Source organism: Grus americana, chromosome Z, assembly GCF_028858705.1.
Source record: "Grus americana isolate bGruAme1 chromosome Z, bGruAme1.mat, whole genome shotgun sequence".
In the NCBI taxonomy this organism is placed as follows: Eukaryota; Metazoa; Chordata; class Aves; order Gruiformes; family Gruidae; genus Grus; species Grus americana.
This window is the reverse complement of record NC_072891.1, coordinates 4342113-4585905: the sequence shown is the minus strand read 5'-3', so window position 1 is coordinate 4585905 and position 243793 is coordinate 4342113. Positions and strand designations below refer to the sequence as shown.

At 43.3% G+C, this 243793-nt stretch overlaps 2 protein-coding genes across 4 annotated transcripts; both read right to left on the bottom strand.

The window, feature by feature from the left end:
• Positions 1-267: 267 nt before the first annotated feature.
• On the bottom strand, positions 268-150624 carry LOXHD1 (lipoxygenase homology PLAT domains 1). 2 transcript variants are annotated; one of them, XM_054809183.1, is made up of 42 exons: positions 150204-150624; positions 135397-135511; positions 134374-134385; positions 126057-126137; positions 125070-125254; positions 108723-108821; positions 106941-107089; positions 104271-104394; positions 101964-102214; positions 100845-100980; positions 97699-97859; positions 96631-96717; positions 94123-94258; positions 92225-92379; positions 88968-89128; positions 80659-80735; positions 79616-79812; positions 79107-79299; positions 78128-78288; positions 75104-75404; positions 74406-74560; positions 72991-73124; positions 71947-72095; positions 70569-70673; positions 69709-69837; positions 68798-68962; positions 62189-62370; positions 59177-59293; positions 54840-55002; positions 52135-52289; positions 50880-51089; positions 49340-49463; positions 44555-44763; positions 38196-38381; positions 35349-35476; positions 30790-30907; positions 23935-24112; positions 18230-18415; positions 6230-6400; positions 4982-5120; positions 3390-3551; positions 268-816 (listed from the first exon to the last, which is right to left on the bottom strand). In XM_054809183.1, the coding sequence occupies exons 1-42, from the start codon at positions 150622-150624 to the stop codon at positions 336-338; spliced, it is 6948 nt and encodes a 2315-aa protein (XP_054665158.1). In that variant the 3' UTR covers positions 268-335. The 2 variants fall into 2 exon arrangements, with proteins under 2 accessions (XP_054665158.1, XP_054665159.1); XM_054809184.1 differs by lacking the exons at positions 68798-68962; positions 80659-80735; positions 88968-89128; ... (12 more) ...; positions 135397-135511; positions 150204-150624 and having other exon boundaries at positions 79616-79630.
• Positions 150625-187528: 36904 nt separating this feature from the next.
• On the bottom strand, positions 187529-231364 carry ST8SIA5 (ST8 alpha-N-acetyl-neuraminide alpha-2,8-sialyltransferase 5). 2 transcript variants are annotated; one of them, XM_054809186.1, is made up of 8 exons: positions 230666-231364; positions 213594-213701; positions 202355-202447; positions 199852-199938; positions 196553-196697; positions 194172-194284; positions 189944-190036; positions 187529-188950 (listed from the first exon to the last, which is right to left on the bottom strand). In XM_054809186.1, the coding sequence occupies exons 1-8, from the start codon at positions 230794-230796 to the stop codon at positions 188482-188484; spliced, it is 1239 nt and encodes a 412-aa protein (XP_054665161.1). In that variant the 5' UTR covers positions 230797-231364; the 3' UTR covers positions 187529-188481. The 2 variants fall into 2 exon arrangements, with proteins under 2 accessions (XP_054665161.1, XP_054665162.1); XM_054809187.1 differs by lacking the exon at positions 213594-213701.
• Positions 231365-243793: the final 12429 nt, after the last annotated feature.

Below are 243793 nucleotides of genomic sequence, written 5' to 3'. Positions count from 1 at the left end.
CACGGTGGAGGCCAGTGGGCTTTCCCAGCCCTGGCAAGGCAAAGCACTGAAAGCAGAAGATGGCATCTGAGCTGTTAAAGGATAGTTTATGGCTCTGCTAGCTGTGTCTTTTAATCATAAATAAGCGAGAAATGTATTTATTTCATTCACAATTTTATATGCGCTTTAAAAAAAGCAGTATTACTTTTACAAAATGTTAACCCAGGAAGAACATCTTGCTGCTAAAAATCTCTCAATAAAAAAGGCAGTGTTTTAAAAAGTAAAATGCAATATAAAACAGTATAATGAGAAAAATGCTTGTGCAGAGGAACCAAAACCCTGCAGCCCTGCCCTTTTCAGTATCTAGGAAAAAGCTCCCTCCAAATTAACCCATCACCCCGGTTTTCATCCAGCCACTTCCCACAAGGAAATATGGTGGTCACGCCAGTCGCCGAGTTGGTGATCTCCACCCGCTCCACCAGCCAGCCGGGTGCCAGACCACTGTTGTCGTGCTCAATCCGGACTTTTTTTAGCTCTCCCATGTCCAACGTTTCCAGGTAAAACCTGTTGGTTTTGCCCCGCTCAAAGAGGTTCCTGAACTTCTGCTTCAGCGCCCGCTTTCCCGAGTCCCCGTTCAACCCAAAGATGGTGATGAACACGTTGGCGTCGGTCCCTGCGCCCTTTTCAAAGCCTGTGACCACGATGGTCTCGTATTTGACTGGCACCAAGCTCCGGGCTTTGCTGGCAAAGCTCTCGGTGACCTTGGCACACTCGAAGACTTTGTAGTCCCGTCTCTTATAACGCAGAGGGATTTTCACATTGCACCTGAAAAAGTATCTGCCGAAGGAAAATGAGCAGCGTGTTAATGGTACGGATGGCCACTTTATTGGGCAAATGCTATGGACTGGGCATGCTACTAAACTGCCCAATGTCACTGCCGATTCAATACTTCTCCATATATGTGCTAGCACTGGAGTTTCTCTCTAGAAAGACAGCTGTGATTGAACAGCACAACTGAAACTGCAAAACCCAACATCGCCCTGGAGAGCCACGGTCACCCTGCACGTGGCGGGGCTGGTGCGGGGCACTTGTCACCTCTTTTGCCTGTGCAATAGCATGAGCACTTACAGACCCACTGAGGCAGGGCGAGGAATCAGCACCGCAGCTAACGCAGCCCAGCGTGGCCAAGTATAACTGGTCTGAGAGCGGAGGATCAGCAATTATCCTCACTGATGGGATGGTTAAAATTGGGCTAGGGACTAGGACAAAGGGAATGTGAAAGATGGGAGAAGAAGGAGGTGTAAATCTCCCCTTTTCCTCATCTAGATCATCCTTAGCAGGCAAAAAAAAAAAACAAACAAAAAAAGCATCGAGCACAGAAATGATAGGTACCAGATGCTGAAAGCCCTTGGTTCTGCAGTGATGTGCAGGGAGCACACAGCACATCCATAAATTACCGCGTACCTGGCAGCCGGCCAGAGGCTGGAGCACTCTGCTTTTAATGATGTATTTCATTTCCAATGATGCAGATCATTTCCAAATGAGTTTTTTTCTCCCCCTCCTCCCCCTTCACCAAACTGCAGCAGGTCTTCCTGGAGGGAGTGTAGCTGGATTGCAGTGTGTGTGTATAAAATAAACACCTGGAGGAAGGGTTACTGCAATTGCAGCAGTACCGTGGTTCTTAAGCACTTCCAACACTTTTGACATTTTCCACAGCCAAAGTAAAGCACTCCTTTCTCTGGAAAGAAGCTTTGTAAATGGGAAATTCTAGTGGGAGCAAAATTTTAGGCTCAGAGACAGAAAAATTGCATGATAGTGGGGTGGAGGTGTTGCCTGATGCTACAGTTTTAATTCCTGGACTACGAAATATATCATGGTCTGGAGTTATGATAAAGCATGCCAGTCTTTGCGAGGGGCAGGAAGAAAAAAAAAGATGACCTTTCTAGCCCTGGGGTTTGCAAGAAAAAGCTTCTACATACAGCCTTTTGCATACTAAGATCTACTACTAAAAGGCAAAAATCCCAGTAAAATTCAAAAGCAGTGCTGCAGCAATCTCATAACCCTTTTAATTTGGTCTTTGGCTTGACTGACTAGGGGTTTTTTTTGGATGTTTGGAACTGGGTAATACCTGAAGCAAGAACTTGCTCTCACAGTGAGATTTGCTCCAGCTGATCGTTTGCAGAGCAAACACCGCTGTGAAGTGCTGCATCTGCAGAGCCGGAGCCCTGCTTCAGTGCAACGACAGGCTGCAGGCTTCGCTGGTATCTCCTGGCTGCCGTCTTCAATTTAATACAACTTAAAAAAAACCTGGGGCTTTATGAGACGATCTTTGGCCCCTTCAAAACATACTGTTTCAGCAGTTTCAGCATACTCCCAGTGAGTTTAGTGCGTGGGTTTGATTGCACAGCTGGACTTCAAGGGTTCCAGGTTTTTCCCCACCAGGAGAAAAGAACATGTTTTAGTATGTAATTGACTGAGTTTTCATTCAGCAAATATTATTGTGGCTTTTCTGCCGGCTGATTAATTTGCTAGGAGACACTCTTAGCTTCTAAAAAAAAAAAGACACTTCAAGGATTTCTTCTTAAACACTCAATTGTCTCAGCTGGAACAAACTCCTTATAGTTACATTCTTTAGCAGCAATGGAAATATCACGGAGAAGAAAATAAATCCACAGTTAACATCATAGATATTTTCTCTGAAGAGGAGTTTGTTCTGCAAATGGAGAATCTTCTCTGGCTCCTGCATAGTGCCTATCTGCTCCTTGGATCGTGAACATCACCCCTTCCAAAGACAGGGCTCAGACTCAAGTCTGTGGGACCTGACATGCTCAAGGCTCTTCAGACATGGTCATTTTTCAACTATGGCAGATTTCAGTCATTTTCAAATGAAAGTAGCTGAGCACTTCTGATTCAGTACATAACTGCAACCTTTCCAGTGGGCCTTTTGGACAGTCTCAGAAGGATCTCGCATCCAAACTGGTCTGAAATGGAGGTTCAGGTTTTGTCTTATTCTCAACGTTTTTTCTAGGAGCTGTCTTTACAAGACTTACCTAAAGGCCAGTCTGTGCAGAGCATCCTACAAAGCCCTTAAATTTCAGTCAGTATTTTCCACCAGCTTAAATGTCAATTTGTCATAGCTACGAGATTCACTCAAGCCCACTTGTTTATAAACTCATCTGCACGTGCAAATGCCCTCTCAACAACTCAGAAACTGCACAGTCAAGTCAGGCAGGGACATTGTGTACCTGACACACCAAACAGCTTTCCCTTAGCTTTCAGAAAGGGATTACGATTCAGTAAGACAGTCCACTATTGCTTAAGTCTGAAATGCTTCAGGAGGACACATGTGGAGCTGCTCAGCACCCCCATGCCCTCCTAGAGCAGTTCCATGCACGTAAGAAGGCACTTACTTGTTGCAAAGCTCCATCTCAGTTATGATAATCTCTTGGACATGCCAGAAGACATCGGCTTTTGCAGATGACTTCTTTCCATCTTTTGGGCAGTGACCAACACAGATGGCTGCAATATCACCAACATTCTTTGAAGAAAATTGAAATGTGTCTGTTGCTCCCCTACAGGAAACAGGGAACAGTTTCAGTTGGTATCTTGAAGGCTGGCAATGACTTGTCTCATATGGACATTAAGTAATTTGCACATGACTACAGAAGACAGAAGATAAGCCTTCATTTAAAGTCATTTGATTTAACCTACAATCATTCAACACAAAGCATAATTTCCATATTTAAATTTAGTATTTTCTTTGATTAGGGGTGACACTTTAAATTGTTGCCACTAGGACTTTCCAGGATAAACTTGAGCTGTTCCACATACAAAATCAATTTGCCTCATTATAGATAAAACTAAAGAATGACTAATTTCCCCTCTGGCACTTATTCATTCATTCTTGACAAATACTGTATCTGCTACATATCTACCCACCATAGCTGTTTTAAATTTGCTGGTTCAGCCACCCTTCTTGAAGCTCAGCTTGGAAACAGTTTAGAGGAACAACAGGTTTCTGTCAAACCCTTGGCTGTCTCCCTTTGATGTCCCCTGTGTGTCTGTTAGGTTTATCTCCTTGGACTGGTTCTTATTCCAGCCTGCCTCCAAGGATGGACTGTGACTAATGCTTTGGAGAGTGACATCTTTAGCTCCACCGTAGACACCATCAGCTGAAGGTCAGGAGGAAGCTCCTCCCAATATTTCATGTTTCACATGAAATCTACAGTCCACATCAGCTGTAATTTCACCTTCCTCACAGAGTCACAAGTAAAACCTTTTCTCCCTGCAAAGCAACTGAACATCAGCAGTGTCCATGGCTTTGAAGAGGTTCCTGTCTCCTAGGGGCATGCTGTGTCCTTAAACAAAGCAGAAAACCCATCTCACATCTGGAGCACTTTGGTCCCACATGGGAGAAGGAATCTGCCCCACGTTACATAGATGTGTCTCCAGCTCTGCTGATGAGGCTGATATTTGGCTTTCCTCATGCAACAGTGATCTTTCAGCTTTACCCCCCATATTCATCTGGAAAGTCAAGTCTGAGCAGCTCTGGCAACATGTAGCCTCCAACTATTTTTACTTTCTCTCTGATTCCACTGCCAGTGAGATGCTGCAAAAGGAACTAAAACCACCTCCAGCTTCCTTCTGCTCCTCCCAGCTCAAAAATACACAGCCTCCCCGGGGGCTCGCCAGAAGCTCATTTTTGTATATACTAATACAAAGGGACACACATGTACACGTGCGTCGTCTACATTTCCTTTTACCAAATGCCTTTTTCTTATGATTTTTAAAACTGCTCTGTGTCTGCCAGTCAGAAACTAATTCTACATCATCCTTTTACTCCAGGTGAGAAGCCATTAGGCTTTTTGGAAGGGGGATGAGAAAGAGCATGGCACAAATGCAACTCTGTAGACCGTCATGGAGAAGAGATGGCATTAGTGGAAGACACCCAACTGGTGAGGAGTTCCACAAGCTGATGGACCCCACCATCCAGTACCACTACCTTTCAAATCTCCTTTTCTTGGAGGAGTTTTCCATAAGGAATTCTTTTGAGCGGCCCAGCTTTCCTTCTAAGATGATCCAGATGTTTTCCTTTGTTTCCGCATCCTCTCTGTCGCTTGTTACTGTGACAATCTCATAGGCTTTAAAGCATAATTAACACACACATTAAACAGAAAAGGGAGAGCAGATGGCCAGAAAGATCTCTTCATTTGGCTGTCACTTTGCTTAAAAACTCTCTTCCTAATATTTATCACAGCACACAAGAAAGCATTTGTAAAATAAGGATGGAACCACACTGAAATCTGTGAGACTTTTTACTTCTGCATGCTTTGGATTTCATGCAGGGATAGAGTGCATGACAAATATGAATACTGCTCGATCAGCTAGCAAGAGCAGACAAAGCTGCTCTTGATCAATCTGTGTCCAGCTCTCTGCTGTGCTAAGCACTCCCTGTTTAACACAGCCCAAGTCCTACAGGTTTTGTGCCACTGTTCCTAACAGGGACAGTGAGGGTATCCAGGTACCCAACAGGATGTGCTCAGATGCCATGGTGGCATGTAAGTACCCAGAATGGCAATCACAAGGATTTTTTTTTGCAGGGGCACAGTGAAATCACACAGAAGTAATGTGATTATTGACTCTCCAGGACTCTCCTGAAGAAGAGCATTGTGATGCGGGAGTTCTTGAGATGCACTTTGCATATCATCAGTGAGGTTAAATAACTCTTGCTCGCTCACTTGCTCTCCACATTAGACACCAGTATAATTACCTTGGAATTACCAATAGCAGTCCCAGGGCTAGGCAGTGTTAAGCTCAGCTGCCATGTTCAGCCAGGATACTTGAACTAGTAGTCCAGAACATGTTAAGGAGGAAGCTGGAGCAATGTTACTTGCAAAGCTTTAAGGTTTGAACTTATTTTCCACCTCAAAGACTCAAGACCATTATTTCTAATGAGACCAAAACCATGTGTCCTTATGGCTTACTGCTGGATTGAACTGCTGCAGATGGGCTCCTCTTAAGTTTCAACCCAAAATGAGATCTTTTTCTTCTTCATAAATCCTGATTTGTTTCTTTCTCATCACAGCATTTCACTTCTGAACTAAAGAATACCTTAAGTAATTCAACCCTTAAAGCCTGCAAGTACAAATGCCTATTGCATGGGAACCTTCAGTGGAGCAGCTTGCAGGAGATGTGGTCCTTTGGACTCTGAGGTCCCTCAGCAAATGCCACAAGTCAACTCTAAACTTACCAGTCCGTTCCTTCAGTTCCAGGATGTCGTTATTGGCACAAGCTAGTTCCCTTATGAGCTGCCCATCGTCTTCACCTTTAGCCAGCCAGCGATCACACTGGAAGCGAAATGTCTTGTCCATGGCGGAGTCATTCACGTCAATATATTCCAAGTGCCAACCTGGTGCGATTCCTAGTAAAACAACAAAATAAAAATATTTGGATAGTTTGGGTAAGGAGGTGAGATACCTCTCCTTGGGAGCACCCTGCTGGTACTAGAAATGACATATATATTTGCTTCTGATAATGTCACCAGTGAACATGACATTGTTCTGATACCAAAAGCAATGACGACCTGCTCAAGACCCTAATCTGATCCCCCTTATTGGAGTTGCTGGCTTTTGATCAGATTTAAGGGTGTTGGAGCATGGTCCCGGATAAGCTAGATTTCAAGCTCCCCGGGCAGTGGCCCATTTCTTGTCCTTGCCCAGCGCTTTGCATGAGGTGAGGCTTCTGCAACACCAGTAGTAGCAGCAGCAGCAAACGGGGGAAGTCGGGACCCGTGTGCTCCCTGTCAACACACAAACACAGGAACCATCCCAGGAACAAGCACTACTGCAGCTTAGGGACAACAAACCCTTACAAAGCCCCAGGGAAAGCACGGCCCTGCAGAACTGTTTGCCAGAGCCAGAAGCATGAAATCTCCTGGAAATCAGAGGGTGTGAGGGCAAAAGTTAATGGAGCAGCTTCTGTCACAGACATGGCTGCTGATTCTTCCTTCCATTTTAAAGGAAACATGAAGCCCAAAAGCCAAAATAAAGATATGAGTTACAGTTCCATCTAACCCCCACCCTTCCACCACACGTGTCTGTAGTTATTAAAAAAGACACAGCAGTGTGCATGGTTTGTGGGGGTCCCTCCACATCTTGGGAGTGCTAGTTGGCCACAAGCTGTAGGGTTTAGTGTCTTTAGTTGGCCCTGAATTCTTCATATTTGGATTTGAAGGTCAGAAGGTAGATTACAACTTTGACTCTGCCAGCTAGCACGCACAAGGAGATTACCCATGCTATCCTGATCTTGCCAAGCAACCAGGGTGAATTCACTAATGCTGTGAGTGGATATGAATGTAGGACAGACTACAGTGATGGATGCTCCAGCAGGGACCACCAAATAACCTAACTTTTGCCTTGGGGTCCTTCTGAGGAATCATAACTTCCTTTTAGTTTTGTACTTCCTTTTTTTTTTTTTCCCCCCAGTGGAAAAGCAACTTGAAAATGAAGAAAATGGCATTTGGGAACATTTTCATTATTTCTTTGCTGAAATAGAAGAAGCTTTTGTTGAGCTTGGGGGGATGGGAGGTTCTGACAGTTCTACTTACAAGTCCTGTTATTAGTCAGACAAAGAAAGGTTATGTTCTTGATGAGAGATCTCTGCTGACTTATTTACATCTGAGAGACATTAAACAGCTCTTGCTTTTCCAAGAACTCACTGCCATGTGCCTACTTCCTTAGTTTGCAAATATTAATCTTCTTTAGCCCTGCAAATAAAATGATGGCACCTTTTTGAGTTATGTCAACAAGTCACCATGTCCCTGTGGGCTGCGATCCCTCCACACCACCTGTTGGCAGTTCCCTACCAGCCTCACAGCCATTCCTGTTTTGTACTTTGGATTCCTGAACCTTCTTCAGGCAAGGAATTCACCCGCTACAAAGCACAGACCTCAACCAAAGACACCACTTGCCCCTTAAATTTAGGGGACACGGAACTGCAGAATCATTGTGGCTGGAAGGAGCCTCTGGAGAACGTTTAGTCCAACCCTCTGCCTAGAGCAAGGTCAGCTAAAGCAGGTTGTTCAGGGCTGTGTCTGGTCAGGTTTTGTGTATCTCCAAGGATGGAGATTCCACAACCTCTCTGAGCAACCTGTTCCAGTGTTTGATTACATGTGCAGAGAAAAAAAGCTTTTTTCTTATGTTTAAATTGGAATTTCCTGTATTTCAATTTGTGCCCACTGCCTCTTGTCCTGTCACTGGGCACTGCTGAGAAGAGTCTGGCTCCATCATCTTGACTCCCCCACCAGATATTTGTATACATTGATAAAATCCCCCTGAGCCTCATCTTCTCCAGGCTGAACAGTCCCAGCTCTCTCAGCCTGTCCTCACACCACAGACGCTCCAGTTCCTTAATCTTTGTGGCCCTTCACTGGACTGCCTCCAGTATGTCCACATCTCTCTTGCACTAGGAGGACAGTGCCACGTGCCGATGACAAGACCTGTGCAAATACCCGGGGTGCAACAGGGGAGCTGGCTGCACCACCCAAACATGCATGCCCTCCTCCAGGCTCCAGCAGCAGAACAAGGGTATGAAGAAGTTTTGGGAGCGAGCTGGTGTGCCATACCCTCACAGATCCTCATCAGTCTACTGCCTCTTGGGTAGATCTTACCAAGTTCCCCAGGGGTCCCACCGTGCTCTAACTGGAGCAACTTGCTCTTTGGGGCTGTTTGGAAATTTATTCTAAACATGTTGGCAATGTCAGCCGTTAATCTTTTTGTCGGGCTCATTTCCATTTAAGTTCAATGAATGTCTCTGCAGCATATTCAGGAGGCTGCTCCACTTCCATCAAAACTTCAGTTAAAACAGTACAGGATGAAAGAAGAAAACATCCCATCTTTCTCCAGCAAGAGAGATCAATGACTGCAGACCAGGATGGAATAAATTTGCGATCTTAGTCCTGTTGCCAGCAGTGAACTCCATGATTGGGGCAGGATCAGTGCTAAGCAGTGATATCAGGAGAGAGACTGAATGAGATGCACATACCCTCCTCCCTCTTCTCCAGCCTGGTCCCAGCAACTGCTCACCAGGAGAGCTGCAACAAAAACCTGCTCTTTTATCTCAGGGAGAGATGGGCCAGAGCTGACTTTCCAGCACATGTTGGATTTGAAGCACAAAGTGTAGCTTTTCCTAGTGTTTCCAGCAGAAGATGCATTTATCAGCTCTCGGCTATTCAAAGAGCAAGCTCTGGGCTCTGTCAGGGGATCGACACTGAAAACCAAACACTAACTGGGTGTCCCTTTACAGCACAAGGGTACCTCGAATCAAGGAGCTGGCTGGTCACTCTTAGAAAAATGGTGCTACTGCCTCAATGCATTTAAGGAAATGCTTTAAGGAAAAAATAGTCCTATTCCCTCTCACTAGAACTGATCTTTCCTGTTTGCTTATTTTTTTTTTTTTCCTGATGATTAGCAATTTAAATCAGACTGTGAGACCTGGAAGCTGTGGAAGTATCCTATATTGCTTTTCATTTCTCAAGATAAATGATTCACCCCAGGTGAATGCTATACTGGCTATGTGCGGAGCAGCACAGCTTCCTGCCCTGTCCATGTCTGCTGGTGCGAGGAGTGGTGTCATATCAAGGCCTTCACTGCCATAGCATTAAACTCTACTTTAAAGCTGATATGGAAAGGGAAGGATTGGTCTGGGGCTGAAGAAAGACAAAGTATTGGTTTTCTCTTGTTTCAGACTGGGAACAGATAAATTTAATTCCTTTTTGTATTGATCTAGAAAAAAAACACAAAGTCCAGTAATGCACAGAGTCTAAATGTGAGACTTTTCCTCCACTGAGCTGGGTCTGCATACCAGTGGACACATCAGTGGAAGGAGAAGAAGCCATGTTTGCAGAATCATTTTTCAGGTCATTAAATCCTGGTTTCAGGGTATTACCCTGTTTCTACCTCCTGTTCCTGCGCAGCTTTTGCAGAGCAATGGGCTCAGAGGCATTACGGTACCTCAGAAACAACAGGAAAGGAAAATGCATCAATGTAATCCTGGAGATATCAAATCCTTAGCACAAGCAGGTTTATGGAGTGAGCATCAATGAAGGAGTGAGAAGAGGAACCAGGAAAGCGGTGTGGACGTAGCAGGGTGGAAGGAGTTTCCTAGGTCCTGTCCACTGCTCACACAGCCTGGCCACCCAGGAGAAACTGGAGGATCTCTGCAGCAATGGGTCATCAGCCTTTTCCCTGGATACTGTTCGATGATGGACCCTGATCCCCATGGAAGCCAAAGCTGCTCCATCACTTAACTTTCAGTGCTTGCAGAAGAGCCAGAGCAGATCTGTTTGTATCCCTTTGGCACCATGACTGACAGTACTAGGAGAACAAGGGCTCAGGAACAAATCAGCTGCACAAATGCCTTGGAAGGCATCATGGGCTTTTCTGCAGTGACCCCAGTACAAACCAAGACCACTTTGCTTTGAGGCAGAAAGGAAGAAATAGCATATATCCGAGCAGTTCCTGCTTGATTATGCAGGTCTCGGTCTTTAAAATAGTTTGGCCACCACTGTGCCTTTGTGGAAGATCCCCTATCACCATAACAAGTGTTCAATGTTTGGAACAAAAGGCACTTCGCTCCAGGCATATTTTCCTGCCATCGAAATCCACAGCAGCAAACCTGCCCTAATAAAACCCGTGGCTGTGCCATGTAGGCTCCTTAATGGTCCGCAGCTGGAAGTGACATTTTCAATAGCGTGCAAAACATTTCAAATGTAATTAGAGGAGGAGAAGAGCTTTGGGGAAAACAGAATCACTTTGCTTGTTTGACTCTGGCAGTTGTATAATTTAGTGTCATGTAGGGAAATGTCTTCTCTTCCTCAAGTGTCCTTATCCAAAAGAGCAGTTATTTGTCCCTTTTATCCTCCTTTCCAAAAGGGCCCAAGCTGACAACTGGGTGATGCTGGGGAAGGACCCTCTGCATATCACTGCAAGGTCTTCACAGGACCATTTTGCCTTTTTCCCAGGCGATGCTAACAGCCTGTGCTTCCCTGACGCTGGACAGACAGGTTGGATTGTAAGCTCCTTGTCATGCACTTGCGATTAGTGGAATTGAGTCTGACTTTAGAAGTAGCAGATGTAACACAGATAATGAAGTTACCACTTCATTTAACTAAAACCCCAACTTGCAGCACCAGAAGTTTCCTTAGCCCCTCTTGGGAACAGCCACCACTTGCCCCAACCTATATTCACCCCTAAAATATTCAGTTGTTCCCACATGTACAGAAACATGGGAGGATGGGAGGAAAATAATGAGAATTAGTTGAGTCTGGCGGGTTCACCACTCACCAGGCATCAGGCCCCTGACATTGCTTTAGTGAATAGTAACTATTAATTGTAAAGTGAGAGCTGGTGGGATCAAATCCGTGCTGGCAGAGCCACATCCACACTTGGATGCACACACGTCCATGGAAGTTAAACTGTCTCCACTGTTTGTAGCCATATTAGTTGGTTTTCCTCACTACCCCTTGTCAATCTGTGGCAGATCTTGGTTTGGTTTTGAAAGAGGTTGCTGCCCAATCAAGGATGATAGTTGTAACAGTGCTTATGTTCCCATGGGAGTAAAGGAAAAATCCTGCTCGGGACACCGACTGCTCAGGGGCCAGTGAAGAACTGCTGCTGCCCAGCCATTCACAGCCATCAACCAGCGCTGCTCAGCTCCCTAATTGCACTTTTTTGCTTTTCTTTTCACATTTTCTGAAACATAATGACCATTGCAAAGACAGTTCATCAGCCTTGTGTTCTCTGACATTATTTATCCCCTGCCTGATTAGATGACCATACGTCCCTAAACCCCACTACATAAGACATCACCCAGAAAGCGATGGGAGTTTTGATAGCAGCATCAGATCGCTAGAAATGGAGCGTTAATTGTGAGGTGTTAAAAATCATAGCATCTAGTTTTGCATCAGTACATCTCAAAACACCTTAAGAAGGTGAATAATTTTTATCCTTAATTTACATAATTGAAAATGAGTTACAGAGATATGATTTACGCAAGGTCATTCAGCAAGCCAGTGACAGAATAAAAATAGATCCATTTTGTATATCTCTCCTTTAGGATCATGTTCGCACCACAACATTTCTCTTCAGAGCAGACAAGCAATGCAAAACCTCTCACAACCTTTGACAAAGCAAAAGCTTAACACTTGGGACACTTTTAGAAAATAGGTCGTTGTGTCCATCCGTCCGCTGTTGTCTATGCAACTTGTTCAGTCCAGAATTTAACTCAGGTCAAAACCAGCCATAAATTACTCTCAGACACACACACACACCCCTCCGCCCCGCCCCCCCCGCCCCCCCCCCCCCGATAAATTACTTCTGTGCAAAAACACTCAACAGCTCAGAGTGAAGATGTAACAGTTTCTCAGAAAATATTCTCGCAATTGAAGCCTATTTTCTGTTTTATTGAGGCATACTTGATGCAAAAGTATTTAATAAAGCAGCAGGACAATTTGTCCCCAAGAGGAGCAAAAGAGACTTGTAGAAAAGAGAAGCTTTTACAGAATTGATATTTCTACATCTGTATCTGGCCTTTTGGGCTCTCTCCACTCTGTACTGAAGTGTTCTGCAGTTACAGGAGATTGGGAAGAAATGAATGATTGCACAAGGTCAACACTGAAGTCTGCGCCTTCTCTCCAAGTTTGCTGTTTTATTTGCTTACATGTTTTGCTTACATGTTTTTTTCTACTTCATGTCAACTGTGGACACTGTAAGATCTTTGCAGCGTCTTCTGCTTGCGCTGTAATGCCTGTAGCACATCTTTGTAACAGGACTGTTGAGCATAAGGAAGAAACCTGCCATTGAAGAGAGAGGAAGGTGCATGGCATGTGAGGAGGGCTCCGTGGGTCGGTGCTGGGGTCTCCCAAGGGGCTGAAGCCAGGTTTGGGCAATCTGAAGGACTAAGCAGCCACGGCATGTTTGCTGGCATGGTACACAGCTCTGCAGTTTGCATGCCCATTTGTGCCTTGTCTAAGGTGTTGACTTCAATCCACCCAGAAAGATGCAGGAGCTGATGTCTTCTTCCTCTGTACTGAGCCATCAACAAAACAAGGGGGATGATGGACTCTCCTCTCCTCGTTCAGTTTTACACATCTATTTCTCTTCCTCTCACTTTTTATGTAAAGCAGAAACTATTCAACAAATCTGCCCCATGGATCAACAGAGTTTATGAGGCAACAGTCAAGCACTGAGAAGAGGGCTTAAAAAGCCCTTTTCAAGTCTGATAGCTGAGTAAACCCTTACGAAGGGTTAAAAAGGCAGATCTTTAGGTTTCTTTTAATAATTTATGGCCTACAAGTGCCCAAAAGGCTTGGAATCATGTCCATGAATCGCAGAAACATGTCTCTGGAAATGCTGTGTACTGCAAGTTAAAGGCCTGGGCATTTTAAGATCCAATTCAAGATACTGCTCCTTAAAAAGGTAGTTCTTTCAGAGAATAAAAATGCAAAACAAAGGCATACTAATGGTCTTGAGCTGGGTCCAGATCAAGAAAGGAGAATAAGATACTTTTTTCTTTGGAAGAGCCACCCAAAAGGAACCACTGGGGCAGTTAGGCTATTTAAAACTCAATTAGACAATGTCATAGTGATTGGCGTAATTGAGAGAAGAGCGCTGTTGAGGTAAAGAAATTGGGCTGCATAACCTGTCTTTGCTCCTATAGTAACACAGAGAAATCTGGTTTATCCATAATTAGACTTTTCCTGGCTCCCCTTGGCTGATGGCAACTGAGATAATCAAGAATCTGAAATTAATGACTTTAGAACGACTGCTTATCATCTGGGTTCAAATCTACTCTGGCATATGAGGGAGCTAAATCCATATTTCCCATATCTCCTTGTTGCAAGGAGAAAAAGACAGCAACGAAAAAAAGGAAAAAAAATAACCCTTTCTCTAGGTAAATAATTCCATTACTGAGATACTGAGAAACTTTAAGCCATTCTTCCAGAATGGTGATTTAGTTCTGAAATCAGAGAAAAAAATGAGACCTATATTTAGAAAGCCAGCGTTTCTACAGACCTACAGATACTGATCTTGCATAAATGTAGAGGCAAATGAACTGAGATATGAGAAAATACACAGTGCCTATCTGAGATCAGGAGATGGGGAGTCTGGAAACGATTAAATTTGCTCAGGGAGTCTAAATATATTGAGTTGAACATCAGTATCTCAAAGTAAACAGGGGCAAGATAAAAGGACATGGAGCAAAACTTAAAACTAAATTTCATTCACAGCAATCCATTGTTACCAGACTCTTGCTGGTGAGCTCTAAACATCTAAAAAGCCAGGAACAAATTCCTTGAAATTGCAGTTGCAAAGTCTTTAAACTGCCTGTTTCCAAATGAGCACTGACTTCCTCCCTAATCAATTTTACTGAAGTCAGAGGAATTAGATGGGGGCTTCATTCCTCCTTTATATCTTATACAGAGATGCCACTCAGCAGTTTTTGTGGGGAAAACGGCATTTAAAAGCATTAAAGTGGGACCATAAAACTGACATGCTTTTCCAGAGGAGGCAAATGTAGTGTTTGCAATTTAAAGACCTTCCGACAGCCTTTGCCATTGCAATTACTGTCTCTTCAACTCTGAACACCCTACCGCAGTCAAATTTCAGTAAAAGGATACACAAAACTGGGATGTGAACTGGGATCAAAGCCACTGCAGCAAAACTTTGCTGATGGAAATGTAAACTCAGCCAGATTTCATGGCAAAGTAGCTGCCTTGGGCAAGCTGCTTAAATGTTTTTTATTCTGGAATGTGGGCAGGTTGGTTGACTTCTTACTGGGACCAGGTGATGTTTGAAAGAAAAAGAAGCCTTGTGATGGTTAGTAGTTCCCTTAACGAGCCCATAGGTGCTAAAGGCACCTAATGTGAGTCAAAACAGGCTGATGCTGTCATTAAGACTGATTATTAGGAAAATTAGGAAAAGAACGTCATCCATGTTCCAAGTATTCAGCATCTAAGGAGTGATGGGGTAGGCCAGTGTGAGGCTGAGTCTTCCACAGATCATTGCAAAGAACTGTTTAGTCCAAAAAAAAACCCAACAAACCACCTAAGAAAAGAATGATCAACATCTGATGCCTCAAAGTAATAGTAAATACAAGCACATTTTTGTTTAATACTCAAAGTCCCCAAAGCATCCGACAAAACACATACATGACTCTTGACCCCTGACCTCACTACTCCTTTCCAAAAAACAGAGCCAGGAATTTCTAACCAGTGGCACAGCCAATTTATATAAATTATAGAGAGAGAGCAGACATATATGCAAAGGATAGCTATAGCTTGGGATCCCAGCAGTAATAAATACTCTACCCACCCAACAAACTGTCATGCTGCATTGTGTAAAGCTTTAGATAGGATATGCCTTTCACATGACTAATGCAAGAACAATGAAGACAACATATGTTATGATTTAAACTACAGTTGTCTTTCTATGGGGGGAAAACAAGTACATTTTTGCTGAACAAAACCTGAGCATGTTGCTTGTCCAAGGCTTAACCCTGCAGTCAGCTAGGTCTGGTAAAAGCCCTATTAACTATTATTTATAAATAAAAAACAGTGATAAGAGGGAAATAAGGAAAGAGAACATAAGGTCGCAATGTGTATTTATATTCATAGAATCATAGAATCACAGAATGGTTTGGGTTGGAAGGGACCTCAAAGCCCATCTAGTTCCAACCCCCTGCTACGGGCAGGGACACCCTCCACTAGCCCAGGTTGCCCTTCATATTCATAAAAATGAAGTATTTTTTCAGGGTCTGGACACATGGTTTACTATTTTAGCTGACTTGTGGTGGCTATCTGGGTATGTGCTCTTAGCCCACAGCAAATTTAAACTAATTGAGCCTATTTGCTGCTTAGCCTAAGGCTAAACTCTGCTACTTGCCTTTGCCACTAACCAAGAGCGTGCAGATAACAATTACCATAGCTCAGCGGCAATGTGGTAACTCCACAACCTGGATCAACATCATCATCAGTGGCACAGAGAAGGTGAACCGTAATCACTTCTGCAAGAAGGAAAAGGCAGCAAAACTGCCTAGATAATAGGATTTGCTTCTCAGGCAGCAGAGAGCAGACCCATGGGACTCATGGGATGCTGTGGGTGCTAAATGTCTCCTGGAGAGTCTGGACGAGCACTTGAATGAGAAAATTCACTGGAGGTTACTTAGTGGATAAAAATTATATCCAGTTCAGGAAATGCCCTGAGCTACGCATATTAAGATGCAGAGGATTGGGTAAGGATTACACACGCTTGCTCAGTTCCTCCTCTTCCTCAGGCACCCAATGATGCTGCTGGGTTTGAAAGACCCTCAGCCTGACCCAGTTGTCATCTTCCAACATCCCAGCCTGTTCGCATGCCTGAGCCCTAAGGATCAGCTCTGATCTGGTGGGTGTATTTCATTCCATTAGCACAACCGATCACCGGGGAGCCACAATGCCTCTTGAGAAAAATGTTCTCTTTGTAGACATTTTAGCTGGTAATATATTTGAAAATGAATCTGTAAGTCCATGTTGATTTATTGCTGCTCTCAGAAGGACATCTAAACCACCCTTGCAACTGCAGAGATGCCTGTTTGCTGAGATAAAACTCCAATGGGTATTTTGATAGCCCTTTCCGTTTCATCATCTAAACTGCAGATTCAAGGAATAAGTGTTTCAACAACTTCTCCTAAGTAACAAGCGATAAGACAATAGGAAACAGCCTCAAGTTGCACTAGGGGAGGTTTAGATTGGATATTAGGAAAAATGTCTTCACCAAAAGGGTTGTCAGTCACTGGAACAGGCTGCCCAGGGAAGTGGCGGGGTCCCCATCCCTGGAGGTATTTAAAAGACGCGTAGATGTGGTGCTTAGGGACATGGTTTAGTGGTGGGCTTGGCAGTGCTGGGTTAACGGTTGGACTTGATGATCTTAAAGGTCTTTTCCAAACTAAATGATTCTGTGATTCTATGATTCTAAAATCAGGTAAAATCATCTCCCTCACTACGTTCAGTGCTGGCTATATAACATGATGTTACAGAGCTAAAATTACTAAATTGTCCTGTGTTATGGGAGTGGTAAATATGAGCTAAAAGCTTGCAGTGGCTGGGAATAAACGATCATGAAGCCAGGTTAGGTGGTTGGTCATATTTCCCATGTTTCACAACAGATAGAAGATAAAATAAGTTTTTTTTTTTTTCCTTTGGGCTGTTTGTTTTTTTTTTTTTTAAATAACAATAAGGAGGCAAACTTCTAGTGAGAGAGTCTGATCCAGCAGTAACATCTTTTATTAATATTGCATGAGATGCAGCCTTCCCTATCTGCCACAGCTTGGAGGAGTCAAGAAGATGATGGCCAAGATGAGCCCACAGTGACACGTAACCCCAGCCCAAACCAGCTGCCTCAGTACAACTGGGTAACGACCAGGTGACCAGGTAAGTCCTGCTGCCATTCCTCCCAGCCCTTCAATAAATCCTACTGCCCAAACCGCCTTGTTAGTACTGACCCAGGGGGGGCCTATGGGAGCCATCAAGCTTCACCTTCAGGCTGCAGCGAGCCCTGCCATTAGCGAGCGAGTCATTGTTAATGCAAGATCATCTGTTTTAGGTGAAGGTGGGATGGGATGAGGTGTCATCACAGCAGGGTGAGTGATGCATTTGTTACAAGATGCTGCTTGGTACCTGACTAACACAAATGATTATGACAGTGGTACCAAGTACTGCTCTGCTGTTTGTGAAACCAGTTAGGGTGTCCAGCGGCAAGGAAATGTCAGAATCTCTCTCAGCAGGGCACTGCACACTCACCGTATGATGCAGTGATTTTAATAAAGACAGACACAGATCTTTATTTCTATCATCTTCTAAAGCTCACTGTGTTATGCCAGGCTGCATTACGCCATGTGTCGGTGTCAGGCTGATAGCATTAAATTGCTACAAAAGTGCCATACTGGCCTGTGAAGACGGTATTGCATTAATAGAGTCGCTGTGGGATAACAGGCTGCATGGCTTTGCTTTGGAGGAGTTATCATTATCTGTGCTGCAGCGGTGGCTGTAAGCTCTGACTGAAGCTACGGACCCATTAGAGCAGATACTACACCAGCATGCAGGGAGACGGTCTCCTGCGTGAAGGGGATATGTCTGGACAGGCAAGGAGGCTTCCTTTCCTCCAGTAAAAACTTTGTCCCAACCTCTCCCACCCCCACAAGTCACTGCCCTGACCTTTGTTGTCATGCCAGATCCGCACTTTGCAGAGATCTCCCAGGCTCAGCATGTCCGAGAAGTTGAATTCGTCCATCTGGTTCCTCTCAAACTTGTTAGACTTGTTGGACTCCTTCAGAGCCAGGGTCCCGCTGTCCCCATTCTCCCCAAACAGGATCAAAGACACGTTGGCATCGGTGCCTGCTCCTGGAAGGAGAGAGCAAGGTACATCGTCACGAGCTAGCCTGCCGTGTAGGGCTAACACCCAGCCTCCAATCGCATGGAAATGGAGACAGCAAAGGCAGGCTGGAAGAGGCTGCAGTGGTGATCAGGTTTCTTTGGGCACAGCCAACAAATTTCAGTGAATTTGTGCGGGATTCTGCAAAGAGGACATGCCAGGTAGCTAACAAGCCAGCCCCTCCAGCCTGTCCTCCAAATTCAGCTGGAACGCTTCACCCTTGCGTGTAAGGTATGGTGACCGTGGTGACAGCAGTACGAATAGGAAGCAGGAGCATCTGCTCCTGACAGAGCACCGTGCATCACCTCACTTCGGATGTCAGTGTCGCGACTCCCATTTTTCCAAAGTGGCTTGGGATGCAAAGTGACTTACCTAGCGACACCCAGCAACCTGTGGAAGAGTGTTAAAGAATATATTTTAACTTTTCTAGTTACAATATTAGTACACATTGTCCTGGGCTTCCCACTGGACCACAGTTCCTTTTCCATGCTGTGGTCTCCTGCAGTCTCACAACCTCCTCCATGCTCTCCTGTGGCACCGGGGACACTTCAGCCGAGGTCTGTCTCGTGCTGCTCCCCCCGTGTTGTATGGCACAGGGATTTGAAAGCAAAGTGCAGATCATCAGCGAAACCACTACAACATCTTGTGGCTCACTTTCCCCTCTCACAGGTCTTTCTTCTATATTCCTGCTTCTCAAAATATTGTCCATGCTGCATTTACTGGAAAAAGTCCCAGTTTGCCCCACCAACTCCCACCTCTTCTTATGTATATGTTAGGAAAAGAACAATTTTTAAGATGATCTTTATTACCGGATACTGAATTTCATATGCCCATGACTGCCCATATTTTGCTGCAGGAATTTTCCTGACTTTTGGAGAGTTCAAGGCCAAACCATCACTTGCAGTCGCCTTAGAAATATTTTAGCTGAAAGTGTTACAACATTTTTACCTGGCACTATTTATAATTTGACCAAAATTATTGCTTTTTATTTTTGATGCCACAATAAAAACGCAGATTCATAGAAAGAAATCTGATTCCACGTGGGCAGACATTCATTGCTGTGTCAGAACTGAAGCCCTTAAATCTTGGAAAATGAAAAAGACATCATCAAATCCAAATCTGTCTTACGAAGAAACTCAGCATCTGCTGCCCTCGGATAGGTACCCCAGCTTTGAAAATTCTAACTGCCTGCCAAGCCATTTCTTGCACAAGAGGATCGTAAATCCACTTCGGACCACATGGACAGTATTTCCCACAGCTCCATTCACAACACAATGCAGAGACAAATTTGAGGGGACTGAAAACTTTTTGAGAAAGCTACCGCTTCTCTGGGATAATTATTTGAATACAGAAATTGGGAAGAAAACACAAGTCTTCTTACAGAAGGATTGAAAAACATATTAAAAGAAGGGAAAAGAAAGAGGAGAAAGAGAGTCATACAGAGAAAAGGCAAAGCAGCATTTGGTGTCCATGTGAAAAATTGCCTATGTTAAATTTGGGCTAATTTTCAGCAGTTTGCTGGGAAGGACTTAGGAAGGAAGAGAAAGCATCAGGGATTCAGGCAGTTCACCTGGCATTACCTTTTATGACTCTAAAGCTTGCTGAGGTGAGGAACAAAGCAAAGTGAAGTCCATTTCCTTACAAGGAGCAGGCTCCCAATTAATGCAAGGTCTCAAAAAGTACAGAACCAACTCTTTCTTAGCAAAACCTTCCCGGCAGGAAGAAGCTTATGAAGGCCTCATGCTGTGACATTTCCCTCACAAGCAATTAGCAGGAGATGAGAAAGAAAAGAACAGAAATTGCTGAATCAATGTACATTTCACCTATTTGGGTCTCTCTCTGTTTCGGGTTTTTTTGTTGTTGTTGTTAATTCCAGGAAACTGTCAGGCACATTTAGGAACTGTAACAAAATTGACAAATGAGATGAAGGTCCTGTGGTTGCACAAGCCTTAACTGGCAACGAGTGCAATAGCTCACGGGTCGATACCGGGGTCTGCAGCACTGAACTTCGTCATCAGCAACCTAAACAATGTCAGAGTCCATCCTCAGCAGATTTCCATGTAACATTAAATTTTGGGGAGTGATTGACGTGCTGAATGGTGGAATTCCAACCCAGATGAACATTGAGAAACTTGAGGACTGGGTAAGCAGAAATCTCATGAAGTTCAGCAAGGAGAAATGCAAAGTTCTGCATCTGGGGTGGAATAAACCGTGCACAAGTACGTGCTGGGGAGTTGAAGAAGATCCAGAGGTTATAGCAGAAACATTCATGTTCAGGTTGAATCTGAGCTAACAGCAACAAGTTCTCAGTGTTCAGTGCAAACCACATATTTGGCTCCATCAGGAGGAGCGTGGCCAGCAGCTGAAGGGAAGATCTTATCTCCTTTGCCCAGCACTGAGGAGCCCACACTGAGACCATGGTGTCAGTTTGGGTCCCCGGGTCAAAGGGGATGTGGAAACATCAAGGAGGGCTCAGCAGATGGTTGCCAAGATGGACAGGAGCTAGGGCACATGACAATGAGGAGAGGCCAAGGGAGATGAGCTCAAGCAGGTGAACAAGGGCCCGTGTGACCACATGGAGGGAAAGTGATAACGATGACAGGGTCACGTGCTGTGGACCACACCCCAAGAAGCCACAACCACAAATTGCTGGGGATGTTCAGGTCGGGCATCAGGAAAAAAAAAGTAATTAGAAAAATGGTGCAGGTCTGGATCAGGTGCCCAGGGAGGTGGTGGCATCACCACTCCTAAAGGTGTCCAAGACTTGGCTGGGTAGAACCTTGACTGACCTGACCTAGTGCTGGCAATAGTCCTTTCAGCAGGAAATGGATGAAATAACTTCCAGACCCCCCTTCCAACCAAAGGGTCTATGATTTTATTAGTCTTATTGACCAGCTGCAAGATTTTTAAATAAACCGTGGGCCTGAGTCACAGCCTTCTGAGGCCAAAGAATGGCCTTCTTTTGACTTAACAGACTTGGATAAGGCACTAGGAGCTGACACCAACTGTCCTAAATTACATAATTTGTAGGCTGTAGCTGAGCTGACAACATACTAATTAATTTTATAACAGCAGAGATAAAAACCTCCTGCTTTGTTAATGCTTGGAAAATGAGAAAGCAGTATTTATTCTTTCTCCATTTTTACTGCATTACCATGTATATGATGCCTGCATATAGAATACAGAAATCCTGTGTAAATCAAAATTAACAGGCAAGGACATTTTTGTGCCACAGAAAGAACCATCAGGTGGCCTGGCTCTATTGCAGCTGTGTCTGTGGGTCATACCTTGAAGAAAATGAGATTGTGAGTTACTTATTTTATAAGATCAAAAGTAAATCAATATCTTGGTTTTAGCCAAAGATTACCCATCTGACTTGGGATGTGTCTGCCGTAACAACCTCTTCTCCCCTTATCTGTGCGTACTCTGAGAGCTGCCATCCGAGGTGCCTCTGGTGGCCTCTGAATTTGACCTTCAAAAGAGAGGAGATTTGACCTTTGCAGGAGAGGAGCCTTTCCCTGATGCAGCCTCGGTATGTTACATGATCCTTCAAGTTGAACGACTTCTGGAAAGCCAAACTATAACTCAAAGGTTTCTTTGAGGAAAAAGTAAAATAGACTGTTGTTAAATGTGTGTGTATGGTGGGGAGCAAATAACTGCTGCTTTCTAGTTTGCTGCAGGACATTTTTTCGTAGGATTTATTTTCCCTAACTTTATCCATCTAGCCTAACTTAATTGTGCTGGCTTTGCCTGAATCTCATGAAGAGAGTGACAGAGACCCTCCAGAGGATGATCCAGACCACTGATTAAACTCCTCTCCCAGATGAATTGACCACAGACAGTCTAGACTAGAAGGAACTAAGACAAGAAGTATAATTTTTTGGAGAGTGACAAATAGATGAGATGAATTTTCTTTTTTTTCTTTTTTTTCATTTTCTTTGTTTTTTCTCAGTGCCTCTGATGCACTGGAAAGTTGAAAGCTATTGCAGAGGAAAACTTTAAACCTAGAAATAAACGCATCTCATTCTAGTCATTGTGGAGCATTGCTGTCCCTAGACAATGTCATTGTGGCAGGAGATGATATAACATGTTTAAACTAACCGTCAAGGATAAAATGTCTTTCTTCCTGAATTGGTCCAAGCAGGAGTAATTGTGGAATACATAATGATCAAAGAGGGGAGATGGTTCATGACTTGTACCCTCTTTAGATAAGCTGGATAAAGTTCAGCATTATGTCAGTGCGCTGTGTGATCTAATCATAAACAGACTCTCTGAAACCTCTGTGTAATCTGCTCTTTCCTACTGGTTGTTGCTGCTCATAATGAAATAAAACGTTTCATCATTAATACCCGTCATCCTTCACTCAATGGGAAGGGCAGATCTGTCTGCCGTTGCTGTCATCCTCTATTCTCCTCTCATTTCTATTTCCATTGCCTTTGTGAGTTAGGGCTGGATTTCACAAAAAGGTCACAGAAAGATCTACCATTATAATAGATGGATTGCCAGATACATAAACAAATCTTCCCCTCGCTCTTTAGTTTTTTGTATTTCACTACATGTTTTTCAGACAAGCAGCAGGCAAGGCAGACAGATAAAAAATGGTGAGATAGCACGAAGATTCTCTGCCAGGGGAATTTTGATATTCTCAGATCAAACCGCACAAGCTGCATAAATTACCACTGGTAAATCCAGAAGGAAAAAAAAAAAAAAAAAAGCAAGAGAGGTGGAGATCAGGAGGTGATTATGTGCACTGGTGTGGCAGAATCTCCTCTGAGGGTCAACCTTTCAAACAAGGTGTCTGCAAGATAATGTCCAGCTTGCCCCATTTTGGCACAAGGCAGCTTCTGTGTGGTTGCAGCTTTCATTCAGCAGCCTGACAGAAGTTCTCACGAAAAGAGGCAGTGATCCCAGGAAATGACACAGAAATCCCATTTTTTGGCTCTGGAAGCTCTGCAGCTTGCTTTATACTCTGTTCCACCTCTTCTATCTGGTGTGCATTTAGGGATGGTTTTTCATGGCCTGAGATAAATAGTCTCAAAACACTTTGAAAAGGAGGGTGAATTATTGCTGTCTTCTTTGGGCAAAGCAGACAGTGATGACCGAAAACCTGGACCCCACCAGCTTTGACTGTAGCCTTTTTTTTCCACCCTACTTGGATAGACCTGACCTGGCCAAAAAGAAAAAGGGGGCTCCTGACCATTGCAACACGGTCTGGCAATAGCTTCTGTTAAGGTGTCATCAGAGGAAGCAACGAGTAGTCAAATCTAGTCCTTGTGTCTAAATATTTTATGCCCAGAACTCAGATGAGGATGAATCCCCCCAGAATAACATTGTCATGATGAACAGCCAGCCAAAATGGCAGTGTTCCAGCACAGTAGGGCTAAATTATGCTTTTTAACATAATTCCAAATTAAGCAGGAGATGTTTTCCATTGCTAAAAATCATACTTCATACTAGAAAAGTAATAAAATATCCACCGCGGACATACCTCCAACATCACTGGTTTTAACCTGAAGAGTGTATGTCGTGTCCTCCATCATCTGCTCGTCATTTATGACAGCTGGCATCTCACACACAAGACTTCCCTTGGCATTTTTCAGCTTTGATAGCCATTCCCCATAGGTAAATGTGGCCACTTCTTGATTAGTCAGGTTCTTCAGGATGATCTGTGAAGCGCCAAAATAAGGGAAAAAACCCTTGAGGGCAAAGATTAAACTTATAAAGTGCACACTGTGGTAGGACGTGGGTAAAGCTTGATCAGAACTTCAAAACCTGTACTGAGCTCTTCTGGTATGAATGGAGCTCTCTCCTATGGACGATATTTTCTGTGGTGACTTGTCCTGAAAAATGGTTTTCAAAATACTGGACTTTTTCACACATGGGGTAAAGCATAGGAAGAAATTTGCTCCTCTGCTGTAAATTATGGACAAAGCTCATCTCTTAGAGAGTCAGACCTTTCCTGGAAGCCAGTATGGAATTCACCCCGAAGAAGAAGTAAGAGAGAGTTATTAAAAACCTCGTTACCTCTCCTTGAAGTACACAGTATCTTTCTTTTCCTCTATGCAAACACACAGCAATCATTGTAAGCGATATGCAAACCAACCCCAAACAAGTTAAAGCAATGCACAAAATAAAATTAGGCCAGTAAAACTTAATGTTTCACACACTTCTCCCTCTGGGAAAAGGTGACAGAACAAACAGTATGCAACAGATATTAGTCACACTGTCTAATGTGTCATGGGAAGGAGCTCAGATGCTGTGATGATAAGAACAGAATAGGAACCTGTTTAGAACAAGCCAGTGAGATACTCCAACAAACACCTAATAAAATACCCACCTTTACGTGTCCTGTTCAACGTGGGCTCAGTGGAGCATCAGCCCACTGGGAGAAAGGCATTACACTTGCCCGCAGCAACACATAGCAGTAACTTCTCACTAAATTGGGGGAGTTGGAGGGAAGGGAGGAGGCAGGGCTGCAAACTACCATTTGTATTGCTCTCTAACGGAAACAGAGACCACACCTGCGTGTAGCAGTGCACCAGGAAACAGTTTTTGCAAGGCATATCTCTGCAAAGGCCATGGAAGCATGAGCGCAGACACTTCTGTGACATGATATTAGGAAGAAACGAATTATGGAGTTGTGGAAAATGTTAAGTTAAAAGGGACACTTGGAGGTGTCTAGTCCCACCAAGTAGGGCTAACTGCAAGGCCATGTCCAACTGAGTTTTGAAAATCTTCAGGGGTGGGAGATTTCCCCCAGCATTCTGGGTCCCTATCCCAGGGAAGCACCACTCTCATTAGGAAGATTTTTTTCTTTATATCTGATCAGGATTTTCCTTGTTGCAACTTGTGTCCATTGCCTCACGCCTTTTCACTGAGAAGAGACCGGATCGATGGACTCTGTAACCTCCCTTTAAGCAGCAGAAGACTGTAATTAGATTCCCCCTCAGCCTTTTCTTCTCAAGGCTTAAAAACTCTATTTACCTCAGCCTTTTCCAGTATGCCATATGCTTCAGCCCCCTGACTATCTTAGTGACCTTCCGCTGCACCCTCATATACCAGCCTAAGAAACTTATAAAACTTATCTTAAGATAAAATGTGCTCAAATTCTGTCCTCAAACTGCATGTGTCCTAGTCCATGGCCTTCTGTTGACCCCAGCCAAGCTTTGCCAGAGCCTTCAGCAGTTCGAAAGAACATTGCTCCAGGTTATAAAAGACGATTTTAAAGAAGGCAGTAGCTATACGGAAGCTGAAGCAGTAGTCGTGCTATTTGTGCATCAAATGGTTCTGTGGGTAGGACACTCATCTGGGGTTTTCTCTCTGCCTGATGCTAAACAGGGATCTGTAACACAGCACCTTCATCCCAGAGGTACAGGACATTTTGGGCTGTTGAAGCTGTCCCACTTTTCTAAAAAGCTGCTTATTCACAGCCAGTGACACTTACTTTGTGGTCAAAAAACTGCTCTATGAGTCAAGAGATGTTGAATCAACATCTTTCTTTGCTTTGAACCAAGCAGAAATCAGGTCTCCACCACCCCAGCTGGTGCCCTCTCTGCTGGGCACAGACAAGAAGGAAGCCTACCCTCTCAACTCAAGGGTGTGTGAATGATGTCTACCTCCTCTTAGGAGTCCAACCTAGAAACTTCTCTTTGGCTAAAATTTGCAAATTTGAATCATCAATAATCTCAGGTTAACTGAAAATGCCTTTTTTTTCCCCTTGGGGCACCAACTCTTTGCTTGAAAATCTTCAGCCAGCTCTACCTCTGCCCTGCTCAGGAATAACAGCGACGCTGTTAGCAGCAAAATGTCCCGAGCAAAGCTTGCAGGGAAATGCCAGGAAAGCAGCAGGGGGTAGAAGCAGATTAGAGTTGCCAGCTGGAGCGCGCTCACAGACAGGGAGATCAGACCTCTCACAAATCAGCAGTCCGTGCCCAATGCTCCAGATGCTGTCTGGGAAAAACTGCCTGGCTACTAAAACTGCCGGAATGAAATGCCCTCTCTTCCCATCCCCAGCCTCTCACCCAGGGTGAGCGACTTCATCCACATGCGGCTTCATGTAAGCAGTTAGCAGAGCAGCCCCTGTTCTGAGATGCTGCTCCAGAGAGGAGCCAACAGCAGAAAGAGATTCATTTTACGAGCTTCGTATGCTCAGGGGACACCACAGCAAGGGAAACGGAGGTAGCAGGAAACCTGTTGCGGGCTGATTGCTCAGTCATAACGTGGGCACCTCACCTACCTTACCAAGCATGAACTGCCTAAACGCCAGGCATCCAGCCCAAGCGCATCGTATCGACCCTCCCTGGGGTCAGTGGTCCGAGCTGGGTACCACCAGGGAAGCAACGCATCCCACCCAAGCGGGGGGCAGGTAAACAGCCATTGAAGGCATCTCCCCCTCTCTCAGGTCTATCTCTCTGCTGACCACAGAGGAGGCCTACAAGGTTTGGTAGAAGAGGTGAAAGCTGAACGTAGCTTATTCAATGACTGAAATAGCACAAAATGAATCCCATCCTACAAGGAGATGTTTGTGGGCGTTGCACACACAGAAGGTGATGCAGGATTTCAGTTTCAATCATAAGGGTCAAGAAAGTCATCTCAGGGAGCTGAGCTGAAACTATTTTTATTTCCTGTCTGTTCCTTTCAGAAAAATTAACTACAGCTTGGCTACTTTACATTGCATCTAAACCATTTTTTAGGACACCTAGAATGTGCTGTGGACATCCTGCATGCTTTTAAGCTCAAACTTCATCACTAACAATGCATGGATTTTACCTGGGCTGTAGAACACCTATAAAAATGAAAAGAAAGTGGGACCAGTGTGTATGAATAAAATGTTGGTAATTCACTCTTGTAGCTGAGCAAATATTGTAGCTGACAGGAACTTTAAACCAGGAACTTGAAATTAATTGTGCGCTGCATGCTGTATCAGAAAGGATTGACATGTCAGACCATTTGATTTACCTCTACCCAGCCTTCTCCCAGCTGCAGTGTAAAACACACTCTGCAGAAGCACACACTCCACTAACACCAAAATACACAGGTCCTGGAATTCGTCTTTAAAGACTCAACCACAGTTTCTTATGGTTCTGTTGCATGTCATTAGTCTTTGCTTAAAACCAGGGTCCTCTGACTGTAAAACAAAAAGACTCTGTTGCAAAGAGTAACAGTCAGCTTCAGCTATAGGATGAATTGTCTCAAATTCTCTTAATCTCCTTTATATAAAGGAAAAAGAACTGAATAAAGACCGAGTGCCACATTCAGGATAATTTGTGATGTTTGAATGCAATGCAATTAGAGCTTCATTAAGGCAGCTTCTTATCTGCCTGGCTTTGACAGCACAAAGTAACATTAAAATTCTGAGGGAAGCAACTCTGCAGAATTCAACAGTCTCACAATTCCTGTTATTTTGCTCAGACAGCTTTCATCCTGTCTTATTTCTAGCTTTTTAACTTGGTTTCTAAGACACTGGGCAGCAGGTGAAATCATCACGTGGACTGAGGAACATGCCATCCCAGGAGGTCATTTCCAAAGCATCCATTTAGATAAGTTTCCTAATTAAAAGTCACAAATTTTTTGCAGTGAGGATGGTGAAACACTGGCACAGGTTGCCCAGAGAGGTGGTAGATGCCCCATCCCTGGGAACATTCAAGGTTGGATGGGGCTCTGAGCAACCTGGTCTAGTGGAGGGTGTCCCTGGCCATGGCAGGGGCGTTGGAACTGGAGGATCTTTAAAGGTCCCTTCCACCCAAAACAAGTCTGTGATTCTATGATTCTATGATCTGAATTTTCAGAAACACAGAGCAGTTTCATGGTAGTTTGATGTGGAAGAACATGAGATTCAGCATCAGGTCAGAGGAAAATATCCAAACTCTATGTCTCTCCCAGCAGTGGTGAGATCAGAAAGTGTTGCTCAGCTTTGGACAGCTTTCAGTATGTCGTTCTGTGTATAGTAAAAATCAATAATATTCATTCTGGCCCAACACATCACTAATCACATTTTTTTCCCTGTAGAGGATTAGGTATCAGCATTTAAAATCTATTGCCACTTTTAGTGCAGTTTGAATCTTTGGCACCAAGTTTATTACTTCACTGAGATTCTGAATGAAATTTCAATGTATTTTATCTAGACAGAAAAAAAAAAATATGACTACTTCCCTGCTTGTAAATTGAATCATTTGGCTGTGTACAACATCATTGATAATTCATGCATTTTAATTGGTATTTATGCACTTCTATTTCTGGTAAACTAAAAGCAGTATAAATTATGACCAGCAACAGTTTACAAAAAGACCAAAGAGAATTAAAAAGATCATTTATTGTTATTTTAATAGAACGAGAAAACTGAGAATATCTTGTAGACAAATGGAGCAACAAATGGTTAATTACGGGGTTGATGGCTTAATCTAGCTTCTCATTTCACTGTGCTAGTTAGCACTAACTGTGAACCATCTGTCTGAGAGTTTAGCACTACCCCCACAAGTATTTCATTATGCAGTTTTAATATGCACTTTTGACAGAAATGGAAATGGGCTCAGATCAGTTTTCATGTCACACCAGGCTACATGAGTTTTCAAGGCTGGAATACAAATCAGAGAACACAAATCCTTCCTCCCCTCTTCCAGAGCACTCCTGTCCTCACTCTCCACCTGGGAATGCAAACGCTATGTTTACCTTAGCAGGGAAAGTGGGAAAGAAAACTAATAAATAAAGTTCTCTGTGCACCACTGGAGTTAGAAGATCCTCCGTGCTGTTTCTCAAAGAAAAGTAGAAACTAGGTACGATTTTCAAATGCTTCTAACATCCTGGTCTCAGATAGTTGCATGCACGGTCTGCCTGTTGCTTCTGTAGAGCTGTGAGAGGGCTATAAACCCATCGGATGAGCCCTTTTTGCCCGTTTCCCTGGGAAAGGCTTGCTTTAGGTGGGACAGTCCATCAGGCTGAGGCGTTGGAACGACTGGATGGAGTTGGCAACAGGAAGGTGGGGAGGTGCTACCTACCACTAGAGGTACTGCTGTCCCTTGCCTTTGAGCGATTGCTAATTCATGACTGTAAGATCTGGAATGTCTCTGGATGAATAAGCTTCATTTGATTTCATTTTATATGAACATGATTTATAAAACTCAGGGGAAAGTATGGGGGAACTGGCAAAGGAAGTTTGACCAAGATGACTGAATCAAATCAGAGAACAGATTGAGTTATTCCTTAGGCACAGAGAGAAAAATTGTGTGTCTGTGGCATCTATTCAGAAGATATATGCTGGAGGTCTAATGCTTTGGAAAGTTGCAGAAGAAAAAAGTTGCTGAGCAAAAAGTTAGAAGTGACAATGCTCAAGTAAAAAAGGCACCGCGTGACAGAAATGATTTTTAGCCCATGCTAATGGAGGTGAAGAGCAGTTCATCACTTCACTGGAAACCGGTGGCCACCTAGGACCAGTGTTTAGAAACACGTTATTGATGGGAAAAAGAAGGACAGCTTCAGACTAGTCGAAAAGGATAAAAGACCCAATAAAAATATCATGCACTATTTTTTTCTGATCATGAGTTAAGCTATTGGGTCTTAAACTATTCTCGTAAAAAAGACAAGATACAGAAATCCAGCAGGATATCTGCTCCAGAAAAAGCATGTTTAATAAACATGGCAGAGATGTGTTTCTCACATCACTCCATCTCTATCTTAGAAATATAATTATAGAGCCCCATAACAAGCAAACTACATTTAGCTGCCCAAATATAAGTGATCTTAAAAAGGAGATAGAGAAGATAAAGGAAAGCACTGTGCTTTTGTGCAAGATAGGACACTAGGGAAAAATACAATCAACAGAAGCGGTGGGAGCCATTTTGCATGGTCTATTCACAATGTGAGAAGAAAATGACACCTTGCTTGTATGAAAAAGAAAAGAAAGATATCTGCCTGTGTGCTAGAGGGAGAAGGGAAGGGGAGAGATGGGATGCTTCACCTGAAAGGACGGATTATTTGGAAATGTCCCACCCAGCCCAGGCCCACAGTAGCTGTCCCTCCCACAGGGACAGAGCAGGAGCTGAGGGCACATCCTGGGGACCAGAAAATATTGCCAGTCCCCTAGTAGCAAGCCAAGGCTGTTTTGCAGGGAGGGAGAGTGAGATCTAACAGCAGAGCAGAGACTGTAGTAAAGCTTTACAGCACAGCTTTTGCCCTTGCTCTCTTCTTTTTTGACTCAGTTCCAGCAGGAAAGCACCATGAGAAACCAAATGCAAAGAGGCAGGACATGAATATAAGCAAGTCACTCGCTGCCTTTCTCCCCTTTCTCAAGGGCTGAGAGGCTTCAACACAAGCAGGTTGCAGAGACGCGCGATGCGAAATGCATTACCCTTTCCAGGAACCAGTGTGGGCGAGTCCCCTTCCCGTCTGTCCGGATCCTCATCTTCCTGAGGGGTGCGATATCAGCGATCTCCATAATGAAACTGTCCTCTTGGCCTCGCTCAAACCTGGAGGGATTGAAAGACTGAGGAGGTTTCCCGCTGCTTTACAGCATCGTTGCGTCTTGATCCCCTGTCCATGCTGCCATTCACATCTTGCCAACAGCCTCAAATTAAAAGTTTATGCGTGCACTTCATTGAACTTGAGCTTTTCTGTCCTGCAATCACTAGCTACTGTGCTTTTGGCAAGACAGCTCAGTGCAGATTTGACAGGGATTCCTCAGCCCCTGGAAAATCATGCCCATACGAGGCACCTGGAGTCGTTCCAGGCAGCCTGCAGCATACGTTATCGCTCTGTGATAACCAGAAAAATAGACACTCACAGTCAGGTTTCGGCACATTGCCTTCCTCCTGGCATCTGCCCATGTGCCTGCCCTTAGCCCATCCCAGCTACAAGGCAAAGCAATTTTGCTTAATCTTCTTTTGCTAAGATGCAACATGTAACTTTGCATTTGCTGTGGTGATAGACAGTTGCTGCAGCTCAGCTAAATATGGCAACTTGATCACAAGTCAGAGCCTAACGCCTAAGTTTAGTTAGCACAGGCAAATTGTGTTAGAAAGGAGCACAAACCAACCGTCCTGCACTCCCGTCCTGAATTTGGGGAATTTGGCTTTGCAAACTAGCTCCGTCTTTGGTAAGAACCAGCGTGGGTTTGTGTAACATTGCATGAAAGATCTTACCCTATGCTTGGCTGCTGTATATAGGCACAAGGGTGTGTAGGAACTGCTCATCCATAGCAATCAGCCGAAAGCAGGAAGAAGAGAAAAACAGCTAACATATGCTTCTTGAAGAAGATATTACACTGGCTAGGACCGCAGCTACCTTACCTCCCTCATAGCATCAATGATGCTAGGAAGAAAGCTTTGCTCCAGTGAAAGTGCTGTCTCAGGCTCAATATTACTCTGTTTGGAGCAAGTGTATTTTCTAGGTTTGCCCCAAAAATCCTCTGGCAGACCTGCTGTGGGCTTGGAGATGGAAATCCAACCCCTGCTAAGTAGAAGAGCAGCCAAATCCAGGGGGTCTACCAAGCACCACCAGGACCACTGTGCTGTTGAGGTTCCTTCCTTGTGCAGACTTCTCCTTGTGAGTTACCTGAGCCTGATGAGAGGTTTGGAGAGAGCTCTGCAAACTGTGGGCACGACCATAACATAGACAATCTATAATGACAACATCTCTTTCCTGGCAGTGTACCCAGCCTCCTATAGCTGTGCAGTGCCAGGATATAGAGAAAAAAACATTTCTTTACCAACCCCTGCTCCGATTAGACCCTGCAGCATGAATGTGATTACCCTCACACCATTATCTGAGCCCGCATGGCTGCAGATGTTAGCAATAGGGATTGGCTCCAGCCTCTCAGTTTTCATCCAGGCACTGCTTTCCCTGCACTCCCAGAGGTGTTCGGATAGGGTCTTTTGGTCCCAGTCCATTTTTAGTTATTAAGGGTTATGTTTGCTCTTTGAAAAACTCCCCTGTCTTGTTATTTGTCTTTCTGTGGTACCAGATACCAAGATAGCTGGTCTCACTGTGAGAAAGAGATTGTGCTTTTGTGCCTGGACTGGATCAATTTCCACTTCTATTTTAAAAAAAAAAAAAAAAAAAAAGTGTGACCCTTCCAGCTTGAATTATCCCATGATCCTATGATCAGTTTTCATTACAATCACTATTACTCACAAAGCTTCACAGAAGTCTGTCATTTTGCTTCTTTCCACACTGAGAAACTCTAAGCTAAACAGGCAGTCAGCAAAATAAACCATTCTTTATCTTCAGTAAATGCCCTGTTTACAGGTTGTAAGGCTGATACCCACCTGCTACTTCCAAGAAGTCATTGTACTAGATAGAAACTATTGCTGAAGTGACAAACTGGGTGACCCAAGAGCTCTTTTCTATCCCTAATTTATATGAACATAAGCCTGAAGAAAATTGAAAAGGGAAGAAGCATCCAGACAAGCTGACTGCCACTATTCCTTTTCCAGGACACTGAAGCATTCATCTAAGGGATTTCATTAAGCTTTCCTACCCATGCCTGCACTTATAAATATTTCTATTGCCCAGAGGTCTTGGCAATAACAGTAATGTAGCTAAAATTGCCTTAAATCTGCGGCAGGTTATACAGACAGTTCTTCATAATGCACTGAGCTGCTGTGAGTGACTTGTCACTGGATGGCCCCAATAAAGATGAAGTGCCTTTTACAATTTGGTTGCAGCGGCTCTCACCCATCCCTCGCTGCTGGTCCACAGGCTGGTGAGATTTCCATGCAAAACAAGAGCCAGGGAAGTCTGTGTTGTTAACAGCTGGATGAAGACTGGTGGGAGTGGTGTGGAAACAGGCAGTATGCGTATTTGGGGACATGCATGTCATCTGCAGAGGGTGCTAACGAGATGACAAGAGCTCTGTGCAGTTGGAGGTGTGATACAGAGTGCCTTCAGCTAGCAGAGATGTGCCGGTACATCCCCAAAGGATAGCAGAGCATCTTGGGGATACGAACGTTAATAGCTGTGTTTTACATCTTCTTCTTTATACAGCCCCAATGAGTTTTCATCACCTTTTGCAGATATTCTACTGAGAGAAGACAGCCCAAGCAACTAATAACATAGAAACTGTGTGGCCCTCCTTTATTGCGTTTTCATAGCCTTATAGCAGAGGTTATCCATCCCACCTGCATAGAAAAATGTGGTGGTTTTTTATAGGCCACATAGTTTAGGGATATCACTTGCCTGGCCAGTTGAAGCGAAACTGCAGTCTCTCTCTTGAGGGGTTGGACATGTCTTGGTCTCCTTTAGAGACTTTTGGCTGATGTACCCTGATGTGAATTTTGCTTTACTTTTAAATACAAACACAGTCGTGGTTCGTTTTCCCACCTACTGGAATTGAATGTTGGGCTTAAAATAGTGGAAGACAGACCAGTTCAGGATTGCCTGGGGTCTTGCAAGGAGGATGTCACTGATAGCCAGACACGGTGGTAACCCAGATGCATTGTCCTGCATGTTGGATGTCTCTCTGTGATGCAGAGCAGGGCCAAGAGCTATGTCTTTCTGCATGACTCAGTGGTGTTTCTCATGGAAAGTTTAGTCAGCAACACCTCTGCTACGTATTTTTTTTCAGAGCAAACAAGGCTTTTGCTTGTTACTAACTAAACACATGAAGGTTTCAAGCTTAGCTGAACATGGTTGCCCAGACACCCACTCTGCTATGACAGCTGCAAGTAAAACATCCCTTGCGAAAACATCTCTATGCAGGGAGCCTTATCTTCAATTATCCAGCCCACACGTGATACACAAAGCTGCGGCAGAGGAACTGCATCACCAGGAGGCTGGGAAAAGTGTCCAGCATCACCTAGGCAAGCTGAGCTCAAACCACGGGGCCAAATGTTCCAGCCCTCCTGACGCTCTGTAGATGCTTTGCTGAATAAGATCAGAGGTAGTCAAGTAATTAAACTTAAGTCTGATGAAGCCCATCTCTGAAAGATGGTTGGTGCCATGTTCGCTCTTGAGCATGCCAAATACCGAGGGAGGTGCTAGGAAGGAACAGGAAAGCGTTAAGAAATGGGCTGGTGGCACGTGGGGTTTTTTCGCTTACGGAAGTGCTGGCGTCAGACTAGGGTTACAGTCTTTGAAAGCTGTTTTTGCTGAAGAAAACAGGATATTTCACTTCTTTAGCAAAATCAGAGCATGCAGTGAGGCAGTCCATGCAGCCCACAGCCCATTTCAGCCTCTCTGCACCGTAAGGCCACATCTGGGCAGACAGATGTCATCACGTGTCCCTTTTGTGCCAGCTGCAGACAAGCCAGCTCCGGTTCCAAAACCACGCGGTTACATTAGTGTGGCACACAGCCCAAGCTAAGAAGCCCACTTCTCAGCAGGGCCCTGGCAGCCCCTACGCAGCTTCTGGACCAAGCTGGCTCACATCTGGACAGCTCAGCGAACGAGAGGAGCAGATGGAGGAGAGTCAGCACCTTCCCATCACAGGCACTTCCCAAGGCAGGTATATGCATGTTGGTTTGTCTTTCTTTCATTGTGCAGTTACTAATGCATTCCCATTAAATGATGTTTAAATTAAATTACTTTTTTTTCCACAAAAGATGCATTTTGCAGAAATTGCACCTGTGGTTTCATGCGATGTCCACAGTTCCTCTTGGAGCTGATGCAAGACTTCAAAATTCATATTTTTGTTCTCAATGCTCATCTCTAAAGCCATGAGGAACTGGTCAAGCAAAATTTCTGCAAATGACAAAGCCTGATTCCTCTGGCTACAAAGGGCTCTCCTTTCCTCCACTCTGCTAAATACCTTATAATAACACAAGGGGCCCAGTTCTGAATCTATAAAGTCAATGGGCATTTATCTTTATGTTTCAGTGGGAGCATGATCAAAGCCTCAAGTACTTCTTGACTTGACACCAGAATCTGTTATCACTCCACTTCTAGCTGACGAAAATGACAAAGTTACTGTACCTGTCTCCATTTTTATCCAGCTGCATCTCCTCAGTGTTCCCATTGGATCCAAAGACAGTCACGAAAATACTGGCGTCAGTACCGCCGCTTTCGATGTCTCCAGTCACAACCGTGACTTCATAGAGGATCTGGTGAGGATTTGAAACAACCAGAAGGTCTCATTCAAACAGCTGTCTTTAACCCACACAAAAGCCTGGACAAAATGTTAGACAGGCTCTGCAGAGATGTGCTGCTTTGCCAGAAATGGTTACAACACGGCTGCTTGGGTTCTCTCCACACCGTGGTTCTCCGAGGCAAAGTTAGAGACTGCAGCTTGCTACAGGACCTTCCTCTTTGCAGCATCTATTACTTTTTCTGCAGATTTTCTCAGCTTAGATGATAGACTCAGAGACACACACGTTCATTTTGACAACCATATGCTTGAGGAGCGATGAAGACCTGGTAAACTTCTCCATGGGAGTCACAACCCTCAGGTCAGTGTGTGAGTTTCCAACCCTCTGCTACTGCCATCTCCTCGTGGCCCCCTCCCAGCACTCCAGACCTATGTACTACACCAAACTTTTGCCATTTTTAAAAAACAGCTCCCAAAGACACAATCTTTTCTTTCCCTTGAGTGCAAAATGTTTCCTCCAAGTGTTCAGTGTCTGTCTGGGCAACATTTACTGCAACATCCCTAATAACTTTGAATTCTATACATCTGAATGCTCTCCACAGCAGGAAAAATGCAGCTATCCTATTTCCCAGTGAGACGCACGCTGCTGCACTGAACGCAGAGTGTTCCCAGATCTCGCACATTAAAGGTATGCCAATCTGTGAAAAGATGTTTTGCAGCGTTTTCACCTTATTAGCCTAGCTTTGTTCTTTTCTCCTGACATGTAAATGATAAGATTCAGAATAAAATATTTCAAAAGCATGTAAGTCCCAGGGGCTGACTGTGGCATTAAGACTTTCAGGCCACTTTCAAGATCATTCCTATGGTAACAAGACCTCTGGATTTAAGAGGTGGAAGAATAAGAAGAAACAGCCCCAACAAAACATATTTCAAATAGTGCACTGCTAGGCAAGTTTTATTGGCCTGAATTGTGATTGCCACATAAATAAGCAGTGCAAAGAAATAATGTCACGGAAAAGATTATTTTTCATATTTGTTCAGTCCTGAGTAACCTGCCCATCTCATATTCCTCCACACACATTTTACATCAGAGCATCATATTTGCTCCAGGTGGGAGAAGAAAAACTTTTACAAACACATTGAATGCTTTTAATGACTGTGGTGGACATTAGTTTCTCTATGTATGAGAAGGCAAATACTCAATTTAAAACACAAATTGGGAATATCAAGCCAAGAAGAAAATTAAATTCAAATGGGTATGTATGGCTATGCAAGAGCCAAGCAAAACCAAACCAAAAAAAGCATGGACTTTCCCAAAGCCGTTAAAGGTATTAGTCTTCTTTGAACTCTAAAAAAAATAAAAAATAAATTAAACTCAGTTTCTAACTACAGCTATTTACAAGGGAACAGTCCCAAATTCCCTCAACTAGAAGACTGATCAGAAAGTCAAATGCACACTTCTGATTTCATGTCTCAAGCAACTTCCCTGATTTCCTTCAAACATTTCAAGAAGTTTCTGGCCCAACATCACAGAAAAAAATTTAGTTAATGTGTCTATTTTTGGCATGCTTATGAAAATAACTATTCAGGATTGGGCTTTTAAAGGAAGACTGAATATAAGCCCTCATTAACATTCACTTCAATCTATAGACAAGCCATCAGCTCACCAACAGGAGTTTGGAAACCTTATCCAGGAGGTTAAACAACTGATGGGAAGTTTTTAAGTGATTAGCTTTTAACCTTGGTGTTCAGTCTGAGGGAGGTTTTTCCCCTCTTAGGTCAATTCTACCACTGAAATCTGTGTTGAGTTGTTGAATCCTTCACAGATGCTAAAAGTGTTATGTTTTCGTGTGTCTGGGGAAGAAGAAAGATTTCAGGAGAATATCTTTAGCTTGGGAATCAAGAGCAGTGTAAAGAAAAATTAATGTACTATGAAAGTGTAACCTCACTGTAAACAGGAACACATCTATAGAGATTTTAAATTGCCATACAGGCATTAAACACAGTATTATTTTCCCATTCATCCAGACTGTTGTTTCTCTTATAAATCTTACATTCAAAATCAACATAGCTCACCTTTTCAATCTGTACTTGGTGGAAATATGGCATAGCACACATTACTTCAAATTTCATATGTAAGGATGAAAAGACTATACAGGTTTTTTAATTGCTTATTCAACTTTAATCAGTTATTCATTTCAAAGATCAACCTTACAAATATTTCCATATTTCAACAACTTCCAAATATTATTAGTTTCTAACTGAGTTCAGTTTCCCTACCTCATACTAGAAAAGCTGACATGTAGCCGTACTATACAGAGATTAAAACATCTCCACTACTCTAATTTGGTGAGTTAGAAGTATCTCCTCAAACAGAACATGATGGAGTTAGATTGCAGCAAAGTGTTCACCTTGCAGCTGCCCCACTCTACGGGTGCTCCAGGTGTGGTGACAGGATAAGGACATGATGCTGAACTGTGTCCTGCCTGCTCTGCCCTACCCGGTCCTTCTGCCCGTGCCACAGCTGCATCCAGCCAGCATTATTAAACAGTGCTCTAAGTGATAATGACATTAAACCATTCCTAAAGATTTTGCTAAAGAAATAACAAAGAAATCCTCTGCAAATAAAAGGCCCAAACCACATGTAGAAGACAAAGTATGAGAACTGCTGACACAATCTATATCAGCACAGGTCCATGCAGCAGCTAAAGATGCAGGATGAGCCTAGAGCCTACCTTGAGGCCAACGTTAACACAGTCCGCATCCAGGATGTTGAGGATTCGTGAGGTGAGACCATCACCTTTGTCTCTGGCCAGCCAGCACTTACAGACAAAGTTATACATGACGCCTTTGGTGGGCACAACGATGGTGAGCTCTTCCACCAGCCAGCAGCTCTCAGGGGTAGCACCATCATGCCCCACCTGTGAGAAAACAGCTGCTGGTTAGAGGGGATTTCTTCAGAGAGACCCCGATTAGATGTTTGAACTAGTGATGAGGGATTAGGAGTGTTGACTACATACATTGTCACACAAACCCCATCCACAGTGGAATGGAGCAAGCTACAATACAGTTCCCACCATTGCTGCCCAACAAGGTAGCTGATGTGAGCAAGGAAGCTCAGGTCATCTGCTGCTGTGCATGAGGGAAGGCAGGACACTGCCCGTCCCAAAACTAAGCAAGGTAGACTGGACTGAACTACATGAAAAGATGTCTAGTCTCTTACTACTCTACTTCTGCTCCAATCACCTCTATCTGCTAGTTTTCTGATCTCTACAGACCCATGTCTCTATCTTTCCAACCCCTTCCACTGCTGTTGCAACACTTAGAAGTGACTATCCAAAGCTTCATAGTCAAGATGAAAGATGCAGCTAGGCAGACAACCACATGTATTATTCAAGCAGTCCTTCCTTCACAAAACCACATCTAAGTCAACTATATGTATCAAGTTGTTTCTCTGCTTCCCATCTCCTTAAACTGCAAAAGCTCCATGTTTGTACAGGAGCCAGCAGATGTACATCTGCAGCTGGTTGATTTTCAAGGACCACCTCGTCCATGCTCAAGAATGGTCCATCCTGGAGAGCAGAAAGTCATGCAAGACTGGTAGGAAGTCTGCATGGATGAACAAGGGGCTCCTGACAAAACTCAAATGGAAAAAGGAAGAATACTAGAGGTTGCAGTAATACAGAGACACTGCCCATGCATGCAGGGGTGAGGTTAGGAAAGCCAAAGTTCACCTGGAGCTGAGTCTGGCAAGGGCCATGAAGAGCAGCAAGCAATGCTCCTGTAGGTATATCAGCAGCAAAAGGATGCCAATGGTGCAAACTTCTCCAAGAAACTGCATGTGTCCCTCTTACAGAATGTGGGTAATTCATCCCAGGGCACACTTATAAGCATAATTATGTATCCCAGCTGATGTTCGAAACTCAGTCAGCCAGTCATGCCAATGAGCTATCTGTACATAAATGGTTGAATAAAAGAGCTACCTACAGTTCATTATTTTCAGAGCAAGTGTTGTTTGTATTGTCACTAGGAAAATGAGGCCCTTAGCTCTCACTGTTTTTATTTTTAAATTATTAGGATATTTAGGGTTGCTCAGTAAATAATTTTTAATAACAGGTTCATCTAGGGTGATATATCTGTGGTATCTTTTTTTTCCCCAAAAACCAAGTGATCTTTTTTATCTGACCGTCTCAGCCATCACTGCTATTAGGAGTATTATTACTATACTAATGTCTGTGCAGCTGCAGAAAATTAGAGTTAACCACTAGGGAAATTCAAGTCTACAATGGATGCATTAATTCTCAGATTCCTGGGGTGTGAGGTGAATGGGAATATAACACTTGCCTTCTCATTCGCTCTCTGTCAGCTTGGCTGCCCTTCTCCAAACCCAAAGGCCCTCTGAGAGTCTCCACACAGCCTCGCGAGACCTGTTGCAGGATGGCACAGATGAGGCAGTGGGGAAACTCAGGCCAATGGCTCTGCAGTGAAGCAGGGACGGAGCAGTCGGAGGGAAAATCCCAATGAGCCCACTGAGGTCTGCTGCTTTTTTGGGTTCATTACAGATACTTCTTAAAGCATCAATCCAAGACATTGCTAGGTACCAGATTTTCACAGCAACCTTTAACTCCTTTGGTGTCAGTGACTGGCCAGAAGAAAGCATCCTGCATATCTGGTTGCCTTTGAGAACCTGCACACAAGCAGATTTCCAAGGGCTCTTACACTGTTGTAAAGTCTGGGATAAACTCATCCAGTGCTGAGTCTTCCTTATGGCTGGTCTTTTAGAGCAGAGCACTGGGACTTGTCTTTCAATTCCAAGCAAATCTTTAGATAGACCATGTCAATACAGTGAAGGATCCAAAGCCATGGCCACACCAGCAGTGTAGCCTGGACGTGCATACCAATATCACAACAAGTTGTTTGGGCTGAGATATTTGAACTAAGGTGCACAAGTCCATGGGACCTGATGAGTTGCATCCATGGGTCTTGAGGGAACTGGCAGATGAAGTGGCCAGGCCACTTTCCATCATATTTGAGAAGTCCTGGCAGTCTGGTGAAGTTCCCGCCTACTGGAAGAGGGGAAACATAACCCCCATGTTTAAGAAGGGAAAAAAAGAATACCCAGGGAACTACAGGCCGGTCAGTCTCACCTGTGTGCCTGGCAAGATCATGGAGCAGATACTCCTGGAGACTATGCTCAGGCATATGGAAAACAAGAAGGTGATTGGTGACAGCCAACACAGCTTCATTAAGGGCAAATCATGCCTGACAAATTTGGTGGCCTTCTATGATGGGGTTACAGCCTTGGTGGATAAGGGAAGGGCAGCTGATGTCATCTACCTGGACTCGTGCAAGGCATTTGACACTGTCCCACACAACATCCTTGTCTCTAAATTGGAGAGACATGGATTCCATGGATGGACCACTCGGTGGATAAGGAATTGGCTGGATGGTCGCTCTCAAAGACTTGTGGTCAGCGGCTCAATGTCCAAGTGGAGATCAGTGACAAATGGCTTTCCTCAGGGGTGGGTACTGGGACCAGCACTGTTCAACATCTTTGTCGGCGACATGGACAGTGGGATCGAGTGCACCCTCAGCAAGTTTGCCAACGACACCAAGCTGCATGGTGTGGTCGACACGCTGGAGGGAAGGGATGCCATCCAGAGGGACCTTGACAGGCTGGAGAGGTGGGCCCGTGCAAACCGCATGAAGTTCAACAAGGCCAAGTGCAAGGTCCTGCACGTGGGTCAGGGCAATCCCAAGCACAGTTACAGGCTGGGCAGGGAATGGATTGAAAGCAGCCCTGAGGAGAAGGACTTGGGGGTGTTGATTGATGAGAAGCTCAACATGAGCTGGCAGTGTGCGCTTGCAGCCCAGAAAGCCAACCATGTCCTGGGCTGCATCAAAAGAGGTGTGACCAGCAGGTCGACGGAGGTGATCCTGCCCCTCTACTCTGCTCTGGTGAGACCCCACCTGGAGTACTGCATCCAGCTCTGGGGTCCCCAGGACAAGAAAGACATGGAGCTGTTGGAGAGAGTCCAAGGGAGGCCACGAAGCTGATCAGAGGGCTGGAGCACCTCTCCTATGAGGACAGGCTGAGAGAGTTGGGGTTGTTCAGCCTGGAGAAAAGGTGGCTCCAGGGAGATCTAATTGTGGCTTTCCAGTACCTGAAGGGGCCTACAGGAAAGATGGTGAGGGACTGTTTATCAGGGAGTGTAGTGACAGGACAAGGGGGAATGGGTTTAAGCTGAAAGAGGGTCAATTTAGATTAGATGTTAGAAAGAAATTCTTCCCTGTGAGGGTGGTGAGGTGCTGGAACAGGTTGCCCATAGAGGTTGTGGAGGTCCCTGGAAGTGTTTAAGACCAGGTTGGATGGGGCTTTGGGTAACCTGGTCTAGTGGAGGGTGTCCCTGCCCATGGCAGGGGGTTGGAACTAGATGGGCTTTGAGGTCCCTTCTAACCCAAACCATTCTATGATTCTATGGTTCTATGAACTAAATAGAATGACAGAATTTCAAAGGCAGCTAGATCCTTGGGCTGTTTGAAAATCTTTAGAACTCATTCCCACTGTCCTTGAGGACACTGTTGAGTACTTCACAGCGCCCAGACTAAGATGCACAATTTGCACCGGGCAGCTTGCAATCACATTGAAACCAAACACAACAACAGGGGAAAATGGGAGAGAATTTAAGCTGTAGATAGAAGGAAAAGATGCCAAAACAGTGGGATTTCTTGCTTTTTCTGGAAGGTGCAGAGAATCTTAGAGACACCTGAGGGTCACCCAGGATCAGGTCCCTAGTCAGTGAGGGACTGGACTTGCAAAACTTTACACTCCATCACACTTTACTCCATGTTTGTGATGGAGAAAGGCTCTGAACCAGAAGTGTTTTAGAAATGCAGACAAATGCAGGACTCTTCTGATCATACCTGTGTCTCTCTGCAGCAACAGCAGTCTAGGAACAGAGATACTTTCATTCATTAGGAGAAGAAATATTAAAACTTGTTTTAAGAACACAGTATAAAGTGCCTATACCCAATAACTTGTATTATTTATTTTCATGTCAGCGTGTCTATTAAAGTACACCAGTAGTAAATATTATATCTGTAGGCTGACAAGACAGGTATAAATGGGCCCCTTTCAAATTACTTCATGTTCCACTGTTTCTGCTTTCACTACAGTATATTTGCAGAAGGAGAATAATATGAAACTAGAAGTGGCATCATGCTGCAAATCTTAGGATCCTACTAAATCCTGAAGTCTACTGCCTGGGTTATACAGAGGGCTTCTGGAAACTTATTCCCCATGCTATGCTATTTTCACATGATAACTCATATTCAGAACTGCTTGCCTTCTTCCAGAAGCAGCCAAATGCCAAATCTGAGAACGAACGGTTCCTCTCTGTTCCCAAGTAGATAACTAGCAATTTTCTGCATGTCCTTGAACACTGCAATTTTCTACAAGGAAAATATGGACTGATTCCACGGCAACCACAGCAGACTGGCACATCGATGTCATTGCAGGGATGTGGATCAACTAGAAGAGACCTTCCAAGCAGAGGGCACTACATGAAGGAGGCAGAAGGTCAGGAGCAGACAGCTCCTGCAGCCACGAGCTCGGGGTTGCAAACTAAAAGGGAAAAATGAGCAAGAGGTGAGGCAGCAGACAGGTGAGATCACTAAGGACAGGGGTGAAAGAGTGCAGAAGACCATCACCCAGCTTGAAAGCTATACGTTATTTCTTTTTCTAGCTCCACATTTAATTTCATTTACAATCTTTTATCTTCTTTCCCATTTGTAATCTTTTTCAAATTATATTTTTCATTGCTTCTGCCTATTTCCAAGTATCTGCTCCTATTTTCTCCTATTCTCCACCCTTTCCTCATCCTATTCACTGCCTCTTTTCCAACATCCCTTTCTATTTGTTTCTTTGGCCTGCTCTTTCTGTCTCTCTGACACTGAGGGGTTATACTGGCTTCTTCCTCCCTCTCTATCCCAGCCCATGACTGTTTCCATCTGCACACAGTCTGGAAGAGAAAGATTTATGCACTTATTTCACTTTCAAGGTTTGATGGGCTAGACAGAAAGTGCCACTAATACTCATAATAACCAGGCATTTTGAATGCGTTAGGAAGATAGCTTGATAATAAACTCAAGTCTAGTACGGAGACTTCTCAAGGTGTCAGAATACATTGCTTGAACAAAAGGTAATGGGAGTGCTTCAGTCTATCAGCTGCTACAACAGGACATACAACTGCAAAGATTCTTAAATTAATTAGGATTTCTCTCTTTATGTTTCTTTCACTCATCTCCCTCTGAATACACAAGCATATGCACCAACAGGTAGGTTTACTGCAACACAGGGCATGGGGTAAAAATAAAATTAAATAGGCTCTTGAAGTTCTCAGATGCTGTGGGTTTCAGCTCTTGGAGGCTGGAGCAGGCTTTCAGGAGATGGAACTGCCACATGAAACAAGAATGATGTACACAAACGCGTTGGAAGATTCATGTGAAGTTTAAGCTCAGTGATGGAAAGTCTATGCAAATTCTGTCTCCCTGAGCCATAGCAGAAAAAATGGCTCCTGTACTGAAATCTATTTGTGTGCATTCCTTATGAACAATGATTAATTTTCTTCTCTAAGCTTGGGTCCTCCAAGCTGTGAAAACAGTTTTCATGTTTAGCTAGAAAATTATACAAGATGTGTTTCTCAGTGCAGATACAATTTATGAAAGCCAGCTGGAAGTACTGTAAAAATCAGCTAGGAAAAAGATTGATGGAGGACTGCATCCTGGGAACCTTCACTGCGTCTGTCATTAACTAAGAAAAAACAGTACCAGAGATGGGACAAAACCGGGACATGTCACAACTTCCTTATAATTCAAAATTGTCTTCTGCCTCCCAAGGATCTTGGTTTTGTGAGATGTAAAGAGTACTTATTTTCAGGTCTGGACACATGTGAAATCTCATTAGCACATCCCTGTTTCCATTCCTTTTAGATGCAAGTGCCTTTCCTTCACTGCTAAGAATAACAGGAAAGTGTGCTGGTTTTGGCCACATACTTCATATGCTTCCAGTACTTGCGCTGCATTCACAAATTACCTCCACTTTTTTGATCTCTCCAACATCTAGGCCCCAAACAGAGAATTTCTCTACTGAGCCATCTGCAAACTCGTCTTTTCCTTCTGGGAGATCCAGCCACAGCCTCTCCGTCCGCACTTTCTGAGGACCCATGATGATGATGTACACTCGGCTGTCGGTGCTGGAGTCGTATTCTGTGCCCGTCGTGACGGTGATGTGGTAGGGGATCACTGCAACAAACAGAGGTTTATCATCAGAAAACCCACACACATACACATTTACACGAGACTTCAGAAAGTCAGGGACTCATCCCATCAGAGTGTATGCTAAATAGGTTCACATCCCATTGAACTCGTTCGGAGAAGGGATAATACCACACTTCACTGGGCTACAAATGTGCGTGGGAGACTGCTTTCCCATACACACTTGGGACTGAATTCTGCAAGGGTGAATTTCCCCAGACAACCCCACTGGCTGCAGGGAGGCTGTAAGTTCAGATTTCTCCCTAACAGACGACAGAACAGCAAAGGGCTTGAATCCTTATTTACACCAAGAGACCTTCCTGAAGATGAGACTGAGCACCTAAATCTTAAATAGGCTATTAGACCAAAGTGATCTTACACTCACCATTCGATAAAGGCAAATAAATCTATGCTGACTCCAAGGTAAACCATCGCTGACTGAATGTCCCAGTACAACTGCAAATGTTCTCCTTTGTGCTTCGTTCAAGGACCGCTGTGATCTATGGGGCAGCTCAGGGTTTCAGCATCCCTTTGCAAATCCAGGCAAACTATGAATAATCCTTGTATTAAAGGTAGGTCACTCCATAATTTTACACATCATATAATAATATTGGTTAGGGGAAAAACCTCCAGGGCAAGTCTTGGGACGTAGCAGGTTTTTTCTGTGGTTTTCAGAAATTTCAGTTCAGCTGTTAAAAGGGAGGAAGTGCCAGACTGCTTTTCAAGTGCTTTCCAAAAGCTCATTTGGGTAAACTGGGCGGGTGGTGCAGAATTAGATGTTGAATACTCGTTTGATTTCTCAGAACATTTGTGCAGGGCTGTTCAAACCATTCTGACAAGACTCGGAGCTCTGAAACTTGCCTTATCACAGACTCAAAACTCAGCCTGGCTTCATCATCTCTTTTTCGATTAAAAAAAAAAAGGGGGGGGGGTTTATAAACCTTGGCAAAAAACTTGGTTGGTTTTCAAATCATCTGGGATTGACATCTGATTTTGCTTTATGATGACTAACATTTTTGGGGTGGCAGTCACACTAGAAACTCACATCAAACTCAGAATATGTGTGCAATATCAAGGAAGGCACAAATTCATGCTGACCAAATCTGTTCTTACCTCTGGACAGAGCAGAACCCAAAGAGAATCATTCAGCCCCAGTCTGAGGATTTTGTGTACCAACACAAAATGAAGTGATGATTAGGCAAGACTTGTTCTCCCCTTTATGGTGTCATTTACATTTCAGTGTGCACATCAGCATAATGATATGCAATGCATTCTTCACAAAATAACCAGTGGAGCTGCTGGTATTAGCAGGAGAAAGGGCTTAGCTGTAGGCAAGACAGATTTTATAAGAATATGTTGAGGGGTAATGTTTAGAACAGCTCCAGACTCCTCTTTTAAATAAAGTATATTTTGAACAGGGACAAAATTTTCTATTACACAGTTTTTGCCCTGTTTCCTGTGACAGACTAAGATCACAGAACTACTGGGATTTCCAACTGGTGTTGCATGCTAAAGCCAAAGTATTTGAAACACCTATTTAAAAAATGAGAACTATGAGAAATTGTTATCATTTCCTACTTTAAATAATGGATACAGAGACATGGAATATCTTGCTACCAGACAGCAGGACACACTGCTGTTCTTTCCTCTAAAAACTAGAAAAGTGATCCTTTAATTTGTTTATCTCTCCTCTCCATTGTCTCCCCCTTTCTCAGGGACTCCACAGTTCTACTTCTTCAAACATGGGAGAATGCAAAACCTGAGGTATGTGGCCACAGCAGGACACCACGGGTCCTCCAGCCCATGTCCCATGTGCAGAGTTCAGGCTGTTTGAGGGCACACATCCCCCTCACAGCAGGTTGGGTTTCATTAGGGATGTAGACCACACCATCTCCAGCACTGCCTTCAAGCATGGAGCAGGGTTCCCAGTTCAAACACAAGCAGGTTCCTAGTCAACAGGACTTTTCTCTGTGCTCCATCCTCACATCACCTCCTGCTTCTCAGAGGTAGTCACCATCTGAACATGGGAGAGTCAGAAATGGGCTGCTCAAACTGTCACTCCCTTTCTTAGGCACCTCCCACTACCACTTTCCCTAATCAACTAATTAACAGCTGGCTTTTTATCCAGCTCAGAAGGTGGTTGTCTGGCTCACAGAGTCCATCTTATCTGACATTCCCTCAAGATGAAGTTTTCTTAATGAGACCATGTCACTGCAACAGAGAGAGTGGTGATGACGAGCTCCAGGACTCAGAGAAGAAAGACCACCCTGGCACAGCGGGGATGATGGGAACTATCCCAGCTCTGCTAGAGATGGGTTCTCATGGGAGATGCTGACGTTTTACCCATTATTTGTGAAACTACACAGAATGCCAACACGGCAGATGTTATCCATTGTCTCAACACAGAAATAATATCAGAAGAAACATGGGAATCGATTATTTTTCATTGGAACACAATATGGGATTATAAAAGAAGGATTGCCCCGAGACACATGGTTTACAGATCAGGTTAAGCAATGTGCAGCATTATGTCTGCGTCAGAACTTAAAGGTGTGGGACGTGCAACCCAGGTATCGCATCACAACCAGCTACTGGGCACCAGCTGAGCTGCAGTAACCATTTGTGTGAGTTCCCTTGGACCATGTCTGTGAAAGCTATCTCAAACTCCTAAGCTAAATTACATCATTTTACACTTGGCTTACCATGGAAGTTTAAGATAAGTTTAATTATTTTGCACTTGCTGTGGACTAAGAGCACATATACAGACAGAAACTGTGACAGCTGCTGCCCAGTTACTTGTTACAACACATTATCTTAACCATACATCTAAACTCTTAATCTAAAGATAAAAGACTCTGTGTAGGATGACAACAAACAATAAGTGCAATTTAGATGGTAAGTCATTGTCCTGGAACACAGAGGTGGTTAATCAAAAGGTACATAAATATAGAGAAAAAAAAAAGCTTGTGTGGTAATGAAGTTATAAGGAAATATCGATGGACTGGGGAAGTTTTCCACAAAGGTTAACCTCAGCTGATGGATACTGATCTTCCATCCAGACTTCCTTCACAGCCAGGACGGAAACAAAACCTGCACAACTTTCCCACTTCATATTGGACACAGCCGAGCAAGACTGGCCTTCCTGCATGAAAGCTGGCCTTTGCAGACACAGTCCAGCGTATTTCACTTTTTATAACTTGCAATCCAGAAACAGATTTTTCTTTTATATTTGGCTTTGCTTTGTCTCAGGAACCAGAGCCTAAAGATGAAACTCTACACTAGAGCCATCAACTCTTTCCATCAGTTATTTGAGTGAGAACCTCAGTCCGGAGTTCATGGACTCCTTGTCTTTCAGTGACAGCATTTGCAGACCCTCCTCTTCTGCCCAATTATAAGAGAATCCACCTTATAGAAAGGAACAAACTCACCTGAGTGCTCCCAGGCAAAGCTTGTTTTGTGAGAGCCAAGGCTTACCTGTGCTCGTGCTCAGCTCCCCGTATCCCACTCCCCTCCTAAAATAAATCACATTTAAACTCATACTAAACAGACATCTGTGGTGATGAGGTACTACTAACCTAATCCTGAAAAGGGGAGATGGCTTAAGCGTGGTCTCAGGAAATTCAAAGCCTTCTTTAGTAATTCAGATCTAATATGCTACATGAAACATCATCTTGAGTAGGTAGGTCAAAGAGATATAGGAGGAAAAAAAAGAGCTGACCAGCAACAAGAGCTACTTTAAGGAATCATGTGGAAAAGAGCTCCTGATAATCCAAGGGAGGCTCTTTTAGTGAGAGCATGTCTGACTATGGTCCCTCTCACTGCAAAGAGATTTGGATGCTCTGAAGGACACATCAAACAAAATTATACAAAATTTGCATAAATTATTCCCTTAATGCTATCAGACCCCACTGTTCAGAGGGCAGTGTCACTTCTCCCCACCTCTGAAGTGCTGTCTGCAATGAAGTTGTTGGTGGAGGAAGAGGAAGAGGCAGTATGATTCCTCAGGTGAGTGGGTTTCTTTCTGAGGAGGCCCTATGGATGTTGTTGACTAGCTCCTTTTCCACATTTGGTGATGTGGATGCACTCATCTAACTATAGGCATCTGAGGCACACGGTTTGGGATTGTAGTTGCCCATAGAGGTCCCCTGTGCCTTTTACCTCACCACAACAGAAAACAAGGCATACCCTTGAATAACCACCTAACGATACTGTCACATTGTCCAAAGCACCTCACTGTTTGCAGAACTTATGTCTGCTGGCAATGGAGAAGTTAATTCTGACAACATCACAAATTTCCACAGGAGACAAAGAGGGTTGGAAACATTGAATTTGCTGTGAACTTCATGGCTTATTCCACTGTTAGGATCGGAGAGCTGTAGCTACAGCCACAAACACAGAAACACAAGCACTGATCCAGCAATTCCCAAAGCGGTCACAAGGTGAAGAGAAGCAATTCGCTGTTCTGCCTCTCCTTGCTCTTCACCAGAATGAACACAACCTCTCAAGCACTGAAAGCCAAGAACACATGCATGCATGCACACAATCAAACATGGTGCTCACTTACGTGTTCCTTCTTCTGCTGCCTTGACCAAGCTGGATTTTTTCATCTCCTTCAGGTTTGCATTGCTGTCCTGACTCGACAGGCTGAGAGACAAGTCATCCAGGCTGTTTCGCTCGCCATCATAGCTCTAGTTGGAAGGCATGTATGGGAGGGTAATGAGGTTGAGTGCTCAGGTGTTGCCAGCTGTTCCCATGTGCCTCCAAGAACAACATGAGAAGAAATCCCTGTAGTTCCCCAGGTAGCTTTTTGCTCAGTGTAGCTCAAATAAACGTGACTTGTAATTTACTGCAGGTTATTAGTTTCCTTCATTGGTAACCTTGACAGGTCATTTTGGATGCATGTTATAATAGAAAACATAATGGACATGACAGACTTTAATGGTGTGTTGTGACTTTGCTACCTCTGTAAGAAACAGCCACAGAAAATTCAGATGGATGTGATGGTGCCAGATGTGTTTATCATCAGGGCACACTGTGGTATCAGACTAATTGACCTGGTACAAGCCAAAGAGTGTATGGGGGAGAGTACTGCAAAGCTGAATGATACAAAACATCTATTGCATTTGAGGAGTTAGTGAAGATGCGTTCAGTGTCATTATCCAATAAACGTGAGGCTCTCACTACACAGTCACATGATTAAAAAAACCCCAACTATTAGCTTTTCCTCATTATGAATTAATATGAGTAACAGGGTAAGTGTGGCCACAAGAATTCATAGCATCATCTGCTGCAATTTTATAAGGGACCATATGGCAATACTCATCCATGGTGTAACTCTTCTTATATCCATTCTGTTGTATCTAGGATGAGTCTGTCCCAATTTCATTGATGATAATTTTAGTGGTAACTGTCAATTAAAATATCTACTGTATTTTGCAAAGTGGACTCCTTAAATACAATGGACTTTATCAGCTGCTGTATTATGCCTCACTGTATAGAAGCAAGAGAGGTCTATTAATCTTGTTTGCTAATTTTAATTAGTGTATGTACCTCGAATTCCAATTAGCTGTATTAGCCTGATAAAGCAGATAGAGAATGTGCAAGAAAGGGCATTTCACTAAAAACCATTCAGTGCTTTTAGCTGTAGCAAAGAAACTAGATTTTTTTAGTGTTTGGCATCAGTGGAAGGAGTTGCTGAAAAGATAAACCCATCCGGTTCAATGGGGATGAAATCAAAGGACCCAATATTTTGGCTTGAGGACTTTGCATAGTGGAACCATAACTAACCTACTTTTTGGGCACAGCAAGGAGAGCAGCAGGGACATATACCCAACTGTGCATCAGCAAGGCACTTTGACTCTCGGCTGAAGAGTTTCACTTAGACTTCTATATTTTCCTGTTGAAACTGCACATTACAGAGCTAGTGATACTGGGCTGAAAGTGGCCATAATTTCAGCACTTGTCTGAAAATCACAAATTCAGTTTGGACAAGTCAAAAAGCATGAGTCCCTAATGATCTGTCTTGGGCTTCAACCAGATATTCAATAATTTTATATTTATTAGTAGCAGTGGGTTGGGATCACAGCTTTGAGCCATAACCGTACCTGTTCATAAAGTGTACGCTCTATCTTTTTGTCCTCTTTCTTTTTAGAGAGCCAGCGCTCACACAGGAAAACAAATGACTCCTCTGTGGTCTCATCCAGGATCTCTACTTTTTCCAGGAACCAGTCAGGACTGAACATGCTATTGTCATGACGAATCTTGATCTTGTACAAAATGCCAAGGTCCACAGCCTGTATAGTAAACGTATCCTCCTGCAGGGTGTTCAACAGCAGTTGCTTCTGTTAACAAGCTCTCAACAGATCATCTACTGGACAAAAGCAAACGGAGACTACAAAGGACAATACGTGTTTAAATTCCGTCTCACATGACGGTGTTTGATTAAAAGCTTTGCAGCAGTCTACAGAGAGAGGCATATATCCACACTAAAAATGTTCTGCAGGGAAGTGTTTTGAACCCTGCTTCTGCTATTAAGGGAGCTGCACAAAATGTCGTTTTTACAACTAATTACAACGCTGCATTCCTGGAATTTTACATCCTGAATTTTAATTCTAAGTAATCTAAGGCTTTCTAATCCAGTCAGATTTGTTTGGGCAATCCAGATAAGACAATCTTTGCCATCATTACATGTGAGTATCTCCATGTGAGGCTGTGAATATGACTCATGGACTGACCACAGATTACCACTTTTGGAGTTATTTTGTCAAACACAGCTGCAGTTTAGGTTCCACCAATTTATGATGCTCTGCGGTGAATCACAATATATATTATGTACGTGCGAATCAGTTGTACGGAGGCTACGGGAATGAGAGACCTCAGGTTTTGTGTGGTCTCAAATCTGCATCTTGCAATTCAAGCCAGTTTGTACGGACCACGCTCATAATTTGTCTATCAGCGACTTCACAGAAACATCTACCCATGTGCTGTGGTGCCTGTCAGTCGTAATGCCCAGCTGACAATCCACACAAAGCATTTTGAGAGGCAATGATCAGGGTAAATGGAATCAACTAATTCATCCCAGAATTTTGCCAGAATTCATCCCAGAATTTGCCCAGAGAGACTGTGGATGCCCCACCCCTGGAAGTGTTCAAGGCCAGGTTGGATGGGGCTTTGAGCAACGTGGTCTAGTGGAGGGTGTCCCTGCCCATGGCAGGGGGGTGGAACTAGGTGATCTTTAAGGTCCCTTCTAACCCAAACCATTCTATGATTCTATGATCCCTCAGAGGAAAACTCAGCCTATGGACTTGTTAGGTTAAAGACTGTGAAATGGAAAGTGTTATTAAGCTGTTGCACGTGTACCTGTCCTCTTTCAAACTTGTTGAAGTTTGTTTCAGATTTGCTGAGTTTCCTCTCTCCTGTGTCCCCCAGATCTCCATAGATATTCAGGAAAACATTAGCATCTGTCCCAGCACCATAGATATCTCCAGTGAACACGCTGATCTTGTATGTGTGAACTGCAGAAAGAAACAGAGATGTGATTTCCAGCCAGGTGAATGATCAAGGCCTATCTTAGATACCGAAATTACATAGAAAAACGGTCCCCAAACTTTCTGCCCATCTCTCAGTTCTTGGAGGTTTGAAATCCCATATACTTTATCCTTCCAGGCTTCTGACAATGATGCAAAGGTTGGGGAATCACTGGGCTGAAATTTGCTGACTTTCCTTTTTTCCATCTAATCAGTTCCTGTGTAGAGCTTTGATCACACAGTGTGCAGTTAAAAATGCAAAGAATCGTTATGGTTATTATTGGATGCGATGTCGATACAGGTGAGAGAACTCTGCACCTTTTCGTACTGAGGCTCAAGGGACATACATTTGAAAACAAGTGGTTCAGTGTTGTGAATTCTTAATATTCCACCTTCCATAAACAAACTCCAGGGATTCAGATGTGCAGTTACTACCAGAGTTAATGGCATGAATCTCTATAAATTCCCCAGACAGACAGGTTTCTGGGTCCTTTTGCTGAGACAGTATTTAATTAAGGAAGTGCTTGAGCTATACTGTTTAAGTACCCTTTCTCTTTAGCTTGCTCAGTGATGATCCAATAAAACCTCATCAAATCTTTAGTAATGTGCTTTACTAAACCTGTTAAATACTCTTATTTTTATTTTGCTACTCCATTCCCAATTACACAGGGAAAACAAAGTTACTGAAAGCATCCTCTCCAGGAAAACAATTAGGAACTGCACAAGTGTTTGATTACCCTGGTGGCGTACCAGCCCTAGAGAATGCATCCTTGCAAATCCTAGGGCGATACAAATGAGGAAGAGGCACAAAGTCTTAGTTATGATTTTTCTTTGTACATTAACAGCATCAAAGAAAATATCTATATTGTCTTTTTCTTCTGTTCTTTTTTTTTTTTTTCTTTCCCAGTAAAATAGGGCCTATTCTACTTCATAGTCCATGAAAGATTTCCATTGATTTCTCTAAGAAATGGATCGTGACCATTCATCAGGCTAGGTGCAGCGCCAGGTTTTCGGTTTGCCTCTTCACATTATGACCTACAGAGTTACAGCTTCGTATTTGAGAGACAGCTGCTACATTAGTAATGAAGGAAGCAATGCATATAGTCTAATTAGTCTTTTTGGTTTTTGCTTCCACTTCTAGAGACCTTCAGGACTGAAATGCAGTCTACTGTATAGAAGATGATGCTCAGAATACCACAAGCTGATTTTCCATTGCTGTCATTTACATTGTGTCACCGCCCAAGATGTATGAGGACTCAGCGAGATGCAGAAGATACAATTCCTTTCCCAGATGTTTTATATCTAAAGTAGAAGTTCCCAAACTTAGCCCTAGCTCCACCTAAAAGAAACCTACAGTTTTCCAAAAATCCTGTTCCATAGACTGTGAAACTTGTTTTAAGGCTTTGCGTTTAGAAGGAAAAAAATAGTCACCCAGGTTAGTTAACACATGGTAACTAATGCAAGATAAAGCAACAGAAATTAGTAAGTTAATGCAGGCACCTAGCAGTCATGCCACTTACTAATCGATATTAAAACTGTCTTTGCCCCTGCAGGAAAAAAAATAAAAATCTCCCATGAGCTACCACATAGTTCCTAACCAGAGGAACGAGCACATCTCTCTCTTCTAAGGGCACAGTGCAAAGGCTCCAGCCTTCCTTACAGCAAGGCAGCTCTTCCCTTGGCAATGGAAACCACTTACAACCCGTATAAAGTCCACCCTGAGAATGGTGCACTGTAAATGTAAATCAGACTCTGAGAGAAACAAAACAGGGAGAGGAATGATTTTCTCTGTTGAATCATCTTGTTGCCAGATGCAAGAACCAAGAATGAAGATGGCAGCTGAATTCAATTTGCTCTGCTCAGGATGTAGGAACGTTCACAACTTCAATCAAGGGCAGAAGGAGCTCAGGCTGGGAAAAGGAGGTCCTAGAGGAGAAACAGTTAGGAACAGCTGAGCATACAGAGAAGCAATGAGTTTAGGATGAAACTTCAGCTCTTGTTCAGCTACCAAGAGGACAACTGAATGCAAACGCTCTCTAAGATGGGCTCAGAGCTGCATAAGAGTGTACTCCCCAGAGGTAATTTAATGAGGTGAGGCTAGCTGCCTAGAGGCAGATTTTTAGACGGTGTCCATACACACCTGAAGAGCAGCAGGAAAAACAGCTTTGGGAGGAAAGAGGAGCATAAATCAGACTCATAGGGAAGGAAAAGAAGGGGTAGAGTGCATAGGACAGGTGAAGTTGGGCAAAGAAATATGTTTAGAGAGTCTGGAAGACAAGGATGGAGGAAATTTGTCAGGCTTCAGAGGAGACGTGCAAACTATGCCTGTATGAAAGGGTGTCTGTGACAGGTTTATAAATGCTCCAGAGCAAAAATAATGGTATTATTGCACAGGAGTGCTTCAGGTGTAAGAGAACAGGAAGGGAAAGAAATGTGAACAGTCATACCAGCATTGCATTTGCTTGAACCACACCCCCATGTGTTTTCTTCTAAAAAATCAGATGAAGAGTTCCCTACCTACACATAGGATTACGTTACCTTCTAATGGGTCTTCAACCTCTTCCTCTATCTGCTTGAGTGTCCCGTCCTTCATGAGTTTTTCAGTAAAAATATCAGAAGGTACCAGTTCTCTGACAATCTCGCCGTCATCTTCGGACTTCGCGAGCCATCTTTCACACGGAAATGTGACAGTTTCCGAGCCCTGAAGTAAACGTGACAGAGATAATCTCTTCAAAACAAAGTCAACATATGTTAGCATTTCCCCTTTGAAAATACTATGACGTGCAGGCAAGGATTTTCAACTCATGTATGTATGCATGTGTACGTAGATGCAGACCTGAAATAGTATATAGAAATATATGTCCTCCAGAAAGAGGACATCTGAGGACCCTGAGAACAAGCAATGAACATGTAGCAGGGAGCGGTATTCCCAATGGGTGCGTGAGATGGGCTGTACGATCCAGTAGATCTCTGCTCTTCCCAGTTTTTGATCTTGCGAATTCCTAGTCAGGAATGCACCATTACTGCTGAAGCCATGTCTTACTGAGACTCTGCAATCCCTCTTCAATCCTTATTCAGACAGCATTCTCTGTGAAGTCAGTAGGGGTTTTTTTCCTAAGCCGATACTTCAAGATTTTGCCCTATAATTCTGCGGCTCAAGCTGGTTCCCAGGCAATTCCCATACGTGCATTAAGAGGAGAAAAACAGTGATTTAATTTCTGATCTTTTGTTTTGACTTCACTTTGGTGGAAACGAATATGATTTCTATCATCAAACAAACAAAAACAATAGAACATGTGTTTTCCACTTGGTAAACAAAATCAATCCCAGACTACTCATTAAGAACAGACTCCTGTAAGGCCTCCAAGATGGTTCTGTGTGCTGGGCACCCCAGGCTACGTCTCCATAAAGAAAGGGGCATGAGCCATCATGCAACTTGCAGAGCCCACAAGTCTGAACAGAAAAAAAAAAGAAGTTAGTTTTCATCTCACAGCAACTAAATAAAGGAAGAAAAAATGGCCCTTTCCTTAATGACAACTTCAGCATGTCTCTCCTAAGTAGCACAGGGACTTTTTGCTGTTTCCAGTATTCTGTGTCCCATTACTTTCATTTATAATATACATAAGAATACTATCCATCTTAATTACTCTATGTAATTATTTATCAAACACCGGTTCCTTTCTTCAATCTTTCTACTATTTAAATACTAAAATTTTAATATATAGTAGAAGAAGGAAATAGCTCTCACTGTAGCAATACTGAACGTTGTATTGCTGTGTACTACTCCACTGTACTTCCTGGAGCTGCCGGATCCTGCCGTTGCTGGCACGGTCACTAGGAATAGGTTGTGCACCTAAGATCAGAGCTGCACCCCAGTCACCGTTAACCTGGAATGAAAGGTCACTGTACCACCGCGCACGGGTCCCGGACAAGTTGTTCTGCAGGAGCCAAACCCCTCCAAGGGGCTTGTGTGATTGAATGTCTTGAGTTTGCAGCAGAATCATCCTTTGAACCCACACAGCCTAAACCTTCTGTTCTCAATAAAACACCATTTCTCTTCCCCTCTGCCGCTCCCTGCAGTGCTGCTGTTTAACCCCAGGCTTGCAATTTTTAACTCCGTAAGGCAGTTTGGAGCATGACTTGTACAAAATGGTGTCAAACAAAACTGGCAGCACTTTAGACAATTTCAGACAGTTTACTTCCAAGCATTATTTGTGCTATGCAAACAAAATACAGCACCTAATGACTGGCCACACCACTACTTCTGCCTCCCCATTATCTGCACTGGCTCTCTGACCTCATAACCTGTATTATCTCACTGCATGCTGAGCAGACGAACGGTGCTTATCTCCTCACCTACCATCTGGGAAAACAGCGCTTTCCAGAACGATGCTTCAGTGTGGGAATTCTTTCCTCACGGTAGAGATCCCACTTCAGTCACGTCTCTCACTGAAGCTTTTAACTGCTCCTAATCGTTGATAATGTTGGCTGTACATGTCATTGATATGAACACTGTTTATTTGGTAATAGGATATTTGGGGACTTGAGTGCCTGCACAGTGGGACATAATGTGCAGTTACTGCAAGAGTTAATTGTATCGTTATTGTTAATCACCATGTTATTGCCACAGGTTTTATTGGAGTTTCCTTGTTAGTGATTGCATTAATATTTGTGACGTAAAGTGCACTGTTCTATGTTACCCACAGTAAAATCCTCTTACAGCTTCGAGCAGAATTTGTTTCATTAGAGTCTGAGTCTGGGCCTAAGCTAGAGGCAGGGTATGATAGTGTGTTAAAAGTCAGTGCTTTGCCCTTCTCCAGGTTGCAACAAATGAAATATAATAATCAGATATAATTGGCATGCCAAGACAGAGCTTTATTGGCATGCAACAATCCTAGCTTCCTACTCAAGTGCTTTCAATTTAATCTGAAAAGTTACTGACCTCATTTTTCTTTTGCAGCATTACAGATACATCTAGACACATCTTAGCAGTCTAATCAGGTAGCACAGCTTTTAGAAGCGTTGGCAGCATATTGCTATCCCGTGGCAGGTCATAATATCCTGCGGCTGATCAGCGGCATCATGCAGTGCTCGGCTTTCTTCTTTTTTCCCATGCCATAATCAAAAGATCAGCAGAATTTTAAATCTCTCAATTTTTAAGTTGTTCATGGTTTTCCTACCTTCTTACATCTTCCAAGGTTTCCCACCATCTGTCCTTCAAAGCTGCTGTAATGACTGCAGAGCCATGCAGCCCCTAGCCCCTTTCTGGGCTAATGGAAGAGCATCCAACAGGGAACTCCTGGGAGCTTCCCAGAGTGTAGGTGCAGAAAGAGGCAGCCCAGGAATTTTTTTTCCTTTGGTTTCCATACCTTTGCACATTCCCCTCTTCATCTTCCCTAGTCTATGACCAATATCTCCAAAACCAGTGTCATCTTGCTCATTAACCTAATGAAGCTATACAAAGCAAGGGTTAGTCAATACACAGATACAATGTCTGATAATAACGGACTGGCAAAAAGGTGATAATGAGAAACAATCAAAGGGTATTGGCTTGTCAAGAAGCTTGTACAGGAGGATACAGGCTTGAGCATGATGAGGAAGGTTCAAGGCAGACCTTTGAGTTGATTGTGAGGCAAAGAGAGTAAAACATATCCTGGAAGTTTTGGAGGAGGAAGCAAGATGAGAAGTAGGTTCACCATGACTGAGCAAGCCGTGTTTACACCAACACTTGATATTAGGAGCTTTTTCGGGAGGGGGCAGACTTGACCATTGAGGTGGAGATGAAAGCTGACATCCCTTCAGAATAAGGGGATAAAGGACAAGACAGAATAAAGAGCCCAGGTGTTCCCAAACACAGCTACTGCTCCAATTCTGAACTGGTCCCGAAGAGGTGATTTTCTTCTGAACTTCCCTGCAGCCAGACTCATTCCTGTTCCTACAGCCAGCATCTGAAAGCAGGGCCAAGGAACAGTTTCTTATGTAGACAAGATCAAGATGACCTGTCTGGCTGCACTGCCTTAATCCTGTTGACATGAGCAACCAAAAGTGCTAGGACTTAACCTGATGTTTTTAATATGAATGATTCAGGAAATTGCACTGACAGGCATTTTGCTTGTCTTAATTGTACTGGCTCCCTGCATTTATTCTTCCAGAATTAAGGGACTGATGAAACTATTTCTTGTCCATGCTTTTTATCTTGTTGATACTTTTTATTTTAAAATGGTACGCCCACTTCGCACTTTCTTCCCTGTGATTGTTCAAAACAAAACTACACATGAAAATATGAAGCTTTGGTCTCTTGTGTCACTCAAAACCACCATTATATAAGTTAGCCTTGGGTACTTTGGGTTGTCCAGTGACAGTGGTGCAGCTCAGCACAGGGACATCTGCTCAGCCCTGTAATTCTTTAGCTATATTTGCACAGCAATGGGTACAAACCCAGGAATTTCCCCTCTCAGTCCAGCAAGCAAGTCATGATAACATTGCCTCCGAACCCAGCAGGCAGATCACTCCTTCACACAAAAGATAAAGAGTAGTGAAGACCTCCAAAAGGTGGAGGAGCAACATCACTGCTTTGCTCTCATCCACTGCCAGGAGGAAGTAACTGTATTCTAGTCAAAAGGTACAATGGGGACAGCATTTTTTAAAAAGCAATGATTGCAGAGTCTTATAATCAACATTTGAAAAATAAAACATGGTAATACATGTTTGTTGTTCCCAGATCCCCAAGCTCTAGCAAGTTCATTAGCGTACATTGTTCCTGAGGGAGTCATTTTTCACTGTTAATCACGCTTTGCATACAGGAGACGCGCTTTGGGAAATGGAAGCGGCTGCTAATGGAAATGCATTGCAGAGTGCTGGGATTCGCAGCCTACCTTTCCATTTGGCAACAGTCTCCGAATCGCCACACGGTCCAAATGCCATCCAGAGTTCAGTCCTCCACCCTTGTGTCCTATGCGAATCTTTTCAATAACATCACCAACATCCTCCAGCTACGGAAAAAAAAAAGAAAAAAAAAAGAAAAAAAAAAGAAAAAAAAAGAAAAAAAGAAAAAAAAAGAAAAAAAAAGAAAAAGAGAAAGATTATGGCATGAACAACAGGCGACTTTTGAGACATTACATTTTTAGCTTATTTCCTATTTTTCCAGTCTGTATGAAGTCCTAGGGGAGCAAATATTAGTGTTGATGTCAATTACACCCTAACTTGCATTTTAGCTAAAGGGTTTCCCTGAACTTCTGTTCCAAAAATGGAGAGAATCTTGCTTTACACAAGAGATAGGTATGAGATTGGTTTAGTTGCACAGCAGCAATCCTGCATCTGAGTGGGACTGAAGGTAATTTTTTCGAAATTGCAATGCTGCTGTGTCTTAAATTGTTCTTTTTCATATCCCTTTCCTTTTTAAACACTTACATGCACTCTTATAACACTGGAAGAATAGCTTTGAGTTCAAAGTACAATATTTACAGCCTGGCATTTTATATTATCTCTCTCCCGTTACACCACAGAATCCCAATGCCATTCTGAGCAGGTCAACGGGATCACTATCTTATGAAGTGCCTACTCTTCTTTTATGCCTCGCTTTATTACTTGAGTAATTTGTTACTAGTTCATTACTTTTAAGTCACCTCCCTTCCAAAGGCTTGAACAGGAAAAAGTGATATTTGCTCCTAAGTAATAGCTTTTGCTTATTTCAGTGCAAGCTTTTGTACAGTTGGTCTTTAAAAAAAAAACAAGGCTGGCTGCAAACCTCCTTTGCACATAGGGAAGCACAGTGAGCTGTCTTTCTGTCCATGGGGACTTGGAGTCTTTTCTTCTTGGAAACATGAGAAAACTGAACATCTCAATTTGCACTGCTGGAGACTACTCCCTTCTTCTCTCCCCAGCTAACAGCATTGCCCCATACTGAAGAAAAGACATGAGTAATTTTGGTGGACTCCTCGACTCAGTAAGACTGATTGGACTACTCAAGAAGTTCACACGATTTGACTTTGCCAGCCCTGCCCTGGCTTTAGACAGCATGAGCATCAGTTGCAAAATAGTTAAATGATCCAAACTAATTTCTAAAACCTATTCATGCTCACAAGCATACAGTAGGAGAAAAGTATTTTCTTCCTCCTTTGTCCTGTCCAAATACTCAACTTTCAATGAGGATTCTAATCAATACATAGCAGTAAAGTGACGCTTGACCCATAAAGAGTCATGTTAAAGAAGTGGTCTTTACTCTGCTGCATGCATCTCGAACAAATCATCACTTGGGAGCACAGCTGAGACCAATCTCTAATATTTTTTGCCTCTTTTGCAAAATACAAAATGGTAGGAGCAGTTAAAAACACTAAAACAAACAGGCAATTCTCAGTTTGTGTTTCCTGAGATCCCTAAACTCTTTTTAAGGTCTGTTGAACTCCAAATTATGGGGCTACACAAGTAGGTAAAAGAAGAATATATTTTGCTTCATCCCCATCTCCTGCAGCAAGAGGAACTGGTGAAGAGAGAATGGAGTTTGGGGACAGGTTAATATGATGTTATAAATCTGGAGAACAAACTGCATTTTCACTCACTTCATCTAAGAAAAGTACTGATGTTTCAGATTCCAGCGAACCTAAAATAAATCATATGGAATAAAGAAATAACAATAACACTCTGTTTAAAATTTATACCTATGGATTAATGCAACCTCTATTATGAAAAACTACGTGGAAACTCCACAGGAATAAGTCTTATTCTTTGTTTTTAAGGAATCACATTGGGGATTTATTTTATGATTCATGCCATATAACAACAATGTGGGCTGGAAACATTTTAACTTGTTAAAAAAATTAGTTTAAAATTTGCCTTCAATTATTTTACAAAACCAAACCAAACTAAAAACACAGAGAGGTTGTGCTGGCCTCTACAAAGTCAGTGTTGATGTTTCATCCAGCGAGGGAAAGTGAGGACATGAAGCAGTACCAAAAGGATAAGCCAGAGCAGGACTGCCTATATTTTTGTCTCTCACAAATTCTCAGGAATAACAATATATTATGAATAGAAATTACTGAATACTGTATATGTAAATGAGCTCACTCATTTATGTGCACTGGTTTAGTATATGCATACAGTTGTGCAAACACTTCAGGAGATATTTGATAAGATCTTTCAAGAAGTTAGCCTCAGGTATTCAAAAATCAGGGTGTCTGCAGCAAAATAACAATCTCTCCATCCAAGGATACGTAGAAACAGATCATGATGCTCAGGTTGCCATAGAGTTAGAAAAAATGAACAGACCATGCACCCCAAATGAAGTGCTACGTAATTAATGAGCACCATGGACCAGATCCTTCAACATAATCTGCTGAAACAGGAGTATGAAAGGATGCATAGGGACCTTAAACACGAGGCAGCTAGGTTCAGCAATACTGCAAGCGTTTGTTCAAAGTATTGCAAACTGCAAGAGAAAGCAAATATGCAAGCAAGAGTGATACAGAGAGATTCACATATTAGACCTGGTATGGAGGGAGATCGATACCCTCTTTTTACCAAGTATAGTCTAGGAAGTGGAAGATGTAAAGACTTTCCAAAGTGCCTCTCAACTCTACGGGGCAGGGAAGGCTCCATCTCCACGTATTGGTACATCTCAGCTCCATGGTAAATTTGCACCAGCCCTTACAAGGCTTACCATGGCATTAGGCCACAGGGACACAGCATGTTGACTACTTTAAGTTGCTACTAACTGGAGGTCAGTGAGAAAAGATCTGCTCCAGTACACAGTAAGTTTGTTACAGACTTTATTCTCCAAATAAAAGAGCTGAATAGCTTTCCTTGAAAGAGGAAAAATTCCCACTTCGCTCCATTTTCTCTTCTTAATCTCCTTAGGACAACCTAATGACAGTGAGCATCTTTGATCTTACCTCCACGATGAACTGATTCACCGAATTCCTTTCAAAATACATCCTTTGCTCTCTCTTGTTGAGGCACAGGGATTTCTGCTGAGTGCAGATCCCATCGCTTCCATAGAGAACAATGAAGACGTCTGCATCCGTGCCAGCTCCAAAGATATCACTGGTGTAGACCGTGATCTCGTAAGGAACAACTAAATTAGGAAATTGTAGAAAATTAAAACAAACAAATGAAAGTTAGTAAGCAGTGTAACAATGCTCCTAAGAACTAAATTAGGAAATGGCAGAAAATTGAACAAATGAAAGCTAGTAAGCAGTGTAGCAATGCTCCTAAAAACATTTTAATAAAACAAATTCTGGATTAGAAAACTTAACAGTTAAAGAGGACAGGGTAGGAATCGCACACTTGTGGTCATTCAGTTATCAAGCTGGTCAGTTCTATGAGAATCCAGAGGAATTTCCTGTAACCTTATAAGGCCAATCTACCTTGATGCATGTTCATTTACTGAGATTTTGGGATTAATCACATGATCAATGTGTTGGGTTTGCGTGGCAAGGTTTTGGTAGCGGGGGGGCTACAGGGGTGGCTTCTGTGAGAAGCTGCTAGAAGCTCCCCCTGTGTCTGACAGAGCCAATGCCAGCCGGCTCTAAGACGGGCCCGCCGCTGGCCAAGGCCAAGGCAATCAGCGCCTCTGTGATAACATATTTAAGAAGAAGAAAAACACTTAGAGAGAGAGCTTTTGCAGCCGGAGAGAGGAGTGAGAAGATGTAAGAAACTCTGCAGACACCAAGGTCAGTGCAGATGGAGGGGGAGGAGGTGCTCCAGGCGCCGGAGCAGAGATCCCCCTGCAGCCCCTGGTGAAGACCATGGTGAGGCAGGCTGTCCCCCTGCAGCCCATGGAGGAAGGATGAGGGGGTGTAGCTATTCCACCTGCAGCCCGTGGAGGACCCCACACCGGAGCAGGTGGAGGCACCTGAAGGAGGCTGTGGCCCGTGGGAAGCCCACGCTGGAGCAAGTTCCTGGCAGGACCGGTGGCCCCATGCAGAGGGGAGCCCACGCCAGGGCAGGTTTGCTGGCAGGACTTGTGACCCCGTGGGGGACCCCACACTGGAGCAGTTTGCTCCTGAAGGTCTGCATCCCGTGAGAGGGACTCCATGCTGGAGCAGGGGAACGATGAGAGGAGTCCTCCCCCTGAGGATGAAGAAGCGGCAGAAACACCGTGTGATGAACTGACCGTAACCCCCATTCCCCGTCCCCCTGTGCCGCTGAGGGGGGGAAGGTTGAAGCCGGGAGTGAAGTTGAGCCCGGGAAGATGGGAGGGGTGGGGGGAGGTGTTTTAAGAGTTGATTTTATTTTCTCATTCCTCTACTCTGTTTTGCCTAGTAATAAATTAGATGAATTCCCTCTCTAAGTTCGGTCTGTTTTGCTCGTGACGATAATTAGTGAGTGATCTCTCCCTGTCCTTATCTCGACCTACAAGCATTTCGTTATGCCTTTTCTCCCCTGTTTAGTGAATGAGGGGAGTGAGAGAGCGGCTTTGGGGGGCACCTGGCCTCCAGCCAGGGTCAACCCACCACAGTCCTTTTTGGCGCCCAACGTGGGGCACGAGAAAATCGAGATAAGGATAGTAATTGGAGGAGGTAACGGGCAAAACATTGACTGAACTTAGCTTGAGAGTGAAATATTGGTGAAGGGACGAGAGGTGGATTCTGCGTGTATTGTCTACTTTTGTTTGGTGTTGTGATAGTGTAGTTTTGATTTTGGTGTGGGGGAATTCTTTTTCTTTTCCTTGTTGATGAGATTAGTGTGTGTGTGTGTGGTTTTTGTGTTGAATGTATATTTTAATAATTCTTAAATATGTGATTTACAGAGGCGAGGGGTGGAATGTGTTGAGTTTGCGTGGCAAGGTTTTGGTAGCGGGGGGGCTACAGGGGTGGCTTCTGTGAGAAGCTGCTAGAAGCTCCCCCTGTGTCTGATAGAGCCAATGCCAGCCGGCTCTAAGACAGGCCCGCCGCTGGCCAAGGCCAAGGCAATCAGCGCCTCTGTGATATAACATATTTAAGAAGAAGAAAAACACTTAGAGAGAGAGCTTTTGCAGCCGGAGAGAGGAGTGAGAAGATGTAAGAAACTCTGCAGACACCAAGGTCAGTTCAGATGGAGGGGGAGGAGGTGCTCCAGGCACCGGAGCAGAGATCCCCCTGCAGCCCCTGGTGAAGGCCATGGTGAAGCAGGCTGTCCCCCTGCAGCCTATGGAGGAAGGATGAGGGGGTGTAGAGATTCCACCTGCAGCCCGTGGAGGACCCCACACCGGAGCAGGTGGAGGCACCTGAAGGAGGCTGTGGCCCATGGGAAGCCCACGCTGGAGCAAGTTCCTGGCAGGACCGGTGGCCCCATGCAGAGGGGAGCCCACGCCAGGGCAGGTTTGCTGGCAGGACTTGTGACCCCGTGGGGGACCCACGCTGGAGCAGTTTGCTCCTGAAGGTCTGCATCCCGTGAGAGGGACTCCATGCTGGAGCAGGGGAACGATGAGAGGAGTCCTCCCCCTGAGGATGAAGAAGCGGCAGAAACACCGTGTGCTGAACTGACCATAACCCCCATTCCCCATCCCCCTGTGCCGCTGAGGGGGGGAAGGTTGAAGCCGGGAGTGAAGTTGAGCCCGGGAAGATGGGAGGGGTGGGGGGAGGTGTTTTCAGAGTTGATTTTATTTTCTCATTCCTCTACTCTGTTTTGCCTAGTAATAAATTAGATGAATTCCCTCTCTAAGTTCAGTCTGTTTTGCTCGTGACGTTAATTAGTGAGTGATCTCTCCCTGCCCTTATCTCGACCTACAAGCATTTCATTATGCCTTTTCTCCCCTGTTTAGTGAATGAGGGCAGTGAGAGAGCGGGTCTGGTGGGCACCTGGCCTTCAGCCAGGGTCAACCCACCACAATCAGAAAACACTCAGTATATTTATACCTGCCATCTAAAGTTATTGAAACAGGATTTACTTCAACAGCTCAAGTCTTAAAGCAAAACATGAATTCACAAATTTTTTAGCAACTAGGCAGATGGATGAAGTTAAGCCAACTGGAAGCAGTATATAAATATTCAAGATAGCCTTGTTGGTAAAAAACTTTCATTACTAAACGAGTGACAAAAATCAATCATAAGGAAAAGAAGTAAAACCCTCTGCTGTCCACTCTGATCTAGTTTTCTCTTAGTACCTCTTTCTCCTTAACACCAAGGCGAACAGGGTAAATTACTAGCAGATCAACGGTGAATGCAGGACAGTAAGGATCAAGCCTCTAAATGATCGCTTATTTTGTTCCCTTGGTTTCTCCAGAATATCCCGTCACCCCAAAATCTGATGCCAGCTTTTGTCCTTTTCCATCTTCACAGCTTCTCATTGCTGAGTCCTGCTGGAGCACGACTCAGACTTGCTCAGGAATAAGTCTGACCCAGGAATAAGACTGGGGCTCTGTTCCTGGCTCTCCTACAGATTTGTAGAATACCCTTATTTATGCCACTTTCCACCTCGGTTTCCAAGTTGAGATGGTGTTTAGCTCACAGAGTGAGACTTATGTTCAGATGTCTGCACATCAAATAGGTGTGTACATCTCCAGATGTAATCACTAAAGTCAATGCAGCTTGAAGAAAAAGTCAGACAAACCAATGCAGGCATCTTCCTCGAGGTTAGCTGAATCATTCTCCAAATCCACCATCTGTGAATGACCAAACATTTATTGATGATAATGAGAATTCAGACACTCCACTGCCATGAGGACATGTAAATTCAGGTGTGCCATTTGGCAAACTGAACCCCATCCCCATCTCTTGTAAATCCTTTCTGAAATCTATAGATGAAAAATGCCAGGAAAGCCTTGGGCACCACTGATGAGCTACAGGGACTTCTCCTGCCACAAGCAGACACAATCCTTGTAGTCCACATCGCTACACATAAGCACAGCCTTCAACACCAGCACTGTCACCAAGATCCTCTCCCTGCTGTCCCTTTCCCATACACCGCCCACCCAGCTTCCACCGTTTCCTACCCCTCACTACAATCTTCTCAGCTGCTTGTCATCTGCATCCTCCTATGCTGCAGTGACTTCAGTCATCTTTGCTATTTACACTACAGCACTTTGTGCTATATTTCAGATTCAGCATCCCTGTTAGGGTAGAGAGAAGGTTTCTGGCACCACGTCTGTTACTGCTGGAGTAACTCTGATTATGCGTATCAGAGACTAATCATTCATTAAAAATCCCAGGCTCTCTAAATACGGCTCTCAGGAGAACAGAGATGAAGAAGTTTTCTTCTACAGAGAGTCAGCCTGGAGGTACTTAATATTCTTTCTGCCCAGCTCAATGAAATCTGCTCTGCTGTGCTGCAGGTAAACTGGAATAGTTTCTCCAGCATGTAAGAGGAGGGAAAAAAAATCTGGAGACCAAGAATCGCATGCTACGCATTATGAATTAAAAATTATCTTCTCTGCTGAAGTCCGTGGCGCTTGCTCTTGTTGCCTGAATATTAACGTCAGCTTAGAACTGAATCAGCAAAGCAGCACTGTAACAATGTCACTAGCAGCACAACTTTCAGCTGTCAGACTCCTATTTCATTTACATGGCAGTTTTAAAGTTGTATCCCCACAGGCATGATTTTAATTGGACTGCCAATGACATGTTTTCATCGTTTGTTCAGTGTGAAACAATTCTGGCACGAGTCATCACAAAGCAAATCAAACCATTTTAGCTACCTCTAGCAAACTGGAGCCCCCAGGTTAATAGTTAGGAAACCAGAATGCAGTAAATAGCACAGTGGGAATGGTTTAAATGGTGAAACAGCCTAAGCTGGAACTGGGTTTGGTGTAATCTTTTTGCCAGAGAGGCCTGACTATTTTCAAAGGCTGGATGTGGACAGCTGACAAAAATCAGGTTTACAGGAACTATGTACTCAAAGGCATGGTATGCCAGAAACTCTTACATCATTGTAGTATACTGGGACATTAATAAATTATATAGCCAACATCTGCATCAACATATATATCAACTGGGATAATATGGAAAAACCTGATGAGAAGCACGTACAAGGTCTTTGGGTTATAGTCACTCCTACGAACATATTCACTACACCTATCTACAAATTTATTTTTTCAAACATAAAGACTGTTACATCTTCCAGTTGACTGCCAAAAGTGAGGAAGGGAGCAAAGAGTATCCATGCCTCTGCTCCAGACAGTTTAGGTAAAGAAAGAAAGACACGAGGGAAAAAAAAGAATAATAGCTTGGTCAAAGCATGGGAGAGGCACAAAGAGATGACATTGGTAGATCCTCAGAGAAGAAACATGATTTTAGCCTACAGACTGTGGAATAGGAGGATCTGGACATTGGAGGGTTGGCCAGCCAGCGTGAAGGAGACCTTCAACTTGAACCACAGTGTTGACAGTAAAAAGGAAGGAGCCAAAGCAGCTGGTAGTCTTCTATATGGTTATTCTCACAACTACTTATGAAGAAGGAAACTGAGGCAGAAAAAGGGAGATTGAGCAGCTCTAACTTTTGATGTTTAAATAAGGAACTGCAAGAGGTGAGGTTTTTGATACCATCAATGCATACAATGAGGGATGCAATGAGATAGGAGACTTCTTTGGTGTGAACAACTTATCACTTGTCTAGAGTGACCTAGGAAGCACCTGGCAGCACATGGGGTGGAAATCATCTCTCAGGTTCCAGACATCATCCCTCATCTTTGTGGCATCCAACCTAATGAAGTGAAAAGGTAATTTTGACAGTGCCCTGAAAGTGGGCCAGCAAATATTTGTTGACAACTTGAAATGAGTCAGATCAGGGAGGGACAAGTCAAATACAGTCCCAGGGCTGTGAGTTCCCTGCACACAGTCAAGGATGCACATGTGAAAGAGAGGGCAACAGAATAAGAAAAATATTTCCAGTCACTTATTTCAAGAAAGCCATGTTATCTGATTCTTGATGTTCTGGAGGCAGGAATATAAGCTGCCTGAACAGAAGACTTTGAGGTGCCATAGCAGACTTGAAAATTATCAGCTTAGCACTCAGAAGGAGCTCCCAAAAGACATTGGATTTACCCCAAACATTAATTTAGAGGGGAGTGAAGTGAAGAGTAAGGAAAAATTGGAGAATGCTAAAAGAGGCAGACTGGTGCACCACACTGAAGAAATGCTGGAAGAGGGTATTTCAGCAAGAGAGGGGTGTGCAATGCCAAAGACACTGGGAGAACCAAGGCTTGGAAGCAAGACCAAAGTGTCTGCTTTGCAATAGAAACAGTAATATTAGAATAGCACAAGATCAAAGGGAAACTGGAGACAAGGAAGACAGCTTAGAATGGGCTGAGGACTTGGAGATGAAAGGGCAAGAGGGAGCAAAAAGGCAGTCATACACAACCACATGGCTTCTGATGTCTCTCTGATTTGGGAAATACAGGAAATGTTAGTCTAGAGCTCCCAGAGGAATTTTCTTGTAGTAATTGGAATAGTTGGCATGTGATGTATTTATAATTTTTTCAAAGCCAGTTCAAGGGAGAGGCCAAGCCTATAAAACTGCATGAGCTAGTGAGATTTTATCTTCTGTAATAATGGGTGTATCCTGGGGAAATGGCATTCTGCTCACATGGGATATATTCTGTTGTCTGCAGTTCTGCAGGGAAGATAACTCTCTCAATGGCTCCATCATCCTCCGATTTATCCAGCCAACGGCCACAAGGGAACTTGAGGCACTGTCCCAGTGATGGGGCATCAATCTCCACCCATTCCAGAAACCAGCCAGTTGAATTACCTGTGGTTGGAAAGATAACAGTGAATAACCCACAAAGCCTTTATAGACAACAGCAAATGAATCATTGCATTCCAGACCTCTGAGAAATAAATCTTCCTCTCTTTTGCCAGTGGAATAATAGAACAGATACCATAAAGATCATTGCAAGCATTAGATTGTGCAGGTTTGAGCTAAGGTGCTTTACGTTCTCATATGTGTCAGGTTAAAGATGTGCTCGTGGAAGTGCTAAATACACCATCGCTTGGATTAATTTGCCTTTGTAATAAGACAGAGGAGTTATCAACAAACATGTCCCTTGCTGCCCCATAGGGAAGGAATTCCACTGCTTCCCTGGTTTTAAGTAGAGACACATCTATGTCTAAGAAGCAGCTAGGACTTGATGATGAAAACAACAAAAATATTGATAAAAGAAATGAGACAAGTCTATAGGTCCCATGTGGAACAAGAAAAATTATCAGGTTTTGTGATACATGAGAAATCTCTCTAAAGATGTGGCTGAAAAACTAAAGAGCCTCTTGCAGAGACGGAGGTTGCAAAGGTACCTGCAAGTTGCCACCACCATGCTGTTATCGCCACAGCTATGGGAATGGCATTAGCAGCAAGTATAGTAGCAGTAACAGCCGAAGTGACAGCAAGGATCTGTCACTAAAAGGTAAATTATGTTTAGGGTCTTTGAGGCAGGTTATTTTATATGGCAATGTGCCTAATGCACTAGAAATACCACATTACAAAGCAGATTATCTTACCTTTATTGTCATGGCCTATCTTGATTTTTTTCAGGTCTCCAATGTCCACAGACTCCACTGTAAACTCATCTATCTTCCCACGCTCAAATTTGTTCTTGTTAATCTTTGAGGCCTTTAGACTGACTATCCCTGTTGTGGTGATGCAAAAGGACATTGTTCAGCATGTGAAACAAATGCTCTGGGCATGTCAACAGTGGAACAGGGGAAGTGGCTAAAAAGTAAAAAACGTCTTTTCATCTCAAGATAGAATAGATCTGAGCTTTGTCTCTCCATCCCTCTGAACCCAAATCAACACCCAAAATATACATAATTCCTTTCTTGAGTGATCCTCTGGCAGTGCCACAGGAACGATGCTGTTGTGCTGCGTTCACAGCTCAGGAAATGGGTCCTACCCACCAGTTCCCTGTCACTCTCATAGGCATCCGAGTCACTGCACACACAGCTCGGCTGCTTCCAAGAGCATTTGCTCATCAGCTGATTAAATACTTCTGGGCCGCTCAAAGAGGCAGAGGAGAGCTGGGTTTCAGGAGCATGCTGATTCATTGCTGAGGAAAGCAAATCATTCACCGCATTCACTACGCAGTAATGTAGTTCCAGTCAACTGTGCTGTTTCTATAATTGAAATTAAAGCCTTTAGATCGGCAGCTGGTGCAAATCAGCATCGCAAACTTTGACAGTGATTTGCAGCAGCTGGTTGTATGCTCCCAGCTATCACGATGCATGCGGAGACAGCGAGAACATGAAGTTGTGCTAAAAAAGGAGTGAGGAATGGGTACTGAGGAAACAAAAGGAAACCATGACCTGTCTTTTCAGGTATCCAGCAGAGAGGTGCTATCCTTTTCCATCACGTGAAGCCATACCTGTATCATCTTTACTTCCATAGAGAGTGATGAAGACGTTGGCATCTGTCCCAGCATTCTTCTTGTCACCGGTTTTCACTTTCACAGTGTATGTTGTTGATTTAGCTGTCAGATAAAATATCTCAATTTAAGAGTGTGAAGTCTGAGCAGGAATTAACTCTACTTTTCATTGCATATGTCTGTTTGGTTTGGGTTTTATTTTGACTGATCACAGTCATGTTGTAAGCTCTAATTCCTGTCATATGCTGTGGTAGCTCCTGGGGTGAGCAGAGTCTTCTACTGCTCCAGTCATTCAGTACATTGTCTGCGTATCAACAGATAAGTAATGTGCTCAAGCCTTCCCATTTGCTTCCTGGGAATCTCTAAGACTCCTCAAAGCTGCCTCTGCCTATACTATTTCATAAAAAACCCAACATCCCCTCCTTAGCACCAAATAATATGTGTGCATGTAACACATACCAGAAGGTATGTGCACTTTGACGTATTCAGTTCGTATTCACAAACACATCCTTCACAATAGCATCATTAGGGATGTTTTTATCGCATCATCATTAGCAAGTGCAGTAAACTCATAAAAAAATGTGGAAAAGCCTAATATAGTCTTCACTGTGCTACAAAAATGTACTCAAGATTTCCAAAACAGGACCTTTCCTCCATAGTTAGACACATGTTTCCAAGATGCTGCTCAGCCAGCAGGTCCTCCCAAACCAAAAGGCTAAACAATTTGTGGAAATTTGTTGGCTATATAATTTGTGGAAATTATTCATGTATTCAAAAGCATCTGAAGGGGGAATTAAGGGAGAGTTTAAGACCTTTCACCGGCAGTGAAGCCAGCAGAAGTGCTGGGGGCTCAGCACCTTTCAGCATCAGCACCAGGAGTGTGTCATTGCTTTATGGTTACCATGCAAAATTACACACAAAGTTATTTCAGAGGACAACGGACACAAGCAGCAAGATGGAAAGTGAGACAAATTTAGGTCCCTTCCCTTTCTCTGGTCATGTTTGCTCTCCGCTCGGCTTTATGTTGAAACATGTAATCATTCCATTCCATGATGTGAAATGGCTGCGATTTATGCCTTAGATATTAGCAACTAATGTGCATTTCAGTTGAGAGATGATGACTGAACATGTTATCCACCTTCCTAGCTTCCTCACTTTGGGTCCAGTCTTGCAAGATGATTAAATCCCCTAGAAATTAGGAGCGTCCACTCCTCACTGGCTGGCATGCACTTGCCACCTCATTCACACCTGAAAACTTCATGGCTGGGGCAGAATTACTCACAGCCCAGTGAACACTAACCACTAATGCCCTTAGCACTGATAATAACTTGGTTCCTTTTCAACCCCATACTGGAAGAAATACAAGGCCAACATAAACCTTTCTGTTCCAGGCCCAGCGTTGCAAGAGACTGGCCATCATTTTCCGAATCTTTCTTTACAAATGCTTCATCCACTGGGACCAGCTCCCTGACAATCTGACCGTCATCTTCCTCAACTGCTAACCATCGCTGGCATGGAAAATAATACCTACAAGAATGACAGCAGCACCCAGCACTTACACAGGACTTCACAGGCTTTAATAACATAAATAAGCACAGATCAGAGGCTACTTAAAGAAAACAAGATTACTCAAAGCTGAACAATACATCTGTTTTCATCTCTGAGCTTTGGTATTGTTTGTGGGAGCTAAATCCATAAATAGGTTAGTGAGCACTTACTGAAAAGTGCTGTTTCTGAGCTGTCAGCCCCATATGATTGATTTCTTTTAGTTTTCGCTCCCAGAAATAACTCGAGGCAACCTCTGGCATTTTATGTTTCTGAAGAGTGGACCCATCTTGAGGTCTCTATGAGCAGTCCCACCCACCAGAGCATTGTGCAACTTTTAAGCATGTGACTTCAGACATGTTCCATCTTAAAGACAAGCCTGTATTTCAGGTTGCCAACAGCTTGGGCTTTGCTCATCCAGCTGTCTGTGAAAATCATGGGAGTTTGCTTAGATCAGGACCTGCTTTTGGCCCAGATCTTTGCATTAGGTACAAAAGACAAACAAAATGTCTTCCAGGATGGGGCCTTGCAAGGAAATATATAAGTGCAGGCTCTGCAAGGGGACATCTTCTCCTGGGAGGAACTCTCCCTCCTGAAACAAAGAAAAGCTGAGGTTTCCTTCCAAACACCACCAGTTTCCTAACTGCAGAGATGCTGGGACAGCAAAACCCCACACAGAGGTACCCCAGAATGGCCCCACGTTCAGTATAAAAGCACAATCATCACAAGGCTCCCAAAGGATGCCTGCTCCCTGTGAGTTGGTGAGGAGCTACGACGATGCCCTTCTGCATCTCCTCTGCCTTCCCGTGGTTCTGCAGGCTCCTGAGAACGTGCCCCCTTTTCTGACCATATGAAAAGGGTGCGACAGGCTGCTCACGTGGTGCTCTCCTTGAGGTCAACAATTTCTACCCTCTCCAGGAACCAGCTTGGGCTAGCACCAGAGTTATCATGGCGAATCCGCAGCTTCTTCAGCTCACCCAGGTCAATAGCTTTGATGGTGAACACATCCACCTGCACAGGAGGCAAGAGGCAAATAACTGTGTTTCCCAGAAAAGGGGAAAGAAAGGCAGTAAATGGCCATGGGTAATCTTTTTTCCCCATTAAAACAAAAGGTGTTTGTAAGTCCCCCTTGTATTCCTTGGGTGGATGTACTAAAATAACTACAGAGCTGTGAGGTCTCCCGTTAACATTCATGCTTGGCTCCTAGAAGGCAGTAATAGCCACGGAGCTACACAACCCTTCACTGCTGTCTTTACCTCATCACCATTTCAGCTTCCTTTAGGTTTAACCCATCTCTCCTAAATCTCATTCCTTTCAGGCTTAGTATTTTGCCCCAGACTGAATCCGGAACTGGACACAAATGTATTGACTCCATGGAAACTCTCCTGTGCACCTCTATGTGCTTTATTTCAAACCACAGAATTTCTTCCTTTTGTCATTTACTACAACCAAGAGGTTCATTTATTAGCTATATTAGTGTGGCAGGATGGTCCTTGTTATCATAATACTTTAAAAATCTTAATGTGATTAACTTGTTGGTAGGCTTTGGGTTTGTACTCCCAAGAGCAGAGCACGTTACATTTGCAGCTTGGAGCTCTTCCCATGGAATGAAGAACCATGTGCAGGTTGCAGCTTCACCGGTGCCAAGCTCATAAATCACAGCTAACAGCTTATTTAACAACCTTAGGCTTTTTCGTGATTGCGAGTTTTCCACAGCTGCTTATTGTTTCCGTAATTTTTTGTTATTCAGAATTATTCCTTGAACAATTCCTGGCTAAATAGTAACTTGTTAATTGTTCATAAACATTTTTATGGCAAATATTCGATCTACAAGAGATGTTGTTTAATTGGATTGGATTATAATGTAATTATAGCACTCTGTGTAATATTGCTTTTATTCCCTGACTGGTTGAGTAGAACATTTAGAATCGTATTTGCAATCTAAATACTGACATACTTGAGCTGCCTCACAAATACTCTCCCATATTAATTTAAAGTTTGTTGTTTTCAAGTGTTCCTGGCAGGAAACATCATTACCAGAATGCTTACAGGAAGCAGATGCAAAAGGTGGCTCCAATGTAGAATTGGTGTTCAGCTTATTATTCAAATGAATTTCCCCTGGAAAATGTTTTAAGGCATTTTGCTTTAAATAATATATTTAAGAAATAAAACACATCTGAGCTTTAAGCTGAAAGAAGCAGCCAAGCCTTGCAGAGAAGAGATGGTAATGAATGGTCAGCATGATAACTGAGAGCCTTCTGCTCTCTTGAGTGGGTTGAGTTCATGCATTACCTGGCCCTTTTCAAACTTGTTGAGGTTATTCGACCTTTTCAGCTGGCGCTCACCCGTGTCTCCTCTTCCTATGCCATAGATGCTCAGGAAGACATTAGCATCTGTCCCAGCCCCCCACACATTCCCAGTGAGAACATGGACTTCATACGTATTCTCTGCAAGTAAAATTGCAAAGGCAGATCAGGAGGAGTCCAGAAATAGCAGTATTTCATCAAATCCATGGCTCACCATGAAAGCACATAGCCCAAAAATGCTGGCACAGTCAGCTTTAAGAAAGATTTTGTCAGGAGTTTGTTTGCATCTATCTTAAAACACGAGCAGCTCCATCTTTCTCCAACCCTTGTCATTAACCATATAGTTACAGCTTGCTAAACTCCCAGCCACAGTGATAACTTATGGGACTTGCAACCTGTGTCCCAGACAAGTCTTGGAGAATCCTACAGAAGTCCTTTAGGATACTCCCATTTCAGGCTGTCTCCTCAATCTTCTGCCTTAGTTTAACCACTGTCCTCTTCCTCCCCAAAGCTGATCAACCAAACCTCAAAGCTACACTGCGGGCCTGGGGCAATGGGATGACAGAGGGGCCATAAACGGTCCTGCAAAGCACCACAGTGTCATTACCGTACTTCATCCAACTGTTGTATCCACACACACACACACACACACACACACACACACACATTGCCTCTGATATTTACCCTCCAGGGCAGATTCTCCATCAGGCACCAGCTCCACCACAAGCTCCTTATCTCCTTCATCTTTAGCCAACCAGCGGTGTGCCACAAATGTATAGACATCCATTGCTTCTTCCACCTTGGTCTCCTCTTCTTCCTCCTCATCAGACTTCTTCTTTTTCTTCTTCTTCTTTTTATCAGACTCTTTCATCTTTGTGGCAAGCCGCTTCAGCATAACACTTTCCAGGAACCAGCCATCCCCAATGCCTTTCCCATCATGGCCTATCCGAATCTTATAAATCTTGCCAACATCTGCAGCCTCTCTCTGCCACCAAGGGAAAGTCAGCACCCAGGAGGACATAAGGCATCTTAACTTCACAAAGTACATTCTTAAAAATGAGGAACATCACCTCTATCACCCAAAACATCTAAGCAAGGATAAGATCTTTTTTAATGCAAGTTTACTTTTTTCCTTCCTGTTTCATTCCTTCATACTTCCCATCACCAAATCTCATCTGAAGAGACTGAGATGAAGACATTCAGAACAACCAGGGCAGGGACAGAAGCTGAATTCATATTTACCAGACTACTCCCTACTTCTCCATTGCTGTCCTCACCAGTATTATCTCTATGTTGGCATTGAAGATGAATATGCCACAATATACTAGTTTATCAGATTCTCAGTGCCTGAGTTCTTTTTAAAGGAAAAGTAAGATACACTTAGCACAAGACATGAACCAAGCAAGAAGCAATGATGGTATAGTGAAAAGGCAGTAAATTTGGACTCAGATAACCTGATCTCTGGTGTGGACCATTGGGCTTGGACTGCCCTTCTCCTTACTTCTCATCTGGAAAATTAGAAGAGTATCTTCTCACTTCACTAGTGTGCAGAGAGGATACAATCGTTAATGACTACAATGCATCAGTGGCAGAAGGCTGTATCAGTGAGATTTCCGCCTCTAGTCAATACAGCAGATACAAAACCTTGTTGGTTTAGATTATTTGTCTGGATTACTGTCTAATGAAGTTGGATAGAAGGTTTTACTCCAGGCAATCTTTCAATAACCAATGACTTGTTTCTGATGACTGTTTATGCTGTTAGGCACTGTTTACGTTATAAAACTTGCAAACACTTGCTTCACACTGAAATCTGGCAGCATGGCATATAAGATTTCAGTTTAGAAGCATTTTTTTCTATAGTAGATTAAAACAAAATCAATTGCACACAAGATTCTTATCAGAAAACTAAAACTGATCCAGCTGTCCTGGCATAAAGAATGTGTCTTTCCTTACACTGCTTTACCCTTCGATTTGCTATAATCATCCTGCATGCCCTGTCTGTAACTGGTGGCACTTCCTGTTAGCATGTAGCTCACAGAATCTTATGCTTGCCCATATCTTTCTGATAATATTCATATCATGAAAGACTTAGAGGATCTGTCTATTAATGCTTCAGAGCTTCTGCCTTGTGTGCTTATTAAAAAAAAAAAAAAATCACAGAAAACGGGTAGAACTTTAAAGTCCAGCAATAAGCATCTGAGAAAGGATGTAAGCATGGCTATGTAGACAGAACACTGTACATATGGCTTTATTATAAATCTAATATTGGCTAATAGCTTTTACCCATAAATTTTGGAAAGCTTATTTGCTTTAAAATCAGAGAAACCTAATCTTAAAATTATAGAGAGTCTTAGAAAAGCAAGCATTTATAAGGTGCTAGTCATCTTAAATCCCAAAGAACTCATTAAAAAAGGATAAACATCACTAACTCTGTTCTAGCAAGAAACTGAGGCAGGAGGAGGTGGACTGATCTCAGAAATACACACTACAAAACTGTGGTAAAGCTCTGGATAAAGGTACCTCCATTTGTCCAGTGGGAAGACAATGGGAAGGATACCCCAGTCTTGATGATTCAGGGGAGCTTCCGCAACTACCTCCAAGTAGGCGCTTAACTGTGTAATGAAATGGATATCATCTCTGTGGGACTGCAGATGCACAGAGAGACCTAGGCACCACAGTTATATCGTGAGCACGTACAACAGATGTGTCTTAAATCCTGCTTCCATCTGGACTCTGTGCTTTACTGCCCAGATGTTGGTGACTCCTGAGGTTACTTCAGTACAGAAGGATGTGGATCTGACATGCCCTGACAGCACGTCCTGTCCCCAGTCTGACCCCACATCAGGGCAAGAACTAAGACCATTCCTCTCTCCCAGACCCTGGGTTCTCTGGACAGAGAACCCAAGCAAGCAAGCCAGAAGAGGACAGCGGTCCAACATAGCCAGGCCCTGCTCAGGAGAGGATGCCCAACCACACTACGGCGCACACCTGCTGCTCAGCCTTGTCCACCCAGCACCTCTTGCTGGTCCTGGCTCACACACTCGAGTTATGCCTGAGGCTTTTCACCCTTGCAAATACTCCGCTTACTGTTGCATTGCTCAGAAAGAGGTGTGGACTCCGGAGGATCAACCTAAATGCTGGCCAGACCCATAGCTGGAGGAGTGTGCTGTGCACCTCGAGCACTGTGTCTGTGCAGTGCTCGCTGGACTGGTGCTGCAGGCAGTAAAATCCATGGAGCACTCACAAGCTTACAGAAATTACAGCAGCAAACCTCTGCATGGTTGGGCTGACAACGTGTACCGGTGGCAAAAGGTGTGCGTGACTACAGGCAAAGCCTGGATTCCTTATATTCTGTATGGGGTTTCTTTCTCCCCAACTAGATAAAGAAAAGGGACGATAACATGTGGTCAGGTCTTTTGAGGTCTAACGTGAGTACCTCCTTTTGAAAGTGAAGGTAAACAGAAGCTGTTATTAGACCATATTGTTCCATCACACCATTATTACCAGTCCCTCAGAAGGAGGGAAAGTCACTCCATGAAACACAAAACTTCCCTAAAGAAATACAAAACCTCCCAAAAATATAGATAGAGGACAGCAGATACCAACAGACCTGGCAATTTTGTTTTGTATGATTGGGCCAATTATTCTGTTGATGTCTCAATTTTGGCTTTCCCCTCATAGAATTGGCCACAACTGCCTTCATCATACCTTGAAGATATCTGTGGCTCCCCGTTCAAAGTTGTTCGATCTGTTTTCTAAGATGATCAATTCAGTTTTGCCAGTCTCGCCATAAATTTGCATGAAGACTTTGGCATTGGTGCCTGCGGCCCGCATGTCGCCGGTAACTACAGACACCTCGTAGTTTATCACTAGTCCAAAAATAAAGCAGTTAAATCAGCAGAGAAGCTCAGATAACAACATTCCTGAGGGCTCAGGTTCAAAATTAAATTACCTTGTCTTAACAAATGACCACGTAGCTGAACATTTGCTCTTATCCAAACCAAATGTGAGATAACACAATTCTTCACTGAGGACTAACCTAATAGTTTTCCTTTTTGCAAGTATTAAATCAGTGTGAGAAGGGTGCAAAATAGAGCCTTAAAAGGGAATTTCATTTCAATATTAACTATAGAGTGGTTAAATGATCTCCTTAACACAATACAAGGGGGAGAGTTGCACAGAGCAAAATCTTTTCTCAGGATCCCAAGGCAAATTTTAACGATAGCCTTAAAAGAAAACAAATCCACTGGTAAAACTCAAATAGACAGTAGGAATTTGGTCCTTAATGATCAAACAGCCTTGCTCTTTGCCACAATGGGGTAATGCAGGCAGGACGGGACATGGGCTTGTGCAGGACTGGGGCAGCGGGGCAGGTAAATGTGAAAAAAGCAGAACCCACTGATATTGTAATAAAGAAGCACAGCACCTTGTGCTGTGTTACACTACCCAGGACATAAATTTTTTATACGATGTCAGGAAATGTAGATGGAAAACTCTTTTAACGTTTTTTCAACTGTTTTAGAAAACAAAACAAGAGCAGAATAATTTACTTTCCTCACCAATGTGTGGTCTTTGGGACAGGAATTTTTGGTTTTCTTATCTAATCTGGTCATTAAAAATGTTAGTAATACAAATTTAGTCCTAGATATAAAAAAAAGCACACATTTCTCGATGTGTTTTATCTCACATTTCTCGATGGGCACAATCTCACTTGGGTAGACCTCCACCTCCACCCTGCCATCAGCCTCATCTTTGTCGAGCCATCGGTTGCAGGGGAACATGTACTGCCTTCCCTGGACTGGAACCGTGATCTGGACACTGGCCAGGAACCAGCCAGACCGGAGACCCACGTTATCGTGTCCGATCAGTATTCGGTTGATCTTTAAAAAAGCACACAAAAAGCAAGAGGGCAGAAAAAAAAACAAGACGAGAGTATTTACTTAATATATAAAAATCTCCATCCCTTGGCACCCTGTTCTTCCACCATGTTCATTTAAATAATTTATATATGTATTTAACTATAAACTTAAAACACACTTCACATGACTGCCGATGTAATAGTCTATACAAAATTTATTTCTTAATATCCAGTGTAAAGGTCAGAGATGCTTACCTCACATTGAATCATGAGTGTTATGTTGATTCTGAATTCAGGCACTTGCATGAAGTAAAGAGCCCCCTGCAAGTTGTTCTTACCTTCCCGATATCCATCGTATCTAGAGTAAACTCATCCACTCGACCACGTTCAAAATAATTGCCTAGATCGTTATCAGAGACTAAGAGAGCCTCTTTGCTGGAGTCTGCTTTTTCACCGTAGAGTTTGATGAAAACTTTGGAGTCTGAGCTGGCACCGGGGATATCTCCCGTCTTCACGCTGATGTGATAACTGACATCTAAAGGGAGATCAATGTACAAAACACAGACCCGTGAGTGGCATTTCCAGTGCTCAGCCAGGCCGTTGGCTTCAAACAGATATAGGGGAGAGGGGTCCAGCTACAGACACAGAAAGGACTTTGCTCCTCCATTCCTGCATCCAGCATCTTAGGGCCACACTGGATTAGCTGCCACACCTTGGAGTTATTCACCAAAACATAAACGATGCAACAGTTAAAATAATAAGCAGAAAATACTCTGTACTCCTCCCTCTCACTGTTAGGTGACTACCAAGCCATACAAATGAGCTTAGGCAAGGAAGGCGATTTCACTTTCTTTATACTTACAATTTAATTCAATAGCTTTGACTTTTTTTTTCAAAAACAAAACAACAAACATCTCAACCTGAGCTCTGTAAGTGCTGTTTTCTAAAGAAAATTATATTGGAGCCCTAGTTCTCCAGAAAAGGACAGTGTAATCTTTTTGGTGATTTTCTTCTGGGAACAACACAGTGTTATTTGACAGAATTTATTCTACTAAAGCAGTGGCAATTCAAGATCCTTCAGAGAAAGCTATACAAGAAAGCAATTCTTAAACAAATCATGACATTGAAAAATCAAAGTTTCTTTCCATGTATATAATGTTGCAATTATTCTCTTTTAGACAAACTAATCTCAATCAGAAACCAGTATTTAAGGGTCAGAGGATTTCCTCTCCCGGTGACCTACTGCAGCTTCTTGCATAAGAATGGCAAGAAAAGCCCAGTAGATTTACTGAGAACTGACATGGATTATTAAGTAGAATAAAGCAAGTAAATATGTGTATACACAGCTCAAACTCAGACCTTTTTTCCAAGCTAAACTCACTTTTTAGCATTGGTGACTCCCCAGCAGGCACTAATTCTCGGACAATCTGACCATCATCCTCATTTTTGTCAAGCCATCTGGTTTACAAACAGAAATAAGTTATCTTTGAACAATTAGGACCTATTAGATTTTCAAAATCCAGGCTGGCTCCACACATAGTAAAAATCCACACCATAGTCAAAAAGATATTTTTACAGGGCTCTGTATCTCTGTTAAGGTTGCAGGAGCTTGACCAGATCCTGTGGCGGTGACACTTTAAACTCCCATTTTGCCAAGAACAGAGGTTGTGAGAGCCCTGCTAACAGTAGATAAGCATCTGCTGTGATGTCCATCTGTCTGGAAAGCACAAACTCCATAGCCACAAATTATTCCTGTAAATGGGCAGTCTCAGTCTCTTGAAAGCATTGACCTGCATTGACCAGAAATACTTGCAGCCTTTATTACTAGCCACATTGATTACAATCTTTATAGCATCTAAGTTACTAAAACCTCCCTTTTTTTTTTTTTCAGTGTTTGCTTACTCTAGTTTATTATCACTTTTCCCTTCCTTACAGATAACTATATAACCCTTTTTTCTCCATCAGGAAGGGGATGAATTATGTTGTTCCCGTTTTCAGGGCTGGGTATGTGGCTGGAGGCAGCTGGCACCAGCGAAAGGAAGGATTTCCTTTGTGTCTCAACAATAATCTAATGATCTAACTAGACTAATTAAGAAGAAGAGCCGGGCACAAAGAACAATGTGGCATGATCTCAAGGGAAAAAAATCTGAAAGGAAAATGGGGAGGAACCAATTGCTAATCTGGTAACTTTCACAGCTGCTCCTTCAGCCTCAGGGATGAAGGAATTACAGCCCAACCCCATCATACACCATACAGCAACTGTTGTTCGACAACAACCAGGGCCCTGGCAAAGGTTTCTCTCGTTCCACTTCAAACTCAGACTGCTGCAGCACTCAGAATATTCCTCTAAGCATCTGCTTAGGGTCCGGTTGCCCACAGTGGTGCAATGGGGCAATTTCAGTCTCCAAACATTAGAGTTCCCAAGAAAGCCTTTTGTTCCCAGGTACACAGCTATCTGCAGAAGTATCTTCTGCATTTAAAAATATTGCTTAAAACCAGTGGGGGGTGAACGAAGGACAAGTGAACAAGCTCTGGCAGGTCACGCAGGGTATTTAAATTGCTATAATGGTTCCCAGAACTAGAAGGAGAAAAACAAATCCCCAGAAACTGTTTCTTTTTAAAGGCGGCCACACAGCTATGTGAATGACATCAGATCACAGAAGACCTGCTCCTGCACAAACACATGCAGAGCAGATGTACTGCAAGCTTCCTGCCACGTTGCCATGCCACACGTGTTCTCCTTGGCTGACCCTTACACCAAAAAGGAGGAGCTGCTCACTTCTCATTTAAGTTTCCACCTTTGATTTTGCTGATGAGGAAGCACACATGGAAACCAGCAAATGACCCTCATAACAGATTTTGGGACATCAAGAAATGCCCACTGAGAGCTGGATCAAACCTATGGTATCTTGCTGGTAATAAGCCAGCACAGCTTACAGTCATGACCAGTTGGACTCACCATGGTGACCAACAAGCAACCAGATACTTTGGAAGACCAAGGATGATAGGTCTTCATTTCATACATCTGAAGGAACGTTATCTTTTTAGTGTCCTCCTCTCCCTTCCCACCCAGAGGAAAACAGTAAGCACAAAGAAACCATGCAGAAAATCAGCACTGGGAAAAAATCCCAAACATGAGCTACAGCCAGCCAGCCCCAGAAGCACTAGCAGCAAAGTCCCCATGCAGAAGAGGTGCATACAGTCCCACCACACAGACACATATCTCCACTCCCAGCTCCCCTCTAAGCTTTGGCGGGTTGTTGGGTATGCAGTCTACCCCGTATTCTTCCCTTTCACTCCGTAAAGCACGTGGCCACGTGTAGGTGGCTTGAAAAGGTCTTGAAGCTAAGGGGATCAGCATGAAGGTGATGAACACGTGAACATATGATGATCACACAAACACCATGTGAGGGCATCAGATGCAGTGTTGTGCCTCAGTGGCATCTGAGAGGTGTAGTGGGGATAGAGGAGAATAAAAATCTGCGAGGAAGACCATGAAATTGATGTTAAGAATTGAACAAGGGTAGAGTGCAAGGAGGGCAGAAGAGGAGCGTGCTAAGACATCACGTTGTCTTAAGAACGGAAGCCTTTATTGATGTTTTGTGGTTGAGGGATTTTTTTACCTGTTAAAACTGGTCCTTAATACCTTTGTATCATGTAGTTCTTGATGCTGGCTCAGGATTCACGTCCTTGGACAGGTATCCAATGGCTAGGGGATCACATCATCCCAAAAGTCAAGATGCTTCTGTGTACCTGGATGTTAACTGGGAGGACCCACAAAATTCGAGCCTAAACTCCACCACCCCAGGACCACTGAATTCAGCTCAGGCTTCAGGAAGGCAGAAGCTCACAGGCACACTTCTGCTCTCTTGCTGCTGGTTTTTGTGTCCTGCAAGCTGCTGTTTCTGCTGCCAGTGGACATGCTGTTGTTTTCTGTCACCTTTGTCATTGCTGGTGTTTTAGGGAAATGTGGGATGAATCCCTGTGAACTACTTCTTTGACAGGGTGGTAGGATGAAAATACATCCACACAAGAAACAGATCTTTGTGTGCAGCAGGGTAAATGCTAACTGCTTTGGCAGTGAGGACAGATGAGAAAAATTAATCAAAAAAGGAGAACGCGTCCCTAGATAAAGAAATTCCCCCCACCAATGCTGGTAGCTATTGATGTGAGAAGGAGTATGTCTTGGACTGGAAGGGGAAGAGGGAGGTTTATCAGCACAAGTGGCTTAAGGCTCCTTACTTTGTTTCAGCCAAGAGAAAAGCCAGAAGTGGCAGCAGTACTATTTTTTCTCAAGAAGATGACTTTAGTGACAGAGGAAGTATTGGGCTGAGCAATGCCACAGTGTTCCTTCCCTTCAGCACATACGCTGCAATATTCTAATTTTACTTCAGTGTAATTCCAATAGCATATCACTGAGCAGCAGATTGCAACCAGGGGTTTATAGTCTTACACTGAACACAAACGGATTGACACATTATAAAAACATCAGGCTGCAGAAAATAGAATTTTTCAGTATAGTGCCATCATATTCCTAGTACAAAAGACCTGTCAAAAGCTTTTATTTTATCAGAGCTTCCATATGATTTCAGTGCATGTAATTCACATGCCACTGTGGGTTTGCAAGGGTGTAGTTGTGTTCTGTATCACATACTTTGTTCTAAAGAGATATTATATGTCCAATAATGATAGAATCATAGAATGGTTTGGGTTGGAAGGGACCTCACAGCCCATCTAGTTCCAACCCCCTGCCATGGGCAGGGACACCCTCCACTAGACCAGGTTGCCCAAAGCCCCATCCAGCCTGGCCTTGAACACTGCCAGGGATGGGGCCTCCACAGCTTCTCTGGGCAACCTGTGCCAGTGCCTCACCACCCTCCCAGGGAAGAATTTCTTCCCAATATGTAATTGAAATCTCCCCTCCTTCAACTTAAGGCCTTTACCCCTTGTCCTGTCACTCCCTGCCCTTGTCACCAGTCCCTCTCCAGCTTTTCTGTAGCCCCTTCAGGTACTGGAAGGTGCTCTAAGGTCTCCCCAGAGCCTTCTCTTCTCCAGGCTGAACAACCCCAACTCTCTCAGCCTGTCCCCATAGCAGAGGTGCTCCAGCCCTCTGATCAGCTTCGTGGCCTCCTCTGGACTCACTCCAACAGCTCCATGTCTCTCCTGTCCTGGGGACCCCAGAGCTGGATGCAGTACTGCAGGGGGGTCTCACCAGAGCAGAGCAGAGGGGCAGGATCACCTCCCTCGACCTGCTGGTCACACCTCTTTTGATGCAGCCCAGGACACGGTTGGCTTTCTGGGCTGCAAGCGCACACTGCCAGCTCATGTTGAGCTTCTCATCAATGAAGACCCCCAAGGCCTTCTCCTCAGGGCTGCTTTCAATCCATTCCTCGCCCAGCCTGTAGTTGTGCTTGGGATTGCCCTGACCCATGTGCAGGACCTTGCACTTGGCCTTGTTGAACTTCATGGGGTTCGCACGAGCCCACCTCTCCAGCCTGTCAAGGTCCCTCTGGATGGCATCCCTTCCCTCCAGCATGTCGACCATACCACACAGCTTGGTGTTGTTGGTCAAACTTGTTGGTGAAGAGGGCTTTAAACTAAAGTTGCCAGGGGAGGGGAACCTCAGTCCATCTCACTCCTACCAGTTTAATGCCAGTGCCAAGAATAGGTGCCCAGAACTGGGAGAAGGATCAGAGGTCAACAGGCGAGCACCTGAAGTGCAGCACAAAGGAATTCCAGCCACTCCAGTCAGTAAGTCAGCTTCACTGGGGACGCAACTTACATGCCTCTGTGGAAGCGCACATAGCATGGGGAATAAACAAGAGGTTTGACCTCTTCCCTTTGACTGGGGCGACTGATGGCAAAACTACCCCAGCTCCAGAGTCCCTTACCACCACTCCCAGGGCTCTGTAATCCTTCTTGATGCTCCTCAGACCGCTCCTCGCTGTATCACTGGTGCCCATGTGAAACCCAAAGTGGACAAAAATATGACATGAAAGCCACTTCAGAGAGAATTTCTAAAGGATCAGGGGAAGCACTGGGAAAAAATATGGTGTGACACCATATATAGCATTTGAAATCCAACAGATGATAGCCTGTGTGCAATTAGAATAATTAGCACATCTATAAGATTCAGAGATGCAAATGTATTTGTATGTGTCTTTGAATATAGCCTGTATATGTATTAATATGTGTAAAATACATAGACATTTCAGTCTATTTTTAGGCAACAAAAGGAGGTTTCTCTGGTTCCTTTGTATGATGAACATTTTTGGCATTTGATTGAATAAATGTTCTTTCACAGGAGCTTCCTAGTGCATCATCCCATTCATGGTCTGTCTGTTGTTCTTCAGAGAATTAACGATGTTCCCTTTTGCTTATGCTGGAGAAAAATTAGGATGGTGCAGTCCATATGCTTAGAAAAAAATGTAATGAAGTATCATTGAAGATTTCAGTGGAGCTGTAATGATTTATAGCATATAAAATTCTATCCTATCATGAACTCATGACTTTGCCTGATTGAAAATTCATTTCTTTCTGGGATATAAATATTATGAAAAATAGGCTATTTTAGAGAATGTCAGCTAGTCCATTCCTGGACTTCCACAGAGCCTTGAGGAGAAAATGAAATCTGAAGAACTCAGTTCTGAGCTTCAAAAAGGTTTGGCTCCAGTTCTGGGGCAAAAGGTGAACTCCTTTGTTTTGCACTTTCTTGTTTTGAACTTTATAGTTTGAACTTTCTAGTTAATCACAATACCTAAACCACATCAGGTATTATAAGGTATAAATTGTTCAGTTGTGCCACTGAATGATTCAATGTTCAGCCCCTAAAAGAACAGATATTATAATGTCGTGTGGTCATAAGGGAGGAATAATACTGCAATGCATCCAAGTGATGTACTAGTAATTCTGCAAATAACGCTTGGAGAAGTTACTTGCATTTACTTCTTGCAAGCACAGATCAAATGACTGCTTTAAAAATCACCGACTCTAAGAAGCGCTACAAGCCATTCCCTTTATAGCCAACTGTTTTAAGAGTTGAAAGCACAGGCCTGGGAGTCATTATTTCTCGATGGTCTTCCTGAATCTGACACAAACTCACAATTAATCCACTTAGCTTCTCTTTATCTGTGCTGGCTCCTTGTACAACAAAGACAGTTCTTCTCATAGAGCTCTTGTGACTATTAGGTAATAGCTGTTCCTATACAGTCATAAAAAAGCTTTCAAATTAAAAGACAAAAAATGTCCATGTCTATGAATATGTAAATAACAAGAACAGAGACTTCAATGAAGATCTATAAGGATATCTTACAGACATTAGTTATAGTGGAAGCTGGTTAGCCATCTCTTTGCTATAATATCTGCTCTCCACACGCTAGTACAGCCTAGTTGTTACAGAGGTAAGAAGCGTGTGAAGCTTTCTGCACAGGTGAGATGTGTTTCTGCTGGAAGGCATTTTGTCCTCTAGCTGTCCCACAGTAGCAGCTAAGCTGCATAAAGTCAATGGAGTAGCTTTCAGTAAGGACACAGCAGCAAAAGTTGTTTTCTCCAGACCATGCAATTGCGCTGTGTAGAAGAGTGGAAGTTAATCAGGTCTTGGAGATGAAGGCAATGAGAACATCAGCATGTCCACTGGCTGGCCACAGACTGGCCAAGCAGAAATGGAAGCTTCCCTGGTGTCTTCAGGAGGGAATCTCTAACTAACCTCGCTTGCACTGGCTCACTGAAAGAAGGCCACTCTTCTTGGCCAAGTCTTCTTCAACGTCTTGGCTCTGAAGAAGCAGGTGAAGCAGGCCTCTCCGAGCACCCACCCAAGCAGCGAGGCCATAAGCTGTCCTTGGCCTACAGGACTGGAGGGGAACATCCAAACGCTGCAGGTCATGGAGACGTTTATCCCTCACATGGAGGATGCAGTGGGTGAGCACCTTCGCCCTCAGATATATCCAGACTCCATGACGACACCCGTATACTGCGATGATGCCCTAGTCTCTCAAGAGACACAGGCACCAAAGATAGTGAGAGGGATCAGCTGTCCCTGTGCTTAGAGGTGATCAGTCATGTTACCTTCTCAATCTGAGAGGAAGAGATAATGCTGGCACAAGGACAGCAAACAAAGCTGCACGAAAAACATTGATATCACTTGGGAAAAGAGACATTAAGAAAGGTAAGAAGAGTGGAATTCCGTTATTTGTGACTTGAAGCCTAAAGGTACCCCATGAATATTTGGGGCACAAGGTCTTTCAGTGCCTAGCCTGAGGGGAATGCCCCATGGACTCTGATGCTTCTGACCACAGGTGTAAAACTTCCCTTCAAGCTGAGGGAAGACACCTAGTTATACAGTCAATTAAGGAGACAATTCAAAAGGAAATCTTTAAAATGAGCCAGCTGCACAGTGCAGTTAGACACAGAAATATCTCTGAGGAGTCTGAGCAAAACAGCTTTTCACGTGGACACTTCATGTCCAAGTAAAAACCTGTCTAGCTTGCTTGCTTAACTCACTAAAACATATGGTTGTTAAATACATATCAAAAGGCAGCAATGACAACGTGGTGGTTTGTTCTTTGAAAAGGGAGAGACTGGCTTGCGTTTCACAACCAAGATGACATTGCATCTGCTGCTCCGTGCTGTCTCCCCGGTGAGTTCACTCTCTGATGTGACGTGGCTTTAGCGATGCAGAGAGGCTAGGGCTGGCTCCTGTTTTGTATTTGGCTGACTCCTCTCATTATAATGGAGATCTTCCTGATTTACAGTGACAAGGGACAAGTAACCAGCTTAGTGTTTTACCTTTGTTTGCAATTTAAAAATAATTGTGTTTGCGTTTTACAATTCCACTTGTCCCCCAGGAGATGACTTTTTAGAACAGGCACTTGATATTGTTAAGTGGAGCTCAATGGACTTCCATCTTACAGGGTAGACATCCTGAGAGGGCAAGTGGGACTTTACAGGAGACTGAACTACACTGAAGTTAGTCTCTTATGTTTTCACCCAGTTCTCTCTGGTTTTTGCTGCAACGTTGAGGCAGACCCTAGTTAGTGCCAGGACAGATGGTACTCTAATTCCTCATGGACAGCCTCAGTACAGCACATTTCTTTTGACCACTTGATTGTCTAGGAAAGAGAAGAATACATTTATAACCCACTCATAGGGGCAAGTTACAGCCTTCGGCTCTACCACTATGTCTGTCTCCGTGATATGCATTTCCCTTCATGCAAGGAGCTCTCAAGACGGCAGCAAAACAATTTTGCATTCTCCCAACACGAAAATAGCATCCCATTGCTCCTGGAAACATGGGATGTGCATGTGAGGGACCAGAATCTCATCCCACACATGCAGTAAAACTAGCAGCTTGCAGTAGATTGCAGAGCGCGTTTCTGCAGCAGGCAATTGCAGTGACACTGGATGTGGTACTGGAAGGTTGCATTGTACCTTTTGGAAATTCTCTGTATTACTGAGCTAATTGCTGAGAAGTTCACAATTCAGATTGCTATCTGTTTGGTAAGGGGAGTTAACCATATCTTAAACCTCCCAATCCACACTCTTTGCTTTCAGGCTTAGCAAAAATAAATGAATGAATAATAAAAAGAATTAAGCTGTGCTCAGAAAATTCCAGTCTTGGAACAACAGCTAGGCTCTTCAAAGTCTGGCAAATGCATAGATGGAGGCATAATTTGCAAGCATGGTTTCCAGTACCTGTAGCAGGGGAATTCCACAGCCTCACTTTCTGGCTGTCCTTCTTCCCTCACTATCACTTTGGCAAGGTACCAGCCACTGCTTCCTCCTTTGCCATCATGCCCTATCCTCACCCTCCTCACCTGCTTCAGCGTTACTGCTTCAACGAAGAATTCATCAGCCTTTGAGAAGGAGAAGAAAAAAGGTAAGGCAATATTTCTCCGTAAAAACAAACAAACAAACAAAATTTATTATTGCAATCAAAGCAACATCATCAGCACGCTGCAAGATAATTCTTCACAAGATGAAGGAGAAAGTACAAATTAATTTACCAAAGAATGAAAGCTTGAATATTTGTGCTAGATGTATAACATTAGATTTACAAATATATGATCTGCCAGCATTTTAAATCTCCCACATTATTGCATGCCCTCCACAACTGCAAAAAAGAAAAGTAATTGGATTATTAGTAAGTTCATACAGAGAGGCGGGAAATCCAAGTTCAAACCCCTGCTCAGAGATCAGCTTTCTGCGAAACCCAGGGCAGGTCACTTTAGACCAAATCCACAGAGGTATTTAGAGCTACATTCAAAGACATCACCCCACGTTAAATTCAGACGACATGGACTACTGAGAACAATTTAAACCCAGCCATTTCCTGGCGTGCAAGCATTGGGCATGGCTGCACAGGGGCATTTCCAGCTGCTCCATGAGGTGTGTTCAGAGGTTGGTGTGAACCTTACCCAGCAGCTAAATACCCTTAATACCCCACAAGAGACATGAATTTTACATATTTTTTCCCCCCAGAAGAGGTCTCAAATTACCAAGATTAGCCCAAGTGATGGCCCCTCCGGACCAGAGCTCTGTTACCCAAGATGATATTGGGAGCAGCAGCTCCTGATGGCTGAAGGAAGAGAGATTTATTAAAAGATCGAGTTATTCCTCTGGGAATCAGGCCGGAGAGGTATCTATGGTACATGTACAGATGTACACACATGTATGGTAAACACCTGTATAAATACATAGCGTATCTGAAGCATATAGACCGACAGACATGACCGCTATGTTACCATCTGGCTGAGATGCATCGTTAGGTAAGAGAAAGCTAATCAAACACTGTGATTCATTCATTCTTCAAAAGCCCATGAAGCACATACAGAAGTAGCATATGTCCAGTTAGCTCCCAGAAAGCATGGTGGCAAGGCAATATTTATTTAAGTATTCAGATTTATTAGAACAATTGTGTTTTCTTTTATCATTCATGACTCCAAACTGACCTTTAAAATAAAGAGAAACTAAACATACTACCACTGTTTTAAGTGTTAATGATGGGCTTACATGCATGAACAAGTGTTACTTACATACTCAAAACTGCTGAACTGAGTATTTGTTATTAAAACCTCACTGAGTCAAAGTCAGTGAAGTCTAACTCATTAAGCCTGATGTTCATCTTACTTATTAACGACTGATACAAATTAATGGGTAACTAACTAAATGGAAATGCAGCAGGGCAAACACCTAATTTAGAGGCATCTTTAAATTTTACCTTCTATACAGGCTGTTAGTTTGCATCTGCAAGCAAACTTTTCAAGTTAAATTGGTAATCAAGGTACTATTGGTCTAAGTGGCTGTACATTAGAGACCGCACTGATGTAGCTACATTTCTTTTTAACAGGGTATCTGAGTTAATCAGTGTAGATATAGTCATTCAGTCTCTTCAATGTACAAGCTCTAAGTTTGTCAGGATCAATCCTTAAACAGCTTCCAATTCATTCACCAGCTTTTACCTCCTCATGCCAAAAGAGCACTTTTTGTTAAGAGATTCCACTTTGGTTTATATCATCTGGATACTATTAATCACATGAATTGATTTCCAAAATTATTTTTCCTATTTTTTTTCCCTTTCACACAAGTCACCCTATAACTCATTTTTGGGAGTAAAAATAAAATAGTCATCATCTGTGTTTAAAATACTTATGTCTTCTGTAAACCAAAGATATTTTTTAGGAAATCCATCAAAACAGCCTTCAAACCACCACCAAAACATGACTCATTTAGCTACCATTTTGACAAAATAAGACTTCGCCAAATGACAAAATGCTGTCCTTTACAGCTTGGACCTACCTTTTAAAAGTAAAAAATATATAAAGTAAGTGCATAGGCAAAAATATGATGTTTGAAATGTCCATGTCTGCAAACCGTTATATCATTTAGAAGCAGAATGAATTTTCCCAATAGGTAAATGCCATGTGTTTCCAGGGGCAGGTCTTATAGGCACAAGAAAACTAATGAAAGCTCTATTAAAGTCTAAAACCTCAGTGATTTCCATGAAGAACTGGAAATTCTGAACACTTAAAAGCAAATTCAAAGTGCTAATGCATATTTCAGAAGCCTAAATTCAATGGTCAATTTTGAAAACGTGACCTTTTATCCTCGTTTTCTTTCCATTCCAACTCTTCAATTAAATAATGACAAAAAAAAAAAAAAGGGGGGGGGGGACATCTGCAGATTTTTGTGATCAGATTCTCAAAATGTCCTCCAGGAGATACTGATTACATTTTACCAGTCTAAGTTGGACTCTAGAGATCCAAAATATGCCTCATAATTGAATACATATTAAGTAGGTTGACACCACACACACACATACACACACACCCTACCAAGATCAGATCAGCTTTAACTACAGTTTGACCTCTTCATTATCTCCAGCTTTCCAGGGAAACAGCTCAATTTTCGGTTCAGGCCATTTCCACCGCCCTCCATTCAGGACATGGGCATACAAAAACATGTTGAAAAATAGATTGAAAATAAGACACAAAAATTGGGTGCAGCACAGTAGAAGGGAGACTGCAGGAAATAAAAAGGAAACTCGCTAGGCTCTTGGTTCTGATTTTCACATTAAATAAGACGCTTTTTCTTCCTTTGCCCTAGGAGTCAAATTTTTGCCATATTAGAACAAGGGAATACAGATTTCCTGGAACCCTTCCCCAATCTGAAGATGCAATTTCAACAATCGGTACTTAGCTGGGGAGCACGCCAAGAAACGCTTTTATGAACATACCAATGTCAAGCAAGGGCACACTGTCCCTGACCTAACCTCCCTCCAACTGCAACTTGTTATGATGCTCTGTGGGCAAGATTTATTTCTCCCCACTTTCAAACTGGCAAGGAAATCAGCCAAGTTTGCAAATGCTCCTCTCTCAAAAAAAAAAAAAAAAAAATCTACAAACCATCACACAGTTTAAAACCCATCTTAAGAAGCTGCTGTGTGAACTTACATTGCCTTTTTCAAATTTATTGACAGTGTTGATGCAGTTGTAGAGAACGCGTTCTCCTGTGTCTCCTTGGTCACCGATGAGGCAGACAAAGACGTTGGCATCTGTGCCGCTCCCACTTACCGTCCCAGTGCAAACTGTCACTCGATATTTTATCACTGTAGAGGCATAAATTAATAAAACAATTTCAGCAACACAATTAATTGCCATTTAAATTTACTGCATTTTCCACAGACTTGCAATTAATTTTAAGTGTTCATACTTCTAGTTGGTGCTTCTGCTGATGTATTGACTTTTATACTTCCATGTTATCACTAGGAAAAAAAGAAAAAAAAAAAAAAAAAAAAGGAATTCCTCAACTGTTAAGAAAACCTATAAAGCCCCTACAAAGAAGCACATCCTTCGGGTAAAACCACATGGAGTGCATAGCCTCCTTGGGGCTCTAGCCCTCCTACCTCCCCTCCTGCCTTCCCGAAAGGGTCCTGGCAACAGGGGACCTTGTAACAACATGTTTGGGGAAAAATATCATTTTTAGCATTCAGGGGCATGGCAGGCAGACACAAAAAGAGTTGAAGAGGGCTGAGTGCTCAGGGACCTGAGGAACAGACTCTTCATGTTGGCTTTATGGGGCAGGACAAGCCCAGTTGGCCCCATCTCCTTGGAATCCTCAGAGTGCAGGAGACCGGATTGCATCTTGTCTCCTTGTCACCTTGGAGATCTTTACTTAGGATTTTGCTGAATGGATTTTGAGCTGCCACCTTCCTCCCCTCACCCTGCCCTCATGTCTTCTCTCCCATCCCATTGGGGGAATGATTTCCAGAATAAATTTCACAACAAAGAACCAGCCCATGGACCAGGACAGAGACCTTTTTCTCCATCATCGGGAAGGGACAAGAAGCAATGCTCCCACCCTCCCTCCCAAACCCGCCTGCATCCTAACACATGGGTGCTGCGTCTCGCCTCCGCTCAGCACAACTGCTCCTCACAGGAAAGTGCCTGCATTTGAACTCAAGCAGACCTCTCCACAGTTGATTAAAAATAAATTTCAAAACCAGGTTTATTTACATTTTAATAACATCTGCAATTACAATTACTCTTCCTCTTCTGAGGAACTGCTCAGCTGCATGCAGATCACCGAGCTCATCGGAAATTTCAGAAAACAGGGGACTCATGGTCTACTAACTGTGGAGACCCATTGGATTCTTTGGTGGAAATAAGAGAAATCCCAATGGCCACCTTGAGATATTCTGCTCTCCAAAATTCTCCCTCCAAGTACATTTAATTCTTGTGACACAAGGTCAAGACAGAAGTGACCCACTTAAGGAAGCAAACAATAGTTCTGTGGCTTTCCTTAATTAAACCTCCAGTTCAACCATAGTTAACCCAATAAATGCTTCAGATTGCTCACATGTACTGAAAGGTGCCTATGCTCTTGCACACACGTTCTGTGCAACATCTTATACATTTATACATATGGCTGCATAAATGGGCATATAACTCAATAAAACTTTAAAGCCCAAAAATGATTGTTAAATTTTAGACTGCATTTCAGTTAAGCGTACTTTCCATGAACATCCCTTCAAACCTGGCATTTCACATTTTAAGAGAGACTGGAAAAAACACAAGTTTGAAAAAGAAAAAAATATATAGCTCTGGAAAAAATTGTGCTTTGGCCAGATCTCTCCCATCTCCCACCACAGAGAAATCTGTTCAGAATAACAGCCTGGGATTTCTGAGGCTTCATGCAGCTAATGATGCACACAGAAAATACTGCAGAGAGAAAGTGCCAGAAAGGGAAGCTAATTGAATTGCATCGGTCTGCCTGTGCATCCCTTACACAAAGAGGGTTTCTTTCTATTCAGGTCCTAAGTGAGCCCCTGCGTGGAGCCCGTGGCTCTCACCTGGCATGACTTCAGTCACTAGAGATCCCTCCGCAGGGAGCTCCCGCACGATCTCATTGTCATCTTCATTTATATCTAGCCAGCGGCCGCAGCTGAATGAGTATTTTTCTTTTGTCAGCGTTTTCAGAAGAGTTACCTTCATTAAACCAAAACACTGCGTGAGTTCAGAGGCTTAAAGACAAAAAAGCAACAAGCTCCTGACAGGTTTTTCGCCTGAGAAGCAAGAGTAGGTAGCAGCAGAGAAATAACACACATTAATAATGAGACCGTCATTCAGATTCGCACACTGCAGCAATGCACGAAGCAAAGTCTGTCATAGCTGATGGCTTTTCATTCCTCCTTTCTCCAATAGCTCCATGATGTGAAAGTTTTGATGGATACCGTGGCTCTTAGTAATTGCTCGTCATACGCCACCATATAAATCCACAGAGCAAATCGTGGATGGTGCTTGCACGGCTGGTCCTCGCAGCTCAAAACCAGTGCATGGCACATTTAAAAAAAAAACCCAGAAAATAGCAGCAAGAATGATTGAAGATCTGCAGTAGATTCAAAAGGAGTAATGAGAAAATAAGGTGGGGGTCTGGAGATGGCTGGAGAAGTGGGTAAAGTGAGGGCATGATCAAGGTCTACAAAATCACAGGTGGCACAGAGAAAGCAGAGAGGGGTCAACTGTTCACCCTTCTGCTACAAGAAAGACAGTGCATCAAATGAGGCTTGTAGACCAAAGTGCAAAGCAAACAAAAGGACACAATCAACCTGTGAAGTCCTCTGCAAACGTTATTATAGTCGCTAAAAGTTTAATTGTTCAAGGGGAGACCGGAGCTTTTAAACAAATGAATGGAAGAGAAACCTACTAAATTTTTCGTATTTAGTAGATCTGTTCAGGAAGTAAGTTTCCAACTGCAAATAGCTGAAAGCTGGAAGAATATCAGGGGGAAGTATCATAAGTGCTTGTCCTTTTCTTACTGTTCTCTACTCGTGCACTTACGTGACACAGGAGAGAGCATGTTGGGCTAGATGGACTTTTGGACTCACCAGTACGGCTGTTCTTGTGTTCTTGTAATAGAAAATGGAAGCCTGCCCTGACATGAAGGAAACCTGGCATGAAATGTGTGAGGGCTGGAACAAAGCATTTTTAAGGCTTCATCTAAGTTCCAAGATGCTAAAATGGATGCACAAGTGATGGGATGAATGTGCCATGAGCCTGATGCATCCAGAAAACTGGCTATATACAGGCAAATTGTTTTCATGCATCTTCACCAGGTTTGCTTAGACAGTTTGGCCCAAAGTGAATCCTGGACACACTGTCAGATACCTCTTGTCCTTCCTGAACACAATTTCTGTGCAGGAAAAGAGGATACCCCAGGGAAATGCATAGCTATGGAAGGTCTAAGTGTTCTTGGTCATCATCTGTGGACAAACTAATAGAGATGATTGCAGTGGCCCAAAGTCTGACCAGCACTTTCTTTTTGGTAAAGACCACAGCCAGACACCTTCTCCCACCATGTGGTGAACACAGCAGTACTTGATGCCCTCTCCCCAATGGAGAGGTGTTTGACTACATATGCTTTCGCAGCTCCCTGACAATGCAGGAAAGCAGAATCTGTCACAGCACATTAGAGACATGAGAAAAATCTCCAAGCGGTAGATTGTGATTTATTATCACAGTTATTTATGGCTGCGCAGAAAAGTGTATGTTTTGTTAAGTGCACAGAATGTCTTCCAAGCTCTGCAGAAGTATGAGGGAAGCTTAGAGATGAACGTACTGCCTCGCAGACCCAGATGAGGGCTGACAGCACTGTAATCATTGCTGGTAGAACAAAGGACATGTGATTGAAGACCAACCACATCACCTTTTTTATTTCCCAAACAGCACAGTGCTGCTCTCTTCTGCACAGTCTCCATGGGTTCCTCTGGTCTGCAAGTGTCCACCTCCTGCCACAGGGCTGTCAGTACTTCAGGGCAGGTTATGGTCCACCATACAAGTCTCTACCATAACCAGTTTTTTGTTATGACCAGCCTAAATAGGCCATAGAAGGGGTGGGTTTGCCTTTGTACAGTAACGATGTCTAAGAGTAGGAAGCTCTCAGAAGAGCAAAGGAAAGCCCCTGGCAGCAGTGAGGGGGACTACGGCGGTCTGACGCTGGAAGGATGGGGAAGTGTGCTTTTCACCATCGATCAGGGCTCTTGGGAGCTGCCATTTCCCATTGCTCTCATTTCCCGTATATAGCTGGGCTGAACTGAGGGAGACAGGATGGAGAAGGAATTTCCTCCAAATCCTTCTCTCCCCACATATTTTAGCAAACGCTGCAATGTGCTCTCATCACATCCCATTTTCATGTAGGGTTCCACCCCTTGGCCACCACCGTCTGTAAAGGGAGGGACCTCTGACCACTGCACGTCAAACTCAGCTGCCAGCTGGGGGATGCAGCGGCCCAGGACTGACAGTGGACACCTCTGTGACTAATCTGGCTCTCCAGGTCTACCTTCCCCTTGCTGCCCTCTCACCTTATTCAGATGCCAGCCAGCAAAGGGATTTCTTTTCTCATGCCATATCCGAAGCTTATAAAATGTGCCCAGATCTGGGAGCTCAATCTATAAGAGGGGAAAAAAAGTGCATTATCCTTTTCTGTAAGTCAGCAAAGCATGCACACAAAGCACACCACTAAGTGGTTGCAAAGAGCCAAATCAGAGAGGAGTCAAAAAACTAAATTAAAAAACACAATGTTCTTTAAAAATAATAAACTCTGCTCTGCAAAGATAGCTCGATGCCTCTCTTTTCAGGAGAGGAGAACTTATAAGTTGAATGCAGACACTTTTGAGCATGAGAGCTCCTTGAAACAGTTCTCCCCAGTAAGAACTAAGGTCTGTTCTCAAGCTTCAGCTCTTTCTCACACAGGATCTGTGAAGCACAGCCACTCTTCCTCTCGAAGGCATCTACAGCTGCTGGTGCAAAGGAGGTACACGTTTTGGCTACAGTTATGCATTAAAATCCTTTGTTTCTCAATTTTTCTCTGGCCAGTCCTTAGTCAACTTTTAAACGTATTTGTTCCTAAACACAAGAAGACCCCCTGCCAGCCTCCAAACTCAACACGCTGTTGAGCTCAGCCCCAAACATTCATGGAGGCTCCACATCCAAGGAAGCTGAAGACCAGATCGCCACTGCTAATTCTCCTGTAAATGGCTAATGACCACTTAGGCACTGGGGGAAAAAAACAGATAAATTATTAGCTTTAGAGGAGCATGGTCTAAATGAGTGGAGCAGTCTATAACAAGAGTAGGGCCGTGCCTGAGGGGGAGACTATCAGCTTCAGGAGGAACAAAGGAGGTGTGGCACTCACTATCACCATGACTGGAAGTCATCAGCACCTGAGCACCCAGGAATACCAGCCTAAGCCCAGTTTGGAGAACACAGGTAGGAAAATCATCTGCATCACCACCAAACTGAATGTCTTCACCTCCACTTCAAAAGAACTGAGGTAAAGATCTCATACTGCTGATTTTATGTATAGGGCTGAAGCTTATGCCCCAGAAAACAACAGCAAGCCAAATTTACCACTAGCATGAGATTCATACCATGAACTTGTCAGTCTGTCCAGTTTCAAAGTTGTCTGAATTGTTGTCCAGCTTCATTTCGTCTGACTTCCCCTTGTCTCCATAAATCTGGAAGAAGATGGTGGCATCTGTCCCTGCATTCTTAATGTCACTTGTCCAGATCCACAGAGACCAGGGGCTTTCTACAAAGCAAGGTTCAAGACATTTTGTTTAAAAAGTAATTTTTAAAGGTGTCCTGGTAAAAAACATAATTTTCATTCTTTCCTCTGGGTGGTAGAGAGGGTAGGATAGTATGAAAGAAAACCAGGACATTTTATCATTTTCTGCACAAACATGATCGGCTTCTACATGACATAAAGGAATCAGATTGCCTGGAAATGTAATTCTGTGTTTCCATTTAAAATTAAATGAGAAAAAACATGTCACCACTTTCCAAGTGAACCATATTCTTCTACGTCATACGTTACTAACAGGTAATGTGCTCCATCTCTGTAGTTGCAGCATACTTCTCCAACACCTACAACTCTAGCTTCAAAGACCATTTTAAAGCCAGGGAAATACTGTCAGCATTCTTTTTGTCAATGAGAAAGAGTCTCCAGTTACTTGCATCTGGTGCAATGCAGCTCCAGGAAGCTCCTAAGACTCTCTCCAGATGATCTGTGTCTGGAACAAGGACGAGTATGGGTACAGCCGTGTATCACTTCATCCTGAGCTAACGAGCCTTCCTGAGACTAATTACCCCAGATATGCCTCTTGCAGGACAGGCACAACGCTCAGCCATCCTGGCTTGGAGCCCGTTCAGGTGTCTCTAGCCAGGATGAATCATTTGGGGCAAACATGCTCAAAGCAATGTAAAGATATTTTTCAAAAGTTTTAAAATTATTTAAATGCCTAAATCCTACCCGACTTCGCTTAGCACTTGGGTTACTCTAAGTGACATGCCCAAAGGTCATGGCAAAGCTACAAAATCTTTATCTCTTAAGTCTTCATCCAACATTTTAACTGTAAGAGCAGTCCACCTGCTGCAACTTTACATTGGTTTTCATACCAGAGGATGGTCGCACATATCAAGGTGACGTTATTTCCTCTAAAGGGCCCCTCATCTGCATTCTTTATTGATAATAACGTGTTTCACTTCTGCAGGCCCTGCAGCACCTACAGGAGAGGGAACAGGTTTCTCCCCTGACTCAGACATCAACTGAATTATTAACAAATCCTAATGAAAGAATTGCTAACCCTTTTGGTATGCCTGAGCCCACATGAGCATGGCTCGACCTTCAGAGCCCAGAATGGAATATAAAAATACAATGACATGCATATAAATTAGATTTTTACTGATCTACTTAGCATTTGACTGTAAAAAACTGGCAACAGCTATGCAAAAAATGAGGGTGAAAAAGGAACTCCCTTTTAGAAAAAGTTTTGCCCTTATTTTAATAATATGCAAAATGTTGATGGCCACTCCTTTCTGAAAAGCACGAGCAAGTTTTATCTGAGCAGAAATTAAGCTATGGCAAGTTTGCATATGGCATGTGATACAGCAGCCTCTTCTCCCTGGGGAAAAGAGCAAGGGCAATTCAGACACCAGAGACTCCTCTCATCTGTCTGGTTTGGCCTCCCTGACCTCTTGCTGAAGGAGGGGAGAAGAGCAGTGATGCATGCAGGGAGGGGGAAAGGGGAGCTTGTACCAGAATTAAATGCTGATAGAGGGCTGTCAGGAAGAAACCGCACAGGGAGAAATGTGGGTGAGCTAGGACTGCAGCTGCCAGAAGAGACCAGGCATTTCCCCAAACACCCATCATCACCCTCCCAGGGCTCGCTGGGCAATTCTCCTGTTTCCTATCCCCTCACATCAAGGGATCGAGGCAGTTTGGAAATTCTCAGAGCCAGAGCAAATATTCCCCAGGGCACAAACACCAGGGAGGGCTAGACCTGACATAACAGTTTCCAGGATAACATTCAAGATAAGGGAGGGGGGAATAAAAATAAGACTGAGAATAAACACAAGCTACACATTGAGCTGCAATCCGCTGGGGAAACAGCTTGCAAACACTGCACAGGGAGCCATTTCACCATGGATACCCAAAGTGAGGTTGAACCAAGCTTTGATCAGCTCTGCAGAAAGGGACAGTCCTGCATGCACAGGGAGATAGGCCAGATGACATAATAGGTCTTTTCTAACTTCAAGCCTTACACTTCTATAATCTGGCAGCTAAAGGTCACAGATTTCTCAAGGCTAATGCTCTCTGTCTATCTCCTGCACTGCGGCAGCAGGGGAATTAGCCTGTCAATAACAATCAGAGCTGATAATAGAGGGTTAAAGGTTGCAGATGCTTTAGTTAAATGGACCGAGTCAGAGGTGCAATGTGGTTATAACACTGACTAACATTTAGATAAAGCTTATTTAAATGAACTGCTCTTTAAGCAGGAGCCCACACGAAGCATTCGGATTAAACCATATCTATTATCCTAATTAAAACATTCTGCTTACACATACACACTGCTGTGGGTGATCCATTTTGCTTGGTGCCAAGCCAGCCAGCGAGGCTGGGTGCTGGAGCCACGTGTGGATGGATGGACATGCCGGTACGCTGCCCTGCACCACATGGAGCAGCACCTCCCAGCAAATGCGTGCCATTGCCTCCCTCTAGAGAAGAGGTTTCAAATGCAACGCTCGTGTGCCTTGTGGGCAGCTCGGCAGGACTAAGAGCTGTTTTTCCTTTGAGGCCAAGAGCAAAAAAGTTGAAGCTAGTGGGAAGAGTTCGGGTTTTCTTCGGGCTTTCCCCCAGGTTTGTCTTTTTCTTGTATTTAGGTTTTGTATCCATCTGAAACAGGGAAGTTTTGCTTCTACAGTGAAAAGAAATGTAGTCTGGCTTGTCTGCAAAGGAGAGTTGGTGGCTGAGGAAGCCCTAAGCCCAGTGAACCTAGGAAGGCTGTCAGGTTCGATTCCTTCCCTTAAGAAAATGAGTGCAATTCTTCAAAATATTTTAAAAGTTTCATTTTAAACTACTCAAACTAAGGTGTTCAAAGCTGAAACTCATGCAGGACTCAGCTCACTTGAGCCTGTACCTGACCATGAGTCTACCCATGTCATATTGCATGGGTGACACTCAGGGTGCTGTTGCATGGGGGGGCATCACAGGAGGCTCCTGGGTGCTTGTACCTACTTTTCAGTCTTCTCTGGCGCAGGGAAACCATTTCGTAGAGCTCCCGCTCTATGAGACCATCTCCTTCATCTTCATCCAGCCATTTCCCACATGGGAAGGTTTGCTCAATACCAGTGAATGGGCAGTAAACCACCACCTAGGAAAAAGGACTGGGAAAGTGAGTTTGAATATTCTGTTCCTGGCAGCCCACAGGACCTTGATACTGAAAACTTAGGTAACTGAAGCAGAGACAGAGCTGGAGATCTTGGTCCTGTTCTCAAAATCAGGTTTTCTGGACCGACATGAACTGGATTGGTTGCACAATTCCCAATTTGGAATATATCTAGGACCCATCTGTCCTGTTATTCCCACTTATCCAGAAGTATACCAAAATGGGTGAACCAAGAAGAGGCAAAATACCACCGGGGAAGGGAACGGGAACAGGCGGTGTGGCTGCAGGAGCCTGCGCTGTGTCAGTGTGCAGCACATATCCTGCACCACACCAATGCACAGTAGGGTTTGCAGGAAACACAAGGTACAAAAAGCTCTCTAATACATCTTAACCTGATTTTGTCTTCCAGGAAAACTGCATTTCCTCCCAGCTTTAGGGTAGGCATCTGCCTCCCTCTCCACCCTCCCATTAGATCCTGCTGATCTTGTACACATCTCACATCACATATTGCTCCATTACCTTCCGGTAACAGCTGTGGTCAGGCACTTTTTTTTTTTTTTTTTTTTTTTCCTCTGAGCTCCAAAGCAGCATCTAAAAACTTCAGGAAAGTCTGAGTATGCATGATAACTTTGAAATGCTCAGCGCAATCCAAGACTACACTTCTATCGGGCCCCTTGGGTGAACATCTGAAGGTGCTTTTGTCACTGAGCAAACAATAGTCTCTATCTTTGTGCCTGCAAAGGGGCAATCAACCCAATTAGCAAGTGATTGACTTACGCATCTAATGTGCCTTTGAGGCAATCAGCTACTACCATGCATTATGTATAATATTGACTTGTTAAACAGGAGATATTGTCATCCAAATAAAAGCAGAGTTGGTGTGGTTTTTTTAAACCATATTTGGTTGTTGGGGTCAGGTCATGAATAGGAAACAGTCTAAGAGTTGCCTACAAACAACCAGGTCTCACCTTCTCACAAAACCAACCAGAACTGACGCCACAATTATCATGCCCAATGGTGACTCTGCTGAGAGGGCTGAGGAGAGCAGCTATCTCCACGTTAAAGAGATCTGTCCTGGCACGCTCAAATTCACCTCCTTCCAAGAAAATCTTCCCACTGTTCTTTAAGCCTTTGGAGCCGTGGAGGATTACGTGGATCTTGGAGTTTGTGCCAGCTCCTCTGATATCTCCTGTCACTACAGCAACGTTGTACACAATACCTGAAGGAATCAGGAATTCAGTCAGGAAGAAAAGAAGGAAGGAAGGAAGGAAAAAAGGCTGAGAGTAATAATTTTTTACTGGATTTACACTGGGCTCTACTGTTTCTCACTTGTCTTTTTAGCTTTTGACTTACACACAGTATAATCCTTCATTTGTTTTCATCCCACATATACCTCTGAGAAACACACAGCTACCTTCAGACTGTCTGAGATAAACGGGTTTGTGGTAACTCACTCAAAAAAAGTATGAGGGGATTTTTATCACCATGTGGTGATGATTAGGTGAGAAAGTAAAAAAAAAAAAAAAAAGATTGGCAACTGAGTCACTGGATTTTGAGAGATACCAAGCACCAGACATGTCAGAGGATGCTGAGAGGGTGGAGAGGTGTTGCTTTAAACAGTGGTGGCAACATCTGTATCATCACAAAACTCTGAAAACATGGGGTCAGCAGCCTGTAACACTGCTGAAGCCAGAAGGAATCTCATTGCCATTGTGAGAGGCTAAAGATCTCAGCAAAGCAAGACTTGGGAGAGGTATTGGCCCAGCTGGAAGAAAGAAAAATATTTGTGAAAGGAAGTCCAGATGCATAAAAGTTTGTTTGTTTTTTTTCTAGCTCTGTTGATCTAAGAAAGATAACACTTCTTCATACAAGCCTCACTTCTCAGAGACTCATTGACAGGCATATCTTGGGGCTGTGTCATGCCATCAAATGAGACAACAAATCTGTAACCACAGCAGTGTTTTAGGGAGCATGCATAAAATAGTTGGGGCCCAAGCCAAGTTCTTCCTTTGCTTAAATCACCAGGAAATTTCAGTGGGGACTTTGGATGAAGCAGAAACATCAGAACCCACTCTCTTCTAAACAATTCTTCCTTTCTTTGAAGTTTACACTAAAAATTGTATTCAGGCATGTTTTATTGTGCATATATCGTCAAGAAAATTCATGAGAACAGGAAAAAAATGCACAGTCATGAATGGTAAATGAATAATGGAAGCTTTTAGTAAATTAATTGCATTTTTAAAATTTTTTTTCCTTGTCTTCCTCTAATTTTTCCCAACACAGATTCTGCATTCAGGACTCTCCCACTCAGATCACTTTCCCTTGCACATGCAGGGAGGAGTATGAGGACTGCAGATGTTGAAGACCATGCAATGAAGTAAATAACAGCTGCTATGTGTATAGTCAAAGTGTTTAGCTTTATGGTAATGAATAAATACAGGCAGAATACTGTCCAAATAATCCACTGTCTCATAATAATTTGTTTTATTGACTTTACATCCAGGTTTCTTTTAAGAGAGACATAACTTTTGGTTGTCTCTGCTCTAACCATGTTGGATAGTCAAAAAGCCAGTTTGGGAGTTCAGTACTGCCCTTCTTGTTTTCTAAAAGGATGCGTAGTTCCCCTGCCAAGAACCTGAAGTACAAGATGATCTCAGGGCTGGAGCACCTCTCTTATGACAGGCTGAGAGAGTTGGGGTTGTTCAGCCTGGAGAAGAGAAGGCTCCAGGGAGACCTTAGAGCACCTTCCAGTACCTAAAGGGGACCCTCCCTGGCAGTGTTCAAGGCCAGATTGGATGGGGCTTTGGGCAACCTGGTCTAGTGGAGGGTGTCCCTGCCCATGGCAGGGGGGTTGGATCCAGATGATCTTTAAGGTCCCTTCCAACCCAAACCATTCTAGGGTTCTACGAATATGCATTACTGTGTGGCATATTGGTGACTATGGAAACAGCAATCCACTTTCTGAAAGCTGGTGAGTGACTTGCCAAAGTAGAAGCCAGATCTTCCATCCTTTGTCCATCAACCCCTTATCTAGGTGCATGAGGTGATAAATCAGAATGTAGGACCTGCACAGCTTCATCAGTGAGATGTGGCGGTGGGAAATGTGATGGCAGTTCAGGGACCCTCACACAAAACTGCCTGTTACCAGCAGATGGTCCACTGCAGGTCTCCCTGAGCACAAGGCATTCAATCTTCTAAAGAAAACACGGCTAGTAGTATTAATTAGGCCTTTGTATATTTGCATTTCCCACCATGGATTCAGGCCATGACTTTACCTGTGGCTTCAGTGCCCCCAACAAGAATGTCCCTCTGGATTTTTCCATCATCTTCATCTAAAGCAAACCAGCGTCCAACTGGGAATTGGTACACACATTTATTGCCAATGTCTTCAATGATCACCTAAGAGAAAAGAAGCAGCGCTTTGCAAAATACACGTGGAAAAAGCAAAGGTGTTACAAGAGAGGTGACAGAAGAGTAGAAGCTTAATGTATACACACTCTTACCTGATATTTAATATATTCAATACTCAAGCAGATCCCTCTCTGCCCCCTAATTAGTACTGATAGAATTTCAGACAATCAGCAAGTAAAACACCAGACTTTTTTCTTTTCTTTTTTAATCCACTGAACTCAATCTGTATCTCTCACAGTGTACGAGACCAGATGTCTCTGCTAGGAAGACCAGCTGGCTGGCCTGTCTTCCTTCTCTCCAGAGCCCCTTTGCTGGCTACTCTTCTCCATCAGCTGAACGACAGCTCTTTGTTCTGCTTTGGGAACAGGCTGTCTTCTTTCTCTCTTAGTTTTAGAGCCTTGTTATAAAATAATACCAAGGAATTGCAGGACAAATCAAGACCATCGAATCAGCTTGTGTGACCTAGTAAGATCATGTTATCCCACTCAGTTACTCCAGGATGGAACCATTGCAAAGACAGCCATGAAGCCCTGTGGTAGGAATAGTTTCTAATTTGGAAAGATTTGGCTCTTGGCTCTACTCTAGACATAGTTCCCTACTGACACAAGCCAGGGAACAATCTTCCCCTTTAAGCCAGTGCTACCCACTTGAAGTTTCTTGCACCTCCTGCTGAGACATTTCTAACCAACATCTTCTGGCTTCCTGAAGCTTGCCATAGAGTTACTGCAGTATTTTAAACAAGGAGTGAAGAGTACTGAAGATTTTTAGCCAGAAAAGAAGAAATCAAAATCTCTACTTGCCTGCATGTCTTATATCTCAGAGAAAGAAAATTCACTCTTAGGAATAGAAAGTCATTGCCACTTTTTCTCTGCCTTCACAGCAAACAGGGAGAATCTGAAATCTGTCCTTTCTGATAGATGTGTGAAACCGTTCTTTGGGAACCAGAGATTCCTCTCCTCCATGACATGGATAGCAGTGTCTGCTAGGGCTGGGATTGTCAGCATGAGAGAGCAGAGCTGTGCTGGAGTGTTAGAGACTAAAATATATGAGGCTCAGGAGAAATATCAACATTCAGATTCCCCACTACCTGCTGATCCTCTTTGGGTTCCTGTTAATGTCTTTATTCATATATTTAGAGGTAGAAAACCAGCTCTGAGTATAAGCTACACTGAAAACCCTGGAAACATGAGAAAAACTTCTAATGATGCTTCATCCAGGAGTGACAATGCTTGAGTCCCCAAACATTGGAGCAAATTAGAGAAAAAACATCTACCAACATTAGAATGTAACTGGGCTACGGTTTAGCTCATTCCTCCAAGCTTCCAGTTGAACTTGCAAGGCAAAAGCTGGCTTTTAATCACAAACATCTCAGCAGTTCCTGTGGCAGAACACAGGATTAATGTGCTGGCTGCAACTAGTCACTACTTTAGGTGTTGGGACTTAAGCAACCTAACCAACATCAAAAATCATGTCATGCAGACTTCATCCGCAATGTGAGAATTAGGTTCCTTTTCTGTGGGGTTTTTTCCCCTATTTATTACAGGGAGCACAATAGCTCTGTTTTTCATCTTCTTCATTTTTCATGGACAACCGAAATAATAACTTTTAGTGCAGCATATGGTGACAGTGGAAAAGCATGTGCTAATATTTGCATTTGTAATACGTCAAACCACCCTGTTATCTGGGATTTACAAATTTGGGGTCAGATCTTCAGTGGATTAAAGCCAGCTGTGTTAAGCTACACCAGCAGAGGAAAGACAATGAGATTAGAGGAGAGAGTCATAGATTTCTCCTTTTCAAATATTCCTTCAACCATTTCACTAAAAGCTGCAATACCTTCACACCTTAGAGCAGGAGATTAAAATGAGGAGGAAAGTGGGAGTGGAAGAAAAAAGGACCTTAGTGACAGGTATATCTTTTTTGCTGTACCAATGATAAATCACTTAAATTTGGCCAAGCTATAAGTCTTTGCAAATTTCCAGTGTGAACAGCCTCAATAGATATTTCTTAGACTCTGGTATCTTTACCGTCTCAGTAATGAGTTAAGTCAACAGAGCGAGGGGGGGCTTGGAGGACCCAGCTTGGAGAATTCCCTCTCATTTGTCAGAGAAACTGCAGTGACTGAGACAGAAGAAATATTATTAGAGCAGGCAAATTCAGGTCTTAACAACCGGATTTTCTCACTGCCACAAATTTGCCCGAGATGCTTGACAATTTACCTAATCCCAGAGTGTTCCTCATTTTCTAACTACCCAACTTGAACCTGCTGCAGCTGATTTAGATGCACCACACCAGCATGCACCAGCCTGCTGCCAGCACTTCATCAGCCCCCCTTTGCTCTGCAGAAAAAGCAAGTGCTGGGGAGGATACTTCTGGAAAGGTGAAAACTTGTTTTGTGCCTTTCTCAGTAACCAGGGGCCTGTATTGCCAGCAAACATCCATGCGTTTCTTGGCATCAGACCACCGAGAGGGTAAAAAGTGAGATATTTTGATCCCACAACACGCTTATGTTAAACATCTCAGGAGTAACTGACCTTTGCGAGGAACCAGCCGGCAGAGCCACCCTTGTTATTATGACCTATATTAATTTTCCTTAACCTTCCCAAATTCGGAGCATCGAGTGTGAACTTGTCCTCTGCTCCCTTTTCGAAGTTGTCTTTGTCATTGTCCAGTTTCCTCACACCTGAGAAAAAATAAATATAGAAGAACCAAGGAGGAAAGGGTTACCGGGACATGTGTGTTTCTAAGTGAAGAAATATTTAGGAATGTCGCCACTGACTGAGTCAAATATTCTCCAGGTAGCAGCTCTCTGCAACCAGGATTCAAAGTAAAGGCAGAGGACTTTATATTCTAATAAAAAAGGTACCTTTTCTTGAGCACACAAAAGGCCAGGATTTTCATTCTAATGTCACAGTTTGTTACAGATCTCAGAGTTTTCAGAAATATATATCCAGATGGCTCTTGCATTTTTTTTCATACCACCACATTTCCCTTTTATTTTTAATGTCTTTAAAAATCTCCAAACTGTTTAAAAAAGACTTTGGTCACAAGCTGCAGATTTTGACATTTCAGGACACAGGATTCTTTGCAGCATCACACAGGAAGGATTTATTTTCAAATTAGGACCCAATCAAGGGTATTGCCTTTTCCTGATCTCACAGGAACTTGCTTTTATGAAAAGTATTAAAGCACCGGCCCCAGTTGCAACCAACGCTGTTCCTGTTCGGGCGATGCTGCGAGTGGGATTGAACCTGCCCAAGGCACCAGTGCAGGGAAAGGTGTCAGAGGGCAATTCATCCCACTTACCTTAGAAAGGGATGAATCATTTTCTAGAGGTGTTATTTCTCTGTGTAGATATGACAGAGTGCCTGGACAACCAGCTTAGATTTAGACTCCCACTTTCAGATGTCTCCAGTGAGATCAGATGAATCCCCTTGTAAAAGCCTGGAGAATTAATCAAGGATGAGACCTATCCACTAGGTTTCATAATCTGTTCAAGGACACTTGGCAGACATCACGTCATTTTTTCTTGAATTCGAGAGGATAGGTGCGGTATAGAAGTGAGAGAGAATATTTGCTGTCTGGGTCTCCAGGAATTTCCACCCACCTTTCTCCATGGCATGACCCAGACAGTTTTGTCTGGGCACATCTTTCAGTATTATTCAGTTAAAAATATTTTTAAAAAAATAAAATTCGAGTTCCTAGATTTGTTGTGGCAATTGTTGTTCCTAGATCAACAATTCCAGTTGTAGTACAATCTACATTAAAAAAAAAAAAAGGAAAAAAAAGAAAAAAAAAAGAAAAAAAGGAAAAAAAGAAAAAAAAAGCCAGTACCATTAATTAAAGCCAGCTAATGAAAACCTTGGTTAGATTATCTTTCTACACGGCCAGGCAGGCTCAGCCACAACCTGTGCCACACTGAAAGGACAGCACTATCCATCCAGGGCCATGGAAGGATGGGGCATACAGCTCTCGCTGCAGGCACTGCAAATACACACTGGTGTTGGATCCCTCAGCAGACCAGCACTTACTGCACTGGGTGATGCTGGTGGGTTATGCTGCATTTTCCCAGGGTTTGGGGGTTTTGGTGGTAGGTAACTACAGTCATGCTTACAGCCCAGCTATGACTGCTGCTCTGCAAACGCAGCTTCCAGAAGCTGTGGATGTGAGAAACCCCAGAGCTAACAACACCATTTGTTCTGCCTTTCACTCAGCCAAATTATTCTGCATTTGCCAGATTGCTGCTGTGTGTTGTTCAGATCACAGGCCTGCAGAGCAGGAAGAAATATTTTAGGAAATGATTTGCATTTGAATACCTGTGTCTCCTTTCTCACCGAAGATATTAATGAAGACGTCCGCATCTGTTCCACTGCCGCTAACTTCACCAGTAAAAACTCGGACCACGTATTTGTTGACTGCAAGGAGAGAGGCAGAAATCCCAATACATTAATAACTCAATGGTTTGATGCAAAACATAATAGTACAAAGCTATCTTGAAAGCATGTCTGAACCCTGGCGCCTGGTACACTGACCCTCTCCTCCATCAGAGGAATAAAATCCACAGGCAGAGCTGTGACACCGAGTGTTCACTGCCCAGGGCAAGAGGAACAGATCACTCAGTTCCTGGCCTTGACATTGAAAGTTGAAATAGATGAGAAGAAGGTGCAAATTTTGATGTTGATACATGGCCATTAAATGAACTCGGACCGACACATCAGCCTTGCTTTTTCAAAACATCAATGAGTTACAGAGCCAGCCATCCACCTAAGCTCAGACCTGACCCCTCTGGTCCGAATGCTGTCCTAGAGCTATTTTTACAGCTTAGCTTATATTAAGCCTTTCTGGTAACAACAAGTATTTTAAGCAAAGGTCAGTCACACTGCACAAGCACAAAAATTTGAAGGTGATCACCCTGCTACTCTGAACATTTAAAAAAAGATAATCCAGAAACAGGAGTAAAGCCCAGGAGCTGTGACACTATGAATCGACATCATGTGTAGCACCAAGAAACACAAAAATCATCTGGGTGAGCCACACCACAAACATTTTGCACATGCTGTGTCAGCGAGTTTGAGAAGCAAGTTCTTCAGTGGGATCAGGATGAGTCTGACTTGGCTCTGAAGGACATCAAGGGAGAGCTCAGGTTCTTCTGAAACCAATGAGAAAGAAAACTCCCATGGCTTGCAGTGTGACTATATTTGAGGCGAACACGAGCAACTTTCAAAATCTACCGCCAGTCTACCTGACTACCTTGCTCCTGCAAGCAAACTCAACCATGACAGACATCTAGTGCCATATACTCTGTGCAGAACCAATGCTGGAGACAGACAGCAAGACACAAAACAAAACTGATAAAGATTAATGCAAATCTATTACTGAAGAGCACATGACATTATATATGCCCTCAACAAAGTATCTGTTATATGCCATATTACTGAGTCCTGGGCGTGCTGCTTCTGGAAAAGTGACAAATGCACAAGACATATCACACATACCACCTTTGCAAAAATAAAACTTTTTGTACCATGATTGATGGTGAAGAACTGTATTGGGTTTGCACGGCAAGGTTTTGGTAAGGGGGGCTACAGGGTGGCTTCTGTGAGAAGCTGCTAGAAGCTCCCCCTGTGTCTGATAGAGCCAATGCCAGCCGGCTCCAAGACGGGCCCGCCGCTGGCCAAGGCCGAGCCCATCAGCGACAGTGGGAGCACCTCTGGGATAACAGAGCTAAGAAGGGGGGAAAAAAACCCCTGTGAAAGAGAAGCCGGAGAGAGGAGTGAGACTATGTGAGAAGAACCACCACGGAGAAAGGATGGTGGGGAGCAGATAGCCACCTGCAGCCCATGGAGGAAGGATGATGGGGAGCAGAGATTCCACCTGCAGCCCATGGAGGACCCCACGCCGGAGCAGGTGGAGGCACCCGAAGGAGGCTGTGACCCCATGGGAAGCCCATGCTGGAGAAGGCTCCTGGCAGGACCTGTGGCCCCGTGGAGAGAGGAGCCCACGGCAGGGCAGGTTTGCTGGCAGGACTTGTGACCCCGTGGGGGACCCACGCTGGAGCAGTTGGTGAAGAACTGCAGCCCGTGGGAAGGACTCATGTTGGAGAAGTTGGTGGAGGACTGTCTCCTGTGGGAGGGACCCCAGGCTGGAGCAGGGGCAGAGTGTGAGGAGTCCTCCCCCTGAGGAGGAAGGAGCAGCAGAGACACCGTGTGAGGAACTGACCCCAACCCCCATTCCCCGTCCCCCTGTGCTGCTGGGGGGGGGAGGAGGGAGAGAAATGGGGAGTGAAGTTGAGAAGAAGGGAGGGGTGGGGGGAAAGTAGTTTAAGATTTGGGTTTATTTCTCATTGCTGTACTCTGATTTGATTGGTAATAAATTAAATTAATTTCCCTGAGTTGAGTCTGTTTTGCCTGTGATGGGAACTGGTGAGTGATCTCCCTGTCCTTATCTCAACCCAGGAGCCTCTTGTTATATTTTCTCCCCCCTGCCCAGCTGAGGAGGGCAGTGATAGAGCAGCTGTGGGGGGCACCTGGCCTCCAGCCTGGGTCAACGTTTTCCCTTTGGTAGGTGCAAAGTTAGGGGAGCAGCTTGTCTGGGCTTCCCAGCCTGTGCTACAAATGAATTCCCTCAGGAACTAGGTACCACCACAAACCCTGGGTTACCACTCCCAGAGGAGGTCACCTGCCTCCTCCACCATAATCGGTGTATATTAAAAATTATTCTAAAAGACAGCAGACACTTTGGTGCACATGCTCCCCCTAAGGCAGAGGATGTGAGAGCAAGCGTATGAGAAGCGGTTGTTGGACCGTTCCGTGAATTATAAAGATGCGCTCAGCTCCTGGGGTGAGGAGTACAAGGGCAGAGCACAAACAGAAGGGAAAATCACCTGTCATGGTTTAATGAATGTGCTCTGAAAAGGCTAAAAATTGATCTGACATTCTTGGCGCCCCATCACAAAACATGCCATTACAAATAAAATAATAATGATAAAAGTGCAATAAATACTAAACAACAAGAAAGAGGAGGAGAGAGCCAGGTTCAGACAAGGGAGAAAATGCCTTAATGTTTCTCTTTAACTCTTTTGCTTCAGTTCATAGAGCTCTAACAACCTGCTAGAGATATGCCAACACCAAAGGATTTCATTTGCATTAGCCAAGGATAGAGATGGTGCAATTTACAGCTCCCATTTGGACACTAAACTGCTCTGACTAAAAGTGACCCATTGTACATTGGGATCTTTAATCACAGGCCACATTTATCAAGAAGCTTTGTTCTTTGCACCTCCTGTGGAATATTTATTCTGATGTCAGTGATTAATTTTCCACTCCACTTTTCAGGGGCCAGAAGAACCTGATGGGATAAAAGGATCCACAAAAGGACAAGCATCAGCAGCTGAAGTTCGATTACCCTTGTAGAATCAGGCTTTATGCCTCTGAAGTATAGACCAGAAGGATGCCTGAACACATGCAGAGCACCAAGGAAGTGTAAACAACAAGTCAATGAAGAGCAATCAGCATCAGTGACCAAAAACAAGGCAGGAAGGGCACCTTGTGCAGGTTCTGCAGAAATACGTCTGGTCAGCAAGCAAAATCCTGGTAAAATTATTTGCTAGCTCCAATGCCTTGAAAGGTTCTTCAACATAGCTATATTTCAAACCTCAGGTTTATAATGACATCCTTTGACAACCTGCTCAGACACCAAGTGCTCCCAAGGGCTCTCTATACACACAAAGATGCTGTTAGAGTGTCAGCACAAGACCCCTCTGACAAGGCTGATTCCTGAGCCCGCAGAGTTCGGCAATGCATTGGATTATCATTTTGGGCTGGTAGCAATCACAGGGCACTGTGCTGCAAGAGTTTTATGTTGTCACCTAAAATATAAGCAAGGCTGAGGTGCATGGGATGTGCTTGCATGCCTCTTCTCCATGCTCCTTGCATGATGTGTTTCCACAGACAAAGCTAATCCAAGACCGTTGATGGTCTTTGACTCAGGTCTTAGCACATCCCTGCTTAATGGACCACAGGATCATGCCTGTGCATGTGTGCTCATCAGGTTTTCCCCTTAATTTTTTTTACGTTTCCAACTCTGAAACTATGTGCACTCAAGCCAGCCCCCATAAATGCCCCACTCAGCTCTGCGTGCAGGACAATTTTAGTTCCTTCATCTTCAGGAAGCACATGGGATCAATATGGACTTGTGCAAGGCATTTGACACTGTCCCGCACGACATCCTTGTCTCTAAATTGGAGAGACATGGATCCGATGGATGGACCACTCGGCGGATAAGGAATTGGCTGGATGGTTGCACTCAAAGAGTTGTGGTCAATGGCTCAATGTCCAAGTGGAGATCAGTGACGAATGGTGTTCCTCAGGGGTCGGTACTGGGACTGGCACTGTTCAACACCTTTGTCGGCGACATGGACAGTGGGGTCAAGTGCACCCTCAGCAAGTTTGCCGATGACACCAAGCTGTGTGGTGTGGTCGACACACTGGAGGGAAGGGATGCCATCCAGAGGGACCTTGACAGGCTGGAGAGGTGGGCCCGTGCAAACCACATGAAGTTCAACAAGGCCAAGTGCAAGGTCCTGCACGTGGGTCAGCGCAATCCCAAGCACAACTACAGGCTGGGCAGAGAATGGATTGAAAACAGCCCTGAGGAGAAGGACTTCGGGGTGTTGGTGGACGAGAAGCTCAACACGAGCCAGCAGTGTGCGCTTGCAGCCCAGAAAGCCAACCGTGTCCTGGGCTGCATCAAAAGAGGTGCGACCAGCAGGTCGAGGGAGGGGATCCTGCCCCTCTGCTCTGCTCTGGTGAGACCCCACCTGGAGTACTGCGTCCAGCTCTGGGGTCCCCAGGACAAGAAAGACATGGAGCTGTTGGAGCGAGTCCAAGGGAGGCCACAAAGCTGATCAGAGGGCTGGAGCACCTCTCCTACAAGGACAGGCTGAGAGAGTTGGGGTTGTTCAGCCTGGAGAAGAGAAGGCTGCGGGGAGACCTTAGAGCACCTTCCAGTACCTAAAGGGGCTACAGGAAAGCTGGAGAAGGGCGGGTTACAAGGGCATGGAGTGGCAGGACAAGGAGGAATGGCTTTAAACTCAAAGAACATAGATTTAGATTAGATGTTAGGAAGAAAGTCTTCCCTGTGAGGGTGGTGAGGCCCTGGCAGAGGTTGCCCAGAGAAGCTGTGGCTGCCCCTGGCTCCCTGGCACTGTTCAAGGCCAGGTTGGATGGGGCTTTGGGAAACCTGGTCTAGTGGAGGGTGTCCCTGCCCATGGCAGGGGGTTGGAACTAAATGGGCTCTGAGGTCCCTTCCAACCCAAACCAGTCTGTGATTCTATAATCAATCCCGAGCCATGCTGAATTTTTGCCAGCATTCTCTCCCTCTCTAAGCAATTCAACACTCAGCTGCAGCAGAGAGAGCAGCTCTTCATTCTGCTCAGGGGTCCTTCTGTGCTTCATACGTCAGCATATCTTACAGAATTACATAGTGAATGTGCAAATTTAAATAGAAAGCGATGCGACGTCTCAAAAAGACAGCGAGGATTCAGCTGCTAGAAGCATGCAGGGAAAGGCTCTCATTACAGCCAGGCAGAGATCTGGCTGAAGTCAAGCACTCTTCATTTTAAGCATGGGTGGATGTTGTTCCCTCTTGTGTAAGCCCTTAATCATGCATTATTTAAAACAGTAACATCATCTCTTCAAAAATACCCACTTGGCTTTTTTTAATCTCAATACATGGCTCTGAGTTCATCTGCAAAACAGAGATCAAGATGTTGCCTGGATTTTTTTTTTTCTGAATGCTTCTCCTAGCACCAGGAACATGCGAAATGCTAATGTACAGCTGGTAAAAGCTGTGACTCCATCTAGCAGTGCAGGCTCGCTGCAGCACAGGCACGGAGAGGGGAGCTTTCCTAGAAGCGAAATCAGCAGCTTCAGAGGCACGAACTGCAAGATGCCAAGAGCAGAACAGCTAGCAAAAATTTATTAGCAAGAGCAGTAACTATTTTCTGCTTTCTCTCCCCTTCCCATTGCAACACCCCAGTGCAAACGTCCTGTGTGGTTACAGCACGTTCCTTTTCTTTACAGCTGGGTGTCTGCTGCATTAGAGACAATCCAGCTCCCCCTGACATCTCTCATCCAACACACTGACACACACAAAGCTGTCCCAAGAAGGCATTTGGAGACGTTGCCAGGATCCCATCTCTGGGAAGCAGTGGGCTGGCGCTAACTGATATGACCCCACTGCACTAATTTAGCAGAGGTGTGACAGTCAAGCAGCTTGTCCATTACTAATCAACTCAGCCGCAGCTTTCAACAGCTAAGGGGGAAGATGAATAGTGCACCGTGGGCTAGTCAGGCTGTTTCCACCCAGAGCCAAGGGATTTATTTTCATGAAGAGCTGTGATGCTACAGGCACTCTTGACACTGCTCCTGTGGGAGCAAGGGCATGGAGCTGCGGCCCTCCTACCCCCCAGTATACCCTGTCTAGGCTGTCCCCACTGCCATCTCTATCCCGAGGAGCCGGGGTGCAGCACTAGCCCAACACATTGCCCAGGATCTTTTTATCGAGTCCCAGCACCCCTGGGTGCTCTTGTGCAACCTCTCTCCTGCCCCCAACCATGGAAAATGCACAGACACATCCCAGACAAATCCTTCCACCTGCAAGCTGCAGCTGACTGCTCAGCCATCTGTTAATGCCGTTTATTTAGCAATATGATATCATGGTCACCTGAAATGCCATAGGGAAATTGCCTAGAGAAATCTCGTCACTAGTATTACTTGGGGCATTAGATGGGGTGTTTACGTACAAGCTACTGAGTTTGTAGCAGCAGGAAGCACCGGATTTAGGCAGGGAAACAGTGTCAACCATGCTTCATTGTTGAGAGTTATCACCTCCTGCAGGGCACCGTGAATTCCCTGCTAGACATCCGTGCCTGCCTCCCTTGAGCATGACCTGCCGTGGAGCAGGGCAGCAGCACAGCAACCAACAACTAAGAAATGTCACCGCCTTCACAAGCAAAACTCACTGGGTTGAAAGCAGGGAGCTTAGTCGTAGGCAGCAATGGATTCTTCTCAAAAGGCAACTTCTAGCAATTATCTTTCTGTTTTCGCAGCGCTCCCAAGGGTGGCAATGCTTAAGATCCGCCCTGTACTGCTCATCACTGAGCAGCCAGATTTCAGAAGAGAGAAGGGGGGACGGGTAGGGTAGAGGCACCACTACTGTCTCTGAATTGCTGCTGGCAAAGAAATACATTTGTGGTTAGTATGAAAAGCGAAAAGAATTCATACCAGAGGGAGAGGCAAGGGGGCTGGGTCTGCAGGCAAGGTGCAGTTTCAACCTGAGTTTGCCACAGCCTCTTTGCATGCACTCGGGAAGGTGGTTTGGTGTCCATATGCCTCAGTTCCTTGCTGTCAGAACGAGTCACTCATTCCAGCCTACCAGAAATTGTCTGAAAAAATCTCTTCTTGACAAAAAGCACTGACTTGTCAAAATGGAAGCTCCTTTATACCACTTCTGACAGCATATTCCTCAGTGACAGCCAGACTTCTTGTTCAGAGCAACCTTGAAAGGTCCAACAGCCTATGGTTAAGGCACAAAGCTGGGATCTGACCTCCCAACAAGCTTGATTCACAGCAAGCATTTGAATTTAGTCCTTGTCTGTCCTGGGAGAGAGCCTATCCCACCAGGCTAACACCACCTTTTCCTAGATGAGCTTCTCTTGACCTTCTGGTGGAGATGCCTTACTGCATTTTCATACATGGCACTATCTCTGGCGTCCTTGCAAACACTGTGGAGAAGAAAACTCACCCAGCCCTCATCATTACACCTCTCTCTACTGCAGTAGCAGGGACCCTAGAGAGAGCTATGCAGAGCAAGACATAATGAGAACCTAAAGCAGCCCCTGGTAAAGCAGAGGAGTCCTGCTGAGTTCATCAGGACTAGTTCTGTCTCAAAAGCGTGGCCTGTTCTTGCAGAAAGCAATGCACAGTTAAGGAAGAATTTCTTTTCCCCATCCCAGGAAAGCATTGAATTCAAAGGGTTGGTTTAGAGCTTGAGAATAATTAATCTCTGTCAAGAGTAATTGACGGCTATCTTTCTTAATGAGCTGCACCTTCAGAGGTGGTGAACAGTTCCTTAAACCAGGGGTTAAAACTGGAAATGCATTTTACAAGCACACTTGGAGCGCAGAGGATGTTGATGAAGAAAGACCTTTGCATTGCTTTTGGCCGTGAGCACCCCTGCCAAAACATGGTGTTAGCTGGGGAGGAAAGCTGAAGACCCTGTGCATGGCTTTGGGGTGCACGTTGTCAGAGACAGCACCAAGGACTGCAAGGCCAGCGCCACCCTGGATCAGCATTTCCTTAATCTCAGAAGACCTCTTTAAAAGTGTGTTCTTAAGAAAGAGATATTATTGCCACCACCCAAGGAGGCATAACACATGGGAAAAGGAAATTATTGTGCTTGTTGTGCTGAATATTGCATTATCCTCAACTGCTGCCTCGTGCCCCTCCTATAATGGACTCGGCCGTTTGGTCTCCCCATCCAGCCCAGAGACCACAAGATTCAGCCCAATTTTTTGTGCGTTTTACATGAAATCGAAGTATGCATCAAAACAGTTACTATAGAATCACAGAATGGTTTGGGTTGGAGGGGACCTTAAAAATCATCTAGTTCCAACCCCCCTGCCATGGTGGGAGGGAATCGTATATTAAGATTCAGCCCAGATCATCCCTCCGCAAAGCCTGTGAGAGGCAATCTACCACATGCAGGAGTCTTTGCTTGTAGGATATGCTAAACTGATGTTCCTACTGCGACTTCAAAGTGATGATGACATTTTGAAGTGAGCTTTAAATGGCCTTGCTCAAGAGACAATAGTGATTTAGTTGCAGAGGCATGGATCTTAGCACAGGGCAACCTGTGACAGCGGTGCGGAAATCCTTGTTCATCTAATTCTCCAAGATTTCTCATTATTTTTCATCAGCTCAGCCCCAGGGTGGGTACCCATAAAAAAAACAAAACAAAATGCAGACATTTCACAGAAGAAATATCTGCTTCCTGCTTCCCCTAGATCTGCTATTATCAAAATTGGGGAAATAACTGAAAATAACCTCTCGGGTAAAACTTTTCTGCTCTGAACGAAGAGTGAAATAATTTTACATTATTGTTTAAAATCGTATTATTATCACTGTACTTCAGTCTTGCTTTGTATAAATAAGATATTTAAACAAAGTTACTTTATTTCAAACCTGATAATTGAAATAATTTTGATATCTAGACATAATTTGTTAAAATTATCACAAATCTTCACAAACATGCTGCGCTGTCTGTTTTGTATTGGATACGTAGAGCTCTGTATACCAACCACACATGGAGATGTCTCATGCCTCTCCAAATTTTTTTCTCTTGAAACTTGAGGTACTTTATATGAATTACAAATCACTATTTCCATCCCATTTCTGAGCTCTGTGCATCTTGTCTTCCTTGTGTTTTACAAGTCACCAGTTCCTTTTTATTTCTACATTTCACTTTCTCATTGCCCTTACCCATCTTTAGAGACAAAACAACAGACAAAAAATATGTTACAAGTAAAATGTCCATACCTGCCTCATTTTAGATGTGGTGATATAAGATGGGCAAAGCTTGCAGGAAGGGTCTTATTAGACCAACTGAAGTATTTTTGGGAAAACAACAACAAAAAAAGACAACATTTTTGGATACTCGGTGTGCCAGATAGCAAGACAGTTTTTTTCCAGTGTTATCAATTGGGTAGTAAAAGATATTACTCCCTTTACAAACCTTGTTTATTGAATATCTCAGCATGCAGCAAGGCCTCATCCTTCATACAGGGGGTATTCACCATTATTGAAAAGTAAACAACTCATATTTATTTCAGAAATATATTTAGCTGCATTTTCCTGTGCTGATTATATACTTCCAATTCCCAATGTAAATAAGGATGAGTTTTGATGAGCAGGTAACACCTATTAATATTTCATCCCCCACCTACATCCTCAGAAATAATCTTTTTTGTTTTTCTGATCATGAAAGTTTCCAAAACATGACACCTCACTTTGAATCACGACCGGGGGGAGACAGGAGAGGGGCCAATCCCACTCTCCAGACCTGGTGCTTTATAGAATGAGGCTGCAAAGCCCACAGGGCGTCATCGACCAGTGCCTCGCATCCAAAATGCTGCTCCTTATCAGAGCATATAGCACCAGTACGTTATTGAGAAATATTGGCCACAGCTGCAGTTCAGATCCAGTCCAGCCCTTAGGGACACGCGTATCCCGTTGGGACAAGAAAGGTTTAGCTACTGGCTGTCAGTCAAGCATGTGCATCAATACCTGCTTCCCCAAGTGTTTCCTCAAGCCACAGCCAAGTCGGTGCCTCGTAAGTCTTAAGTCAGCCAACATTAATACTCTGGACAGTGAACTGTGAAATCTTAACACAAACCTCCTGCGCAGAGGAAAGAAATAACACAGCTCACATTCCCGGCTCAAATATATGAGTTTTAGGTCCTAGTGGATCTAAAAACCTCAGAGAGTATCTAGGGCATTGTAACTCTAGGTGTGCTTGCACAGATGCTGTCAAAACCACACCAAGCAGACAAGTCCAGCACAGGCTGCTGCTTCGTGTGCACAGCCTGCCTTTCCTGCCTTTGAAGGAAACTGTTCTGCGGCTCTCTCTGCCTGTGGTCTTCTCCTCTGACCCACCATGAATGCAAACTGCCCAAGTCTCCTCGGGTGATCTCATTAACACTGCTCCAGATGAGGACAGACCAATGATTCAAAGAAACTCGTGAAAGACTAATGGATTGGGGCTGACCTGCAACTTGATCGGCTGAACTTCTCTCATTTGTAATTATAATAAATATTGTTCTCATTTTTTAAAGGCAAGGCTATCCTCTGCCTGCAGAAGCACACAGGCATGTTTCACCACTCATCTGCCTTTACAAGAATCCAGTTCCCAATTGCTCATTGTGACCTTACAGCCATTACCCCTTAGGACATACCCATGCAAACTCTCGGATGCACCATATATCAACCCCAAATCAGGCCAGAACTGACACAAACATCGACCTTCCAGTTCAAAGCTGCTTCTTGTCTCAGGAGGGCAGAAGACTTATGTCTGCCTGAAAAAGACAGTGTAGACTTAGCCCTAGATGCAGCACAGCTACACCTAATGTGGTCTTGCAATCCGTTTTTGACATAGTAGTTATAATAACAAAAAACAATAGGTGACCAATGCCTGACACTTTTAAGTGTGGAAAAAATAAAGGCAACACAATTATGTTGGGTGCTCCTGTCCTCAAGGTCTGGGTGTGCCACGCATTGTGACTGCTCTGCTCCTCAGTACCGTGCTGTGTAACGCACCCATTGTAAACACATTCGTTACTAAAAAACGTTAGAAAAAGTAGAGAATGGAGGAGTTTTACAGGTTGAGGTCACACACATGGTTCTGTCCTACTGTGAATATGCAGCCTTGAAACAGTTTGACATGAGCTGCTGCCTCATGCACATTTATAACCCATCGTGTCCAATCTTAAACAATGTCAGGGTGCTGACGGCCAAAGAGCCAGCTGGAAATCAGTCCTTGGCTCTGAACTCTGTTTGCAACAGGCAGGTTGGCAAGACTTGACCAAAAATTGACAGGTGAGCAGAAATTGCAATTGCACAGAGGCCTGAATTAGTTTTCACATATCTGTGCTCTTGAACAAGGTTTTAAGAAGCAGGAGAGTAAAGGCCCACTTTGCAAATGAATATTCCTGCTTTCTCTCAATAAAAAAAAAAACAAACAAGTACAGATAATTGTTTTGATTAGGGAGAGATTTCAGTGGTAATCAAGAGTAGCCAATATGTGTTGGTGATACCTAACCCAACTTTTGCCCTCATTCTGAGGAAAACTGGAGGTCACACTGTGGAGAACCTAAACTAACCTCAACCAGCTAGATGGTGATAACAGCCTGTTGTTATCCCAGAGAGAAGATAGCCTGTGGATAATTAACATATGACATAACGGGACCAAACCTCAGCTTCTTTTATGAATGAGGACAAAATGTAGCCTCGCAAAAATATTAAACAATGGCACCCTGCAATCCCCCTGAAGACCAAATCTCAGGATTCCCTGCTTTACTGCTGGGTGATAAAAGCTGTACCCATCACACACAGAGGGCTGGAGGAAGACATGACCCTGGTGTCCCACCTGCAGCAGGTTCCCATGGGCAGTGCCATGCCTGGCTCCGGGAGATATCTTTCACCCCAGTGGGGTAACCATCATGGTGCTCATGCCATGTACTGGGCTCAGACTGAGGGTGCAGAGCAGCTCTGGGGCTGCAGACTGCCAGGGAAAGCAGGGTGAAGTCCAACCAAATTAAAGTCTCCACAGGGTGGGAGACACAAGGGTCTGTCCACAGAGTGGCACGACTGATTCATGAGTAGTCTGCAGATATCAAACAGTGGGCTGGAAATTGGCTCCCAAATTGGCACCTCCAATGGGTCAGTACTTCTTATTAATGCAGCTACAAGCTATTATGAATGCTGGTCTCCCCCCACTGCTTTGGTAGGACATCAGATACCCTCAGAGCAATCCAAAACTCACAACACTCAAAGGACAACCATTTCCTGACTTCAGCTTTGAGCTGGTGTCTTGCATAAAGGCTCAGCCACAGTCATACAATCCTAAGGCTTCATAAACTCAAGCGAAGCAGCATAAGGACGAACAATAGCCCTTCCTTGTAATTAATACCTGTAATGTAAATTAATCCAGGCTGCCAATAGCAGCTGCTGGGTAAATAAGAATCTGTGGCACTATCACTGTCAAAAGGCGAGGGGCATATGATGCCATGGATGTGAATACAGGGAATAGAGGATCATTCAAGCAGGAACATTTAAAACGTAACCTGTTCTCCTTGAGAAATGTGTGGCATTCAGCAAGGAACCTGACAGGAGCCATTTTATTGAGATAACTAAATACAATCACTCAGGCATCTGCAATCACTAATTATTCTTGCCATCCTCAGTAACACTATTTGGGTCATGAAAAGAACTCATTTTGTGTGTTTGTGTCCACTTTTTCAATTATATGTTGACTATTTTTTGGAACATACTCTTTTCTGCATTTTTTCATATTGCTTCTGGTTTGTTTTTTGTTGGTTTGTTTTGTTTTTTTTTCCTTTAAACTAACCTCTTCAAAGCTCACAGCCCTGCAGGGATTCTTTGGTTGGCCGGTGCTCCTCACCAAGAAAGAGGTTGAGTCTCCCCATAGTTTGGTAGGTTTTTGTCCAAGCACCAAAAATCTCCTTCAAATATGCTTCAAACGCCTCTACAGAGCTTCAACAAAGCAAAAATATGACAAAAAAAAAATTTACTTTTTCTCCAGCCCACATCCTACACATATCACAGAGAAGACGCACGTCCCAGCAGTGACCTCCAGTTCAAGAGAGGAAGCTAAATCCTCATGACAAAGATGAGAAACCTCTCCGGGAGAAGATCAAAAGCTGAAGATGTCTCAGGAAAGGGAATATAGAGGAAACTTGTTTGGTTACCTCCAAAAACATACCAGACTGTGGCAGCAAATGGAGCATGAAAGCAAAGCATGAGACTAAGGTCTGTAACAACAGTGCCCGGGTGGTTTTCAAAGAGGAACTAAAGAAGAGAGGGGAACAGTGATTGAAGAGACATGACTGAAAAAGGAAGGAGTGTGCCACTCAACACTGCTAATGGTAACACAGACTTAAAAGGGAATAACTAATCTTTCTTTACAGGCACATAAAATCACCAAACCACATAATTATTCATTTGCCTAGTAGCCTGGAAAATATTAATACTCCAAGAGTAAACACCACTGTTTAATCCATTTAAAATAAAAAAGAAAACCAACCAAATTTATGGCAAATTACTTGTATGTACAAAGAAAATCATATCACAATCTTGTTTCAGACCTTTACGGATCCAGAGGGAGACAAATGAACTCAGATAAATTTCCATTCGCAGTTGACAGTTCACCTCAGCAGCCTGGGAATGTTTATCTTTCATTAATTATGGTTCAAGAGGAACTGCAACCTGAGATAGCTGAGGTAACCCTCTCCTCTTAGAGATTCAAAGCTGCCACCTGGAAAGCATCCAACCCTTCACCCGTGCCTCTGGCCTCAGCCCAGCTCCCTCCATTTGTACAGACGGCCGCAGAGCATCCAGCCTGCACCACTCAAAAGTGGGGGTTTTTATCTGATAATGGCAACGAGAACAGATGCATTTCTGACAAATGCCTGGATAAATCTTTTCTTTCATACTCTTAAGGCAGGAGACAATCTTATTCACATTTGTCCTGGACCAAGCACATAGTGAGTAGCTGATCTACAACCCAAAATCACTTCTCCCGAAGAGCAAGAGCTTGGGACTAGCTTTTTAGCTGGTGAAATGCGAAGTTGGTCAACAGCAATTTCATTGGAGCTGCACTGATTTTTACCAGCTGAGGGTTTAGCCCACAAATCTTTTCCTGCTGAGAAACAGGTGTTGAACAGGATGGAGGAAATCACAGGCATTCCTTTGAATCAGCTCTCCCAGGCAGGAGCAATAATAAATTCAGATAAACTGTTGTGTCATTTAAAGATCTATTAAGATTGAATGGTTGACTTCCTCCTCCAGGGAACCTCTCGTTAATTGTGTGTTGCTTTGACTCATCCACTACCTTCTCCAGACCCTTCCTTCCCCCTCAACTGTCCTTAACTCTTCCATTTCACAAACTGAATGGATAAAAGAGCAGCAAAGGATTTTAGGATGCACAGTCCCAGCAATCACTAGGTGGGTTTTTAGCAGAGCATCTCTAGATGTTATCTCATTCCCCTGTGGCAGCCACCCTGGAGGGGTCTGCATTTATAAAATGCTCCCACATGCATTTCTTGTCAACAGATGTTATTTGTGCACACTAACTCACATGCAGTATCCTTTAATATTTATGTCTTCAACATACTGAAACTGTTATAGGAGGTCGTATCTTCTTAGAGCAAAATGATTTAACAATTCAGGAACACACCATCATGGTGTATTGTTTCACTGTGAACTTTAAAGAGGATCTCAATAAATGTAACAATATTTGGCTCTTCTAGTGCACCTATCAATGCTCAAAGCACTGTATTAAGCCTGGCAATAAACTATTTTTACCAAAAAAAAAAAAAAACAAACACTCCAAAGCAATCATGTCAACAGCAGTAGTGCAAGAAATTTACTACTTATTCTTGAAATTATGTTGTACTAGCAAAAAAACAAGTTTCCACTCTTTTGCACCAAGCTATACCTGTCCTTTCCCTCAGACCTGTGGCTAGTGGCAGGTCTACTTCACTTTCCATGCCCAAAATTAATCTCCCAGAAAGGAGCGGTGCATTGGTGAGGTCATCAGGGAAACACAACTCAGTTTCCTCATTAGCACTTGCAGATAAACTGCTGACATACCACCTGAGGCTGGTTTGCTGGCTCCACTTTCACATCTCGATCGTCTTCCCACTCACGTTACATGCACTATACATCACCACATGGCCTACACGCTGATATCAATTTGGGAGTACATGTCTGGTTTGCAAGCTGTCCTGGCTTCGTTTCAACATAATTAGCTTAAAACCACTCTGAAAAATAGGCACCAGTTCAATATGGATATCATACACATACAGTAAACTGGCATAGAATTACAGTGAGAGGGTTGGCTTGTTTATGGAAATTTCCTGCAGGTCATCACCAGAGCCTGGAAACAACATTATACACAAGACTGCAACCATGCTGCCTCTTCTGATAGCACACGACGATACCAGCTACATCTTCCAGGGTGGCATGCCTCTCATCTGTATGTAGAGATTTGCTCTCGTGAGACTCCCCCACCAAGTACTGCGTCCAGCTCTGGGGGCCCCAGTACAGGAGAGACATGGAGCTGTTGGAGCGAGTCCAGAGGAGGCCACGAAGCTGTTCAGAGGGATGGAGCACCTCTCCTATGGAGACAGGCTGAGAGAGTTGGGGTTGTTCAGCTTCGAGAAGAGAAGACTCCGGGGAGATCTAATTGTGGCTTTCCAGTACCTGAAGGGCCTACAGGAAAGCTGGAGAGGGACTGTTTATCAGGGAGTGTAGTGACAGGACAAGGGGGAATGGGTTTAAGCTGAAGGAGGGTCGATTTAGATTAGGTGTTAGAAAGAAATTCCTCCCTGTGAGGGTGGTGAGGCCCTGGCACAGGTTGCCCAGAGGAGCTGTGGCTGCCCCTGGCTCCCTGGCAGTGGTCAAGGCCAGGCTGGATGGGGCTCTGGGCACCATGGTCTAGTGGAGGGTGTCCCTGCCCATGGCAGGGGGTTGGAACTAGATGGGCTTTGAGGTCCCTTCCAACCCAAACCATTCTATGATTTAATCTAATTTAAAGTAGTCATTGAGCGTACTTCAGTGGTCAACCAACGAGCAGAGCTTCTCCAAATAGTGATTTGTCCCACCCTAAGATGTCAAGTCTAACACTAGAACAAAGAATTACCCTCTGGAGGCATCTTGCATCTTCCTATTTCTCTCTCCGGTGACTACAAATAAAACTCAACGTAGACTATGCGATTACATTTTATATGGCTGAAGTCACCTGAAAACAATCCTGTCCTTTCTGACAAGGCACCAGAAAGCCAAAGTTTTTTGGAAAACCCTTACTTTTGGGCACATCCATGGGATTCAGGCTGCCAATGAGGTCTCTGACGTACAGTCCGTCCCCATCCTCCTTGCTCAGCCAGTTGTTGCAGGGGAAGTAAAACCGGAGGTGAGGTCTGTTCATGTCGGTCACAATCACGCGGTCAAGGAACCAGCCCGCGTTCAGCCCAGTGTTATCATGCTCAATCCTAGAAGAACAACAACCCTGGATTTGATATTTTGATTAAGACTGGCTGCCAGCACTGTAATTTCGTGGAATATTTTGTATTATGCAAGGCTAGAGCAACTATACACAAAATGCCAGTTTATACTTACCTATCCAAAGTGTTTCATAGGACTTATGGGCTTTTATGGGGTATTTTGAAAATAACAAACTTCCATATATATTTGCGGGCAGATATCATAGGTGCATATGTGAGCTATTATCTGCAAGGAGATGTACACAAACATACACACACCTGCATGTTTATTCAACCTATGCATTCATTCATCTTATACTGCATATTTAAAACATAAATGATTCTCGTCCCACCCTGTATCCCTTTCTGCTCTTTTCTTGCATTGTTTTACACATCTTTTCCCATTTTCCCAGATTTCTTTGTACTACTTACTAATTTTTAATTCTATATAGGTCAGTCAGATGGTGGTTAAACATAATAATTATTATTTACATTACACTAATTTAGTGAAAGGGGATAGTGAACCCCATGTACCTCCATCGGGACATAAAAACAGTCCTAAAAGCCTTCCTCCGTGACTGCGTACAACAGAAATACAATTCTTGGTGGGGACTGTGGATAGCTATACGTAATACCATAGGTGATTTCACGCTTCAGTTAAAATCTTAGGCAGTAAACAACTTTTACCACCCCTTAACTTCACCTTGGTAAGAGCACCTTAATGAATAAAACATGGCAATGCTAAAGCCTCTACAGCCTGTCATTCAATTAGCACAGAGCAGGTACCATGGTAGTAACGTTGAGCGGATACCTTATTTTCTTTATTTGTCCAACGTTGTTGGTTTTTACTCGGAACACGTCTGTTTTGCTCCTCTCAAAAGCTGTGCTGCTCCTGTAATACACATGCACCAAAAGCTGTGGTAAGCAAATAACAACCTTGTCAGCAAGCATACCTTGTGGCCTGACAGAGTGCTAGTGTGTTAGGATGAAGAAATGTTGTTTCTAGCACTGGAAAATTCTTTTTCCCTTCTCGAGCTCTAAGAGTCCTTCCAGAAACTGAGACGGAAGCTTTGGGGGAAATGCAATGCTGGCCCAAGCAGATGCAAGCCTTGGATCACATTCCATATCGCCTCCAAGAATAAAACATGACAAAGGTTTTTCAACATCCTCAACTAAATTGACCATAGAGGTAAGAGCTAGGGGAACCTGTAAGACTTTCCCATCAGCAAGTGGCTTTCAGAGATGTCTGAAAATAATCTTCAGTGAAGATATTTCAGGGAAGCGCCAATGAAGCAAAAATGACGTAAAGAACTCCAACTCTTAGGTAACACCTTGTCTCTGGTTCCTCAGCTCTGCTAGCCCACCCATTGGTTGCTAAAACATAGAGGTAACAGTAAAAAACATGGGGATGTTTTCAGATGCTCCCCTCCGGGGTGGCTGGTAAGTGCTCATTAGGAATGGCCGAGTCAGAGCTTTGTTTTGCCCTTATTGATGAGCCCTTGTTGGACAATGGCTGGACATGGAAGACCCTGGTGAATCTGGACCCCTGCAATTCCACCTCAGTTGCTTCACAATATGCTTTTCACCTCTGTTTCCCACTCCCAGAGGTGTTCTCTCCTGCCATCCTAGCTCCCAGGCATTGAGTGGAACCACTCTTGGTGATGGAGCGAAGGGGTTCTGTAGCCCAGCAGGTTCCCTGCAGAGCAGCAGATCTGCCCAAAGCTCAGCCAGAAATAAAAGCATCCGACTGCATCAAAGGTTTCTTTCCACGCCCATCCTGACATTTTTTTAAAGACCACTGAAACTTCCTTTGCAGCTTTCTCCTACGATTTGTATCTCATTCAAAGCAAAACGAACGTAGGACAGGGACTAGTTTGATTTTGTTGTGAAGTGTTAAGTGTGCAGTTTGCATTTCACAGGTGCAGGTGGAAGGCAATATAAAGTATATTGGCTCTGGTCGGGGGATGTAGAATTCAATTCCCAGTTCAGCCTCCAGCCTGTGGTGTGATCTTTGGCAAGCACCTCCATCCTTTTCAAGTTCATATTTTCCACAAAACCACATCCAGGCAAAAGCCATCCGTGCTCTGAAGACACAGCCCCTCCCACCTGCCCTCCCTGATGGGCCCTAATTTCACCTGGGCCACTAAGCATTGCTACAGATGATTAAACACAGCGAAATCCACAAGTCACATTAAAATGAACAAGAAACCACAGCACTTCAGCAGCATAAAGCCACAGTGACAAGCAGCTTGTTCTCAGAAAGATAATGAATATTAATAATCTGAGCAAGGGAGTTCGTTTTTGCTCAGCTCTCTTCTCCGCATCGTTGAAGGATCTGCATGCGCCTTTGTTTAAAGGTTATTTTGTGTGTTCTGCAAATGCACATGCAGCCCTCCTCCTCCTCCGTTCTGCTATTTCAGATACTGCGCCAGGAGCATCGCCGCTACATGAAAAGGCTAAAATGGTTAACCTTGCCGTGAAGACAAGAGACAATTAAATCCAGCCCAGCCTCCCTCAACCTGGCTGTCGGAGAGAAAACAGTCAGCGAGTGCGAGGCAATTAGTTTGTCAGGCTTGAATGAGCATCGTAATGACAGCTGCTTCTCCCTGCATCAGCTCCGGAGATCGATGCAGTGCTGCAGATTGCTACGGAGATGCCACAGAAGTATTAAGTGAGACTAATTAGCCCAAAGTTTTCAGTGCACTGGTCCTGGTGGCTGCTAGTCTATGGTAGTCCCACCAATGCGCTGGGCTGTTTTGGTTGTTGGGATGGTGGGAGAGAAGTGGGGAGGAAACCCAGTGTTGGAGGAGCACGGAGTGGTCATCCCAAAGTGCCCATGAAGCAGATGCTTCATGCATCTTGAAAGAGCTGGGGGAAGCATTGGGAAACGTGACTGTGGTCCAGGAGTCAAACTCTGGGGAAGCCTTGATGTTGAAAGGTAGAAATGATTTGACAAGTCTCTTCCCTTGAGATGGATATGCAGCATCAACACTGTAAAAAAGGGGAATGTTTTAAGGAAAAATCCAATCCTTACCTCTAGCATTTTTCTAGCATTAAGTGGGAAGAGAGAGTGTGAGGGAACATGCGAATGGATATACTGAACCTTATCCAAAAAAAAAAAAAAAAAAAAGAGGAGAAATTACAGCTGGGCTGTGTCAGAGTCTGGTCTAGGCTGGGGCTGGGATAAGAAATTCATAGCCTGGTTACCATAAGGAACTCGTTACACCAAACAATGTGGCACACTGGCTTGCACAGCTCTGGTGACAAATAAAGCAGGGAAAAATCTGACATGGAAATTGCAGCACTAAATTTCTAATGTTCAGGTTTGACTGGATTCAGACCCAGGGACTGGGCATGGCTAGCCATAAGCAAACACTTGGAGATCAGCAGAATTTCACTTGGATCCCTATCGTTTGGCTGGGATATGAGGCTAAGGCGACTTCAGAAATATGTTTCAATCAGTTTTTATATTTCTCATATTTAATTGGCTTTAGGAGCTGTTTTTTAGAGTCTGTTGTAGTGGTTTACTACATTATAAGAAACATCCACGGAATTTCACCAAAGATTAATATATTAAATTCTCAAATATTTTTGTATGTGAAGCTGTTTTCAGATTTTTTTGGTTGAACGATTGCCTGCAGGTTGCACTGCTCGTGGTACTGCAAATGTACAGTGATTTAGACCATGATGTCCCCCGTTTGGATAGGTCACATTGCTAAAACACACCACAAGAACTGGTGCGTATTTGAGCATAGTATTTATAAATCCCTGCATGCATCTCTTCTGTAGGCCATTGGCACAGACAACAGAGCCAGTGCCATGAAGGTTTCACCACTACTTGGTATGTTGACAAGAAACTCTTAATGATGCAGTTTTAAATGCAAAAGTACATAAAATAAACATTTGCACTAGCAAATCACCTTTTTTTTTTTTTTCCAAATAAAGGGGAATTAACAAGAGCTAATCCCACCACCTAAATGAAAGTCACATTTGAAATAGAAATTTTGAATATTTGTAGAAAATAGTCTTCACTTCTGATCGGCTTACAGCACCCTTTCCAGAGCTGAGCTCTTAGAGGGAAAACCTGGGTACTGATCACAGCAGAGGCATAAAAATAATAACCTTTAGCAGTGATGGAGTAACCTGAACCAATCTAACTTTGAATCACTGCATTAGTGATCATTTCAATTGCATTTCTATTAGGTGTTTCATCTGACAATGTTTTGGACACACAGGACAGCCTGCAAAAGCTCTGTGGTTGAAGGGCTGCACGGAAGCACAAAGTGTTACCGTGGGTGTCGGTTCAAACGAAATTTTAAAGATGCTCCATTAAATCATCAGAGTCAGTTCTTGGTGGCATCTCCCTGCGACCCTGCCCGCAGGTCTGCCTGATCCTGCCACTAATGTTTAGTAGCAGCAGCAAGAGGGAGCTGGGTACCGGGGATGATTTCAGAAGGTACTACAGCAAAAACCATCCTACAGCCTGTCACTCTCTAGGGAGAAATAAATGTCATTTGGCTCACCTGCTATCTCATGGGAGGCGAGTTTCTCATGGACTAGGGGTGGGCAGCATGGTTTCAACATATACAGGTGGCAGGGATGAGCACAGGTCCATCCCTGCCGTTTTCCTGGCTTGAAAGTGCATCCAGCCCTGCTCATCCTCAGATGATCCAATATGCATATAGGAGTATCTGTGTTATCAGACCTCTGGCTAAGATGGCAGCTTGCCACAGGATGCAAAAAGATATTGGAAAAATCCTTATGATGTGTGTGCCTCGTTCAACTGTTTCTCCCTACACATCCACTATCGATCACTCCTGGAGACATGACACTGGCCTGGATGGACTTGCGGACAGCCTAACTGCAAAAAAACACGTATGTTCAAACCATATTTACTCTTAACACAGAGCTCCAATAGCAGCATCATTAACCTCCTTCTTGGAGCAAGGAATACTCCAGGGAGTTCGGTCTGCAAATATTTTGCCTAGACTGTTGTCATGAAGCTGACAACGTCAGTCAATGGGCAGCTGGAAATACTGCATAAGGCAGCATGCGTCCAAAAATACTTCAGATGGAAAAGAAACCAGCTGAAAAGCACAGCGACTGCAAACGTCTCTGTACCAAGGACATTATTTTCTTTTTTTCTACCAATAACCTGACCAGCAGAAGGAATCCTGCTTAAACAAGCACAGAAGAATTAGTAAAAAAATGGTCCCGCTTGAAAGGATTTAATTGAATGAGATAAATTGCTCAGTGTGGTAGCAGCGGGATGACACCCAGGAGCCTAACATGAGCCCAAAAACTGAGAGCGCCTCTGTCTGAATTTACCTTGAAACTTTACAAAGTGCCACAGGGCACCCTGAAGCAGCCCCTGCCTGACCCACAAGTGTTCCCAGCACAGATTTCAGCAGCCTTCATAGCACACATTGGATATGCGTTCCCACACTTTGTACCGCAAGGAGCAGCAGTATCTTAATATCAGTTTTTCATCTTTGGTGGCATGATTTACGTAAGGGAAATAAACCAGTGGTATTTAATTTAGATAATCTTAGCTATGCTTTATGTCTTTGTTGTCTGCAGTTTGGCTGTTATATTCTGGAGAAACTGTATACAAAGCAAATAGTGAAATCGATAACAGTGCAAAGGTTGCTCAGCACTTCCTAATATTAAATTACATTTTGAATTGCACCTACTTTGCCAAATTGGGGGGCAAATTTTACTCTGCCGAAAATTTCTATCCCATTCCAATGGAGAAATACTTTTGAAAATTTTAATGAGAATGAGCTCAGACATTGTTAAGACTGAGACTAATGAGTTGGGATAGGGGCAGGATTTTGAGCAAGGCAGAAAGCTTGAGTTTGTTCCAGGGAGGCACCTTATGCTCATCCCATGGGGAAAACTGGCCAGGTTTTTACAGTCTGAAAAATGCTGCTGACACTTGATCAGCAGGGACCTGGTCTAGCGGCTAAATTCCCTTAAAAATCTGCCTGTTTTGAGTAAATTTCTCCCTCCAAGGCTTGACCTTTCTTGTAGCTACGTGTGTAGCTGCAGGTGGATTATAATTTATACATATGCCAATTCTACCAGCTCTTATCTTTGGGTGGTTCAACACTGCTATCTAAGCACCCTCTCAAGTTGTTTTGTTCCTGAAATGCTAGACACAGGCTAGCCAATAAACCTGAGCAAGAGAGAGAAATTTCCCACTTCGTTTCTTTTTTCAGAAGCGAATATAAAGTGTGCTGTCACTTAACGCTGCCCCAGATCATTAAGCTTTCAGAGCGCAGTGTATAGGCTGCAGATTTGTACAGGCATCAATCACAGTACAGTTAGATGCATAAGCAGCTTTAAAATAGCAAACACCACTTGTCATTAAAGGAAAGGTATTGCAACTCACCTCTCCAGTGCACTTGGGGCTCGCTTGCTTCCTAGCCTGAACAGCCCCTTCTCTACCAACTTTTTAACACTTCTAACTTATTATATTAACTATTCAGAGTAAATAAGCTTGCTTCTCTGGATTTGTTTACTTATACCAGAGCAGTTAAACAACAAAATCAGATCTTCTGCAACTCTGTGTGGCTTAGCTGTAGTAGAGCTACAAACATTAACATCCTCTAAAGACCGTCACGAACATACTCTGCAGTTCATATGTATTTGCTGGCATTAGGAGCAGGTAAAGCTCTGTATAGCAGTGACTCAAGACCAGGTAGAAGGGATTGCCAATTAAAGTTATTCAGCATAGGAAATTAAAAAAAAAAAAAAAAATCCACTGCACAGCCCTCAAATTCAGTAAGAAGCCAGCTGTCACTTACCAATTATTTCATCTTCCTTTCAGATTGCCAAAGCTGCTAAATCTTTTCTATCTCTTTCTCTTTTTTTTTTTTTTTTAAAGGAAAATATCCCCATGAATATTTATCGCAGTTGTCACAAGCTGGACCAGGTAAGCCTGACACTGAAAAGTGGATTTGTTTACGCTAACAACAAATAAATAAATTTGCTACTAAATACTGTGAATGAGCTAGCAGTGGCATTCCCAGCTGAGTTTTGCAATCGGTCCTCAACCCCAGCGTGGCAGAAAGCACATGAGCCAAGAGAAATAAAACACTATGGAGGATCAGCACTGCTTCTTTGGCATTGGACCATGGAGGAGAAGCTCATGCCTGTAGGAAAGGTCTCGGTGACTGCCGAAATGCCACCAAGCAATTCCTTGGTGTCCACCCATGTGCCCATGATGGAGCCCATGGAAAGAAACTCATTTGTGGTAGTGCTTTTATCTTCTGACTGAGCTGTAGCTGGTGCAGGATGGCGGGTGGGGATCTGGAGAGTTGTTTGAGATGGGGCTTGATGCGGGATTTTGCCAAGAGTGGCTGGGGCCGAGCAGCAGTTCGCCAGCACCCGTCCACCATCTCCAGCACCGGCAGGGAGGTGTTACCATCCCCCCAAACTGGCAGACAGTGGCTGCAAAGGAAGATTCATTCCAGTCCCTCCCAGACCCAAACACTACTTGGCTACACCTTGCCTAAATAAATGCACCTTTTGGGACAGAATTTGGGTGCTGCCACTTCCAGAACTGATGTTCCTCCTGACAAGTCACGATGAAGATGCGTGTCTTTTTTTCACAGTTACCTTATTGTTGGCCAATGGTAAAAACACATGATATTTCATCAGCTTGCCATGTCTTCCCTTTACCGTGCATGACAAAAAGATCTGAAATGTCATGTATTTCACTACCAGCACACAATCACAAAAGAAATAAGAAAAACCTATTCTAACCAGAAGCTGAAATGGTAGTACCATCTTTAGGCAATGCATGGTATTTTAGCTTTCTGTCATACGTGGGGAAATGTTAACACCTATAAAATGTCATGCATTTGCAGTCATAAGTGAACTCGTGTAAACATTTAGTTGAAAGATGCATGAGATTCCATCCTTTTGCCATATTCACAAAGCTGCATAATAAATTTGGGGGCAAACTGACTATTTCAGGGTTTCCTTCGTATTTAGGAGACAAGCCTATCAATTAGGCAGGTCTGCAGACACTCCTACACTCAGACTATCTTTTTTCTCACTGTTCCTCGATGAAGAACTGTAACATGCCAGATTTTGCTTAGAGATGCAGAAATTTTGCTGATGTTTGGGAAACCCCCACGGGAAAGCTGTAGTTGCAGTTCTAGCGGTCACCTCCTACGGGACCGGTTTGAAGAGCCCTGAACTGCAGAAGGTTGGCTTCCCATACCTTTCATCCTTGCTTACTAACACCTCAGCCATCTGCTCTCTGCAGCAACAGGGACCAAGCCCAAAATGCTAACCCAGGCCTGAACAAGCTCAGATTGCTGCTGCTGCAACCTAAAATAGTCCCTGCATGAACCTTCTTTCTTTCTTTCACAAAAAAAAGTGCTGAGTCCAGGAGGAAAGAGCAGGCATTAACCAGAGCACCGGCAAAGATGACTTGTACAACCAGAGGCTTATTTAAGGCCACAGCTGATTAAGAAATCTATTATGGGCATCTCTCGACTTTTTCTCTAAAGACCATACAGGGTTGGGGGTTTTTTAAGGTAATATTTAGATTCTTCCCATAGCCACGTGCAGAAGAGGACTTCCAAAATGAAATGGCTCTTTATGTAAATGCTGACCAAAAGAAAACTCCCTGGAAAGCAGATGCTGCTTTGATGGCTTTGCCAAAGACTATGAAGCAGGTTTGGGTGCTAGAAACTCTTCCCGCAACAGAACTGCTGCTGCTCCCAGCTCTGCCACTGAGCTGCTATGGGACCGGGTCATCTTTTACCTCCTTGCCTCAGTTTCCTGCTCTGTTAAATCAAGAGAAACGGTATTCAGCTTTATAACTTCATTAGGATGTCTGGATGGGAATCACAGAACAGAGACAAAGCATTTTGTATTCATATATAATATACAATCAGCAAGTTCTCCCTGGTGTTTCTAGGGATGCTGGGATAATAAAACTCCTTTGCCTAGCTCTGATTTCTGAATTTCAAATATGGCAAACAGGGCTGAAATTTCATGTATTTTCTTTACCATTCCCATATCATTTTCTTTACAGACTCTCATGTTTGAGTTGCTTCACTGGGAAGAGAAGCTCTTTTGAGGGTAAAATTTAAAATAGCTGCAGGTACCTCTTGTCGGTGCTGTAGAAATGGAGAAAATGTGAAGTTACCGTGTGACATTAGGACAGGATTAATAATTCTGAAGCACATTTTCAAGAAAACCAAAACTATAAGAACACTGAAAAACAGAGACATACAGCCTCTCCTACACCCCATGGAGAACGGATTTCAGCTTTATTTTAGTGCAATTGTCTGACTAATGGGAGATTAGTACATGCAGAGCTAGGACCTTGTTAAAAGTCACCTTGCTTTCATGGGAGCTGAGCACCTGCTGGCCCTGATGCTTTTTTTTGTTTGTTTTTAAAAAAGCTATTGAGAGCACAAAAAACCTCATAGTAGGTTCTTAAATTATAAAATATAGTTTCCACTAAGTTCAACACAGTGATAAGAATTGAGAAGTTGCATCCAGCGGGTGGCATTGGCATCAGCTGGAGGAAAACAGAACAATGCCACCACAGCGATGTGCAACCAAGCATACAGCAGATAGGATGGAACCGGTCTAAATTAGGAAGCAGCTTACATTCTTCCATTTCTGCTTGCCTCAGATTTCCTATGGCTGGCTGTGGGTGGTTTTCGATCAACATTACTTCAAACCCACTGAGCTACTCTTCAGAAACATTCAAGGACTCTTATCTCTGTACGTGACTTAGCATGGAGACCTCAGGGGGATTTAGGCATGCGAACATGGCCCATCATGCCCACTCCAACAAGCAATGAATAGTCTCAGCTCCTAAATTGGGAGCTCCTAATTTAAGCTTTAAGAAAAGCAAGTATCCCCACACCCTGCAAGTGCGAGCCTTATATAATACGGATCTGAACACACATTTCCACCTACAGAAAGGAATGCAGGTTTGCGAGGGATTTGGTAAGAAATATGCAACAGTAAATATTCAGATTTCCCTGGTGATCTTGAAATACCTTTTAGATTTATTCCCTCCGCATCCATAAGCACAATATTACATTTCATCAAAATGCAATAAAAGTTACTGAGGAACAGGCCTCAAATATACAGATTTCCTTCCAGATACTCACTTGCTTGTGAGATGAGTCTTGGGAGTAATCCCAAGCTCTCCAAAGAGAGTGACAAAGACGTTGGCATCAGTTCCTGCTCCCCGGACATCTCCCGTCACTGTCACCACCTCGTAAACTGTGGAAGGAGAAAAGAAAGATCAGGACAACAGGAGAAATCCCTCACCCTATACATTATAGATCCAGGTCATCCCCACACCTGAGAAGAAATACAGACCTCAGAGACAGATCTCTGCACCCATCACCACAATGAACCCATCTCTTGGACAGGGCATCCTCTGCTAAGGATGAGCATAATTAGCGAAAGTTATCTCAACAAATTAAAACTGCTGGAGAGACTTTACTTGGGCAGAGAGGGATTGAGTTAGGACAGATTTTGCTGAAAATAAAACACAACTCTGTGAACACATCGCCTCCCCCACTGTAATGCATGTGCATGTATTACATATAACAGATGAATTTATGTGAAGTGATAGAGTAAAGCTGTTGAGCCATTTTTCATTTATGCACATGTCAACGCAATGCACACTTTCCTGTTTGCTCTGATAAAATATTTGTATGAAGCTGAGAAATCACTGCAGCCAGAAAGTTTGCATTTCAGTTATTCTGGAGACTTTACCAAAGACCAAATGGTAAATCATGATGAAAATAAGGTAGGAAAACACTGAAATTAGAGTCTGAAAGCTCTATCAATTTATCTTTCCAAGTAGTAGGTTGAGTGGTGACTTCATTACCACACATCAGTATCTTCTTGGGAGACACACAAGTTAAAATAGCCTTTTACTTAAGTGGAGAAAGGCACGACAAGATCCAATGGCCAGAAGGTAAAGCTAGATAGATTCGAATTACAGTCAGACACACATTTCTTAAGCAGGATGATAAGTGAAGTTAGAACGAGACTTAAGGCTTGAAAAGAGGTTACCTTTCTGAAGGACATGTCTTGGTTGGCTCAGTACAGAAGGCATTGGAGGAAATTACAAAACTTTGCCTATGGCCAGACCAGGCATCCTGATGGCCTTTTTTTGGCTTTACACCACATGGTGGTCATTAGCTTATAACGGTATTTCAGGCTTAGACCTATAAGCTGGAGGAAAGGCTGAACTTTCATTATTCCATCTTGCATAGCCTGACTGCCAAGTATGTGATCTCTCAGAACTATTGCTGTAAAAATGTCCTTCTTCACGGGTGCATCAGAACTGTTACGTATTTTGTTAATGCCCATCTTTTCCTCACTACATCACATATATATTCAAAAGAGACAAAAACCATATTGGGACTCTCTACTCTGAGCATCAAATATTGTCCTACTAAGACTTCTCCCTCAAAGCATCACAGAGAAGAAATTAAATCACCATTTTAACTTAAATCAACATTTTAACTGTGGAAAAACATGGAGCCAGAGTGCTAGAGCAAAACCCAGGCCACTCATGTAAAACTGATTAGAAACTACTCCTCATTTCCAGCAACTCTGTTGCACTGAGACAGTAAAACATACTGCAATATTTCCTAACCTCATGTTTCCACGAATGTAAATAGGACAGGAAGGGGACATTATTATAATAAATACAGTAAGTTATGATCTGTGCTCGCCTAAATTTTAAGAATCCCTTGGCTTGGGATATTTCATTTATGGGCTCAAAGGAAGAAGAGATTTCTTTGCAAAAAAAAATGTATGAAATCAATGGCTTGCATATGAGTAATATGTATGAACAATGTTTTCATTTCACATTCCTCCTGTTAGCATTCACACTTGCCAATGGGAGATGTTTGGCATAGCGCAGAGAGACAGACAACGTCCTCGCATTAGCCATTAACAGCAGGAAGACTTGCAATCCACCCTGCCCCAGTGATTCACTGCTCATTGCTTCATGGTTTTCAGCGCTGCATCAACTCTGCTTTGGAAACAGAGGGCTTACGTCATTAAGTTACAATATTGCTGCACTCATTTATAGCAGCCTTTTCTGTCTGGCCATCTCAAAGCGTATTGCAACTCCTCTGTACCGTGGAAGCACTTATCACTGTCAGAACATCCTATAGGCGTTGCCAAAGTGGCAATTACAGCTGAGCATCCCTCTGCAAGCTTTCATTCAGGAAAAGGGCCTTTAATGCATCATCCCCCCTCTGCCCGCAGAGGCTCAGCAAAATTTGGCCCTGTTCCTGTTTTCAAGGAGGGAGGTCAAGTTGTGCCCAGCTTCATGCCAGCGGTCACATGGCCAAAAGCATTTTCCCTGTGAAAAAGGAGGAAAAAAAAGTCATCACAACACTCCATAAGTTCCTAGAGACTTTTCAAAAGCTCAGGCAGGTTTTCTAGTGAGGTTTTTTGGGGTTTTTTTTACTGGTAGAGGAGTGCTAGGACATAAGTTATACATGGCAAGCAGAGTCTGCCGTGTTACATCCGCCCATGTTACATCGAGTGAAACCCTTTCCTGAAACAGTCTGCTGCACCTCTACAGGTATTGATGTCACCTCATCTATACATCTAGCCTTAATTTCCTTAAAGAAGATGTCGGACCGAACTACTTCCACTTTCCAACTTCTAACAAATGAGATCATGTGATGCAAGGAAATTAAGTATCTGAGACAACACTATCAACAAGCCACAATAGTCCCCCCTTAAAAATCAAAACCCTTCTCTAATTCCCACAATGGGAGTCTCACAGTTGCAAGAGAACACAAGCCATGCATGTGTACAAATTTGCACTTTAGGTTCACAACCCCAAATTCAGCCTCCACACACCACAGCGAGCAGGCAGCACATGGAAGAGCAGTTTTTACCAGGGCAGATGTGCTGAGCCCTGACGAGCAGCACGTCATTACTGAGCACGCTCTGTGGTTAGCACCGTTTTAATTAACTCTGCAAGGAAGGACAAAAGCAGGTCTGGGTTGGTGACACCAGCATGTCGCTGCATTTGACAAGTGCCACGGTGCGCTCCTGGCAGGGGAAAGGAGCCCTGCCACCCCCTCTCCAACACTACAGCTGTGCGGCCAGCTGTGCAAGTAAATGATGTTACAGCTTTCCAGTGATGTCATGTAAGCAGGGCCCATGACTTCCTTTGGGGGAAGAAAATAAAACTTTAATGCTAATATTAATGCTAGCTTTTTCTGGAAAAGGCACCTGGAGACAAGCACAGCTTATTTAGCTACTTCCTTCGAAGTTCAGCGGTCTGGATCCAGGATCGTTACTTTTCTTTGCATTTCTTTTGTTTTTCATCAACCACTGACAGCTGAAGGGTGTCATCTTTTCTGGGAGCATCTCTGCAGCTTGAGGACCCAGCAGGCGGGAAAGGATACCATGCTGGGTTTGGCGGGGGGGGGAACAGCATTTTGTACCCCAGGCCCCTTTGCTGGGAACAGTGTCCGTGATACAAGACGATGGGAACTGTAGACTAGTGACATTTCTTAACCACCCCGGGAGCTTGCTCCTGAATAATTGGATATTCTGGCTTTTAGAGAACATGTCCAACCTTAGCAAATCCCAAGCATAAACATCTTGTACTTTATGATTTGGGACAATAAAGCTGAATTAGCTGAAAAGCTTGAAATTGGATTTCTGTGCAAGTCACACTTCTAACCAAGGGTGGAATATGGGCTAGAAGGATCAATTTTGCTACTTCAGTGCCCCAGCTGTGAAGGGAAAGATTAAGAAAATAAGGAAGTTAAATATCTCAAGTATAATATCTGTTTCATCGTGCAAGCTATGTCTTCCCCCCGCTTCTTTTAGGATGTTCTCATGGGATTTCCAATCTTCTCCTCATTTTGAGTGCCCACGTTTCAAACCCCTCCCAAATCACTCACAAGGTCACAACTGCCTGCTGAGGATTCACCTCCATTACTGCTGTGAATATTCTCAGGATCATGGGCTGTAATGCTCACCAAAGATTTGCCTCTATGTTGCGAAGATGACAGCCCTTAAAACTCTTCCACTGATGGAAAATATCTACCAAACTATCCAGAATCTCCCAACTAATTTTTAACAGGGGCAGTACGTAGGTAAGTTTGACCACCTGATTATTCACTTTGCCTACCCTCCACCTGCATAAGTGTCATGTGGAATATATGCTTATTACCAGGCAAAATTAAAAAAAAAAAAAAATCCATCTAGCTTATATTGTCAAATGGAATGGTAAAAAAAGCCAAAACCCACAACCAACCCGCAACAAACCTGTTGCCATTTTCCCATCCTTTGGCACTGACACACACAGTCATTTCAGGATTTCTTTTAGGGCTGTTCCTAAAGACAAATTATAGCAGTTTTTCAGAAGAGAATGAGGTTTTGGTATATTACTCCCAATTTGGCTGTATCCTGCTATTTAGATGACTCCTCAATGGAAGCAATCGATGAATGCAAATAAAGAGAGCATCCGCAGGGATTTTATGGTTACCCTTGAAGTTTCCAAGTGCATCCACAAAGTCTTCCTCTTCCCTTACTAATTTATGAGATGTCAGTATGTAGCGTCTTTGCTTTTAGCTGCCTGACATCAGGGAGAGTTATGCTGGGGAACCGTTAAATTCCTCAAAGAGATCTGCTCTTGAAGTGGAGTTTGGGAGGGCTGGTTCAACCCCATGGACATCTCCTCCACAGAGTCAGATGAGAGACCAGTTTTAAACAGACACTGACCCAGAACATGGCCAAGTTAAAGTAGTCTACAGTGTTAGTAGAGAGTGCTCAACTTCCAGGCCAGCCTCCAAATCTTGCATTTCTCCCAATGAGCTGGGCAGAGTCAATACAAAACTTTTAATACAGTCACTGATACAGACTCTTTTGTTCCAAATATTATCTCAGTGAAGTGGAATTTGGTTCACTTATCTCATCTGGTAGATATTGAATCCCCAGCTGACTCCACTGTTCAGCTATCTGGCATGAAGGCTTTGGAAACCGGGGAAAGTTTCAGCAAGCTAAACAGAACTGATTTTCTATGGACTGCAAACCTATTTCTGCTTTTCATGGGCATATACAGGTTCAATAAAGGAAATAATAGATATTAGTTTCTTTGCTGAAAATAAGCATTCAAAAATGGTCATTTCAAGCGCAAGATACAGACAGCATAAAATCAGTCTGTGTAAGGTCGCATTGCAGTGTCGCTGGGAGAACTTACATACGTTTCCTTGTCTTACAGAAAGAGCTGATACTATAAACCCATCCATTCAATGGCCAGAGCAGAGAAACACTCGCTTGAAAATGGTTGCTTGAAATTCTTGTGAAGCTGTAAAGACTGACAAGTGGAGACTGAGATCCTCCAGCTAAGAGCACGCAGAATTCCCTTAGCTCCACAAGGAAGGAACATCTTTGAGGCAGAAGAGTGCTTTCACTGGTAAATTCTGGTTTTTCTGACTCCAGCAACATGGGACTGCTTAGTACCAGTTATGGCAGTGACTGCAGATCCCCTCGGGTCACGTTCTCATGCAGTGAATGTGCAGAACTGAGCTGGAGCTTATGACGGTTTCTCACTGCTATCTAACAAGAGTGGCCCTTGGTAAAAAAAAAATTAAGGGTTATGCCACAGGAATGATTAAACAGGTGGAATAAGACAGCAAAGCTAGTGAGGAGCCATCAAAGATTTTGGGTAAGGAAGAGGGAAAGCAGAAACAAAAGCTGATCCATGCTGTGAGCACAGATAGAGAAACAAGAGGGTGTGACAGCTCCAGGGTGACTGCAGACGTGAAGCATCCCAGTGCGCACAGAAGCACTGGTGTCCTGGAGGCAGCCTGCAATGCCCTGCCACCCTCCAGTATCACTGCCTTTTGCTTCTCTCTCAGCTGATGTATCACATCCCGTCATACACCACACCCATGGCAATCTCCCTCATCACCACGGGCTTCCTCAAAGAGATCTGCAAGCCCATACCTCCAGGCTGCATGCACAAGGTGAGCAAGAGCACCTCCCACACCACAGCAGCAGAAGAAACCAGCAAGATGCCATCTTCAACTTGGATATAAACCCAAACCAACACAAACTGCTTTGAAGCTATGGCTATCAGAGCTACCTTCAGATGTATCCCTTTAGCAGGATGCATTTAACTCAGCAGCAGTAATGGTTGTTTGCACTTCACCGTATTTCCACTTGGGAATTCACTGATTATTCTCAATATTCACTTAATGTTGATTCATGCAAAGCACCAATCACTCTGGCTCCTACTGAAGCACTTCAGCGTGTGTTTATCTTGGAGCACCTGAAGAGTACCTTGACATTGATGCAAAATACTTGGAAGTTTTTAAGGGTCTGTGCTGACTGTTACGGGTTATGTTTGCTAAAATGATGCTCTATGCAGATGAATCCACCAGTTAAATATTTACTATGGTTATAGACTTATCAGGACCATCCTTTACCAACCGGCCTTTCAAATCAGCACTTGTTTGTTTTTATCAAGCCACAATTTGAGTAATAATCTCTCATCATACACGAAATTACTCAAATTCTTCTCTCATTCACTCTGGGGCAAATCCTGACTAACTCCATTGACTTGAGCACAATGACTTTGGATTCATATTGGCAAATCTGTGAACACATTTGGGCCTCACACACTATGAGAGATGGCTGGCTCTTTATATGCTTTAGCAAAAGCAGCTTTTGAATCCAGCATGGATGCCAAATTAATTACTCAAAGCAAAAGAGAGGAGTTTTTTTCCATAAATATTTGGGCTGTCTGCACACTGTTATACATTTTTTTATTCATAGATTATGTAAAGAATTGCAGAATTAATAGTATCTTGCATTTTGAGACACTTCATGGGCATGAATTAGGGAAGTTTCCTGCAAACTTACCACTAATACACACAGATAGCACTATCTTGAGCTCTGAAACATCTTTTATCTCTTAAAATATAAATCCAAAGCTGAATACTGTCCTGCCTGCTCCCACAGGCAGAGTAGTTGTGGTTTGCAGTTTGTTTTACTTCATCAGCTATTGCAAAATCAACGTTTCATTCTCATGCACCGTAGGAAGCCAAACACGATTCATCTGGTGCTCCAGCTATCACTTAAAAGCGCTTTTGCCTTAGCACCACCAGAAAAAACATCTCAGTTCTTTGCTGGAACAGCAAAGTCGAATTAGCTTATCAATCGACATCTTTGTTATTCAAGTTTAAATTGCCTGGAGGAAAACACTGTGTCTCAGGGGAGAGAAACATTTGCGAGAAAAGCCTGTTCCATTTCTTTCATTATCTTTTGGAGACAAGGAGGGCCTGCCAGGACATGGGGTCTCTCTGAATCACAGCTGTGGACAAGAACATTAGGCATTGCTGTCCAATGGGAAGTGTATAATGCAGCCTGGGTAAAATATGATATTGATTTTACCTGCAACACTGAGCAAAGTCTGTGGTAGAGCAATGTGTCTGCAGAATGCAACTGGGAGTAATTCCCTGCTGTCCATCATGGCACCCTAGGACCAGATTCAAACAAGAGCCCCACTTTCTTCTAGTTATCCAGGCAGCAGGACAACTGAGACCAAGGAGAGATGCTCTCCTTGTTGCCAGCTCTGACCCCCAGTACCCAGCCAGCAGGAAGACCAATTTCACCAAAGATCATTTTTTTGCTGACCCCCCCAGCAGCCTTGGTCTGGACGCATTGCAGGTCTTAGATGCTGGATGTTCCCTGACACCAGCATTTCTCCCGCTTTGTTTCTGGGGAACGGCTGAGTTGTTTTTGCAGAGAAAAACACACCACCAACAACACATTTCAAAACCGTTTGGCCTGAGGCAGTGAATCCAGGAGGGCTGTGTTTGGGTGTCAACAGCTGGCAAAGCCACCGAGTCAACAGCTGGCAAAGCCACCAGCAGGCGAGGACCGGGTGATGCCACGAGCAGGCACAGTCACCCCACGGCAGGCACACCGTCTGCAATCCGGAGGGTGACACTGCGCCCTTTGCAGCTCTCAGCTGAGGAACGAGCACCTTTTGCTCCCGAGACCCAATTTCCAGCTGCGTTTCAGGTTGATGCTTGGCGTAAGCAGGGACTGATACCCGTCAGGAGCTTGTTGTAAATATGTTATCATCATAGCTCCACCACTTAATCATTCATGACAGACAGCTACTACTATCCAACTAGCAACTTAGAAAATATTTTAAGAAAAAAACAAACAAATATGAATGGATACAAACTATGACTTTCCCACCTCCTACCTCTTCCTTCTTTGCAAATATCTCCTGATTAACCCTTGCAGCTCATAGAGCAAGTCTGATAGAGATACTGTTATGATACAGACATCTGTATAATGGAGGAAACCAAACTGGTGTGGAAAAATACAGCTGACCTGACCATCAGGAGGTGAAGCGCCAGAAAGACCAAGAGTTTCTAACAGCCACATCCGATCACAGCAATAATGAACAACTACTTTGTAATATGTGTCCAGCGAGTCTTGTAATGCATATAAATCCATCAACAAAAGCCACAATTACTATTTTCAGCCTGGTTTTAAGTGTCGCCACTCAGGTATTTGTGACATTGTGTCGTACAGCAGTGTCAGGCAGGGAAGAAAAACCAAAGGCAGAAGAAAAACTCCTCTGATGATGCCTGGGGAAACATCTGCGCCTACAAAGCACTGAGAATAAACAAATATTTGTTGGAGCAGCAATAGTCAGCGAAGAGGGGGGCCTTAACCGGACAGAAAGTATGTTGTGAATCTGGAAGTTACATCCTGGTGGCATCCTCAACAGCTGACACTGAAACCCCAGTAAATCACGGCACGCTGGCAGCAGTCAGGTGCTCTCAACACCAACCCCACCGAGAGTCTCTGCTTTCCTGGGGTTCAGATGGATAAACCACCTCACCTGAGGCTGTGCAGGGGATCAACTCCAGCTGGAATAAAAATCTGACTTGCCCTGGTTCCCTGTCTGTGCTTAGTCTCTTTTAGCTCAGTACGATTTTCTGCCCAGGCTTTCCATCTTGATGGAGGTAATTTTGCTGGTTAATGGTGCAATATTCAGATACTTGTCCAAATACCCAGGGACATGATGATAAACAGCTTCATGGAGAGCCTGGAAGACATATATTTAACAAAATATAAATGGGAACAAAACTCATGATCCTTAAAATACCAATGCTGTCCCGAAACTGGGAATTTGATTCACCAGTGGAGGGAACTGCTCTACCTGTGAGCAAAACCAGCTCCTCAGTAGGAAAAACTACCCAGACGAAGTTTGGATTTTCTAAAAACATAGGAATCAAAATCAGTTTCTGAAGAGTTAAAAAAAAATTAAAAAGGGAAAGAAAAAGTAAAAATCACCAAATGTTCTTGAATTATTCCAATGTGATCAGGTTCTAGTCCTGCATCCTCTAAAGAGCACCTTCCTCAGAAAGGACACCTTACCCTACACTTTGGATGCTACGGATCATTAAATCCAGGCTGATGTGGCACATGGGTTGGGGGGAAATATCCAGAATTGAATACCTTGATCTTAATTTAACATCTGCTTCTCAGTGAAATCTTGCTCAGTTTCTCTTCAAGAACTCTCAGATATTTTCTGTTAAAGTCCAAAACCCAAACATTCAGTCTAAAAAGTAGCCACAGACAATTAAGGATATGAAACTGAACTGGCCATTCTGTTCAGGTTTAAGTATTTTGGGTGTGAGGAGAGCAGCAATGCTGCAAAGCCGCAGTCCTCACGGGTGGGGTTTTACAGACGCCAGCCGGCACACATCAGCTGCGCCGTGCGTTTGGCAGCCTGGCACCTCCAGCTGTTCCTCGATGCTGTTTTTGGTGCTGCCAGCTGTGCTGAGCCATCCCAAATGGATCGTATGTGTGTAACAAGGATGGTTTCTGCATATGCTTGGGCTGCTGTGTCCTGCCCGAGGAGAGGCAGAGGTGGGGGGTACACAAGCTCCCCCCAGATCCATGGCTGCACTTGCTCAACACACACCTGCAAACGAAAGGAGACATCTGCAAGGGCATAAACGTTCAGATCCCAGTGAGGACTTGCTCTGAAAGGTTTATTTCACAGAATCATAGAATCGTTTTAGTTGGAAGGGACCTTAAAGATCATCTAATTCCAACCTCCTGCCATGGCCAGGGACAATAGACGAGGTTGCCCAAAGCCCCATCCAACCTGGCCTTCAATACTTCCAGGGATCCAGGGGCATCCACAGCTTCTCTGGGCAACCTGTGCCAGGGCCTCAGCACCCTCACAGGGAAGAATTTCTTCCTAACGTCTAATCTAAATCTCCCCTCTTTTAGTTTAAACCCATTACCCCTTGTCCTGTCACTACACTCCCTGATAAACAGTCCCTCTCCAGCTTTCAGTTTGCACTCATCTGCTCTACCATACTGATTTTCCATACCAATGAGCAGCAGCCCTGCTGCAGGTCAACAGCCAACCGACCACAGAAGTCAAAGAGCCACTGTGATTCTTTGCAAAGCCCCATCCACAGCATTGTAACCACTCATTTCCAATTGGTAAGACCCCATTTCAGCACAACTCCTCCAGGCAACTTCAACTCTCCAATGGGACTACACAGGTGTGTAGTGGGGGGTATCTAATAGCCCAATAGCCAAGCCAAAGATTTTTCAGTGCCTGCATAAAAATAATAGCAAATGCTCCTGCAATTTAATCAACACTTTAATATCACAGATATTTTAGTGTTGGCTTGTTCTGTCACGTATGATGATAGTTCTTGGGTACACTCATCTAACAAACTCTAAAATTGACCTAAACTTTTCAAAATTCGTATTTCTTGCAGTCATTTGTAACTATGGAAAATACTGAGATGCAAGCAGGTGTGATCCATCACATCTCCAAGGCATGTGTGGCACCACCTTCTCTCGGTAGCATGCTTTGCATGTCCCACTGGATCACAAGACGTAAAAGTGGCACTAGTACAAAACTCTTCTCTGAATGTTTTATGCCTAAACCCTTTTTAGTGGTGAGGGGGAAAAAAACACCACTCTGTCTTCCAAAGAGGAGTCCTTGTTCATTCTGATTTGGAATATTAATCAAAGACTCAGATCAGGAAGATCAGTGGGTGCAGGGCACAGAGGAGGTGGTTTTGCAATTGATGATCATCTATCATAAAAGTATGTGATACATCTCCAGATCTCACAGGGAGAGAGCTGGCGACCATACAGCACTTGCTCTCCTCCTCTATTCCACTGCTAAATTACATTAAACAGAACAATAAACTCGGTGTGTCCTGAATGTTTTTTCTGTGTAAATCCTTTGCTGCAGTTGCTAAAGGAACACGATGTGATAAATGTAACACAATAAAACGGATGACGCACATCAAAAGAGATGATGAGCGGCTTGTATATCTATTTACAAATCAACAGTGGCCATTTCCCCCCTCCCCTCACCATCTGAGACAATGTGTTAACAAAAACATGCATTTCTTGAGTAGCTTTCTTCATTTTATAACTATTTTCAGTGCTGCCAAGATCACTGAAGTCCAGCTTCACCAATTGTGCAATATGGACAAACCATCACTGTTGAATACAAAGTGCTCAGCATCTGTCCCCAGAAGAGATGACTGCAGCCTCAAAGTACTGCATCTCCTGGGAGCTAATCCAAGCTTTGCTGCCTTGCATGGGAGGCATTTTCTTTCTTCCTACCAACCCAGAGGATATCCATGGCTTTGGCAGAAGTGACCCAGAAAACAGATAGTGACACTTGGTCCCTTCCCTCATGGTTCTTCTGACCCCAGCAGGAGGACAAATAACCATGTCAGTCTCCCTCTTCCCTATCACGGGCAAGACCCTGGACATTATCAAAAGAAAAATATGGAGAAAGAAAGAGATGGAGTTCCTGCAAAGGGCTGGTTTCAGGTTGGAGACATCCACTCTGAACCTCAGGTAGCTGGTACCTATAGAAGATTTAATGAGTGAATATAGCAGGGGTGCTATACAGCCAGGGTGCTATATGAATATTCTCTGTGTACCTACTGCACTTTAAATCTACTGATTCCACTGATTAAGTTTACATTACACAGTGTGCCCTGTTTGCACTGCTATTGTCAATTCAAGATCATAGAATCATAGAATGGTTTGGGTTGGAAGGGACCTCAAAGCCCGTCTAGTTCCAACCCTCCCCTGCCATGGGCAGGGACCCCCTCCAGTAGCCCAGGTTGCCCAAAGCCCCATCCAACCTGGCCTTGAACACTGCCAGGGAGCCAGGGGCAGCCACAGCTGCTCTGGGCAACCTGTGCCAGGGCCTCACCACCCTCACAGGGAAGAATTTCCTCCTTATGTCCAATCTAAATCTGCTGTCTTTCAGTTTAAAACCATTGCCCCTTGTCATGTCACTACAGACCTTGGTAAGTCTCTCTCCATCTTTCTTATAAGCCCCTTTTAAGGATTGAAAGGCCACAACAAGGTCTCCCCAGTGCCTTCTGCACTGTACTGTAGAGGTAACTTTGCAAATACCTGTTAATAAAGAACTAATCTCATTAACACCAAGATCACAGGAATGGATAGCAGCTGCAATTTAGTTAAAAATGCCTGCTCTCTCTGCTATAATTTTCTCAGATATCCTATCACCTAGTCACTTGATAACTTTTTTTTCCTGTCCCCAGGAGCTGGATTTGCCTTGTTCTTCAGTCATCAATCAAATGTGATGGGGGTGATCCCTTCTTCTGTTTACTAATACAATAAGGTGAAGAGGACATGAGATGACACAGGCACCATTGACTCTCTGCTGATAAAACATTTACAACATCTCTCTTTCTGTTTTACAGCAAAAGGAATCACAGCTTATGGACTGAAATATATCCCTACTGAATGTTCACTAGTACCAAAGGCAGCTGAGATCCCCAAAGTTTCTGGGAGGCTTTTTGCAGAGGTTACAGGTTTCTCAAAAGCCTGATCAACAGCAGTCACTTCACTCAATGGTTCTTTGGAAGAAAAGCAGCAGTGGCCTCCAATTAAATCACACAAAAAATCTGCTGTCTTGAGTCAAAATAGGAAGAGCAGCAGCACAGTGCGTGGCAGAGGGAATAGCTGAAACTGAAGCAAGAGGATATGGCAGCTGGAATTTGCTCCTGAGCTTTTGCTTTTTGGTGCCAAATGGCCCAGCAGCAGGTTTTCACTGGTGGAAAACCTCAGTGGCTCACTGGTTGTGTATGTTAGAGAATCATAGAATCATAGCACAGTTTGGGTTGGAAGGCACCCAACGCCCTTCTCCTCTCCCTTGCCCTCTGTTTCTCCCTTCACATACGTGTGTGCTCACTTCCATAAATACCTGGAAATTGAGAGTGCAAAATACTGAGACACAGCTCAAGGAGGAGAGTCCATGGTCCACGGGAGCAACCACTGGCTCACCCTTGGGACTTTTGGCCACATGACAAGTTTCTTGGAGGTCCTGGGGCTGTCATGATAGTAAGCATTGCAAATTTTGGACCAAGTTTTTTAATTTCTGATCGGGACTGTAAGAACCAAGTCCCTGCTTATTTCATTTCCCAATGTTTCAAACACAAGCTATCACCTTCCCTGCAGAGACTACTGAGAAACAAAGCAGAAGACCACACAGAGATTATTACAAACATTTGCTGAAACTTCTGTCTTTGTAAAGTGCAACAGTTATTATTCCTCTACTATAAAAAATTGTGGTGTGAGGGGAGATCCCTCTCTCCTAAAGAGCCATTGCAAATGAAGTAGGTTATGTGCATGGCCTAAATATGGTGTATCTAGGAGGACCTTGCTTCTCCTGCATCAGAGCAGCTGTATCGTTTTTCTTTTCCCAGCACAGCCATTCGGCACCGTTACAGAAACCATCAGTTATAGTTAACCTATAACCACACCGCAAGTGGGAGATGCTTTACAAGATCTTAGGAACACTCGGTTCTCCAAATTGCCCCATACAAGACATGTTATTACTCTAATTAACTCATTGGGAAACCACAGTGCTGAGAGGTTAAGTGTCTTGCCCCAGTCACACCAAGATCCAGTTGCACAGGTGGTGTCACCCCTCAGCAGTCCATTACCTCTTTGCTGCCCACCTCTCTGATAAGGAGATAACCTCGCTGTGCCTGGGAGCATCCTCCTACATATCGAGGGCTTTTTCTTTCAGTCATGGAGCTACATCATGTGTCTTTGCTGTTTGTCTTGCAGTTTCCTCACCCCTCTGCCACAGCACTGCAGGTTGGCTGGGGAGGGAGGGGATTACTAGCTGCCACCCAGCAGATAAAATGCTAAAGTAGCCTTTTTCCACAAGCTGCCTAGATGTTGCCAGGCTGATGGCTGCAATCCTTCACCAGACCATAGTCTTCTAATGAAACTGAGTGCATCACCTAAAACTTTAAGTCACTGTGCAGCTCACCATGCATTAAACTGAAGTACCTTGTATACCCACTAAAAAGAGTGGACTATTTATTGCACCAACACAGTATTAAGGTTTAAGAGATGAGTAGCAATTTTTCGCCAGCCTATTTGGTTACTTACAAGAGCCAGAGAGACGGTGTGCTGGACCTTCTGCTTCTACATCAATCCTAAGTGGTCCACTGCCTGCTCATCTGATTGCTGAAATCACCAGCACGCTCCTGCCGCATATGCTTGAGCAGGACTGTGCATCTTTGCTATGTATCCTGCCTACACAAGGGGAATCTGCTGATTGCAGCTTCTGAACAGCACCACAATGCAAATATTAATTAGGAGAATGTAATTACAGCAGTACCATGCACGCAGCAAAGTTACTTCATACACTGAAATGCTAATACAGACACAATCTGTCAGTGCCACCTCACGCAGTAAAATTTCTTATTTAATTAGAAATATTCCCCACATAGGAAAGACAAGCACCTGCAGCCCCAGGAAGGGTCCTGAGATGGGCATCAGGAGGTCCAACAGCATAACACCCTGCTCAAGAGGGGAGATGAGAAACGACGGAGCTGACCTTTTTTTTTGTTGTACTCATCTTCTGTCGCATTGGAGGAGTCTGAATGATAGTCCCGAAGCTCTTGTTCATACATCTCCAAAAAATTTTCATCTGTCTTTCCTTTCTTGGACTTGTCACCTTTCTTCTTCTTCTTTTCTTTGCCTTTTTTGCCTTTTTTCTTCTTTTTCTTTCTGCGCTCATAGTCATCCTCATCCTCACTGCTATACTCTCTTCGCTTGTTTTTTTTCTTTTTCTTTTTCTTCACTTCCCCATCAATCTCTGAGTCCTCAGACTTTGATTTCTTTTTGCTTTTTTTCTTCTGGCTTTCGTCTTCCCCATCTTCCTCAACTACCTCCTCAACTACCTCTTCCACTACCTCCTCTTCCTCTTCCTCCTCCTCCTCCTCTTCTACTTTGTTATTTTTGGTCTTTTCTTTCATGTCATTGTTTTTCACCCCACACTTTTAACAACACTCTATGATTGCCTTAACGTCACTTTCTGCCACCTGCTCTGGCTCCTTTACCAATTGCCGAAGTCCGTTAGTCCTCTCTCCCTGCCTAGGGCTGGGCTGCCGTCGTTTCGCAGTGTCTTTCCTCCCCACCAGCTCAGCCTAGGTATGTCCTGGAGTCCCTTGTCCTTCCCGACCCATGGGTGCCGACAGCTCTCCTCTTTCTGACTCTTCCTGCCTTCCTTCACCTCCTTGACTGAGGCACCTTCCTCTCTCTTCTGTCTCTCCTGGTCTTTGGGTTTTCTCCTTTTCGTTATTATTATTTATTCATTGGTCTGTGCTGAGAACTTTCTCTTTTTTTCAGAGCTGCCTCAGCCTCCGCTCAGGGTCAGTTGACAATCCGGGTCTACAGTATCAGGACATGCCAATCAATGTTGTAGCTCCCTGGAAAACCAGTCAGATGAGGGCACATGGTCAAGTCACTTCTTGTCCTTCACATGCCAGCTCAGGACAGGATAAAACAGAGGCACTTCTCCTCATAACATGTAGCAAGCTTCAGAAACCTCATGAAAAATTATTTAGTGCTATCCAGTCATGTGGTTATAAGACAGATGGGCAGGTGAAAAAGGAGACCCACCAAGCAACCATATCGCACTGGTCTGCATTTCCTCTCCATTATTCATGGTGTCAGGATCACCTTACTGATAACAAAGGTCTCAACTTTACATGGATTTTTTTTTTTTTTTTTTTTTTGACCAGCCAGGCCAGTGACCAGAAAAAGCAAACACCTCCAGGATCCCTGTCTGGAGACCTTCATAGCATCAGCAATGCACTCCTGCATCCAGCTCCTCTGTCCCCCAGTTACTGTGCTGCACCTCCAACCAAATGAAAAAAATTCAATGCTCAATAAATAAATACAACAGTCAGAAGAAAACACTGAATGCAATTTACACAAGATGCCCTTATAACAGGCCACCTTGGCCAACCAACGAGAAATAAAACATAGATTAATAACTGAGCACAAGCACAAATATACCCATCTGACAGCTATCATGGGCAAATATTGAGGTGAGACAGGTGGAGGATGGGGAAAATAAATGATGTAACATCATGGTTGGAAGGACACCACAGCATGAAGCATGCTCAGCACCCAGTTTGTTCCCAGGGATGTCAGCATGGGGCTCACCCAACGTCTAGTATGTGCAACTCCCATGCCCAGAGGTGGGTGTGCCAGCGGGAGGTAAGAGGGGACTGAGAGTCCTTCGATCTCTCTTCCCACCTGAGCCACCACTGCAGCCGTGGTCCAAACCACATGATGGTGTAAGTGTACAGCCCAAACTGTTCAGCCTGCTTTGGCATCCACCACTGCAGAGGCTCCAGCAGGCTCTTGTGGCAGGTAAGGGAAGGAGAAACACCAGGAGACGGGGTCAATCTCAGCTGCAGTCAGGAGCAGATGATTTAAAGTCTGACTGAGAACAGGAAGAGAAAAGAAGAAAAATCATCTCTTCTTCTTCAAAGGTGCTGTTATGGGTTTTGTCATAGAAAATGAAGTTTAATTAAAAACTGTGATAAAGAAAACCATACTGAATTTCTCTGATGTAGCTCAAGTGTATGTAAACCAAGCAGAGCAGTCGGCCCGGCACTAAATCACACTAATGGAAGAAGCAAGAGCTGAATTTATGGCAGGGCTGAAGGATGATGATACAGAGTCTCCTGCTACCACCCGCCCTGCCTGTGGGATAACTCAGCCCACAGCTTCCTCAAATGATGAATTAAGTGCGATTTGTTTGATGGTATGCTGCACAAGTTAATGATACCGTAAGTACCGTGTGGTACATCAGAGGGTTCGACCATGCTAGGTCTCTAATGCACATGATTTAAAACTCTTCCTAGACAAATTTGGGAGCTTCTAGGAGCCAGCCTGGAAGGGAGGACAGCATCAGCAGTGGGTTATCAGGAACACGAGGAACAGATGTTTCGATGGCAGGATGTGCAGCCAGAGCAGGATGGCAGCGGCATTGCCCCAGGCAGGAGCAGATGAGGAGCACCAAGCCCAGAGGATTCAGGGTTGGCGGGGGCCTGTCCCACCCTCCTTAGTAGGTGTTTGGCACCAGTCTCCAACAATTTAATGTGAATAATAAAGAAAAGAAACACTGTATTTTTTATGACCGGTGATGCTGAATAGGAATCTTTCTATTAAGCATCATAAAGTGAATTATTCAGGGACAGCTTCCAAGTAGGTTAAAGCACAGGTTTGAGATGAGACACAAGAATGGCTTTTTCAAGGTCTTAAAACCGTAAAAAAAAAAAAAAAAATCACTGTCCTTGTTTATGATATAGCTCTCACTTGCCAAACTCCTAGGACATCACCTCCACAAGACCTGCACCTTGCCCTGTTTACTTTCAGGTCTTTATTTTCTGGAAAGCAGCGTAAAGGCACATAGTGCATCTCTGCATGGCACTTCTGGGAGCAAGCATGGGACAGTTGGCTCAGCACGCACCAAGGGCACACTGCTCCAAAGGGAATCTTCCAGACACGTGGATGCTGCCAGTCCCAAGGAGCTCAGGGATCCTGCAGAGATGTTTGATGATGCAGCAAATTTCCCCAGACAGATGCTTTGCAGCGCAGTATATTCATAACTGTTACCCTTCCCCTCTCTAGGACAGACATCAGCCACAGCAGAAACCACAGGCACAAACATTTCAGCTTAAAGCTTGGAGCTGAATTTAGGTTTTGGCCACAGAAAAGCCAGCCCTCTCCACAGGAGAAAAAAAAACAAACCCACAAACAAACAAACAAAAAAAACCCGACAAAAACCACACAACACAAAAAAAAAACCAACAAAAACCACACAAGACAAAAAAAACCCCCCAAAACCCCCTACAGAACAGAACAAAAGAATTGTTTCAGAAAAAAGAAAAATCATGCAATCTCTCAGAAAAGCAAAGCTCTTATCTTTGTTATGCTTTTGTAAGGGAAACACTTCATCAAACCGAGTCCCTGAGCGCTGCTGCTCTGAACGGCTCCAGCTCTATGCAGCAAAATGCTGATAGCATCAACATCTAAGGCCAAAAGCCAGCATTATGATTACTCAGGACAAGTCACCCAGGTGCAAGATTGGTTCCTTCTAGCCCTAAAATAGTTTTCCTAATATCTGCTTACCCTCTGCCCCACAGTAAGTTACCTGCCTTTGACAGCAGGGCCGTTGGGGTAGAAGAAATGCCTTTTCCCTCCCCCTGCACTGGGAGATTCAGGTTTAGGATGCTCAGGGCACCTCTGGGAGTGGTCTCAGACTAATGCAGCCCCAGCAAGGGCTGAGGCCATGCATCAGCCCCAGCTACATTTGCAGAAATACCCCAATTAATGAGTCATGGGCCAGGCAGAAACATCTGAGGCACTAAAAGCACTAGTGGGACACCACGGTGAGAACCACCCTTCTGAGCTGCTCCTAGCATTGAACTTTGCTTTCTCCTGATGCAGCAGAGCAGGACCTCAGGTATAAGCCAGAGAAAAAATTCACTCCTATCAAATGGGCTAAACTGATGAGGGACAAGAGCTATTTACCATGTCTCATTCAGACTTTGCTCCGTACACTTGCTTCGTCTGTTGTTTTAATTAAAAAGAAATGTGACGAGAACGCTTCAGCTCGCTTTTGTTCTTTTTGTGAATAACAGCTGGGAGAAGAACAATGGGGTTTACTGGTGCATAAAGAGCTACTGGGAAAGCAACCAAGCCATTGGTGAGAACCATTACTTAAAACTGTCAACAGTATTTATATGGGTTTATATTCTTACCCTGTATTCAGCAAGAGGTTCCCCCAAATCTTCCCTCCCAAAAAGACTCAGGCCAGAAACCACCAGAGCACCATAAGCCCAGGGTGATTTCTTGAATTGTAACAGACTTGGTGCTGTACGAGAGGTCAGAGCTTGGCTCTTCAAGGTCCTAACTCACCTGTAACCTTTTTTTTTCCTGGAATGCTAAACCTTGTACAGTGTATAACCTGAAATTATCCCATCATTAGGTAATGAGATTATGATGGTGATGATGATGATTATTATTAACAACATTATTATTAAGTAAATATTAGGCAAGGCATGAACACACTTTTTCTTTAGTTCATTCTCTTCTATGTGTTTCCCATTTTGCACCTATTACCATAAAATCCAGATGTCCTGTAGCCACGTGTCATGCAACACAGCTGACATATCCCAAAGAAACATTTGTTCTGGTCTCCTTCCCAAGGCAGGTGCAGTGAAGCCTCTTGTTTCAGGAGAGGTTATTTTTCAATACATGCTGCTCTGCACTCATGGTTAGAGAAATCTGTAATCCTCATTGCACAGTCTGGGGGCAATTTAAAGAAAAAGTTGGTGTCCACATGCATGGTCCATATTTAGATGCTCTTTTGGTCACCAACACACTCCATGGAGATGAGGGTAAAGAAACTGGCTATGAAGGACAGACAGAAAGGCACAGGTCAGATACAGGCAAAGCAATTTTCCAGATGTTTTACGAACCAGCTGTTTGAGTCTTCCCCTCCCTCCACCTGCCTACTGCTCCTGTGGGGTTCAGGTTGGGCTATAATCCAGAAAAAAAGGGCATCCTTGAATTCCAGCTGAATTATCATAGGTAGCAGAGCTTCCCTGCAGCCCAGCATGCCATATACTTATAATATATACATACAGTCCATCACCTTCAGAAAATAAATGTATTTAATGCCGCAGAAATAAATACCAAAGGATTCCTTTAACAGAGCCATCCTCCTATGTGTATTACACGAGTAACACACAAGGTTACACCAGGGTGGGCAGAGGAGGTGCTGGGCAGCCGCTTGCTGGTGTTGCAGCACCCGTCATTACCGATTTAATCAGGTTTCACGGTGCCTATTAAGAGCTTTGCTTTTTCTTCCAGCCCCGGTTGGCTACTCATTACCTTTTTTTGTTCTTTTGTTCTTTAGGTCAAATAAAAACCCCTTTATCTGCATTGCCATCAGCCCAAAAGCTCAGTGAGAGGCAGTGGGGGATATCGGGGTACGGAGTCCGATCCGTCTCAAAGACAGGCTGGAAAGGGTTTGATACGTCCATGGGCTTCAGTGAGAGCTCGCTGCCTTCAAGCGTATGGGCATGACGGCCTCTGCTGGTAAAACGGGGTTTAGCCGAGAGAAATATTTCCCTATCAAATGCTATGAGAGATCCTAAATGTCCCGCAAGTAAATGAGCAGCAGTCCCTGGTCCTCAGGAGCTGTAGACATCCGCCAGCAGGCACACACTTAGAGACCCTGAGCCCTCAAAAACCTCGAAAGAGCAGGTCCTGTAGCTGTCTCGAACTCAGGACTGGGGAAAATGCTTTACTTGAGGTCATAAGAAAAAGCCTTGAAACAGGAATAAAGCATGAGGGCTCTTAGCAGAATATGCCTGGAAAAAAAAATTTAAAAAAATATATATATATTGTGTTGGGTGTTCATGGCAAGGTTTTGGTAGCGGGGGGGCTACAGGGGTGGCTTCTGTGAGAAGCTGCTAGAAGCTCCCCCTGTGTCTGACAGAGCCAATGCCAGCCGGCTCCAAGACGGGCCCGCCGCTGGCCAAGGCCAAGCCAATCAGCGCCTCTGTGATATCATATTTAAGAAGAAGAAAAACACTTAGAGAGAGAGCTTTTGCAGCCGGAGAGAGGAGTGAGAAGATGTAAGAAACTCTGCAGACACCAAGGTCAGTGCAGATGGAGGGGGAGGAGGAGCTCCAGGCACCAGAGCAGAGATCCCCCTGCAGCCCATGGTGAAGGCCATGGTGAAGCAGGCTGTCCCCCTGCAGCCCATGGAGGAAGGATGAGGGGGTGTAGAGATTCCACCTGCAGCCCATGGAGGACCCCACGCTGGAGCAGGTGGAGGCACCTGAAGGAGGCTGTGGCCCATGGGAAGCCCACGCTGGAGCAAGTTCCTGGCAGGACCGGTGGCCCCATGCAGAGGGGAGCCCACGCCAGGGCAGGTTTGCTGGCAGGACTTGTGACCCTGTGGGGGACCCACGCTGGAGCAGTTTGCTCCTGAAGGTCTGCACCCCATGAGAGGGACTCCATGCTGGAGCAGGGGAACGATGAGAGGAGTCCTCCCCCTGAGGATGAAGAAGCGGCAGAAACACCGTGTGATGAACTGACCGTAACCCCCATTCCCCATCCCCCTGTGCCGCTGAGGGGGGGAAGGTTGAAGCCGGGAGTGAAGTTGGGCCTGGGAAGATGGGAGGGGTGGGGGGAGGTGTTTTAAGAGTTGATTTTATTTTCTCATTGCTCTACTCTGTTTTGCCTAGTAATAAATCGGATGAATTCCCTCTCTAAGTTCGGTCTGTTTTGCTCGTGACAACAATTAGTGAGTGATCACTCCATACTGTCCTTATCTCGACCTACAAGCATTTCGTTGTACTTTTTCTCCCATCTAGTGAATGAGGGCAGTGAGAGAGCAGCTCTGGTGGGCACCTGGCCTCCAGCCAGGGTCAACCCACCACTATATATATAAATATATATACACAAGCTCTTTCAAGAACAGGTGATTGAAGTTGGGCATCTTAAATTCATGTCAAGATAGGGATTTCTGTGACTCTTCCACAATGCAGAATGAAGTCTGTCCCATTGCCTGAACAACCAGGCCCCAGAGCACAGACCCCACCAGCATCCCTGGCACCTCCTGGAGCTCACTTGCACCTCCTAGGACACAGCCAAGAGGGCATTAAACATTACCTTTCCAGCTCCAGGTGCCAGAGGAGCTGCAGGAGCACAGAGCTCAATATAGGTTCAACACCCAAGCATTTCTCAGAGGTTTTTACCCTCATGACACTTCTAATGATTGAAATAAGGAGGTTCTGGGAGAGTGCAATGCCCTCGTCTAGGTTTCCCTGGGGCTGTGGTACCTCTGATTTGAGGGCTGCTGCCAGACATGTAGGATCCGCTCCAGATATACACAGCTAGCAAGTTATACACGCAGTAATCCATTAAGGTATATTCACAGCCGTGAATTGTTTTAAAAGCCACAAGCCTGGGAAGAAACAGCACCTTAGTGCTGCTGGCATAAAACAGATCCTTTACAAAAATAAGCGTGTAAGGCTGATGAAAGAGGTGCTCTTCCTTTTTACCATTTTAATTCACAAGGTTTAAGCACTGCTAAGAATCAAATAGCGACAATTAAAAATAGATTGAACTGTGATTATGGCTGTGATTATGTGTCCTTAGAAAGTGAAGCTGAGCCTACACATACTCAGCAAATACAAGCTGAAAAAAAATCTCTATTCGCAGCTTTTTGCATAAACAAAGGGGTCTCAAAGCTGAAAAGTCAAACTCTGTCACCAAAGGAGCTGTGCAACTTTGGGCTGGGAAGAATGCAATCCAAGCCTTGTTGTTCAAGGGAGTTTTGCAACATGAGAAAAGAGCTTATTGCATTTTCGCCTGCTTCTCCAACTGCCTTTTAGCAAGGCGATAAGAAAATAAGACCCGCAGAGATTAGGAATTTCAGGTGTACATTGATACACTCCAATGCATAAGGGACTAAACTATCAGCTAAACAACTTAAAAGATATTATTTCTGCTTAAATCAGCCGTGCAGCCAGCCCTGATTAAGGCATTAGCTACAATTACTAGTAGTGCATGTGGTTTCCTGTTGAAGAGACTTTTTGCTTAAAGACTAACCCTTTGAGTCTTGCTGATTCCAAGAGAATGAGAGATTCAGCCCCAAGACTGTAATGCATCTATTCCTTTTGATCATAATGTACATTAGTCCAACCACTGAAAGTGGGAAGAGGGATTCAGAGCACCAGCCACTTCTGTACCAAGTACTGAGCATCCCCACAGATAGTGAGACTCCTTCATCATCTTCTACAGGAGTTATTTCAAGTTTCCTCCATGAGGGATCAACCTACCTTCTTGCATCCTAAAACTTTCTGACATCTCTGTTCTGCCAGAAGGCTATAAAATCCAGCGTTTTTTAAAAAGACCATGACTCACATCAGCTTTAAGTATTTCAAAGGACACTGTTCTTTCCCCCCCAATGAAGAATGCCACAGATCACAATGAGAGGCAGCAGCAGAAGTGACTAAGCAGCAGGGATACAAGCAGAAAAGCAGCTATCTTCAGGCACGGCAGCAGGGGTAAAGAACCAAAAGTGTTCAATTTTGCAAGGTACCGAGCACGGTGAGATTTAAAGCATGAGTAGAAACATTGAAGTCAAAGGCATCAATTGATGCTTGAAGCTCCACCTGAATCAGAACAGATCCAAGCAAACCCAAAAGGTTTGCTCGCATCCCAGTGGCACAGAGCACGCCACTGCTGCCTGCATCCATGTGGCTGCTTCTCCCTGTGGAGCCCAAGCACAGCTTTGCTTGCTCCCTGTCCAGCTCCCAGCCTCCATGGCTCAAGAAACAGGCTACAGCACCAGGTACTGCCTTCAGTCAGCTTCTCCCTTGCCAAGGCGCTGGGAAGGCCCAGAAGTGGGAATTTCAGCCCATATCAAACCACGCCATACCACCCTGATGACCTGCAGTGGAGGCCGGGAACCGTCCCAGCCCCATGTCCCCAACACCCTGAGCTTCCCCCTTCTCATTCCACTACCATCTTCAGCAAGGACAGATAGACACCACAACCAACCTAGCTCCCATTGTCTCAGCCTTGATCTTCTTCATCCCTAACTCAGTCCCTTTTTCTCCATCCCGAAGAACCAAAGCCATCTCTGATCAACAAGGTGCATGTATTTCACACCTCTCCCCAGCCTGGGTTTACAACCCCATATCCATCTGTACACAGGGCTGCCACTTCCACTGGGGAAAGGAAATCTGAAGAGAAAAAAAGGAGGGAGGGTGTCAGATCCACACTCTCCCGCTAAATAAGGAGTTAGAGACGTGCGCATGCCTGCAGGGCTGTGATCTCATTGGCATCACAGAGACGTGGTGGGATGGCTCCTGTGACTGGAGTGCTGGGATGGAAGGGTACAGGCTCTTTAGGAAGGACAGGCAGGGAAGACAAGGAGGGGGTGTCACCCCCTACATCAATGACCAGCTGGAGTGCATGGAGCTCCACCTGGGGATGGATGAGGAGCCAACGAAGAGCTTATGGGTCAGGATTAAAGGGAGGGCTGGGGCAGGGGACATTATACTGGGGGTCTGCCACAGGCCACCTGACCAGGGAGATGTAGGAGATGAGGCCTTCTATAGACAGATAGGAGCAGCCTCATGTTCACAAGCCCTGGTCCTTATGGGCGACTTCAATCACCCTGATATCTGTTGGAGGGACAACGCAGCAGGGCATAAGCAATCCAGAAGGGTCCTGAAATGTGTTGATGATAACTTCCTCTTCCAAGTGATAGAGGAGTCCACAAGGAGAGGCGCCACGCTGGATCTTGTTCTTATCAACAAGGAGGGGCTGGTGGGGAACGCTAAAGGGCAGCCTTGGCTACAGTGACCATGAAATGTCACTTGTGTAGTTCAAGATCCTTAGGGCAGCGAGGAGGGTGCACAACAAGCTCACTATCCTGGACTTCAGGAGAGCAGACTTTGGCCTCTTCAGGGACCTGCTTGGTAGAATACCATGGGGCAAAGCCGTGGAGGGAAGAGAGGCCCAAGAAGGCTGGTTAGTATTCAAGGATCACCTCCGCCAAGCTCAGAAGTGATGCATCCCAACAAAGAGGAATCCAAGCAAAAACACCAAGAGACCTGCATGGATCAACAAGGAACTTCTGGACAAGCTCAAACACAAAAAGGAAGCCTACAGGGGCTGGAAATAAGGGCAGGTAGCCTGGGAGGAGTACAGAGAAACTGTCCGAGTAGCCAGGGATCAGGTTAGGAAAGCCAAAGCCCTGATAGAAATAAATCTGGCCAGGGACATGAAGGGCATCAAGAAAAGTTTCAATAGGTACGTCACAGAATCAGAATCGCAAAGAGTGGCAGGGGTTGGAAGGGACCTCTGGAGATCATCTAGTCCAACCCTCAGGTCAGTGATAAAAGGAACACTAGGGAAAATATGGGCCCTCTCTGGAAGGAAGCAAAAGAGCTGGTTACCCAGGATATGGAGAAGGCTGAGGTACTCAATGACTTCTTTGACTCAGTCTTCACCAGCAAGGGCTCTAGCCACACTGCCCAGGTCACAGAAGGCAAAGGCAGGGACTGGGAGAATGAAGAACCACCCACTGTAGGAGAAGATCAGGTTCAAGACCACCTAAGGAACTTGAAGGTGCACAACTCCATGGGACCAGATGAGATGCATATGCAGGTCCTGAGGGAACTGGTGGATGAAGTGGCCAGGCCACTCTCCATCATATTTGAGAAGTCCTGGCAGTCTGGTGAAGTTCCCACTGACTGGAAAGGGGGAAACATAACCCCCATTTTTAAGAAGGGTAAAAAGGAAGACCCAGGGAACTACAGGCCAGTCAGTCTCACCTCTGTGCCTGGCAAGATGATGGAGCAGATCCTCCTGGAGACTATGCTCAGGCACATGGAAAATAAGGAGGTGATTGATGACAGCCAACGCAGCTTCACTAGGGACAAATCGTGCCTGACAAACTTGGTGGCCTTCTGTGATGGGGTTACAGCGTCGGTGGATAAGGGAAGAGCGACAGATGTCATCTACCTGGACTTGTGCAAGGCATTTGACACTGTCCAGCACGACATCCTTGTCTCTATATTGGAGAGACATGGATTAGATGGATGGACCACTTGGGGATAAGGAATTGGCTGGATGGTCACACTCAAAGAGTTGTGGTCAGCGGCTCAATGTCCAAGTGGAGAACAGTGACGAGTGGTGTTCCTCAGGGGTGGGTACTGGGACTGGCACTGTTCAACATTTTTGTCAGAGACATGGACAGTGGGATCAAGTGCACCCTCAGCAAGTTTGCCAACGACACCAAGCTGTGTGGTGTGGTCGACACGCTGGAGGGAAGGGATGCCATCCAGAGGGACCTGGGCAGGCTGGAGAGGTGGGCCCGTGCAAACCGCATGAAGTTCAACAAGGCCAAGTGCAAGGTCCTGCACGTGGGTCGGGGCAATCCCAAGCACGACTATAGGCTGAGCAGGGAATGCACTGAAAGCAGCCCTGAGGAGAAGGACTTTGGGGTGTTGTTGGACGAGAAGCTCAACAGGAGAGACATGGAGCTGTTGGAGAGAGTCCAGAGGAGGCCACAAAGCTGATCAGAGGGCTGGAGCACCTCTGCTATGAGGACAGGCTGAGAGAGTTGGGGCTGTTCAGCCTGGAGAAGAGAAGGCTCTGGGGAGACCTTAGAGCACCTTCCAGTCCCTGAAGGGGCTACAGGAAAGCTGGAGAGGGACTGGTGACAAGGGCAGGGAGTGACAGGACAAGGGGGAATGGCTTTAAACTGAAAGAAGGTAGATTTCAATTAGATATTAGGAAAAAATCTTCACTATGATGGTGCTGAGGCCCTGGCACAGGTTGCCCAGAGAAGCTGTGGCTGCCCCTGGCTCGCTGGCACTGTTCAAGGCCAGGTTGGATGGGGCTTTGGGAATCTTATCTACTGTCCCTGGCCACGGCAGGGTGTGGTGGTGGAACTAGATAATTTTTAAGGTCCCTTCCAACCCAAACCATTCTGTGATTCTATGGTTCCTACCAAAAGGACCAAGCTGCATTTCAAACCATCTTCTAGCTGCATCACGAGCAACATGTCTTTGTTACTTGGCCTTTCATCTGTAGAAATAATCATCCTTTTCATTAAGCTGGCTACTCCTGGGACTAGGTCTTCCCCTGAAAAGTGCTATAAAACAAGTTACAAGCCAAAACACATGTTTAGGGAGCTCTGAGTTGAACAAGTCCTCTGCAAATCATTTCACCTGAACTTGCCTTCTCTTTTAAAGGCTAGAGGAAGACCCAAGAGCAAATGGTGACTGCACCATGTAGCAGCATTAGCTTAAGATGCACAAAAAGAGGATTTTAAGGTTGGCCATGAGAAATAATAAGGTGAAGAGGGCAGAAACATCATCTGCTGTCCTTGCTAGGGCGGTGGTGCCTCACAGGGGACTAGAGACTGATGCAGAAGAGAAGATGGGGGAGAGAGGGGGAATCAGCTAGCACTTTCCACCTCTACTTCACTGAGTATCTCTCCCTTTCCTGTGTCCCCATTTGGCATTTCCCCAGGGAATGGAGCCTTGTGGACAAGCCTATGGGACATTGCAGAGCAGAGCCACCCGCAGAGGGACCGACCTGCTCCCGCATATGCAAACGCGCTGCTCACAGGTGGACAAGGAAAGAGATTCTCCCATGGATTACGAATAAAAACACCTCCTCCTTTGAAAAACATATTAATTAATGGCATTCATTAGGGAGCTAGCCAGGAAAGTAGGTAATTTAATTTCTCAAGTACACAATGTCAGGGAAGATAATGGGCCAAAAGCCAGTGCTGCCAACAACGTGAAACCTCTTTCATTTATTATCTGAGAGGTGGAGAAGTCAAGCATGAATGTCAGAGTGTCACTAGAGAAACCAGATACACTGAGCAAGTACTAAATTATCCAAACGAGTCCATTATATCTATTGCTGTCACACACCACTCGAGGGAGATGGGAAAAGTCTCCCAGCTCACCAGTGATGCCATGAGCCAGTGCTCTCCTGCAGGTGAGAGGCTTTGCTGGGCTAGACACCACACAGAGCTAGTCAATAATTTTAGAGAGAAGAAAAAGGAAAAACCTACCTGCTACCAATTTGCCATGGGAAATCATGAGCAAATAAAAATTCAAATAACATTCCTCTAAAAAGTGTAGATGCCCATGAAATGCTGATTTAACCAAGAGCTACAAAAATGGTCTTAAATCCCCAGACTAGTTTGCAGCATTAAATGCACAGGGAGGCTGGATCAGTTGTCCCTGCCAAGAAATGCCCCATCTGGGCTATGTTTGAGAAAACAATGGAAAAATCAGGCCAGATGACTTTCTTGCCATCGTCTACATAGAAGTGATAGAAACAATCAAGCTTAGCCATTTTGCTGTGCATCTCTGGTTTTCTTCCAAACATATCAGAGAACTTAAATGCAAATCAATCTTTACAGCAAGTAGTCACGCCAGAAAGCTCTGCCACCCTCTGAACAGGTAATTTGGGACTTGGAAAGATAATGGCTTTATTACAGCCCTTGCCCAAGCTGATTTAGCAAAGCAGAGCTAGAGACATGAGCCAAGGATCCAAATTTCACTCTCATCCTCGGAACAAGATTTGAGCGTTTGCACCTCGCGCTGACCTGGCCTTCCCTTTCCAGAGACCTGGCAGATAACTCCAAAGCACCAGATTCAGCAGAGGGAGGCACCTGGCCAGAGCCAGGAGGCTCATTTTGACTTATCAAGGCATGGTCTCAGCTCCAGAAGTGCTTTATGGGAAGAGATTATTTTAAAAAAATATTTATTTATTGTAAAATACAAACTTAGTAATGGCAAGAGACTACCAGCATAATCAGTCTAGGACATCGTGACTCTTTAAAAAAGTCTTGAGGCTCTGGATGAGAAGAAAAAACCACCACCACCTAAATTTTAGGTGTAAGAACAGTATAGATATATCCATCTACTGGTTCCCAGCCCACCCTGAGGAGTCCAAGACGATGCTCTCATGGCGCACACAGCACATCCTGCCATGGGCAGTGGAAGCAAGACTGCTTCAAAACAAGCAAGTACAGGGCAGTTCCCATTCCTTTCCCCCCCCTAGAGAAATTTAAACATTTCTTCCTCCCCCCACCCACCCGTTTAAGATCATCCATGTCAATACATTATTTTTTGTAATTAACAACATGACAGTGCACCATGAAATTCTCCTAGTTCATAAAAAGGACTGGACTGTACACTATATCCACCAGCGGAAATACATTCTTTCATTCAGGACAGGTTTGAAATTACTTTTGGATACATCTAACCCCTTTGAAATTGGAATTCAAGCAATTTCGTTGAAACCCTGTTTGGTTTTTATATTCAGAAACAGAAACGCTATTCAGTACATACCTCCAAGGGAAAACATTACCTTTATCCAAAATGGTATTAAGATTTAATACAAACAACACAGTAATTCAGCCTTTTAAAATTCAATAATGGCTCCTCTGATTTGACACATAGCGAAGCTGATTGCAGAACTACCATTAACTTCAGTGATTTGGCTGCAAGCTTCCTGACAAATTCAAAATTACATCTAAATCACACAACATCATTTAATATGATGTAAGCTATTATACAGTAAATTAAAATCAAAGCTAACAGATGTTTCTCCAGCTCCGCTTACTTAAAAGTTACACAACTGAAGAATGCTATTTTTAATTTTTTTATTTAAACCTATGCACGGGCTACCAAATCTGAGTACATTTTACATTTAATGCAAACAATATGATTCCTAAGAGTATTTAGTGCTGCTAACGAAGCCAGTACCACTGTTGACATTAGATAGCAGGAGTAAGTGTTAGCAGAGTTCAGCCCCGTATCGATATAATGACAGTAAATATGCAGACCCTGATGCATGTCCTCCAACTTCAACAGAGTTAAGCTTCCAAGAGCATTTCTATACCAGATCCACGTACCAGCGACCAGAAAAGCAGCAATGATTAAGGCCTGTATTACACAGCTTGTTGTTGAATTTGGGGACGATTGCGGCAAACGTGCCAATTCCGTAAGCTATCTTTGCCTCCCTTGCTAAAAGATAAGGATCTAATTCAATAAACCCAGGAGGGCTCAAACTCTCAACTCTTCAGATGCTGCCAAATTGGCTCTGCAAAGGTCATCGATTTCCTCTCCTGCACGCCCACAGCTGCCTCGAAGCCTGCAGCAGGGCTGCCAAAATATTGCTCACCATCCCTGTGCTGCCTCTGACCCTCCTGCCCTGGGGCATGGAGAAGCTGCATGGCCCAGCAGCGCCCATGCACATCCGTGGGTAGAAGTTTCCTGGCAGCAATGCCCAGACACACCTGTGGTTTATACCTTAAATACCTTCCTGCGCTGCAAATGTCGTTTTACCTTTTAAGACGGTCGTTAGCAATGTAATCAGCACCAGAGAAGCCTCTGCTTACTCTGTTCCCAGATAATGGGGAAAAAAAATCGCTTTTATTTGTTATTTTGTATTATTTGCTCTGCAGTGACATTAGAGTTCCCAGCTGAGAGTGGGTCCCTGCTGTGCTGTGTGCTGCGGTAACCACATTGAGAGGGAAAGTCCTTGCCCCAACGGCTCTGTGTAGGCAGGAGAGACACACAGCTAATAGGAAAAGGGCAGGAGCACGGCCACAATCACTGAGCAGGACACCACAGCCAAGCTGGGGACATCTCCTGACTCCATCACCTGCCCTGCTCCAGTCATCACTGAGTCACCAGCAACAGTATGTACCGAAACACCAAAGTTTACTGTCCTCGCATCTTCCTTGTTGTGTGCAGCTACCTTCGGATGCTCTTCACAAACAACTAAAGAATTATTCAAGAAGTGGTGGCTCACAAACAAGATGATCATGATGGCATTTAAGGTTTTCAATGTCAGAGCAGGGAGGTTCTCAAATAGTCCCCCAAAAGCAGTAGTGGGCAGAAACCCACAGCTGGATTTGGCAGGGGCTTGGGGACTTCATGGATTAAGTGCTTCATGGGTTAGGTTGGGACTAGACTTGGTGACAATTCTGATCCCTTGCAACCCTGCATTCTCCAAAATAATTGCTTTGTGAGCAGGTGACAGTTACAGTGGCATGTCACAAAATAAATACTCCATCAGTGGCCCAGGGCTCATCATCCTGGCATTGACTTCTTAGTATTGTCTCACTTGATGGCACTTAACCATTCCCAGGGCCTTTTCCAGTGATTGTTTACACCAACTACAACACAGCAGCACTTGCCCCACCTGTGGGCTTGGCCCCACCATGGGTACCCGGTCACAGAATCACAGAATGGTTTGGGTGGGAAAGGACCTCTAAAGGCCATCCAGTCCAACCCCCCTGCCATGAGCAGGGACATCTGCAACCAGATCAGGTTGCTCAGAGCCCCGTCCAACCTGACCTTGACTGTTTCCTGGTGACAGAATCAGGCGCTCAGACAGAAGATTGCTTGCAGAACAAACACTCTGATGCAAAGGCAGGTCCTTCACATCAGTAGCTTCACTGCCAAGCTGCAAGTCCTGCTCTTCCTGCAGACTCTGTGACACACATGTCCATGCACCTCAACAGGGTTGCCCACGTGGGATCATCTCACCTTAATGTGTGCTGTAGGTGTCCACATCCCAGCAACCCATCCCACACCTCTGCCAGGGTTGATGACTGCTAAGATGAGGTGTCTCCATACACAGGGATGAATCCCACCCAAGAAAATGCAAGGATGGCTCTGACTTTTCCAAATCCAGGAGATGTAGAAGTGCTAATGAAGAAATGGTGATGCTATGGTCACCTACAGAAGGGGTTGCGTTCTGCCCATCATGCACCTTCATGCTGCTCTCCAACCTACCAGAGATCTTCTGCTATTGCTATACAGATTGGCTCCTTTCTTCCTTTTCCTCATGGACAGGGTAACATCCCACCACTGATACAAGGCAGGCTGCTTACAGCTCTGGTCACAGCCAGACACATCCGTCAAACGTATTCTACAAAGAAAGTCAAAAATCGTACAAATACTTTACACACATCTGCTAGCACCCGCTGGAGGACCCAGAGTGGCATGGCTACTTTCATCTCTAAATCCCAGAAAACATAATTAGCTGTTCCTTGCAGACAGGGCCTCAAAGAGGGAAGGTCAAATGCCTTGCCAAAAGTCTGGGGTAAAGACAGGGTCCTTTCTCAGTGCATGACACTGTCTCAGCTGTTAAAAGCAATCTTTTTTTTTCACAGCACCTTGGAAGTGAAGCACACCAAATATTTGACATCTGTGTTTTCATATTTGGGTGTTCAGCACAATGCATCAGCCTTTGATCGACCACAGATGAAAGTCCTGTGCATTAATTCTGCTCTAGGAGAGATCAGAGAGGATGGAGAGCTGAGAATGGCTGCAACACTGCTGGGGTTCTATTTCCTTTTAAAATAAAATAAATAAAAAAAAAAATCAAAGCTTTGTTTTTGCAGTCCTGTACAAACATGTGTGTTCTCTTCATCTTTCCACCCTCTCAATCACTAATCATCTCCAGAAACTTTATGACACAGGTAATAGCTGAATTTCAGAGACCTGTTGTTAGGAAGCAACCAAAGCAAGCCTTTTGCTTTTGCAGACCAGAAATGCTAACACTCCTACAAACCCCATCCAAACTATGACATGGGATTTCAAGTGGTAATTGTGAGTCTCCTTATGCATACGTGGGTTGAATGGGTTTATTTGTCTCTCTATTCACACCAAATCTCTGAGTCACCCCAGTAGCATTGCCTACCTCTCACAATGTCATCCTCATCCTCTTCCTCCTCCCAAGGATGCTTATCTTGAAGAAGAACTAAGGCTTCGCAGCACACAAACTAGTTGACAGAGGCATTGAAATAAAGTCAACTTCTGTCCAAAGTTTCTTCACTCAGATATTTTTTTGCCTCCATTCTTGTATCAGCAATAAAATTATCACCTTTTTTTTTTTTTTTCCTAAGAGAATTAGTGTAGAAGATTTCTGCCAAGGAAGATTAGAGACATTGTTACAAGCTGCCAAGAAACAAGAGTGCAAGTGTATATACGTGCATCTGGGAAAGGGTAAAAGTAAAATAATTGCAGCTGAACTTGCCCAGATAACACCAAATAAATACAAAACTTTCTGTTAAGCTGACATAAAAATAGAAAGGGTCTCAGAGTTACAGGGATCCAGACCTAACCCAAGAAATATTAATACCCCTTATCTGTCTGTGCCATGGATTTACTCTCAGACTGTCAGAGTTGATCTAGTTATTTCCTGCAGGACTTGCTGCTTGCTATACCTTATCTGAATACGGCTGTAAATAGCTGTCAGCATGCAAATAAGCTTCCCCAAAATGCACTACCCCAATTCCCTCCCCACGTACCCTCTGTGTTATTTGTCCACAGGTGACTCCATCACAGCAGCACGAGTGCTCTCCCTCTCGTGACGGTGAACAAGAAGCAAACACTCAGGTGCACGTGGAACACTAGTGAACCAGGTCACCAGCCTGCCCTGAACTTCACTGCTGAGCCTGATTGATTTCCTGCCCCCTCGAAATCAAACCACCGTTACAAATCTAATGGGCCATCCAGAGGTAAAACTCTGCTTCAGGACAAACATGCTTGGCTACCTCCTGCCAGCAGAACAACTAATAAATTATATTACAGCACAGGTGAACAGCAATCCAAGTTTAACACCTATTTGCACTGACACTTCTACGCCTCATGGTAAACAGCTGGATTTCGGTCTAGTGGTCCCAGGTCCTGCTGCTCATACCACATTGAGACTGATCAAATTGGATGACAACATTTATATCTGTAGTTAAATTTTTTTATTTAAAAAAAAAAAAAACCAACAAAAAAACCCCAACAAAGCTTCCAGTATTGGAGATTTCCACATAATGACAATAACAGTTCATCATCTCCCCTGGTGAATATCTCCCATGTCTGACTTCCAACAACATCTTTTGTACTGATGCCTGCAAGACTGAAGCAAGACTGACTTTGGGTGCCCAGGAAAGCACCAGCACACAGAGACCATGCTGAGATAAACTAAGGTGCTTGACTTGTTAGTTTTCAGGCACAGTTCCGAGCTTTTCGCTATTCTCTGAACCTTCTAACATTTTGCACACTTGATGTTGAGGCTGTTGCAAGAGTGTTACATTGGAGCCACGCAGGGAGGTCGTCCCACACAGGGACCCCTATTTCCACAGGGACACTTCCCACTGCAGTAGGACTTCATGGTAAACCCGCTTCCATACCTGCGGACTTGTTTCATGTCACTGCATGTACTGAAGATCAGCAGAGAGAATTTTTTTTTCATCCTGCAAAGTGTAGATTAAGAGCCAAAAGTACCTACCCGAGAGCCTGACTCAAAACCCAACCCATTGAGCCTCCTGAGAAGGTTTTGCAACAGCCCTGGCACACTTTGCATGGAGAAGTACCTGGGCAGAAATCCCCGCTGCTCCGTGTTGTAGCACCAGGCACACAGCTGTTAAGAAGCAAACAAGCAACGATTTTTGTTGTTTTTTTCATACTGTTAGCTTTGAAATTAGATTCCAGGAAATGCTGTTTTATGCCCAATCTCTAAAATCCACCTAAATAATCATAAATAAACATTGCATTACTACACAGCTGAACTCCAGGAACAAGAGAATGACAGTTCCCTGTACATTCTATCTATCTGCTAGGAGAACGTGACAATGTGGCTGGAGCAAAGAAAGCTTGTATATGTGCATATAAATGTATACATGCATATATACACACACATATATACGCACAGAGAGTATACAAGCAACTGAAGCACAAACACAAATAGAAAGGAGAGAGAAGAGTAACCCAGCCCAGCCAGCACTGTCTTTGCAATTGGCTACAGCACATGAAGGACGAATGTGAACAAGCAAGGCAGATGTACAATATCAAACAGGTGAAATGATCAGCTACAAAAAACAAACAAACAAACAAACAAACAAACAAACAACAACAACAAAACCACCCATAGAGGGCACTTTCATGAGAAGAGATGAAGAGGAAAATGTTATTACCGCACGTCCTTGGTCTGGGAGTCATAAGTGAGTCATAATCCACGCCGAGATCAGCTCTGCCAACTAATTGAACTGAAAAGCCAACTGAAAGCAATCTAATTCCCAGCATTTTCTAGGGGGCGAAGGCTCAGTTCAGAAAGCACTTTTGCAGCTGATCAACTCTAAGCATGTAATTAGACGTGCAGGGTAAAATCCTGGCCTTAGTGGCGAGCTCTTACTGAACCAGACTGAGGCAGGATTTTGCCTGTTGGACTTCATGAGAGCTTGGAGGCTTCCCTGAATCCAGACAAGAATTTCATCTCTTTGCAGAGAAAGCATTTGTGCAATTTCTTTCTATTCCCTTCACAAAGAAGTTGCACAAGGCCAAAATTTCCAAATGTCAGTGTCCTAAACTGAGGCATGCTTTGCACTGTTTTCACCGGGGCTGGACAACTGCAGCTCCCATCTTCTCAGATCCATCCTGAGATAAGCCAGCACCTTGCAGCCAGGTGTGGATCCCAGCCTTAGCATCTCAGGGGTGGCTTTTTGTGACTCGACTTGAGAATTCATTTCATTAACCCACCAGAATAATTATCTCCTTCACTGCAAACCTGTCAGCAGTCTCAACGGAGCTAGCACACGCCAAACTGAACAGCCCTTTAAGTGTTATGGTGCATGAAGTTCACTGCTGCCTCCTTCGTGAGGAGCGTGATGCTCTTTGAAGCACATAACAATGCTGGATATGCATTCAGCTGTTTAACCAGAATACAAACATTTTCTCCATTTGTGTAAGCTCTTCAAGTCAGAAAGTTTTCTGGAAAAATTTCCCAGGACATCTCTGACTGATATCTTCTTCAGACATAGACCACCAGTGCTTGGAAGGGCACTGTGCACTCCTGAAGGGCTCTAGGCGGAGCAGAGGACACACGTCCCCCTCGTTATCCCTTGCCACAACATGGTGCAGTCGCCAAAATATTTAAAACCCATCAAAATATCCTTGCCTTGGAGGCAACAAGAAACATGATATTTTGTGGAATTCTTAAAGCTGAGCTATCAAAAAACCCTCATACCTGTATAACTCAGCATTAACATTTTTGCAACACACTTAACCAAGAACTATCGTCAAAGAATAAATTTATTCAACCTGGACCATGGCATCCCACCCACCATGGGAGATGAGTGGTTAGGACCATGCAACACTCTGCCTTCTCCATCCTCTGCTTGTATTCGGGGGCAGCACCACACCTGAGATGTGTGTAAAATTAAGCCTCAGATCCCAAATCCAAATTAGGTATTTCAGTGGTGACATTAGAGCTCTTCAAAGAACAGAGCATTGGTCCAAAAGTCAACTGTATGTTGTCTCCGACACATAAGGGACAAATCAGGGCTTTGTTTGAAAGACATAAGATATGAGAGGCTGCAAAGCAGAATAATTGAAATATACAGCTAATAATAGACTTATGGAAGTATAACTACTTTTGGTCTGCTGACAGAGACTTTTAAGATTTACTAGCACACCATGTCACATGCAAATAAATAAAGAGAAATAAAGCAGGGAAAGCACAAAAGGCTCCTCAGCCTTTACGATTTTACCACCGAGATTTTCAACACAGTTCAGATCATAGAATAGTTTGAGTTGGAAGGGACCTTTAACGATCATCTAGTCCAACACCTCAAATCTTCAAGGCTGTATTATTCTGCATTATTTCATTTAAAATACCAAACAATAAATCTCTTGCTTCATATTGCAGCAGCTTAGCCTATGCACGCCCCCCAGTCATATGGATTTGAGGAAGCTTATTATAACACAAGGTATCAAGTCATCAGGTAAGTTTTTATTTCCCCATTATTAACTTGTGTAAATTCAACTCCTTTAAGGGTGCAGCTGTGGAAGGGGATCAAACCAGGCATTCTGCTACTCTTTTTCCCAGGTAATGCATATTCTTACAGATATCATTCACCTATAGTAAAAAGCAGTGCTCATTTTTGATCTCATGTCTTTCATCCTGTAGAGGACAAGGTCATGAGACTTTGAAAAATTGGTGCCAGTTTAGGTGTTCTACCTGACTGCAAAATATTGGTATCAGGCTCAAAGTAAACAGAAGCCGTTAGGCATTTCTTTGCATGCCTTAAGACTTTTTATCTGCATATTGAGATTGTTTGGGTTGACTTTCTGGAGGGAGGGAAAAGGAGTCTGTGTGCATCTAGATTTTGGGGTATAAAAGACAGAAAGGTGAAAATTGTTACCCTACCAGCACACCCACCAGCAGACTGGAGCTTCTTCTCCCACCACATGGTGACTGCTCTTGCTCTAGTCGTGATCAGCCAGTTCCCTTCTTCAGCTCCTGGTTGCAGAAAACTTTCTTCCCGAGGTCTCAGGCATCCCCAGCAGATGAAACTGCCCAAGGCAGGCAGGAGGGGAGTCAGGGTATTTACCTGCCAAAGGCAGTCAGCTGAGAGCCCTGCTGGAGTTAATGAGGGCTTTAAAAAAATATGAAGCCAGCAAGGACCTATCGACCTCTGAGAGATGATGGGGAGATGATAACTTGAGGAGAAAAAAAAAAAAAAAAAAAAAAAAGAGGAATAACTAATTGCACATTAAGCAGATGTTCTGCCATTGCAGGCTTCACCCATAATTTAATTTCTCCTGTTTAACTCACCTTGACTTTCTCCACTTTTAACATCAGTCCAAAAAACAGTAAAATCCCCTTCTCAAGGCAGAGAGCAGGTTTGTTTGATGGAGCCTATCCCATATAACTGAGAGTATCTTCAATCCTGAAGTTAAATGGACCCTAAGGTACTATTTTGCTTTTCAGTATTCAGACGTGAGCACAGATTTGCTCCTTCTTTCCCAAGCATTTTCCACTTAGGCGAAGGAACAAAGGATGACTGAGAGCTGTGCATGATGGCCAGCTTCACCTGTGCTCAACCAAAGGGCAGGTCAGTGCTGCTTTGCAATAGACACAAAAATAGGTCAGTGCAGAAGCATTAGGAAAATCTGATCCAGAAACCCTGGTTTGAAGACACCATCTGGAGTTCTTCCTCAGGTTACAACTCACCAGAAGCACTTTCTTTTGAAAAAGGAAAAGTTTTCACTGCAATTAAAATACTTAAAAATTCCTTACTTAATGCGTAAAGAATTATGGAGCTCGTTTCATGAAGATCTGGCCATTGCAGCAGGCCAACGGCAAACAAGAGCAAGTGATGTCTCACGAAGTCTCTTTGGAAGAGCAACTTTTAAGGCTTAATATTGAACTTTGAAGACATTAAACATATCAACCCTGCCACAGGGTGCTATAGGGGGTGTTGGGGGAGTTTCTGATCAAGCACTGCCAGTCTGCGATGCGGCATGGACCAGCAGGTCCCAGCCAGGCACGTTCACCATACAGCAGACCATACCTGAGAGAGAAAATATTGAATTCAGGACTTGTTTTGGTTTACTTATTGTGATGGCAAAGCACTTTTCCACAAATCGTTGTTTATGAACATACCCCAGTTTTCTGAGCTTGCGTATATGTCAGCGCATATTGATGTAGTCTTTGCTTTATTGGCTTTTGTAAACTCAAAAAGACAAACCTTGAAACAAATAATGGAGCCAGTTAGTGACCTCAACTGCTTCAAAGAGCTAAAGGACTAAAGTTTTGGAATTTCTTTAATCAGAAGTTCAAAGCCTATTGTTTCAGATTCAATTCATAAGTTAAGGGGCTGATGGGAGATATATTCCAAAAGTCAGTCTGAGTTAGACTTTGGAGGTTAATAAAAATAAGATATATTGCAATATGGGTTTTCTAAAGAGAGACGGTGCCTGACTAACCTGAATCCTCTCTCTGATTATTGACTATTTTTTAAGAAATGAAAATGTGCCAGCTCTCTTATATTTGCAAGTTAGGTTGTTATAGAATAAGGTGCGAAGTGGAAATTAACTTAATTCAGCTACAGAAGGTATGGACTTATTCAGGAATCACTGGGCGGTGAAGGGGAAACAAGGACTTTTGCTGAAAGGAGAATAAAAGAGCCAGAGCTTATCAAATGGGGTTGAATGAAAGGCATGGACCTTATTAAAAAAAAAAAAAATTACAGGAATAATCAATATGAAGCAAAAGGTCTTTTCATTCCTTTGGATGAAAATATGCTCCAAGAACATGGAGCAGCTCCAAGTATGTGGGACCAGCGTCAGCCTCCCCACATCACCTTTCTCACCTTGGGCTTCCTATCCAGCAGGTGACCATTGGGTGGGGTTCTTTTGCTTTTTTAGGTGTTTTTCATATCAGTCCTCTGCATGTGATAATGGCAGGAATAATGCTACTCAGGTGTTGCATTAATATCCTCATTGAATAATAAAATTCATGCTCACGAAATTTTTAAACGTGGTTCACTTGTCATCCCTTTGATCTGGCAACATGTACCCCTCCGAGATACATATGCATCACCAGAGAAAACTCCCCAAAAAGAAAGAAATGTGGAAAAGCCTGCAGACTGACCTCGTTCAAACCAGAGAGCAAGGTAATGGTGGGGTGAAGATGATGGTTCATCGCACGAGCAGCAAGGCCATTGCAATCTTGAGCTGTTGAATTCAGCAAAGAGCAGAGGAACTGTGCTGCACCACCCTTATTTACACAGAGCACCCACCTAAATCCTGTACATCCAACCGTCTCACATACAGCCAGAATTGGCCCTTTTTGAGCAGCCTCTATCCACCACAAGCATCAATTCAAGCTATTATCAAACTCCTCAAACGGCGATGGAAGTGATTGTCCTTGCGAGCTTTAGGGCTCCCTGATTAGCACAGAAGGAGGTACAGAAAGGTGAAGGACATGTCCTTGGAAAGGTAAAGGCAGGGAAGACATACTTAGACCAAGGAAAACAATGTGACAGTGGTGAGCCGGGACTCTATCAGCCTCAAACATGCACAGGGCCAGTTACAAATCCTGACCAGACACGTCTCTGCATGGCACTCTGCTGCTTTCCTTCCCTGCGCTTTTCTTTGTCCGGGCTGGCCCTGCCTCCTCTCACCAGAGGTGATGGAGAGCTTTCTACACTGATATTTTGAGTTAGATTTTAAGTGAATGAAACTCCCACGCTCTCCCCAGACCATTCCAGTCTGTAATTTCACTTTGAAGAAAATCAGAGTAATCTGAAATCGCACACCAACAGTTTTCTGTAGGGTGATGTTTTTATATATATATGATTTCTGGACTGTGGATTGAAAAGGTATTAACCGAGTCCAGCGAGAGTTTGAAGATTAACGTGGCCTCAGTCACTGTCGATCCGATCATCTTTGCTGTGTGCGTCTTCCTCTGTTTTCCCTTCAAAGCCCTTCTTCTAAAGAAATACCTAGGAAACATGTAAGATATATCTCAGTGTTATAAATAAAGCAGCAGCATTAATACTTAAAGTACTTAATAACCACCTATCAAGATATGGCAATAGAGTAAATTAATACTCCAAAGTTCTGACTTGGATCTCACTTACATTGGTGTTACAGCACTAAAACTATTGGTTTCAGTTGGGTCATTTACAGACGAATAACTGAGGTTGGCCTGACCTTGCATTGTTCTAATAAATACATTACAGCAACAACAGATCTGGAGTCAAAAGGAGTTTGCCACTGGTTGCAACAGTAGCATAGTGTAAATAATACATGGATATTAGAAAAGCAATTACGTCCCAATATCATGAGCACGTACTGCTCTGCAACACAAGCTGGCTCTATTGGGATGAATGCCCTTTCTAAATTACAGTGTTATAGATCAACTAGATATTCATTTTGTTTCTGTAGTTACGCAAAACAGGAGACTGCTCCACATTTAAGGTCAGCCTGATTTTTTTTTTTTTTTTTTAAATAGATCTTTAAGGACATGAGTTCATCTTTCAGAGAAAACAAAACCTATCCTTGGCCTTGGACCGGTGCAGGATGTTTAGCTTTGGTGCATCCAGGGTGATGCAGAGGGGATAGAAGAAAGGCAGGAGCAGGCACACTCAGGAAATCTGCCATCATTCTGATGCCATTTTGGAGGAACAAAACCAGTACCTGGCCTAAGCTGGTAAATTTGGGGCGTGTTTCTGCAAACAGCCCTGGCAAGGAGCTCACCTGTAGGCTCTACACTGGAGAAGCCTAAAATTAGGAGAGATTAATTTCATGCTAGGTATTGATGCCACCTTGTATTTGCAGGAGGCGCAGACTCAACTTTTCTCTGTCTCTGTTTTTCCATCTATAAACTGAGAATATGAATAATATACAGCTGAGTTCATTAATACTATGCAGGCTGTTGGAGCGCCTGCTCAGCAAGACCTTGACCACATCTTTGGACAAAGCCATTTGCTACTTGGCAGAGATGTCATTTGCCACTCAAAAATGATGAAACATCACTCTGAGATGAGCCACATTGAGTCTTCTTGTGCAAAGAGTATCATTGGGCTTAAAAAGAGATGGTCGAGGCTAGCAACCCAGCCAGACCCATCTAAGTCTATGTGATTTATGGTTGGATTACTGGGAGACTTTAATAGATATCTGTCTTTCGTAGCAAGTCCCTTTAAATAGCCATACTGATGGTATAAAATTATGCAGCAGAAAACAATACATTTTTTAATCAAAGTAAGACTGGCTATGATAAGGAGGCAGGGCAAAACTATTTTAATGTCTTCTGAAGCATCCACTGTAAAAACATATATGTGATTGCTCGATGAATACATCTTGATTGCTTTTTCAGCTGCTTATTAGTATAAAAATAAAAATCAAAAGGCTAATAGATGAAAAAGTTGTTAAGGTATAGGTTAATTAATCTTTTGGTCATGCAGGTACAAAGTTTGCTTATCAAAAAAATACATTTTTCAAGCAAAAGCTTAGCTATACTCACTAAAAATTTTCACTAGGGGTGGTCAAAAATACTCAGCGCAGAAGATGGAAATGAGCTGTGCCACGAAGACAGCTGATGAGAGCTCTGTGCATTAAAGACCCCGCAGAGGACAGTCAGCATCTGGTGAGTGGGTTGAAAACTCACCCAAAAACTTTAATAATAAGAGCTTATAAAGATGCAAATGCTTGCTAGTTTTCCAACCAAATCACTGAGTTACATTTGTACGTGACTTATCAGCCTCTTCTCTGTGACAAAGTTTAGCATCAGCCTGGCAAAGTGCCTGCAAATCAGCTGGGATAAAAAATTGTTAAGATAGCAGAGCAGTTAATGGGGAAGTGCTTAATATTTTGAGGTCAATAGTGCCTGTTGACATGATTTCTTGTAGAAAGGGTTGTGTAAGTCGCTGCCTGTGTCTGTCTGCCAGCCTCTCCCTTCTGCCTTCCAACTCCTGTGCTAAATTTCAATCAAGGCTGAGAGCAAGTCAGTGCTTCCAGAGACAGTCTCTTCCTAGATAGTTTATGGAAAAATTCAGGTAAATAAGTAGCTGTTGTGAATAGTTCATATATACTTGTGCTGTCCTTATATCAGAAAACTTGCAAAGGGGAGAAATCCCAACCAAGGAGGGGTGTCTCTGGTGTCTAATATGGCAGGAAATCTGATTTAATCTCCTTTGTTCATCTAAGCATTTGTAACAGCTCTATGCTGGGTCAGTCCTATAAGGTCTAATATGGGTTAGCCCACTGCTACACTTATTTAAAAAAAAAAAATAACCTTGCCACCATGATCCATAATTCCAGAAGAAGATAATTATCCTCATCTCACTGCTCACAAAACTGTCCTGGTTGTGTTTTAGATGTTTTCAGCTTGTGGACACGCATGGCTCCTCCTCCGGTGATGTGCAAATATTTAATTCTGCTAGCAGGCTAAATGAAGTGACGTCAGCAGTTTTATTTTACAGAATAGGAGGCCTGCGCAGGCACAAAGTCAAGATCTGCTCTGTGTAGAATATTGTGTACATTGAGTTTTACTAATTATTCTTTATTCAGATGAGTGAGGTAACACACTGGTCAGATATAATCAGGTAAACTGAAGCAGATAGTCTGTAACAGCGGATAAAGAAATTCTGAAAAGCAAAACGCATTTTTTCTGCCAGTGTTCACAGGTTAGTTTTCATTCTCACCGTCATTCAAAGAGCCTACTCAATCAATTTTCCACACAATGAGATATTGAAATCCATCGCTGTTGTATAACCTTTCCCAAAGGTTGCCACGTGAAGCAAAGTTTCTGAGAGATTTATTAAAGACATGATTGAGGAGACATTTCTGAAACAAAAAAACCCAACATTCTCAGTACACAATACTTCATGACACACCTATATGGGAACTCAAAAAAGCCATTAATCTTTCAAGTGAAAGGGACGCATATTCCACATTTATCATCCTGCACCACATGTTCACGGACACATCTGAGGAGCATGGCATGAGGGACTCAAGTATTTTATTTTATTGCCTGATGGCATTGGCATTAGGCAGCAAAGATGGCAAATTATTTGCAAAATTATCGGCCTCCCTCAGTACCTCAGCACTTCTCAAGGGAAATAACGTGCTTAGAAACACGGATGCTGCCAAGATTAACTTCCACTGCCTGAAAGGCATTTTCCTGCCTGACCTGACTGCAGCCCACAGTTTTATCAAGTGCCGCTAAGCAAACAGGCAGTGAGATGAAAACGCTCCCGTAGAGCTCCGGGCACCAGCTCGGATGCTTACAGGGTATTTCACTCACCTTGTCTGGGAAAAGGACGAACTTCATTTTCCAAAAACTGACTCTAAGCCCAGCAAGGCAGAGACTGCTAAAACAGAGTGTGTGACAGTCCTGGCTCTTAGTACATCTGACAAGACCTATTCTTTGCACAAATAAACAAAAGATGACCAGTGAAAGGGAAACAGTGGGTTGGAGTCCTTCTTTTCTTTCAAAAGATGCAAAGAAACCCAGAGAAAGCTTATTTTTGTTGATGAATTCTACCATTCTCTATCATCAGATCAGTTAAACCTGGCCTGGCAGCAAACTTTCCATCTGGGACACCCTTAGTATGTCTGGAGGTCTCAAAAGGCAGCACCAAATCACAGGAATCGGGATGGACAGGGGTCCAAGAGCCCCTTGTCCTTCCCCTGCCAGACCAGCTACTCCAACAGCAAGGACCTCGGTACAACCTGACTTCTGACCCACTGGTGACAGAGAATTCAGTGGCTCCCCAGGAAATATTTCCAGTGCCAAACCCTTGGTTATGTGTCCGATAAGTCGCTGCCAGGTGCTGCCAGAGGAAGAGGGGATGCAGGCAAAGGATGAGGTGGGCAAAGAGGTCCCCATTGGCCCCAAGGTGCTGCAGGCTGCAGGCAGAGAGGGGTGAGCACCCGGAGGGATGCTGTCAGCAAGGAGGGAGGACGTTCGTGCCGTGGTGCTTTTTTATAGTTCTGGGTAGAAAAGAGCAGGTGAGGTGTTCTGGACCTCCTATTTCACTTTGATGAGTTGTATGGAAATGCAAAACAAAGCTAGAGATGATGAGCTGAAATAACTGCCCGTTGATTTTGCAGGTTTGTGAAATGATATCCAACATATCCAAGAGAGAAAAAGACAGTGCCTATAGGTGACAAGAGTAATCTGAGTGTGTTGGGGGATGTGTACATCACTCATTCACAAGCAGAGCAAGAAAAAGATTATTTTGTTAAATATTTCAGAGTTGTGCTTTGCATCTCTGCTTTTCTGCCTACAGATACCTACTTAGGTCTATCCCAGTTACTAGCAGATACCTAGTGAGACACCCTCCTGTCATATTTCTGTCGATTCAGTGGTAGGATCTGAAGTCTGCATTATTGTCCCTGAGGGCTACACAACCATCTGTTTTCTACATCCTACTTTCAACAAAATACTCATCTAATGCTCACAACCCTTGGTTAGGACCTGAACTTGCTAAATCAATAGTTTTCAGGTGCAGAAAAAAATTAGTGGGGTCTGAGTTCCCACACGTAGGAAGCTTTGGCATTAACGTCCTTGTAACCAGGGTGTCTTCTCCACCTGAAAAGGTGCCCGTGGTAGCAGTTATACACACTTAGTGGAATATTTTCCCTTTCTGTGATCGACAATAGCTCCGTTATGGATTTAAATGGTTTATTCCTCCATCCAGATCCACTAGGAGGGCTTAGAGATTACTTAAGCCTTAGAGCAAGAAAACAACTAAGTGATAAAAATTACCTGACGGCTAGCACTTCACCACCCAGGAGCAGATCCTGGTTAGCAGTGCTCATCACTGCTCTAGAGCTGGATGGAGAAAACAAAAAAAGGAAAAAGAAAAAAAAAAGTGGAGATTCATAACACTTTTAATCCAAGAGGAGATGCCTATCATGCCTGTGGTGGAAGAAGGCAGGTCCGTATCTGCCTTGGCTCCACCTAGCAGGTCCCACAACCCAAAGGCATCTGGCTGGGTGCCCTTAGGAGAAAGGAGCAGCTCAGAAAAGCAAAAGGAATCACTTAATCACATGAGCACAGAGCTAAAATCTGATACTTGGTACCATATAGCATTGCTGAGGCCAAAAAAATGCAAACTGGCAATACCACTTTGAGGGAATACCAGCAGAAGGGCCATTTATTACTTTCCCTATTTCTTCGGCTCTTCTCTGAAGTATCCTGGGCACTGTCAGACTGTGGTGACACATCTCTGTAATTCACTATGGCTTTTTATTGAGACTTTCTCAGAGGAAAGTCTGCAAATGCTACTAAGGAAAATGACGGATGCTGCAGTCTTTAGGAAATGAACCATTCTTTGATTGCTTGTTTAGCTGAGCAATTTGCAATGTGATAGACAGCAATTATATCATCCAGTGTCAATTTGTCTATTCATTTTTCCGTCTCCACATGTTTCCTCTTCTTGATTGAATAATCACTAACAATAATCACAACCAGCTGGGGGAAGGAAGTACATCCATCAGTTTTAATGTCAGCAAGAATGAGAACTGATTCCTCCACAATTCACCACAGCTCTGCATCTTCAAAGTCATTTACATTTTCCTTATACCAGTGCGAATATCAAGATGGTATTATTTCTATTAACTACTCCTATTTCAGTTTATAATATTGGAACAATAGAATGCCACAGGACAATACCCAATTTCAAAAAATATATGGTTGTTTCATCTGCTGTTCTGTATTCCTACAAATATTTTTACATCTACGTTTTAATTCTCCTTATACTGAGAATATTGATGGAAGTGGAAGCTTTAAGACGGTGGCTACGTAAGATAGACCAGACCTAAGGAAGATGAGTTTATGTAAAGGATGAGGACAGTAAAGGACAGAGCTGTTAGGAAGGTATAAGTAGGCAAAACCTGGGGATTGCAGAGGCTTTTCAAAGCTTGTCTGTGCAGAGATTGCTACTTCTAGTAATAAATTACCTTACTGTGCCCATACATATTCTAGGTTACAATCCTGAATGTTACATTGCGATCACAATACCAAATTCTCAATTTATATCGTTGTATAAGCCTACATATACTTTTATATAACTGTATACATATATGATGTTATATCATCATATGATTCTACAGTGGTATTCTCTAGTTATACAAACCAATTTCTGTCAGCTGAGCTTCCATCTCTCTCTGTTCAGAGACACAGAACAGCACAAAATACAAAATTAGTCTGAAGGCACAAAAAGTGGCCCAAAGATTGCCTTTCCCATAAAACTGTTAAAGTGGTTTATTTAATAGAATTAAATCATCTTTCAAACACAGTGACACAGACCAAAAAAAATACCCTGATTACTGTTTTAGTTATGGCTTACATCAATTGATAGGCTTTCTATTACAACCATAATACAGCTACAGAAACAATAAGCAAAAATTACAGGGTGGCAGGTTGAAAAAAGAAATGCGAGTCAATGGACACGAGGGATTAACATCAGCATGAAACTACTGTGACTCCACTTGGATTTCTCCACCCCCACTGTCACCGCCTTACAGAAATAACAAATATGAAACAAGGTTTATTTTTGTAATGGCCCAAGCTCCCCCAGCATGAAGACACACAGTTTTGCTCCAGTATTTCCAAACTAAGGGTCTGTTTTCCACCAAGTGAAAATGGGGGACATATTCAACAGGCAGCAGCTGTTCAATACACTTTACTTGAGCTGAATGCAGAGGTTTAATCAGGGACCTCATGGTGGACAATAAGGAGGATCCAGAAATGAAGGAAAAATCACCATGTCCTGTCCCAGGTAGAGCAGGTACGGGCAGTGTTCCTCGTCTCTAAGGGGACAAGCTCTAGTGTCACACTTAAGTGCGTATCAATTGGCCAACACAAGGTTAACAAACAGGGATTAATTCGATTCTGCTTACTCCCTACAGCTAAAACTGGTAATAACCCGATCTGTACGGAGCACTGGAGAAACGTCAGTGTCTTGGTCCATCAGATAGTTTCAGGTAGAACAGACGTTTTGAGAACTAGCCAACACAGTATCTGATTTTGCTGTCACAACTTTACAAGCTAACACATTTTACAGTAATTAGTACAGTTAAGAACGTACATCAATTTACCCAAAGATCAAACACCAAGAACATTTATGGCTTCTAAAGGGAAAGTCAGACATGTCAGTAACATATTTACAGCTTTCAATCCTTAAAGCTCTGAGGCAGATTTGTCGGTCTTTAAGTTTCTCACCGTGGCCCAGTCCCACATTTTTGATGTTTCTCAGATGCTCAGGGCTTCAGGGAGCATTGGAGGTGCTGACAGCCTGGGGCTCAGGCTCCCTCACTCTAACACCTAGCATACATTTGGATTTTCCTCAGGTTTATTTTAAAAAGCACTTAAGTACAATTGCTTGTTGGTGTTGAATACCATGCAGACAACACAGGGATGCCCAGCAGCCTCACCTCATTACACAGGATGATAATAAGACATAAAATGATAATAGACTGGGAGGGGGTTTTGGGAGATGCATGTTATTGGTTTGACTGACAAGCATTGGACGCAATGGGTTTTTTTCTATTCAAGCCGAATGTGAATATTGTGCTGGCTTCAAAGGGTATGGGCTGAATCCTGCCTTGAACACATTCGTATCACCAATGAATTCCACACTGGTATTTTAAAGCAAGCAGAAAAACACCTCTTTTCTCGAGGCATGTGATTCACATACATACAGTTAGATACAGAGTTCATTTGTGATTTGATATGGTGATTTACACTACCACAATGAAATGGTTTGCATAGATGAGTTTGAAAAGATGAAAAGTGCTGAAATCTGGAAGGGAGAGTGACAGTCACAACATTTCTGCTTCCAGATAAGTTTGTTCTTTACTCACACCATTAAAAACACAGTATTGCTACTGTACTGTATCTACAATATTTTAAAAAATGTATCTGAAATCAAATGAGTAAGAAACAAGAGGCTGCTCTTCCTGCCCATGATCAGAGCTCGTTTCTGGAGCCTTGCTCTGAAGTACACTGCACTTTCCGCTTTACCACATTTTGGAAAAAGCCCTAAGCATAATATTGACTGTTTTATTCCTAAAACCTCAGCTCACTCCAGAATTTCCCAGTGCATTTGACCCTTATGGGCTGTGGAATTTTGCTTTGTTTCATTCTTCACATACATGTAAAAGCTCTGAAGTCCTCTGCACGCTCAGATGCAAGCGAAATGGGGAAAGGACCACGTCAGAGCTCTCCATTTTCACTTACCCAAGCTTGTGCTCTCTACAGTCAGAGCTTTGCTGACAAGCCACCAGGCCTCAGAAGAGTAAAAAGGAACAATTCCCTCTCACTCCACGTTTTGGTGTTTTATCCACTCCGGTTTCCCTCACACGCAAACCAGAGACTGCTCCTTCCTGCCATGCAAAGCTGAGCACGGGCAGTCCACCCACGTCCCTGCGTCACCACCAGTGTTTTTTCCGTCAAGTTCTGAGCGACATTCCTACTGATTCACCGAACCCCCACAGCATGGACTATTCTTAGAGACAATTTTCTTCCATCTACTACATCTAACCAGCCCAAGTGAACATCACCTTTAATTTATCATCAGTAGAGCATGCATGAGGGCAGCTTCTGTTAGGGACTAGGGGAGCTAGTCCTGGCCATTGCAAGCTGGGAAGCTTCATCTGTCATATCATGTTACTCCACGGTGTTAAAGGCTCTGGACCACAGTGGTGGTCACAATCTCCCATATTTCCTTTACATCGCTTTTCCAGGTGATCACGGACGTACTCACTATCGTGCCCCTCCTCCCCGGGATCGCAGCAGGAGGAGCTGCCACGGAATGGCTCTCCCCTTGCGATTCAAGAGCTGGCTTTGACAATTCCATTGCAATCACAGAAAATGTGCTAAAATATTATAATGGCCCTATGACCGCTTAATCCATTCTGTCCAACAGCAAAGTTGGATTTCATAAATCAAAAGCAAGCAGTTAAACTATTTCAACTAAATACTTCCTTCCCTTTGATGAAAGCACTGGCAGACTCATAAACCTCCTCTGTTGACCTGACAATAAAGGAGATGCAGTTCTAGCTATGTTTTTCCAACTGAATTTGCATTGCCAGTGTATGCAGACCTCAGGAGCTTCTTAAGAGATTCTCCTGAATAATATGGGGAGTTGGTGATTAAACTGTAATATTATAATTTTCTCCTTCCCTGTCTCAGATTTCATATCCTCAGCAACAGAGCCAGGATTACAGTCTGAGCTCAGGATGTGGTACCAGACAGCTGACAGCGTTTTTTCTTGGACAGATCAGATTTTTGTATCGGGGGATTTTTCTGGGGCCTGCAGTCTTTTCTGTGGGAAAGCATGACATGCTACGCATGCCCTTTACTTGCCGTAACAGTGTGCAGCACACGCACCTGGCTTTCTGACAGTCACTTCTTATCACTCAGGTATCCCATTGTTTTAAGAAGGTTAAAATTGGACATTCGGAGCTTTGACCGCATGGGAGAAGGGAAAACAAAATAGCCTCAAACTCAGATAAATTCTTAATGTCAAAAGAGTATTTTCTTGTGCTCCGTACACAAAAGAATGATGGCAGAAAACAAGGAGGGTCCTTCTTTCTGCAACAGCCCTTCTTTTTGTCCGTTTAAGCAGGACGGGCAGAAGCTCAGACTGGTCAATGCTGCCTCACCCACCCCAGAGTGACATTGCACAGGTAGTGACCTCCGTGTAGCTAAAATCTCCTGGGCAGTATTTATTTGCTACCCATGGAGAACAGAGCAGCAGGTAGGGTCCATCCTCAGACCCTGCTCCTGTAAGCTGCCACCATCCAATTTCCACTCAGGCCCACAGATGCTGCGGTGCAGCAGCAGAAATCTGATTTTCCAGTGCCCGGTGCAAGATAAGGAGGACAAAAAATACCTGAAAACTTCTGTATATGGTATTTCTGACAAATGCCATAGTTTTTCACGCATTTTTTGAGCAACACCTGCAAAATTAATCAGAAAGTAAACACATTGCAACATGCATTTCATCTCAAGGACTATTTTATATATACTTCTTTAAGTATCTTTCTGGCTTGTAAATCACTTCTTATATCTAACTATACACCTATGTACACCTCCACAGACATGTCTGGGCCTGTTTCTGCAGTCGCTACACAAATAAAATACCCATCCACTCGAATGGGAAGCTCTTTTCAGATAAATGTGGCAAGATTGGGCCTTTGGTGCATATGTACAAGTATCCTGCACACAACATTTTAAAATCATTAAAAAAATATAGTTGCTATAGATTTATAACTGATCAAAATCTAAACACAGTAAAACTGCACTTATTACAGTATAGCCTACATGAATTTACATTGCTCATTTATATGAAGCAAACAAAGGAAAGGAACTGTCTGTGACCCTGTAATTACAGGTTAACTGTAATTACAGTTTTGCTTATCCTTTTGTCTGTCCAAAAAGTCCAAAAGGATTTTTGCAACTAAAAAGAGGGATTTGCACCATTTCTTTCCAACATATGGATGCTTCTCAAGTGCTTTCCCACCTTTTTTTGAAGTGTCAGATTCCCTTCGGTTGCTTTTGTTCACTTCAACCACCATAGTAAAGAAAAATCCCTTACTAAAGGTAAACTTAGCAAAGCAGCAGCAAAGCAGTACTGAAGTCACTACTAGTCCCACACTCAGGCAGAATAAGGAGTAAGGGCTCTAGATACCAGCTTCAGCGTCATTCCTGTTATCGTAAAGCTTAATGCACAGCAAGATGGCCAACCCACAGGGTCACATTGCTCTCTAAATAGCATTTTCATTACAGCACTTCATTATCAAAGCCCTTTGCACATAAATTCATAAAAAAAAGCAAAGAAAAAGATGTCTTTTGAATATTAAATCAAGGAAACCATTTCATCTACAAGTTCATTCTTAGTGTGCTTCATATTTCACAGCTAGTTGATATGAGGTGATGCTCACTAACACACAGTATAACTCTAAGACCAAAAGCACAACACCACAAAATATATAAAGCTTAAGCACAGGTCATTCACCTACCCCTGGTCGGTATTTCCCAAGTGAGCTCTGACACCTTTATCAAGGCTATGGGTTGCTTTTAAAGTAATTCGACCGCTGGAGTCTATTGTAAAGTTAAGGAAATACACTCTCACATACTCCAGGTCACTGCAGGTCAGTAGAGACTTTCGAAATGGTGACCATCGTGCTTCACTTCCTTTTTAATCATTTTAACTATAGCGTGAGCAACTTTCATGACTCTCAGCACAGCACAGAGGCTTTTAAAAGAAGCTTTGTGCATTCATGCATCACAAAATCAAAATCCAAGTCCAGATTTGGATTTAAACCCTCTACCTCCTTCTCCCCACCCCCGCAAAAAAGAAAAAAAAATATCCCTCATATAGAGCTAGCACTTTAAACTCCAAATTCTTGACCAAAGATCTTGTAATCTAAGTAAGACAAGTCAAGGCACTGGACAACAGCCCAAGTGCTTCAGACTAAGAATTCATATGAGGAAACTCTGTTCATTTAACTATGCCAGCACAGCTGAAACAGCACACCTCACCCTCCTGTGTACGCAGTCATACCAGTATGAAAGGGCATATACCAGCAGCCTACTGCACTGTTTAAACTCCAGCAATATGTGGCATCTTTTCTGCATCAGGATTTTGCCAATTTAACTGTATCAGGCAAAAAATTAAGCTTGGCATAACTGACAGAGTTACTCTGGTAACTTTTTTAAAAATGCACCAGCCCTTTTACTATCCTAATAACATTCTTAACATACCAAAAATGCCATGTTAAGACATCTGACATCTTGAGATGCCTAATTTTAAAATAAGTGTTTTAATCCAAGCCACAAAGTATCTTCACTGTATTTTAACTTCATTTCCTGCCAGTATTTATCACAGATACCTGAAAGTATTTAACTCAACCTGCACAGTGAATCAACATTCAGATACTCTTACAAAGTCTTTAATAAAAATCAAAGAGGAAATGCCTTTTTCTATCTTATGGCATGATATTTGAACCAAAAAAATCAACTCAGAAAAATATAACTATGTAATCTCCTTGCTATTCAGCCTGAGAAAAGCTTGCAGAAGTGTGAAGAAGCATGTTTCTTCAATAAGGACTCCAATCTGAAGCTGAGATGGTCACTGTAGGAGGAAGTACACATATTGCTCATGCCTTAGCTAGAAGGAAAGCATCACAAACAATGGGAAAGAAAACATGATCAGCAGAGGAGACCAGAAATATAAGACACAAGAAGGAAGAAGAAAGAAACTCTAAAACAATTGCACACCATGATCACACAGTTACCTGTTGCTGTGAATGGGAGTTTAACATTCTCTTCTATCCTGGCTGAAAAATTTCATAAAGTGATCTTATTTATTCCTATCACATCTATCTGCTATTTTTCACCAATACTTTGTGACTTTACAGAACAAAGACCTCAAGTTATATACTTACCTTTAAAACTATAATGCTAAAGAGTGTTTTCAAAAACCCAAATGCCAGAGAACAGAGCTTTCAGTAAAATCTGGCAATGCCCCAAGGTACTCAATTCAGAAACTTATGTGAAGTCACACAGCCTATGCTAAAATTCTCCACCACCGATTCTCCTCAAAAGTTTGGTGCTTTTCTTCATAGTGAAATGATAACTGTATTAATGTGCTCTGTTTATCCCTAAACCTATAGGAAATGTGCTTCTTATCTGACTTGCTTTCCAGGGCAGTGTGTACCCTGGGACAGAGGAGTTTTGCTTCTCCCACACTGTTACAGACACAACTCTGCTAGCAGGGAAGATGCTGGTATCCTAGATCTTATGGGATGCAATGCCTTGAGGAAATTTATATCAAACAATTATTGCATAATCTCAGGGTGTAATAAAACCTCCTACACCATACACAGGCATCGAATTCCTGTTACACTTCTGTGCCAGAGGAAGAAATATCCCTGTCAACAGCAGCTACAGGTCCCTGTATGAACCCGCAAGATCCCCTTGCTGTGCATGTGGAGGAAATTGAAGATTTCTGAGGGCATAGCATGAAAACCAGGGCGAGGTTTCACATTGTCATAATAGTGGTGAGTTATAAAAATCCCTGAGGGGTTCATGGGGAAGGCCCAAAAGCCAAAAAGGTGAACCTCTTCACAGAGCTCCAGGGCAGCAGTCACCAGGATCAGTCCAGTGCTAATCCGCTTCGCCCGCACCCCTTGGCTGAGCCAGTAGCGTGAGACGTTGATGAGATACTGGGGATGAAAGTAATAAACAGCTTGCTGAGATTCAAAATCATCCAGGACATACTTCACCCGGATTGAGACATCCGTGTTGCGAGTGTTGTAGAAAGCTGGCAGCAGCACGGAAGCATTCTCGTAGACCTGGAGCACGTCATAGAAGGGTTTTCTCCATTTTTCCAGCTTATGAAATCTAAAGGGAAAAGGATGCGAGTGATGGTCAGACCAGCGTGGACTCAGTCTGGACCCAGCAGACAAGAAACTTCTAATGGGCTTTTATTGAAACATTTCTGATACAGAGATAATTGAAATGATATTTCAGTTAACAAGGGGAGTATATTTAGACTTCTAGCTACAGCATCAGTGTGAAACGCAGGGCAAAAATGCAGAGGGTAAAAAAAATACATATTCTCCCCTGTTTTGGCAATACACTCACTAAACAGTGGACAAACTTTGTAGACATTTCTGATCATGTCTTGCTTTGCATTTTATTATAAGAAGTATAAGAGTATTTTTCCAAGTTTCGGTCAGCTATGTAGTGCACTATGCAATGTAGAACTGTACAAAAAAGTGGTAAATCACAAAGCAGAGCAAAAACATTTCATAAATGTCTAACTGTAAAATTTAAAAGAAATTCACAATGCAAGCAATGATTTTACGTTGCTTGAGAAAAGAAACACATTCCCTCAGCAAGAAAGTAAAGCATGAATTGGCCCCATGTACCCCAAACCTGTCAGCAAGATGGCATTAAGGTATTAACAAATTTAAAATTAAAATCACTCAGTCAATCACGACTACAAAGTTTAACTGGCATTTTTTAATAAACATATGACAATGTGTGCTACTTTATTTAAGTATTTAGGGTGGGAACCAGGTGCTTCCACCCTAATGTGTCCGATACATTTGCCTGGGGCTTGCCAGCACAGTCCAGGACTTCCAGGGGAAGAATGGCTCTGCTCATCAGATTCCCACTTTCCGTTATCAATGTGCAGGTGTAAGTGTTTAACACATTTCTGTAAGTTGCTACAGATTCCATATTCTTAATAACTTCAATTCAGGATGAAATGTATGATTTGTAGTGTCAGTTTAAAGTAATATAGAGAAAAAAATTCTCTGTAATGGAATGTAGTGAAAGGTAGACTTGGAAAAGCTATAGGAGATAAAAATACAAAAAAACAGAAATGACCTCTCAGTAATTATACTGGGATTGACAGTCACGACATCCGTCTTTACCCCAACATCCATGAAATATTTCTCAGATATAGGAGGCAAATTGCACCTATAAAAGAAAGAAATTAGTCAGAAAGTTAAAAAATTCCTTGCACCTTTTCAGGACTAGAAAGTAGAATTGATTTAAGCATTTCTTCCAAGCAACAAATCTAGAAACAGATTGAGAATTTAAAACTATATCAAAACATGTTGATGGCCAAACTGTGCATTAAAGTAACAAGTTCCTAGGGGCTGTATGAAGACCTGTCTTCTTCCTCGAGTCTGTGAGAGATGACCCCTTTTTGCAGATGTAGCCAATGCTCACTCATTTTGCTTCCTTAATAGCAGTTCTGCTATTTACTTTGGCAGTTTATGATGAGAAATGGGATGAAGCCCCAAGGACAATCAGCCTATAAAATCAAAGGCTTCCTCAGCAATAGCTGAGCTGTATTCAATAATTAATAGATAAACTATATCTATAACATTGCCTTTAACATGCTTTGGTTTATACCCAAAAGAATTTAGGGGAAATGCTCCTTAAGAGACAAATGAATCCAGTCCTAATTAATCCAAGACTATCTGCTTCCCTTTATAAGTATCTCCCAGCGCAGTGTAAGAGCAGCAATTCTGACTCTACAGATTCACCAGAGGATGTCAAAATTATTGGGAGCAAACTTGTGAAGATTTGCAAACCTTGACTTTGCCCAGCCTCCACTCACCTTGGCCTTGACCTGGATTCATCATCTCACAAAATTTAGAGCATCCCTCGAGAGATGCAGAAGTTACTGAAACACACACACATACACACAAGCTTCACTTCCATAGGAAATCCAGCTAAAATTAAAAAAAAGCTTGAGCATGTGTTTTCAGAGGTAACATAAGTGGCCTTGAAACTACTTTCACACTCAGTTTAAGCTAGCGTTAGATACTTGCTGACATTTTGAAAAGTTTTTGAAGTGATCTACAAGCCTCAATAAAAGCCATCATTGTTAAGATGCCCACATCTCAGAAATACTGCTGTGCCTAATTTCTAAACATCTCCATAGAATCATAGAATGACCTGGATTGGAAGGGACCTCAAAGATCATCTAGTTTCAACCCCCCCTGCCATCAGCATGGACATCTTTCACTAGACCAGGTTGCCCAAAGCCCCGTCCAAACTAGGCTGGAATGTTTCCAGGGAAGGGGCATCCACAGCTTCTCTGGGCAACCTGTGCCAGTGCCTCACCACCCACACAGTGAAAAATTTCTTCCTAATATCTAATCTAAATATCCCCTCCTTCAGCTTAATATTCAGCTTCCATATTTCTGAAGATCAGGGCTGAATAGGTAAAAACTGTGAAGGTATTTAGGGTAAGAGATGCTTACTGTTTTCACAATACTACAGTTCAGCTGCCAGTATAATTTCTCAGTCATAGGGAGAGGGCAAGTGGGAGAGCAGAAGAATGCACAAATATCCTTCAAAGTCCTTCTCAGACTCAGGAGGTTCACATCTACCTTCCAGAGAGTCCCTCTTTATCAGGTCAGAGAAATTTTTTTTCAGCCACCTATCCTTCTCATAGGAAATGCTATTTCCAGCACTGAGCTAGGTTATGAAATGTCCTTCTGATGTCCTCTAGTATCCTCAGTTCCACCTAGCACTCGGCACTGCGCTCATTAGATTATATTTGAAACAGGTTTTCCAATACTCAGCTTCCATATTTTTGAAGAGTAAACTCCCACCAGGATTCAGAAAGACTGTATTTGTTGAAAGGAATAATTCCTTATAAAAATGATACACCTGCAAAAATTGTACTTTTGTCATAAGACTCCAAAAATTCATCCCTACAAAGAGAGTAGTCCCATCTCTAAATGCACCCAAGGTTTCATCAGAGATCTGTACTCTGGCCAGTAGATGGAGATAGACAATAACAACTAGTAAATGCAATTAATGTCTGTGCATTTTATATATTCTATTGTACTATAATTAATTCCTATCAGAATTTATTTCATAGAAAAGTCTTGGTTGCATCCTGCTGGCCACAAGCTTCCTAACAATAAAATATTTCCCCAGGTGTCCTGAAGGTATCACTGAATGTTAGCAGTGCTCCATAGGCAGTTTTCGAATTTTAAAGAATTATTTCATTGGTGACCAAGATGGTGATTCTTGACAGTTTGGTGAACTGGTGTTAGGCTGGAAAGTGGATGTGGTCAGACCTGATCTTAAAAACAAGCTCTACTTTAAAATTGATGCCAGCAGACCTTAAGCACTTAAATACCAGCATGTCTTTGTGCATAATGCTGGTTCCACATGTTTTGGAGATGATGAACTGGGGAGGGGGGCAGATTTTGCACAAGTACTGACGTATTTATTCATATTTCAGTTCTACTTAAGCCTCTATTTAACTAACTACTGGTACCAAAATCAACCTAAATTCTAAGTTCTGTAGTGATCTGATGTGCTCTTTTTAGTCAGTTGTGGTACAGTCCAAGGAAGAGTAACATGGTGTGTCAGTTTTGGCTGGGACAGAGTTAATTTTCTTCACAGTAGCTAGTATGGGGCTATGTTTTGGATTTGTGCTGAAAACAGTATTGATAATATAGACATGTTTTTGTTACTGCTGAGCAGTGCTCACACAGAGCCAAGGCCTTTTCTGCTCCTCACCCCACCCCACTAGCAAGGAGGCTGGGGGTACACAAGGAGTTGGGAGGGGACACAGCGGGGACAGCTGAACCGAACTGACCAAAGGGATATTCCATACCATATGACGTCATGCTCAGCATATAAAGCTGGGGGAAGAAGGAGGAAGAGGGGGACATTTGGAGTGATGGCATTTGTATTCCCAAGTCACTATCACACGTAATGAAGCCCTGCTGTCCTGGGGATGGCTGAACACCTGCCTGCCCATGGGAAGTGGGGAATGAATTCCTTCTCTTGCTTTGCTTGTGTGCATGGCTTTTGCTTTACTTAGTAAACTGTTTTTATCTCAACCCATGAGTTTTCTCACTTTTAGCCTTCTGATTCTCTCCCCCATCCAGCTGGGCAAGAGTGGTTGAGCAGCTGCGTAGGGCTCAGCTGCCGGCTGGGGTTAAACCACTAGACAGTGGTAAAAAGGAACCTCCACCAAAAGTTCTTATACATAAATGATGACTTGTGCTGCCCATATTTCCATTTCCACTCAACAGCTTGTCATCTCCATGTGTCACATGTACTGCTTCTTTCAACCATACTGATACTGTGATCCAACACAATAGAAGGGAATCTACAATAATTATTTAATGTATATGGGGTACACTAGGCTTTTAAGAAGCAAATTATGTGAAGCCTGGACAGATTAAAACTAAGACAGTAGTTTTCCATAAAGTGGGCACAAGAGGCAGACACAAGGGTCTGAAAACAATGAATAGTAAAGACGAGACCTGTAAAATTTCATTTCTCATTTGATGCCAAGTTAAATTAAGAATGCCATGAGCCAAAATCTGGTGTAATTTTTGCTGGTGTGAAATCAGAGAAATTCACTGATTTATGCAGTTATTCTAAACTGACAGCAACAGATGCAAGATCAGAAAACAGTCAAACAGAAGCAAAAAGATTTTTCTTTTCTACAGAACAGGTCATAAATCTCTGAGTTAGCTGTCATACGCCATGACCCAGGTAAAGAGCTTAACAGGATTTAGAAAAGGATTAGTCGTGCATATGAATAATAAAGTCTTTCCCATATATATTAAGGATGATAAAAGTGCTGCTAAACTCTGTTATCCAGAGACACAAGTCATGGGACATCCCAGTCTATGCAAAACCTGGGTAACTCCACATGTGGTGGGGAGCACAATGTGAAGACACTCAACCGTCAAAGTTATTTAGGCGTCTCTGCACTCCCTGAGGTCTACAGTACTAATTACTGTAACTCCTATTATCCAGCACTTGAGCTCTGCACCACTTCAGAAACACACATCCAAGGCACATGAGCTGCACAGCATGGAGTTATTAACATCTGGCCAAGCTGCTTGTCATGCAATAGAGGTTCTATGTCTGGTTTTGAACTGCCCCTTAAAATCGTGACCACGTTCACAGGACACCACTCCTGGGCTAATGCCCACAGAAGGACAAATTCACAACCTGAGTAACCAGGGATGTCCTGAATGAGGACATCAAACTTCGTCAATAAGTGAATGATTATTGCCATTAAAACAGGCAAAAAGAAAAATGGTGCTGTGGTGATTACCGAAACACGAAATCTGCACTGTCAATCTCCCGGCCACATCTGCTGTTCTTCAGAATTCCTCCGTTTCCAACCACCGCACATTTCTTAAACTGGGAGCGGTGGTACGGCATATCCTGCAACATCACAGCAAGGAAACAGTTAAATATCCCGAAACATGGAGGCAACAAGTCTCTTTTTTCACTTTTTCCTTTTTTTGTGCACCTGCATCTTGTTGCAGATGCACTAATCATAGGAAGTTGACGCTGATTCTGGCCTGCAATATTCCCATGGTGTACATAAATGAATGAGATTGTTTTCTGTGCAAATAGAGATGCTATGGACAACTAACTCAGAGAGAAAAAAAGTAATAACCTGTTTTTGTCCAGACTTAATAATTGAAGAAGTAATTTTAGAAGCTTGCTTTCCCTTCTGATTTCCACATGAGGGCATGAACCATAAAATTAGTGTAAACTGCTCATTCCTCAGGCTCTGATGTCCTGCTTTTGAGAAGCCTGTACGCATAGTCCCAGAGCAGCTAGTAAAGCTCAGGAAGTCTCTCTAAATCAGACCGTACATTAAAGCTACTTATCAGAAGCTAACCCAAATTTTAGTGCTTGCTACCACGGATTGTACTAATAGCATTAATGATTATTAATTAGCACTTGTACTACCAGCAGTGCCTAGAGGCTTTGGTCAGGCACCTTTTTGGACTCATGTGGGAAACATCTTTTGGCAATCTTCGGGCAAAATCCTGTCTTCATATGCAGGCTTGCAGCTGCTGCCAAAGCCAGAGAGAGTGAAAATCACATCTCTGAGAACAGAACTGGGCCGTTAGGGTGAGAGGGCTGTGACGCAGAACTGAGTCGCGCTACACCTTATAAATATGTAGAGATGTGCTTATATAAGCATGAGAGTGCTTGTTTTGGTACATACATATTTTATCAATAATTTCATAGCACAAACTACAGAGAGATAGAATAGTGGCATGACATTTCTAGGTGATTATTCCCAGGATCTTTCCATAGCATTCATAAACCATGAAGCGAAAGGGCATGCAATTACACCTGATTGAGAAAAGCAGCAGCTGCCTAACAGAGAGGCATTATAGAGTTGTCTGTGCTTTATCCAGTGATTTCTTAACATAAATGCCTTGCCAGTCCCTTTCAGGGAGATCAGAACCCAGGTCTCTGCACTCAGCACAAAGCTCTTGCCCCTAGAGTCTTGCTCCCATGCTTTCAGCCCTTTATCTCCTACATTGGCCATGCTGCAGCCCTGCTCCTAGGCAGAAGGTGGCTTTGACCACATAGGTGCTGCCCAGTGAACCCCAAAGGCACTTTGGCATGAGATAGAGCCTGCAAAGCATCCTCAAGGCATACCTGTATAAATACAGCACCAGCTACAAGACACTCCTAGTAAAAGTAAAAGTGTCTAGTCTTTCATGCATTCATCCACACAATCAGGCAGGTGTTTGAGGATTATACTCCTGGACTTAGATGTACGCATTCTTTGCACATCTCCAGATGCCAAAGTGCTTTCCTGGATCTGAGCCTTTTCCCTGTTCTGCCCCAGTTCCCCATGTGCACATTTAGATAACAGCACTACCCTACCTCTTAGTAGTGCTCTGAAAGCAAACGGATTAGAAGTGGTTAGAACCTGAAGGACAATGTTAATGACACAAATCTAAGTACTTGAATATTTTTCTGACTTTCTGAAAGGGATGAATTTCAGTTATTCCCTCCAAATATGCCATTCATAAATTCCAAATTAATGAGGTGTTCCCGATGATAAAACAGTAGTCACTTAAGCCCATTTCTGCACATTAGTCACTATGTGCAATGGGAATTGCCCACTGGTTATAAACTTGAATGACCCTCAGGTCAAGGATTATTCGCTGAAAAGGTTTTGAATAATCATTATGATGAAACTATTTAAAAATTGTGCAGCCTGTTCACAGATAAGCTGCAAACAGAAATAAGTATAAAAACAGTTAGTCATTATGTCTATCAATTATAAAATAATCATGCCCCTAAAAAGCAGATCTACCCCAAATGTTGTATTTATTGTATGTGAGTATTGTACTTTTTAAAAGTTCTGATCAGTAAGTGTCCCTTTTATTCAGCTTTCTTAAGTTATTTCATTAGCCACTTTGCTGCTAGGTCAGTAATATTCTGCAGGAATGCATATATATATATACACATATATTGAATACTAGAGCAGATGACCACTAGAAAATAGGATAATCAGCTAAAATATCATGTCAAAAATAAACATTCTCAAAGTATATGCAATGAAGTTTGTAGAAATGTCAAAGAGCCAGCTGCTAAATGCTTGGCTATAGGATAGCATCTAATGCAGCAAGTAGAGTGAAGTTGATTCTGCAAATGGACAGAGGCATGAGGCACCTTTGGAAACATTTTGAAGATTTCCTGGTTGATATGGAAGATTCCACTAGTATCCACTTCATATTTCAGTTTAGTTCCCAAGGGAGTATTTTTCTGGGTGGTGAACAGAAAGGCAGGTGCATTGCAACACCTCGACAAAGTTGACCTGTGAAATGAAAAAGAGAGAAATAAGATCAAGGAGCTGATTGCTTTAGGATTTGCAATTACTATTACTCCTAACAAGGCATTTTTCAGTAAACAGAAACTTCTTAGCTGTAGGAGGGGTAAAATGGTGGTTTGCTGGATTTTCCTTTAGAAAATTTCAGATTCAGTGAAATTTTCCATGATTGAGTAATGTATGGTTAAAAAAAAAAAAAATAACACAGAAGAAATGACATCTCTGTACCTATCTCTTCTAGGCTGCAGGACACAGGTGTGCAAATTCTGCCCTGCTCCAGAGCCCAAAGCTGAGCTTCTGCCCCCAATATCCTGGGGAAATCATCCCAATGAATTAGTTGCTCTCTGCTTTAGAAGTCTTCCACTTTTGTAAATTATTTACTCATCATTGGGCAGGAAATGCAGGCATTAAAGTATTCACCTGCAGATGCAGAAGCTTGGCAGGGCAGGTACTTAAACACAGAGATACCTAAAGACAGACCTACCCCATTTATTATCAGACTACTATGGAGCACAGGACACTTTGATTACACAAGAAATTTAAAGGTCTTACTTTTGCCTTTGACCTTGCATATGTGCGTCAGGAAGATGATGTGGCCCCAACAGATGGGTGCCAGGCAGATTGGTCATGACTACAACTCCAAAATCTCAGACAAATGGCCAAAATTTGCTTTGTCACTGGGACAATATGGCAGGTATTCCAATGTAAACAAGAATTGTTTTGAAATCTCGAAAATGGGATTCTTATCATGAGAGAAAACACATTCAGCTCTGATATGAAATTTAAATAGGAAATAGAGGTCCATTCCTTAGCTCCCATATTTCTCTGAAAGTTTTTGTCCTTTTACTGGTGGATCTGAAAGCCCTGACTTCAGCTTACTCTTACTCCAGTGCCAGTTTGTTTCTCAGTCAATGCATCTTATACTTTTAATGAAAAATACATGTCATGGCAAATGCACAAACATGAAGACAAAGCCAAATGGCTCTCAAATAACCTAGATTAAATACCTTGCCTCCGGGGTATGTGGCCTTATTATGAGTTGGAAGAATAAGCCGGTCTTCTTTATGGGTTTTATTACAAGTACCAGAAAGCAAATACAGAATTATGCAAACATTTCAGTGATGTCCAATTACTATTATATGAGTCATGCAGAATGACACAATATGATGATCAGATCAAGGCAGTAATTGAAACTGAGTAAGTCAATGAATAATTTCTAATAATGAAATTGTTAAATAATTACAAGCAGGTAGTGGAATTGAATTGTGATATTTGAGATACGAAAAAAACTCTGCATTAGTTCTCCATTAAGGAACTGAAAGAGATGTTGTTCTTTAATCTAATGTCCAACTGGTTTTCCAGAGGCAGGTTCCTCAATGCAAATGTCTGATATCTGATGGAAAAAACTGTTGAGGAAACAGCTTTCCTTAGTGTCCATATAAAAGCTAGTGTGATTTTTGTGCTTCCTCCCTCCCTGCTGTTCAAGCAGCCGCCACTTAACTTTTGCTGGATTCTCCCCATCTCACCTGATGGCCCAGAACTGGCAAAGTTCAAAAGCCCACAACTCAGTGTTGTCAGACCACCTCCTTTTAACTTCCTACTAGTCTACCTCCAAACTCAGAGACTTTGATCTGCTTTTAAGGAACTACAGTTTCCCCACACATTCACACACTAAAGTCTCTGTCCCATAAGACAAAAATGAAACTGACTTTGAACATTTTTTTGTCATTTATAGTATGAATATTGTTCCTGGAATCAGCTAACAAAGGTTAGGATACATCTAGGTGCCAGTGGGAGTTTCTTAGGCAGTGCTATATCAGGCAGGCAGGTATAACCAGCGACAGGAGTCTTTCACCTCTTCTTTCTCTCAATGCGCTGTCTAGGATGGAGAGGGGTTCTTTGTTTAATGTGCTGGTATTGGTGGCCTGAGAGAGTGATGGTCCTCCTGATGGCCTTTAGATAGTCCTTTCTCACTACTCCCACCTCTGGGCTGGCCTCCATACTTCAGTGTGCTCCTCTCCATACTTCAGTGTGCTCTTTGCACCCTGGGCACAATCATCAGTTCTCTTACTCCAAGCCATCTTTAAGATAGTAGGCTCTAATCCTGAATGGCTCTTGTCTTCAAAATGGGCTCTGATAAATGCCCATCCAGTAATTTCCAGAAAAAAATATACTAAAAAATCAGTAAAAAACTTGTGTGTGGAGCTCACTTTGGAAAAACTGCAATGGTCCTGGGACTAACAATTAGTTATTTTTAAAGATGTTAATGGCTAACTCAGCACATGCATTCTCACATTCTCTCATTAACTCACAACAGCTATTTCCTGGAATCATGCAAGATTATTTTGGAGAAAGTTGTGGGGCCTTATTTTAAACAACTCTGAATCATGCCAGTGGCTTACAGACTTAAGTAGTCTATATTCCACTTACTTTGAAATAATGTGCTTTTTCTAGACCTACTCAAACGTGTCCTTTGCTGATGATATTCAAATATTGTTTTGGTTTCATTCGACTATTACCTTCACAAGACCAATTTCAAAAGTTGTATCTTGAAAGGACCATGAAGGACCTTCAGCAAAGAGAAAGTCACATGAAGGAAGACAGAATACTACAGAAACAAATTGCAGAGGTCTCCAAAGACCAGAAAAAATATCTAGATAGTCAGGAGGTAATAGCTGAGAAGCCATTAAAAAAAGGAAGTCATAAACAAGGTCTGACAGTACCTAATACACCACAGAAAAAATCCAGTTTCAGTATTTTGTAGGCCAATTTTGCAGTGTCACCAGTGATATTACCATTGTACATGACCAGAGAGTTAGGATGATGTATTACATGCAGCCATTAAGTCTTGGCTTTATCCTTACTTCTGCCTGAATCATAGGTAGAAGTCTTTCCCATACAAAATTCCCTCCTTTCCTGGGAAGACTGTCCCACATGCCAGAAGAGCTCTCTTTCACTCTTGCTGTTGATTTTTTTAAAGTAGGAAAAAAGTCTGTATTTATTCAAAAGGATGGTACTCCACCAGTAACAGTGTTAAAATGCTTACTCTTGCTATCCATATGAAGGTTTGATCTCTCTACAGGAAGCTAAACTCAAACTAAAGTAAATCTTACTCAGTCTTATTAATGCGGACCATTCTTACTTGAACAAATTAGCTTCTGTGACATTCATCTCCCATTTGCACATCTGTAGGCTCTTCCATCTGTCAAACAATTCAGTTTGTTTCACCCTAGAAGATAAAAAGAAAGAAAATAAAAATTCACTTTATTACAAGGGCTTCATTTCCTAAACCAGCTGCAGCCAGGGTACCATACAGTAGGCTTTTGGCAGGGCAAAGTCTATCCAGTGCAAAATTTATCATTTTTATTTCATTTTCTGCTCAGACATAGCAACTCTAAGCCATGTACACACAGGTACTGATGGAGCTCTTCAGATGTTTGGGACTGATTTCCATTCTCTGACAGGCATTCTCCATTTTTTCAGAATAAAAAATGCAATATCGAGCAAGAAGCATCTACTGTACCAAAGTCTGTTTACGGTTTGCTGGGAAGCTAATGAGTGTCTGGCAACTACAGCGGCTTTCGGGAGGAAAGTTGCACCTAGCAGAAGGGCCCGGCAGAGGGGTACTGGAAGAGAGGATACTTTAGTTAATTTGGCCAACTACCATTATATTTTGGTGAGGTTATTTTAATCTGTGAGATCCTACAGAACCACACTGTTGGTAAATCCATTTATAAACTGCGATAGCATATGTATAGGAATAAGCATTTGTGATGGCAAGAGGACACAAAAAGCTCTTTACCTAAGGATCTCTCCTTCTCCCTCTGTTAATAAATATACTTTTAGTTATATCAAAAAATGGCACTCCTATTTCTATTAAGCTGATACAGGAAGGCATGTGTTTGGTGATATCATCAATTCCAACCACTTCTACCTTGGAGTTCATACATATACTTCTGTATTTGGACAACAGAGATAACGAAGGCCTTGCAAATGTCTAGAGCTAGGGAGCAATGTCATAATCTGGCTGGGAAATTTTGAAGTCTGAGATTTCTTCAAGACTGATAGGCCTTAATGAGTTCTCTTTAGGCTTGAGGGCTTTGAATGTTGGGATAAAGCAAAGACTTTGAAGATAATTATATATTTAAAGTGAGTAGAACTTAGGATTTCCCAGGCTGTGGAAGTTACAGGAAGGAATTAGGTCATATTGTACTTTCTGTAGCCCACTAGAGCACATGGAAATCTTCCATTACTGTAAGCGCTGACTTAGGAAATGTAGCACGTTAGAAGCAAGCACATCAGAAGAAGCCAGCATAGTGAAAGAGTTTGATGTCAAATGTCATCTATCGTAAAAGTAAGGCTAACTCTATCCAGCTGAGCAGGAGTCTACTACCTTCTATGTGCTATTGGCTAAGATGAAGAGAAATGAGTAATTCTCTGTACCATCTGATAAGTATGCAGAAAAGCAATTCAAAATTCCCCATCTTCAGCAGAACATTGGCAGAAGTGTCACATTCTCAATCCTTCTTTTTATTTTTAAGCACTGCAAGTCAGCAATCAGCATAAAGCTGTTACTTGTGTATCCTTCATCCAGTACCAAATACAGAAGACAAGGACATAACCTACATTCTTCTGTGTACAAAGTCAGCAAGGGAGACATGCTCAAAATTCATGTAGACCTGGAGCAAAAAATTTTATTTGCTGTAGCCTTGTTTGCTTAATGTTATGCACTTGTATAGCTGGACTTTCAATTGAGGTTCTCAGTGCACTTTACAGACCTTGATAAGCCTTGTGGATTGTCGGTAAGATTACTAAACCACTGGGTTTAGACATGGTAAGGGATTAGGCATAACCTAAGCACCTAAATTCAGTGCAATGCTGAAAATGCAAAAGGTAACCACAAAAATACCCTGCTTTGCTCTGCCCAATGAGGTCCGTTGGCAACCTCACTTTTTTGCCTGATTCCGTGTCTATGGCTTCATGGATACATCTCATTCAACTCATTAGTTTTCTGATGTACATACAGGACCAAAAAGACAAAACATAGATATCTTATTATTTCTTAGAATTGCATTTCCCTAGTTTTTAGTGTTATTAACTTGTGAAATTCACTGCTGCAGGAAATTGCTGAAGGTCAAAAGTACAAATGGGCTCAGAAAAGATCTAAACAAATTAACAGAAAGGTCTATTGTCCACTCTGACTACTCTAATTGAGTCACCACCTACCACTCAGCAAGTTCCCATGCCAGTATTTGTCATCAGGGCTAACCTTTTCGCTTCATTTCTTAGCCTTCACTGCTGGCCACTGTCAATGATAGAGCATTAGGCTAGATGGACACTTGCTATGAGTCAGGACCTGGAATATTATATTACCAATAATATTACACTGTATTTCATTTTAAACAGTGATACTGCGCCTGGCCAAAATGCCTCAATATATGTGAAATGCCTCCAGTTTTTTTCAAATGGACCTCAGATCAAATTCAAATGTGACTACTTGCACATATAAGAGAACCTCAGAAATCCCTGATGAGATTCCTATTGATGGGAACTCTTAAGCCTTGCATGTTTTACAATGTTTTTTAAGTTATCATTTTCATCCTGCCTGAAAAATAACCTTTTAGCAAACATTCATTCATACTTACATAGACAAAACCTTCACCTCAATGATGTCCTGCCGTAATTCCAGGCATTTGGTAGAGTTGTATTCCAAAGGCCCTTCATAAAACTCAAAATACCTGAAGGAGGAAAAGAAAAAAGATTATAAATAAGCCTTAGAGTGGAATACTTGTCTTATACATCAACTTAAATTTGCTTAAAGGTGTCATTTATGATTTCTGCCTAACTTGAAACTACACTATCGGGCCCACAGGCAGGTTATTTCTTCACATGAAAACACATTGCTGATTGTAGAACAGCTGCCCATGTCCAGTTTGTTCATCTCTACAAGAGTTCATCTATCTTGTAGGCACCAACAAGGACCAGCTACCTTTTCCAGCAGTCAGCACATGGCAGCTGCCACTGAAAGTCAGGGGGAAAGCACTGATCACTTATGGAAGCCTGTTCCCATCCTTTGGGTGTCTGAATGTGCTGAGAGTTTAAAAACCAGTTCCTTAAGTTTTGCTCTCAGGTGGAAAGCAAAGTGCTGGAGGTTGTATCTTGTCTGTGGAGACTGTTGCATACCTCTATGCAATTGAGCTTTTCATTGGGATTTACTCATTTGGTATATTTGGCGGGGAAGGGAAGCTGTGAATTTCTTCTCAAAAAAATTGAGAGGGATTTGAATGCTCAGACACAGCACAAATGACAGTGCTATTCTTAATTAAAATAGAGACATAAATATTTACTTTTTGGGTTAAATTCCTCCACCTTAACCATCAGACTGGAGTGAAGGGAAAACAAAACACAATGGTAGCTACTCAGAGAAAGCCCAGCCTGTCCAGTGAATTCAATGAGACTGTACTAAAATGATAAAAAAGATTTAAGGTTTAAACCAAGCTCTGTATCAGTTTCATTACTTATCATTAGAAGTCTGTGTTAAAACCTAAGAACTGCACATACCCATACAGCAGTTATGAGCATAATGAAGAAATACGAGGAGATGACCTGAAGGAATAGGTATTATGACCAAGGCTAGAGCAAGTTGTTCTGATAGATCCTTTAAAATCTCGGAATTCATGAGGCTGTAGCTCCAAACTATCTTTTGAATTTTCAATATGGAAGAAAAATACAAGATTCCTGGAAAAGATTTATTTAAACTATCATTGGAAATGTAATACTTCGGGTTTGTGTCATTTTAAAATAACATCAAAATTCACGTTTGGCCTGAATGTCTATTGTGTTACACACAACTCCTACCTCTTTGGGTGCAAGGGTGATAGCAATGGCTATCAGCCTCATCCTCACCTTTCACCTAACTGGACTTCACAGATTCACAAATTGGTAGGGGTTGGAAGGGACCTCTAGAGATCATCTAGTCCAACCCCCCTGCTAGAGCAGGATCACTTAGACATTGTATGTGCCTTGGGACAGATAAAAATGGCAAAAATCTAGATTAACATGTATTTTTATCTTTCCTGAGCATTTCTGGCTCTGCTGCTAAGTGAGAGAACCACAGCTCAGATGTCAAACAGCACATGCTATCATGTGGGAATGCCACAGCTGGCTTCAGCCTGTGGCACTGGAGACAAAGATGTCATTTTGTGAAACAGAGATGAAATTTCCTGTGTCCCAGAGATTCCCTTTGATCATTGCCTGTTTACTCACTCCACAAACCAAAAACAGAAATTAAAAAGAATATGTTACCAAAGAGGCAGAAGGGTAAGGAAGAAAGGATTAGCTAAAAAAGAAAGCAGTTCTGGATCTGAAAAGAAATGCATGAGGCAGAATTGCATTTGTAGCAGAGTTATTCCATTAGCCCACAGCTTCGAAAAGCACAGGACTGTCCTGCAAGTCTCTAACTCTCACAATAGTACCAGCTTTTCCAGCAGAGTCACTGGGAGTGGCAAAATCACCATTTGGCACCTTGTGGAAGTGCAGAGGGAGAATCTGTGAAACAGCAAAGGCAGGGGACACTGACAATGGTGTCACTTCTGCACCGAATATGGAGAAGATTCTATGGGCCATAGGATGAGCTCGATTAAAATTAACTCGATGCTAAGCCTCCTTAGTGTTAATGCTACTGATGCTGTAGCACTTGCATCTTGTTGCAAGCGTTAATGATGCTACACAGCATTAAGGAATTTGCAAGACAGTATGTAGTCAATAGACCAAAAAAACCCCATTTTTCTTCTCTTTCTCCCAGGAGTGTTCATGCTATTTACTTGCTTCACAGGAATTCCCCTCCTGCTACAGACACCAAGGCAAATTAGCAGAGGCAGCTCCCTGGAGCACCAGCCAACCTCTTCCTGCAGAAGTGTTTCACGCTGTACTTTCCCAGGATACAGCTTTTGCGCAACACCAGGCTCTAGCACAAGGAATATGGGTTCCCTGAATGCCTGTGGATTCCCTCCTCTGCTCAGCAGGGTCTGGTCCTGCTGGGAGTGTTTGAAGACCAGCCCCCTGCACTCTCGCAGAGGAAGCATCAGTCTCACCCACTCCCTGGGCTCTGAGTGCTGCTTCTGCCTATTAAGTCCCACTCTAAACCACGTAGTTCCCCGTTAACAAAGATGCATCTGGCTGTCAGAAAGCTTAATTAGCACAAATGGAAACTGTCCTCCCCATCATCTTCCTTAGTCTGATATCCAGCTAAGAAGCACGGGTGTAGTGCAGTTTATTTTGATTTCTGCTCTTGATTACTGATAAGTGACAAACCTGACTACGCTACTCCTTCTGCTATGGAAAAGGGTTATGTTTCAGCTTTACAAGAGTGACAGTCATGTCTTATATCCATAAAACAGAGTTGATGTGTCACTGCCAGAATGTCCTCTCTCTGCATTGCTTCTGCTTCCCCTCCTGAAATCTAAATAACCTACCCCTCAAAGGTCACAAGTCTACAGGAAAACCAACACAACAATTCATGATTCTTTACAATAGGGAACATGACTACAACTGAATCACAACAAACTGCACAGCTGCACGCAGGATTGTGTTTTCACAGGGTATTGGGTACTATACACGACTCACTGCTCTATGTCCATTCAGGTCAACTGTAGCTTTCAAATCTACAACATTTTTCCAGGATGTTCCAAATCCTGTATCTGAACACCACGCAAGCTGCAAGTGCTCAGGGAAGACTCTTGTTTCATGTATCTCAGTACGGAATGCCCAGAAATGAGATGCTATTCACTCTGTAATTTTCCATTTTTGACTAACTGAGACTTTCTTCTTTGTAACCTTCATGTCTCCCATTGCAACCTCACTTCCAGCTGAGCAGCTTACTGAGATCGCTAGTGAGAGATAGATTTGGTTTCCCAGTACACCAGCTAACTCTTAGGTCTTTGATCATCTGCAGTTGGGCAGATGCAGCTTCTCCTGCTTTGATCAAAAGTAAGCTTTCCTTGATCATGCTACATGAATTAAAAAGCCTGGGACCTCAATCCTGCCTTCAAGTGACATTTGGATTGAGGAACTGATTTGTCTGATATATTAAACAAATGTTTTAAAATATAACTGAATGTAATTGTGTTTTGGGTTTGCATGGCAAGGTTTTGGTAAGGGGGGTTACAGGGTGGCCTCTGCAAGAAGTTGCTAGAAGCTTCCCCTAGTTCCAACAGAGTCAATGCCAGCTAGTTCCAAGACGGACCTGCCAGTGGCCAAGGCCAGCGACAGTGGTAGTATCTCTGTGATAATGTATTTAAGAAGGAAAAAAACAAAAGGAGCAGCAGCTTTTGCAGCCAGAAAGAGGAGTTAGAAGATGTGAGAAAAAACTTTGCAGACACTAAGATCAGTGGGGAAGGACAGGGAGGAGGTGCTCCAGGTGCTGGAGCAGAGATTCCCCTGCAGCCCATGGAGAAGATCATGGTGAAGCAGGCTGTCCCCTGCAGCCCATGGAGGAAGGATGATGGGGAGCAGAGATTCCACCTGCAGCCCATGGACAACCCCACACCAGAGCAGGTGGAGGCACCTGAAGGAGGCTGTGACCCCGTGGGAAGCCCATGCTGGAGAAGGCTCCTGGCAGGACCTGTGGCCCCGTGGAGAGAGGAGCCCACGGCAGGGCAGGTTTGCTGGCAGGACTTGTGACCCTGTGGGGGACCCACGCTGGAGCAGTTGGTGAAGAACTGCAGCCCGTGGGAAGGACTCATGTTGGAGAAGTTCATGGAGGACTGTCTCCTGTGGGAGGGACCCCAGGCTGGAGCAGGGGCAGAGTGTGAGGAGTCCTCCCCCTGAGGAGGAAGAAGTGGCAGAGACACCGTGTGAGGAACCGACCCCAACCCCCATTCCCTGTCCCCCTGTGCTGCTGGGGGGGAGGAGGGAGAGAAATGGGGAGTGAAGTTGAGAAGAAGGGAGGGGTGGGGGGAAAGTAGTTTAAGATTTGGGTTTATTTCTCATTGCTCTACTCTGTTTTGCTCGGCAATAAATTAGATGATTTTTTTTTCCTAAGTTGAATCTGTTTTGCCCGTGACGGTAATTGCTGAGTGATCTCCCTGTCCTTATCTCAACCTACTACCCTTTCGTTATATTTTCTCTCCCCTGCCCAGCTGAGGAGGGGAGTGATAGAACGGCTTTAGGGGGCACCTGGCCTCCAGCCAGGGCCAATCCACCACAAATTGTCAGGCATCTTGTAAACAAGACCATTTTCTCCTCCAAAAAATGCCTTCCCATTTTGGTCCTTCCTGCAGTGCCAGTTCTGCACTGTTTGCAGTGAGGCTGCAGCACTTACACTGCAAGAGAGCAGAGTATCACAGGAAGGATTCCACCTACCCTGCAGGAAAAACAAAGATCTTTCCAAAAATATACATTATCCAATGACTAAGAAATGAGAATAAATCAACCAAGCCCTGCAGGCTTCTACTGAATACTTATTAAGAGAACTGTCCAATTAGCAGTGCCTGCACTCATCAGTATGGGCAGATCCACAGCCAACCTCGGGTCTAGATTCACCGCCAACCTTGGGTCTAGATTCACCTTCCCTACTCAGGAACCTCACAAGTGTGCCAGAGCACACTCCCCAAAGCATATGGGGACTCATGTTCATCTGGCAGGGCCAGCATGGGATCTTCAGACCCTTGTAGCAAAAATACTGCTGAGGTGGAGCATATCATGGCTACAGGGGCTCTGGAAAACTCATCCAGAGCAGAGCAAATTAGGTGTTGACTTCATCAGAGAGTTCATTGTGCATGAGCGACCAAATCCCACTAGCCTTTGCTTCTATTGATATTTCTATGTGACAATATCAAAAACTACAAGATTTGGTCAAAAGGTTTGAGGGCCTGACATCAATACAGTGGTTTTTTTCCCTCAAAGACTGCATCTTACCTCTTCGTATGGCATATTCTCTTAAGATCACTTTGACCCTATTTGGAAGGCACGATCCCTGTTTGGCAGATCAAGAAGCTGCTGTAGAGGCTGACTGACAGGTAAGTCCGTGGCAGGCAGGAACGGTGACCTTGGGCTCTGCTCTCATAGACACTGCCTAGACTACACAATTAATACCAAGAACAAGAGCAGCCTCTGAAGCTGATGGAAATCATAATAATCTTTCATACTACACTTTGCAAAAGAATACACCTGCGGACGTACTGATGTTGAATGAGATGCCCCTCATCTGAGAATTGGCAAGTGAAGCAGAAATGTTTGATGCCCTTAGATTAATTTACACTTCACTAGGGTTGTGGCATGAAACAATCACATTACTGCATGTGTTGTTTCTGCCATTTGAGAGCCTGAGTTGACTTGTCCACAATAAGATGGTGTTTGAAAGACTGAACTAGGAGAGGAAGTGCTGTGGGCTCAAAGGAGGAGGCTGGAGAAGCAACAGTCTTCTCTTATACCAGTTGATGAAACTATTTAACTACGTTCTCCTTGGGGACGACAAATATAGGAAAAAAAAAACGGTTCACATTCCTCCTGGCTACCACTTGCTGATGCCAATGTCACTGGCATTAACTTTTACCATCTTCATCTCTAATGCTACTAGATGTAGTAGATGTCTAACTGATCATGAACTTTCAGCATGCGGCTGTAGGTAGGAACAAAATGTGTTACTATAAACTGTGCTATATAAAAAAAGGAAAAGATAAGCAAGAGAAAATGGTCATATATCTTTGTATACATTATGTGGTAACAGCTCTTCTGAATTACTAGCTCCAGTTCCCATATTTTATCCTTGTCGGTTTTAGACACCAGCAAGAGTTACAAAAGGACCTGCAGAAATTATTTGAATTCTAACAAGTATGAGAGACATATGAAGCTTCATCTAAACATATGGTGACTGAGTAGGGAGACACTGCACCAGGAAGCAATTACTAGTGGCAGGAAGCTTTTATAGGAAGGAAAAATAGTATCCAATGCCTGGAAGCTAAAGATAGAAATGGCATCTTTAGTTCAAGGCTGGTTTTCTTTCTAGAAGAACTAGAGTAATCAAACAAAACTCAGGAGCTGGAACTCTTGTACAGGGATTCATGCTTCCCAGGAGATTCACACAGGTGATGTTAAAAGTTATTAACTCATAAACCTCCTGATCGTCCACCTAGGATATTTTGAAATGTTTGGCTGGATTTGTCTCCTTACAGTGTCACAAGTTGTTCTGGGTCTTGATAATAGATGGCATCAGGTATGTCCATCCACCAAGACAGGGACAGTTGCCAAGATACCCTGCCTATCTTCCAAATTAAAGACTTTTACTTTAAAAAAAACCAACCTAAAAGTGCTTCCATGAACCAGGACTAAATTCAGAAGTTAGATCTTCCACAGAAAAGGAGTGGCTTTTATATTTCTGCCCTTTAAAAGCAGTTCATTGATAGCTCTATGTACCTCCCAAGTATCTCAGAGATACCCCCTTTCCGGATTCTTTATTTGATCTGGTCCTGTGACTTCACAGACAGTTTACACATCCATACAGTTAAGATGATAGCTGTGATACTCTGAGGATGTTTTTCATCACGACTATGAAAGCTCCTGGCAAACTGGCACTGGCTGCTCGCTGCCATTCTGATTTTGATCTCCTGTCTTCATGTCTCAGCACACAGATCATTTGGGATTGCTTGGCTCTGCTGCCCAATACCACATTAGCAGCGTGAATTGACCAAACATCCACTCCAGTCACTGCCATGTCATTCCTTTCTCATCTGTCCACTTATCTGGGACCCAAGTATCTCCAAAATTTCATTCTAATACATTACCCAGCACAGCTCTACTGCAACAGCAGAAGGTAAAGCAGAAACAGCCCTACAATGTGTCAACCCCAGAATGATCTATTGGAGAGTATATTGAATTGTAGTTTTGGGGAGACCTTGGTGTTTCTTTCCTTTCACAGTCACTGTATCAAAACATCAGCTCCTGACAAGCAGCAGTGGGGTATGCTGCAGGGAGTCCTATTTTACCAATGTCATTTCAGTACTCTTCCAATTTTTAATAAACTGCTGTTTGGCTGTGTTAATCAAGCCTGTTCCCAACACTCTGATTGAAACAAACTGCTGATGTTGTTAACCATATGACCACCCGAGAGGCATAACAAAACACATGACAACACTTATGCATCAATAACATCTCAAAAAAACCATTTTAGTTTATCATTGCAAGCAAAGGCTTTTTCTTTTCTTCTTGTGGTTCTCAAGATTTTAGTATCTCTGTTTGAGAAGTTCAGTACTATGACTTAAGGAACATCCTCAGCTACTGCCCTGTACAATGAGGTCTGATGTCTCAAGCCCTTCCATTCATTCCTGTAAAATGTGTAATTGATGAATCCAATTGCTTATACTTTCTATTTTGTAGCCACTGGGGACAAAGCTCCAGATTTGTCATACTGGAGAATTCAGTGTACAAACTGACAGGCCCAAAAGTATAAAGTTCATGACTCCTCTCACCTGTCAAAGGCTTCTGTGGTCTCACCACCGAAGTCCTACATTGAACCTCACCTTCAGCTCAGATTCAGGACTGAAGTGGCAGAGAACACCATAACCCAATTAATACAGCATATAGATCATCACATTATTAAAGCAGCTTCTTGGCAACAAAAAATGCTTTAAGCATGAAGACTCAATCCCAGTCAGTTGCAAAACATATTAAAAGGAGAACAGAGGAATCAAGGCTCTAGGAAGTCATTTCATATGCTACTTCTCATAACCAGCACCAGATAGAACCCTTTACCTGATTCCCCACAAGGATGTTATAAGATTATAATACTTAGCACAAGATAAAAAGCAAAAGGTAGGAATCTGAGCAATGGTTAATATGTAAGAACCAAAAATAAGCCAGTATTTGACAATTTATTGACATTGCATCTGAGTGGGTGTTTCAAGGAGCCTGCAGTCCATCTAGTCCTCCTTTGGTTGAAAGCACACATCACAGTAGCTTTGGAGAGATGTTCAGCGTTTCCCTTTTACTCCTTGCAAGTGTTCACAACTTCTTCACTACCTAGAAGACCTGCAGCAATGCAATGTGCATCAAAATGAAGCTTTTGGTGCCCAAAAAGCCCCAGCAAATAGAGATCTCTACTGGTCATCTACCGACATGAATATTAGATGCCACAAACATGATCCACACTCTCAGTTGCACCACATGCTGAGCTGAGCTCATGATACTAGCTTTTATCTCCATGAACTGCTTCTACACAATCTGAAAAAGTGTCTAATGCACTGGGATGAAAAGCCTTGGTTAGCTTGGTTACTCTGGCACAGTGGAGCTGTCTGCAATCAGAGAAGGGCTCATTTTCTGAAACTGTGCAATGAACTCCCCTGGATGGTAAAAAACGTTCTAATTGCAAGCCACACTTTAACTTTATACATTAGTTAAGGTCTGAATAAGTTTGTACTGAAAGCAGATAACACGACATTCTTTGTTTCTGTCCTACTTGATCCTTTTCATGCAACATTTAATCTTCTCTTTTCGCTGGTTTTGATGTGGCCACTACTCTCTTGAAGCCTGGATGTCTTGCAATTCTAATGCACTTATTCTCTCGGTGTGCCTTTGCTTTGGAAGTCCTTCATTTTCATCTAATAATTCACTCCTACAGAATGAGTTGTCAATGTCTCTACACCATCTATAAGTTACATGATTAAAAGATAGAGTAGTTACAGAATATACATGGGTTGATAACACATATGTATGAATAAACATGTATCTACATGTATTGATATCTAAATAATATAAGCTAATGACAAGCATATTAATAACTATTTTCAATTAATATCTTTAAACACCAAACCTTTCACAAGGAGGTGATAACACACAATAAACTGCAGAGCCATGCAGTGAAATGTATTTACTATGCATATGCTGACATATAGTTAGTTTTGTGCACTTTAGACATCTCTCTGGAGACATATAAATACATAAAAGGCTGGTAGAAGGTAGTCTGCAAGTTTTCCATTTGGTGGAAAGAATTATCCATTACAGGAAGGCTTGTTTTCAATTGATATCAACAGCCTGAAGCTGGGTGTCAGATTAAGACTCTCAGGAGATATCTAGTGATAACACAGTAAGAAAGGTGATCAAAGGTAAACAGTAAACAATTTATGACATAGGTCTGCAGTTATTCACCACACAGCCTCACTTCCAGTCTCACCTCCACATTTATACAGTTCTTTTTTATTTTGCTGTACTCTCAGTTTTCAGACAGTAGACAAATGGGTAAGTAATATCTCTAACACACTTATGTGCAACATACATTGCAGCCAGACTTATCCTTAACTCAAAATCCCCATCTTTCAGCTCCCCAGTCATTAACATGACATAGACTTTATCTTTTATTGTTATTATAATCCTTGAAATTTATATCTAACTTATGCAGTTTGAGCCTGTTTGTATAAAAAACACTTGCATCTTGAACTTCTTTGTCTTTGAAAAGGCCAAACAGATTGAGAATAGCACTATCATTCAGTGTCTCACAACTAGTATGTCAAGGGTTTTGTTCCCCATCCTGCAATCAATGATGGTTCAACCATCTCTGTCAAAGGTGCCTAGAGAGTGAAATCTATATTTATGAGTTCTCTCGTGTCTTCAAGAAGATATCTGTCTTTGTGCCATATTCAGTTCTTTTATATGCCAAGTGCCTAAACTGAAGACTTTGCAAATACAGACTATAGATGCATACACAAACAAGGCAACAAAAGTAGAAATAGACAGACATACAGATAGATACACACACATACATACACAGAATGAATCATTTTTCCCTTGCTCTGAGTGAAAAACTGCAGCTTAAGCTGGTTCTTTTTATAAAGAGCCTTAACCAGTTACACCAGCCAAGTGGTGGGTAGCACTCATACAGGATCACATTACAGTGAAGAGCCGTAGCAGGAATTGCAGCATTGCTGCGGATCAGTGAGACTGGATGATTTTTGGCAGGTCAGACTCTGTATTTCCGCTTGCCTTTGAAATGCTATCAGGTCCACAGCTGTAGTGGCATATGATTACCAAAGTATTCTTTGACGATATTTTAAACAAAATACATAATTTATACATAGGTATCAAATATAAGCTTCTTTTCTTTTATTTATTTTATTTTTTCTTTAACTTGCAGTCTTTCTAAGATTTCCCTGCTATTTATTGAACATGATACTACATATGACTCAGGATTTTTAAGCTCTACAACTGAGGATGCCAGATTTATAAAGATGGCCTGCGATAGCTATGAAGCTCTTTAGGTACAACTCCAGCCAGTTTCCTGACTATGCACATGGCTTTTCATGACCCTTCAGATACGTGTCAGTCAAAAGGATCTTACTACAAATTAATAAGTACAAAAAGTGCAACAGCACATCAGTGCTTCTCATATTTTCAAAAGAATGTAAATAATGGGAAATACTCCAGTCTTATCTTGATAGAACAGACCTCCTCTACTACATCCTGGAAACATTTCAAGTGAAACTATGTTTTCTTAGAGCATATATTGTTTTATAAAGAAAGCCTTGGGTCAAATTCATCAGTGTGTTCTGTGTGCATGAATACTGTCATGTTCGGACACTGCTCACCCAAGTCCCACTCTCCCACATATTGCCAGACTGCATTGGTGGGAAATGGAAATAGGAGAGGCCATGACACAGAAGTCACCCTCCTGTGTACTACATGGATGCTTATGGCATATGCCAAAATGGCCCCAAGGCCTTGAAGGGGCAAAACAGCATAGCACTTGGGCATCCCTGGCATCTTCTGTGCCATGGGGAGCAGTATCATGCAGCCAAAGCAAACTGCAAATCTCATTTTTCATACAGCCTGTGCTCACATTTGTGGTTCATACGAAGAGAGAGATATCTCTGTAGTCATTCCCTGGGGTGTTGGTACCTGGTGCCTGTGTCACTGCCACTCTTCACTGCTCCGTCATCCGTGAAATTAAAGGTGCCGCTCCAATTTGCCAATTCCTCTCCATTCTGCCAGCTAAACTGCAGCCCTCTAGCAAGAAAATGAGGCAGTTGATATTTGATATAATTCATTAGGTTAAGTCTATCAACATGAGTTCTAATGTCCTTTTTCTTAACACAAAAATGTGACTATGACATATTCATCAAAAACAATAAAAAGATACCAAGAACCACAAGACATCATCTTACTAGTGGAAACAATTAATTTTCACTTCCCATAGACTATTCAAGTCTTTGGCTGAAAACAACATCAGATTCCCCAAACAAATTGGAAGGCCATAAATAGCATACATATGTTCTCATAAACACACATATGTGTGGAACACGGTGGAAATTTCATTCCCAGAGACACAAGTGCAAAAAGCTGGAGACTTATGTGGAAAACTGCAGGGCCAAAAAGTAAACCCTCCAAATTTCAATTTTACATCTACAATAGCTGTTAAATGTGGTGGCCATTGGGTCCTTCCTCTGATTTGTTGGCCACGCTAGCAAAGGATTTGTCATTCGATGACTTCTCTAAGTCACACTATATTGCTTCTTTTCCCTATTTGGGAAGATGACATTTTTTAAGCCAATGCATATCACAATCATTACAACTCCGTTTTCCAAACTTTCACAAAGTCATTCCAAGACCCATGATGCATGTAGTCTTCTGTAAACTCCACCTATAGCTGGGTAGAAATCTCACATGTATTTAAAAAAGCTGGGTCCGAAGAAACATTTGATAACACAAGTCAAATCCTTCCCTTAGCTCAGAAGTCAACGAAAAAGAATCTCACAGAGTGTTATTTTTAATCTCCTCCATTTTAACCCAATTTCATGATTTCAGAAGCCTGGCAGCTGAGTTGTGAACATTTGGTGCTGCCAATACTGAAAGTTAACTTCCTGACAGGGCTGTGTGGGGACAGACAGGAAGCAACCTGCCAACCCGCTTTGCCCAAAAAAAAAGGACATCCCGGACCCCGCTAGTTTTCATTGTCAACAGGCTTATTACAAGGAGTGGAGAATCTCTTAGACTAATCCTCTAGTCTAACTGGCAGCAGTTATAAGCATAGGAAATTAAGAAGGAACAACATGGGGCATTAAAATAAGGCCTCTTTGCTTCCTGTAGCAGAAAGAGGCATAGCTCTAAACAGCCCCCAAAACATATAGTATGAGTTTATTTGTTCTATATTGTGGAAATGTGTGCACATATCCACTTGTCATAGCTGTTTTAAGACAACCTTGTCTAACTTCAAGTATCTGCAGTGCAGGCATTTCCATATGAGCTAATTGTCTTTGTTCTTAAAAATCAGTAGAGATTGGCTCAGTACCTTTAGTTTAGGGAAAGATTCACCCGATCAAAAGCTGGCCTTCAACCCAGGGTGAACTGATCCATCCCCCAAATACTTCCGCCATCAGCAGTACAGGGAGCCTGGAGTTGCTTGTAGTGTGGGCACACATGACAGAAGGTTCCCACCACCCAAGTGAAGTGCAGTGCATGTCACCACAAATGTTTTTTCTGATGTAAACCCAAGATATTCTGAAATAATTTAAGAAGATTATTTTTGTACGTTTTGTGCCTTTTAATCTTTGTGTTTGGTTGTTGGTTTTGTTGGGGTTTTTTTGTTGAAAACAGATTATTTGGTAAAGGCATCTTGAGGGAGAAGGAATTCTGAAGAAGGTAGGGAGCCATTCCAACACTGAATTGAGGAAAGGCTGGCCTCCTAAACTGCCACTTCTCCTCCCAAGCTGCTTCCCACCACAAAAGGTGGGGAAAAGCACTATGAAAATATTGAAAAAGCTTCCTCTGAATCTTTCAAATGTATTTTCATTGCTTGCATGTTCTCCAGCGGTCAAAGTTTGTTTTTTCCAAGAGAAACCTGTTAAGTATAAAAATGGGAACATTTCAAATACAGACGCCAAATTTTTGCTTATAGGAGACCCATTTTGGTTACTTCTTAGTTAAATACATCAATGCAATTCTCCTGTTTTACAAAAAATCAGCATAAGTGGAAGAGACTATCCTGATTGCCATAAGCAACATGAGATGATATTGCACACTTACATCTTGTGTTCAGCTTAGAGAGAGCTACTTTGGCAATCAGTTTGGAGAATCACATCAAAGGGTTTGTAGGTTATGCTACAACGGCTATAGGGTAATGCAGTGCTATGGCTTGTCAGGGAGTCCCATACCTTTTATGTTGCTGTGACAGTGTTTAATTAGCTGAGGCTGCCCGAGGTACGACTTCCAAGTAGAATATTGGTGTGAAGAAAATATGAGAAAATTCTCACTTTTACTAAGACACCTTCACTTTTAGGCTTGTTGAAATAAACACTTGTGATTCTCTACCATGTACCACAGTCTACCACATTTTTTTTGCTACACTGTAACTAGTATGGAAACATGTTTCTTTTGAATGTGTGTCTGTGTAAAAGGCATCTAAATACATGGCCTTAAAAATATGTTTCAATTGCTATGGGCAGCACTGAATGATACATGGAATTGTACTTTTAAATTAGATTTAAATTAGATATTTTGGGCTTAGATATTTACTTGAAAACTGAAATAGAGAGCATTAATCTTGATAAATAGCTGGGGTCGATGTGTCCTTCAGGGGTGAACTCTCCTAAAGCATAGCCAATATTCAGGCAGATGAAATGAAGAATTAAAACATTCAGTAAAGTCCTTTTCCTTTGTACATCTTCATTCCCCATGTAACAGCTGGAAAGAAAACTAAGTAAATGCTCAAAGGTGGAGGGGGGTGAATCTGTCCATAAAGCAAAAGAAATGATAAAACCATTCTTTAATGTCCTAGTCTCATCAAGCCTTTTTTGGGAACAGTGTGTACTGCAGCTGAGGCACCAAGTTTAAAGGAGGACGTGTACATTCTGGGTAAGGTCCAAGAGGAGATCAGGAAGACTAACACTGAGGAATGGTAGATATGTCTTATGATGAACAGCTTAAAATACTTAGCTTTGAAATGGCAGAATAGGGGATCTAATTGAGGTACAAAAATATCTAATGAGGGCAAGCAAGGGTCTGGGTATGACACTTCTACATGGTAAGGACAAAGTACAAAGTTGTGAGCTGAGCTTAGGGTCAGGAACAAGCTAAGTGTCCAATCCTGAACCAGACAGGAAAAGGGGACGATGCAGTGCTCTTCTTCCAACAAACAGGTACTCAAGAGGTTAACACCACGTAAACTTACACAAAACACACCACCGAAGAAACATTACACAGCTCATAGGACTGTGTGTCTCACTGTGAGTCTGCAAGACTGAGACCAAGCTGCTGCTCTGCATTTTCTGGAGTGATGGTACAATAAACCTCTTCCTCCTAGTACGAACAACTCCCATAAATAATGGTTTGTAGTATTAGGACTGAGTAGAAATCAAGGATGAGACATTTAAAAACACTGAGCTGAAATAATTCGGTTCCTAACAGGATTACTGAGAGTTTTACCATTTATTTCAATTAGCCTTGAGTTGGGAGATATCCATTTTAAAAATAAAAAATTTCTAATCCTCTCCATTGTGAGTCGTAAGTGTTCATAAAACCTGTCTGGCCAAATATGCAAGCAGCCTGAGAAAATAGAAGAGAGACTTAACCTGCTACATCAGTGTATTTCTTTGGCATATTATGGTAGTTAAATTCTACCACGTTCATTCTCAGCACTAACTACATTTTAATAGGTAAACAAAGAAGAGGTAAATTAAGGTTCTGTGAATCAGAAATGCAATAGGAAAGCACATGCAGAATGGAAACACAGAAAAGGAAGAGAAAAAGATTAAAAGAAGGGAAGGAAAGCAGAGGAAATGACTTAGACGTAGAGGTCTCCTACGTAATTTAGACAGTTCATGTCAAAGAGTTTGGAAAAGGAAAAGAAGAAACTTAAAAAAAAAAAAAAAAAAAAAAAAAAGCTAATTTTAAGCCTGGGATCATTACCAATGATTACCAATGGTGGAACTTCGCCATTTGCTCAATTTGCCCTAATGTTATTTCCTTCTAAAATTAGTATGTCTCCCCAACACATGATGCTGATGATGACAAGGAAAGACTTTATGAAAGATACAATAACAAGAAACACTCATAGTGCAGAGCTGCTATGTTTTGCCCATTCACTGTAAAGAAAATTTCTTATCAAGGTTTATGGACATCATTAATCACAGGACTTACCCCTAACAAACAAGAGTATGAGCAATGTTGTGCCTTGCGTTGGAGAAGCTCTGTTTAGTCGGATGTCTTAGCAATAAAGACCTTGAATTTCAGGTAACTATCAAAGCAATATTTTGATCCTAATTGGTAACTGTAAATGTTGAATCAGTATGTGGTCAAATAAACACTGGCATAATGTAAGAATAGCGGGAGGGGGTGAAAAAAACCAGAAAATTAACAAAGCAGCAGTAATTCTGAAGGGCTTGTCAAGAAGCAGCAGGAAGCAAAGCAAAAAGCCTGTTGCCGCAATCCAAACAAGAAAAAACTCCTGCATAAGCGGAGGTTTTAATACCACAGGATGGCAAACAATTATGAACTATAAGGTGAGAATGAGTAAGTGGATAGATTGCAGCAAGAAGCTTCGTATTCATGCTGCTGTCACACTGAGATCGCACCTCAGGGGTGTCTCATTGCTTTTCCGAAATGTGAAGGCAAGGTGAAAATTAAGCTGAGACAAGAAGGTGAGGCTTTTAAAAAGGAGCTATTCTTCAGCTAATAAATGGAGAAGACCCAAAAGGCATTAAATACAGCTGGCAGTCCTGTCTGGGCTCTAACCAGAGAGCAGGCCACGACCATGTATGCAGCAGAATTTATTCAGGAGAGACCCACATGCTTTCAAGGCATAAGAGCAGTATGGAGCAAGTGTTTGAGTAACAGTGATCAGCACCTATGGGTAATGAGGACTGAATAGCAATGCGGGCATCATGCAGGTGGTGCGAGGAGAGGGCATGGAAGAGCACCTGCTACTCCAATGTCAACCCGTTCCCCCAAAACCACCAGCTCATCTAATTTAATCCCAGCCAGGAGGCTATTTCCACTCATTTTTCAAGGTGAGAGCTACCACTACCCCCATCCTGCATCTACCAGAGGCAGACTAAATCCAAAAGGAAGCAAAAACCAGAAAGAAACCAATGTAATTTTATATCGGTGAAGGTAAGCCAAAATCTGACTCAGCTTGCTGGCCTACTACAGATGGTCAAGCAAGGGGGAGCAGAGGAGTCTATAGACTTCTTCTTTGAAGGGGTGATAGGAAGATGTGAATGTCCCCAAGACCAAGGTAAATCATTGCATTTTTTTTCTGAGCTCCCCCTCTTATTTCTCTTCACTTTTCCTGCACTCTCTTTCTAGCAGTTCTCATATTCCTTCTCTATATGCATTCTCCCTAGCAAAGAGGCCATTAGAAAATGACAGCAAGCCCAGCTTTTATGAGTCTGGCTCCTGTTTAAGTTATAAGCTAATAGTATACACATTAATTCCATATACATCACTAATAATTTTATAACTATATTTCTACAGGCCTGGTCATGGTGCTGCCCTACACTGTTACATACTACCCAAACATAGAAGCCATATACAGTCCCTGCCTTAACAAACAGATGGTCCAGGCCACCGATGGATGGACCATTTGGTGGATAAGAAATTGGCTGGATGGTCGCACTCAAAGACTTGTGGTCAACGGCTCAATGTCCAAGTGGAGAATGGTGACAAGTGGCATCCCTCAGGGGTTAGTACTGGGACCAGCACTGTTCAACATCTTTGTCAGCAACATGGACAACAGGATCAAGTGCAGCCTCGGCAAGTTTGCCAACGACACCAAGCTGTGTGGTGTGGTCGACACGCTGGAGGGAAGGGATGCCATCCAGAGGGACCTGGACAGGCTGGAGAGGTGGGCCCATGCGAACCGTGTGAAGTTCAGCAAGGCAAAGTACAAGGTCTTGCATGTGGGTCGGGGCAATCCCAAGCACAACTACAGGCTGGGCAGGGAATGGATTGAAAGCAGCCCTGAGGAGAAGGACTTGGGGATGTTGATTGATGAGAAGCTCAACATGAGCCAGCAGTGTGCGCTTGCAGCCCAGAAAGCCAACTGTGTCCTGGGCTGCATCAAAAGAGGTGTGACCAGCAGGTCGAGGGAGGGGATCCTGCCCCTCTACTCCGCTCTGGTGAGACCCCACCTGGAGTACTACCTCCAGCTCTGGGGCCTCCAGGACAGGAGAGACATGGAGCTGTTGGAGCGAGTCCAGAGGAGGGCCACGAAGCTGATCAGAGGGCTGGAGCACCTCTCCTATGAGGACAGGCTGAGAGAGTTGGGATTGTTCAGCCTGGAGAAAAGAAGGCTCGGGGGAGGTCTAATTGCGGCTTACCAATACCTGAAAGGCCTACAGGAAAGCTGGAGAGGGACTGTTTATCAGGGAGTGTAGTGACAGGACAAGGGGTAATGGGTTTAAGCTGAAGGAGGGTCAATTTAGATTAAATGTTAGAAAGAAATTCTTTACTGTTAAAGTGGTGAGGTACTGGCACAGGTTGCCCAGAGAAGCTCTGGCTGCCCCTGGATCCCTGGAAGTGGTCAAGGCCAGGTTGGATGGTGCTTTGGGCAACCTGGTCTAGTGGAGGGTGTCCCTGCCCATGGCAGGGGGTTGGAACTAGATGGGCTTTGAGGTCCCTTCCAACCCAAACCATTCTATGATTCTATGATTCTATGATTCTATGTGTAGGCTGCCCAAAGTTAGTGGAAAATCACTTACTTTCACTGTACCTCAGTTTCCCCATTTCATAATGCTTGTGTACTTCAGAGGAGGAACTGAAGACTTCAGTATCAAATGATCATGCTACTCTCTTTAACAATGGAAAGTGATGCCTCTAGCCTACTAACAGGGATGTCACAGAGATGTTGGAAACTCAGATGGTTAATCTTACTGAAGAACCAGTTCCTTCTTTCTGCAAAATAGGAAACTATGACTCACTGTGTCCACAGGGTGTACGGAAAATAAAACAAAAACAATGGTATGCATGAATGACCTGCAGATATGAGTGATTGAAAACACTCACTAAAATGGCTCAGAGAGTAAGAGGAAGTTGGGTAAGAAAGGGGAGTATGAGGACTCTCCAATGTGACAGACTGCTGCACAAGTGAAGACAAGCATAGCAGCCAACAGAGTTGGAGTTTTGGAGAAAAAACAAGGATCTGGATTTTTTTCATGCAGGCCAGAAACAGCAAGTGTATTTACACTGCACTGCAACCCACATCAGAGGGGCTTGAAAGGAGTAAAGCATCCACTAGGTAACAACGAGACACTGAGATCAAACCCAACCCAGTGGAGTCAAGGCAGACTAGCCTCTGTGTCCAAAAACTTCCCTTTCCTGACAAAACGGCCAGTCCAGTCCCTGAAGACAATGAAGTTAGATGACAAGATAAAGGCAAATGCTTACTTGAATAGTTTAATATCTTTTCAAACAATCCAATCCATTTAAAAATAAATATTCAAGGCACAGGAATCTAGAAAGACACAGGATAGATGAAAGAAACATAAATCTGCTTGTAGCACCTGTGCTATAATGTCAGAAAAACACCATATGTGCATTGGCCTCTTTCAGTGGAGAATCCATGGGCGTAATCCTGCCAGGAACCACACAAAGAAATAACACACTTCTGGGGCCAACACACGTACTTGTCCAGAGAAGGGCAACAAAGCTGGTTGTACGGGGTCTGGCTGAGATGGAGTTAATTTTCCCCACAGCAGCCCTCATGGTGCTGTGCTGTGTATTGGTAGCTAGCAAGGTGTTGATAACACACCAGTGTTTTGGCTACTACTGAGCAGTGCCGGCGCACATCAAGGCTGTCTCTCCAACATTTCTCCCTCTCTGCTCAGCAGCAGGCTGGGGGTGGGCAATATCTTGGGAGGGGACAAAGATAGGACAGCTGACCCAAACTGACCAAAGAGATATTCCATACCATATGATGTCTGCTCAGCAATAAGAAGCTAAGAGATACGTGGAGAAACAGGGCAGGGGCATTCAGGTTTTTTGTACAATGTTTGTCTTCTGGAGTAACCAGGGAGTGACAGGACATTGCCTGCTGATGGGAAGTAGAGAATAATCTTTTACTTTTTGCTTTGCTTCCATGCACGGCCTTTTGCTTTTGCTACATTAAACTGCCTTTATCTTTACCCACGAGTCTGGGGTTGTTTTTTCCATCTTATTTTTCTCCCTTCCCTGCCTTGCTGAGGAGGGGAGTGATAGAGCGGCTTGGGGACACCTGGCCTCCAGCCAAGGGTAAACCACCACACTGGTAAAGGGACTGGAGCACAAGCCTGATGAGGAGCAGTTGAGGGAACTGGGGTTGTTTAGCCTGGAGAAGAGGAGGCTGAGGGGAGACCTTATCACTCTCTACAACTACCTGAAAGGAGGTTGCAGCCAGGTGGATGTTGGTCTCTTCTCCCAAGTAACTAGCGAAAGAACAAGAGGAAATGGTCTCATGTTGCTTCAGGGAAGATTTAGATTGGGTATTAAGAAAAAATTCTTCACTGAAAGAGTGGTCAGGCATTGGAACAGGCTGCCCAGAGAGGTGGTGAAGTCACCATCCCTGCAGGTGTTTAAAAAACGTGTAGACGTGGGACTTTGGGACATGGTTTAGTAGACATGGTGGTGTTGGGTTGACAGTTGGACTTGATAAACGTCTTCTCCAACCTTAAAGATTCTATGATTCTACTATTCCATGATTCTACTTGAGCAGGATGCTCCCCTTCTTATGTGAGTCCATAATAAAATTGACGTCTGCATTCAGTGGGAGTAGAGTTGAATCTCACCAGTCCGGTTTAGAAAAATACTTATTTCTCCAATAAAATTAGCAAAATGCAAGTTTTAGTCTGGATACATACACATACAATCTTCTGCTCACTGCATTAATAAAGACCAATCTTTGTCTCAATGACCTATGGATTTGCAAGTTGACTGACAGTGGGTAACTGCTGAGCTGATTGCTTGCTATCTCATTGGGAGAAAACCCTTAGAAAAGGTTTTGGAAATGTATGAAAATATGTGGGAGAGCGGGAATGGTATATTCACAACAAAAGGAAGAAATTAAATAATACGGGTCCCATGAAAAGCAAAATATGGATGCAGGATGTGGAAAAGGGGCACATCTGGTTACACCACACACTTGGCCATACAGTATTATACCAGGGACAAGCTTGGCTCTACGTCTTAAGAGAGAAATGGTAGTAATAAAGTGGTGGAGGAGTATATTTTGACTAGCACAAAGAGCAAAATTGGAAACATAGGTGGGAAGATTCTGGATTATAACCACTATTATACAGAAAAGAGGTTTTGTTTCATGTAGCATATTTCATATTTGGGCTAAACCTTGTATCAGATATTCATATGCGATGTCTGAAAAAACTGATCTAAAATCACTTCCCAAGAAAGATAAAATAGAATCAACACCAACATTCAACTAGTCTGCTTAAATGGGATGAAGAGTTGACTAGGACATCAAGGACATTAAGGGATACCTTTCAAAATAATACAATCTTTCCTTTTCTCATCTGTGGCAGATGACAAGTGTCCAAGGAGTAATAGATAATCAGTAGCAATTCATTTTTAATAATTATTCATAATTAAAATTTTATTATTTGCAATAATTTGGGGCAACAGAAAACCCACAACAGAATGAGTTGACGGAGAGGCAGGTTGTTTTCTTTTCAAGAAAAAAGGCCAGTCAAGACTCACAGGAAATCCAAAATATTTTAAGATACCAGGAAATTCTGACATTTGAGATGGTAGCTCACTGCAAAGATACCTGACGCAGCATGGGTACCATCAGCAATCTCAGCATAGTATTAAAGATCTGACCAAGCTAATTGCTTTGCATCTCATGTTTCCAAAACGAATATATTTAGCACCAGGTCAAGTGTCCCTACACTGCACTATATTCTTCTGTGTAAAGATACCTACAAAGCCCCAGCTGCACTGAGGACTCGTGCTGAACACGATGAGCAAAATGCCATTTAGAGTCAATGTGTCTGTACCCAGTATCAGCTACAGAAGCCGGCAATATTCCCTCTCTCCATGCACAGAAGCGGATGACACAATATTCTCCTATCATTTGGGCAAACCCTCCAAACTGTTGACTGCCCAAGAATTTCAGCTTGGACTGTGAAAAGCCTAGCTTTGACTGTATTTGCTCTTATGGGAAGTGTCATGAAACTACCAGTGACAGAGATTGCTTTCAAGGTTTTCATCATGAGAACTAAAGCACAGAACTAACTAAACAAAGAGGATGTGGAAGGATGGTGACTATCTGCAGGGCTGATGAAGAAACAAAATGGATGCAAGCAATGGAGGGCAAGCATGCCTTAAAGAAATGAGAGGTTAAGTCCACAGTTTGCCTGAGGGAGGTATGGACTGCTGAGCAATGAATACACTTGAATTAAAAAATGAGAAATTAAATGAAAAAGCAATCAAGGGTAAGAATGGGGCACAATAAAAGTAAGAAAATACAAAGCTTTGCACAGCGATTATGTCTGAACCAAATTCAGCAAGTAAGAACAATCAGGAAACTCCAATCAGGTCAAAAACAAAAGATCGAATTATCAGGAGGTCTAGAACACTGTTAACGGAGGTCAGCGGTCAAGGATGTGATCTCTCACAGCTGGGGTTGTGGAGGGGACAGGTGTAGCACAACTCAGAACAGGAAGACTGGGTTTAGCTTTCTACAAAAGTAAGATTGAACTTTGTACCTGCCCATGCATGTAGAGGGCAGGCAGCTAATTTTTTTTCAAAATTACATAAAGCAAGTTGATGGCAGGTTATAACACGTTTTTGAAAGAAATGTCATGAGGTCTAAACCACTTTGGATGAAAGGGCTTTGATTCACAGGTATTGAATGCTGGGCATTGGTAAAACTCATCATTACTTTGTCATACAGAGGCAATGATCTGTGTAAAGTGCAGAAAGCGGAGTTAGCCTAGATATTCAGTCAAATATTCAAAAAGAGCTGTTCACATGGACAGAAGTAGGCCTAGATCCCCACACACCAAAGTTAGACTGAAGCAAGCAGCTACTGGGTATTATGTGAATTAGAATTAGGATTTAATTGTCTTTGTATTAATCAAGGAGGATAATGGCCATCTTTTGGCTGGTAAACAGGACACCTATGATTCACCAGTCCATGACAAGAAGCTTCTGAAGAGCTCTTACAGCCCAGCATGATTCAAACCCAAGGCAAACCAACCACTCCTGTGTAGGGTGGGCTTGTGGGAACTGATTTTAGGACTGCCAGGTGGCCACAGCAAAAGGGGCAAGTGTCTGTAGGTCACTCTGTAGTGACTCACATCCCCTGCGGTTTGAGCTCAGGAAGGACCATGGTGTAATACACCAGGGAATGACACACTCAGGATAACGCAATTTGCACATATAAAATACTGAAATAACTTTCATTACCTTAATTTACTGTTGTCTAGGGAACGGGTAAGGAGTGGCAATTCACAGAATAGGTCAGCAAGTGTTTTTGCCATCTTAACAGCAGAAGTGCAACACAGCAATGCCAGAAATAAAGCAAGTCCAGAGGGAGCAGGGATTCAAACCCTGTCTGTTTTCTGCATCAGAGCCACAGAGAGCACTGCCAGAGAGCACAAGAGAGGAAATAATATACCCTCGTGCTCTGGTACTAATGATGCTTTTCTTTAAGAGCAAGCTAAAATTATGGCTCAGAAAAAACTCCAAGTAGCAGAAGGTAAGATTTTGGCTTTGGGATACTTTTCACAATAAAAGTCTCCATTGCAGCCTGTGACAGAGCTGTGATTGTTTGCCATTTCCTGCAGAGCTTTAATTTACGTGCCATGTACTTGTGAGCTCTCTCCTTTTATTTGATGTGGGGAGATAGGAGCATTATATAAAGCAACCAACAGAAGCAGTGAGAAAGGGAATGGGATGACCAGTGGGGGATGACTTCGCAGGCAGTTGGCTTTATCTGTCAGCTCCCTGTTTGTTCTGCCCCCTCCATCCCACTGCCGTCTCTCCCCTGAGCGCAAGCTCCAGTGCTTCTCTGACCTCTCAGGGAGCTGGTTCAGCTCCTTGTCTTTGCAAGGTTAGTTAAGCACTATGGGGATCCAGTGCTTCTCTGACCTCTCAGGGAGCTGGTTCAGCTCCTTGTCTTTGCAAGGTTAGTTAAGCACTATGGGGATCCCAGCACCCCGGTCCCCCTCCCCTTGAAATGCTCTTGGAAATATCCTGTAGCAAGAACATCATGGCTGGAGTCTTGGCTTCTTCTGCTATGATAGACTAGATCCGGTCACTTTAAGGTGATGGCCATATCCCATACATACACATAGTAGTCTCCTGAAGTTTCCAGTGCTCTTCTCCTCTGAAGAAAACTGACAAAACCCAAGACCTGCTCTGCAGCCCTGTCGGGGACTCAGCGAGGTGACTCACGGGTCGCATGTCATTTTGCCTGGATAATATTTCAGACTGGTTAGAAACAGAGGGGGCACAGAGCTGTGTGTTAGAGACATGACTCACTAGGTGACCTTCAGCTTACGTCTCTTGGGAAAAATATTTAATTGGAAAGAGACTTTTAACACTGGAATAGATGGTCTCATGTTACGGTTAACATCTTCACAGGGTGTTATGAAGAGGCCAGAGGAGCACATGCCAGGTATGGGGCAGGACCTCTCAACTGACATGACTTGGCTGTAGTTTCTCAAGAGCCCAGCTTAGGACAAAACACCACTCACGCCACATGCAGCATCCATTTCCACATCACAACTACTGCTGTTGCTGGTATAAATACAATATGATCTTGTCTTATAGCATGGTACAGACTAAATGATCTGTCAAGATATAGTCCAGGTTTATTTCCTATGGGTTTATTCCTTATTTGCCCATGCTGTGCAAAATATGATCATAAGCTATCTTTCTTACCTGGGTAAGGAAAAGAGTAAAGACGTTTGCAACTGTTGAATAAAAGCTGCTTCAGAAGTACCAAAATGGTGGTATAACCTCAAGTTATAAGAGTCTGATATTAATTATAGGGTACACACACATAGGAGTGATGTTTTAGTCTTGTTTAAAAGATGTAAAGCTTTCAAATAATGTAAGCTGCCTGCATAGGAAGGTTTGCTGTTTCTTGCTGGGTGATTTTTTGAGTTATTGTACATGCCTCCTCTGACAGACCCCAGGGTAATCTTTGTTTAAAGTCTTTCATAGCTTTGAAAACGTGTTCTCCTAACTTGGCTGAAAAAAAGATATTTTTCAAGGGGCAGATTCCCTTCTTCAGCTGACTCTCACCCTGTGCAGAAGTCGGGCTGTTAAAAAGAAGTATTTAGTGAATTCCCTGTCAATAGAATATTGGTATATAGCAAAGTAGTGCTCTGATATTTTTCCCTTACCAAAGCAGACAAGGACCGTCCTATTGATCTCCCCCATGCTACAGGTTGGGAAATGAAGACAGGGACCGTTTCAACATTTTTTACTGTAGTGGCAGTTTCCTGATGTAATCCAGGATTATTCCCTGCTGGCCAAACAAGAGCTCACAAAAAAAGGCCAGCCCTCAGCTGAGCATCTGATTCAAAAGAAAATTCAGCTGAAAGCTGAGCATTGGAAAGATGAGTCAATACAAAAGCAAGTGGCAGCTCTGGATTTAAGCAGAAGTCCACACCATTTAACCTACTTTAGCAGATCAATGCAGAGGATTTTTAATCATCACATTAATCCTAAAATAAAAATAATTGCCCCAGAGATCCGTATTAAAGTCCCTTAATTATATCACATTTCATCATCCTTTTCACTCAGAATCAGGAGGTACAAAGACCAGAGCTTCCCGATGTCATTCTCCAGCTTGCAGTTTAACTCTCTCATTAGGACTTCAGCTGCTACTATGGGGATGAGGCATTGGCCATGCTAAGAGCACCCACATCCATCCCACTTGGGGGAAAACCAAAAAAGGGAAAAAAGGGTGGGCAGGATCTTGCTTTCCAACGAGATGGTACAAAGCAGGGGAAGAAGGAGAGAACATTATATGGTGGGTGAAAAACATGCGAATACCTAGAAATTCAATCTCTACATTCTCCCCTTCTTCCAGCAATGCCAGGACCTCTTTAATATCTCATTAAGGGGAAAGAGACTACTTGACTGGAGGCTGGGCTTCTTATCAATTTTCACTGATCAGAGTTTGTTTCCTGGAGCATCCTCTCCTGCCTGCAGTCCTGCCATCCCCACAGCCAGGCTTTGGGATCATGGCTGTGGGCAAATGCCTCCATGGCACCCTCCACGAAAAGCATCAGGTAGGTTTTATGGGAATAAAACCAGCCCATTCCCTGCTTGTAGTGGCATGGCATAGCTTACATCCATACAGCTAACCCGTCCATCTTTCTCCCAGAAAGGGGTGCCTTTGTCCACACCGTTTATTGGGACCAGTCCCTGGTCTATGCTGTCCCATGCATTGTGCCCAAGCTGCTTGTTTTAGGTCAGATTCTCCCTGACTTGCTGGTCTTTACCTATTTCCACCATCTTCTTGCAAAGAAACAAGTTAGCCCTGTGTAATATTTAGGCTTTTTTTGCTGAAATAGTACTTCAGGGCAGTTTTCAGGTTTCTTTAAATACATTAGGGAACTTCCTGCTGCCTTGGGAAGAGGCCCAGAGGCCTGTTTCTGTTGCAGATGTTGGGATCCAAGCAAAGGCTATCATAAAACAGACAGCGTGTTGGATCCTAATGAGTAAATGGCTTTAGGTTTAGGCAGCATCCCCAAGCTCCAGCTTGGCAAGCAGCACCAAAGCTATAAATATCCCACTTCCCCTCTGCAAGGATGCTCTCCAAAACCACCAGCTCCACCGTGGTCCCTGGAGGCGCAAGCTATAACGTGTCCAAGGAACCTCACAGCCAGCATCAGCTCCTAACAGGGTACTTAACACAGGAGGTTTGTGAAAGAAAAGACTAATAAAAGGCTACAGCTACCTACATGGAGCAGATTGGCAATTAAACTGCCCAGAAATGATCACCATAATGTACTGCAGGGCATGAGAGTGAGAGGGGGAAAGAAAAAGTGAAAAAGTACCTTCATGATAATATTATGGTAACAATGTAGACTGCTAGGTAAATCACCTTTCTATCATTAATAACTGACAGGCGGAGATTGCCACATCGTGCATTTTTATTTCCATGAAAGATGGGAAATACCACTTCCCAGCAGAAAGGAGCCAAAGTGGTTTGTCCCTGCACTGAGTCGGGGGAAAGCCTCTTTGAGACTCTTTCATGTGACACACACACACACACACACAAAAAAAAAAAAAAAGAACCAGACTTTCTCCTAGCAAGCCGCGGAATTGGACCTCACCTTTTTTTCATTCCCTGCAGCCTGCTGATGACAGGCGAGGCTTCCCAGGCACAAGGCAGGACAGAGACTAGCCACAGACATCACTCACTGGAAGAGTTTTAGTTGCATCTTCTCATCATTGTATCTTTACTTTGCCTTTTTTCATTTTAATTTATACTTGGAATTTATTTTTCATTGCTCTAGTCGTGTTGCAGTCATTTTGACTTAGAAAAGCAAGCATTGGTAGGGCTGCAAGGCCTCCAGAATAAATGGCAAAAACTGAGAAAATAAGGCAAGATGAGACCTCAGCTCGTCATAAAGTCATCCTCTCAACACCAAGGCAGCTCGCTCCTACCCTTGTCTACCTAACTGGTTCCTGAAGCCCCCAAAGATGGAGATTTTATACCTCCTCGGGTAGCCTTTTTCTTTAAAAGTTTCCCTTCATGGTTAAATCCAAATCTTTTGTGCTGCAGATTAAGTCCATGACTTCTTGTCACGTCATGAATCTTCAGAGACATGTGTTTATTACCTTCCTCTTGGCAGAAATAGTTTGGATATTTCAAGATAGTTATCATACCTCCCATCAATTTCCTCCAAGCCAAACAAACACAGTTTTTCTACACCTCTTCTCATTCTTGCTGCTTTCCTTTGGCTCCTTCCAACTGAGTCCCATCTTTCTGGAAGTGAGGTGCTCAAAAGCAAACAAAGCCTCCCAGCCAAGGCCTCACTGCTAAGCAAGGCACACAAATTGCTCTATGGATAAACTACAACACTCCTGTCCATACATATTAATATCATGTTTGCTGTTCCCCCTGCAGCAAGAAACATTTGATGATTTGTCTGTGTTTTGCTTGCTCTTGGCACAAGGCAAACAACTACATGAGTTGCAAACCAGTTAAGAACCAAACCATTGATGTCTTCTATCAAAATGCAGCTAAATTCCAATAAAAAATTCCACAGCAGCTGCCTACACTATTGAAACCCACTTACCTCAAAGCATGTAAGAGAAATATTTCCCTTTATAAAATTATACAAGACGTAACACTTCCAACTAGATTTAAGTAAAATAAACTCTGCATGGGTCAAGGTTAAACACTTGAAGATCCCCACTGGTATTTGCTGTAAAAAGAGCAGTACCATTTTCAGATCAAAGACTAATGTGTTCTGCAACAAAGCAGTCTCAGCAGTAATTCATGAGAATAGCGCAGTGAAAAAATAAAGTGCTCTTGCTGTTATTTGGAACATTAATATTTCCACTTTGATTTTAGGAATTGCATCTGCACGTTTGTTTCTAAAGACATTAAAGTTCAGGCAATGGGCATGCTACCTTATTTCAACCTCTCAAGCCACTCCAGCTTGAACTTACATAGGGTGAGAAGCCTGTATGGCAGGTTCTGATCAGGGGCAAATACTCAGGTGGTACAAGTCACTCTAGCTTAAGTTGAGTAAGACCTAGATTTTTACAACAGCTGAGGACTAAAACACAATCTAAGAAACGTACAAATCATTATATTCTGCCTAACATTCTCCTTTATTAATAATCTAACAGACATTACAGATGCCGGATGCACCTTCCTAGATTGAAAGGATTTTAATATCATCAGCACAATGCCGAGAAGTGGTTTGAACTGTTATAATGGTATGGCTGGATCTCTGTCTCCATTCAGTCCGATCAGACAACTTTTCCTATTCCCTCAAATCCCCCCTTACCTTTTGAGATAGTTTCTCCCATAGAGAATCTGCTGCAGCAAGGTGACCACAGCAAAGGCGCAGATGAATATGAAGAACAAAGTTCTGTTTCCCAGCAAATCCCTGCTTGATGAAGGGTCAGTGTATCCCATCCTTCTTAAAAGCCACTGAAGCTCCACTGGGTAAAATTCAGTTCATTGTCACTTTCATGCTTTTTTTGCTGGGAAGCGGAGGGGAACGCTTGCTGGCTTTTCTGTGAGCAATCCAAGGACAAGGTATCCCATTGTTTGGCCCTGCTGCCCCTTCCTTGCCCCTTTTGGATGTTAGCTCCAGGATTGTGCGCAATGGCTTGCTTCCACGGTAAAGTTTCCAGGAGATTCAGACGTGGATAACATCTAAAATCATCTCTTAGAGCTCCTTCAGCGCAGGCAGCCTGTGCTGTGCAAGAGGCATTCTGTTCCCTCTAAGCCTCTCTTGAAAACCCGCTGCTAGCAATTATCTACTTCAATCCCATTTTCATATTCCAGATGGGGGAAGCTGCAAATAAACCAGAAAACTGCAGCCAATGGCAAACACAGGGCTCCGTCAACCTGCGTTGGAAACACATAGTCGTCAGCTCTTCTTTGCTTCTGCTCAGTGATTCCAATGAAATGTGCTTGCAAGGAGACGTGACTGGGGTGTGCTATTATTGAACAAGCATGTAACGATCATGAGGATTTCATTCAGTCCCCTGCAAAAAACAACAGCAGCAATCTGGTCAGGCTAGCAGGAAAGCTGCATTTTGTGTAGCAGCGTGTCGTCCGTACCGTGCCTTCGGTACTGTAGCATTTGCATGCAGAATGCAGTGCCTTTAGTCATACATCACTCACTATTTGGGCTCCTATATTTCCCCTGGTTATTCCTCCAGAGTAAGCATAAGCAAGGTCACTGTGCATCTCTTCAAGGACAGAGCTCTCAGTTCCTGCATGCTGATTTATTGGAGGCTCTGAGTAGCCTCACAGCCGCAGAGAGGGAGACTGCCTCTGAGTGCAGGCTCTAAGAATCATTCATTTAAAGAGACAAATATTCCGATTGTTCCTCCACCAGAAACAGTTCTCTTTTGAAAGGGCAAAGCAACAAGACCTTGTCCACAGCCATCATAACTCCTCTAAAAATCTCCCCATTGTCTGAGAGGCTCAGTTCAGCTCACAGGGAAATCAATGAGAGTTTTGTTGCTGATTTCACTGCAAGAAAAATCGGCCCCCAACCCTTAGCTTCTTAAAACAAGTTCCAATGAAAGCTTTATCTATGAATGAAACATCCTGGCAAGGAGGTTGTTTTGCCCCTCTAACAGATGGGAAAATGATTTTGACAACAAAACGTAGAAAAAAAAAATCCTTTGTCTAAGAGAATGGGAAGATTTTTGTGTGAATAAATTTTTCAACAGTTAAATCAGCGTATGCAAAATGTTCTAGTGTGCCAGCAGCCCAGCTGTGCAAAGCAGCAAACAGGGGCTGTTTCTAGACTTTGTCTTAGCTGTAATTGGCACTGCATGGGAAGAAGGGCCAAAGGTAACTTCGTGCAACCCTTTCAACCCAGTTCCTGAAGCCAGGGCCTGTCCTCAGCATGACCTACAGCAATTTAGGCAAGACAATCAAGAGCTAGAGCAGGATTTGCCTTACCTAATTTTAAGCAACAAAAGTATCAAAAGCGTTAAAGGTAGGAACCTAGTCACACTGAAGTCCTGCAGGCAGGGAGATCTCCCTAGGAGAGATCCAGCCCTTCAGACTCCCTTGGCTTTGCAAAGAAGGTGTAAGGATCCAGCCTCTGACACATCCTTTTTCATTCCCTTCCAAAGCTCCCCCGCATGCATTTGTGAACCCTGCTAAATGTTTCAGTTATCACCTGTGCATATAAAAAGAGTGTTCATCCTAGGTCAGATCAAAGATTATCCAGCCCAGTGCCTTGTCCCTGATATTGGCCAGTGATGGACACACAGGCAAAAGTAGAAGACAGCAAGGACATACTGATACTTCCTCGGAAACACTCTTCCCATTTGTGGTTCAGGGTCTTCCTGAACCATGTGAAGAAAAACAATATTTTGGTTAGAAAAATAACTGAGTTGCATGCACTCATTTGTACTGTACTGGGAATAATACACACACCAGGGGACTGCAAATTAAATAGCAAAAGAAGTTTGATTCCCACTGGTCAAAGTCATCAGCTCTAGGGCCAAATATGTTTCTTTTAATGATCAGTTCATGTAAGCCCATATCACAGGAGAATGTTCCCATATAGGTACCATACTATTCAGATGGATCTAACCGCGTACCCTTCTCAGTAACAGGAAAATCAGTATGGCCATCAGAAATCCCAGGCTGGGACCCCACAAGATACTACACAGGCAGATTTGTATGGGGAAGCTGAGAGATAAGGCCAGAAAGGGAAGATGTGAATGAAAAGGTACTTAATGCTTTGATTTACTGGATTTTTTCTAATAGCTTTGAAAATCCCCTCCAAGAAATTTGTCTCAGTTGCTTCAGGACTAATTTTGCAATAACAGCAAAGTATCAGAGAGTAGAATTTGGCTACTTATGACCTTCCATGGGTGTGATGGCAGTTTTGCAGATTTTAGTATCACCTAGGTTTTGGTGAAAACACTGTCAGCCTTTCTTACTGTATTCCCCTCCATTCAAAGTGATTCTTTTTTTCTTGAGATATCTATGCTGTAGTGCACCAAACTTATGAGCCTAGCACCTGTTCTTTCTCCTGGACTGATGGTCAGCCTGACCTGCAGTAAACAGTCCAGAAGCACCATGTCAGTTTTTGATTTTCTGCATCCTTTCATCTTTCTCTACTATATCAGAGCTGGCCAGAAGATACAGCACCTGAGAGGCCTACGTGCAGGAGAGCTGCACGCCTAAAGCAAAAAACAAAGCACAAAGATATATATTACAAGTGGAGACAGTTTTCAGTGCCAGATCTTGCACAGACACTGTTCCTGATGTCACATGTAAAAGAAATCTGTTTGCCGCCTTCAGCCCAATATGACGATAACACTGCTGAACTGGAAGCTCTGTGCAGGCATAAAGAAATAGGATGTCTATCGACAGATTTTCAAAAGATGCTTAAGATGGCCTGCAGTATTTATTGTGAGTAAAAACAGTCATATAGCACATGCAGAAGGGCTGAATGAGCAATGCCAGCGCTCATTCCCAGGGCCCTTTGAGAGTTTGACTTGTCAACTACAGGCTTCCTTGAAAGCATCAGGCCTCTGAAGAGAACAAATTAATATTTTTTTAATGATTTTACACCCTGCACTTAAGCAAGCAACAGACAACAAAAGAGCGCCTCCAGATTTTGAGAAGGGCTTGGGGAAAAGGACGTTACAGTAAGTTGTGTGGTAAACACAGATTTGCTGGGCATGACTGGGGGGTTGAACTTTGCAGGGGTTGGACTAGATGATCTCTAGAAGTCCCTTCCAACCCCTAACAATCTGTGAATTTGTGACTGGACCTCAGGTGCTGTGTACAGCACTGACTGTTAGTCATGTAGGCATTGACCCTGCAACGGGCAATGTAGCTACAACGCACTGGTAACATATAGGGAATCCACGCCCCATCACATTGTACTCCAGTCAGCATCATGCCAGAGCACAGGGACCCAGTAAATAAGATCCATTCCTTCACCAGAGGATTGAGTATCACTTAACTAGTATCAGCTACTCAAAATACCTCTTATGAGATATTGAGGGAGAGATGGATAAGCTGCATGACATGCACAAGTTCAGAAAGGGTATTCTTATATTGTTTCTTGGAGTATAGACTTCAGAGGCTAAAGCAAAAGTAGGAAAATGGAACTGCTCACAGCCTATCATAATACAAAGCTGCCAGAAGCAGTCTTACACGTTGCTGGCCTTCATTTGTTGTATGCGAGTTGCTTCTAAGTGTCATCAGAGATACTCTTTCACAAGAAACTCCTCCAGCTTGAGCAGTGAGCCCTCTAACACAAACATGAACATGCTCCAGACAGTAATACCCTCCAATGGGAGCTCATCGTTTGCTCCTAAGTCCAAATAAAGTAGAACTGTATTTTAAAATAAAGTTAAGATTGAATCTCAAAGATAAAGAAATCTTGGCTAGCCACCAAGATCATGTTTCTGAAGCTCCACAGAATGAAAGCTGAATCAGCAAAAGGACAAAACCTGGTAGGAGTCAGACTCTACTTCTCTTGTGCAGGGAACAAGCACATCTCAAAGGACAATATGCAGCCCTTATTTCTAATGTGCGGTTTATTTTTTAATGCAAATGAAACAGAGAAATTAACTGCTGATAGGCAGGTTTGATTGGGAATTTCCTTAAGTACCCTTCACTGAACCTGTCATTTGAATCAGTGTTTGACTGATTATGCATTCCACTTTCAGCTGAAAGCAAGGGCACTAAGTGTCTCAGATAGCAGGATCTGTCTCTTGGTTGTTTAAATAACAGTATACACAACTGAACACATCAAACTCACAGCATTGTACAGGTTCAGAGTAAAGCAAAACATGCTTCACATTCCCCCTCAGGATTTTCTCTCTGCCTGCCTGCTCAGACACTCTCCACTCCTCTTCATGACTGTTATGCAGATTAAAGAACCTCACACACAGCACAGGAAAATACTATGGGCTGTAAAAGGTTTTTGTAGAACGCTTTTTACATCTCATTCTAGTATCTTTTTTTCCCCCCTAAATTAAAATTAAATCAAGTCTATTTACAGTTTCTATGATGCCTGCATCAGCTGCTAGATCCTTGATTTTGCAAAGCACTGGCACATTAGGTATATGCCTGGAAGGTTCTGCTGAATAAGAAACTCATAAACATATGCTTATCAATATTAATTCTTTTGCAGATATAAAACATGCATTTATTAGCATAATCTAGTGGTTAACACCATGTCTAGTCCCCCATCACAAATCCATATGTCTTAAACTGGGATATTGAAGGAAGCTGAAAGGATTCGGCTAAGCTGTAAACATTTATTTCCTCCTGAGTTGGGCTAAGCCACGAGGAGATGACAACGGTTACGTTGGCACCAGGCCTCCTACCTGTGGAGCTGCCTGAATTGAAGGAAATGTCCTGAAGATAACATATGGTCTGTAAAATGGATATACATTACATCATCTATTGAATCATCACCAGTTTCCTTTCAATTATGGGTCATGCGTGCACTGGGGAAGAAATGACCCACTGCATAAAATATCCTTTTTTTATACTGCTCACATCATCTCTGTTGGAAAGGGAGCGAGGTCTTCCTCTTGCTGGTAGGAAGCTCTAATGCAGAGGCTGCCATGGCTATAGTGATGCACATTTACTATTAACAGTTCCTTATAGCAGGGCTTGCTAAAATGTATAGCAAAGTGCAAAACTAAGTTGGGCACAATGCTAGGGACAGCCTTCCTTTCCCAATAGTGTTTCCAGAATCCTAGAAAATATAGGAAGTTTAGCACGATTGTCATCATCCTGTACAGGCTCACAACCATGCTGCAAATAACTGAGAATGATGGAAGCTCAGTTTCTTTGCAGGGAAAAAGAAACAGAGCCAAATCACTTTCCAGGAATCATCTATTAAAAAGCATTAGTTTGATTTCAGAGCACTGCATGGGAGCCCTAGGTTTAGCACCAAATCAACAGGACTGAGATGCTGGCAGAACCACAGAAGGGTCAACATTTCCATGGTCAACATTTGCTCTCAGAATAGGAACATGATCCTGCCTCTATCCCAAGCAAGTCATAACTCCCACCTAGTTCATCAAATCCAAACTTAAAGCCTTCTAGTGAAAGCCTGGAAAGTGCTGGAGTCAGTGGCACTCACTTTACAAGTTTAATGGCAGTTGAAAATTTTGATACTTTTTTTTTCCCAAAAATATTCTAGCATTAACAATACAACAAACAAATATTTCCTATGGTCAAAATAAGGATCGCAGATTATCTCATGCTGAAAAACCCTATTAATAACTATTTTGTTATTTTAACAATACTTTTTTACAGTAAAAATAAAAATATTAATCTGAGATATTAAAAAACCCTATACCATGGCATATAAAGTTAGTCCATGCTAGTTCATGCTCACTTCAATCCATGACAAAAATTAAAATAAGAAAAATAAATCAGCTGGCTTCTGCAGTCTTCAAAAATCCCCACTCTTCCTGACATATATTTTATTTCGCTCTTCTGGCACTGTGGAAGTGCTCACTGGAAATCTGGACAACCAACCCTAAATAAAGAAATCTCTGTCCCCACAGTACTGTGACTAGGCACATCTTTTTACCCCTCCTATGACAGTGTGGATTCAGCTTTTAAGCTCTGCACAGTGTCCAGTCCGACCTGCATGCAGTTACAGAGGTGGCTATTAATAAAACTGGCGACTCTTTCAAATTCCTTCCTTTGGATCTGCAACCTGCCATGAATTCCTGGGTCATGCTGATCTGTATTACGGTGGCAACTAGAGACCACTCCTGGAACAGGACTGTGTTAGACACTGAGGCTGGGCATTAGCAGAAGCAGTTCTTGCCAGGAGAATTCATAATTTAAGCAGGCAAGGAGGAAAGGTGAGAGAGGGATTTACTAGCCCCATTGACAGTGAGCAGGAATTGTGATTTGGAGGTGATGTTTGATAGCATGCAACTTGCTCAGCTTGCGAACACATACCAGGACGCAAACCCAAGGTCACGATGGTCCATTTTGCTGACAAACAAGTCTGGGAGTCCTGAGGGAACAGCTGGCCACCCAGACCAAGAAACTCATCTGTAGACAGGGCCTGGATCACCCCTAACCTCTACCAGCAGTTTGAGCTTTGCTGGCTCTATGAATGTAAACGTCACTGCACTGTCACAGGCAGCACTGACGTGGGCAGGGAGATTGAGAGCCGCAGCCAAAAGTGTATTTAAGCATCTTCCTCCTCTTGAAATTTTGGCAGTTAAACGAAAATCTGTGTTTGGCTCTTGGCTGCAGTGAATTGTCCAGGGCTATGATTCAGATAATGACTTACAGTGAGATCTTAAAGTCAACTGAAGCTTGAGGCTAGTTTGGGAGTTGTTCTGACCTGAACACAACATAGCCCATGGGGAAACTGAAGCTACCCATGACCCATGAGCCCGAATATACTGGTGTAAGTCTAAAAACTCTCCTCAGGCTGAAGGTAGTGAACCATGCTTTCCGTGCTCACACACGCAAACATACCATAAGCACAGCTGACACACCTTTAAAAGTATCATCAGTTACCTCTAATGAGTGCCTGACCAGATTTCCATCCTCCACAACATACTGCCAAGAAAAAACCCCATCACTGACCCGAATGACATTTGCTATATTCCATCTATTTCTAGCACTTACTTCTCTCAGGCGTAGGACCTCCAGCACAATCTCCTTTCCATCAGACAGAAAGTTTTGCACGTTGATCAGCAGTCTTTGTCGGTGGTGTTGACCTTCTGTGAGAGAGCCTGCAATAGGGTGTTTGTTTAAATAGCTGAGTACAGCCACTCAGTTGTGTTTTTCTCTTTAAAAAAACTAAAATGGGGAAGATAGAGTGGTAGTTTATCTACAGCCTACTATTAATCTCCAACACAGAGCGTTGTGACAGCATCTGGCCTACGGGATCCAGCACTCTACAAGCAGGCATTAAAGAAATGCCTTTGACAGGGAGAGACATCCCCAGGAGAGCTCTCCTCTGAGGAGAGGGAAGCCCAGCATGGCATTTAGCCAGAATAGGGATTTTTTGCAGAACATTCCTATCATCACCATCTTTATTTAAACTTCACTTTCAATAAGCTTTTTTTATTGTCTTCCAGGTGTATCCAGCAGCTCCTCTGGAGCTAAGAAGTTTGTGCGTAGGTTTTTTTTCATGCAGTGTGGGTAGGAAGGTATGTGGGAACTGTAATTCAGTCACTTTAAATCACATGAAGCTGAAGCTTGAAAGGAAAAATAATAAATGGTTCAGATTGTCAGGCTCAGTGCAATTCTCAATCAATTAAAGCTTATTTTAGCATCAGGGCAGTTTATTTTTTAAAAGTTCTTCTGGCACTTTGATGCTTTTATGTTACTGTGTAGCTAGAAAGGTCTTGCTGGGAACAAATTATTCTTTGTGAACCATTTTCTGAACTGCATTTTTAGTTTCTGTCAAATAACAATAAATAAGATCCACCTGAGTGAAGAGCAGCAACAAAATAGCTAGTGGCAGCGAGAGAGTAAAGCTTTGGGCCTGGGTAACAGGAGGAAAATAAATCAGGGGCTCAAGCACACTAAAAACACAGTTGTTTGGCCTCAGAGTCTACAAACGTATTCTTCAATGCATCTAACTTTCAACTGTGATTCAGTATGTTGGGACACTAAACAGCAAAAAGTCACCAATGAAGATATTCTACATCGGACAGTTGCTTTTTTCACCATCAGTTTAAAATTAAATATTGTATCAGCATTTCAGATCTTCATTTTGTGACGTTATCTTGGTTCCTACTTTACAGATGTGGATGACACAGGAACAGTCAAATCAGTATTCCTCTTTTGCAATCCATGCAGCACTTAAGAAAATGAACCATGGTACCAGATTCACACTGAAAGTTTCGCAGGTCCAAAAGTTGGCTAATTGATGACAAAAACTCTTTCCTGATGTGATAACAAAAATCATAACTAGTACTGTTTGTGGGTCCTTGCAGTCTATGAGAATAGCTGGCAAACGAGAACAATGCTGTGAGTTCACCTCCTTTGGAATCACAGACAGGAGCAATAATCACACTAAATTCTCCAATTTTTTTTTACTGTGGCAAAGACTAAAAGATTATAAGAGGATATATGCTATACTGTTGTATACTGTCATTATAAACTGATTAATCTTTTGCTCTAAGGTTTAACAGGCAAGGAAATTAAAAGAAAGGTTGAAAGGGTGTATGGAGACTATCCCTTACCCCTTTCTAATTTACAGCTTTCTAGGGAACTATAGCTTTCACAATAAACATTGTGCTGTGGCACATGATGTCAGTTTAGATAGTCACCATCTTCACAGGAATTCACATGTTGGTCTGGGCCACACACCTGATAAATCCCTGCAAGCTCTGACCAGCCCTACACATAGCAGAGCTTGACTTTGAATGTTAAATATATACTCGAATTCACCAGCTGCTGCCTTGAACCAGCACATCACCTTTCCCTAAAATATGCAGGAAAGCCATTAACTCTACATTTCATGTCTGTTGCCCTTCCTTGCCATCCCCACTCTCCCCTCAAGGCATGTCTGTGCTGCAGAACTTACATGTTCCTGTTAAAAGTATTCTCTTCCCAGCAGCTAGTGAAAAGTTACAGAGCTACAAAAAAGTTACAGTTCAACAATATCCATCCAAGCTGACTTCAAAAATCAACTCCAAGTGTTTCATACCCCATTGGTCTTAATAGGTTATTAATATTAAAAATAAGAGGTTCAATTAAAAAAAATCATTAACTATTCCTTAGTTTGCTATTTTTGCAGAATTATCCAGCCCTTTTTTATCATAAAACCCCAAACTTCCTTACAGCAGGCCAGAAGCCGAGTTCACCCTCATCCTCATCCCAGAAGGGGATGACTATCATTTGCTAATTAGTAGGAGGTTTGGGCTCAGTGTGTCACCAGGCTTCCTTCATGACTTCAGGCAGAGCTATACTACAGTGCTGAGATGTCCAAGACAGCTTGGGAAGGCAAAACAGCACTTCTGCAAAAGTGTGGCTGCTTCCAGCACTTGAACTGTGATTTCCACATGGTGCAGCAGAGTCATCTACCACTTAGTCACCTCACTTTACAGTCCATATGCCCTGCAGATGAGTATCTTTACTCTCCTCAGCATCTCTTCCCTCATTTCTGAACTAGCAATCACAGCATTTCTTGGCCTTGCAGGTGTATTGTAAGAGTAACAAGGACAAACGTACAAAGCTTTACACTCATTGTGTAAGGCAAAAAAATTCTTCTGCCTTTTAACATAGGACTTTATGTCAGTCTGAGGACTGCAAGAGCAGGATCCACCTGACTGGGCACAGGATTCAGTTCCTAAGCGCTGCCATCCTGAACTACTTGACATGCCCAAGGATCATCTGGTTAAGACAGACGCTCATGGGAACCAGGAAATTAAGGTATTAATAGCACTAAACATAGATGTACCCAACTCCCACCATAAGTGTACGTGCCTACAGCCTACTGAAACCCTCCGTGCAGTTAGCTAAGATTTAGTCAATACATTCCATGGAGACTAGCAGTGCTTTTCATCCTAAAGTAAATTTCTAAGCTATGTCAAATGAATCATATCCTAAAAATGCCTTTGTCTTTCCTGACTAATGGGAGTTTGGGATGACCAGTTCAGTTGCAGGTATCTGCACAATGGATGCCTAAATGTTGGTGAGAGAGCCAAGTGTCAATACAGCATGAAAACGAGTTGAAGTTAATGCCAAGTAAATAACATAAAGTGAGCTATGACTGTTTTCCCCTTAATATTTAATCCACTAAAAGTGCCTATATTAACTCTGTGAAACTGTCACAGAAACTCACATTTCCTGCAGCCACCTACCATTGAAGGGAGACAAAGCTACAGAATTTCACCTAGTTTTCCGTAATATTCTGGTCCTCTTTTTTCTCTCTCATAGCTACTGTAGATGATCATCAGCAAATGAATAAAACATACTTTCATGCTAATGAAACAACATGTGCCAGCTTTGCTGCTGGCGTTCTGTCCACATGACTAGCACTCCCCTTTGCTAACCCTTCTTCCCACTCCTACTATTAACCCTCCTCTCACAGTCAAAAGGAATACAAGGCAAATCTGGGAATCGTGATATTTCTTTCCTCCCAGTAACATCCAAAAATGGTCTGGGGTGAGGAGAGGGGGGGAGTTACATTTCCAGAAAATATAAGAAAATCAGATACTTTAAAATACCATTTCTCCTGCAACTGAAAGAATTTTAAAAGTAATAAAAATGAAATAACTTGAAACTATTAAAAGGAAATGCCCAGTTATATAGCACATACCCTTTGGAAGTCCCTGCTGTATGGCAAAGTGTTTACTGAGATTCACAAACTCCTTTGACGATGCATGCAATGGCTAAGAGCATTGACAGCTTCATGGATTGCGTACTAACACCCCAGAATCACTATGTGAACCACTCAGAACTTCCTCAGCTAGGCTATTCTGTAATCATCTGTCAGGAAGGTGGGAGATAGGAACAGCTTACGTGACCTGAAGCATTTATTATTCAACAGTCCCTTATTTTCATGCCCTTCACTAAGATGCTTGACCTCTAGGTTCCCCCACCGGGATGGCAGGGAATGACGACAGGAATATAAAATGCAAAAATACTCATGTTTGCATAATTTGGCCCTTGGAAGAAATTTGAGAGTGAAATCAGGGAAGCTAAGGATTGCTAAGAGAATCTGCCCTGGTTTTTAGGTTATATTTCACCCTTTGGTCATTTCACTTGGCTGCAAACTAAATACCACCTGCTATGGCAATGACAAGTACAGCTTACTGGGGCTACAGTTCCTGGTACACTGCTTTATTTGCTGTGAACACTTCAGGAAAAGGAATTAAAATGCCTTCAAAACAAATCTTCACTTGCTGCATCATTTGAAGGTTAGCCGAGAAATGCTCGAACAACAAGCAGCTAACAATTGGGTAAATGCCAGCTTTCACTGAATTGTTCCAGGGAAGTATTTGGCCACGTATTTTACATTTGTACATCCCCCATAAATGTGAATCATCGGGCAAATTCTGCTTAATCAGAACCTAAGCCAGTACATGCTTAAATCGACGGAAGGCAATTTTGATGTCCAAGGGAGGAAGCAGAATCTAAATCACTTTATTATCAATTCAGACACACTTTTTTGTTGTTCTCACAGCAAATTCTACAGTGCAAGTGGCTTTAACCTACCCCTGTTATGACTGGTAATAGAGATCCTTAATCCAGCAACTGGCCGAGCACCCACAAGCTCTTTTAAAGCCCTAGGGAAAGCTTAGAGCGATCCTAGGAAGCATCCAATATCATATTGGACTGATATGCAGAATAACTATTTCAAGATTTTTTTTCCTATTTGTTACCATGCCGGAGAAAAAAGGCATTAACTAATTATTTTAATTGCACATTTTGTAGTATTTCTCATGGGACCTGGACTGCAGCTGCCTCAGCTTGATCCCATCTGGCTGGGGGATGGGAAACTATTATAAAATGTGTTTTCCCCAGAGTGAATAGGACTTTTTGCTGCAGCTGTCTTTATGGAGATGGGGGAGCTATTGGAAACAGGTGTATTACTCATAAACGCTCCCTGGATTGAAACTATCTAATAGATTCCAGCAGGAAAACTTCAATCAACTCCACAGGATCAAAACCAGTCTCTCATCCCTCTTTTTTGCAGAGGAAAGAAACACACGATTACTTTTAAAAGAACAAATACCTTGGTGGGGCTGATGTCTTGAAAAGGTATTTCTGGCTTTCCAACAAGAATTTTCTTAGTTTCTGAAGGCAAAGTATTGCAACTTCTTGGAGCAGTTGTGATCTTGCAGGCAATTAATTATCTGCACCAAAATTAAGATCACTTATGGAATATATGCTGTTAAGAATGGAGTGAAGGAAAACACCCCCACAATCCTGATTAATCAAGTACAACTGGCAGCACACAGAGAAGAGAGAGTGTGCTCTTTAGGAAACATTTTTTAGTGCAGATGAGTTTTTGCTTGGCTTCAAGTGACGTCGTCTTTTCCCTATTCCCATTCCTGTTTCAGATCTTGTGAAAGGCTCTGTCAGTACCTCAAATTCCACAAGTGGGTCAGCTGGTGAGGGTGGTGAGGCCCTGGCACAGGTTGCCCATAGAAGCTGTGGATGCCCCATCCCTGGCACTGTTCAAGGCCAGGCTGGATGGGGCTTTGAGCAACCTGGGCTAGTGGAGGGTGTCCCTGTCCATGGCAGGGGGTTGGAACTAGATGGGCTTTGAGGTCCCTTCCAACCCAAACCATTCTATGATTCTATGTCCTGACTCCTTTTGCACAGGCTCCAGACTTTTACGGATGCTTGGCTACAAGTAAGAGGGAAGGTAACTGGGATCTTCACTGGTCCCAACCAGGCTATCACTGTTAAAAATCTGCATTTCCCCCTGAAAATCCTGTTCATGTTAAAGATGAGCTAC

Excerpts from the sequence above, each read along its gene's own strand:
- LOXHD1 (XM_054809183.1), bottom strand. The coding sequence starts at position 150,624 with ATGAAAGAAAAGACCAAAAATAACAAAGTAGAAGAGGAGGAGGAGGAG. Across the intron at positions 73,125-74,405 it reads ACAAGTTTGAAAAGGGCCAG|GTGGATGTGTTCACCATCAA; the intron begins GTAATGCATGAA and ends CCTCCTGTGCAG. Across the intron at positions 24,113-30,789 it reads CACACTGGTTCCTGGAAAGG|ATCATCCTGAAGAACCTGAC; the intron begins GTAATGCATTTC and ends GGCGCTTCACAG.
- ST8SIA5 (XM_054809186.1), bottom strand. The coding sequence starts at position 230,796 with ATGGGATACACTGACCCTTCATCAAGCAGGGATTTGCTGGGAAACAGA. Across the intron at positions 199,939-202,354 it reads GAGGTGAAGGTTTTGTCTAT|GGTGAAACAAACTGAATTGT; the intron begins GTAAGTATGAAT and ends TTTATCTTCTAG. Across the intron at positions 194,285-196,552 it reads TCTTCAAAATGTTTCCAAAG|GATATGCCGTACCACCGCTC; the intron begins GTGCCTCATGCC and ends GTGATGTTGCAG.